Here is a 281,992-nt window from a genome sequence, read left to right as displayed (position 1 = left end):
TAATTGTCTGCAACATTTCCAATCCCCCATATATTTTGGGGGTAAGTATATATATACACTACAGTTCAAAAGTTTGGGGTCACTTAGATATGTCCTTGTTTTTGAAAGATAAGCATTTTTTTTTGTCCATTAAAACAACATCAAATTGATCAGAAATACAGTGTAGTAGATAGACATTGTTCATGTTGTAGATGACTATTGTAGCTGAAAACGGCAGATTTTTTTATGGAGCGGCAGGGTAGCTTAGTGGTTAGATCGTTGGACTAGTAACTGGAAGGTTGCAAGTTCAAATCCCCGAGCTGACAAGGTCTGTTGTTCTGCCCCTGAACAGGCCATCATTGAAAATAAGAATTTGTTCTTAACTGACTTGCCTAGTTAAATAAAGGTAAAATAAAAGACACCATCCATTTTGGATTTCTATTTGCCATACATTTTTCAACTGTGCTGTGATGCTTCACAAAAGTACTGAACCTTTCTATTCTCATAGTTTCAACAGATTGTAAATTAAAGATTTTTTTTTTGCTAAAGTAATTATTACATTATTGATCGATTGACTATTACTTTTTAAAATCACCCAGCATTGCTGCAGTGTTAGTTCTAGGCAAATGTTGCAATTCTTCAGCCATTCCTGGACCTGTGACCAAAAACGAGCTACATATGGACAGTACCAAAATAAATGATCTAATGACTCTGCCTCCTTACAGCAAAATCTGCAGAGCTTTTTAGTCACTCGTAACAGGCCTGTGTTGACAGTGAATATCAAACTTGCTTCTGGAATTAATCACTTTCATATTCAAAGTCAGGACTTGGATGTATGCCAAGCTAATATTCCTCACTACGTCTGTTGATATTCCAGAGTGTGTGAGTGAGAAAGTGCCTAAGGGAAGGAGCTTAGGGAAGGAACTAAGGGAATGAGCTAAGGGAATGAGCTAAGGGAAGGAGCTAAGGGAAGGAGCTAAGGGAAGGAGCTAAGGGATAGAGCTGAAGGGACTAGGGGTCCAGTTGGTATTGGGCAGGTACTACCACAGGGATGCATGCAAACAGTAATTGCCTAATGAGGAAACCTGGTGCACACTATTTTATTTATTGAGTGGTGAGGGAGTAGGTAAGTATATATGGAATATGGTGTAGGAAGTGTCCCAAAGAACAATGTGTACATGTTTAAGTCTTTTTAGAAATACAGTGACAAATCCTGGCATTCCAATGGTTAAGAAGGTAAAGAAGTAATGTGGACAGCAGTAGAGTCCAGGCTTATTCAACCTACATCTACAGGCTTCAGAAACATTGATGATCATTCACTGATTCATCATAGTTGGATGCTGTTTCGACCTATTGACGTTCCTTCCTTGAAGTAGTCCTGATCAGATCACTGATTAGGAATGAGTGGGCAGGTGAAAGCTGTGTGGTGGAGCCCTTGAGATCACCTGTCCAATGTCTAATCACTAATTACTTGCATGGAGGAACGATACATGGAAGGAATTCCAACAGGGCCCATGTTTGTCTCAAATGGCACCCTATTCCCTATATAGTGTACTGATTTTGACCAGGGCCCATAGGGTAGGGCGCCATTTGGAACAGACTCACGTCTGTTTGATCCTGAGCAGATTGGCCCCATCCCGCTGTGCCTCGCCCTCTACCCAGAGGGGAGAGACACTCCAGATGGGATCAGAGGCAGCATGACTCCGGGATGAACAGACACAGACACATCACCAGGCTGGGCGTTCATTCTGCCCTGAAGATCCTGGCCTTGGCAGCATGCTGGGGGAGCCTGAGCTTGAACACGACAACCTGTTTTAAGATTTATATAGCCGTTTTTATGCCGTTGGTTTTTGGATTAAACTGCTCCGGCTACTACCTAGTTCTGTTCTCCTGTGTCTGACTTCCCTGCCAGCAGTTACATACCCCTTTACATCCAACTACCTCATCCCAATATTGTTATTTATTTCTTTGCTCTTTTGCACCCCAGTATCTCTACTTGCACATCTATCACTCCAGTGTTTAATTTCTAAATTGTAATTACTTCGCCACTACGGCCTATTTATTGCCTTACCTCCCTAATCTTACCTCATTTGCACAGACTATATAGACTTTTCTATTGTATTATTGACTGTACGTTTGTTTATTCCATGTGTAACTCTGTGTTGTTGTTTGTGTCGCACTGCTTTGCTTTATCTTGGCCAGGTCGCAGTTGTAAATGAGAACTTGTTCTGAACTGGCCTACCTGGTTAAATAAAGGTGAAATAAAATAAAAATAAAAATGTGTACAGTGTTGAGTCATCAGCATACATAGACACAGGCTTTACTCAGTGGCAAGTCCTTAGTAAAGATTGAAAAAAGTAAGTGGTCTAAACAGCTGCCCTGGAGAATGCCTGACTCTATCTGGATCTGCTCTCCTGCTCTCCATCCACAATATAGCCGGGATGTAAAGCCATAACACATGAGTTTTTCCAACAGTAGATTATGATAGCTAATGTCAAAAGCTGCACTGAAATCTAGCAAAACATGTCCAACAATTTTTATTATGAATATCTTTCAGCCAATCATCAATCATTTGTGGAAGTACCATGCATGTGCCCTCCCCTATAAGCATGCCGAAAGGCAGTTGATCATTTGTTTCCTGTGACGGTCCTGATGAGAGACAGTTTCATCATAGCGCTTGATTGGTTTTTGCGACTGCACTTGAAGAAACTTGTTCCGAAGTAACTGACCTTCATGTCTTAAAGTAATGATGGACTGTTGTTTCTTTTTGCTTATTGGAGCTGTTCTTGCCATAATATGGACTTGGTGTTTTACCAAATAGGGCTATCTCCTGTATACCCATCATACCTTGTCACAACACAACTGATTGGCTTAAACACATTAAGAAGGAAAGAAATTCCACAAATTCACTTTCAACAAGGCACACCTGTTAATTGAAATCCATTCCAGGTGACTACTTCATGAAGCTGGTTGAGAGAATGCCAAGAGTGTGCAAAGCCGTCATAGGGTGGCTTTTTTGAAGAATCTAAAATATATTTTGATTTGTTTAACACTTTTTTGGTTACTACATGATTCCTACATGTGTTACTACTTGTGTTATTTCATAGTTTTGATGTCTTCACTATTATTCTACAATGTAGAAAACATTAAGAAAAACCCTTGAATGAGTAGGTGTGTCCAAACTTTTACTGGTACTTTAGGTCCTGGATGGCAGGAAGCTTGGCCCAAATGATGTACTAAGCCGTAGGCACTACCCTCTGTAGCGCCTTACGGTCGGATGCCGAGCAATTGCCATACCAGGCGGTGATCCAACCGGTCAGGGTGCTCTTGATGGTGCAGCTAACCGTAACCTTCTCTTGTGAAGGCCAGACGTAAGAGAGAGAACAAAGGCTAAACCTGGTCTTAACTTCCAATGCTCCATCCCCCTGCCCAACCCCCCTCCACGGCACTCCGCCAACCGCCAGGATGCCCGACATCAGGCCATTCCAGGCATTCCCGTGATTGGCAGATAGCAGGTTGATTGGCATGTCGGACCCCGCGAACACTGGGTACTGGTAAGCACAACACAACCACCTACTAGCCTAACACACAACACACAGCTGTCTGTGCGGGTCGCTACAATATGAATGTTATCTGTTACTAGCAAGTTATCGATTTCATTAACCTTGTTTCTTAGGCTACCTTAACATAGGCCATTTTTTGGGGGCTTTTCTAGGATGATTGATTGTTTATATTGCTTTACTGGGACGCTTATCAGATGTAGACATGACAGTGATATTAATGTTTGAGCTGATAGCGCAGGATGAGCTGCACACAGTGGACTTCCTATTAGGGCACACAGCCTCAATGCTAAAAGTATAACTCTGGTTCATAGGCAGATTATTACTGCTGACAATAGCCCCTGGGACAATGTACATCTGTAGCAGTACTACGACAACTCAGCCACACAATGGTAGGGATTATCTGAGCAGGGTTTAGGTCATTGATAAAACATTGTCTCAATGCGACCTTGAAATGCGTGGAATCGGTCCAGGCACCAATATGATATGGATGGACTCCTCATTCCTGTAGCATCTTCTGTTTCCAGAAGGTGTCAAAGTTATCTTTAGCCAGATGTATGTTGGGGAATAATCAGAATTGGTTGGTAACATAGGTAAGATGTTTTATATTCATCATATGTTTGTAAGTTACTTCTCATCAGAATGTGTTTGTATAATACTGTGGCGGGGTTGCAGTATCTGTTCTATGTCAAGACTAAGTTGTTTGGGCCGGAGAGAGGGGAGAAACAAGCGTGTATCTCTTGGCTCCACAATGTCTGTGTGCCAGTCAGTGTGTCTCTGTGATCTTGTCAAGATAGGATGGATTTGATATATGCCTGTTGATATGGAGGATTGGTTTATGGTTCTGAGTTTGAGAAAATAACATGTTTTAGGAGACAAAGCTGAACGATGAATTATGCCTGCTGTCTTATCCTGTGTGTGTCTTTGCTATAAAGGATCTCAGTTGAAATGTGGAAGGGACTCTCAGAGAATTCATTGATAGACACTGAATTGATCTGAGAGTCACAGGGTTGTGATAGAGCTCATATAATTAAAAATGGACTTTGTGATAACTAACTCTGGCGTGTGTGTGGTTTGCTCTCATGATTTGGTAAATAGAGGAAATTTCCACGACATGTGTAATGGCAGTAGCCTGCTGAATCCAAGGCAAATCTGTCAAGAATTATACATTTTAAATTGCATCAACTGCATCATTGCCTAGCTCTCCATTCCCAAATAAATAGGGTGGTTTAAGGAGCAGCGTCTCGTCATTAAGGAGCAGCGTCTCGTCATTTCTTGCATGATTTACCGACCTGCTGCAGGGTCGTCACTAGTTAACACCGCCACAAAGTCAGAAACCCCTGCCTATTTCTACAGTATCTCTTCTTCGAAAGTGATTTTAAACAGCCTTAACCACACTGCGAAACTAATTCCTAACCATAACCTTAAATTTGTACCAAAAATCAAATGTTTGTTTTCATAATTTTTTTACGATATAGCCAATATTGACTTTGTGGCTGTGCTATCTAGTGGAAATACTGCTGCAGGTGTGTTATGATGGTCGGTCACAAGGCGGCGCTGCTGCACTGAAAATGCTTTGACCACTTTGAAATGTTATACTTTTTGTATTTCACTTTGCATCTGAAACAAACTGTTGACAGACAGACATTTTTAGGCTACTATACTTTCATTTTATTGATTAGGAATTATGTATAGCTTTATCGATATATCTCAGATTTTAATCTTCAGACAACATTCGAGGATGACATTGGGGGCGATATAGTGATTGACGAACATAACAGCCTTGGCTGAAGATATTTTGAACCTAGACAGCCAAACACGGCCATGATGTAAAGCATGACCCAGAGTAGGCGGGAATAACCGAGTTTATTGACCAATGAAAAATCGTAAAAGCGCCCAGAGTCCAATGGTAAATGTAGTTGTCGTTTCACAACTGCTTGGGGTTTACAACAGGAGCAGTAGACGGGTATTCATTCACTGTGAATACCAAACTAACAGACTGTGTATTGAGTGAGAGTGCATCAGTACCCCTTGAAGAATTGAACTATCAGTGAAAGGTAAGTCGTCTCCGGCATGATATTGTTTGACTTTTAATATACATATTTAAAACTATCCGCCTGTTTCTACCGCTGACATAAAGTCCAAATATAACGTTACTCCGTTATGTTGGCCAAGGCAGCACAAATGCACCTCCATAACCAAAGTCATAAACCCCGCCCATTTATACAATTTATCCTCTTAAAATTGGATTTGAACCTAACAGTAACCACACTGCTAACCTTAAATTAAGACCAAAAAGCAAATTTCTGTAGCCAATTTAGACTTTGTGGCTGTGAGTCTGACTTTGTGGCTATGGAAGCTAGTGGAAACCAGGTAGTGGCCGGTGGGGGAGAGACTATACGGTCACGCTTGGAGTTGGGACGGACGGATTTCAATCTGTCCCCACGAGCTCATTCAATTATTTATGCTAATTTATGCTTGTGACTCGAAACTTAAGCGAGGGTTTCAAACGTGCAGTGACGATTTTAACATGTCAATATTGGTGGTGCAAACTCAACCATAAAAAAAAATGCATGCCACAAAGCCACCACAAAATATGTATTATTTTATTAGGCCTATGTGGTCTAAAAAGGATCCACTTTTATAGATGATATACCGACTCACAGACAGCGCATTGCGCAAAACAACCCTTGCAATATCAACTGTAATTACATGGGTCTATTACAGTAGCCTACTGAACTTTTTGTTAAATATATTTGAATGGGAAGAGACTTTCACTGGCAAACATGATTACAGATCCAACAACATTATATAGGATCCCCTCCACGTGAAGAAAGTAAGCGAAACAATGAAATCATTTCACTGCTTAAAATTATGAATAAGATACTAATGAGACCTAAATAAGCAATATCACAATTGAGATGTACAAACTATGGCATAAGGAAACGAGTGGATACGAGGCAAGCCGTAATTTCGATTTAAGACATTCATGAGCAAGTAGTCGCTATAATTATTTGTTCAGCACTTTTTGAAATGTAGAGACAGAATTCAGAACATGGGGCGTTCTAACAGTATTCTCCCTGCACAAGTCAGAACCATATGATAAATAATGGCAACATATCATGGCGGCATATCATTGTTTTGCTTGCTTACTTAAATACTGTGCAGCCGTATTCATCAACCTGGCCAAGGCTTTCGACTCTGTCAATCGCCACATTCTTATCGGCAGACTCAACAGCCTTGGTTTCTTATTAAATGACTGCCTCGCCTGGTTCACCAACTACTTCTCAGACAGAGTTCAGTGTGTCAAATAGGAGGGTCTGTTGTCCGGACCTCTATGGCAGTCTCTATGGGGGTAACACAGGGTTAAAATCTCGGGCCGACTCGCTTCTCTGTATACATCAATGATGTCGCTCTTGCTGCTGGTGATTCTCTGATCCACCTCTACGCAGACAACACCATTCTGTATACTTCTGGCCCTTCTTTGGACACTGTGTTAAGTAACCTCCTGACAAGCTTCAATGCCATACAACTCTCCTTCCGTGGCCTCCCAACTGCTTTTAAATGCAAGTAAAACTAAATGCACGCTCTAGAACTGATTGCTGCCCGCACCTGCCAGCCCGTCCAGCATCACTACTCTGGACGGTTCGGACTTAGAATATGTGGACAATTACAAATACCTAGGTGTCTGGTTAGACTGTAAACTCTCCTTCCAGACTCACATTAAGCATCTCCAATCCAAAATTAAATCTCCAATCGGCTTCCTATTTTACAACAAAGCATCCTCTTCACTCATGCTGCCAAACATACCCTGCATAAAACTGACTATCATACCAATCCTTGACTTCGGCGATGTCATTTACAAAATAGCCTCCAACACTCTACTCTGCAAATTGGATGCAGTCTATCACAGTGCCATCCGTTTGGTCACCAAAGCCCCATATACTACCCACCACTGCGACCTGTATGCTCTCATTGGCTGGCCCTCGCTTCATATTCATTTGCCAACCCACTGGCTCCAGGTCATCTATAAGTCTTTGCTAGGTAAAGTCCCGCCTTATCTCAGCTCACTGGTCACCATAGCAGCACCCACCCGTGGCACGCATTCCAGCAGGTATATCTCACTGGTCACCCCCAAATCCAATTCCCCCTTTGGCCGCTATCCTCTCCTCCCTGTCTCCACTAATATCCCTCCTTCTCTCCTCCCTGTCTCCACTAATATCCCTCCTTCTCTCCTCCCTGTCTCCACTAATATCCCTCCTTCTCTCCTCCCTGTCTCCACTAATATCCCTCCTTCTCTCCTCCTTGTCTCCACTAATATCCCTCCTTTCTCCTCCCTGTCTCCACTAATATCCCTCCTTCTCTCCTCCCTGTCTCCACTAATATCCCTCCTTTCTCCTCCCTGTCTCCACTAATATCCCTCCTTCTCTCCTCCCTGTCTCCACTAATATACCTCCTTCTCTCCTCCCTGTCTCCACTAATATACCTCCTTCTCTCCTCCCTGTCTCCACTAATATACCTCCTTCTCTCCTCCCTGTCTCCATTAATATCCCTCCTTCTCTCCTCCCTGTCTCCACTAATATCCCTCCTTCTCTCCTCTCCTCCCTGTCTCCACTAATATCCCTCCTTCTCTCCTCTCTTCCAGATGCAGTTCATGCTGCTGTTCAGTAGGCAGGGGAAGCTGCGTCTCCAGAAGTGGTATGTTCCTCTGTCTGATAAGGAGAAGAAGAAGATTACCAGAGAGCTGGTCCAGACGGTTCTGGCTAGGAAACCAAAGATGTGTTCATTTCTGGAGTGGAGAGACCTCAAGGTTGTTTACAAGAGGTGAGTAGTGATAGAGCTCAAGCACGTTGTTCTCTACAGTTGAAGTTGGAAATTTACATACACTTAGGTTGGAGTCATTAAAACACGTTTTTCAATCACTCCACAAATGTCTTGTTAACAAACTATAGTTTTGGCAAGTTGGTTAGGACATCTACTTTGTGCATGACACAAGTCATTTTTCCAACAATTGTTTACAGACAGATTATTTAATTTATAATTCACTGTATCACAAGTCCAGTGGGTCAGAAGTTTACATACATTAAGTTGACTGTGCCTTTAAACAGCTTGTAAAATTCCAGAAAATGTAATGGCTTTAGAAGCTTTTGATTGGCTAATTGACATCATTTGAGTCAATTGGTGTACCTGTGGATGTATTTCAAGGCCTACCTTCAAACTCAGTGCCTCTTTGCTTGACATCATGGGAAAATCAAAAGAAATCAGCCAAGACCTCCAAAAAATTGTAGACCTCCACAAGTCTGGTTCATTCTTGGGAGCAATTTCCAAACGCCTGAAGATACCTTGTTCATCTGTACAATCAATAGTACGCAAGTATAAACACCAAGGGACGACGTGGCTATCATACCGCTCAGGAAGGAGACACGTTCTGTCTCCTAGAGATGAACGTACTTTGGTGTGAAAAGTGCAAAACAATCCCAGAACAACCACAAAGGACCTTATGAAGATGCTGGAGGAAACAGGTACAAAAGTATCTATATCCACAGTAAAACAAGTCCTATATCGACATAACCTGAAAGGCCGCTCAGCAAGGAAGAAGCGACTGCTCCAAAACCACCATAAAAAAGCCAAATGTCCTCTGGTCTGATGAAACAAAAATAGAACTGTTTGGCCATAATGACCATCATTATGTTTGTAGGAATGTTTGTAGGAATAATGTTTGTTGGAAAATTGGGAATAATGGGGAGGATTACAAGCCTCAGCATCATGTTGTGGGGATGCTTTGCTGCAGAAGCGACTTGTGCACTTTGCAAAATAGATGGCATCATGAGGAGGAATATTATGTGGATATATTGAAGCAACATCTCAAGACATCAGTCAGGAAGTTAAAGCTTGGTCACAAATGGGACTTCCCAATGGACAATGACCCCAAGCATACTTCCAAAGTTGTGTCAAAATGGCTTAGTCAGGGTATTGGAGGTTTTGGAGTGGCCATCACAAAGCTCTGACCTCAAGTTTGTAGAAAATGTGTGGGCTGAACTGCAAAAGCGTGTGCGAGCAAGGAGGCCTACAAACCTGACTCAGTTACACCAGCTCTGCTGGTTGTGGGAAGCTTGTGGGAGGCTACCCAGAACGTTTGACCCAAGTTAAACAATTTAAAGGCAATGCTACCAAATACTAATTGAGTGTATGTAAACTTCTGACCCACTGGGAATGTGATAATAGCTGAAAAAAATAATTCTCTACTATTATTCTGATATTTCACAATCATAAAATAAAGTGGTGATCGAACTGACCTAAGACAGGGAATTTTTACTAGGATTAAATGTCAGGAATTGTGAAAAACTGAGTTTAAATGTATATGACTAAGGTGTATGTAAACTTCCGACTTCAATTGAATATAGTGCACTACTTTTGGCTTTGGTCAAACGTAGTGCACTATATAGGGAATAGGATGGTATTTGGGAAGCAAGCCATCCCCCAACAGGTTGCCATCCTTATCACTGTCAGAAAAGTATCTTCGGATCAGGATTTATTTGGGCTTAATTTGTTGTGCCGTACATACACACGTATTACTTCATAATGAATTAGAGCTGGGCGGTGTCCTGATTTCCATACCGTCATAGCGTTTCTGTACCACCCGAGGGTATACGGTATTACCTGCAGTGTACAAGAGCTGTTATTTATTTATTTTTTTATGCTAACAAAGTACTAGCGAATTCCCATAGAGCAGTTAATCCCAGGCAATGCTGTCGGGGGTACGCCAAATAAAAATGTGATTCACATAAAAATATCATTTTTCAAACAGTGCATTTATATTTTCCAATGGGGATATACATTTGGGTGAGTTTTTTTTCTTTCTCACCTGAGTAGCCTCGTTTCACTGCCAAAAATCTAATTAAACCATCTAGTGTTCAGCGAAATAACAACACAATGTCAAATACAGTTAGTCAAATAATTAACATCCAATCACATTAAGCATTACTCTCTTGCGGGAAACCTTCACTCTTGTGCGGACATTGACTACACCGCTCTCATCTCGTGCGCGAGTGTTGCAAAATAAATGTAGTAATCTATATTATTCAATTATTGCGCGCGCGCCAATGAGCGTCTGCGTTGCCAAGGGCTAAAATAAAATTAAGTTATATTTCTGACGCAGATCACGCTGCAAGTCCTGCCTCTCCCATCACCTCATTGGTTTATAGAAGCAGGTACCCACGTGCCATCTCCTCATTGGTTATACCCACGTGAGTGACTTAAAGACGAATGAGGTCAGTGGCGGTAATGCACCTAATTTATGAAAGTTGCCAATCACAATATAAAGTCAAGAGAAGAAAAAGCCTAGAAGGAGGAGAGATGACTAGAAATTATTCGGTTGACTGTTTTATGTGTGGCTTAATTGTCGGAGTAGAGGACCTTGTGCACTTCAGGTAAAATAACAACTCAATGTTTATGTCCCAGGACAAATTAGCTAGCAACAGCAAGCTAGCTAAATAGAACAAATTAGATAGCAAGTGCAAGCTAGCTAGCTAAATTGCCATAAAGGTTTAATGCTTTTCGACCTGTCCCCAAATAAATGTAATTGGTTCAGAGTTTGTTTTGATATTTTAACCTGCCATGATCGCGTTTGGTGTGGGGGGACAAAATACTTTTATTCATAATGGCGCACGCGCGCAGTCGTTTTAGGTTCCGTTTTGGAAACGAAACATGACAATTTGAAAAGTAAGCCACTGGAGTTTTTTGAGCGAGATTAAAGACGACTTTTGAGTAGTAAGACATGTATAAAAGCAACAGATACCATTAATAAGAAGGGGCTGGAAGCGTCTTATATGGTGAGCTACCGAGTGGCTAGGACAGGCAAGCCCCATACTATTGTGGAGGACTTAATTATTTCTGCTGCTGCGGATATGGCAGGGACAATGTTGGGGGAAAAGGCCCAAAAAACTATACAGACAATGCCTTCATCAAACAACACTGTTTCACAATGCATCAGTGACATGGCAGGAGATGTTTTGAAACAATTCGCATACAAGGCAGGGAATTCTATGCGTTACAGCTGGATGAGTCAACAGACGTGGTGGCGGGCCTGGCACAGCTCCTGGTATATGCCCGTTACGTTTATGGGGGGTCAATTAAGGAAGACATCCTCTTCTGCAAACCACTGGAAACCAGGACAACAGGAGAGGATATTTTTTAAGTATTGGACAGCTTTGTGACATCAAATGGACTTTGGTGTTCAAGATGTGTTGGTATCTGTACTGATGGCACAAAAGACATGACAGGGAGATATAGTGGAGTGGTAACACGCGTGCAAGCTGTTGCTCCCGACGCCACTTGGGCACACTGCAGCATCCACTGAGAGGCTCTTGCTGCCAAGGGAATACCTGCCAGCTTGAAAGACGTTTTGGACACTACAGTGAAAATTGTTAACTTTTATTAAAGCAAGGCCCCTGAACTCTCGTGTATTTTCTGCATTATGCAATGATAAGGGAAGCAACCATGTAACGCTTTTATAACATATAGAAGAGCGCTGGTTTTCAAGGGGCAAAGTATTGACACGTTTTTTTAAATTGAGAGACAAGTTTTAAGTTTTCTTTACTGACCATAATTTTCTCTTGTCTGACCACTTGCACGATGACGAGTTTCTCACATGACTGGCCTATCTGGGTGATGTTTTTTCTCGCCTGAATGATCTGAATCTAGGATTACAGGGACTCTCCGCAACTACATTCAATATGCGTGACAAAGTTGAGGCTATGATTAAGAAGTTGGAGCTCTTTTCTGTCTGCATTAACAAAGACAACACAAAGGTCTTTCATTCATTGTATGATTTTTTTGTGTGCAAATAAACTCAAGCTTACGGACAATGTCAAATGCGATATAGCGAAGCACCTGACTGAGTTGGGTGTGCAATTACGCAGGTACTTTCCCGAAACGGACGACACAAACAACTGGATTCGTTATCCCTTTCATGTCCTGCCTCCAGTTCACTTACCGATATCTGAACAAGAGAGCCTCATTGAAATTGCAATAAGCTGTTCTGTGAAAATTTACTTTAATCAGAAGCCACTGCCAGATTTCTGGATAGGGCTGCGCTCAGAGTATCCTGCCTTGGCAAATAATGCTGTTAACATCTCTGGGATATGTGGGACGCTAGCGGAAAATGCAGAGCGCCAAATTCAAATAAATTACTATAAAAATCAAACTTTCATTAAATCACACACAATGTAAGATAGCAAATTAAAGCTACACTTGTTGTGAATATTTTGTGACTACAAAATATCTCAAAAGTTACCTGTAAACTTTGCCAAAACATTTCAAACTATTTTTGTAATACAACTTTAGGTATTTTTTTAACGTAAATAATCGATCAAATTGAAGACGGGATGATCTGTGTTCAATACAGGAGGAAAACAAACTGTAGCCAGCTTTCTGGTCACGCGCCTCTATCTAACAGTAACACATGAAGTGACCCTCGTTCAAGATGGCCGTACTTCTTCATTACACAAAGGAATAACCTCAACCAATTTCTAAAGACCGTTGCCATCCAGTGGAAGCGATAGGAACTGCAAGAAGGTCCCTTAGAAATCTGGATTCCCAATGAAAACACATTGAAAAGAGAGTGACCTAAAAAAAAAAAAACTCTCTGAATGGTTTGTCCTCTTGGTTTCACCTGCTAAATAGGTTCTGTTATACTCACAGACATGATTCAAACAGTTTTAGAAACTTCAGAGTTTATCTTATCTTCTGGGGATGAGTAGCAGGCAGTTGAATTTGGGCATGCATTTCATCCGGACGTGAAAATACTGCCCCCTGTCACCAAGAAGTTAAGACACTGATGCCCTTTGCAACCACGTAGCTATGTGGGAGTGGATTCTCGGCCCTCACTAGCATGAAAACCAAATACAGGCACAGACTGTGTGTGGAAAAATATTTAAGACAGACTCTCTCCAATGCAAAGTTATACAGAGTTATGTGCATCCTTTCAAGCACAACCATGTCATTAACCTGTGGCGAGTTATTCACAATTTTTGATGAACAAATAAGGTTTTATATGTAAGATTGTTAAATAAAGATCGAAATTGTTGATTATTATTATTTGTGCCCTGGTCCTATAAGAGCTCTTTGTCACTTCCCAGGAGCCGGGTTGTGACGACAACTCACACTCATTCTTATGTTTAATATATGTATAATTGATAAGAGGGAGTAGTTCTACTGAAACATTGATAAGAGGGAGTAGTTCTACTGAAAGATTGATAAGAGGGAGTAGTTCTACTGAAAGATTGATAAGAGGGAGTAGTTCTGAAACATTGATAAGAGGAAGCAGGTCTACTGAAACATTGATAAGAGGGAGCAGGTCTACTGAAACAGTAGTAAGAGGGAGCAGGTCTACTGAAACATTGATAAGAGGGAGCAGGTCTACTGAAACATTGATAAGAGGGAGCAGGTCTACTGAAACATTGATAAGAGGGAGCAGGTCTACTGAAACATTGATAAGAGGGAGCAGGTCTACTGAAACATTGATAAGAGGGAGCAGGTCTACTGAAACATTGATAAGAGGGAGCAGGTCTACTGAAACATTGATAAGAGGGAGCAGGTCTACTGAAACATTGATAAGAGGGAGCAGGTCTACTGAAACATTGATAAGAGGGAGCAGGTCTACTGAAACATTGATAAGAGGGAGCAGGTCTACTGAAACATTGATAAGAGGGAGCAGGTCTACTGAAACATTGATAAGAGGGAGCAGGTCTACTGAAACATTGATAAGAGGGAGCAGGTCTACTGAAACATTAAGATGGGGTAGGTCTACTGAAACATTAAGATGGGGTAGGTCTACTGAAACATTAAGATGGGGTAGGTCTACTGAAACATTAAGATGGGGTAGGTCTACTGAAACATTAAGATGGGGTAGGTCTACTGAAACATTAAGATGGGGTAGGTCTACTGAAACATTGTTAAGATGGGGTAGGTCTACTGAAACATTGTTAAGAGGGAGCAGGTCTACTGAAACATTGATAAGAGGGAGCAGGTCTACTGAAACATTGATAAGAGGGAGCAGGTCTACTGAAACATTGATAAGAGGGAGTAAGATCAGTTAAGATGGAGATTAAAATATTTACTAAACATTATCAAAAAAATTATAAAAAGTAACACTGAAATAACAATAACGAGGCTGTATACAGAGGGTACCGTTACCGAGTCAGTGTGTGGGGGTATAGGTTAGTCAAGGTAATTTGTACATGTAGGTAGTGGTAAAGTGACTATGCATAGATAATAAACAGAGAGTAGCAGGCAGCAGTGTAAAAACAAAGGGATAGGGGGTCAATGTAAATAGTCCGGGTGGCCATTTATTTAATTGTTCAGCAGTCTTATGACTTGGGGATAGAAGCTTTTAAGAAGCCTTTTGGACCTTGACTTGGCACTCTGGTACCACTTGCCGTGTGGTAGCAGACAGAACCGTCTGTGACCTGGGTGACTGGAGTCTTTGACAATTTTTTGGGCCTTCCTCTGACACAGCCTAGTATATAGGTCCTTGATGTCAGGAAGCTTGGTCCCAGTGATGTACTGGGCCGTACGCACTACCCTCTTTAGCGCCACCACGATCAGCTCCTTTGTCTTGCTCACGTTGAGGGAGACAGTGCCAGTTCTCTGTCTCATCGTTGTCGGTGATCACTGTTGTGTTGTCAGCAAACTTAATGATGGTGTTGGAGTCGTGCTTGGCCACGCAGTTGTGGGTGAACAGGGAGTACAGGAGGAGACTAAGCACGCACCCCTGAGGGGCCACCATGTTGAGGATCAGCGTGGCAGATGTGTTGTTGCATAACCTTATCCACTGGGGGCCCGTCAGGAAGTCCAGGATCCAGTTGCAGAGGGCGGTGTTTAGTCCCAGGGTCCTTAGCTTAGTGATGAGCTTTGTGGGCGCTATGGTGTTGAACGCTAAGCTGTAGTCAATGAACAGCATTCTCACATAGGTGTTCCTTTTGTCCAGGTGGGAAAGGGAATTGTGGAGTGCTATTGAGATTGCATCATCTGTGGATCTGTTTGGGCAGTATACGAAATGGAGTGGGTCTAGGGTTTCTGGGATGATCGTGTTGATGTGAGCCATGACCAGCCTTTCAAAGCACTTCATGGCTACCTACATGAGTGCTACGGGTCAGTAGTCATTTAGGTAGGTTACCTTAGTGTTCTTGGGCCCAGGGACTATGGTGGTTTGATTGAAACATGTCGGTATTACAGACTCGGTCAGGGAGAGGTTGAAAATGTCAGTGAAGACATTTGCCAGTTGGTCCGCGCATGCTCTGATTGCACATCCTGGTAATCTGGCTGTCCCCGTGTACTTGTGAATGTTGACCTGTTTAAAGGTCTTGATCACATCGGCTACGGAGTGTGATAACACAGTGGACCGGAACAGCTGGTGCTCTCATGCATGCTTCAGTGTTGCTTCCCTGTAAAACGAGCATAAAAGGCATTTAGCTCGTCTGGTAGGCTCACGTCACTGGGCAGGTCACCGCTGGGTTTCCCTTTGGTAGTCTGTAATAGTTTTCAAGCCCTGCCACTTCCAACGAGCGTCAGAGCCGGTGTTGTAGGTTTGATGGTTTGTCTGAGGGTATAGCGTCCAGATTAGTGTCCCGCTCCTTGAAAGCGTCAGCTCTAGCCTTTAGGTTGGTGCGGATGTTGCCTGTAATCCATGGCTTCCAGTTGGGATATTTACATATTGTCGCTGTGGGGACGACGCTGTCGATGCACTTATTGATTAAGCCGGTGACTGAGATGGTACACTCCTCAATGTCATTGGATGAATCCCAGAACTTATTACAGTCTGTGCTAGCAAAACAGGCCTATAGCGTAGCATCCGCTTCATCTGACCACTTACGTATTGAGCGAGTCACTGGTACTTCCTGCTTTAGTTTTAGCTTGTAAGCAGGAATCTGGAGGATACAATTATGGTGAGATTTGCCAAATGGAGGGAGAGGGAGAGCTGTGTATGCGTCTCTGTGTGTGGAGTAAAAGTGGTCTAGAGTTTTTTTTTCCTCTGGTTGCACGTGACATGCTGGTAGAAATGAGGTAAAGCGGATTTAAGTTTGCCTGCATTAAAGTCGCCGGCCACTAGGAGCGCCGCTTCTGGATGAGCATTTTCTTGTTTGCTTATGGCCTTCTACAGCTCGCTGAGTGCGGTCTTAGTACCAGCATCGGCTTGTGGTGGTAAATAGACGGCTACGAATAATATAGATAAACTCTCTTGGTAGATAGTGTGGTCTACAGCTTATCATGAGGTACTCTACGTTAGGTGAGTACTACCCCGAGACTTCTTTAATATTAGACATTGCACACCAGCTGTTATTTACAAATAGACACACACCTCCACCCCTTGTCTTACCAGACGTAGCTGCTCAATGCATGGAAAACCTAGCCAGCTATATATTCTCTGTGTCTTCGTTCAGCCACGACTTGGTGAAACATAATACATTACAGTTTTTAATGTCCCGTTGGATAGTCTCGATCATAGATCATCCAGTTTATTTTCCAGTGATTGCACGTTGGCCAATAGAACGGATGGTAAAGGTGGTTTACCCACTCGCTGACGAATTCTCAAAAGGCACCCCGACTCTTTATTTCTGTCTTTTCTTCATGCGGAGGACGGGGATTTGGGCCTGGTCTTGGGGAAACAGTATATCCTTCGCATTAACAAAAAAAATCTTCGGCCAGTTTGAGGTGAGTAATCGCTGTTCTGATATCCAGAAGGTATTTTCGGTCAAAAGAGACGGTAGCAGCAACACTACAGTGGGGCAAAAAAGTATTTTGTCAGCCACCAATTGTGCAAGTTCCCCACTTAAAAAGATGAGAGAGGCCTGTAATTTTCATCATATGTACACTTCAACTATGACAGACAAAATGAGAAAAAAAAATCCAGAAAATCACATTGTAGGATTTTTAATGAATTTATTTGCAAATTATGGTGGAAAATAAGTATTTGGTCACCAACAAACAAGCAAGATTTCTGGCTCTCACAGACCTGTAACTTCTTCTTTAAGAGCATCCTCTGTCCTCCACTCGTTACCTGTATTAATGGCACCTGTTTGAACTTGTTATCAGTGTAAAAGACACCTGTCCACAACCTCAAACAGTTTTACGGAGCCCGTAAAATGGCGGCTATCCCCTCCGGCGACATTATGTAAAATACCAGTTTAAAGTTTAAAATACTACATTAAAGTCCCATCCAAAAGACGGCACCTTACACAGGGCGATATCCCCAATCACTACCCAGAGGTATTGGAATAAAAACATTTAGACCAGAGGAAAGAGTGCCTCTTACTGGCCCTCCACTTCCAGCAGCATCTGGGACCGACCAGGACCGACCCTGCTTAGCTTCAGAGGCAAGTCAGCAGTGGAATGCAGGGTGGTATGCTGCTGGTAGGCATACGGTGCATCCGGAAAGTATTCAGACCCCTTGACTTTTTCAACATTTTGTTAGGTTACAGTGTTGTTCTAAAAATAGATTAAATAAAACATTTTTCCTCATCAATCTATACACAATACACCATAATGACTAAAGTGAAAACAGGTTGTAATTTATTTTTGCAAATGTACACTACCGGTCAAAAGTTTTACAACTCATTCAAGGGCTTTTCTTTATTTTTACTATTTTCTAAATTGTAGAATAATAGTGAAGACATCAAAACTATGACATAACACATGTAGTAACACATGTAGGAATCATGTAGTAACCAAAAAAGTGTTAAACAAATCAAAATATATTTAATATTTGCGATTCTTCAAATAGGTCTTGATGACAGCTTTGCACACTCTTGGCATTGTCTCAACCAGATTCATAAGGTTCTCACCTGGAATGCATTTCAATTAACAGGTGTGCCTTGTTGAAAGTGAATTTGTGGAATTTCTTTCCTTCTTAATGTGTTTAAGCCAATCAGTTGTGTTGTGATAAGGTAAGGGGGTGGGGGGGTATACAGAAGATAGCCCTATTTGGTAAAAGACTAAGTCCATATTATTGCAAGAACAGCTCAAATAAGCAAAGAGAAATGACAGTCCATCATTACTTTTAGACATGAAGGTCAGTCAATACGGAAAGTTTCAAGAACTTTGAAAGTTTCTTCAAGTGCAGTCGCAAAAACCATCAAGCGCTATGATGAAACTCGCATGAGTTCTCTCATGAGGACTGCCACAGGAAAGGAAGACCCAGAGTGACCTCTGCTGCAGAGGATAAGTTCATTAGACTTAACAGCATCAGAAATTACAGACCAAATAAATGCTTCACAGAGTTCAAGTAACATACATCTCAACATCAACTGTTCTGAGGAGACTGAGTGAATCAGGCCTTCATGGTCGAATTGCTGCAAAGAAACCACTACTAAAGGACACCAATAAGAAGAAGAGACTCACCTGCATGAAGAAACATGAGCAATGAACATTAATTAGATCGGTGGAAATTTGTCCTCTGGTCTGGAGTCCAAATTGGATTTTTTTATATTTTTTTGGTTTCAACTGCCGTGTCATTGTGAGACGCGGTGTGGGTGAACGGATGATCTCTGCACGTGTATTTCTCACCGTAAAGCATGGAGGAGGAGGTGTTATGATGTAGGGGTGCTTTGCTGGTGACACTACCTGTGATTTATTTAGAAATCAAGGCACACTTAACCAGCATGGCTACCACAGCATTCTGCAGTGATACACCATCCCATCGGGTTTGCCCTTAGTGGGACTATAATTTGTTTTTCAACAGGACAATGACCCAACACACCTCCAGGCTGTGTACGGGCTATTTTACCAAGCAGGAGCGTGATGGAGTGCTGCATCAGATGACCTGGCCTCAACAATCACCCAATTGAGATGGTTTGGGATGAGTCGGACCACAGAGTGAAGGAAAAGCATCCAACAAGTGCTCAGCATATGTGGGAACTCCTTCAAGACTGTTGGAAAAACATTCCAGGTGAAGCTGGTTGAGAGTGTGCAAAGCTGTCATCAAGGCAAAATGAGGGTATTTGAAGAATCTCAAAAATAAAATATATATTTTGATTTAATTAACTTTTTTGGTTATGATTCCATATGTGTTATTTCATAGTTTTGATTATTCTACACACATTCAAAACAACGCAGGAGTGGCTTCGGGACAAGTCTCTGAATGCTGATGAGAGAGGAGAGGATAGGCAGAGGGGAGAAGAGGCAGAGGGGGGGAGAAATAGAGGCAGGGGAGAGGCAGAGGATAGGGGAGGGGGAGAGGGCAGATGAGAGGCAGATGAAAGTAGGGGAGAGGCAGAGGAGAGGCAGATGAAGGGAGAGGAGAGGAGTCTAATGAAAGGAGAGTCCGATAAAAGGAGAGGCAGAGGGAGGAGTGACAGAGAGGCAGAGGGGAGAGCAGAGGGAAGGGGGAGGAGAGGAGAACAGGAGTGGAGGGGGAGAGGCAGATGAAAGGAGGGGAGAGGCAGAGGAGAGGCAGATGAAGGGAGAGGAGAGGAATCCGATGAAAGGAGAGTCCGATGAAAGGAGAGGCAGAGGGAGGAGAGGCAGAGGAGGGGAGAGCAGAGGGAAGGGGGAGGAGAGAGGAGAGGAGAACGGGAGTGGAGAGGGGGAGAGGCAGATGAGGAGAGGGGAGAGGCAGATGAAGGGAGAGGAGAGGCAGATGAAAAGAGAGGCAGAGGAGGAAGGGAGAGTCAAATGAGAGAGAGGAGGGGAGGAGAGAGGAGGGGGAGGAGATGGGAGAGGAGAACAGGGGAGTGGAGAGGTAGAGGAGGAGGCAGAGGGGATGAGGAGAGGCAGAGGGGAGAGGGGAGGAGGACAGGGGAGTAGAGAGGGAGGTGAGGGGAGTGGCAGAGCAGAGGAGTGGAGGAGAGGGGAAGGGAGAGGCAGAGGAGAGTGGGAGGAGAGGAGAGAGTGACAGAGAGCTTTGCCAACAGTGCCATACCAACTCCATCCCTCTCTCACCTCCTCCATCTCGACAGACTCAGCTCTGTCCTGTTCCTCATGCTCCCATGTTGTTATTCTGTTTCTGCTGTGCCATCGATGACCAGGACACCAAGCTGTGAGTGTTATTAACAGGTGTGTGTGTGGGGGGTTTCAGGTATGCCAGCCTGTATTTCTGCTGTGCCATAGAGAACCAGGACAACGAGCTGATCACACTAGAGATCATCCACAGATATGTGGAACTACTGGATAAGTACTTTGGCAGTGTACGTATCCATCTATTCTCTACTCTTTATTCTCTACTCCCTATTTCCTACTCCCTATTTCCTACTCCATATTCCCTACTCCCTATTTCCTACTCCCTATTCCCTACTCCCTACTCCCTATTTCCTACTCCCTATTCCCTACTCCCTATTTCCTACTCCCTATTCTCTACTCCCTACGCTCTATTCCCTACTCTCTACTCCCTATTCCATATTCTCTACTCCCTATTCCATATTCCCTACTTCCTACTCTCTATTACCTACTCTCTATTACCTACTCTCTATTACCTACTCTCTATTACCTACTCTCTATTCCCTACTCCCTACTCTCTATTCCCTACTCTCTATTCCATATTCCCTACTCTCTATCCCCTACTCTTTATTCCCTACTCTCTATTCCCTACTCTCTAATGATTATAACAGTGATTCTGATCCAACCATTAATGCATACATTGTTGTGCCCCTGGCCTGAGAGGATGGAAGTTCAATATGTAGCTAGATGTAGAAGGCTAATGTCAACTAGCTAACGTGGCCCATGAAAGGAAGTTAGGCTAGCGAGGACTGTATGACAGTCACAGACCGTTTTGTCAACATTGGCGTATCTAGGGTTATGTTAGTCAACATTTTTCTTCTACACACATTTATACATTTGACATTTTAGTTATTTAGTGGATGCTCTTATCCAGAGCCACTTGCAGACTGAGTGCACATGTTCATACCGGTCCCCCGTGGAAAAGTGGAGGCAGCTCCTGTTTTCTTTGCGACTTGTGGTAACTTTACGTAGTTCTAAATCAATAGTTGTTTAGTTGTCTGAAAATGTGGGAAACATTACCTTGCTTCACCATGCTGTCATTTTTTATTAAGGTATCTTTGACAAATGGGTACTTTTTCCACCACTGTGTGTGTGTGTGTGTGTGTGTGTGTGTGTGTGCGCTCTAGGTCTGTGAGCTGGACATCATATTTAACTTTGAGAAGGCCTACTTCATCCTGGATGAGTTCTTGCTGGGAGGAGAGGCTCAGGACACGTCTAAGAAGAATGTACTAAAGGCTATAGAACAAGCTGACCTACTGCAGGAGGTAAAATACCTCACTGACCCCAAGACAGGGACCTCTCTAATCTACGATAACCCAGACATCTCTCTCTCGCTCACACTCTCAATACTGCCTTGTTTTCTATGCTATGATTTACAGAATGTAGACTTTCAGATCCATCTCTTCCCAGGTACAGTCCATTAACCCTGCAGGATCCAGACCACATAGCCTTTAGCATCAGACCCAGGATACATAGCCTTTAGCATCAGACCCAGGGTACATGGCCTTTAGCATCAGACCCAGGGTACATGGCCTTTAGCATCAGACCCAGGGTACATGGCCTTTAGCATCAGACCCAGGGTACATGGCCTTTAGCATCAGACCCAGGGTACATGGCCTTTAGCATCAGACCCAGGGTACATGGCCTTTAGCATCAGACCCAGGGTACATGGCCTTTAGCATCAGACCCAGGGTACATGGCCTTCATATTTACTGGATTGGTTCAACAGTGCAGAAGAGAACCTCCCCTGACAGTTTGTTTTCTCTCTGCTCAGCTGACCACTGAGAAACCTCTCTGATTGGCAGGTTGTGTGTTTGTAGATCCAGAATGAGGACTGGGGAGGTTTACCTAATGAGGAGATCTTATAGCGGACTGGAGTACTTCCCCTTTACACCAGGTCCTGCTGGGTAAATACCATGGTGCAATGTGTTCAGAGTGGAGTGTTGTATGACTGATACAGTCAGCCAGTCATTTAGCATGGTGTGAACCAGCCAGCCAGTCAGTTACTCTACATGGTGTGATCCAGCCAGTCAGTTACTCTGCATGGTGTGAACTAGCCAGCCAGCATGGTGTGAACCAGGCAGTCAGTTACTCTGCATGGTGTGAACCAGCCAGTCAGTCAGAATGGTGTGAACCAGCCAGTCAATCATCAGTCTGCATGTTATGAATCAGCCAGTCAGTCAGTCATCAGTCTGCATCGTGTGAACCAGCCAGCCAGTCAGCTTGGTGTAAGCCAGCCAATCAGTCAGTCAGTCTGCATGGAGTGAACCAACCAGTCAGTCAGTATGGTGTGAACCAGGCAGCCAGTCAGTGTCATCATTCTGCATGGTGTGAACCAGCCAGTCAGTCAGAATGTGTGAACCAGCCAGTCAGTCAGCATGGTGTGAACCAGCCAGTCAGTCAGAATGTGTGAACCAGCCAGTCAGTCAGCATGGTGTGAACCAGTCAGTCAATCACTCTACATGGTGTTCAGTGTGCTGTATTCGGTGACTGCATGTAGCAATACTGTTTACCTTGTAATGCTATGGGGAAAGTAGATGGCAACAGCCAGTCAGTCATCATCGGACATGAACCCAAACTGGACGGGTTTTGGCCATGTCTGAGTATGTAAGTGTTCAGCAGTGGGCATATATCAGAGGAGGGGAGAAAACATTCCAGTGAAATGAGAATGGGGGCTTAGGTCGCTAGAAGTAGTGTATGCCATAGGGTAGCGCATGATGCACTAATTAATATGGAGGAAGGAAGGCATACCTCAGGGCTTATGATGAAACTATTTTAATGAAACTGTGGAGCAGCTCAGTGGTATTGTAGAGTAAGCAACCACAACGCTTTGTTAAAATACTGGCGTCTGAGCCGATTCTAAATACACACTCAGCACTACATGAATAAGGAAAGTTTCTCTTTGCATACTGATTGGATAAGGAAGGTTTCTCTCTGTATTCTGAATGGATAAGAAAAGTTTCTCTCTGTATACTGATTGGATAAAGAACGTTTTTCTCTGTATACTGATTGGATAAGGTTTAAGGGGCGGCAGGGTAGCCTAGTGGTTAGAGCGTCGGACTAGTAACCGAAAGGTTGCAGGTACAAACCTGTCGTTCTGCCCCTGAACAGGCAGTTAACCCACTGTTCCTAGGCCGTCATTGAAAATAAGAATTTGTTCTAACTGACTTACCTAGTTAAATAAAGGTTAAAAAAAGGGAGCTCTGCTTACCATGCATACAGGTTCTTAAAGTTTGGGTTGAGTGACAAAATAAGAGGTCAACAGCAGGTTGCAAGTTTTATTTTCTCCTTTTCGACCGCTACTCAAAACCTCAGACTTCTATCTCTAAAGACTGGTCAAAGGATAAGAAGCACACGGGAGAACACAATGAAATATACAAACAAACAAAAACGGATTTCGGTGCAGGGTCGAGGGAAGAGTGACTAGGGTGGACATTTTTTCAGCCGGTGATTGTCAAGCAAATAACTGCCGGTCTCACGGTAATTGACCGTTATTGACATAAACACATTTAGCATCTCCTGGCTTCCACACCTTTGGAACATTAAAAAAAGACTAATAAATCCATGTAATATAGTCTACCTACACCGTCACAATAAATCCATGTAATATAGTCTACCTACACCATCACAATAAATCCATGTAATATAGTCTACCTACACCATCACAATAAATCCATGTAATATAGTCTACCTACACCATCACAATAAATCCATGTAATATAGTCTACACCATCACAATAAATCCATGTAATATAGTCTACCTACACCATCACAATAAATCCAAGTAATATAGTCTACACCATCACAATAAATCCATGTAATATAGTCTACCTACACCATCACAATAAATCCATGTAATATAGTCTACACCGTCACAATAAATCCATGTAATATAGTCTACCTACACCATCACAATAAATCCATGTAATATAGTCTACCTACACCATCACAATAAATCCATGTAATATAGTCTACCTACACCATCACAATAAATCCATGTAATATAGTCTACACCATCACAATAAATCCATGTAATATAGTCTACACCGTCACAATAAATCCATGTAATATAGTCTACACCATCACAATAAATCCATGTAATATAGTCTACCTACACCATCACAATAAATCCATGTAATATAGTCTACACCATCACAATAAATCCATGTAATATAGTCTACACCATCACAATAAATCCATGTAATATAGTCTACCTACACCATCACAATAAATCCATGTAATATAGTCTACCTACACCATCACAATAAATCCATGTAATATAGTCTACACCATCACAATAAATCCATGTAATATAGTCTACCTACACCATCACAATAAATCCAAGTAATATAGTCTACACCATCACAATAAATCCATGTAATATAGTCTACCTACACCATCACAATAAATCCATGTAATATAGTCTACACCATCACAATAAATCCATGTAATATAGTCTACACCGTCACAATAAATCCATGTAATATAGTCTACCTACACCATCACAATACATCCATGTAATATAGTCTACACCATCACAATAAATCCATGTAATATAGTCTACCTACACCATCACAATAAATCCATGTAATATAGTCTCCCTACACCATCACAATAAATCCATGTAATATAGTCTACACCATCACAATAAATCCATGTAATATAGTCTACCTACACCATCACAATAAATCCAAGTAATATAGTCTACACCATCACAATAAATGCATGTAATATAGTCTACACCATCACAATAAATCCATGTAATATAGTCTACCTACACCATCACAATAAATCCATGTAATATAGTCTACACCATCACAATACATCCATGTAATATAGTCTACACCATCACAATAAATCCATGTAATATAGTCTACACCATCACAATAAATCCATGTAATATAGTCTACCTACACCATCACAATAAATCCATGTAAAATAGTCTACCTACACCATCACAATAAATCCATGTAATATAGTCTACACCATCACAATAAATCCTTGTAATATAGTCTACCTACACCATCACAATAAATCCATGTAATATAGTCTACACCGTCACAATAAATCCATGTAATATAGTCTACCTACACCATCACAATAAATCCATGTAATATAGTCTACCTACACCATCACAATACATCCATGTAATATAGTCTACCTACACCATCACAATAAATCCATGTAATATAGTCTACCTACACCATCACAATAAATCCATGTAATATAGTCTCCCTACACCATCACAATAAATCCATGTAATATAGTCTACCTCCACCATCACAATAAATCCATGTAATATAGTCTACCTACACCATCACAATAAATCCATGTAATATAGTCTACACCATCACAATAAATCCATGTAATATAGTCTACCTACACCATCACAATAAATCCATGTAATATAGTCTACCTACACCATCACAATAAATCCATGTAATATAGTCTACCTACACCATCACAATAAATCCATGTAATTTAGTCTACCTACACCATCACAATAAATCCATGTAATATAGTCTACACCATCACAATAAATCCATGTAATATAGTCTGTCTACACCATCACAATAAATCCATGTAATATAGTCTACCTACACCATCACAATAAATCCATGTAATATAGTCTACCTACACCGTCACAATAAATCCATGTAATGTGGTCTACCTACACCGTCACAATAAATCCATGTAATATAGTCTACACCATCACAATAAATCCATGTAATATAGTCTACCTACACATCACAATAAATCCATGTAATATAGTCTACACCATCACAATAAATCCATGTAATATAGTCTACCTACACCATCACAATAAATCCATGTAATATAGTCTACACCATCACAATAAATCCATGTAATATAGTCTACCTACACCATCACAATAAATCCATGTAATATAGTCTACACCATCACAATAAATCCATGTAATATAGTCTACCTACACCATCACAATAAATCCATTAATTATTTTAGACCGGTCTAAAGAAACATGACATGAAGAAAATGTTGTCTATTTCAGAAGAACAGAATAGCATACTCTTAATTGTCTTATGTTAGGGCCTGATGTGGCTTTAACAAAGAAACAGGTCCTCCTATATGCTTCATGTAAAGTTATTAATGTAACTTTAGTTGTTCTACAAATGTTGGGCTATAAATGTTTTGATGTTTAATATATTGTAAGGCTGCATGATGAGACTCTAATGAAGATTTGAAAGGCATGAGTTCTGCTTAGTTTTTTGCGCAGGCTGTACACACTTCATCAGTCTCTCATTCACAATGAGACAAGAACTTGATAATGCCTCGAATTTCCCGACAACATCCCCTTTGTGTGGCTGTAATTCCCCCTCCCCCCCCCCCCCAAAAAAAAAAAACATACTTGTGAGAGATGATAGATCCCAAATTAAAACAACCACTAGCATCCCAAAAACTTTTTTGAGCAATGAGTTTGACGCAACAGATCAGAACGTTTAGCTTAAAATGTTATTAAACTATTAGGCTATTTCTTCACATTATAATCGCAGCAATACGCACACAGCAGTAGGCTATTATGTTCCAAAATGCAATACATTTGCTCGAAAACACCATTCTCAAAAGTGACCGCAAATGCGAATATGCATCTAATGCTTTTATTACAAAGGGGCATTTTTATGGTGAAAATGATCTTCCCCAAACTTGAAACTCAGGTTGTTGTCCTGGCACCACACGGCCAGGTCTCTGACCTCCTCCTGTCCTCCTCCTTACATCAGCTGATATCTCAAAGTGCTGTACAGAAACCCAGCCTAAAACCCCAAACAGCAAGCAATGCAGGTGTAGATGCACAGTGGCTAGGAAAAACTCCCTAGAAAGGCCAGAACCTAGGAAAAAACCTAGAGGAACCAGGCTATGAGGGGTGGCCAGTCCTCTTTGGGCTGTACCAGGTGGAGATTATAACAGAAGATGTTCAAATGTTCATAGATGACCAGCAGGGTCAAATAATAATAATCACAGTGGTTGTCGAGGGTGCAACAGGTCAGCACCTCAGGAGTAAATGTCATTTGGATTTTCATAGACGATCATTCGGAGTATCTCTACCGCTCCTGCTGTCTCTAGAGAGTTGAAAACAGCAGGTCTGGGACAGATAGCACGTCCGGTGAACAGGTCACGACGTTGCCGGTGTCTCGACATTGTCGGTGATCAGGCCTACCACTGTGTCATCTGAAAATGTAATGATGGTGTTGGAGTCGTGCCTGGCCGTGAAGCTATGAGTGAACAAGGAGTACAGGAGGGGACGATCCCCAAAGATCCATCACATCTCACAAAAACATTTTCAACATACATCTGTAAAATGATAGTCTAGAAACTAAAGTTGTCTTTCTTTCAGTCTTCCATGTTTTCTCCCTGGACCTCTTCAATGTCCACCTCTTGAACAGACTCTGAGGCCTCATCTTCACTGTCCCTTTCCAACCTTCTTGAGTTTGGCTCATTGTCAGGCTCAAAAAGCCTCAAATTTGCTCAGATGACCAGCAATGTTTCAACTCTTGTATTGGTCAGCCTGTTGCATGCTTTGGTGTGCGTGTTCCAAAACAAGGACCAGTTGCGCTCTGAGGCGGCTGATGTTGGTGGGATTTGGAGGATGATGGAGTCAACAGAGGAAAGAGCCTCAGATCCACAAAGTCCCTTCCACCAGGTGGCCGATGAGATATGTTGGCACAACTGCCATATTGCATCTCCATCCCAAAGCCCTTGCTTGGAAGTGTACTTTGCCAGACTGCCAAGAACCTTGCCCTCATCCAGGCCAAGGTGGGGAGACACGGTAGTGATGACACCATAGGCATTGTTAATCTCTGCACCAGACAGGATGCTCTTGCCAGCATACTTGGGGTCCAACATGTACGCTGTGACGTGTATGGGCTTCTGGCAGAAGTCTTCACGCTTTTTGATGTATTTCAGAACGGCAGTTTCCTCTGCTTGGAGCAACAGTGAAGTGGGCAGGGCAGTATGGATTTATTATCTCACATCTGCAAGCAGAGTTTGAACATCAGACAGGATGGCATTGTCTCCCTCATTCCGTGTAATGGCTACTGCTATAGGTTTCAGGCGTTTCAGGCTGCTTACCACTCTCTCCAAAATACATCATCCAGGAGGATCCTCTTGATGGGGCTGTCCATATCGGCAGACTGTGATATTGCCATTTCTTGGAGAGACTCCTTTCCCTCCAGGAGACTGTTAAACATGATGACAACACCACCCCAACGGGTGTTGCTGGGCAGCTTCAATGTGGTGATCTTATTCTTCTCACTTTTCTTGGTGAGGTAGATTGATGACCATTCACATACCTAACCATTTCCTTGGCTCTCTTGTAGAGTGTATCCATTGTATCAGTGCCATGATGTCCTTGAGGAGCAGATTCAATGCATGAGCAGCACAGCCAATGGATGTGATGTGAGGATAGGACTCCTCCACTTTAGACCAAGCAGCCTTCATGTTCGCAGCATTGTCTGTCACCAGTGCAAATACCTTCTGTGGTCCAAGGTCATTGATGACTGCCTACAGCTCATCTGTAATGTAGATACCGGTTTGTATGTTGTCCCTTGTGTCTGTGCTCTTGTAGAATACTTGTTGAGGGGTGGAGATGATGTAGTTAATTATTCCTTGCCCACGAACATTAGACCACCCATCAGGGATGATTGCAATGCAGTCTGCTTTCTCTATGATTTGCTTGACCTTCACTTGAACTCTTTTGAACTCTGCATCTAGCAAATGAGTAGATAAAGCATGTCTGGTTGGAGGGGTGTATGCTGGGTGAAGAACGTTCAGAAATCTCTTACAATACACATTGCCTTTGAGCATCAGAGGTGAACTAGTTGCATACACAGCTCGAGCAAGACATTCATCAGCATTTCTCTGACTATGTTCCTCCATTGAGCCCCAAAAATGTATGATTCTAGGAGGACCATGAGCTGTTGCTATCAATAAGGTGTCTGATTCATCATTTACACCTCGAATGGAAGTAGAGGGGCTTTTGTCAGAGGTTGCTTGTTGTCAGCGCTGAGGGAACTTTATGCACTTGGCCAGATGTTTCTGCATCTTTGTTGCATTCTTCACATATGATTTGGCACAGTATTTGCAAATGTACACAGCTTTTCCTTTTACATTAGCTGCAGTGAAATGTATCCACACATCAGATAGAGCCTGTAGCATTTTCCTGTAAAGATGAGAAAAAAATAAGTAAAAAAAAACATACAATTCCATGTACAGATAAATAGTTAGATTAGATTAAACAACTCCTTTTGTAAGATAAATGTTTTAATATGAAACATGTATGGAAACAGGTGAATTAACACTCCTCAATTAGCAGTCTCAATCAAGGTGAAACCCACATGGTAGCAAAAACTAACTAGCAGAAATTAACAAGTTAGAAATGATTTAAACACACTTCGCTGTAGGCTACTATTTACTAATTAACAAAAAAGCATGCATGTCATAAAATATATTCACCCTACAGTGCATGTGATGGAATAATGCACTGTGCATGCAGAGGGTTGCAATTCCATTGAATTGGGGATAGTTTAACCACAATATGCTACAAGACCTAGGCCTTAAGGCCTTATGTGTATCCCACAAAAAAAGGTTCACTGTTATAAGCTAACTTATATGATGAATTTAAGCAAATTTCCCCAAATTCTTGCAAATTCCGACCCTTTGCAACCCTAGTCGTGCATCAACCCCTAGTTATGAAGTCTGTTGGTCTCAACCCCTAGTTATGAAGTCTGTTGGTCCTGTCTCAATCCCTAGTTATGAAGTCTGTTGGTCCTGTCTCAACCCCTAGTTATGAAATCTGTTGGTCCTGTCTCAACCCCTAGTTATGAAGTCTGTTGGTCCTGTCTCAACCCCTAGTTATGAAGTCTGTTGGTCCTGTCTCAACCCCTAGTTATGAAGTCTGTTGGTCTCAACCCCTAGTTATGAAGTCTGTTGGTCCTGTCTCAACCCCTAGTTATGAAGTCTGTTGGTCCTGTCTCAACCCCTAGTTATGAAGTCTGTTGGTCCTGTCTCAACCCCTAGTTATGAAATCTGTTGGTCCTGTCTCAACCCCTAGTTATGAAGTCTGTTGGTCCAGTCTCAACCCCTAGTTATGAAGTCTGTTGGTCCTGTCTCAACCCCTAGTTATGAAGTCTGTTGGTCCTGTCTAAAACCCTAGTTATGAAGTCTGTTGGTCCTGTCCCAATCCCTAGTTATGAAGTCTGTTGGTCCTGTCTCTGTCTCAACCCCTAGTTATGAAGTCTGTTGGTCTCAACCCCTAGTTATGAAATCTGTTGGTCCTGTCTCAACCCCTAGTTATGAAGTCTGTTGGTCCTGTCTCAACCCCTAGTTATGAAGTCTGTTGGTCCTGTCTCAACCCCTAGTTATGAAGTCTGTTGGTCCTGTCTCAACCCCTAGTTATGAAGTCTGTTGGTCCTGTCTCAACCCCTAGTTATGAAGTCTGTTGGTCCTGTCTCAAACCCTAGTTATGAAGTCTGTTGGTCCTGTCTCAACCCCTAGTTATGAAATCTGTTGTTGTGCATCAAACCCATATCTGGTCCCGTCTGTTGTAACATTTCGTATTCGTTGAAGGCTAAATGTTTTTAAGTCACTGGAAAAAAGTGTGTGAGGGTTTGTGTCTGTGTTTTTGTCTCTGTGTACACTTGTCTAACCTGTAATCTTGTGAAGTCTGTTTAGCACTTTAAACAAATCTTAGGTTAAAGCCAACAATGATAGTTTGCCTTTACAGAACATTTTGACTGTTCTTCAAAACCCTATTATTATTATAAAGGCCTTTATTCACAGTGTGCAGGTCTGTAGTTACTCTATGAAGCTCTGCCTGCTGCTCCGTGTCCTGCTCCCTCTCATTGCCCAGTCATGTGGATGCTGTATGTGTCTGTCTGTCGTGGGTCGGGGTGGGACCTGGGATGGCTGTTGTCTTACAGCTGTGTGCATCTTTCTTCCCTCAGCCCCGTCATGAGTACTTTAATGTGCCTGTGTACTAAACGTCCACTACTGCTGTCACCACTCCACTGCTGTCCTGTCCACTCTGCATGCGGAGCCCCTCCCCCCAGCACATGGTCCCTCCAGCACCTGGCTCCTCATCCTCAGCCCCCTAAAGCGCCATGCTTTACCAACTGATCCACACAGGACTACGGCTACATCGTCAGAGGTCATTGGTCTACATTTTCAGTTTCTCACATACTTCCATCAGCTGATTCCACTGTTTGTTGTCTATCTGAAGAGGCCATGGTTTACTGTGTATAATACAACGGGTGGGTCTAATCCTGAATGCTGATTGTTTAAATCTGCATTCCAGCCGGTCTATTCCACAAGTGACTACCGGCAAAATCTATGCCTTTAAAATGCCTATTTACTCTGTTCCATCTGACTGCGCATTCCACTGTCTCATCAGCCCAGCTCATATTTCTTTTAGACTAACATTTAGTTTTAACAGTGGAGATTTGTATAACAGTGGAGATTTGCTGTCTGTCTCTCAGACATTTGCAACATTGTTTCAATATTCAAATTCAATCTCCAGCTGTCCCATAGTAATGAACAGGCAGCTTTTCTCAGCCAGTCAAAATCATGATTCAGCATAATTTTTATGGATACAGTTGAAGTCTGAAGTTTACATACAGTTAGGTTGGAGTCATTAAAACTTGTTTTTCAACCACTCCACAAATTTGTTTTTAACAAACTATAGTTTTGGCAAGTCGGTTAGGACATCTACTTTGTGCATGACACAAGTAATTTTTCCAACAATTGTTTACAGACAGATTAATTCACTGTATCACAATTCCAGCGGGTCAGAAGTTTACATACACTAAGTTGACTGTGCCTTTAAACAGCTTGGAAAATTGCCGAAAATGATGCCATGGCTTTAGAAGCTTCTGATAGGCTAATTGACATAATTTGAGTCAATTGGAAGTGTACCTGTGGATGTATTTCAAGGCCTACCTTCAAACTCAGTGCCTCTTTGCTTGACATCATGGGGAAAATCTAAAGAAATCAGCCAAGACCTTAGAAAGTAATCCTTGGGAGCACTTTCCCAACACCTGAAGCTACCACGTTCATCTGTACAAACAATAGTATGCAAGTATAAACACCATGGGACCACGCAGCCGCCATACCGCTCAGGAAGGAGACACGTTCTGTCTCCTAGAGACGAACGTACTTTGGTGCGAAAAGTGCAAATCAATCCCAGAACAACAGCAAAGGACCTTGTAAAGATGCTGGAGGAAACAGGTACAAACGTATCTATATCCACAGTAAAACGAGACCAATATCGACATAACCCGAAAGGCCGCTCAACAAGGAAGAAGCCACTGCTCCAAAACCGCCATAAAAAAGCCAGACTACGGTTTGCAACTGCACATGGGGACAAAGATCATACTTTTTGGAGAAATGTCCTCTGGTCTGATAGAACTGTTTGGCCATCGATATGTTTGGAGGGAAAAAAGGGAGGTTTGCAAGCCGAAGAACACCATCCCAACCGTGAAGCACAGTGGTGGCAGCATCATGTTGTGGGGGTGCTTTGCTGCAGGACAGACTGGTGCACTTCACAAAATAGATGGCATCATGAGGGTGGAAAATGATGTGGATATATTAAAGCAACATCAAGACATCAGTCAGGAAGTTAAAGCTTGGTCACAAATGGGTCTTCCAAATGGACAATGACCCCAAGCATACTTCCAAAGTTTTGGCAAAATGGCTTAAGGACAACAAAGTCAAGATATTGGAGTGGCCATCACAAAGCCCTGACCTCAATCCCATAGAAAATGTGTGGGCAGAACTGTGCGAGCAAGGAGGCCTACAAACCTGACTCGGTTACACCAGCTCTGTCAGGAGGAATGGGCCAAAATTCACCCAACTTATTGTGGGAAGCTTGTGGAAGGCTACCCAAAACGTTTGACCCAAGTTAAAAATTTAAAGGCAATGCTACCAAATACAAATTGAGTGTATGTGAGCTTCTGACCCACTGGGAATGTGATGAAAGAAATAAAAGCTCAAATAAGTCAATCTCTACTATTATTCTGACATTTCACATTCTTAAAATAAAGTGGTGATCCTAACTGGACTAAGACAGGGAATTTTTACTCGGATTAAATGTCAGGAATTGTGAAAAGGTGAGTTTAAATGTATTTGGCAAAGGTGTATATACATTTCCGACTTCAACTGTATATACAAAGAACTATCAATAGAAAACAGGTAAAATGAATCAAAGTGCAGCTAGTTTATCTTTCCTGATTTGGTTTGAAGTTATTGTGTTAGCTGTCTTGTTGGCTCCTCTAAACAACAGTGTCCTGACGAGAGAGCCCATCATTAGCTCAGTGTTATGGATGTCTCCAAATAAATGTCATTAGAAAACAGCTTAAACAAATGCAAATGCAGCTCCTTTGTTGTTATTCTGGTTGACGTGACTGTAAGTTAGCCGTAGTTGGCTAGCTAGAAAGCAAGGGAGAAGAACGTTGCTAGCCAGTATGGAACATTTAGAACGAACAACTGGGATACGTCCATAGATACAGAACAAAAAGACTGAACGACTGGGTCGCGTCTCTGGCAACCGAACCGATAGAACGAACGACCAGGCGGCTTGGGTAGCAACCGTTGATTTGTCTCAGGACTATATCTTGTGGAAGGATTAAATAGTATGAATAAATTCATTGAAATAAAGTTAATGAAAACATGTTTATCATTTATTTGAATATGTTGGTAAACCTTTGTATAAAAGTGATAGTTCCCTTGAAGCTGGTGTTTGGAGGATATATTGGAATGGTTTGCTGGGCCTAACAACACCCATGCCAATATATCCTCCAAACACTGGCTTCTCTGGCATTATCACTAAAATGTTGACACATTCTCCTGTCTCTGAAGAGTCCATGGTTCCCTGTGTAATGTTGACACATTCTCCTGTCTCTGAAGAGTCCATGGTTTACTGTGTAATGATGATACATTCTCTATTAAAATACAAAGTTAGTATTGGCTCGTCATTGGCTGGTAGTTAGTTTATTTTTATAGTTTGTATGCTGGCACCCTTAATCTGATTTGCAGAATTAAATAGTCCATTAATCAGTTTCACTACTTAAGAGTTCATGAGATTTAGAAGACAATAGAAACCATTGAGGAATCCACGATACAAATGTTACAAAATGGCTGTATTATTCTGAGCTAGCGCTCTTAAAGGGATAGTTCACCCAAATGACGGAATTACATACTGGTTTCCTTATCATGTAAGCAGTCTATGGACAAGGTATGACAGCAATCCATTATTTGGTTAGGTTTCCCTGGTACCGTTTCCAATGACCCTATTTGCCCACAAATCCTCAATGTTTCACAGAGGGAGCGTTTTCTGTTATGTACCCATACCCAGTCTTCAATGGAGGATGTGTTGGATAAAGTTACAATCAATTACCACTTGAATTGTATTCAAGGGGAAGTATTCTATTCCTCAGATCAGTGAGATGACAAACTGCTGCCTACATTACAGTCCCACCATGTGGTGAGGGCCTCCAGGTATGTTACTGGTCTTGCTGAAGAATATCTACCAATATTTAGAACAGGCAAAAGCCTAGTGAAAATTGTATACATTGACTGCAGTAGTGCGTTTAACACTATCCAACCCCACCTATTGGTGGATAAGCTTAAGCATTTATAAAGGTTGTGTTAACGGACTGATATCTCAGACAAAACCGATAACATCTCCTAAACCTGTATTAACCTCAGACCTTATTTTTGCCATTTATCCCAAAACCCTGTTCTTTCCCCAAAGGAATGGCTGAACTCTTAAGTTTTTTTAGGACAATGTAAAACGTTCAACCTGCTGCACAGACCCTGTGGAGGCTCTAGTCTAGAGGCGCTGGTTAAATTGTGTTTAGGAGCATTTTTTTAATTCTCTAAATGGTTAAACTAGCGAGAAATATGTGATACTTGATTATTTTTATACCTCAGATGGGTGATCTTAGGATAAAAGTTTATGCCCAACATGAGGACAGAAGATCAATTGCTTAAAACCGATCAATATCTTTGGGTTTGTACTGTTGATTTTGTCAGACATGCTGGCGGTCGCAGAACTTCGAACGCAGCTTTGCAGCTTTCATTTTCTTTCTCAAATGGCACTAATAATTTGGGGCGGTCTCTCTATAAAAGTTGCTGTCCACACAGCAATACACTGATTTGACAGTCAAACTATCACTTAAATAGCAAATACAAATGTGCAACTGTTGATATCCTATGATATCCTATGATTCATGATTCCTTGAGGTTACCTAACAGAAAGTGTTTTGTTCCCTTTCCGTGATGGCAGCCTCCTGCAATCAACATCCACTATTCCAAAATATAAATAGAAGCCTTCTGCAAGTTCCCATCTAACCAACCATGTATAGGTTATTCCAAGTCCCCATCTAACCAACCATGTATAGGTTATTCCAAGTTCCCATCTAACCAACCATGTATAGGTTATTCCAAGTTCCCATCTAACCAACCATGTATAGGTTATTCCAAGTCCCCATCTAACCAACCATGTGTAGGTTATTCCAAGTTCCCATCTAACCAACCATGTATAGGTTATTCCAAGTTCCCATCTAACCAACCATGTATAGGTTATTCCAAGTCCCCATCTAACCAACCATGTATAGGTTATTCCAAGTTCCCATCTAACCAACCATGTATAGGTTATTCCAAGTTCCCATCTAACCAACCATGTATAGGTTATTCCAAGTTCCCATCTAACCAACCATGTATAGGATATTCCAAGTTCCCATCTAACCAACCATGTATAGGTTATTCCAAGTTCCCATCTAACCAACCATGTATAGGTTATTCCAAGTTCCCATCTAACCAACCATGTATAGGTTATTCCAAGTTCCCGTGTGCCTTTGAGTAGTGTTAGTTTAAACAGCTCGACCCCCAACCGTTTCCCCCTGTTCTATTGGTTTCAGCGTGATATTGATGGAAGGAATTAACAAAAAAAATTGTTGCGTTACACAACCGTGTTGGCTGTAGCTAGCTGTCTTCTACAAATTGTCCTCCTACCAGTGATGTACACATTATTCACAGATTACGTAAATGTTTTTTGGAGCTGTGTTCATTTTAACAGGACGTGCAACCTCATCTCCCTCTCGCGCAATTGATTCCAACTTGATAATTGATGAATGATTGCCAAAACAGTGTTGCGTTTCTCTTTCTGTTTTGGTGACCCCCCGTACCAAAATGCAACATTTCAAAATGTACAGTGCATTCGGAAAGTATTCAGAGCCCAACTACCGTGTAAGTTGACTGAGAACATGTTGTTATTTACACCAACGACCTGGGGAATAGTTACAGGGGAGAGGAGGGGAGATGAATCAGCCAATTGTAAGCTTGTTACATTACAGCCTTATTCTAAAATTGATGATTTATTTTTTAAATCAATCTACACACAATACCCCATAATGACAAAGCAAAAACTGGGTTTTAGAAATGTTTGGTAATTCATAAAAAGTAAAAAACAAAGTATTCAGACCCTTTGCAATGAGACTCGAAATTAAGCTCAGGTGCATCCTGTTTCCATTGAACATTGAGATGTTTCTACAACTTGATTGGTGTCTACCTGTGGTAAATTAAATTGATTGGACATGATTTGGAAAGGCACACATCTAAGGTCCCACAGTTGACAGTGAATGTCAGAGCAAAAACCAAACCATGAGGTCGAATGAATTGTCTGTAGAGCTCAGAGACAGGATTATCTGAAAGTGAAACTCCCCAAGAACACAGTGGCCTCCATCATTCTTAAATCGAAGAACTTTGGAACCACCAAGACTCTTCCTAGAGCTGGCTGCCTGGCCAAACTGAGCAATCTGGGGAGAAGGGCCTTGGTCAGGGAGGTGACCAAGTACCCAATGGTCACTCTGACAGAGCTCCAGAGTTCCTCTGTGGAGATGGGAGAACCTTCCAGAAGGACAACCATCTCTGCATCACTCTACCAATCAGACCTTTATGGTAGTGTGGCCAGACGGAAGTCACTGCTCAGTAAAAGGCACATGACAGCCCGCTTTGAGTTTGCCGAAAGGCACCTAAAGGACTCTGACCATGAGAAACAAGATTCTCTGGTCTGATGAAACAAAGATTGAACTCTTTGGCCTGAATGCCAAGAGTGAAGTCTGGATGAAACCTGGCACCATCCCTACAGTGAAGCATGGTGGTGGCAGCATCATACTGTGGGGATGTTTTTCAGCGGCAGGGACTGGGAGAATAGTCAGGATAGAGGGAAAGATGAATGGATCAAAGTACAGAGAGATCCTTGATGAAAACCTGCTCCAGAGCACTCATGACCTCAGACTGGGGCAAAGGTTCACCTTCCAATAGGACAACGACCCTAAGCACACAGCCAAGACAACGCAGGAGTGGCTTTGGTACAATCTCTGAATGCCCTTGAGTGGCCCAGCCAGAGCCCAGACTTGAAACCGATCGAACATCTCTGGAGAGACCTGAAAATAGCTGTGCAGCAACTTGACTGTGCTTGAGAGGATCTGCAGAGAAGAATGGGAGAAACTCCCCAAATACAGGTGTGCCAAGCTTGTAGCATCATACCCAACAAGACTCAAGACTGTAGTCGCTTCAACAAAGTACGGAGTAAAGAGTGAATAATTATATAAATGTGATACTTTTCTAAAAATGTTTTTTTTGCTTTGTCATTATGGGGTATTGTGATGTCATTATGAGGTACTGTGATGTCATTATGGGGTATTGTGATGTCATTATGGGGTATTGTGATGTCATTATGAGGTATTGTGATGTCATTATGGGTACTTTGTAGATTGATGAGGGGGAAAAACATTTAATCCATTTTAGAGTAAGGCTGTAATGTATGAAAATGTGAAAAAAGTCAAGGGGTCTCAAAACTTTCCGAATGCACTGTATCCGACTGTGTTCTGCAGGTTGTCCTCCTAACCAGTAAAATATCTCCAGTTTCCATTATTTGAGTTGTGGTAGTTTCAACAGCGCATATCCCCCCAATCAATCAGATATTTTTTGTTTTCAAAACAAGGTGCAAAGAAATAGCAGTAATATGATTACTATCGTTGCACATGTCTGTGTACATTTGATGTTTAGCTTTTCAATATATCACAAACTGTTTCTGCATATTGGTTATTGATTTGGACCCTTTAAAACTGTGTTTTGACATTGATAAATAGCCCAATGTGTCTTGTGAACAGGAATCAGCGACAGCATCATGTTTAATTTAAGTTTTAGGAATATAAATGGGACTTTCAACATGAATTAGTATTGTACTAGAGGGTAGGCAATAACACCACCCCCCCCCCCACGCTGACCTTCAACTCTGGGGCCCCTCAGGGCCCCTCAGGGCCCCTCAGGGCTTTGTGCTACTGTACTCCCTGTTCGCCCACGACTCCAACACCATCATTAAGTTTGCTTATGACACTCGCCTGATCACAGACGACGATGATACAGCCTTTCGGGAGGAGGTCAGAGACAAATTATCATGGTCCACACACACTAACATAGTCGTGAAGAAGGCACGATAACTTGTCCTCCCCCTCAGGAGGCTGAAAATATTTGGCATTGTCCCTCGGATCAAGGGATCATATTACCGCCACAACGGCAGTCATGAGTCATGACCACAGTAAAATTCCACGCGACCGTTGAGTCACGTTAGTCTCCTTTCTGGACATGCTTTGGTAGTAGGGTTAGGGTTAGGGTTAGGCAGGAACTAATGGGGACCCATTATAAACCCCAGAAAGAGTAGCTGCTGCCTTAGGGTTAGGGTTAGGGTTAGACATGCTTTGGTAGTACTGAAACTGTGTAAAACATGTATTATTAGATCAGCTTTATTATTTAATTATTTTATAGTGGGTGGATCAGCTTAAATAAATAGAGCTACCCCAGTCTACTGTAACTGCTGTTAATGTAAAGTGGAAATGTCTAGGAGCAACAAGGGCTCAGCTGCGAAGTGGTAGGCCACACAAGTTCATAGCTGAAGCTCGTAAAAATGGTCTGGGGCTGTTTTTCATGGTTCAGACTTGGCCTCTTAGTTCCAGTGAAGGGAAATCTTAACGCTACAGCATACAATGACATTCTAGACGATTCTGTGCTTCCAATTTTGTGGCAACAGTTTGGGGAAGGCCCTTTAAAGTTTCAGCATGACAATGCACCCGTGCACAAAGCGAGGTCCATACAGAAATGGTTTGTCAAGATCGGTGTGGAAGAACTGGACTGGCCTGCACAGAGCCCTGACAGGCATACATACACAAGATAACTTACGCACTATACACACACGTACACATGGATTTTGCATTGTAGATATGTGGTAGTGCAGTATGGGCCTGAGGACACACTTATTGTGTTGTGAAATCTGTTATGAATGTATTGTAGTGTTTTTAAAATTGCCTTCACTTTGCCAGAACCCGGGAAGAGTAGCTGCTGCCTTGGCAGGAACTAATGGGGATCCATAATAAACCCCAGGAAGAGTAGCTATGCCTTGACAGGAACTAATGGGGGATAAGTAATAAACCCCAGGAAGAGTAGCTGCTGCCTTGGCAGGAACTAATGGGGATTCATAATAAACCCCAGGAAGAGTAGCTGCTGCCTTGGCAGGAAGTAATGGGGATCCATAATAAACCCCAGGAAGAGTAGCTGCTGCCTTGGCAGGAACTAATGGGGACCCATAATAAACCCCAGGAAGAGTAGCTGCTACCTTGACAGGAACTAATGGGGTTCCATAATAAACCCCAGGAAGTGTCGCTGCTAAATTGGCAGGAAATAATGGGGACCCATAATAAACCCAGGAAGAGTAGCTGCTGCCTTGGCAGGAGCTAATGGGGATCCGTAATAAACCCCAGGAAGAGTAGCTGCTGCCTTGGCAGGAAGTAATGGGGATCCATAATAAACCCCAGGAAGAGTAGCTGCTGCCTTGGCAGGAACTAATGGGGACCCATAATAAACCCCAGGAAGAGTAGCTGCTACCTTGACAGGAACTAATGGGGATCCATAATAAACCCCAGGAAGAGTAGCTACGCCTTGACAGGAACTAATGGGGATCCCTAATATACCCCAGGAAGTGTAGCTGCTGCCTTGGCAGGAACTAATGGGGACCCATAATAAACCCCAGGAAGAGTAGCTGCTGCCTTGGCAGGAACTAATGGGGATCCATAATAAACCCCAGGAAGAGTAGCTTCTGCCTTGGTAGGAACTAATGGGGATCAGTAATAAACCCCAGGAAGAGTAGCTGCTGCCTTGGCAGGAACTAATGGGGACCCATAATAAACGCTAGGAAGAGTAGCTGCTGCCTTGGCAGAAACTAATGGGGATCCGTAATAAACCCCAGGAAGAGTAGCTGCTACCTTGGCAGGAACTAATGGGGATCCGTAATAAACCACAGGAAGAGTAGCTGCTGCCTTGGCAGGAACTAATGGGGATCCGTAATAAACCCCAGGAAGAGTAGCTGCTACCTTGGCAGGAACTAATGGGGATCCGTAATAAACCACAGGAAGAGTAGCTGCTGCCTTGGCAGGAGCTAATGGGGATCCGTAATAAACCCCAGGAAGAGTAGCTGCTGCCTTGGCAGGAAGTAATGGGGATCCATAATAAACCCCAGGAAGAGTAGCTGCTGCCTTGGCAGGAACTAATGGGGACCCATAATAAACCCCAGGAAGAGTAGCTGCTACCTTGACAGGAACTAATGGGGTTCCATAATAAACCCCAGGAAGTGTCGCTGCTAAATTGGCAGGAAATAATGAGGACCCATAATAAACCCAGGAAGAGTAGCTGCTGCCTTGGCAGGAGCTAATGGGGATCCGTAATAAACCCCAGGAAGAGTAGCTGCTGCCTTGGCAGGAAGTAATGGGGATCCATAATAAACCCCAGGAAGAGTAGCTGCTGCCTTGGCAGGAACTAATGGGGACCCATAATAAACCCCAGGAAGAGTAGCTGCTACCTTGACAGGAACTAATGGGGATCAGTAATAAACCCCAGGAAGAGTAGCTGCTGCCTTTGTAGGAACTAATGGGGATCAGTTATAATCCCCAGGAAGAGTAGCTGCTGCCTTGGCAGGAACTAATGGGGATCCATAATAAACCCCAGGAAGAATAGCTGCTGCCTTGACAAGAACTAATGGGGATCCATAATAAACCCCAGGAAGAGTAGCTTCTGCCTTGGCAGGAACTAATGGGGATCCATAATAAACCCCAGGAAGAGTAGCTGCTGCCTTGGCAGGAACTAATGGGGACCCATAATAAACCCCAGGAAGAGTAGCTTCTGCCTTGGCAGGAACTAATGGGGATCCATAATAAACCCCAGGAAGAATAGCTGCTGCCTTGGCAGGAACTAATGGGGATCCATAATAAACCCCAGGAAGAGTAGCTTCTGCCTTGGCAGGAACTAATGGGGATCCATAATAAACCCCAGGAAGAGTAGCTGCTGCCTTGGCAGGAACTAATGGGGATCCATAATAAACCCCAGGAAGGGTAGCTTCTGCCTTGACAGGAACTAATGGGGATCCATAATAAACCCAGGAAGAGTAGCTGCTGCCTTGGCAGGAACTAATGGGGACCCATAATAAACCCCAGGAAGAGTAGCTGCTGCCTTGGCAGGAACTAATGGGGATCCATAATAAACCCCAGGAAGAGTAGCTTCTGCCTTGGTAGGAACTAATGGGGATCAGTAATAAACCCCAGGAAGAGTAGCTGCTGCCTTGGCAGGAACTAATGGGGACCCATAATAAACGCCAGGAAGAGTAGCTGCTGCCTTGGCAGGAACTAATGGGGATCCGTAATAAACCCCAGGAAGAGTAGCTGCTACCTTGGCAGGAACTAATGGGGATCCGTAATAAACCACAGGAAGAGTAGCTGCTGCCTTGGCAGGAACTAATGGGGATCCGTAATAAACCCCAGGAAGAGTAGCTGCTACCTTGGCAGGAACTAATGGGGATCCGTAATAAACCACAGGAAGAGTAGCTGCTGCCTTGGCAGGAGCTAATGGGGATCCGTAATAAACCCCAGGAAGAGTAGCTGCTGCCTTGGCAGGAAGTAATGGGGATCCATAATAAACCCCAGAAAGAGTAGCTGCTGCCTTGGCAGGAACTAATGGGGACCCATAATAAACCCCAGGAAGAGTAGCTGCTACCTTGACAGGAACTAATGGGGTTCCATAATAAACCCCAGGAAGTGTCGCTGCTAAATTGGCAGGAAATAATGAGGACCCATAATAAACCCAGGAAGAGTAGCTGCTGCCTTGGCAGGAGCTAATGGGGATCCGTAATAAACCCCAGGAAGAGTAGCTGCTGCCTTGGCAGGAAGTAATGGGGATCCATAATAAACCCCAGGAAGAGTAGCTGCTGCCTTGGCAGGAACTAATGGGGATCCATAATAAACCCCAGGAAGAATAGCTGCTGCCTTGACAAGAACTAATGGGGATCCATAATAAACCCCAGGAAGAGTAGCTTCTGCCTTGGCAGGAACTAATGGGGATCCATAATAAACCCCAGGAAGAGTAGCTGCTGCCTTGGCAGGAACTAATGGGGACCCATAATAAACCCCAGGAAGAGTAGCTTCTGCCTTGGCAGGAACTAATGGGGATCCATAATAAACCCCAGGAAGAATAGCTGCTGCCTTGGCAGGAACTAATGGGGATCCATAATAAACCCCAGGAAGAGTAGCTTCTGCCTTGGCAGGAACTAATGGGGATCCATAATAAACCCCAGGAAGAGTAGCTGCTGCCTTGGCAGGAACTAATGGGGATCCATAATAAACCCCAGGAAGGGTAGCTTCTGCCTTGGCAGGAACTAATGGGGATCCATAATAAACCCAGGAAGAGTAGCTGCTGCCTTGGCAGGAACTAATGGGGATCCATAATAAACCCCAGGTAGAGTAGCTGCTGCCTTGGCAGGAACTAATGGGGATCCATAATAAACCCCAGGAAGAGTAGCTGCTGCCTTGGAAGGAACTAATGGGGATCCGTAATAAACACCAGGAAGAGTAGCTGCTGCCTTGGCAGGAACTAATGGGGATCAGTAATAAACCCCAGGAAGAGTAGCTGCTGCCTTGGCAGGTACTAATGGGGATCCATAATAAACCCCAGGAAGAGTAGCTGCTGCCTTGGCAGGAAGTAATGGGGATCCATAATAAACCCCAGGAAGAGTAGCTGCTGCCTTGGCAGGAACTAATGGGGACCCATAATAAACCCCAGGAAGAGTAGCTGCTACCTTGACAGGAACTAATGGGGTTCCATAATAAACCCCAGGAAGTGTCGCTGCTAAATTGGCAGGAAATAATGGGGACCCATAATAAACCCAGGAAGAGTAGCTGCTGCCTTGGCAGGAACTAATGGGGATCCATAATAAACCCCAGGTAGAGTAGCTGCTGCCTTGGCAGGAAGTAATGGGGATCCATAATAAACCCCAGGAAGAGTAGCTGCTGCCTTGGCAGGAACTAATGGGGACCCATAATAAACCCCAGGAAGAGTAGCTGCTACCTTGACAGGAACTAATGGGGATCCATAATAAACCCCAGGAAGAGTAGCTACGCCTTGACAGGAACTAATGGGGATCCCTAATATACCCCAGGAAGTGTAGCTGCTGCCTTGGCAGGAACTAATGGGGACCCATAATAAACCCCAGGAAGAGTAGCTGCTGCCTTGGCAGGAACTAATGGGGATCCATAATAAACCCCAGGAAGAGTAGCTTCTGCCTTGGTAGGAACTAATGGGGATCAGTAATAAACCCCAGGAAGAGTAGCTGCTGCCTTGGCAGGAACTAATGGGGACCCATAATAAACGCCAGGAAGAGTAGCTGCTGCCTTGGCAGGAACTAATGGGGATCCGTAATAAACCCCAGGAAGAGTAGCTGCTACCTTGGCAGGAACTAATGGGGATCCGTAATAAACCACAGGAAGAGTAGCTGCTGCCTTGGCAGGAACTAATGGGGATCCGTAATAAACCCCAGGAAGAGTAGCTGCTACCTTGGCAGGAACTAATGGGGATCCGTAATAAACCACAGGAAGAGTAGCTGCTGCCTTGGCAGGAGCTAATGGGGATCCGTAATAAACCCCAGGAAGAGTAGCTGCTGCCTTGGCAGGAAGTAATGGGGATCCATAATAAACCCCAGGAAGAGTAGCTGCTGCCTTGGCAGGAACTAATGGGGACCCATAATAAACCCCAGGAAGAGTAGCTGCTACCTTGACAGGAACTAATGGGGTTCCATAATAAACCCCAGGAAGTGTCGCTGCTAAATTGGCAGGAAATAATGAGGACCCATAATAAACCCAGGAAGAGTAGCTGCTGCCTTGGCAGGAGCTAATGGGGATCCGTAATAAACCCCAGGAAGAGTAGCTGCTGCCTTGGCAGGAAGTAATGGGGATCCATAATAAACCCCAGGAAGAGTAGCTGCTGCCTTGGCAGGAACTAATGGGGATCCATAATAAACCCCAGGAAGAATAGCTGCTGCCTTGACAAGAACTAATGGGGATCCATAATAAACCCCAGGAAGAATAGCTTCTGCCTTGGCAGGAACTAATGGGGATCCATAATAAACCCCAGGAAGAGTAGCTGCTGCCTTGGCAGGAACTAATGGGGACCCATAATAAACCCCAGGTAGAGTAGCTTCTGCCTTGGCAGGAACTAATGGGGATCCATAATAAACCCAGGAAGAGTAGCTGCTGCCTTGGCAGGAACTAATGGGGATCCATAATAAACCCCAGGTAGAGTAGCTGCTGCCTTGGCAGGAACTAATGGGGATCCATAATAAACCCCAAGAAGAGTAGCTGCTGCCTTGGAAGGAACTAATGGGGATCCGTAATAAACACCAGGAAGAGTAGCTGCTGCCTTGGCAGGAACTAATGGGGATCAGTAATAAACCCCAGGAAGAGTAGCTGCTGCCTTGGCAGGTACTAATGGGGATCCATATTAAACCCCAGGAAGAGTAGCTGCTGCCTTGGCAGGAACTAATGGGGATCCATAATAAACCCCAGGAAGAGTATCTTCTGCATTGGTAGGAACTAATGGGGATCAGTAATAAACCCCAGGAAGAGTAGCTGCTGCCTTGGTAGGAACTAATGGGGATCAGTAATAAACTCCAGGACGAGTAGCTGCTGCCTTGGCAGGTACTAATGGTGCCCCATAATAAACCCCAGGAAGAGTAGCTGCTGCCTTGGCAGGAACTAATGGGGATCCATAATAAACCCGAGGAAGAGTAGCTGCTGTCTTGGCAGGAACTAATGGGGATCCATAATAAACCCCATGAAGAGTAGCTTCTGCCTTGGTAGGAACTAATGGGGATCAGTAATAAACCCCAGGAAGAGTAGCTGCTGACGTGGCAGGAACTAATGGGGACCCATAATAAACGCCAGGAAGAGTAGCTGCTGCCTTGGCAGGAACTAATGGGGATCCATTATAAACCCCAGAAAGAGTAGCTGCTACCTTGCCAGGAACTAATGGGGATACGTAACAAACCCAAAGAAGAGTAGCTGCTGCCTTGGCAGGAACTAATGGGGATCCATAATAAACCCCAGGAAGAGTAGCTTCTGCCTTGGCAGGAACTAATGGGGATCCATAATATACCCCAGGAAGTGTAGCTGCTGCCTTGGCAGGAACTAATGGGGACCCATAATAAACCCCAGGAAGAGTAGCTGCTGCCTTGGCAGGAACTAATGGGGATCCATAATAAACCCCAGGAAGAGTAGCTTCTGCCTTGGTAGGAACTAATGGGGATCAGTAATAAACCCCAGGAAGAGTAGCTGCTGCCTTGGCAGGAACTAATGGGGACCCATAATAAACGCCAGGAAGAGTAGCTGCTGCCTTGGCAGGAACTAATGGGGATCCGTAATAAACCCCAGGAAGAGTAGCTGCTACCTTGGCAGGAACTAATGGGGATCCGTAATAAACCACAGGAAGAGTAGCTGCTGCCTTGGCAGGAACTAATGGGGATCCGTAATAAACCCCAGGAAGAGTAGCTGCTACCTTGGCAGGAACTAATGGGGATCCGTAATAAACCACAGGAAGAGTAGCTGCTGCCTTGGCAGGAGCTAATGGGGATCCGTAATAAACCCCAGGAAGAGTAGCTGCTGCCTTGGCAGGAAGTAATGGGGATCCATAATAAACCCCAGGAAGAGTAGCTGCTGCCTTGGCAGGAACTAATGGGGACCCATAATAAACCCCAGGAAGAGTAGCTGCTACCTTGACAGGAACTAATGGGGTTCCATAATAAACCCCAGGAAGTGTCGCTGCTAAATTGGCAGGAAATAATGAGGACCCATAATAAACCCAGGAAGAGTAGCTGCTGCCTTGGCAGGAGCTAATGGGGATCCGTAATAAACCCCAGGAAGAGTAGCTGCTGCCTTGGCAGGAAGTAATGGGGATCCATAATAAACCCCAGGAAGAGTAGCTGCTGCCTTGGCAGGAACTAATGGGGATCCATAATAAACCCCAGGAAGAATAGCTGCTGCCTTGACAAGAACTAATGGGGATCCATAATAAACCCCAGGAAGAATAGCTTCTGCCTTGGCAGGAACTAATGGGGATCCATAATAAACCCCAGGAAGAGTAGCTGCTGCCTTGGCAGGAACTAATGGGGACCCATAATAAACCCCAGGTAGAGTAGCTTCTGCCTTGGCAGGAACTAATGGGGATCCATAATAAACCCCAGGAAGAATAGCTGCTGCCTTGGCAGGAACTAATGGGGATCCATAATAAACCCCAGGAAGAGTAGCTTCTGCCTTGGCAGGAACTAATGGGGATCCATAATAAACCCCAGGAAGAGTAGCTGCTGCCTTGGCAGGAACTAATGGGGATCCATAATAAACCCCAGGAAGGGTAGCTTCTGCCTTGGCAGGAACTAATGGGGATCCATAATAAACCCAGGAAGAGTAGCTGCTGCCTTGGCAGGAACTAATGGGGATCCATAATAAACCCCAGGTAGAGTAGCTGCTGCCTTGGCAGGAACTAATGGGGATCCATAATAAACCCCAAGAAGAGTAGCTGCTGCCTTGGAAGGAACTAATGGGGATCCGTAATAAACACCAGGAAGAGTAGCTGCTGCCTTGGCAGGAACTAATGGGGATCAGTAATAAACCCCAGGAAGAGTAGCTGCTGCCTTGGCAGGTACTAATGGGGATCCATAATAAACCCCAGGAAGAGTAGCTGCTGCCTTGGCAGGAACTAATGGGGATCCATAATAAACCCCAGGAAGAGTATCTTCTGCATTGGTAGGAACTAATGGGGATCAGTAATAAACCCCAGGAAGAGTAGCTGCTGCCTTGGTAGGAACTAATGGGGATCAGTAATAAACTCCAGGACGAGTAGCTGCTGCCTTGGCAGGTACTAATGGTGCCCCATAATAAACCCCAGGAAGAGTAGCTGCTGCCTTGGCAGGAACTAATGGGGATCCATAATAAACCCGAGGAAGAGTAGCTGCTGTCTTGGCAGGAACTAATGGGGATCCATAATAAACCCCATGAAGAGTAGCTTCTGCCTTGGTAGGAACTAATGGGGATCAGTAATAAACCCCAGGAAGAGTAGCTGCTGACGTGGCAGGAACTAATGGGGACCCATAATAAACGCCAGGAAGAGTAGCTGCTGCCTTGGCAGGAACTAATGGGGATCCATTATAAACCCCAGAAAGAGTAGCTGCTACCTTGCCAGGAACTAATGGGGATACGTAACAAACCCAAAGAAGAGTAGCTGCTGCCTTGGCAGGAACTAATGGGGATCCATAATAAACCCCAGGAAGAGTAGCTTCTGCCTTGGCAGGAACTAATGGGGATCCATAATAAACCCCAGGAAGAGTAGCTGCTGCCTTGGCAGGAACTCATGGGGACCTATAATAAACCCCAGGAAGAGTAGCTTCTGCCTTGGCAGGAACTAATGGGGATCCATAATAAACCCCAGGAAGAATAGCTGTTGCCTTGACAGGAACTAATGGGGACCCATAATAAACCCCAGGAAGAGTAGCTTCTGCCTTGGCAGGAACTAATGGGGATCCATAATAAACCCCAGGAAGAATAGCTGCTGCCTTGACAGGAACTAATGGGGATCCATAATAAACCCCAGGAAGAGTAGCTGCTGCCTTGGCAGGAACTAATGGGGACCCATAATAAACCCCAGGAAGAGTAGCTTCTGCCTTGGCAGGAACTAATGGGGATCCATAATAAACCCCAGGAAGAATAGCTGCTGCCTTGACAGGAACTAATGGGGATCCATAATAAACCCCAGGAAGAATAGCTGCTGTCTTGGCAGGAACTAATGGGGATCCAAAATAAACCCCATGAAGAGTAGCTTCTGCCTTGGTAGGAACTAATGGGGATCAGTAATAAACCCCAGGAAGAGTAGCTGCTGACTTGGCAGGAACTAATGGGGACCCATAATAAACTCCAGGAAGAGTAGCTGCTGCCTTGGCAGGAACTAATGGGGATCCATTATAAACCCCAGGAAGAGTAGCTGCTGCCTTGGCAGGAACTAATGGGGACCCATAATAAACCCCAGGAAGAGTAGCTTCTGCCTTGGCAGGAACTAATGGGGATCCATAATAAACCCCAGGAAGAATAGCTGCTGCCTTGACAGGAACTAATGGGGATCCATAATAAACCCCAGGAAGAATAGCTTCTGCCTTGGCAGGAACTAATGGGGATCCATAATAAACCCCAGGAAGAGTAGCTGCTGCCTTGGCAGGAACCAATGGGGATCCGTAATAAACCCCAGGTAGAGTAGCTGCTGCCTTGGCAGGAACTAATGGGGATCCGTAATAAACTCCAGGAAGAGTAGCTGCTGCCTTGGCAGGAACTAATGGGGATCCGTAATAAACCCCAGGAAGAGTAGCTGCTGCCTTGGTAGGAACTAATGGGGATCAGTAATAAACCCCAGGAAGAGTAGCTGCTGCCTTGGCAGGTACTAATGGGGATCCATAATAAACCCCAGGAAGAGTAGCTGCTGCCTTGGCAGGAACTAATGGGGACCCATAATAAACCCCAGGAAGAGTAGTCGCTGCCTTGGCAGGAACTAATGGGGATCCATAATAAACCCCAGGAAGGGTAGCTGCTGCCTTGGCAGGAACTAATGGGGACCCATAATTAACCCAGGAAGAGTAGCTGCTGCTTTGGCAGGAAGTAATGGGGATCCATAATAAACCCCAGGAAGAGTAGCTGCTGCCTTGGCAGGAACTAATGGGGACCCATAATAAACCCAGGAAGAGTAGCTGCTGCCTTGGCAGGAACTAATGGGGTTCCGTAATAAACCCCAGGAAGAGTAGCTGCTGCCTTGGCAAGAACTAATGGGGATCCGTACTAAACCCCAGGAAGAGTAGCTGCTGCCTTGGAAGGAACTAATGGGGATCCGTAATAAACCCCAGGAAGAGTAGCTGCTGCCTTGGCAGGAACTAATGGGTATCCATAATAAACCCCAGGAAGAGTAGCTGCTGCCTTGGCAGGAACTAATGGGGATCCATAATAAACCCCAGGAAGAGTAGCTGCTGCCTTGGCAGGAACTAATGGGGATCCATAATAAACCCCAGGAAGAGTAGCTGCTGCCTTGGCAGGAACTAATGGGGATCCATAATAAACCCCAGGAAGAGTAGCTGCTGCCTTGGCAGGAACTAATGGGGATCCATAATAAACCCCAGGAAGAGTAGCTTCTGCATTGGTAGGAACTAATGGGGATCAGTAATAAACCCCAGGAAGAGTAGCTGCTGCCTTGGTAGGAACTAATGGGGATCAGTAATAAACTTCAGGAAGAGTAGCTGCTGCCTTGGCAGGTACTAATGGTGCCCCATAATAAACCCCAGGAAGAGTAGCTGCTGCCTTGGCAGGAACTAATGGGGACCCATAATAAACCCCAGGAAGAGTAGCTAATACCTTGGCAGGAACTAATGGGAGTCCGTAATAAACCCCAGGAAGAGTAGTCGCTGCCTTGGCAGGAACTAATGGGGATCCATAATAAACCCCAGGAAGGGTAGCTGCTGCCTTGGCAGGAACTAATGGGGACCCATAATAAACCCCAGGAAGAGTAGCTTCTGCCTTGGCAGGAACTAATGGGGATCCATAATAAACCCCAGGAAGAATAGCTGCTGCCTTGACAGGAACTAATGGGGATCCATAATAAACCCCAGGAAGAATAGCTTCTGCCTTGGCAGGAACTAATGGGGATCCATAATAAACCCCAGGAAGAGTAGCTGCTGCCTTGGCAGGAACCAATGGGGATCCGTAATAAACCCCAGGTAGAGTAGCTGCTGCCTTGGCAGGAACTAATGGGGATCCGTAATAAACTCCAGGAAGAGTAGCTGCTGCCTTGGCAGGAACTAATGGGGATCCGTAATAAACCCCAGGAAGAGTAGCTGCTGCCTTGGTAGGAACTAATGGGGATCAGTAATAAACCCCAGGAAGAGTAGCTGCTGCCTTGGCAGGTACTAATGGGGATCCATAATAAACCCCAGGAAGGGTAGCTGCTGCCTTGGCAGGAACTAATGGGGACCCATAATTAACCCAGGAAGAGTAGCTGCTGCTTTGGCAGGAAGTAATGGGGATCCATAATAAACCCCAGGAAGAGTAGCTGCTGCCTTGGCAGGAACTAATGGGGACCCATAATAAACCCAGGAAGAGTAGCTGCTGCCTTGGCAGGAACTAATGGGGTTCCGTAATAAACCCCAGGAAGAGTAGCTGCTGCCTTGGCAGGAACTAATGGGGATCCGTACTAAACCCCAGGAAGAGTAGCTGCTGCCTTGGAAGGAACTAATGGGGATCCGTAATAAACCCCAGGAAGAGTAGCTGCTGCCTTGGCAGGAACTAATGGGTATCCATAATAAACCCCAGGAAGAGTAGCTGCTGCCTTGGCAGGAACTAATGGGGATCCATAATAAACCCCAGGAAGAGTAGCTGCTGCCTTGGCAGGAACTAATGGGGATCCATAATAAACCCCAGGAAGAGTAGCTGCTGCCTTGGCAGGAACTAATGGGGATCCATAATAAACCCCAGGAAGAGTAGCTGCTGCCTTGGCAGGAACTAATGGGGATCCATAATAAACCCCAGGAAGAGTAGCTTCTGCATTGGTAGGAACTAATGGGGATCAGTAATAAACCCCAGGAAGAGTAGCTGCTGCCTTGGTAGGAACTAATGGGGATCAGTAATAAACTTCAGGAAGAGTAGCTGCTGCCTTGGCAGGTACTAATGGTGCCCCATAATAAACCCCAGGAAGAGTAGCTGCTGCCTTGGCAGGAACTAATGGGGACCCATAATAAACCCCAGGAAGAGTAGCTAATACCTTGGCAGGAACTAATGGGAGTCCGTAATAAACCCCAGGAAGAGTAGTCGCTGCCTTGGCAGGAACTAATGGGGACCCATAATTAACCCAGGAAGAGTAGCTGCTGCTTTGGCAGGAAGTAATGGGGATCCATAATAAACCCCAGGAAGAGTAGCTGCTGCCTTGGCAGGAACTAATGGGGACCCATAATAAACCCAGGAAGAGTAGCTGCTGCCTTGGCAGGAACTAATGGGGTTCCGTAATAAACCCCAGGAAGAGTAGCTGCTGCCTTGGCAGGAACTAATGGGGATCCGTACTAAACCCCAGGAAGAGTAGCTGCTGCCTTGGAAGGAACTAATGGGGATCCGTAATAAACCCCAGGAAGAGTAGCTGCTGCCTTAGCAGGAACTAATGGGTATCCATAATAAACCCCAGGAAGAGTAGCTGCTGCCTTGGCAGGAACTAATGGGGATCCATAATAAACCCCAGGAAGAGTAGCTGCTGCCTTGGCAGGAACTAATGGGGATCCATAATAAACCCCAGGAAGAGTAGCTGCTGCCTTGGCAGGAACTAATGGGGATCCATAATAAACCCCAGGAAGAGTAGCTGCTGCCTTGGCAGGAACTAATGGGGATCCATAATAAACCCCAGGAAGAGTAGCTGCTGCCTTGGCAGGAACTAATGGGTATCCATAATAAACCCCCGGAAGAGTAGCTTCTGAATTGGTAGGAACTAATGGGGATCAGTAATAAACCCCAGGAAGAGTAGCTGCTGCCTTGGCAGGAACTAATGGGGATCCATAATAAACCCCAGGAAGAGTAGCTGCTGCCTTGGCAGGAACTAATGGGGATCCATAATAAACCCCAGGAAGAGTAGCTTCTGCATTGGTAGGAACTAATGGGGATCAGTAATAAACCCCAGGAAGAGTAGCTGCTGCCTTGGTAGGAACTAATGGGGATAAGTAATAAACTCCAGGAAGAGTAGCTGCTGCCTTGGCAGGTACTAATGGTGCCCCATAATAAACCCCAGGAAGAGTAGCTGCTACCTTGGCAGGAACTAATGGGGACCCATAATAAACCCCAGGAAGAGTAGCTAATACCTTGGCAGGAACTAATGGGAGTCCGTAATAAACCCCAGGAAGAGTAGTCGTTGCCTTGGCAGGAACTAATGGGGATCCATAATAAACCCCAGGAAGGGTAGCTGCTGCCTTGGCAGGAACTAATGGGGACCCATAATTAACCCAGGAAGAGTAGCTGCTGCTTTGGCAGGAAGTAATGGGGATCCATAATAAACCCAGGAAGAGTAGCTGCTGCCTTGGCAGGAACTAATGGGGACCCATAATAAACCCAGGAAGAGTAGCTGCTGCCTTTGCAGGAACTAATGGGGACCCATAATAAACCCCAGGAAGAGTAGTTGACATCCTTGACAGGAACTAATGGGGATCCATAATAAACCCCAGGAAGAGTAGCTGCTACCTTGGCAGGAACTAATGGGGATCCATAATAAACCCCAGGAAGAGTAGCTGCTGCCTTGGCAGGAACTAATGGGGATCCATAATAAACCCCAGGAAGAGTAGCTGCTGCCTTGGCAGGAACTAATGGGGATCCATAATAAACCCCTGGAAGAGTAGCTGCTGCCTTGGCAGGAACTAATGGGGATCCATAATAAACCCCAGGAAGAGTAGCTGCTACCTTGGCAGGAACTAATGGGGATCCATAATAAACCCCAGGAAGAGTAGCTGCTACCTTGACAGGAAGTAATGGGGATCCATAATAAACCCAGGAAGAGTAGCTGCTGCCTTGGCAGGAACTAATGGGGACCCATAATAAACCCAGGAAGAGTAGCTGCTGCCTTTGCAGGAACTAATGGGGACCCATAATAAACCCCAGGAAGAGTAGTTGACATCCTTGACAGGAACTAATGGGGATCCATAATAAACCCCAGGAAGAGTAGCTGCTACCTTGGCAGGAACTAATGGGGATCCATAATAAACCCCAGGAAGAGTAGCTGCTGCCTTGGCAGGAACTAATGGGGATCCATAATAAACCCCAGGAAGAGTAGCTGCTGCCTTGGCAGGAACTAATGGGGATCCATAATAAACCCCAGGAAGAGTAGCTGCTGCCTTGGCAGGAACTAATGGGGATCCATAATAAACCCCAGGAAGAGTAGCTGCTACCTTGGCAGGAACTAATGGGGATCCATAATAAACCCCAGGAAGAGTAGCTGCTACCTTGACAGGAACTAATGGGGATCCATAATAAACCCCAGGAAGAGTAGCTGCTGCCTTGGCAGGAACTAATGGGGATCCATAATAAACCCCAGGAAGAGTAGCTGCTACCTTGGCAGGAACTAATGGGGACCCATAATAAACCCCAGGAAGAGTAGCTGCTACCTTGACAGGAACTAATGGGGATCCATAATAAACCCCAGGAAGAGTAGCTGCTGCCTTGGCAGGAACTAATGGGGATCCATAATAAACCCCAGGAAGAGTAGCTGCTACCTTGGCAGGAACTAATGGGGACCCATAATAAACCCCAGGAAGAGTAGCTGCTACCTTGGCAGGAACTAATGGGGATCCATAATAAACCCCAGGAAGAGTAGCTGCTGCCTTGGTAGGAACTAATGGGGATCAGTAATAAACTCCAGGACGAGTAGCTGCTGCCTTGGCAGGAACTAATGGGGATCCATAATAAACCCCAGGAAGGGTAGCTGCTGCCTTGGCAGGAACTAATGGGGACCCATAATTAACCCAGGAAGAGTAGCTGCTGCTTTGGCAGGAAGTAATGGGGATCCATAATAAACCCAGGAAGAGTAGCTGCTGCCTTGGCAGGAACTAATGGGGACCCATAATAAACCCCAGGAAGAGTAGCTGCTACCTTGACAGGAACTAATGGGGATCCATAATAAACCCCAGGAAGAGTAGCTGCTGCCTTGGCAGGAACTAATGGGGATCCATAATAAACCCCAGGAAGAGTAGCTGCTACCTTGGCAGGAACTAATGGGGACCCATAATAAACCCCAGGAAGAGTAGCTGCTACCTTGGCAGGAACTAATGGGGATCCATAATAAACCCCAGGAAGAGTAGCTGCTGCCTTGGTAGGAACTAATGGGGATCAGTAATAAACTCCAGGACGAGTAGCTGCTGCCTTGGCAGGTACTAATGGTGCCCCATAATAAACCCCAGGAAGGGTAGCTGCTGCCTTGGCAGGAACTAATGGGGACCCATAATTAACCCAGGAAGAGTAGCTGCTGCTTTGGCAGGAAGTAATGGGGATCCATAATAAACCCAGGAAGAGTAGCTGCTGCCTTGGCAGGAACTAATCGGGATCCATAATAAACCCCAGGAAGAGTAGCTGCTGCCTTTGCAGGAACTAATGGGGACCCATAATAAACCCCAGGAAGAGTAGCTGCTACCTTGACAGGAACTAATCGGGATCCATAATAAACCCCAGGAAGAGTAGCTGCTGCCTTTGCAGGAACTAATGGGGACCCATAATAAACCCCAGGAAGAGTAGCTGCTACCTTGACAGGAACTAATGGGGACCCATAATAAACCCAGGAAGAGTAGCTGCTGCCTTTGCAGGAACTAATGGGGACCCATAATAAACCCCAGGAAGAGTAGCTGCTACCTTGACAGGAACTAATGGGGATCCATAATAAACCCCAGGAAGAGTAGCTGCTACCTTGGCAGGAACTAATGGGGATCCATAATAAACCCCAGGAAGAGTAGCTGCTGCCTTGGCAGGAACTAATGGGGATCCATAATAAACCCCAGGAAGAGTAGCTGCTGCCTTGGCAGGAACTAATGGGGATCCATAATAAACCCCAGGAAGAGTAGCTGCTGCCTTGGCAGGAACTAATGGGGATCCATAATAAACCCCAGGAAGAGTAGCTGCTACCTTGGCAGGAACTAATGGGGATCCATAATAAACCCCAGGAAGAGTAGCTGCTACCTTGACAGGAACTAATGGGGATCCATAATAAACCCCAGGAAGAGTAGCTGCTGCCTTGGCAGGAACTAATCGGGATCCATAATAAACCCCAGGAAGAGTAGCTGCTACCTTGGCAGGAACTAATGGGGACCCATAATAAACCCCAGGAAGAGTAGCTGCTACCTTGACAGGAACTAATGGGGATCCATAATAAACCCCAGGAAGAGTAGCTGCTGCCTTGGCAGGAACTAATGGGGATCCATAATAAACCCCAGGAAGAGTAGCTGCTACCTTGGCAGGAACTAATGGGGACCCATAATAAACCCCAGGAAGAGTAGCTGCTACCTTGGCAGGAACTAATGGGGATCCATAATAAACCCCAGGAAGAGTAGCTGCTGCCTTGGCAGGAACTAATGGGGATCCATAATAAACCCCAGGAAGAGTAGCTGCTGCCTTGGCAGGAACTAATGGGGATCCATAATAAACCCCAGGAAGAGTAGCTGCTACCTTGGCAGGAACTAATGGGGATCCATAATAAACCCCAGGAAGAGTAGCTGCTACCTTGACAGGAACTAATGGGGATCCATAATAAACCCCAGGAAGAGTAGCTGCTGCCTTGGCAGGAACTAATGGGGATCCATAATAAACTCCAGGAAGAGTAGCTGCTACCTTGGCAGGAACTAATGGGGACCCATAATAAACCCCAGGAAGAGTAGCTGCTACCTTGACAGGAACTAATGGGGATCCATAATAAACCCCAGGAAGAGTAGCTGCTGCCTTGGCAGGAACTAATGGGGATCCATAATAAACCCCAGGAAGAGTAGCTGCTACCTTGGCAGGAACTAATGGGGACCCATAATAAACCCCAGGAAGAGTAGCTGCTGCCTTGGCAGGAACTAATGGGGATCCATAATAAACCCCAGGAAGAGTAGCTGCTGCCTTGGCAGGAACTAATGGGGATCCATAATAAACCCCAGGAAGAGTAGCTGCTGCCTTGACAGGAACTAATGGGGATACATTACAAAAACAATACAGAGTGGCGGCTTCCGTTTGGCCACATTACCATAAAGACCTGATTGGTGGAGTGCTGTGCTGCAGAGATGGTTGTCCTTCTGGAAGGTTCTCCCATCTCCACAGAAGAAATGTCAGAGTGACCATCGGGTTCTTGGTCACCTCCCTGACCAAGGCCCTCCTCTCGATTGCTCCGTTTGGCCGGGCGGCCAGCTCTAGGAAGAGTATTGGTGGTTCTAAACTTCTTCCATTTAAGAATGATGGAGGTCATTGTGTTCTTGGGGACCTTCAATGCTCCAGACATTGGCTGGTACCCTCCCCCAGATCTTATATAGACAGGTGTGTGCCGAAATAAGTTATTTCGTTTTTTAAATTATTATTAAAACATTTCAAATAACGTTTTTGCTTTGTCATTTTGGGGTATTGTTCGTAGATTGATGAGGGCAAATAATTATTTAATACATTTTAGAATTAGGCTGTAACGCAATTAATGTGCAAAAAGTAAAGGCGTCTGAATACTTTCCGAATGCACTGTACATAAAGCCTGATTTGATGTCTTCCCCGTCATTAACATGATCAGTGTTGATGACACCCCACACACAAACACACCCACGTTCAGTTCAGCAGCCTTTTTATTTGATATAAAGCAGCACATCTGATAGACAGACAGTGTAGCAGTGTGTATAGAGCGATGTAACACTCATTTAGTTTACCTTTGGGAAATGCCCTGAACCCTGATCGTGGCTATGCTGTCCATTATGTCACACTCCTTCAAACCTTTACGAGGTAGAAGCAGGACGTAATGGTCACCTAATAAAGCAGCACCTGACGAACTACTACAGATGAGTAAAGGACGTCTCAGCCACATCAGATGTGGACTAGTCCTTGCTAAATCTGTCTGTATCATTGTTGAACAAAGTGCTCCTTGAATATAGCAGGAACCATTTAACCATTGATTCCTTATATAGTGATGCAACTCTGTAGTGTTCTTCTGTCTTCACAAGGTGTCAATAAGCTTAATGCTTCTCAATATAAAAATAAAGTCTGCTCCAGGACAGAGAATCTAGATGAGGAAACAGCAATGAAACATCACATCAAAAGGCTGCTAGTTTTACAAAATATCATCAGAGCAAAAGGCTGCTAGTTTTACAAAACCTAATCAGAGCAAAAGGCTGCTAGTTTTACAAAACAACATCAGAACAAAAGGCTGCCAGTTTTTAAAAAAAGAGCAACACCCTTATTTCAGTGAAATATCAAGCCAATCTTCTGGATTATTTGACATTAATAGGATAATAGAATTAAAGTCATGTTAATTATATATTGCGCTTTGCAAAGTGGAGGTATAAAGCGTAGTTGATAAATGCAGTATTGACTAAAGACAGAAACTAAAATCAGTTGAGAATAAAACACTGTTCTACCCTACTCCTCTGTACATAATCAAAATGCTACAATAAATTACTAAATAAAACAGTCAATTATTCTTGAACACAATACAGTGGTTGATGGTGCCATGGGAACAGAGCAACAGACTCTCAGTAGTCTATAGGGGGTGGTTTATCCCAGACTGTTACATCATGGTTCATGGCAGTACAGTCCTGTGTTAAATAAATGTGCACACACATATATATATACATATATACATACATACAGTACCAGTCAACAGTTTGGACACCTACTCATTCCAGGGTTTTTCTTTATTTTTACTATTTTATACATTGTAGAATAATACTGAAGACATCAAAATGATGAAATTACACATATGGAATAATGTAGTAACCAAAAACATATCAAAATATATTTTATATTTGAGATTCTTCAAAGTAGCCACCCTTTGCCTTGATCACAGTGCCATCCGTTTGGTCACCAAAGCCCCATATACTACCCACCACTGCGACCTGTATGCTCTCATTGGCTGGTCCTCGCTACATATTCGTTGCCAAACCCACTGGCTCCAGGTCATCTATAAGTCTTTGCTAGGTAAAGCTCCGCCTTATCTCAGCTCACTGGTCACCATAGCAGCACGCGCTCCAGCAGGTATATTTCACTGGTCATCCCCAAAGCCAACACCTTCTTTGGCCGCCTTTCCTTCCACTTCTCTGCTGCCAATGACTGGAACGAACTGCAAAAATCACTGAAGCTGGAGACTCATATCTCCCTCTCACTAACTTTAAGCATCAGCTGTCAGAGCAGCTCACGGATCACTGCACCTGTACACAGCCCATCTGTAAATAGCCCAACTACCTCATCCCCATATTGTTATTAAAAAAACATGTTTTTACTCCTTTGCACCACAGTATCTCTACTTGCACATCACTCCAGTGTTTAATTGCTATATTGTAATTATTTCACCACTACGGCCTATTTATTGCCTTACCTCCATTATCCTACCTCATTTGCACACACTGTGTATAGACTTATTCTATTGTATTATTGACTGTATGTTTGTTTATTCCATGTGTAACTGTGTTGTTTGTGTCACACTGCTTTACTTTATCTTGGCCAGGTCGCAGTTGTAAATGAGAACTTGTTCTCAACTAGCCTACCTGGTTAAATAAATGTGAAAGAAATAAAACATAAAATAAAATCACAGCTTTATACTCTCTTGGCATTCTTTCAACCAGCTTCAGCTGGAATGCTTTTCCAACAGTCTTGAAGGAGTTCCCACATATGCTGAGCACTTGTTGGATGCTTTTCCTTCACTCTGCGGTCCAACTCTTCCCAAACCATCTCAATTGGGTTGAGGTCGGGTGATTGTAGAGGCCAAGTCATCTGATGCAGCACTCCATCATACATCATCCATTATACAGCCTGGAGGTGTGTTGGGTCATTGTCCTGTTGAAAAACAAATTATAGTCCCACTAAGCACAAAACAGATGGGATGGCGTATCGCTGCAGAATGCTGTGTTAGCCATGCTGGTTAAGTGTGCCTTGAATTCTAAATAAATTAAAGGCAGTGTCATCAGCAAAGCACCCCCACACCGTCACAACTCCTCCTCCAGGCTTCACGGTGGGAACCACACATGCAGAGATCATCCGTTCACCTACTCTGCTTCTCACAAAGACACAGCGGTTGGAACCAACAATCTCAAATTAGAACACATCAGACCAAAGGACAGATTTTCACCGGTCTAATGTGCATTGCTCGTGTTTCTTGGCCCAAACAAGTCTCTTCTTCTTATTGGTGTCCTTTAGTAGTGGTTTCTTTGCAGCAATTCAACCATGAAAACCTGATTCACGCAGTCTCTTCTGAACAGTTGATGTTAAGATGTGTCTGTTACTTGAGCATTTATTTGGGCTGCAATTTCTGAGGCTGGTAACTCTAATAAATGTATTCTCTTCCTTTCCTGTGGAGATCCTTATGTTTTATCACAGCACTTCATGGTTTTTGCGACTGCACTTCAAGAAACTTTCAAAGATCTTAATTTTACAGATGGACTGACCATGTCTTAAAGTAATGATGGACTGTCATTTCTTTACTTATTTGAGCTGTTCTTGCCATAATATGGACCTGGTCTTTTACCAAATAGGGCTATCTCCTGTATACCACCCCTACCTTGTCAAAACACAACTGATTGGCTCAAAACACATTAAAGAAGGAAAGAAATTCCACAAATTAACTTTTAACAAGGCACACCTGTTAATTGAAATGCATTCCAGGTGACTACCTCATGAAGCTGGTTGAGATAATGCCATGATTGTGCAAAGCCTCATCAAGGCAAAGGGTGGCTATTTTGAGGAATCTCAAATATAAAATATATTTTGATTTTTTTAAGCACTTTTTCAGTTGTTACATGATTCCATGTGTTATTTCATAGTTTTGATGTCTTCACTATTATTCTACAATGTAGAAAATAGTAAAAATAAAGAAATGAGGAATGAGTGGATATGTCCAAACTTTTGACTGGTACTGCACACACACGCACACACACACACACACACACACACACACTGCATTCGGAAAGTATTCAGGCCCCTCCCCTTTTCCACAATTTGTTAAGTTACAGCCTAATTCTAAAATGGATTAAATAAAACAAAATCCTCAATCTACACACAATACCCCATAATGACAAAGCAAAAACAGGTGTTTAGAAATGTTTGCTAATTTATAAAAAATAAAAAACAAAGTATTTCGACCCTTTGCTATGAGACTCAAAATTGAGCTCAGGTGCATCCTGTTTCCATTGATCATCCCCTTGAGATGTTTCTACAACTTGATTGGAGTCCATCTGTGGTAAATTCAATTGATTGGACATGATTTGGAAAGGCACACATCTGTCTATATAAGGTCCCACAGTTGACAGTGCATGTCAGAGCAAAAACCAAGCCATGAGGTCGAAAGAATTGTCCGTTAAGCTCCGAGACAAGATTGTGTCGTGACACAGATCGGGGGAAGGGTACCAAAACACATCTGTAGCATTGAAGGTTCCCAAGGACACAGTGGCCTCCATCATTCTTAAATGGAAGAAGTTTGGAACCAACAAGACTCTTCCTAGAGCTGTCCGTCTGGCCAAACTGAGCAATCGGGGGAGAAGGGCCTTGGTCAGGAAGGTGACCAACAACCCAATGGTCACTCGGACAGAGCTCCAGAGTTCCTCTGTGGAAAGGGGAAAACCTTACAGTAGGACAACCATCTCTGCAGCACTCCACCAATCAGGCCTTTATGGTAGAGTGGCCAGAAAGAAGCCACTCCTCAGTAAAAATCACATGACAGCCTGCCAAAAACTGACCTAAAAAGATTGAACTCTTGTGCCTGAGTCCCAAGTGTCACGTCTGGAGGAAATTTGGCACCATCCCTAAGGTGATGCATGTTGTTGGAAGCATCATGCTGTGGGGATGCTTTTCAGCAGCAGGGACTTGAATGACTAGTCAGGATCGAGGGAAAGATGAATGGAGCAAAATTCAGAGTTCCTTGATGAAAACCTGCTCCAGAGTGCTCAGGACCTCAGACTGGAGTGAAGGTTCACTTTCCAACAGGGCAACAACCTTAAGCACACAGCCAAGACAACTCAGGAGGGGCTTCGGTACAAGTCTTTGAATGTGCTTGAGTGGCCCAGCCAGAGCCCGGACTTGAACCCGATTGAACATCTCTGGAGAGACTTGAAAATAGCTGTGCAGCAACACTCCCCATCCTGACAGAGCTTGGATCTGCAGAGAAGAATGGGAGAAACTCCCCAAATACAGGTGTGCTAAGCTTGTAGCGTCATACCCAAGAAGACTCCCGGCGCCGACAGAGATGGCCGCCTCATTTCGCGTTCCTAGGAAACTATGCAGTTGTTTGTTTTTTTACGTGTTATTTCTTACATTAGTACCCCAGGTCATCTTAGGTTTCATTACATACAGTCGAGAAGAACTACTGAACATAAGAGCAGCGTCAACTCACCATCAGTACGACCAAGAATATCTTTATGTACATATTCTTTATCCCTTTACACTTGTGTGTATAAGGTAGTAGTTTTGGAATTGTTAGTTTACTTGTTGGTTATTACTGCATTGTCGGAACTAGAAGCACAAGCATTTCGCTACACTCGCATTAACATCTGCTAACCATGTGTATGTGACAAATACATTTGATTTGATTTTGACTCAAAGCTGTAATCTCTTCCAAAGGTGCTTCAACAAAGTACTAAGTAAAACGTCTGAATACTTATGTAAATGTGATATTTCAGTACTGCAAAAATGTCAAAAATAAGTTTTCACTTTGTCATTATGGGGTATTATGTGTAGATTGAGGAGGTGAAAAAACAATTTAATACATTTTAGAATAAGGCTGTAACATAACAACATGTGGAAAAAGTTAAGCGGTCTGAACACATTCTGAATTTTTATTTTGTATTTTTAATTAAACCTTCAAATTAATTACAATGACGGCCTAGCCCGGCCAAACGACGCTGGGCCAATTGTGCACCGCCCGAATGCACCGTATCACATGACAGCCTTTGGAACCAACAAGCCTTTGGAACCATACATACACAGTATATATATACATATACATATACATATATATATACATATATATATACATACATATACATATATATATATACACTGTATATATATACTATATATATATACTCTATATATATATATATACTCTATATATATATATATATATATATATATATATATATGTATGTGTGTGTGTATATATATATATATACACACACACATATATATACACACATACATATATATATAGAGTATATATATATATATATATAGTATATATATACAGTATATATATATATACACACACACATATACACATATATATATATATATATACACATATGTGTATGTATATATACACATATATGTATATATATGTATATATATGTATATATATATATATATATATATATATATATACATATATATATATATATATATACATATATGTATATATATGTATATATATGTATGTATATATATATATATATATATATATATATATATATATATACATATATGTATATATACGTATATATATATATATATATATATATATATATATATACATATATATATATATATATATACGGTGCATTCGGGCGGTGCACAATTGGCCCAGCGTCGTTTGGCCGGGCTAGGCCGTCATTGTAATTAATTTGAAGGTTTAATTAAAAATACAAAATCAAAATACATACACACACACATTATATATATATATATATATGAGCAAAAATATAAACGCAACATGTAAAGTGTTGATCCCATGTTCAAGAGCTTAAATAAAATATCCCAGAAATTTTCAAAACGCACAAAAAGCTTACATCTCTCCAATTTTGTGCACAAATTTGGTTACATCCCTGTTAGTGAGCATTTCTCCTTTGTCAAGATAATCCATCCACCTGACAGGTGTGGCATGTCAAGAAGCTGATTAAACAGCATGATCATTACACAGGTGCACCTTGTGCTGGGGACATTAAAAAGGCCACTAAATCTGCAGTTTTGTCACACAACACCATGCCACAGATGTCTCAAGTTTTGAGGGATTGTGCAATTGGCATGCTGACTGCAGGAATGTCCAACAGAGCTGTTGCCAGAAAATGTACTGTTCATTTCTCTACCATACTGCTGTCGATTTACAGAATTTGACAGTGCGTCCAACAGGCCTCACAACCGCAGACCACGGCCATGCCAGTTTAGGACCTCCACATCCAGCTTCTTCACCTGCGGGATTGTCCGAGACCAGCCACCTGGACAGCTGATGAAACTGAAGAGTATTTCTGCCTGTAATAAAGCCCTTTTGTGGAGAAAAACAAATTAAGATTGGCTAGGCCTGGCTCCCCAGTGGGTGTGCCTATGCCCTCCCATGCCCAACCTTGGCTGTGCCCATGCCCAGTCATGTGAAATCCATAGATTCTGACGTAAATAATTTATTTCAATTGACTGATTTCCTTATATGAATTGTAACTCAGTAACATCATTGAAATTGTTTCATGTTGGGTTTATTTTTATTATTATTTGTTTATTTATTTAACCTTTATTTAACATTTTTTGTGTGTATATATATATATATATATATATATATGTTCTGGTGGTGCTCCATTAGACTCAGATCAGTGTTGAGATACTGAGGAGGAAACATCAACTAAACATTACAACCCCTACAGTCTGGAGCTCTGTTCTTTGCTGCCATCTAGTGGGGTACTGCTGCTCCTCTCTGCTAATATCTGCTGCCCCTTAGTGGCCATAGGGTTCCACTGCAGTGAGGCCAGAGTGGTCAGATACATCATACACAGTTTGAGAAGTCATGTGCGTTTGGAGCCATTCTCTGATCCAGGGGTCAGGGCTTACAGGCTCATCCTCTGCTCTAGCGGCAGGCTGTCCATCAGACACTTGAGCTGCTCCTCTCCCAGTTTAATCTTGTCCTCTAGTTTGCGCTGCTCAATAATGAGGGCAGACTTCATCTTGACAAAGTGTTGGTAGTCGGTCAGGCTCTCCTCTGGGAGGTAGGAAGCCAGGATGTTGTAGACCGCTCTCTCCCGGCGGTCCAGGTTCTCCTTCAGCTCCTTGGCATCCTCATGCTGCTGGATCAACAGCTTCCTCTTGTCTGTCAGGGTTCTCTGTGGAAGGGAGGGGTGCATAACATGTATCTGTTAATGAAGTAAAGTTGGGAGGGGAAATAACATGTATCTGTTAATGAAGTAGAGCTGAGAGGGGAGATAACATGTATATGTTAATGAAGTAGAGTTGAGAGGGGAGATAACATGTATCTGTTAATTAAGTAAAGTTGGGAGGGGAGATAACATGTCTCTGCTCATGAAGTAAAGCTGGCAGGGGAGATAACATGTATCTGTTAATGAAGTAGAGCTGAGAGGGGAGATAACATGTATATGTTAATGAAGTAAAGATGGAAGGGGAGATAACATGTATCTGTTAATGACGTAGAGCTGGGAGGGGAGATAACATGTACAGTGGGGCAAAAAAGCATTTAGTCAGCCACCAATTGTGCACATTCTCCCACTTAAAAAGATGAGAGGCCTGTAATTTTCATCATAGGTACACTTCAACTATGACAGACAAAATTAGAAAAAAATAAAATAAGTATTTGGTCACTCAGCAAACTGCAAACTGGATGCAGTTTATCACAGTGCCATCCGTTTTGTCACTAAAGCACCTTATACCACCCACCACTGCGACTTGTATGCTCTAGTCGGCTGGCCCTCGCTACATATTCGTCGCCAGACCCACTGGCTCCAGGTCATCTACAAGTCCATGCTAGGTAAAGCTCCGCCTTATCTCAGTTCACTGGTTACGATGGCAACACCCATCCGTAGCACGCGCTCCAGCAGGTGTATCTCACTGATCATCCCTAAAGCCAACACCTCATTTGGCCGCCTTTCGTTCCAGTTCTCTGCTGCCTGTGATTGGAACGAATTGCAAAAATCGCTGAAGTTGGAGACTTTTATCTCCCTCACCAACTTCAAACATCTGCTATCTGAGCAGCTAACCGATCGCTGCAGCTGTACATAGTCTATTGGTAAATAGCCCACCCATTTTCACCTACCTCATCCCCATACTGTTTTTATTTATTTATTTTTCTGCTCTTTTGCACACCAATATCTCTATCTCTACCTTTACATAACCATCTGATCATTTATCACTCCAGTGTTAATCTGCATAATTGTAATTATTTGCCTACCTTCTCATGCCTTTTGCACACAATGTATATATAGACTCCCCTTTTTTCTACTGTGTTATTGACTTGTTAATTGTTTACTCCATGTGTAACTCTGTGTTGTCTGTTCACACTGCTATGCCTTATCTTGGCCAGGTCGCAGTTGCAAATGAGAACTTGTTCTCAACTAGCCTACCTGGTTAAATAAAGGTGAAATAAAAAATAAATAAAAACCTACAAACAATCAATATTTCTGGCTCTCACAGACCTGTAACTTCTTCTTTAAGAGCATCCTCTGTCCTCCACTCGTTACCTGTATTAATGGCACCTGTTGAACTTGTTATCAGCATAAAAGACACCTGTCCACAACCTCAAACAGTCACACTCCAAACTCCACTATGGCCAAGACCAAAGAGCTGTCAAAGGACACCAGAAACAAAATTGTAGACCTGCACCAGGCTGGGAAGACTGAATCTGCAATAGGTAAGCAGCTTGGTTTGTAGAAATCAACTGTGGGACCAATTATTAGGAAATGGAAGTCATACAAGACCACTGATAATCTCCCTCGATCTGGGGCTCCACGCAAGATCTCACCCCGTGGGGTCAAAATGATCACAAGAACGGTGAGCAAAAATCCCAGAACCACACGGGGGGACCTAGTGAATGACCTGCAGAGAGCTGGGACCAAAGTAACAAAGCCTACCATCAGTAACACACTACGCCGCCAGGGACTCAAATCCTGCAGTGCCAGACGTGTCCCCTTGCTTAAGCCAGTACATGTCCAGGCCCGTCTGAAGTTAGCTAGAGAGCATTTGGATGATCCAGAAGAAGATTGGGAGAATGTCATATGGTCAGATGAAACCAAAATATAACTTTTTGGTAAAAACTCAACTCGTCGTGTTTGGAGGACAAAGAATGCTGAGTTGCATCCAAAGAACACCATACCTACTGTGAAGCATGGGGGTGGAAACATCATGCTTTGGGGCTGTTTTTCTGCAAAGGGACCAGGACGACTGATCTGTGTAAAGGAAAGAATGAATGGGGCCATGTATCGTGAGATTTTGAGTGAAAACCTCCTTCCATCAGCAAGGGCATTGAAGATGAAACGTGGCTGGGTCTTTCAGCATGACAATGATCACAAACACACCGCCCGGGCAACAAAGGAGTGGCTTCGTAAGAAGCATTTCAAGGTCCTGGAGTGGCCTAGCCAGTCTCCAGATCTCAACCCCATAGAAAATCTTTGGAGGAAGTTGAAAGTCTGTGTTGCCCAGCAACAGCCCCAAAACATCACTGCTCTAGAGGAGATCTGCATGGAGGAATGGGCCAAAATACCAGCAACAGTGTGTGAAAACCTTTGACCTCTGTCATTGCCAACAAAGGATATTTAACAAAGTATTGAGATAAACTTTTGTTATTGACCAAATACTTATTTTCCACCATAATTTGCAAATAAATTCATTAAATATCCTACAATGTGATTTTCTGGATTTCTTTTCTCATTTTGTCTGTCATAGTTGAAGTGTACCTATGATGAAAATTACAGGCCTCTCATCTTTTTAAGTGGGAGAATTTGCACAATTGGTGACTGACTAAATACTTTTTTGCCCCACTGTATCTGCTCATGAAGTACATCTGAGAGGGGAGATAACATGTACACTATATATACAAAAGTATATGGACACCCCTTCAAATTAGTGGATTCGGTTATTTCAGCCTCACCCATTGCTGACAAGTATATCAAATCGGGCACACAGCCATTTCTTCTCCATAGACAAACATTGGCAGTAGACTGGTCTTACTGAAGAGATCAGTGACTTTCAACGTGGCACTCAGTGACTTTCTAACAGGTCAGTTCGTCAAATTTCTGCCCTGCTAGAGCTGCTCCGGTCAACTGTAAGGGCTGTTATTGTGAAGTAGAAACATCTAGGAGCAACAACAGCTCAGCCGCGAAGTGGTAGGCCACACAAGCTCACAGACCGGGACTGCTGAGTGCTGAAGCGGTAGCACGTAAAAATTGTCTGTCCTCGGTTGCAACACTCACTATTGAGTTCCAAACAGCCTCTGGAAGCAATGTCAGCACAATAACTGTTCGTCGGGAGGTTCATGAAATAGGTTTCCATGGCCGAGCAGCAGCAGCACACAAGCCTAAGATCACCATGTGCAATGCCAAGCGTTGGCTGGAGTGGTGTAAAGCTCACTGTCATTGGACTCTGGAGTGATGAATCACGCTTCACCATCTGGCAGTCCGACGGACTAATCTGGGTTTGGCGGATGCCAGGAGAACGCTACCTGCCCAAATGCATAGTGCCAACTGTAAAGTTTGGTGAAGGAGGAATAAAGGTCTGGGGCTGTTTTTCATGGTTCGGGCCCCTTAGTTCCAGTGAAGGGAAATCTTAAAGGTACGGCAACTGCTCCGCCCACAACCGTAAGGCTCTCCAGAGGGTAGTGAGGTCTGCACAACGCATCACCGGGGGCAAACTACCTGCCCTCCAGGACACCTACACCACCCGATGTCACAGGAAGGCCATAAAGATCATCAAGGACAACAACCACCCGAGCCACTGCCTGTTCACCCCGCTATCATCCAGAAGGCGAGGTCAGTACAGGTGCATCAAAGCTGGGACCGAGAGACTGAAAAACAGCTTCTATCTCAAGGCCATCAGACTGTTAAACAGCCACCACTAACATTGAGTGGCTGCTGCCAACACACTGACTCAACTCCAGCCACTTTAATAATGGGAATTGATGGGAAATTATGTAAAATATATCACTAGCCACTTTAAACAAGGCTACCTAATATAATGTTTACATACCCTACATTACTCATCTCATATGTATATGTATATACTGTACTCTATATCATCTACTGCATCTTTATGTAATACATGTATCACTAGCCACTTTAAACTATGCCACTTTCTTTACATACCCTACATTATTCATCTCATATGTATATACTGTACTCTATATCATCTACTGCATCTTTATGTAATACATGTATCACTAGCCACTTTAACTATGCCACTTTGTTTACATACTCATCTCATATGTATATACTGTACTCAATACCATCTACTGTATCTTGCCTATGCCGCTCTGTACCATCACTCATTCATATATCTTTATGTACATATTCTTTATCCCTTTACACTTGTGTGTATAAGGTAGTAGTTTTGGAATTGTTAGCTAGATTACTTGTTGGTTATTACTGCATTGTCGGAACTAGAAGCACAAGCATTTCGCTACACTCGCATTAACATCTGCTAACCATGTGTATGTGACAAATAAAATTTGATTCAATTTGATTTATAGCTACAGCATACAAGTACATTCTAGACGATTCTGTGCTTCCAACTTCGTGGCAACAGTTTGGGGAAAGCCATTTCCTGTTTCAGCATGACAATGCCCCGCGCAGGAAGCCTGGTCCGTACAGAAATAGTTTGTAGAGATTGGTGTGGAAGAACTTGACTGGCCTGCACAGAGCCCTGATCTCAACCAGCTCTAACCCAGCCTCTCCCCTCCCCAGCTCTAACCCACCCTCTCCCCTCCCCAGCTCTAACCCACTCTCTCCTCTCCCCAGCTCTAACCCACCCTCTCCCCTCCCCAACTCTAACCCACCCTCTCCTCAACTCTAACCCACCCTCTCCAGCTCTAACCCACCCTCTCCTCAGCTCTAACCCACCCTCCCCTCTCCCCAGCTCTAACCCACCCTCTCCTCTCCTCTCCCCAGCTCTAACCCACCCTCTCCCCTCTCCAGCTCTAACCCACCCTCTCCCCTCTCCAGCTCTAACCCCCCCTCTCCCCCCTCCAGCTCTAACCCACCCTCTCCCCTCCCCAACTCTAACCCACCCTCTCCCCTCCCCAGCTCTAACCCACCCTCTCCCCTCCCCAGCTCTAACCCACCCTCCCCAGCTCTAACCCACCCTCTCCAGCTCTAACCCACCCTCTCGCCTCTCCAGCTCTAACCCACCCTCTCCAGCTCTAACCCACCCTCTCCAGCTCTAACCCACCCTCTCCCCTCTCCAGCTCTAACCCACCCTCTCCCCTCTCCAGCTCTAACCCACCCTCTCCCCTCTCCAGCTCTAACCCACCCTCTCCCCTCTCCAGCTCTAACCCACCCTCTCCCCTCTCCAGCTCTAACCCACCCTCTCCCCTCCCCAGCTCTAACCCACCCTCTCCTCTCCCCAGCTCTAACCCACCCTCTCCTCTCCCCAGCTCTAACCCCCCTCCCCCTCCCCAAACTCTAACCCCCCTCCCCCTTCCCCAACTCCGGCCCACCCTCTCCCCAACTCTAACTCACCCTCTCCTCAATTCTAACCCACCCTCTCCCCAACCCACCTCTCCTCAACTCTAACCCACCTCTCCTCAACTCTAACCCACCCTCCCCAGCTCTAACCCACCCTCTCCTCTCCCCAGCTCTAACCCACCCTCTCCCCTCCCCAACTCTAACCCCCGCCCCCAACTCTAACCCCCCTCCGCCTTCCCCAACTCCAGCCCACCCTCTCCCCAACTCTAACCCAACCTCTCCCCAACTCTAACTCACCCTCTCCCCAAACTCTAACCCCCCTCCCCCTTCCCCAACTCCAGCCCACCCTCTCCCCAACTCTAACTCACCCTCTCCTCAATTCTAACCCACCCTCTCCCCAACTCTAACCCACCCTCTCCAGCTCTAACCCACCCTCTCCTCAGCTCTAACCCACCCTCCCCTCTCCCCAGCTCTAACCCACCCTCTCCTCTCCTCTCCCCAGCTCTAACCCACCCTCTCCCCTCTCCAGCTCTAACCCACCCTCTCCCCTCTCCAGCTCTAACCCACCCTCTCCCCTCTCCAGCTCTAACCCCCCCTCTCCCCCCTCCAGCTCTAACCCACCCTCTCCCCTCCCCAACTCTAACCCACCCTCTCCCCTCCCCAACTCTAACCCACCCTCTCCCCTCCCCAGCTCTAACCCACCCTCCCCAGCTCTAACCCACCCTCTCCAGCTCTAACCCACCCTCTCCAGCTCTAACCCACCCTCTCCAGCTCTAACCCACCCTCTCCAGCTCTAACCCACCCTCTCCCCTCTCCAGCTCTAACCCACCCTCTCCCCTCTCCAGCTCTAACCCACCCTCTCCCCTCTCCAGCTCTAACCCACCCTCTCCCCTCTCCAGCTCTAACCCACCCTCTCCCCTCTCCAGCTCTAACCCACCCTCTCCCCTCCCCAGCTCTAACCCACCCTCTCCTCTCCCCAGCTCTAACCCACCCTCTCCTCTCCCCAGCTCTAACCCCCCTCCCCCTCCCCCAACGCTAACCCTCTCCCCTCCCCCAACTCTAACCCCCCTCCCCCTTCCCCAACTCCAGCCCACCCTCTCCCCAACTCTAACTCACCCTCTCCCCAAACTCTAACCCCCCTCCCCCTTCCCCAACTCCAGCCCACCCTCTCCCCAACTCTAACTCACCCTCTCCTCAATTCTAACCCACCCTCTCCCCAACTCTAACCCACCTCTCCTCAACTCTAACCCACCTCTCCTCAACTCTAACCCACCCTCCCCAGCTCTAACCCACCCTCTCCTCTCCCCAGCTCTAACCCACCCTCTCCCCTCCCCAGCTCTAACCCACCCTCTCCTCTCCCCTCCCCAACTCTAACCCCCGCCCCCAACTCTAACCCCCGCAACTCTAACCCACTCTCTCCCCTCCCCAACTCTAACTCACCTTCTCCCCTCCCCAACTCTAACCCACCCTCTCCCCAACTCTAACCCACCCTCTCCCCTCCCCAACTCTAACCCACCCTCTCTCCTCCATAAATCTAACCCACCCTCTCCCCTCCATAACTCTAACCCACCCTCTCCCCTCCATAACTCTAAACCACACTCTCCCCTCAAACTCTAACCCACCCTCTCCCCAACTCTAACCCACCTTCTCCCCTCCCCAACTCTAACCCACCCTCTCCCCTCCCCAACTCTAACCCACCCTCTCCCCAACTCTAACCCACCCTCTCCCCAACTCTAACCCACCCTCTCCCCAACTCTAACCCACCCTCTCCCCAACTCTAACCCACCCTCTCCCCAACTCTAACCCACCCTCTCCCCAACTCTAACCCACCCTCTCCCCAACTCTAACCAACCCTCTCCCCAACTCTAACCAACCCTCTCCCCAACTCTAACCCACCCTCTCCCCAAACTCTAACCCACCCTCTCCCCAAACTCTAACCCACCCTCTCCCCAAACTCTAACCCACCCTCTCCCCAAACTCTAACCCACCCTCTCCCCAAACTCTAACCCACCCTCTCCCCAAACTCTAACCCACCCTCTCCCCAACTCTAACCCACCCTTTCCCCAACTCTAACCCACCCTTTCCCCAACTCTAACCCAACCTTTCCCCAACTCTAACCCACCCTCTCCCCAACTCTAACCCACCTCTCCTCAATTCTAACCCACCCTCTCCTCAACTCTAACCCACACTCTCCTCAACTCTAACCCACCTCTCCTCAGCTCTAACCCACCCTCCCCAGCTGTAACCCACCCTCTCCTCTCCCCAGCTCTAACCCACCCTTTCCCCTCCCCAGCTCTAACCCACCCTCTCCCCTCCCCAAATCTAACCCCCGCAACTCTAACCCACTCTCTCCCCTCCCCAACTCTAACCCACCCTCTCCCCAACTCTAACCCACCCTCTCCCCTCCCCAACTCTAACCCACCCTCTCCCAAACTCTAACCCACCCTCTCCCCAACTCTAACCCACCCTCTCCCCTCCCCAACTCTAACCCACCCTCTCCCCTCCCCAACTCTAACCCACCCTCTCCCCTCTCCAACTCTAACCCACCCTCTCCAACTCTAACCCACCCTCTCCCCAACTCTAACCCACCCTCTCCCCTCCCCAACTCTAACCCACCCTCTCCCAAACTCTAACCCACCCTCTCCCCAACTCTAACCCACCCTCTCCCCTCCCCAACTCTAACCCACCCTCTCCCCTCCCCAACTCTAACCCACCCTCTCCCCTCCCCAACTCTAACCCACCCTCTCCCCTCCCCAACTCTAACCCACCCTCTCCCCTCCCCAACTCTAACCCACCCTCTCCCCTCCCCAACTCTAACCCACCCTCTCCCCTCCCCAACTCTAATCCACCCTCTCCCCTCCCCAACTCTAACCCACCTTCTCCCCTCCCCAACTCTAACCCACCCTCTCCCCAACTCTAACAGACCTTCTCCCCAACTCTAACAGACCTTCTCCCCTCCCCAACTCTAACCCACCCTCTCCCCAACTCTAACCCACCCTCTCCCCAACTCTAACCCACCCTCTCCCCAACTCTAACCAACCCTCTCCCCAACTCTAACCAACCCTCTCCCCAACTCTAACCCACCCTCTCCCCAAACTCTAACCCACCCTCTCCCCAAACTCTAACCCACCCTCTCCCCAAACTCTAACCCACCCTCTCCCCAAACTCTAACCCACCCTCTCCCCAACTCTAACCCACCCTTTCCCCAACTCTAACCCACCCTTTCCCCAACTCTAACCCAACCTTTCCCCAACTCTAACCCACCTCTCCCCAACTCTAACCCACCTCTCCCCAACTCTAACCCACCTCTCCTCAATTCTAACCCACCCTCTCCCCAACTCTAACCCACCTCTCCTCAACTCTAACCCACCTCTCCTCAACTCTAACCCACCTCTCCTCAACTCTAACCCACCTCTCCTCAACTCTAACCCACCCTCCCCAGCTCTAACCCACCCTCTCCTCTCCCCAGCTCTAACCCACCCTCTCCCCTCCCCAGCTCTAACCCACCCTCTCCCCTCCCCAACTCTAACCCACCTCTCCTCAACTCTAACCCACCTCTCCTCAACTCTAACCCACCCTCCCCAGCTCTAACCCACCCTCTCCTCTCCCCAGCTCTAACCCACCCTCTCCCCTCCCCAACTCTAACCCACCCTTTCCCCAACTCTAACCCAACCTTTCCCCAACTCTAACCCACCTCTCCTCAATTCTAACCCACCCTCTCCCCAACTCTAACCCACCTCTCCTCAACTCTAACCCACCTCTCCTCAACTCTAACCCACCCTCCCCAGCTCTAACCCACCCTCTCCTCTCCCCAGCTCTAACCCACCCTCTCCCGCCCCCAACTCTAACCCCCGCAACTCCAACCCACCTTCTCCCCTCTCCAGCTAACCCACCTTCTCCTCTCCCCAACTCTAACCCACCCTCTCCCCTCTCCAACTCTAACCCACCCTCTCCCCTCCCCAACTCTAACCCACCCTCTCCCCAACTCTAACCCACCCTCTCCCCAACTCTAACCCACCCTCTCCCCAACTCTAACCCACCCTCTCCCCAACTCTAACCCACCCTCTCCCCAACTCTAACCCACCCTCTCCCCAACTCTAACCCACATTCTCCCCTCCCCAATTCTAACCCACCCCAACTCTTAACCCACCCCAACTCTTAACCCACCCTCTCCCCTCCCCAACTCTTAACCCACCCTCTCCCTTCCCCAACTCTAACCCACCTCTCCTCTCAAATTACCCTCCTCAACTCTAACTCATAATTTCCCCCCCCTCATCTCTCCCCTCCCCAGCTCTAACTCACCCTCTCCTCAGGTGATGTACCATCCTCCAGGCTGTTGAGGGCGTTCTCCACTCTGGCCAGGCGTCCGGACAGGGACAGCAGCAGGCTGACCACTTTGTCCAGGTCTCCTATGAACATCCTGAACTTGTCCAGCTGGTTTGGCATACAGACCTGCTGCACCGTGGCCTCCACCTCCTCTCCTAGGGCGTTGTTATCACGGACATCCTCCTGAAGACTCTCCCTGGCCTCACGCAGCACCTGCAGCTTCCTGCTGAGAGAGTCCACCAGCTCCTGCTGCAGGACGAGAGGGAGAGGGTTAGAGGTCAGAGGTTAGGATCCTGACAGCAGCACCTGCAGCACCTGCAGCTTCCTGCTGAGAGTCCATGAGCTCCTAGGAGGAGAGGGTTAGAGGTCAGAATCAGAGGATGGTTAGGGACAAAGTGGCAGTCAAGGGTGAAATAATCTCTAATCTCATTCAGAACCACTATACTATTTAATTTGATTTAACCTGTATTTAAACAGGGAGTCACATTGAGATCTATTTTAAAAGATAGCCCTGTATACATTACAATATAAAGAATAATAAAACAATATAAACCAAAATAAAGTATTTAATACAAACAATCAATCACATTCAACTACATAGAGGTCCTCAATCAATAATGTTAACTGCCTGAGTGGCACCAGCACATCTAACTGCAGTGTACTCTGCAGATTGTTTTTATGCCCCTCTGTGGAACAGACTGAAGGGATCTCTAGTGTTATCCATTCCTGAGAACAGGTTTGGTAACTTATGATTCTTATCTTAATGAATGATGTTACACATGGAGGGAGTTTGTCAGATTGCTTTGTAAATAAATAAAAGAGAAAGCAGCTCTTCTTACAGACAGCGAGGTCCAGACCATATTTTATACCGACTACAATGATGAGCCTCATCTTCACTGTCACTTTCCAACCTTCTTGAGAATGGGTCATTGTCAGGCTCAAAAAGCCTCAAATTTGCCCGGATGGCCTGCAATGTTTCAACCCTTGTATTGGTCAGCCTGTTGTGTGCTTTGGTGTGTGTTCCCAAACAAGGACCAGTTGCGCACTGAGGTGGCTGATGTTGGTGGGATTTGGAGGATGGAGGCAACAGAGAAAAGAGCCTCAGATCCACAAAGTCCCTTCCACCAGGTGGCTGATGAGATATGTTGGCATGTCTGCCATATTGTATCTAAATCCCAAAGCCCTTGCTTGGAAGTGTACTTCGCCAGACTGCCAAGAACCTTGTCTTCATCCAGGCCAAGGTGGCGAGATACGGTAGTGGTGACACCATAGGCCATAGGCCATCTCTGCACCAGACAGGATGCTCTTGCCAGCATACTTGGGGTCCAACATGTACGCTGTGACGTGTTTGGGCTTCAGGCAGAAGTCTTCACGCTTTTTGATGTATTTCAGAACTGCAGTTTCCTCTGCTTGGAGCAACAGTGAAGTGGGCAGGGCAGTATGGATTTATTATCTCACATCTGCAAGCAGAGTCTGAACATCAGACAGGATGGCGTTGCCTCCCTCATTCCGTGTAATGGCTACTGCTATAGGTTTCAGGAGTTTCACACCGCTTACCCCACTCTCCAAAATACACCATCCAGGAGGATCCTCTTGATGGGGCTGTCCATATCGGCAGACTGTGATATTGCCATTTCTTGGAGAGACTCCTTCCCCTCCAGGAGACTGTCAAACATGATGACAACACCACCCCAACGGGTGTTGCTGGGCAGCTTCAATGTGGTTCTCTTATTCTTCTCACTTTGCTTGGTGAGGTAGATTGCTGCTATAACTTGATGACCCTTCTCATACCTAACCATTTCCTTGGCTCTCTTGTAGAGTGTATCCATTGTTTTCAGTGCCATGATGTCCTTGAGGAGCAGATTCAATGCATGAGCACCACAGCCAATGGGTGTGATGTGAGGGTAGGACTCCTCCACTTTAGACCAAGCAGCCTTCATGTTTGCAGCATTGTCTGTCACCAGTGCAAATACCTTCTGTGGTCCAAGGTCATTGATGACTGCCTACAGCTCATCTGTAATGTAGATATCGGTTTGTCTGTTGTCCCTTGTGTCTGTACTCTTGTAGAATACTTGTTGAGGGGTGGAGATGATGTAGTTAATTATTCCTTGCCCACAAACATTTGACCACCCATCAGGGATGATTGCAATACAATCTGCTTTCTCTATGATTTGCTTGACCTTCACTTGAACTCTGTTGAACTCTGCATCTAGCAAATTAGTAGATAAAGCATGTCTGGTTGGAGGGGTGTATGCTGGGCGAAGAACATTCAGAAATTTCTTTCAATACACATTGCCTGTGAGCATCAGAGGTGAACCAGTTGCATACACAGCTCGAGCAGGACATTCATCAGCATTTCTCTGACTACGTTCCTCCATTGAGTCATAAACACTTCTGATTCCAGGAGGACCATGAGCTGTTGCTATCGATTCATAATTTTCACCTCGAATAGAAGTAGAGGGACTTTTGTCAGAGGTTGCTTGTTGTGAGCTCTGAGGGAACTTTATGCACTTGGCCAGATGATTCTGCATCTTTGTTGCATTCTTCACATATGATTTGGCACAGTATTTGCAAATGTACACAGCGTTTTCTTCTACATTAGCTGCAGTGAAATGTCTCCACACATCAGATAGTGCCTGTGGCATTTTCCTGTAAAGATTATAGAAAAATGAGTAAAAAAAATACAATTCCATGTACAGATAAATCGTTAGATTAGATTAAACAACTCATTTGTAAAATAAATGTTTTAAAATGAAACATGTATGGAAACAGGTGAATTAACACTCCTCAGCAGGCTCAAGCAAGCTAAAACCCACATGGTAGCAAAAATTAACCAGCTGAAATTGTTAGAAATGATTTAAACACACTTTGCTATAAGCAAATATATTGTAATCAAAATGTACCAGAAGTTTGTAGTCCTTGGCTCATGTAGTCCTTGGCTCAGACAGTGTAGTAGTGTGGGCTTAATAGCAACTCACTGGTGTGCAAGATCTTGTGAATCAGCTGTGCATGTGATGGAGGAATGCACTGTGCATGCAGAGGGTTGCAATTCCTTTGAATTGGAGATAGTTTAACCAAAATATGCCAGAATACCTACAAATACCCACAAAAAAAGATTCACTGTTATAAGCTAACTTTTTTGATGAATTTAAGCCAAATTCCCCAAATTCCAGGGCTTAACTTGCCATGGAAAGGAACAAAGTTGTACATTAACCAAGGATTCAAGAACCTTAGCTAAACAAGGTAGTCTTGAAATGGAGTGATAGATGTCCAGATCATTTGTATCCCCACCCTAATGGAGTGATAGATGTCTACATCATTTGTATCCCCACCCTAATGGAGTGATAGATGTCTACATCATTTGTATCCCCACCCTAATGGAGTGATAGATGTCTACATCATTTGTATCCCCACCCTAATGGAGTGATAGATGTCTACATCATTTGTATCCCCACCCTAATGGAGTGATAGATGTCTACATCATTTGTATCCCCACCCTAATGGGAGTGATAGATGTCCAGATCATTTGTATCCCCACCCTATTTTATTTATTTATTTTACCTTTATTTAACCAGGCAAGTCAGTTAAGAACAAATTCTTATTTTCAATGACGAACAGTGGGTTAACTGCCTGTTCAGGGGCAGAACGACAGATTTGTACCTTGTCAGCTCGGGGGTTTGAACTCGCAACCTTCCGGTTACTAGTCCAACGCTCTAACCACTAGGCTACCCTGTCGCCCTAATGGAGTGATAGATGTCCAGATCATTTGTATCCCCACCCTAATGGAGTGATGGATGTCCAGATCATTTGTATCCCCACCCTAATGGAGTGATAGATGTCCAGATCATTTGTATCCCCACCCTAATGGAGTGATAGATTTCCAGATCATTTGTATCCCCACCCTAATGGGGTGATAGATGTCTACATCATTTGCATCCCCACCCTAATGGGGTGATAGATGTCTACATCATTTGCATCCCCACCCTAATGGGAGTGATAGATGTCTACATCATTTGTATCCCCACCCTAATGGAGTGATAGATGTCTACATCATTTGTATCCCCACCCTAATGGAGTGGTAGATGTCTACATCATTTGTATCCCCACCCTAATGGGAGTGATAGATGTCTACATCATTTGTATCCCCACCCTAATTGAGTGATAGATGTCTACATAATTTGTATCCCCACCCTAATGGAGTGATAGATGTCCAGATCATTTGTATCCCCACCCTAATGGAGTGATAGATGTCCAGATCATTTGTATCCCCACCCTAATGGAGTGATAGATGTCCAGATCATTTGTATCCCCACCCTAATGGAGTGATAGATGTCCAGATCATTTGTATCCCCACCCTAATGGAGTGGTAGATGTCTACATCATTTGTATCCCCACCCTAATGGAGTGGTAGATGTCCAGATCATTTGTATCCCCACCCTAATGGAGTGACAGCTCATATGCAGATTTCCATGCTTTTGGAATACTTCCTGGTAACTATGTTAATATAAAATGTGGGCCACTGAGCCAGTAATAAGGGGAGCTGCACACTTCAGCAGACCAGGCTCTAGAAGATCAGCCCCTGGGAATTTGTTGTTGTCTAATGTTAACAAAGTATCCCTGAACTTCTTCATCAGTGAATTTCAGAAAAGGAAACTGCTGACCAGCATTTTCACTATCATTAAATAGATTTTCACCATCAACATCCAAACTACTCTTTTCAAGAGCTGGCTTTGAAATACATTCAAATATAAAGCCTGCAGAGATCAAATGGTGATTACATGCATTAATGATATCCATTAGTAGTAGGGCCAGAATCTAAATTAATTTCTTGGGGGAGAGAAGGAGACATAACCCTTCAGTGACCTAACAGCTTTCCAAAATGTAGCTGGGTTCCCTGTACATTCAAATAGGGTATTTACATAATAATCTGATTTAGCTTTTAACTAGTTTTACACACAGATTTCTCAAATCACCTGAAAGACTGCCAGTCTGGGCCCGAGTCTGTGAATCTAGCTTTGGCCCAGGCAGTATCTCTGTTGTGTATGACTTAAGATAGCTCTGAACTGAACCAAGGACAATACCTACTTTAAATTCTCAGTTTATGATCAATGCTGGTCAATAGTGGCATGTTTGGAGTCTTAGGTAAACAAACCATGATTCACCAAATGTTCCCTGCCCAACTGTAAATGAGTGCAGCAGTTACAGAGAGGTCTGTTACAGTAGAACAGAGTTAGGGTTAGATGTCTAGCTACAGAGGTCTGTTATAGTAGAACACAGAGTTCGGGTTAGATGTCTGTTATAGTAGAACACAGAGTTAGGGTTAGATGTCTGCTACAGTAGAACACATAGTTAGGGTTAGATGTCTGTTACAGTAGAACACAGAGTTAGGGTTAGACGTCTAGCTACAGAGAGCAGTAAAGTAAAGAGGGCTCTTGGTACCTTTTTATTGGCCAGGTCGTGGTCCAACTCATCCGCTGACTCCTCCTCCAGCTCCTCCTCTAGCCCCTCCCTCTCCTGCATGTCTTTCAGCTTGATCAGAAGCTCAGCCTTTGGTGCCGACGTGCTGTAATAGGTGGAGCTGGTCACCAAAGAAACTGCTCCCGCTACACTGTCCTCCTCACTCCTGGAATAAGAGATGGACTCAGTTAGAACACAAGTATACACACACAAACTGGAAATTAGATTTGTGGGACTGAGCTGCAAATCAAAACTTCACCATCAGGTGGCTAAAGTCCCCCTTTACTTTGAATGATGTCATTCTCATGAGATGTTATTACTAACACAAATCAAACCTCTTAAAACACTTGAATATTATAATCCAGCTTCCACTATGAGAAGACTTTTACAATCCAGCTCCCACTATGAGACGGAAGACTATTATAATCCAGCTCCCACTAAGAGAAGACTTTTATATTCCAGCTCCCACTATGAGAAGACTTTTACAATCCAGCTCCCAATATGAGACGGAAGACTTTTATAATCCAGCTCCCACTATGAGACGGAAGACTATTATAATCCAGCTCCCACTTTGAGACGGAAGACTATTATAATCCAGCTCCCACTATGAGACGGAAGACTATTATAATCCAGCTCCCACAATGAGAATATTGTTATAATCCAGCTCCCACCTTGAGACGGAAGACTATTATAATCCAGCTCCCACTATGAGACTGAAAACTATTATAATCCAGCTCCCACTATGAGAATAATATTATAATCCAGCTCCCACTATGAGACGGAAGACTATTATAATCCAGCTCCCACTATGAGAATATTATTATAATCCAGCTCCCACCTTGAGACGGAAGACTATTATAATCCAGCTCCCACTATGAGACTGAAAACTATTATAATCCAGCTCCCACTATGAGAATAATATTATAATCCAGCTCCCACCTTGAGACGGAAGACTATTATAATCCAGCTCCAACTATGAGACGGAAGACTATTAGAATCCAGCTCCCACTATGAGACTGAAAACTATTATAATCCAGCTCCCACCTTGAGACGGAAGACTATTATAATCCAGCTCCCACTATGAGACGGAAGACTATTATAATCCAGCTCCCACTATGAGAATATTGTTATAATCCAGCTCCCACCTTGAGACGGAAGACTATTATAATCCAGCTCCCACTATGAGACTGAAAACTATTATAATCCAGCTCCCACTATGAGAATAATATTATAATCCAGCTCCCACTATGAGACGGAAGACTATTATAATCCAGCTCCCACTATGAGAATATTATTATAATCCAGCTCCCACCTTGAGACGGAAGACTATTATAATCCAGCTCCCACTATGAGACTGAAAACTATTATAATCCAGCTCCCACTATGAGAATAATATTATAATCCAGCTCCCACCTTGAGACGGAAGACTATTATAATCCAGCTCCAACTATGAGACGGAAGACTATTAGAATCCAGCTCCCACTATGAGACTGAAAACTATTATAATCCAGCTCCCACTATGAGAATAATATTATAATCCAGCTCCCACCTTGAGACGGAAGACTATTATAATCCAGCTCCCACTATGAGACGGAAGACTATTATAATCCAGCTCCCACTATGAGACGGAAGACTATTATAATCCAGCTCCCACTATGAATCGGAAAACTATTATAATCCAGCTCCCACTATGAGATGGAAGACTATTATAATCCAGCTCCCACTTTGAGACGGAAGACTATTATAATCCAGCTCCCACTATGAGACGGAAGACTATTATAATCCAGCTCCCACTATGAGAATATTGTTATAATCCAGCTCCCACCTTGAGACGGAAGACTATTATAATCCAGCTCCCACTATGAGACTGAAAACTATTATAATCCAGCTCCCACTATGAGAATAATATTATAATCCAGCTCCCACTATGAGACGGAAGACTATTATAATCCAGCTCCCACTATGAGAATATTATTATAATCCAGCTCCCACCTTGAGACGGAAGACTATTATAATCCAGCTCCCACTATGAGACTGAAAACTATTATAATCCAGCTCCCACTATGAGAATAATATTATAATCCAGCTCCCACCTTGAGACGGAAGACTATTATAATCCAGCTCCAACTATGAGACGGAAGACTATTAGAATCCAGCTCCCACTATGAGACTGAAAACTATTATAATCCAGCTCCCACCTTGAGACGGAAGACTATTATAATCTAGCTCCAACTATGAGACGTAAAACTATTATAATCCAGCTCCCACTATGAGACGGAAGAGTATTATAATCCAGCTCCCACTATGAGACGGAAGAGTATTATAATCCAGCTCCCACTATGAGACGGAAGACTATTATAATCCAGCTCCCACTATGAGACGGAAGAGTATTATAATCCAGCTCCCACTATGAGACGGAAGAGTATTATAATCCAGCTCCCACTATGAGACGGAAGACTATTATAATCCAGCTCCCACTATGATACGGAAGACTATTATAATCCAGCTCCCACTATGAGAAGACTATTATAATCCAGCTCCCACTATGAGACGGAAGACTATTATAATCCAGCTCCCACTATGTAAAGACTATTATAATCCAGCTCCCACTATGAGACGGAAGACTATTATAATGCAGCTCCCACTATGTGAAGACTATTATAATCCAGCTCCCACTATGTGAAGACTATTATAATCCAGCTCCCACTATGTGAAGACTATTATAATCCAGCTCCCACTATGAGACGGAAGACTATTATAATCCAGCTCCCACTATGATACGGAAGACTATTATAATCCAGCTCCCACTATGAGAAGACTATTATAATCCAGCTCCCACTATGAGACGGAAGACTATTATAATCCAGCTCCCACTATGAGACGGAAGACTATTATAATCCAGCTCCCACTATGAGACGGAATACTATTATAATCCAGCTCCCACTATGTGAAGGAATACTATAAGGGTTAGGTAAGGAGTAGAGTTAGGTAAGAGTTAAATTAGTGTTAGGTAAGGGGTAGGGTTAGTTATAGAGTAGGGTTAGGTAACAGTTAAATTAGCGTTAGGTATGGGGTAGGGTTAGTTAAGGAGTAGGGTTAGCTAAGAGTTAAATTAGCGTTAGGTATGGGGTAGGTAACAGTTAAATTAGTGTTAGGTAAGGGGTAGGGTTAGTTAAGGAGTAGGGTTAGGTAACAGTTAAATTAGCGTTAGGTATGGGGTAGGGTTAGTTATAGAGTAGGGTTAGGTAACAGTTAAATTAGCATTAGGTATGGGGTAGGGTTAGTTAAGGAGTAGGGTTAGGTAACAGTTAAATTAGCATTAGGTATGGGGTAGGGTTAGTTAAGGAGTAGGGTTAGCTAAGAGTTAAATTAGCGTTAGGTATGGGGTAGGTAACAGTTAAATTAGCGTTAGGTATGGGGTAGGGTTAGTTATAGAGTAGGGTTAGGTAACAGTTAAATTAGCGTTAGGTATGGGGTAGGGTTAGTTAAGGAGTAGGGTTAGGTAACAGTTAAATTAGCATTAGGTATGGGGTAGGGTTAGTTAAGGAGTAGGGTTAGGTAACAGTTAAATTAGCATTAGGTATGGGGTAGGGTTAGTTAAGGAGTAGGGTTAGGTAACAGTTAAATTAGCATTAGGTATGGGGTAGGGTTAGTTAAGGAGTAGGGTTAGGTAAGAGTTAAATTAGCGTTAGGTAGGGGCAGGTGTTAAGAGTTAAGACTGTTCCTAGGCCGTCATTGAAAATAGGAATTTGTTCTTAACTGACTTGCCTAGTTAAATAAAGGTAAAATAAATAAAAAAAATAAAATAAAAAAATAAAAAGCAGTAACTGACCTGTCCTCTGAAGGCCGTGGTGAGGAGTGTTTGAGGGACACCTTCCTCCTCTCCTTCCCCTCCAGCAGCACTTCTCCCTGGGGGAAGAGTCCCTCCATCAGGTCCATGGTGGTCCTCCTCCAGCTCTTATCCAAGATGTCAGCTAGGGACCGATCCTTATTCATGATGTCTCTGGCCAGCTGCTCTGTCTTCACATCCTCCTCAGAGTGGGGGAGGGGGACGGGAGGGGACACGCAGTTACCGCTGGGGGGCTCTGGGTCCGAGGTGGTCTGTCGGCTGGGTGGGGATGTGGCCAGGACTGCCATTTGGCTGTTGTGGACCCTGAGAGGACACATGTGTGTGTCTCTGTGTTGCTCCAGGTCCATCTCAGGGGTTTGGTAAGGGGGCGGGGGTGTAGGCAGTTCTGGGGCTGGGTAACTGGGTGGGGCCAGTGTCTTCTCTCTCTCTGGCCCCTGGTCCCTCTGCCGGCTGTAGGCACAGAACAGAGAGTAGGACTGTTCCGGGGCCCCTGAGGTCCCCAGGCTGTTGAGGGGGACCAGACTGGGCCCTTGGGCTTCTTCCACTGTGGAGTGACTGTGACGCAGCAGGTACTGTCGGCTCTCCTTCTCCTTCTCGCTCTCTGAGTGAATGATCTTTATAGGAACCTTCCTCACACTGGTTGGCTCTATCACATTCTCCATCCTAGAATCATCACAGACACACACAGATGGAGAAAGGGGGGGAGAGGGACAACCCAGAGAGAACACTCAGACCATGGAACAGGTCAACCCAGAGAGAACACTCAGACCATGGAACAGGTCAACCCAGAGAGAACACTCAGACCATGGAACAGGTCAACCCAGAGAGAACACTCAGACCATGGAACAGGATGCCCCAAAAAGTCAAAAAGCTGTTGTAACAAATGTTCCTCAGAAAGGAGCTGAACTACAGTCATTCTACCATCCAGTGGCTGATTGTCACATGACTGCCCAACATCCTGGCAATGCTAAGAGGCTGTGGTGCTCCTCCCCTCACCCCTAAACCAGCATGGCTGGAATGTCCGGTACGCCACAGAGCTCTCTTCTCTACAGATGATGTCAATTATGTTTCAACTCAGAGCTGCAACAAACGACCTCTGTAACAGATCACGTCGGTCTGCTCTGGAAAGGCATCAGATCTAGGCTGTTGAACTATGCTGCTACTGCGTTGGAAGAGTTAGTCACATGGTAATGCTGCTGGATGGAGACAATCAATAAGAGCCATTGTACAGAGAGACTGAGGAGAAGAGGAGCAGACCAGTCACTACCGACTACTACATACCACTACCGACTACTGAGAAGAGGAGCAGACCAGTAACTACAGACTACTGAGAAGAGGAGCAGACCAGTAACTACAGACTACTGAGAAGAGGAGCAGACCAGTCACTACTGACTACTGAGGAGAAGAGGAGCAGACGAGTCACTACCGACTACTACATACCACTACAGACTACTGAGAAGAGGAGAAGAGCAGTAACTACAGACTACTACAGACTACTGAGAAGAGGAGCAGACCAGTCACTACCGACTACTACATACCACTACAGACTACTGAGAAGAGGAGCAGACCAGTCACTACCGACTACTACATACCACTACAGACTACTGAGAAGAGGAGCAGACCAGTAACTACAGACTACTGAGAAGAGGAGCAGACCAGTAACTACAGACTACTACGTACCACTAGACTACTGAGAAGAGGAGCAGACCAGTAACTACAGACTACTACATACCACTACAGACTACTGAGGAGAAGAGGAGCAGACGAGTCACTACCGACTACTACATACCACTACAGACTACTGAGAAGAGGAGCAGACCAGTCACTACCGACTACTACATACCACTACAGACTACTGAGAAGAGGAGCAGACGAGTCACTACCGACTACTACATACCACTACAGACTACTGAGAAAAGGAGCAGACCAGTCACTACAGACTACTGAGAAGAGGAGCAGACCAGTAACTACAGACTACTACATACCACTAGACTACTGAGAAGAGGAGCAGACCAGTAACTACTGACTACTACATACCACTACAGACTACTGAGAAGAGGAGCAGACCAGTAACTACAGACTATTACATACCACTAAAGACTACTGAGAAGAGGAGCAGACCAGTCACTACAGACTACTGAAGAGAAGACGAGCAAACCAGTCACTACAAACTACTACCGACTACGGAGGAGAAGAGGAGCAGACCAGTCACTACAGACTATTACAGAGGAGCAGACCAGTCACTACAGACTACTACATACCACAACAGACTACTGAGAAGAGGAGCAGACCAGTAACTACAGACTACTACGTACCACTAGACTACTGAGAAGAGGAGCAGACCAGTCACTACAGACTACTACAGAGGAGCAGACCAGTCACTACAGACTACTACCGACTACTACAGACTACTGAGGTGAAGAGGAGCAGACCAGTCACTACAGACTACTGAGGAGAAGAGGAGCAGACCAGTCACTACAGACTACTACCGACTACGGAGGAGAAGAGGAGCAGACCAGTCACTACAGACTACTACAGACTACTAAGGAGAAGAGGAGCAAACCAGTCACTACAAACTACTACCGACTACGGAGGAGAAGAGGAGCAGACCAGTCACTACAGACTACTACCGACTACGGAGGAGAAGAGGAGCAGACCAGTCACTACAGACTACTACAGAGGAGCAGACCAGTCACTACAGACTACTACAGACTACTGAGGAGAAGAGGAGCAGACCAGTCACTACAGACTACTGAGGAGAAGAGGAGCAGACCAGTCACTACAGACTACTGAGGAGAAGAGGAGCAGACCAGTCACTACAGACTACTGAGGAGAAGAGGAGCATACCAGTCACTACAGACTACTGAGGAGAAGAGGAGCATACCAGTCACTACAGACTACTACAGACTACTGAGGAGAAGAGGAGCAGACCAGTCACTACAGACTACTGAGGAGAAGAGGAGCATACCAGTCACTACAGACTAGTACAGACTTCTACAGACTACTACAGCCATGCAATGGATAAGAAATAGATAACTCATAGTTCCAACTTTTCCTGATTTTCCAAGATGGCGTAGCAGTCAGACGTCTTTGTCTTTTGTCCTGTCGTGTCCCTTGTATATATCTTTTTACATCTTTTTCTTCGCATATATTTTAAAAATATTTTCCTAAACCTCAACTTCTAAATCCTCTCCTGCAACCCGCCTCACCGGATGTGGATCTGCTTTTTCTAAAGTCTTTCTAGTTACTTCAGATCTGGAATCCCTCAACTGAAGCTAGCCAGCTAACTAGCTAACTAGCTAACTACCTACCAGCTATCAGTTAGCAAACCATTGCTAGCGGTCATCAGCTAACCTTTAGCTCGGAATGCTCTCGCCAGTTCGTACAACATGACTCAAACCAGAGCATAACGGACCTATTTCTCCCCATATCCCCAGATTCCTACAGCAAACTCTGAACATTTTCATCTGGATCTTCGCAACTAGCTAACCGCAATCCCGGGTGACCACTCCTGGCTAGCGTTTCCATCCCGGAGCAAGCACCAATTAGCCTGAAGCTAGCCCGGCCAGGGCTCCTGGGCTACCACCAAAGCCCACTCCTGGGCTACAATATCCGGAACTCTTCTACTGCCGGTACGGGGCGATCCTCTACGACTGGAATACCGACATAATCTGCCCGAGGACTCCAACAGGCCCCTCAGGCGCGACGCCCGCTGAAGGCCCATTCTGCTAACCTGCTAGCTACCTGGAACCCTACTAACTCCACGACTGGTCTATCGACGTCACCGCACAAAGAGGCAAAAACACACTTAAAACAGATTTAACTCCCCGGGTCCGCTAACTCCCCGGGTCTACTAACTACTTCATGATAAAGGATGCAGCGGTGAGTGGCATTTCTGTCAGATGTTATAAAACATGCTATGATAAATTGTGTCCAAGGGCTTCAAAACACTGGTAGCTGCACTCATGTAGATTATGGTGATATTATATACAACGGGAATACATGTAGACTGAATGATCTGTTTTCTACTATTTAATGAAAGGCCCTGTTCCTATAGAAGACGACCAACTTAATTTTTCATTTCTTGACTAACTCGTCAACATGCTTTTTAATAGATAGCTTTTTGTCAATCCAGATGGCCAGATATTTATAGGCGGAGACACGATCAATGAGGGCACCATCTAACGTACTTATGCACAAATCATCAGCTACATTATTACATGATTTGGAAAATAACATGTACTTGGTTTTGCCAGCATTTAGTACCAACTTCAGGTCAACCAAGGCTTTCTGCAAGGTAGTAAAAGCAGATTGAAGAGTCAACAGAGCCTGAGCTGCCATAGGGGCAGTAGTGTATACAACAGTGGCATATGCGTACAGATGAAAGTTACAGTTTTGTATAGATAGGCCAATGCTGTTCATATAATAGTGAAAAGAACAGGACCAAGAATCGAACCCTGTGGGACACCTTTTGTTATGTCTAGAAATCCTGATTTAATGCCGTCAGTAAGTACACACTGCGTTCTGTCTTTTAAATAATTCTCAAACCAGCTACAAGCAGCCCGATAACTCCAATGTCTATCTATCATAGTTCCAACTAGATCAGAGAGTGAAGTTTAATAGACAACTCCAATGTCTATCTATCATAGTTCCAACTAGATCAGAGAGTGAAGTCTAATCTTACCTGTTGTTTTGGTCATAGTGCAGACAGACCGAGACAGAGACAGGGTTGTCATGGTGCTGCTGGAGAGAGACAGGAGGCTTGTCTGTCAGCTGAGGAGGAGCAAACTGAGGAGAGGGAGAACGATGGCACCAAATACTGGGCAAGGCAGGAAGGGCTGGACCAGGATTGGATGGCACTACCTGGTGTACCGTCTCCTGCTCCCTCGCCACCAATCCTCTGCTCTGCTCAGAATCCCCCCTTGGGGAGTGGGTGGGACCAGAGGCAAAGTGGGAGGAGACCGGGGCGCGGGAGGCGGAAGCTCCGCCCTGAGAGCGAGACAGAGACTCCTGGGAGTGGGTGTTCTGTGGATGTCTTGAATGGTCTTGTCTGGGTGGGGGGAGCGGACCCTTCCTCCTGGTACCAGACTGCAGCTGAATATGAAGCTGGGGTATTGAGGTCTTGTGCTCGGTGTAGGACTCATCTGGGGGAGGGAAGTCAGTTTCCAGGGGCTGGTAAGAGATGGATGTGGGACTGTGGTAGGCAGGGCAGGGGGCAGAAGTGGATCTGATGTCAGGGCTCTCCTCGTTGGTCACGGGTGGAGGGGGTTCTGGGAAGTCTTTCAGCTCCAGAGGTTCCAGAGCCTTCTCTCTCTTCACTCTTCCTCTGAATTCTCCAACACGACATCTGTCAGACAACCTGGGAGAAAGCATAGGCAAACACCGTTCATTTGGCACAACACACACAGTATACATACACATAACAGAGTCATGTTGACACCAGCTAAATGAAGTAATGATGACTAACTAATAACAAGGACATGACAGGACACACTCAACCTCCTTGCAAACTGTGGGCTGCCAGTCTGATGACATGTTTGTGTTCCCACAGCCTCGTCACAGAGGAGAATAAATTATCCTCCTACGCCACTCTGGCCCAGATGACTCGTGTTCTTTCTCAATCATTTCAGATCTTTAACCCTTGGATGTCAAAGCTGATGGCTCAAGGCTGTGGGACAAAATGCTCCTGTGTGATGTCTGCTCTGAGGAGGAAATGGGGGTCGGGCCTATAACAGACCTCTGGGAGATGGATATTATGGCAGCAGTCCCTGCTCCCAAAGGCTGTCTGAGGACGTTCACAACCAAAATACTTCTACTTATGTAGAGTATAAAGAGAGGATCAGTGTGTGTCACACTACATGTTAACCATGTGTAGCCTATTACAGTATATACACAGTGCATTCTGAAAGCATTTAGACCCCTTGACTTAACATTTTCTTACGTTACAGCCTTATTCTAAAATTGATTAAATTGTTTTTCCCCCCTCATCAATCTACACACAATACCCCATAATGACATCACAGTACCCCATAATGACATCACAATACCCCATAATGATAAAGCAAAAAAGGTAAAAACATTTTTGCAAATTTATATAAATCACATTTACATAAGTATTCAGACCCTTTACTCAGTACAAGCTTGGCACACCTGGATTTGGGGAGTTTTTCCCCATTCTTCTCCGCAGATTCTCTCAAGCGCTGTCAGGTTGGATGGGGATCGACGCTGCACAGCTATTTTCAGTTCTCTCCAGAGATGTTCAATCGGGTACAAGTCTGGGCTCTGGCTGGCCCACTCAAGGACATTGAGATTTGTTTCTGAAGCCACTCCGGCGTTGTCTTGGCTGTGTTGGAAGGTGAACCTTCACCCAAGCCTGAGGTCCTTTAGGTGCCTTTTGGCAAACTCCAAGCAGGCTGTTGTGCCTTTTACTGAGGAGTGGCTTCCCTCTGGCGACTCTACCATTAATAAGGCCTGATTGGTTGATTGCTGCAGAGATGATTGTCCTTCTGGAAGGTTCTACCATCTCCAGAGAGGATCTCTGGAGCTCTGTCAGAGTGACCATCAGGTTCTTGGTTCACCTCCCTGACCAAGGCCCTTCTCCCCCAATTACTGTGTGTGTGGATGGATGAGGAAAAGTTTTATTTAATCCATTTTAGAATAAGTCTGTAACGTGGAAAAAGTAAAGGGTCTAAATACTTTCTGAATGTACTGTACATTGCACCAAAACCAAATATTTGTTTATTTGTCACATGCACTGAATACAACAGGTGTAGTAGACCTTACCATGAAACGCTTACTTACAAACCCTTAACCAACAATGCAATTTTATGAAAATACCCCCCAAAAAAAGAAAAAAGTAAGAGATAAGAATAACAATAGCAGGGCTATATTTATTTTACCTTTATTTAACTAGGCAAGTCAGTTAAGAACAAATTCTTATTTTCAAATGACGGCCTAGGAACAGTGGGTTAACTGCCTGTTCAGGGGCAGAACAACAGATTTGTACCTTGTCAGCATTGGGGTTTGAACTTGCAACCTTCCGGTCACTAGTCCAACACTCTAACCACTAGGCTGACACCGCCTGGCATAGAGGTCCTGGATGGCAGGAAGCTTGGCCCCGGTGATGAACTGGGCCATACGCACTACCCTCTGTAGTGTCTTGCGGTCTGGGCGCCGAGCAGTTTCCATACCAGGCAGTGATGCTCTCCATGGTGCAGCTGTAAAATCTTTTGAGGATCTGAGGACCCATGCCAAATCTTTTCATTCTCCTGAGGGGGAAAAGGTTTTGTCATACCCTCTTCATGACTGTCTTAGTGTGCTTGGACCATGTTTGTTGGTGATGTGGACACCAAGGAACTTGAAGCGCTCAACATATTCCACTACAGCACCGTCGATGAGGATGGGGGGAGTGCTCGGTCCTCCTTTTCCTGTAGTCCACAATCATCTCCTTTGCCTTGATCATGTTGAGGGAGAGGTTGTTGTCATTGCACCACATGGTCAGGTCTCTGACCTCCTCCCTATAGGCTGTCTCATCATTGTCTGTGATCAGGCCTACCACAGCTGTGTCATCAGCAAACTTAATGACGGTGTTGGAGTCATGCCTGGCCGTGCAGTCATGAGTGAACAGGGAGAACAGGAGGGGACTGAGCACGCACCCCTGGGGAGCTCCTGTGTTGAGGATCAGCGTGGTGGATATGTTGTTGCCTATCCTTACCATCTGGGGGCGGCCCGTCAGGAAGTCCAGGATCCAGTTGCAGAGGAAGGTGTTTAGTCCAAGGGTCCTCAGCTTTGAGGGTACTATGGTGTTGAATGCTGAGCTGTAGTCAATGAATAGCATTCTCACAGAGGTGTTCCTTTTGTCCAGGAGTGAAAGGGAAGTGTGGAGTGCAATAAAGATTGCATCATCTGTGGATCTGTTGGAGCAGTATGCAAATTGGTGTGGGTCTAGGGTTTCTGGGATAATGGTGTTGATGTGAGCCATGACCAGAATTTCAATGCATTTCATGGCTACAGACGTCAGTGCTACAGGTCAGTAGTCATTTAGGCAGGTTACCTTAGTGTTCTTGGGCACAGGGACTATGGTGGTCTGCTTGAAACATGTTGGTATTACAGACTCGGACAGGGAGAGGTTGAAAATGTCAATGAAGTCACTCGCCAGTTGTTCCGTGCATGCTCAGAGTACACATCCTGGTAATCTGTCTGGCCCTGCGGCTTTGTGAATGTTGACTTGTTTAAAGGTCTTACTCACATTGGCTGCGGAGAGCGTGATCACGACTATGATATTTCAGATTCCCACGCTGAACCGAACAATGGCCATTTTGGGGGTCTAGTAGAGAGCTAATGAGCCACATGCCTGCAGCAGATGGACCGGTCTTGTCTAGCCGAAGGTCTGATGTTGACATATGAGCAGCCTGCCGGGCCAGGGAGCAACTGTGTGTGTTGTCACAGCTGGGTTACAGCCATGCTACATTACGTACCACTGGTTTGACAGGGTTACAGCCATGCTACATTACATACCACTGGTCTGACAGGGCTACAGCCATGCTACATCACTGGTCTGACAGGGTTACAGCCATGCTACATTACGTACCGATGGTCTGACAGGGCTACAGCCATGCTACATTACATGCTACATTACGTACCACTGGTCTGGCAGGGTTACAGCCATGCTACATTACGTACCGATGGTCTGACAGGGCTACAGCCATGCTACATTACATGCTACATTACATACCACTGGTCTGACAGGGCTACAGCCATGCTACATTACGTACCACTGGTCTGACAGGGCTACAGCCATGCTACATTACGTAACACTGGTTTGACAGGGTTACAGCCATGCTACATTACGTACCAATGGTCTGACAGGGCTACAGCCATGCTACATCACTGGTCTGACAGGGTTACAGCCATGCTACATTACGTACCACTGGTCTGACAGGGCTACAGCCATGCTACATTACATGCTACATTACGTACCACTGGTCTGGCAGGGTTACAGCCATGCTACATTACGTACCACTGGTCTGACAGGGCTACAGCCACGCTACATTACATATCACTGGTCTGACAGGGTTACAGTCATGCTACATTACATACCACTGGTCTGACAGGGCTACAGCCATGCTACATTACGTACCACTGGTCTGACAGGGTTACAGCCATGCTACATTACGTACCACTGGTCTGACAGGGCTACAGCCATGCTACATTACGTACCACTGGTCTGACAGGGTTACAGCCATGCTACATTACGTACCACTGGTCTGACAGGGCTACAGCCATGCTACATTACGTACCACTGGTCTGACAGGGCTACAGCCATGCTACATTACGTACCAATGGTCTGACAGGGCTACGGCCATGCTACATCACTGGTCTGACAGGGTTACAGCCATGCTACATTACGTACCACTGGTCTGACAGGGCTACAGCCATGCTACATTACATGCTACATTACGTACCACTGGTCTGGCAGGGTTACAGCCACGCTACATTACATATCACTGGTCTGACAGGGCTACAGCCATGCTACATTACGTACCACTGGTCTGACAGGGTTACAGCCATGCTACATTACGTACCACTGGTCTGACAGGGCTACAGCCATGCTACATTACGTACCACTGGTCTGACAGGGCTACAGCCATGCTACATTACGTACCACTGGTCTGACAGGGCTACAGCCATGCTACATTACGTACCACTGGTCTGACAGGGTTACAGCCATGCTACATTACGTACCACTGGTCTGACAGGGCTACAGCCATGCTACATTACATGCTACATTACGTACCACTGGTCTGGCAGGGTTACAGCCATGCTACATTACGTACCACTGGTCTGACAGGGCTACAGCCACGCTACATTACATATCACTGGTCTGACAGGGTTACAGTCATGCTACATTACATACCACTGGTCTGACAGGGCTACAGCCATGCTACATTACGTACCACTGGTCTGACAGGGCTACAGCCATGCTACATTACATGCTACATTAAGACGATCATCCGTTTCACAGGGCGAGACAAAACTCGAACACTCCAGTTGAAATTTCTATCAGAGCAACTTTCCCCAGACAGCAATGTAGTGTAACTGTATAACTGCAGGGATATTAATGAGAGATGCTCACCTCGCAGTGGTGTTGTTGTCCTGTTGGGCAGGTTGGCTCTCCAGTTGGGAATATTCTGCTGACTTCCTCCCTGGAACGTGGCTCTGAGAGGAAGATAGAACATAAATGTTGTAAACTCACCATCCATCAGACTACAACCCTCGCCACTGTAGCAACTGACAGGACAACAACCCCCACCACTGCAGCAACAGACAGACAACAACCCTCACCACTACAGCAACAGACAGCAACCCTCACCACTGCAGCAACCCTCACCACTGCAGCAACAGACAACAACCCTCACCACTACAGCAACAGACAGACAGACAACAACCCTCACCACTGCAGCAACAGACAGCAACCCTCACCACTGCAGCAACAGACAGCAACCCTCACCACTGCAGCAACAGACAGCAACCCTTACCACTGCAGCAACAGACAGCAACCCTCACCACTGCAGCAACAGACAGCAACCCTCACCACTGCAGCAACAGACAGCAACCCTCACCACTGCAGCAACAGACAGCAACCCTCACCACTGCAGCAACAGACAGCAACCCTCACCACTGCAGCAACAGACAGCAACCCTCACCACTGCAGCAACAGACAACAACCCTCACCACTGCAGCAACAGACAACAACCCTCACCACTGCAGCAACAGACAACAACCCTCACCACTGCAGCAACAGACAGCAACCCTCACCACTGCAGCAACAGACAACAACCCTCACCACTGCAGCAACAGACAACAACCCTCACCACTGCAGCAACAGACAGCAACCCTCACCACTGCAGCAACAGACAGCAACCCTCACCACTGCAGCAACAGACAGCAACCCTCACCACTGCAGCAACAGACAGCAACCCTCACCACTGCAGCAACAGACAACAACCCTCACCACTGCAGCAACAGACAACAACCCTCACCACTGCAGCAACAGACAACAACCCTCACCACTGCAGCAACAGACAGCAACCCTCACCACTGCAGCAACAGACAGCAACCCTCACCACTGCAGCAACAGACAGCAACCCTCACCACTGCAGCAACAGGCAGACAGACAACAATATTTCGATTCTTGTACGTTAGTGAAACATCCAGTCGGTTCTACAGTTCTAAAACAAGATTATTGAAGGTTTTGTGTTCTCTCTCATCTGAGGGTGTGTCTTTGTGTTAACCTGGATTAATATTTGTTTTTTACATTACTCACTCAGTCAACTTGTCCTAACAAGATGAGGTCATACAGTGCCTTCAGAAAGTACTTTACCCTTTACTTTTTGCGCATTTGTTGTGTTACAGACTGAATTTAAAATGGATTCAATTGAGATGTGTCACTGGCCTACACACAATACCCCATAATGTCAAAGTTGATTTTTTGTCAATAATTTTTTTGAAATTAAGAAGAAAAAAATATCTGAAATGTCTTCAGTCAATAAGTTTTCAACCCCTTTGTTAAGGCGAGCCTAAATAAGTTCAGGAGTAAAAATGTGCTTAACAAGTCACATAAGTGGCATGGACTCATTCAGTGTTCAATCATTTTTGAATGACTACCCTATCTCTGTACCCCGCACATACAATTATCTGTTAAGACACTCAATCGAGTAGTGAATTTCAAGCACAGATTAAACTACAAAGACCAGGGAGGTTTTCGAATGCCTCGCAAAGAGGGGCACTGATTGGTAGATGTGTAAAAATTTTAAAAAGCAGATGAATATCCCTTTGAGCATGGTGAAGTTTTAATTACACTTTGTAATGACAGGGTATATTGATACACCATCCAAATAAACTTTTCTGAGTCAAGATCACTTTCACAGCAAGCCGAGAACTACCGCTCAGATATATATATTTTTGAACATGAACCTAATAAAAACGGTTCTGTAGGAATGGGGTTTGTGCAGTAGGTCTAATACATTATCACAGCATATTGGATATATACCTGGCCTGCCAATATTGTTCTTATAATGATGTGCGCTGAGAGTCGGGAAGCAAGTTCAGTGCATAATTTAATGAACAAAACAAGAAATACGCACAGACAAGAAACATAAACAATGACGTCTGGGGAAGGAACAGGTAGACAACAAGGAGGTTGTCCAGGTGAGTGTAAAAATGTGCAGATGCGCGTAACGATGGTGACAGGTGTGCGCCATAACGAGCAGCCTGGTGAGGAGAGGGAGCGGGAGCACAACGTGACAGTACCCCTTCCCCGGCCGCAGGACACCGACCAAGACGACGATCCTGGGGATCAGGAGCGGACAACTCTGCTAAGGCGCGGGAACCTGTCGATCCAGCTGAGGCGTGGGAGCATGGCGACCTAGAGTACCGGAGAGAGAGCATACGTGACAGTACCCAGTCCCCGGCGTGTTCGGCTACAGCTGCAGGACGCCAACCACAGGGACGATCCCGGGGATCAGGAGCGGACTGGTCGCCTCTGCTGAGGCGCAGAAACCTGATGAACCCGGCTGAGGCGTGAGAGACTGATGAGCCGGCAGAGACTTCCTCAGCTGCCTCGGTCAAGGCACGGGAACCTGTTCACCCAGCTGAGGCATGGGAGCCTATCGAATCCGCTGAGGCATGGCAGCCTGTCAATCCCGCTGAGGCAGGGGAACCCGTCGAGCCAGCTGAGGCAGGGGAACCCGTCGAGCCAACTGAGGCAGGGGAACCCGACAAAGCTGCTGAGGCCTCCCAGGCAGCTCCGGTTCTAACACCCGGACCCGACATCACCTCCAAAACAAAAAAACACTCCCTGATGTTTCCATTTGGTGAGGCATCATTCTATAACGATGTGCGCTGAAAGTCGGGAAGCAAATTCAGGGAGTGCATAATTTAATGAATAAAACAAGAAACACGAACAACGCACAGACAAGAAACTGAAACAATGACGTCTGGGGAAGTAACCAAACGGAGTGACATATATAGGCCAGGTAGTTAAGGAGGTGATGGAGTCCAGGAGTATCATAATGCGCTTATGCGCGTAACGATGGTGACAGGTGTGTGTTACGATGGTGACAAGTGTGCGCCATAACGAGCAGCCTGGTGACTAGAGGTCGACCGATTAATCGGAATGGCTGATTAATTAGGGCCGATTTCAAGTTTTCATGAATATCGGAAATCGGTATTTTTGGGCACCGATTTGCCAATTTTTTTAAATATTTTTTTTTACACCTTTATTTAATCTTTATTTAACTAGGCAAGTCAGTTAATAACACATTCTTATTTTCAATGACGGCCTAGAAACAGTGGGTTAACTGCCTCGTTCAGGGGCAGAATGACAGATTTTTACCTTGTCAGCTCGGGGGATCCAATCTTGGAACGTTACAGTTAACTAGCCCAACGCCTTAGTTTTGTTGACGTTGAGTGTGAGGTTATTTTCCTGACACCACACTCCGAGGGCCCTCACCTCCTCCCTGTAGGCCGTCTCGTCGTTGTTGGTAATCAAGCCTACCACTGTTGTGTCGTCCGCAAACTTGATGATTGAGTTGGAGGCGTGCGTGGCCACGCAGTCGTGGGTGAACAGGGAGTACAGGAGAGGGCTCAGAACGCACCCTTGTGGGGCCCCAGTGTTGAGGATCAGTGGGGTGGAGATGTTGTTGCCTACCCTCACCACCTGGGGGCGGCCCGTCAGGAAGTCCAGTACCCAGTTGCACAGGGCGGGGTCGAGACCCAGGGTCTCGAGCTTGATGACGAGCTTGGAGGGTACTATGGTGTTGAATGCCGAGCTGTAGTCGATGAACAGCATTCTCACATAGGTATTCCTCTTGTCCAGATGGGTTAGGGCAGTGTGCAGTGTGGTTGAGATTGCATCGTCTGTGGACCTATTTGGGCGGTAAGCAAATTGGAGTGGGTCTAGGGTGTCGGGTAGGGTGGAGGTGATATGGTCCTTGACTAGTCTCTCAAAGCACTTCATGATGACGGAAGTGAGTGCTACGGGGCGGTAGTTGTTTAGCTCAGTTACCTTAGCTTTCTTGGGAACAGGAACAATGGTGGCCCTCTTGAAGCATGTGGGAACAGCAGACTGGTATAGGGATTGATTGAATATGTCCGTAAACACACCGGCCAGCTGGTCTGCGCATGCTCTGAGGGCGCGGCTGGGGATGCCGTCTGGGCCTGCAGCCTTGCGAGGGTTAACACGTTTAAATGTCTTACTCACCTCGGCTGCAGTGAAGGAGAGTCCGCATGTTTTCGTTGCAGGCCGTGTCAGTGGCACTGTATTGTCCTCAAAGCGGGCAAAAAAGTGATTTAGTCTGCCTGGGAGCAGGACATCCTGGTCCGTGACTGGGCTGGATTTCTTCTTGTAGTCCGTGATTGACTGTAGACCCTGTCACATGCCTCTTGTGTCTGAGCCGTTGAATTGAGATTCTACTTTGTCTCTGTACTGACGCTTAGCTTGTTTGATAGCCTTGCGGAGGGAATAGCTGCACTGTTTGTATTCGGTCATGTTACCAGTCACCTTGCCCTGATTAAAAGCAGTGGTTCCCGCTTTCAGTTTCACGCGAATGCTGCCATCAATCCACGGTTTCTGGTTAGGGAATGTTTTAATCGTTGCTATGGGAACGACATCTTCAACGCACGTTCTAATGAACTCGCACACCGAATCAGCGTATTCGTCAATATTGTTATCTGACGCAATACGAAACATGTCCCAGTCCACGTGATGGAAGCAGTCTTGGAGTGTGGAGTCAGCTTGGTCGGACCAGCGTTGGACAGACCTCAGCGTGGGAGCCTCTGGTTTAAGTTTCTGTCTGTAGCTTTGTTAAAATCCCCAGCTACAATGAATGCAGCCTCCGGATAAATGGATTCCAGTTTGCAAAGAGTCAAATAAAGTTTGTTCAGAGCCATCGATGTGTCTGCTTGGGGGGGGATATCTACGGCTGTGATTATAATCGAACAGAATTCTCTTGGTAGATAATGCGGTCTACATTTGATTGTGAGGAATTCTAAATCAGGTGAACAGAAGGATTTGAGTTCCTGTATGTTTCTTTCATCACACCATGTCTCGTTAGCCATAAGGCATACGCCCCCGCCCCTCTTCTTACCAGAAAGATGTTTGTTTCTGTCGGCGCGATGCGTGGAGAAACCCGCTATCTGCACCGCCTCCGATAGCGTCTCTCCAGTGAGCAATGTTTCCGTGAAGCAAAAAACGTTACAGTCTCTGATGTCCCTCTGGAATGCTACCCTTGCTCGGATTTCATCAACCTTGTTGTCAAGAGACTGGACATTGGCGAGAAGAATGCTAGGGAGTGGTGCACGATGTGCCCGTCTCCGGAGTCTGACCAGAAGACCGCCTCGTTTCCCTCTTTTTCAGAGTCGTTTTTTTGGGTCGCTGCATGGGATCCATTCCGTTGTCCTGTTTGTAAGGCAGAACACAGGATCCGCGTCGGGAAAAACATATTCTTGGTCGTACTGATGGTGAGTTGACGCTGATCTTATATTCAGTAGTTCTTCTCGACTGTATGTAATGAAACCTAAGATGACCTGGTGTACTAATGTAAGAAATAACACGTAAAAAAACAAAACACTGCATAGTTTCCTAGGAACGCGAAGCGAGGCGGCCATCTCTGTCGGCGCCGGAAGTGTTCCGAGCAAGGAACTTAAACGTTAGCTTTCTTACATGGCACATATTGCACTTTTACTTTCTTCTCCAACACTTTGTTTTTGCATTATTTAAACCAAATTGAACATTATTCATTATTTACTTGAGGCTAAATAGATTTTATTTATGTATTATATTAAGTTAAAATAAGTGTTCATTCAGTATTGTTGTAATTGTCATTATTACAAATACCTTTTTTCTTTCTTTTTTTATATATAAAATCGTCCGATTAATCGGTATCGGTTTTTTGGGCCTCCAATAATCGGTATCGGCGTTGAAATATCATAATTGGTCGACCTCTACTGGTGACCTAGAGGCCAGAGAGGGAGCACACGTAACAGTTCTTCTCAAACCATATATTTCAAAACTCGAGCTTTGATAACAAAATAGATCAGTTGGTGCAGCACTTGCGTTCAAGGCAAGTGAGAATGTCAGAGCTCTAGAAAGATGCCAGAATACCAAGTTGGATGACCGATCAAAACTATTTTTCCCAGTCGGATCTAGTTTTTTCCCCGAGTTCCCAGTTGTCTTGAACATGGCATTATTTTCAGCAGAGGGAGAGAGAGAGCAACAGAGGGTCCACCTCTCACAGTCCCTGCTCTCTCCTTTTCCTCCCGTGAGACTGACCAGAGAGAGGGGACTCAGTCTTCCACCTGGTGGCGAAACTTGAGTCGCAACACATCTGCCTCATGCACAAATTCATGTTCCTATGACCAGAGAAAGTGAAATATTCTTTGATATTAAAATAGACATGACGAGCTGCTAATTATAATAAAAATGCAGGGCTATCGATACACCTGGCTACTCATTCATTGCAGCACGAGTAGAAGTAGGGAGAAGCGCATTTTATGTTTTTAATAGTGTTGAATAAAAACGTAGACATGAACTCAAAAACAGCAGCGCTTTGCTGTATTCTATGACAGTCTCTCTGTGGTCATGGTTTTAAAAGTTGTGAAATCTCACGTAGGATAGTATCAAACTTTGCTGTGGCCGGGGTCGTGGAAGCTGTAGGGACTGTGATTTGAGCAATCCGATTGGGCTGCGCAGTAGACAAACTCCACAGATTTCCCGGTCAAAATGGGAACACTGCCTGCCCGGTGCGCAGGGCTTCTGAATCAAGTGCAACTACCGCCAACAGGGCTTCTGAATCAAGTGCACCTACCGCCAACAGGGCTTCTGAATCAAGTGCAACTACCGCCAACAGGGCTTCTGAATCAAGTGCACCTACCGCCAACAGGGCTTCTGAATCAAGTGCAACTACCGCCAACAGGGCTTCTGAATCAAGTGCACCTACCACCAACAGAGCTTCTGAATCAAGTGCACCTACCAACAACAGAGCTTCTGAATCAAGTGCACCTACCGCCAACAGGGCTTCTGAATCAAGTGCACCTACCAACAACAGAGCAACACCAATGATTTAAAGTACGCCCTGAATGCCCTGAAGATCGACCAGTCGATCGTGACGGACCGGTTGATGACCACTGAATTAAACCAAAAGGCCCACCCTGCAAGATGTGGTAGTCTGGGTATTGCTCACACTGAGCTGTGCCAAAAGATCTCTCCTGTCCCAGCACACTGTGGACTACACTGGGACCTGTCCCAGCACACTGTGGACTACACCAGGAGACCCCCTCCTGTCACAACACACTGTGGACTACACCAGGAGACCCCCTTCCTGTCCCAACACACTGTGGACTACACCAGGAGACCCCCTTCCTGTCCCAACACACTGTGGACTACACCAGGAGACCCCCTCCTGTCCCAACACACTGTGGACTACACCAGGAGACCCCCTCCTGTCCCAACACACTGTGGACTACACCAGGAGACCCTCTCCTGTCCCAACACACTGTGGACTACACTGGGACCTGTCCCAGCACACTGTGGACTACACTGGGACCTGTCACAGCTCACTATGGACTACACTGGGACCTGTCCCAGCTCACTGTGGAATAGACCAGGAGACCCTCTCCTGTCCCAGCACACTGGACTACACCAGGATACCCTATCCTGTCCCAGCACACTGTGGACTACACCAGGAGACCCTCTCCTGTCCCAGCTCACTGTGGACTAGACCAGGAGACCCTCTCCTGTCCCAGCTCACTGTGGACTAGACCAGGAGACCCTCTCCTGTCCCAGCACACTGGACTACACCAGGATACCCTATCCTGTCCCAGCACACTGTGGACTACACCAGGAGACCCTCTCCTGTCCCAGCACACTGTGGACTACACTGGGACCTGTCCCAGCACACGGTGGACTACACTGGGACCTGTCCCAGCTCACTGTGGACTACACTGGGACCTGTCCCAGCACACGGTGGACTACACTGGGACCTGTCCCAGCTCACTGTGGACTACACTGGGACCTGTCCCAGCTCACTGTGCACTACAGTGGGACCTGTCCCAGCACACTGTGGACTACACTGGGACCTGTCCCAGCACACTGTGGACTACACTGGGACCTGTCCCAGCACACTGTGGACTACACTGGGACCTGTCCCAGCACACTGTGGACTACACTGGGACCTGTCCCAGCACACTGTGGACTACACTGGGACCTGTCCCAGCACACTGTGGACTACACCGGGACCTGTCCCAGCACACTGTGGACTACACCGGGACCTGTCCCAGCACACTGTGGACTACACCAAGAGACCCTCTCCTGTCCCAGCTGTACATTGTAGAATAATAGTGAGGACATCAAAACTATATGGAACACATACGGAATCATGGAGTAACCAAAAAAAGTGTTAAACAAATCCAAAAAACACTGCTCAAAAAAATAAAGGGAACACTAAAATAACACATCCTAGATCTGAATGAATGAAATATTCTTATTAAATACTTTTTTCTTTACATAGTTGAATGTGCTGACAACAAAATCACACAAAAATGATCAATGGAAATCAAATTTATCAACCCATGGAGGTCTGGATTAAAGTGGAAAACCACACTACAGGCTGATCCAACTTTGATGTAATGTCCTTAAAACATGTCAAAATGAGGCTCACTAGTGTGTGTTGCCCCCATGTGCCTGTATGACCTCCCTACAATGCCTGGGCATGCTCCTGATGAGGTGGTGGATGGTCTCCTGAGGGATCTCCTCCCAGACCTGGACTAAAGCATCCGCCAACTCCTGGACAGTTTGTGGTGCAACGTGGCATTGGTGGATGGAGCGAGACATTATGTCCCAGATGTGCTCAATTGGATTCAGGTCTGGGGAATGGGCAAGCCAGTCCATAGTATCAATGCCTTCCTCTTGCAGGAACTGCGGACAAACTCCAGCCACATGAGGTCTAGCATTGTCTTGCATTAGGAGGAACCCAGGGCCAACCGCACCAGCATATGGTCTCACAAGGGGTCTGAGGATCTCATCTCGGTACCTAATGGCAGTCAGGCTACCTCTAGCGAGCACATGGAGGGCTGTGCGGCCCCCCAAAGAAATGCCACCCCACACCATGACTGACCCACCGCCAAACCAGTCATGCTGGAGGATGTTGTAGGCAGCAGAACGTTCTCCACGGCGTCTCCAGACTCTGTCACGTGCTCAGTGTGAACCTGCTTTCATCTGTGAAGAGCACAGGGCGCCAGTGGCGAATTTGCCAATCTTGGTGTTCTCTGGCAAATGCCAAACGTCCTGCACGGTGTTGGGCTGTAAGCACAACCCCCACCTGTGGACATCGGGCCCTCATACCACCCTCATGGAGTCTGTTTCTGACCGTTTGAGCAGACACATGCACATTTGTGGCCTGCTGGAGGTCATTTTGTAGGGCTCTGGCAGTGCTCCTCCTGCTCCTCCTTGCACAAAGGCGGAGGTAGCGGTCCTGCTGCTGGGTTGTTGCCCTCCTACGGCCTCCTCCACATCTCCTGATGTACTGGCCTGTCTCCTGGTAGCGCCTCCATGCTCTGGACACTACGCTGACAGACACAGCAAACCTTCTTGCCACTACTCGCATTGATGTGCCATCCTGGATGAGCTGCACTACCTGAGCCACTTGTGTGGGTTGTAGACTCCGTCTCATGCTACCACTAGAGTGAAAGCACCGCCAGCATTCAAAAGTGACCAAAACATCAGCCAGGAAGCATAGGAACTGAGAAGTGGTCTGTGGTCACCACCTGCAGAACCACTCCTTTATTGACGGTGTCTTGCTAATTGCCTATAATTTCCACCTGTTGTCTATTGCATTTGCACAATAGCATGTGAAATTGATTGTCAATCAGTGTTGCTTCCTAAGTGGACAGTTTGATTTCACAGAAGTGTGATTGACTTGGAGTTACATTGTGTTGTTTAAGTGTTCCCTTTATTTTTTTGAGCAGTGTATTTTATATTTGAGATTCTTCAAAGTCTTCAAAACCCATTGCCTTGACAGCTTTACACACTCTTGGCATTCTCTCAATCGGCCATAGGAGGTAGTCACCTGGAATGTATTTCAATTAACAGGTGTGCCTTCTTAAAAGTTAAATAGTTGCAATTCTTTCCTTCTTAATGTGTTTAAGACAATCAGTTGTGTTGTGACAAGGTAGGGGTGATTCTGAACTTACAATGGCTAGCCCCAAGTCGTTGTGTATTTTTATCTTGTGCATTTTGCTATTTGCCTCATGACTCCTGCATGCTTTGTTGACTATGAACTTTCTTGTTTACCCATCTGTGGGACAGTCTGTTTGTTCCCACACTCGGGATTCTGACTCTCTATTGGTTACACAGAGTTTTGGGCTCCCATCCTATTCTAACCACCTCTCACTGGCTTTTGTATTCATGTTACCTGATGAAATTGCTGTATAATATGATCTTGTTGCCATCTGATGCACATTCAGATGTCATAAATCAGCACTGCAGAGCTCTCCCTGTCCGCTGCCGTGCCCTGATTGTAATACTGTTGATGATATCTGGAAATGTGAATGTACTGTTGCTAGCTCCAATTCTGATTTGTGCTCTGATATCTGCTTCACTGATTTCTGCTCTCATAAAAGCCTGGGTTTTCTGCACTTTAACACCAGAAGCTTATTACCTAAAATGTACCAATTGAAAGTGTGAGTTCACAGCTCGAATCCAGATGTGTTGGTCATTACTGAGACGTGGTTAAGAAATAGTGTTTTGAATACTGATGTTAAAAGGTTATAACCTTTTTGGGCAAGACAGATCTTCCAAAGGTGTGGGAGTGGCAATCTTTACCAAGGATCACCTTCAGTGCTCAGTTGTCTCCACCAAGTCGGTCCCCAAACAATTTGATTTGCTGGTTTTAAGCATTACACTTTCAAATAGCTCTTTGTTGACTGTTTCTGGGCGCGATCGTCCTCCATCATCACCGGCCTGTACCCTACCTGCCCTAAGCTCTCTCTTGGCCCCTTACACTAAGTCTGAATTTGTCCTGCTTGGTGACTTAAACTGGGACATGTTTAGGACCAAGTCCTAAAGCAATGGGACTCCTTAAATCTTTCTCAGGTTATTACCAATCCCACAAGGTATGACTCCAAACACCCAGAAAAGGCTACTCTCCTCACTCCTCCTCAACCTCACAAATAATCCTGATAGGTTTCAGTCCGGTGTTTTCTGTAATGACCTTAGAGATCACTGTTTTACAGCCTGTGTTCTTAATGGCTGCTCAGTGAAACGACCTGTCCTGATTTGTCAAAGACGCTTGCAAAAAAATAAATAATGAGCAAGCCTTCCTTCATGATCTAGCCTCTGTAAAATGGTATAGAATCAGCTTGATCCTCTCTGTCGAAGACGCTTGGAACTTAAAAAAATATATATTTTCAGTGATATTGTTAACAAACGCACCCCCATAAAGAAAATGAGAATTAAAAACAGGTTCAGCCCCTGGTTCGACTGTGATCTTGCAGAGTTACTCCACCTCAAAAATTGCATTTGGCAAAAGGCTCGGCACACACACTCTCGATCAAGCAAAAGAGAAATAAGTGTACTCCGGCTATCCGGAAGGCCAAGTTAGTTAGTCAGATGGTTTAGACCCTTTCATCTTTAAGGTTTCTGTGGAAGGCAGCCACAGTTAATCCTTAATTTAAAGGGGAGATCAAGCTGATCCTAACTGTTATAGGCCTATTTCTATTTGTCCCTGTTTATCACTCAGGCTATCCGGAAGGCCAAAGTTAGTTACTTTAAGTAGCAGTTCTCTCTCTGTGGGTCTAACCCCAAGAAGTTCTGGAAAATGGTTAAAGACCTGGAGAATTAACACTCCTCCTCACAGCTGTGCATGTCCCTTAAAAGTTGATGTGGTTGTTAATAAGAAGAAGCACATGGCTGAGCTCTTTAAATCACCACTTCATTAAGTCAGGATTCCTATTTGACTCAGCCACGCCTCCTTGCCCGTCCAACATTTCCTCATCTCCCTAGCCTTCTAATGCGTCTAGCCCCGATGCTCCTCCCTAGCCCTGCTACAAAGTTTCTCCCTGCAGGGCGTCCCTTACTCCAAGGTGCTAAAGGGGCTCCTTAAACTTGACCCAAAAAACATCTGGGTCAGATGGTTTAGACCCTTTCTTCTTTAAGGTTGCTGCCCCTATAATCGCCAAGCCTTTCTCTGACCTTTTTAACCTGACTCTCCTCTCTGAGGAGGTTCCTACTGCTTGGAAGGCAGCCACGATTCGTCCTTTCTTTAAAAGGGGGAGATCAAGCTGATCCTAACTGTTATAGGCCTATTTCTATTTAGCCCTGTTTATCAAAAGTGTTGGAAAAACTTGTCAATAATCAACTGACTGGCTTTTTTGATGTCTATAGTATTCTCTCTGGTATACAATCTGGTTTCTGCTCAGGTTATGGATGTGTCACTACAACCTTAAAGGTCCTCAATGATGTCACCATTGCCCTTGATACTAAGCAATGTTGTGCTGCTATTTTAATTGACTTGGCCAAAGCTTTCGATATGGTACACCATTCCATTCTTGTGGGCCGGTTAAGTAGTATTGGTGTCTCTCGATATGGTAGACCATTCCATTATTGTGGGCCGGTTAAGGAGTATTGGTGTCTCTGATGGGTCTTTGGCCTGGTTTGCTAACTACCGCTCTCAAAGAGTGCAGAGCATAAAGTCAGAACATCTGCTATCTCAGCCACTGCCTGTCACCAAGGGTGTACCCCAAGGCTCAATCCTAGGCCCCACGCTCTTCTCAATTTACATCAACAACATAGCTCAGGCAGTAGGAAGCTCTCTCATCCACTCTCTCATCCATTCATATGCAGTCTTAAACTCAGCTGGCCCCTCCCTGGATTTTGTATTAAACGTTCTACAACAAAGCTTTCTTAGTGTCCAACAAGCTTTCTCTGCCCTTGACCTTTGTTTTGGAGCTGTTCAGAACAAGGTTATGTGGTTTGGTAAGAAGAATGCCCTTCTCCCCACAGGTGTGATTACTACCTCTGAGGGTTTAGAGCTTGATTTAGTCACTTCATACAAGTACTTGGGAGTATGGCTAGATGGTACACTTTTTTTCAAATCAGCACATATCAAAGCTGCTGGCTAAAGTTAAATCTAGACTTGGTTTCCTCTATAGTAATCACTCCTCTTTCACCCCCAGCTGCCAAACTAACCCTGATTCAGATGACCATCCTACCCATGCTAGATTACAGAAACGTAATTTATAGATCGGCAGGTAAGGTTGCTCTCGAGCAGCTAGATGTTCTTTACCATTCGGCCATAAGATTTGCCACCAATGCTCCTTATAGGACACATCAGTGCACTCTATACTCTTCTGTAAACTGGTCATCTCTGTATACCCGTCGCAAGACCCAGTGGTTATACGCTTATTTATAAAACCGTCTTAGGCTTCACTCCCCCTTATCTGAGATATCTACTGCAGCCCTCAACCTCCACATACAACACCTGTTCTGCCAGTCACATTCTGTTAAAGGTCCCCAAAGCGCACACATCCCTGAGTCCCTTGTCTTTTCAGCTTGCTATAGCTAGCGACTGGAACGAGCTGCAACAAACACTCAAACTGAAGGTTTTATCTCAATCTCTTCATTCAAAGACTCAATCATGGACACTCGCTGACAGCTGTGGCTGCTTCGCGTGATGTATTGTTGTCTCTACCTCCTTGCCCTTTGTGCTGTTGTCTGTGCTCAATAATGTTTGTACCCTGTTTTGTGCTGCTCCATGTTGTGCTGCTGCCATGTTGTGTTGCTACCATGCTGTGTTGTCATGTGTTGCTGCCATGCTATGTTGTTGTCTTAGGTCTCTCTTTATGTAGTGTTGTGGTGTCTCTTGTCGTGATGTGTGTTTTGTCCTATATTTTTTTATCCCAGGCCCCGCAGGAGGCCTTTTGCCTTTTGGTAGGCTGTCATTGTAAATAAGAATTTGTTCTTAACTGACCTGCAGTTAAATGAAAATAAAGCGGTGGTATACAGAATAATGTATGTGTTTGAGCCAATCAGTTCTGTTGTGACAAGTATACAGAAGATAGCCCTATTTGGTAAAAGACCAAGTCCATATTATGGCAAGAACAGCTCAAATAAGCAAAGCGAAACGACATTTCATCATTACTTTAAGGCATGAAGGTCAGTAAATGTGGAAAATATCTAGAATTTTTTAAGTTTCTTCAAGTGCCGTCGCAAAAACCATCAAGCGCTATGATGAAACTGGCTCTCATGAGAACCACCACAGGAAAGGAAGACCCAGAGTCATCTCTGCTAAATAGGATAAGTTCATTAGAGTCAACTGCACCTCAGATTACAGCCCAAATAAATGCTTCACTGAGTTCAAGTAACAGATATCTCAACATCAACTGTTCAGAGGAGACTGCATGAATCAGGCCTTTATGGTCCATTTGCTGCAAAGAAACCACTACTAAAAGACACCGATAAGAAGAAGAGACTTGCTTGGGCCAAGAAACACGAGCAATTAGACAGGTGGAAATCTGTCCTTTGGTCTGATGAGTTCAAATGAGCGATTCTGCAGCGATACACCATTCCCACTCGGTTTGCGTTTTGTGGGACTATCATTTGTATTTCAACAGGACAATGACCCAACACACCTCCAGGCTGTGTAAGGGCTATTTGACCAAGGAGAGTGATGCATCAGATGACCTGGCCTCCACAATCACCCGACCTCAACCCAATTGAGAATGTTTGGAGCTCAGAGTGAATGAAAAGCAGGCGACAAGTGCTCAGCATATGTGGGAAAGTTGGTTGAGAGAATGCCAAGAGTGTACAAAGCTGGCAAAGGAAAAGGGTGGCTACTTTGAAGAAACTAAAATATATTTTTATTTGTTTAACACTTTTTTGGTTACTACTAGGGATGCACGATATTGGTGAACAAATCAGAATCAGCCGATATTAGCTAAATATGCCAACATCTGTATCGGCCCGATGTCTAGTTTAACTCCGATGTTAAAAACCGATGTCAAAGCTACCGTGCATACCTATATAACGTAGTTAGTTACATGACGTAATGGCGCTACACGTGCAACCTAGCCCACAATGTCTGTTGTGTGGATCAAGCAGTAAAAAAGTTGAGCAGACATTTGAAAGAGTAAGAATATTTCAGCAAGACAACTTAAAAGGCGAAATCCATTAAAGCCAAGATAATGGAATTCACCAGTACAGCACCAGCACCAGTACACACTACCAAGTGTGCCATTTTTCAGATGTTGCCCTACCAGAGTTAAAGTTATAGCGTCACTGCTATCAGCTTTACGACATACATACTAAGGAACGCCGTTTGGGTCTTTGTGTGTCAAAAAAGATACAGTAGCACTGTCAAAGCTGTACAAAAAAAGTCTGCAAACAAGCAAACACCGGCCACGAACGATGCGTTTACAATACCGCGTTGGTAATAAAGCATCATTTGTTCGACCGCAACTTCTGGGGTAGCTAGCTAGCACCAATACAACCAGCCTGAAAACTATGACCAGTAGAAACTGAAGTAATTTTCATTATCCTTAGCAATGATTTAGGAATCCTTGTGAGTAAGTATTAGCTAGGTTGCCACTTGTTGTTCGCATATTGAAATTGAACTTCAGTCCATGAAAATAAATAGCTAGCCAGCTATTTAACCCTGTTGCCCAAAGCTAACGTTATAAGCAGCCAGCAACCTTCATCTGGCTAGTGAGGCTTGAACAGACCGGGTTATGTGTTGTGAAGCTAGCCACAATAAGGATTAGGCACAATAGTGGAATTTGTGGTTTGCCTTCAAAATAAAAGTATGTCATTGACAGTAATGCAAATGAATACAAATAGCAGAATTATGCCATACTTTTATTTTGAAAGATAACCGCAAAGTCCACTATTGCGGCTAATCCTTATTGTGGCTAGCTTCATATAGATGCATCTGACCACCATGAATCAAATAAGAACGGTCTTATAAATTAGGGTTATTTTAGATGACACATAGCTTTATAGTTAGCTAGCTACTGAAACAAATTATGTTGTTGTTTTGGCTCCAGTGTCTATGCAAGTGTTATTTGATGTGTATCTTTGACACACAAAGACCCAAACAGCGTTCCATAGAAATCCTGGTTGAGAATGAAACGACTGAACAACGAAACAGCACAGCAAGTAAGTGAAAGAAATAGGTTTTGATTATGTTTCACTGGTAATGGGGACATACATAAATGGCAACAAAATAACTTATTGGTTAGTGTGGTGTGTGTGTGTTACCTTAATTTAACTATACAAGTCAGTTATACTTATTTACAATGATTGCCCGGACGACGCTGGGCGAACTGTGCGCTGCCCACTGGGACTCCCAATCATTGCCAGATGTGAAACATCATGGATTCGAACCAGGGACTGTAGTGACTCCTCTTGCACTGAGATACAGTGCCTTAGAACGCTGTGTCCATGTGTGTGTGTTAACTATTTAACTGTCTGTACTAGAATGTTTAAAAGGCCGCTAAAATGTTAAATATCGGTTATCGTATTGTTTTTTTTGCCAAGGAAAAATGTATAGACTCTGGAATCATGACTACTACTAGTATGGATGTATAGACTCTGGAGTCATGACTACTACTAGTATGGATGTATAGATTCAGGAGCAGGAGCCATGACTACTACTAGTATGGATGTGTAGACTCTGGAGCCATGACCACTACTAGTATGGATGTATAGACTCTGGAACCATGACTACAACTAGTATGGATGTATAGACTCTGGAGCCATGACTACTACTAGTATGGATGTGTAGACTGGAGCCATGACTACTACTAGTATGGATGTGTAGACTCTGGAGCCATGACTACTACTAGTATGGATGTGTAGACTGGAGCTATGACTACTACTAGTATGGATGTGTAGACTGGAGCCATGACTACTACTAGTATGGGTGTGTAGATTGGAGCCATGACTATTACTAGTATGGATGTGTAGACTTGAGCCATGACTACTACTAGTATGGATGTGTAGACTCTGGAGCCATTGCTACTACTAGTATGGATGTATAGACTCTGGAGCTGGAGCCATGACTACCAGTAGTATGGATGTATAGACTCTGGAGCCATGACTACTACTAGTATGGATGTATAGACTCTGGAGCCATGACTACTACTAGTATGGATGTATAGACTCTGGAGCCATGACTACTACTAGTATGAATGTATAGACTCTGGAGCCATGACTACTACTAGTATGGATGTGTAGACTGGAGCCATGACTACTACTAGTATGGATGTGTAGACTGGAGCCATGACTACTACTAGTATGGATGTGTAGACTCTGGAGCCATGACTACTACTATTATGGATGTGTAGACTGGAGCCATGACTACTACTAGTATGCATGTGTAGACTGGAGCCATGACTACTACTAGTATGGGTGTGTAGACTGGAGCCATGACTACTACTAGTATGGATGTGTAGACTCTGGAGCTGGAGCCATGACTACTACTAGTATGGATGTGTAGACTCTGGAGCCATGACTACTACTAGTATGGATGTGTAGACTCTGGAGCCATGACTACTACTAGTATGGATGTGTAGACTGGAGCCATGACTACTACTAGTATGGATGTGTAGACTGGAGCCATGACTACTACTAGTATGGATGTGTAGACTGGAGCCATGACTACTACTAGTATGGATGTGTAGACTCTGGAGCCATGACTACTACTAGTATGGATGTGTAGACTGGAGCCATGACTACTACTAGTATGGGTATGTAGACTGGAGCCATGACTACTACTAGTATGGATGTGTAGACTTGAGCCATGACTACTACTAGTATGGATGTGTAGACTCTGGAGCCATTGATACTACTAGTATGGATGTATAGACTCTGGAGCCATGACCACTACTAGTATGGATGTATAGACTCTGGAGCCATGACTACTACTAGTATGGATGTGTAGACTGGAGCCATGACTACTACTAGTATGGATGTGTAGACTGGAGCCATGACTACTACTAGTATGGATGTGTAGACTGGAGCCATGACTACTACTAGTATGGATGTGTAGACTGGAGCCATGACTACTACTAGTATGGATGTGTAGACTCTGGAGCCATGACTACTACTGGTATGGATGTGTAGACTCTGGAGCCATGACTACTACTAGTATGGATGTGTAGACTGGAGCCATGACTACTACTAGTATGGATGTTTAGACTGGAGCCATGACTACTACTAGTATGGATGTATAGACTCTGGAGCCATGACTACTACTAGTATGGATGCATCGACTCTGGAGCAGGAGCCATGACTCAGTTTGATGAATGCCCTGGCTTACTGCAGCAGCTCCTGCAGCATGACATCATCCTCCTATCCTAGTATTGTTGTCTAGCTCCATAATATAGTCTACTGCAAATACTCCTGTTATTAGTTATGGCCGGCCAGGAATGTTCCAGAACACACACAACCTTATCAGCCTTACAAGTCATTATATATCTTCATCCTACCCACCCTATGTGCTCTGACCTTTTAGTTGGTTAATAAATAACCAGAACTGGAAACCTTGTCTTAAACCATCATTCCTGCACTCTACAGATGCACCATAGTGTCACTCCTCAACCTAGCCTAAGGGGTCACTCCTCAACCTAGCCTAAGGGGTCACTCCTCAACCTAGCCTAAGGGGTCACTCCTCAACCTAGCCTTATCCTTTGACTACACCGCTCGAGTCACAAAATAAATGTAGAAATCAATATTATTCAATTATTGCACCCACATTGCTCGCGAACGATTGTCTGCGTTGCCAGGCACTAAAAACGAAGTCAGTTCTATATGTGGCGCAGATCGCGCTGCAAGTCCTGGCTCTCCCATCTCCTCATTGGTTTATAGAAGCAGGTACCCACGTGCCATCTCCTCATTGGTTATACCCACGTGGGTTACTGAAAGAAGAATTAGGTAGGTGGCGGTAATGCACCTAATTTATGTAAGTGCCAATCGCAATATAAAGTACAGAGAAGAAAAGGCCTGGAAGAAAAAAGCCTGATTCGGTTGACCGTTTTATGTGTGGATTAATTGTTGGAGAAGAGGACCTTGTGCATTTCAGGTAAAATAACAACTCAATGTTTATATCCCAGGACAAATTAGCTAGCAAAAGAAAGCTAGCTAAATAGGACAAATTAGTTAGCAAGTGCAAGCTAGCTAGGAAAATTGGCATAAATGTTTAATGCTTTTCGACCTGTCCCCAAAATAATGTAATTGGTTCAGAGTTTGTTTTGATATTTTAACCTGCGTGCCGTGATCGCGTTTAGTGTGGGGGGACAACATACATTTATGCACGATGGCGCACGAGCGCAGCCGGTTTGGGTTCTGTGTAAGACGTCACTCCTCAACCTAGCCTAAGATGTTCCATACTCGTCCTTTTCTTTACACGTTCCAAATGGGTTTTTTAACAGTGCGAAATCTAAGGAATGAATCTGAGCCTCAGCGTTGTCACCTATGGACAGCAGAGCTTCCAGCGAGGCCTTGTCAGGCGTGATCGTAAGTTCTTCAGTGGAGCAGAGAGCTACTCCCCATAGAGATGCTGTACTGAGAGTAAAGTCATAACATGCAGGAACATTTGAACCGACAATGAGTTTGACAGTGACTCAGTTTCGAGACCCATGGGCCCTTGTAGTGCTCTACAACAAAGATAGGATGCCAGTATCTCACCTTGTCATAGAAGTCAGCGGAGGTTGAGGATAGGATGCCAGTCTCTCACCTTGTCATAGAAGTCAGCGGAGGTTGAGGATAGGATGCCAGTCTCTCACCTTGTCATAGAAGTCATGGGAGGTTGAGGATAGGATGCCAGTATCTCACCTTGTCATAGAAGTCAGCGGAGGGTGAGGATCGGGACCTCTCGTGGACTGGGGCTGGTTTGGTCCTGTCATCTTTTCCAGGATCCAGGATGTTATCAGCAGAGTGGGAGCATCCTGAGCCTCTGGTCTCAGCTGCTTTCTTCTGGGTGTTCCAGGTGGTCTCGTACTCAGCAAAGGTCCCCAGTCTCTGCAGCTCCAGAAGGGCCTGCTGTCTGTTGTCCTGTCCCTGACACTCTCTCTGTTCCTTCCTGCTGCTGGACATGTCACAATCACCCCTGGCTATCTCTTTGCCCTCTCCACAGTCCTCAACAGGGCCTGGCAGGGCAGTTTTAGGGAGGGGTCTGGTGAAGGCAGGTCTGGGGGTGGAGCGTTGGTTCAGCAAGGAGTCTGCAGCCTCAGGGGGGGTCAGCTCCTCCTCCACCCCCACCTCATTGATTTTGTCTGGCTCAGAGAAACACCGGACCTTCTTCTCCGTGGTGAAACGCTTCCTGCTTCCGATACGGGTCACCTGACTCTGGGCAGAGCCAGACCTGGCTGGGAGGCCCTCAGAGAGGCTGGACAGGGGGTTAGAGTTGTCGCTCCTCCCCAGACCAGAGGAGGAGTAGTCCGGCAGGGACCCTGCCTCTGCCACAGGGTGCTCCAGAAGGACAGGCTCCAGGTCTCTCCTTCTAAAGGAGGTGACCTTCAGTACGCGGGCCTGCGCCTCCTTCAGATGGTCCTTATAGGTGGAGGTGAAGGAGCCATCTGAAGAAGAGGTGGTGTCTTTGGGCCTCCAGACCTCTGGCACCTCATGGTTCTCCTCCACCTCACAGGGTCCACTCAGGGAGGCAGCGCTCTTACTCTTCTGCAGCTGGGCACGTCTCATCTGGATCTCATTCCTCAGGGTGGTGGCGAACCGGTCAGTCCTGGTGCACTGGTTACTGGAGAGATCTACAGTCTCCACACTGGAACAGTCTCTGGGTACGAGGCCTGAGTTGCTGAGGCCGCTGGTGGTCTGAGGGCAGATCTGACTGTCTGGCAGCATCTCTTGACGGTGTATGGTGTCCTGCTGAAGAGGTTGTAGAGACTGTCTTCTCGGGGGGTAACTCATACAGTGGGGCTCTGCAGTCTGACTGTTGTTCCTCTTCAGGCTGGGCTGGCCTGTAGAGGACTCCAGTACAGCAGAGGGACAAACGGTAGCTGGCTGTTTGTGGCGGGAGCCGTCATCCTGTCTGCTGTATCCCTTACTGTCGTTGTTGAGGGGTGGAGGTGGCTGGTACTTAGCATTGGTAACCTCTGACCCCAGGGGAGTGAGTGACTTCTTATCTCCTCCACCCTGTACGATGCTCACTGCACTCCTCCTTTCACCGCCACCCTCCACACCCTCCTCTCTACCCCCTCCACCCCTCCTTTCGTCAGTCTTGACCAGCAGGGCCTGGGTGACCGGTTGACCAGGCTGTCTGGCCGTCACACAGTAGTACCGGCTGTCTCCAGTGCTGTCTGGGGTCTGGCTGTAGAGCTGGGTGTTCTGGGCATTGTAGTTGGTGGGGAGCTCCTGCATGCTGCTGTAGCAGATGCTGACGTTCTGCTGTTTGGGGACAGACCAAGTCCTGGGGTGGGAGTAGAGAGAGCTCTCATTACTGTACTGTCTCTGGTGGCCGAGCAAGTAGGTAGGGGGGAGCTGGCCCAGCCTGACATCACTACTGGACAGGGAGCAAAGCTTGTTACAGTTCACCTGGTTGGGATGACAGTTCTTTGGTGAAATGTAAGGAGGGACCATGTTGTTCTTGGAGGGTAAGTTGTGATGGCTACGCCGAGAGTCATTGGTGCATTGTGAGTTATCAGAGTTATCCATTCCTTTACCATGTGCCTTGGGCTGGGTGTGAGCACCGGGTCCCTCTGGACAGGCTATAACCAGAACATTCTCATGGGACTTCGTAGCAGCGAAACTGTCACTGCGTACAGGCGGTGATGGAGGAGGAGAGGGATAGGAGGTCTTCTTCTTGTCAGGAACGTGCCAGACGGGACCGCAGCTAGCCCTAGCAGAGCTGGAGGAGTGGGAAGAACCTGACCCTGACTGCTCCGTTGTCCTGGGGCTGTCCCGGCCCATGATGGCCCCATGTCCCCCAGCCAGTTGCAGATACCCTGGCCTCTCGTCCTGCCTGACCCCCTCACTACTCAGGCTATGTCTGCCGTTACTGGGCTGGCCCCCTGACTCCCACTGGCTCACCTCATACAGCATGTTCTCTGTGGAGGCAGCATTGCTCTTAAGGAGGGTGTAGTCTGGTGTCTTAGGGAGGGTGTAGTCTGGTGTCTTAGGGAGGGTGTAGTGTGGTGTCTTAGGGAGGGTGTGGTCTGGTGTCTTAGGGAGGGTGTGGTCTGGTGTCTTAGGGAGGGTGTGGTCTGGTGTCTTAGGGAGGGTGTGGTCTGGTGTCTTAGAGAGGGTGTAGTCTGGTGTCTTGGAGAGGGTGTAGTCTGGTGTCTTGGAGAGGGTGTAGTCTGGGGTACCAGAGTTGGTGGAAAAGGAGCTGTATGCAGAGTCCCTCTTGCCCCCTCCCAGGTGTTCCGTGCTGGTGTTGGACTTGACCGGGGAGAAGCGTCCTGGGGATTGGTGTCCAGGGGGGTAGGGGTGGTGGGAGACGTCTAGACTGTCCATGCTGCCCAGAGAGCTGAACTGGTCTGATACTCGCCGTAGGTTAGTCTGGTTCTGGTCCCAGCCAGACGAGGAGAGGTTGGTAGAGGGGAAGCTGGGGAGGAAAGAGGTGGAAGAGGGCTGTTCGAGATACATAATGGATTGTCCTACATAATGCTATAGTCTAACACAGTACTTGGGGGGGACATGCTAGTAGAGGCCCATTGTCCTACATAATGCTATAGTCTAACACAGTACTTGGGGGGGGGCATGCTAGTAGAGGTCCATTGTCCTACATAATGCTACAGTCTAACACAGTACTTGGGGGGGACATGCTAGTAGAGGCCCATTGTCCTACATAATGCTATAGTCTAACACAGTACTTGGGGGGACATGCTAGTAGAGGCCCATTGTCCTACATAATGCTGTAGTCTAACACAGTACTTGGGGGGGACATGCTAGTAGAGGCCCATTGTCCTACATAATGCTATAGTCTAACATAGTACTTGGGGGGAGGCATGCTAGTAGAGGCCCATTGTCCTACATAATGCTGTAGTCTAACACAGTACTTGGGGGGGAGGGGGGGGGGGTCTTGCTAGTAGAGTCCCATTGTCCTACATAATGCTACAGTCTAACACAGTACTTGGGGGAGGGGGGGGGGGACATGCTAGTAGAGGCCCATTGTCCTACATAATGCTATAGTCTAACACAGTACTTGGGGGGACATGCTAGTAGAGGCCCATTGTCCTACATAATGCTATAGTCTAACACAGTACTTGGGGGGACATGCTAGTAGAGGCCCATTGTCCTACATAATGCTATAGTCTAACACAGTACTTGGGGGGGGGGGGGGGGGTCATGCTAGTAGAGGCCCATTGTCCTACATAATGCTATAGTCTAACACAGTACTTGGGGGGACATGCTAGTAGAGGCCCATTGTCCTACATAATGCTATAGTCTAACATAGTACTTGGGGGGGGGACATGCTAGTAGAGGCCCATTGTCCTACATAATGCTGTAGTCTAACACAGTACTTGGGGGGGGAGGGGGGGGGTCTTGCTAGTAGAGTCCCATTGTCCTACATAATGCTACAGTCTAACACAGTACTTGGGGGAGGGGGGGGTCTTGCTAGTAGAGTCCCATTGTCCTACATAATGCTACAGTCTAACACAGTACTTGGGGGAGGGGGGGGGGGGGACATGCTAGTAGAGGCCCATTGTCCTACATAATGCTATAGTCTAACACAGTACTTCGGGGGACATGCTAGTAGAGGTATTCACAGGTCAACCACAAGCCAAATACCCAATACTTGACCTGGAGCCCGGGCGGGTCTGGTTCCAAAATTCTAACTTTTCTCTTGGGTTCGGGTCAGGTCCTGTGGGATGGTTATCGGGTCTATGTAACTACAGTTGATAGACCCGATTGGACCTGACCACGGCTCTGCAGAGCCTATAGCATATTTTATATAGCTGCAGATATATTTGTTAACCAGAAGAGCAACTTCGCTGAAAAAATAAAATAAAATGTGTCCCTCAAGTCCAATCGAATCTGGTCTAGGGTACGGGTATAGGTCTGGTTATCAGAGGGTCCATTCAGGTTCAGGTCTGATCGGGTCCACGTCCCCCTTTAATTTTTTTTTATTGTGTTCTTTAGGGTCCGGGTCTGATCGTCCTCTGTTCCATTTGGATCCAACTTTTTAGACCCGCGAAAACCTCTACATGCTAGCTCAACTGTCTACACAAACTGACAGGATTTTAGGCACACTCAGTATAATAACGATGAAAAAGGTCCATAGTGCATTGAGGTACAGAATAACTACTGGTCTTATTTTGAAACAAATCTCTGAAGTTGTGGGCCAGTGGAAAGTAGTCACAGTAAAACTCAGATCATGGAGCCTGTTCCTGATCCCAGACATTCTACATCAGGGTAGAGCCCGTTTTATTTTTCAGAGCTCGGGTATCACTAACATTTTGAAGCTGAGCCATTTGCTCATGCAGCGCAGTGCAGTACAGTCATATCTGACTAAGATCATGTGATGTTAGAAGTGCTTCAACCCTGTCAAATATAAAACAGGAGAGATTATTTAACAGAAAATAATAAATGTTCCTAGAGTGATGAAAAGTAGCTAACTGCACTCTCATGGTCTTCATTGAGCAGAGGAGCCCAAGCGGAGCTGTTGCTATGGATACTCACAGACCCAGAGCAGCAATGAGCAAACTGCATGCAGAGCAAGCTGTGGGCAGGGAGCAAGTGACAGACAGAGGCAGCTAATAGATTTGCTAATGGAGCAAGTTATTTCTGATTTCGGTCTTAAATTTGGCACACACAATCGGGGTTGTGTAGGGTAGGGCCTGAATGTTGTGGGCATGGGTAGGGTCTGAATGTTGTGGGCATGGGTAGGGTCTGAATGTTGTGGGCATGGGTGGGTAGGGTTTGAATGTTGTGGGCATGGGTGGGTAGGGTTTGAATGTTGTGGGCATGGGTAGGGCTCTAAGCCTGATGTCTTAGCGGGGAACACTGGGTTACCTTGCATCATATCTGGTCTGCCAGACTGGCGGGGGCGGAGACTGAGTTTTGGCAGTCTCTGATTGGCTCTCGTTGAACTTGGTGGCGTGCCATGAGTGAGGCCTGCTTACGGCTTCATTCCTCCTAAAGATATGAGTGAGTGAGAGAGATAAGCACTAGATTAGACCAAGTCCTCTTGGGAAGCAGAAATGAACAGGCCTCCATTACTGTGACTGGCTGATTGACTACACAACACAGAGTTACATTAACACAACACAGAGTTACATTAACACAACACAGAGTTACATTAACACATGACGCCATGATCACCACGGCCATGACCACCAACAACGCAACTCCACAACAGGCAGTAGTAACAACGCAACTCCACAACAGGCAGTAGTAACAACGCAACTCCACAACAGGCAGTATTAATGCAAAACCACAACAGGCAGTATTAATGCAAAACCACAACAGGCAGTATTGACGGCGACAACAGGCAGTATTGACGGCGACAACAGGCAGTATTGAAGGCGACAACAGGCAGTATTGACGGCGACAACAGGCAGTATTGACGGCGACAACAGGCAGTATTGACGGCGACAACAGGCAGTATTGACGGCGACAACAGGCAGTATTGACAGCGACAACAGGCAGTATTGACGGCGACAACAGGCAGTATTGACGGCGACACAACAGGCAGTATTGACGGCGACACAACAGGCAGTATTGACGGCGACACAGCATGCAGTATTGACAACGACAACAATACAACAGGCAGTATTGACGGCGACACAACAGGCAGTATTGACGGCAACACAAAAGGCAGTATTGACGGCAACACAAAAGGCAGTATTGACGGCAACACAAAAGGCAGTATTGACGGCGACAACAGGCAGTATTGACGGCGACACAAAAGGCAGTATTGACGGCAACACAAAAGGCAGTATTGACAACGACAACAGGCAGTATTGACGGCGACAACAGGCAGTATTGACGGCGACACAAAAGGCAGTATTGACGGCAACACAAAAGGCAGTATTGACGGCGACAACAGGCAGTATTGACGGCGACAACAGGCAGTATTGACGGCGACAACAGGCAGTATTGACGGCGACACAGCATGCAGTATTGACAACGACAACAATACAACAGGCAGTATTGACGGCGACACAACAGGCAGTATTGACGGCAACACAAAAGGCAGTATTGACGGCAACACAAAAGGCAGTATTGACGGCAACACAAAAGGCAGTATTGACGGCAACACAAAAGGCAGTATTGACGGCGACACAACAGGCAGTATTGACGGCGACACAGCATGCAGTATTGACGGCGACACAGCATGCAGTATTGACAACGACAACAATACAACAGGCAGTATTGACAGCGACACAACAGGCAGTATTTAACAACACAACAGGCAGTATTGACAACAACACAACTGGCAGTTTTGACGGCAACACATCAGACAGTATTGACGGCAACACAAAAGGCAGTATTGACGGCAACACATCAGACAGTATTGACGGCAACACATCAGACAGTATTGACGGCAACACATCAGGCAGTATTGACGGCAACACAAAAGGCAGTATTGACGGCAACACATCAGGCAGTATTGACGGCAACACATCAGACAGTATTGACGGCAACACAAAAGGCAGTATTGACGGCAACACAACAGGCAGTATTGACGGCAACACAACAGGCAGTATTGACAACAACACAACTGGCAGTTTTGACAACACAACAGGCAGTATTTAACAACAAAACAGGCAGTAGTATTAAGACATGAGGGCAGTGTGGGCTGATAATGTTTATGATAACCATGGAAACTCCAACATGAATGACAGATCAAGGTCTTGACATGAATCTTACTTATAGTCAATAAATCTCATGATAAAAGCATTATCCATGACACTACTTGATGAAGGAAAGAAAATGGTCACTTATCATGAAACAAAATGGTGACTAATCATGGGAGATGTTGAACTAGGAAGAAACACAGATGGTTGGAATGATGATATTACCACACAGCAGAATAATGGCATTATGGGTAGAGGTCTGTGTGGATGACAACAAGCGGAGGAGGAAGGGAGATGGATGCTATTGGCTAGCTAGATAATGGAAGCATACCTCATGGAACTTCGTAATATCTTGTTGAGAAAGCTCCTGGCCACATGGACATCAGTCTCAGAGGGCATTTTTCCAGTAGCTACTAAATCCACCATTCTCATATTCCTGCCAACAGGGGAGGAGGAACACGGGCTGAAACGCTGAACCATGGAACCACATGTAGGGCTCTATTTTAACAAACCTAACAAATGGTCAACCTAAGTGCTGGAGGGACTAGGCCTGGCACAATAACCGTATAATCGCGTAAACAACGATTACAGATTAAGACCGTCATGAAAATAAAATGTTTTGTTTGTTTTTGTAACACGAACAGCTGATTGAAGACGAGACAGGACGGCCTCTGTTACCGCGGTAACACTCTTTACAATGTGATTAAACTTTGTTCCTCCTTGCTTAAAACAAACATGTTTTGGTTGCATAGGCAACACCACCCTCCCTGCAGCAGCAGCACATGCAGTCAGGAGGAGAAGAGAAAATGTGCGCTGTGTCCCAAATTAAAAATGTTTGCTGTTGGGATGGTCATTTGTCTGACCAATGTCCTGCCATCCAGAATTCCATGACTGTCACATCCCTTTTGTGATAGCAACTTCCTCCCCCTCAAAATCAGAACTCAACTCCAACTTTGGAGTGCGATAGAAATAGCATACAATTAGTTTTACTAAGACCGCTGCAGTGCATGGCCGGACTAATCAATTCTCGGTCCCTGGGAAATAACTATTTAAAGGCCCCCCCCGTTCACATACAAGAGAATCTTTTGCCATTTTAAAGTTAATTTCCTGCAATTCTACACATTTTCCCCATGGGTCAGAGACAATTTTGCAGTTTAAACTTAAAATTTGTGTCCTCCAGAGTGCTACAGCAGTCTAAGGCACTGCATCGCAGTGCTAGAAACGTCACTATGGAACCGGGTTTGATCCTCGGCTGTGTTGCAGCTGGCCTCGACCAGGAGACCCATGAGGCATCGCACAATTGGCCCAACGTCGTCCGGGTTAGGGTAGGGTTTGGCTGGCTGGGATGTCCTTGTCCCGTCGCGCTCTAGCGACTCCTTCTGGTGGGCCTAGCGCATGCACGCTGACTGTCCTGTGTGAATTTAAGTATGCTCTCTCTAATTCTCTCTCTCTCGGAGGACCTGAGCCCTAGGACCATGCCTCAGGACTACGCCTCAGGACTACCTGGCATGATGACTCCTTGCTGTCCCCAGTCCACCTGGCCGTGCTGCTGCTCCAGTTTCAACTGTTCTGCCTGCAGCTATGGAATCCTGACCTGTTCAGAACCTCAGACTGGTGCAAAGTTTCACCGTCCAACAGGACAACGACCCTAAGCACACAGCCAAGACAACACAGGAGTGGCTTTGGGACAAGTCTCTGAATGTCCTTGATTGGGGCGGCAGGGTAGCCTAGTGGTTAGAGCGTTGGGCTAGTAACCGAAAGGTTGCAAGTTCGAATCCCTGAGCTGACAAGGTACAAACCTAAGCTTGTTGCGTCATACCCAAGACTCAAAGGTGCTTCAACAAAGTTGAGTAAAGGGTTTGAACACTCTTGAAAATGTGATCTTTTTTTTTCATACATTTGCGAAAAAGTCTAAAAACCTGTTTTTGCATTGTCATTAGGGGGTAGTGTGTACAGACTGGTGAGGGAAAAAAACAATTTAAATGCATTTTAGAATAAGTCTGTGTAGTGTGTAGAATAAGTCTGTAGCGTAACAAAATGTGGAAATAGTCAAGGGGTGTAAATAGTTTCAGAATGCACCGTTTACTGGGCAGGAAGTCGAACATCATAACAGGCTGCTCGAGGAGGTTGGTGTCCATGCTGCTACAGCAGCAGTTGTACCAGAACTGGAGGGCAGAACTTAATTGAAAGAACAGCAAATAACTGCATTGAAGGCTTTTCTCTGGGGAGAAGATGTTTTCGCTATTCTCCGACTTGATTCGGGCAAAAGCTTGATTTCCCAGCTAACTCCGCTGGTAGTCAAGAAAATGGGTCAGGTGAGAAAAAATTCTCGTTGTTGGTGCCCCTCCATGGAGGACCAGATCAGAAAGGCTACGAAGCTGGGGATCATTGCTATGCAGCTCGGTGTAAATAATGACGCGGACATCTTCCATGGACGTTGCCAGGATGTTTTCGGTCTTGGTTGCTGAACGACAAGTGGCAGAATATGCTGTAGTAGTGCAGAAGTAAAAATGAAATGCTTGAAAATGTCCAAAAGATCTGAGAACTTATTTTTCTCGAAAACAATGAGACGATAACTTTACAAATTGGTATTCCATGTAATTATACTGAACAAAAATATAAACAACATGTAAAGTGTTGGTCCCATATTTCATGAGCTGAAATAAAAGATCCCAGAAAATGCACAAAAGGTTATTTCTCTCAAATGTTGTGCAAAAATGTGTATACATCCCTGTTATTGAGCATTTCTCCTTTGTCTAGATAATCCATCCACCTGACAGTTGTGGCATATCAAGAAACCGATTAAAAAGCATACTTTCACAGGTGCACCTTGTGCTGGTGACAATAAAATGCCACTCTAAATTGTGCAGTTGTCACACAACACAAAGCCAGAGATGTTTTAAGTTTTGAGGGAGTGTACAAATTTGTTATTTCACCTTTATTTAACCAGGTAGGCCAGTTGAGAACAAGTTCTCATTTACAACTGCGACCTGGCCAAGATAAAGCAAAGCAGTGCGACACAATCAACAGTTACACATGGGATTAACAAACATACAGTCAATAACACAATTGACAAATCTGTGTGCAAATGTAGTAAGATTAGGGAGGTAAGACAATAAAAAGGCCATAGTGAGGAAATAATTACAATTTAACAAATTAACACTGGAGTGATAGATGTGCAGATGATGATGGGCAAGTAGAGATACTGGGGTGCAAAAGAGCAAAAATAAATAACAATATGGGGATGAGGTAGTTGGGTGGGCTATTTACAGATGGGCTGTGTACAGGTGCAATGATCGGTAAACTGCTCTGACAGCTGATGCTTAAAGTTAGTAAGGAAGATATGAGTCTCCAGCTTCAGTGATTTTTGCAATTTGTTCCAGTCATCGGCAGCAGAGAACTGGAAGGAAAGGCAGCCAAAGGAGGAGTTGGCTTTGGGGATGACCAGTGAGATATACCTGCTGGAGCGCGTGCTACGGGTGGGTGTTATGGTGACCAGTGAGCTGAGATAAGGCGGGGATTTACCTAGCAAAGCCTTATAGATGACCTGGAGCCAGTGGGTTTGGCGACGAGTATGAAACGAGGGCCAGCCAACGAGAGCGTAAAGGTCACAGTGGTGGGTAGTATATTGGGCTTTGGTGACAAAACGGATGGCACTGTGATAGACTACATCTAATTTGCTGAGTAGAGTGCTGGAGGCTATTTTGTAAATGACATCGCCAAAGTCAAGGATTGGTAGGATAGTCTGTTTTATGAGGGTATGTTTAGCAGCTTTGTTGCGAAATAGGAAGTCAATTCTAGATTTACTTTTGGATTGGAGATGGTTAATGTGAGTCTGGAAGGAGAGTTTACAGTCTAACCAGACACCTAGGTATTTGCAGTTGTCCACATAATATAAGTCAGAACCGTCCAGATTAGAGGTCGACCGATTATGATTTTTCAAAGCTGATTATTGGAGGACAAAAAAAGCCGATACCGATTAATCGGCCGTTTTTTAAAATGTGTGTGTGTGTGTATATGTGTATGTGTATGTGTATATATATATATATATATATATATATATATATATATATATATATATATATACACACACACACATACATATATATACACATACATATATATATACACACACACACACACACACACACATACCACACACACACATACACTGCTCAAAAAAATAAAGGGAACACTTAAACACAATGTAACTCCAAGTCAATCACACTTCTGTGAAATCAAACTGTCCACTTAGGAAGCAACACTGATTGACAATACATTTCACATGCTGTTGTGCAAATGGAATAGACAACAGGTGGAAATTATAGGCAATTAGCAAGACACCCCCAATAAAGGAGTGGTTCTGCAGGTGGTGACCACAGACCACTTTTCAGTTCCTATGCTTCCTGGTTGATGTTTTGGTCATTTTTGAATGCTGGCGGTGCTTTCACTCTAGTGGTAGCATGAGACGGAGTCTACAACCCACACAAGTGGCTCAGGTAGTGCAGCTCATCCAGGATGGCACATCAATGCGAGCTGTGGCAAGAAGGTTTGATGTGTCTGTCAGCGTAGTGTCCAGAGCATGGAGGCGCTACCAGGAGACGCTACCAGGAGACAGGCCAGTACATCAGGAGACGTGGAGGAGGCCGTAGGAGGGCAACAACCCAGCAGCAGGACCGTTACCTCCGCCTTTGTGCAAGGAGGAGCAGGAGGAGCACTGCCAAAGCCCTGCAAAATGACCTCCAGCAGGCCACAAATGTGCATGTGTCTGCTCAAACGGTCAGCAACAGACTCCATGAGGGCCTGACGTCCACAGGTGGGGGTTGTGCTTACAGCCCAACACCGTGCAGGACATTTGGCATTTGCCAGAGAACACCAAGATTGGCAAATTCGCCACTGGCGCCCTGTGCTCTTCACAGATGAAAGCAGGTTCACACTGAGCACATGTGACAGACGTGACAGAGTCTGGAGACGCCGTGGAGAACGTTCTGCTGCCTGCAACATCCTCCAGCATGACCGGTTTGGCTGTGGGTCAGTCATGGTGTGGGGTGGCATTTCTTTGGGGGGCCGCCAGAGGTAGCCTGACTGCCATTAGGTACCGAGATGAGATCCTCAGACCCCTTGTGAGACCATATGCTGGTGCGGTTGGGCCTGGGTTCCTCCTAATGCCAGACAATGCTAGACCTCATGTGGCTGGAGTGTGTCAGCAGTTCCTGCAAGAGGAAGGCATTGATGCTATGGACTGGCCCACCCGTTCCCCAGACCTGAATCCAATTGAGCACATCTGGGACATCATGTCTCGCTCCATCCACCAACGCCACGTTGCACCAGACTGTCCAGGAGTTGGCGGATGCTTTAGTCCAGGTCTGGGAGGAGATCCCTCAGGAGACCATCCGCCACCTCATCAGGAGCATGCCCAGGCGTTGTAGGGAGGTCATACAGGCACGTGGAGGCCACACACACTACTGAGCCTCATTTTGACTTGTTTTAAGGACATTACATCAGTTTGACCTCTGTCATAGTCCACTGAGACGGGCCTCCGCAGCGGATCAGTCCACTGAGACGGGCCTCCGCAGCGGATCAGTCCACTGAGACAGCCATGAATCAGGCTGGTGTCTCGTGTGCCAACATTTTAGTAAATATATTTGCCACTGCTCGACTAAAAATAAATATCTTGGTTGGTTCGACCAACATCCTATTGACCAAACAATCGACCAGTTGACTAAATGGGGTCAGCCCAACTTTGAATTGCACAGAATTCAATTCTACTTCCTTTCACTCAAACGCTACATCCTGTGGGGTATGGCAAATTCAACTTGAATTTCAAGTTCTGAATTGAGCTGAACCCTGGCATACTCCATACTGAATGTGGGAATCTTCCAATCGGATATCTGGAAAACCGGGGAATATTTGAAAAATTAACAGAATTTTGCAATCCTAGGTGGGGTCTTTCCCGTACCTGGCTGGGTGTGGCCTTAACCAAACCGGGCTGGGTGTGGCCCAGTCAGATACACTACTACATTAAAATGTTATTCTTTCCTCCCCCTCTTCTCTCTTCCTCCCCCTCCTCTCATCTTAATCAATACTGCTGGAAACTGTGTCAATAACCCTGAACTCTCAACTGCTGCTGCAATCCCGCAGCACACAACCAGCTTGCTAGCACAGCCCTGTAGCGGAGCCTCAGCCCTGTAGCGGAGCCTCAGCCCTGTAGCGGAGCCTCAGCCCTGTAGCGGAGCCTCAGCCCTGTAGCGGAGCCTCAGCCCTGTAGCGGAGCCTCAGCCCTTCTCCAGACAGCCCTGTAGCAGAGCCTCAGCAATGTAGCAGAGCCTCAGCCCTAACCCTAGTCCAGACAGACCTGTAGCAGAGCCTCAGCCCTGTAGCGGAGCCTCAGCCCTGTAGCGGAGCCTCAGCCCTGTAGCGGAGCCTCAGCCCTGTAGCGGAGCCTCAGCCCTTCTCCAGACAGCCCTGTAGCAGAGCCTCAGCCCTGTAGCAGAGCCTCAGCCCTGTAGCGGAGCCTCAGCCCTTCTCCAGACAGCCCTGTAGCAGAGCCTCAGCCCTGTAGCAGAGCCTCAGCCCTGTAGCAGAGCCTCAGCCCTAACCCTAGTCCAGACAGACCTGTAGCAGAGCCTCAGCCCTGTAGCAGAGCCTCAGCCCTAACCCTAGCCCAGACAGCCGTGTAGCAGAGCCTCAGCCCTAACCCTAGTCCAGACAGACCTGTCGCAGAGCCCTAGCCCAGACAGCCCTGTAGCAGAGCCCTAGCCCTAGTCCAGACCGACACTGTGCAGAGAAGAGCAGCTCAGTGATAGTCCAGGGATCTCCATCTCATCTCTGATGCAGCCAGGGGGATAAGCGCAGCAGTTGTGTGTTGGGGTGTGTGTGGTTTCCTACCTCTTGACAACCAGATTGAGGGTCTTGTATGATCCCTTGACCAAGCAGATGGCCTCCTGCCTGTAACCGCTCAGAGGGACCTGGTTGATGTTCAACATCTCGTCTCCAACCTGGAGGCTGACCGCTGCTGCCTTGCTGCCCTCCTCCACCTATACCACACACAGCAGGGTTAGGGTTAACACAGCAGGGTTCAAGTTAACACAGCAGGGTTCGGGTTAACACAGCAGGGTTCAGGTTAACACAGCAGGGTTCGGGTTAACACAGCAGGGTTCGGGATAACACAGCAGGGTTAGGGTTAACACAACAGGGTTAGGGCTAAAACACCTGATTTAGGGTTAAAACATGGTTAGGGTTAAAACACCTGATTTAGGGTTAAAACATGGTTAGGGTTAGGGCTAAAACACCTGATTTAGGGTTAAAACATGGTTAGGGTTAGGGCTAAAACACCTGATTTAGATGTGGAGGCTATATACAGGGGGTACTGGTACAGAGTCAATGTGGAGGCTATATACAGGGTGTTATGGTACAGAGTCAATGTGGATGCTATATACAGGGGGCAACGGTACAGAGTCAATTTGGAGGCTATATACAGGGTGTTATGGTACAGAGTCAATTTGGAGGCTATATACAGGGTGTTATGGTACAGAGTCAATGTGGAGGCTATATACAGGGGGCAACGGTACAGAGTCAATTTGGAGGCTATATACAGGGGGCGCCGGTACCGAGTCAGTGTGGAGGCTATATACAGGGGGTGCCGGTACCGAGTCAGTGTGGAGGCTATATACAGGGGGTGCCGGTACCGAGTCAGTGTGGAGGCTATTATACAGGAGTTACCGGTACCGAGTCAGTTTGCAGGGGTACAGGCTAGTTGAGGTAATCTGTACATGTAGGTGAGGGCGAAGCTCTTTGTTTGTTACCTATGCGAGTAGCAGCAGTGTACAAGGGTGGTTGGGGGGGGGGGGGGTCAATGTAAATTGTCCGGTGACGATTTTTATGAATTGTGCAGCAGTCTAATCGCTTGGGGCTAGAAGCTGTTGAGGAGCCTTTTTGTCCTAGACTTGGCGCTCTGTTAACGCTTCCCATGCGGTAGTAGAGAAAACAGTCTATAAAACTTGGGTGACTGGAGTCTCTGACAATTTTATGGGCTCTCTTTTGATACCGCCTATTATATTGGTCCTGGATGGCAGGAAGCTCAGCCCCAGTGTTGTACTGTGTTGTTCGCACTGCCCTCTGTAGTGCCTTACGGTCAGATGCCACAGTGATGCAACCGGTCAGGATGCTCTCGATGGTGCAGCTATAGAACCTTTTGAGGATCTGGGGATCCATGCCAAATCTTTTCAGTCTCCTGAGGGGGAAAAGCTGTTGTTGTGCCCTCTTCAAAACTGTCTTGGTATGTTTGGACCATGATAGTTTGTTGGTGATGTGGACACCAAGGAACTTGAAACTCTCGACCCACTCCACTACAGCCCAGTCGATGTTAATGGGGGCCTGTTCGGCCCACTTTTTCCCTGTAGTCCACGATCAACTCCTTTGTCTTGCCTCACATTGAGGGAGAGGTTGTTGTCCTGGCACCACACTGCCAGATCTCTGACCTCCTCCCTATAGGCTGTCTCATCATTGTCGGTGATCAGGCCTACCACTGTCGTCAGCAAACTTAATGATGGTGTTGGAGTCGTGTTTGGCCACGCAGTCGTGGGTGAACAGGGAATACAGGAGGGGACTAATTACACACCCCTGAGGGGCCCCAGTGTTAAGGATCAGCGTGGCAGACGTATTGTTGTCTACTCTTACCACCTGGGAGCGGCCCATCAGGAAGTCCAGGATCCAGTTGCAGAGGGAGGTGTTTAGTCCCAGAGTCCTTGGCTTGGTGATGAGATTTGTGGGCACTATGGTGTTGAACGCTGAGCTGTAGTCGATGAACAGCATTCTCACATAGGTGTTCCTTTTATCCAGATGGGAAAGGGCAGTGTGGAGTGTGATTGAGATTATGTCATCTGTGGATCTGTTGGGGCGGTATGCGAATTGGAGTGGGTCTAGGGTGTCCGGGAGGATGCTGTTGATGTGAGCCATGACCAGCCTTTCAAAGCATGTCTTGGCTACCGACATGAGTGCCACGGCGCGGTAATGATTTAGGCAGGTTACCTTCGCTTACTTGGGCACAGGGACTATGGTGGTCCGCTTGAAACATGTAGGTATTATAGACTCGGTCAGGGAGAGGAGGAAAATGTCAGTGAAGACACTTGACAGTTGGCCCGCATTGACGCTTTGCTTGTTTGATGGCTTCTGGTTGGTTTATGTACGTACAGTCACTGTGGGGACGACGTCCTCGATGCACTTATTGATGAAGCCAATGACTGAGGTGGTGTATTCCTCAATGCCATTGGATGAATCCTGGAACATATTCCAGTCTGTGCTAGCAAAACAGTCCTGTAGTGTAGCAGCCGAGTCATCTGACCACTTCCGTACTGAGCGAGTCACTGGTTCTTCCTGCTTTAGTTTCTGCTATGCCAAATGGAGGGTGGGGGAGAGCTTTGTATGCATCTTTGTGTTTGGAGTAAAGGTGGTCTAGGATTTTTTCCCCCCTTGTGACATGCTGGTAAAAATTTGGTAAAACTGGTTTAAGTTTGTCTGCATTAAAGTCCCTGGCCACTAGGAGCGCCGCTTCTGGGTGAGCATTTTCTTCTTTGCTTATGGCCTTATAGAGTTGCTTGAGAGCGGTCTTCGTGCCAGCATCGCTTTGTGGTGGTAAATAGATGGCTATGAATAATACAGATGAGAACACTCTTGGTAGATAGTTTGGCCGACAACTTGTACTCTACCTTAGGCGAGCAATACCCCGAGACTTCTTCAATATTAGACATCGCGCACCAGCTGTTATTGACAAAAAGACACACCCCACCCCTCGTCTACCAGATGTAGCATCTCTGTTCTGCCGGTGCATTGAAAATCCCACTAGCTCTATATTGTCCGTTTCTTCATTCAGCCACGCCTCGGTGAAACATAAGATGTTACAGTTTAAATGTCCCGTTGGTATGATAATCTTAATAATTTGTCATAAATGTAATTTTCTAACGATTGCACGTTAGCAAGGAAAATGGAAGGCCTGGATGCCCTTTTCCGGCGTCTTTTCTTCACACAGAAGGAGTGGATCTGGGCCTGTTCCAGTGAAATCAGGATATCCTTCTCGTTGAACTCGTTAGAGGATAAAGTTTCTTCCAGTCCGTGGTGAGTAATCACTTTTCTGATGCCCAGAAGTTATTCTTGGTCATAGGAGACGGTAGCAGCAACATTATGTACAAAATAAGTTAAAGAACAAGTTACACAAAACGAGAAATTTTTTTTTTTTTTAAATTGCACAATTGGTTGGGAGAATGTAAAACATCAGCCATGTTCTTCGGTGCCATCTTTTGTCTGTTCTGTTAATGAGCAGAACCTGATATATAAGTGTGGGTGATTGTTCAGAACATGTAACATGCCTCGACAGGATGTTGAGTTCCAGCATTTAGCTATAGACTTCCACTGGCAGCAGAGCTATAGACTTCCACTGGCAGCCGAGCTATAGACTTCCACTGGCAGCCGAGCTATAGACTTCCACTGGCAGCAGAGCTATAGACTTCCACTGAAAGCAGAGCTATAGACTTCCACTGGCAGCAGAGCTATAGACTTCCACTGGCAGCAGAGCTATAGACTTCCACTGGCAGCAGAGCTATAGACTTCCACTGGCAGCAGAGCTATAGGCTTCCACTGGCAGCAGAGCTATAGGCTTCCACTGGCAGCAGAGCTATAGACTTCCACTGGCAGCAGAGCTATAGACTTCCACTGGCAGCAGAGCTATAGACTTCCACTGGCAGCAGAGCTAAGACTTCCACTGGCAGCAGAGCTAAGACTTCCACTGGCAGCAGAGCATTTTAAAGAATGAAAATCCACAGCTGCCTGTGTAAGAGGTGCTGCCTCATAGAACAGGATTATGTAGCTTCATTGAGACAGAGGACTTAAAGTTCACCAAGACCTTTGGCAAAACTTAACGGTATAGGAGGAATGTTAAGAATTTTAATTAGAAGCAGAATATTTAAAATGACTGATAAGCAACCTAGGGTCAGGGAGGTGGGGGGGTTATGTGGGTTGGGAAGCATGGTTTATGTTTGTACCCCCTCTGAAAAATAAAAAGTTGGTCACAAAACAAAAAACAAAAACATAATTTTTCAGGTTGAAACAACGCTGCTCCCTGACCGGCTGTCTGGTAGAAACAACGCTGCTCCCTGACCGGCTGTCCGGTAGAAACAACGCTGCTCCCTGACCGGCTGTCTGGTAGAAACAACGCTGCTCCCTGACCGGCTGTCTGGTAGAAACAACGCTGCTCCCTGACCGGCTGTCTGGTAGAAACAACGCTGCTCCCTGACCGGCTGTCTGGTAGAAACAACGCTGCTCCCTGACCGGCTGTCTGGTAGAAACAACGCTGCTCCCTGACCGGCTGTCTGGTAGAAACAACGCTGCTCCCTGACCGGCTGTCTGGTAGAAACAACGCTGCTCCCTGACCGGCTGTCTGGTAGAAACAACGCTGCTCCCTAACCGGCTGTCTGGTAGAAACAACGCTGCTCTCTGACCGGCTGTCTGGTAGAAACAACGCTGCTCTCTAACCGGCTGTCTGGTAGAAACAACGCTGCCCACTGACTGGCAGTCTGGTTGAAACAATGCTATATTGCAATCTTCAATCTGCTGGTCCTCTGTGCGCTTTAACTTACGCATTCAAGAAGAAATATGGTGATAAAATAACTATCAGAGGCTAATGTCAGCTCTGCTCTCTGTGTTCCTCAGCACAGTGACAGAACAAATAAGAGTTCCAAGGGATTGATCTGTACTTCACACAAAGTAAACAAATACAACTAATGTAAACACATTCCAAAATACTACACCAGTCATTTCAGAATCCCATACTCAACAAGAACATGTTTTAGTAATTCAGAGAATGTAGGTTATCATAACAAGAAGCTCCTGATGACAGACTGACCAGGTCAACTGGGGTCATGAACCCCTGATGACAAGCTGACCAGGGCAACGGTCTCAGCCTCCAGTAATTATGCTGCAATAGTTTATGCCCCTCTAATATTCTCTCGCTCTCTCCTCTCAGAGCACCTGAGCCCTAGGACCATGCCTCAGGACTACCTGGCATGATGACTCCTTGTGGTCCTCAGTCCACCTGGTCATGCTGCTGCTCCAGTTTCAACTGTTCTGCCTGCGGCTATGGAACCCTGACCTGTTCACTGGACGTGCTACCTGTCCCAGACCTGCTGTTTTCAACTCTCTCTCTACCACACCTGCAGTCTCTAACTCAGAATGATCAGCTATGAAAAGCCGACTGACATTTACTCCTGAGGTGCTGACCTGTTGCACCCTCTACAACCACTGTGATTATTATTTGACCACTAAACAGGTGCCATTAATACAGGTAACGAGTGGAGGACAGAGGAGCGTCTTAAAGATGAAGTTACAGGTCTTTGAGAGCCAGAACTCCTGCTTGCTTGTAGGTGACCAAATACTTATTTTCCACCATAATTTGCAAATAAATTCATAAAAAATCCTACAGTGTGATTATCTGGATTTTTTTTCTAATTTTGTCTGTCATAGTTGAAAATTACAGGCCTCTCATCTTTTTAAGTGGAAGAACTTGCACAATTGGCAAGTTAAATTGGCAAGCTAAATACTTTTTTGCCCCACTGTATGACAAACTAAAAATGATATGGCCACTTTGATATAATGTTTAATCCCATAAGGTTGTCTGATTTCAGATGTATCCATGTAAACAGGATTAATTAGGGGAAAATAGTTATTCTTGCAAAGCATGTAAACATTTTATTCAAACTATAATACTAATCGGAGTATTCACAATCCGGGTAGGACCTTCATTTTTATAATATTTTTTTTAATTTAAAAAAACATTTTTTTTTTTAAATTATTGTCCACCAGCTACTGTGGTAGTTAGATTTTAAAAACCTACCAGCCACCCAAAATATTTTTATGTCAATCACTAGAAAGAAGTAATGGGGTATATTGCTCAATTCCATTTAACCAATGTATGTTAAAATATACTGGACCAAAAATAAAGGCAATATGTAGTGTAGCTCCTGTAACAGAAGATACCAAATGTGTTCCATACCCACACCAAGCTCATTTCAGATGTGTTCCATACCCACACCAAGCTCATTTCAGATGTGTTCCATACCCACACCAAGCTCATTTCAGATGTGTTCCATACCCACACCAAGCTCATTTCAGATGTGTTCCATACCCACACCAAGCTCATTTCAGATGTGTTCCATACCCACACCAAGCTCATTTCAGATGTGTTCCATACCCACAACAAGCTCATTTCAGATGTGTTCCATACCCACACCAAACTCATTTCAGATGTGTTCCATACCCACACCAAGCTCATTTCAGATGTGTTCCATACCCACACCAAGCTCATTTCAGATGTGTTCCATACCCACACCAAGCTCATTTCAGATGTGTTCCATACCCACACCAAGCTCATTTCAGATGTGTTCCATACCCACAACAAGCTCATGTCACTCAAATGTTGTGCACAAATTAGGTTACATCCCTGTTAGTGAGCATTTCTCCTTTGCCAAGGTAACAGGTACCAAGAAGCTGATTAAACAGCATGCGCATTACACAGGTGCACCTTGTGCTGGGGACAATGAAAGGACACTTTTTTCCCTTGTGGGAAAAAAACTAATTCTGATTGCCATTCTGATTGCCCCTGCCCAGTCATGTGAAATCAATAGATTAGGGCCTAATGAATGTATTTTAGTTGACTGATGTCCGATTAACTATAAGTCAATACCATCATTGAAATATTGCATGTTGCGTTTAAAAATTTTGTTCAGTATATTTCATTTAGTTAAAATAGTAAACACCAGATACAGTCCAGTTGTCGAACACCGTGCCACAAAAGGCCGAGTGATGCATCTTATTTATAATTATAGTTCAGGGCTCCAACACTGACATTTATGAGCACAATAAAAGTATGACTGTTGTAAAGAAATTACTAAAAGTTCACAATTAAAAAAGTTTGAGTGTTCAAGCTCAATCAAGCACAATGTACCCCAAATATTTCAGTCATTTGGCGAGACACATTTTCAGCTGCCCCTCTAAGCGGCAGGCCATGACCGTGGTCAGTGGCTTTGGTCCAAAATGAGCACTTGCGTTCTACTGTTATTTGAAGGGTGATCTTCGAAGAACACCCGAGAGGACCCTCTGGAGAGGAAGGTGGACTAGGAACACAAGTAGCCGGAGAACACTCGATTGAATGACACCTACAGTTAGTAAACAAGGAAAGACAAAGTTTTTGTAGAAGAAAAGACCAGGAATAACGCTGGCTGAGCGAGAGAGGGTTGGAGGTCGGAAATAGCGGTGAGGAGTGAGGACTAAATTGAGAAAAAGTTGAAGAAACAGCTGTACAGGAATGCGAACAATATGGGTGTCAGTTCTGATGGTATGGAGCGGGAGGATGAGGGTCAAGGACCGAAGAAGAGCGATCATGATACAGAAAGCAGTGGAGGGTCTAGCAAAGAAAGCATAAAGGAGAGCCAAGGTAGAACGTAAGAGTAGTGATGTGTTGGAGTGGAAAGTGGTGATGGTGTTTGATGAGACCACAGGGCCTCATTTACACCCTATCCCATGAACTTTCAATGTTAGAGAATTTGGCATTTAAAACACTGCAATGCATATGGGACAAAGAATTGGATATGAATGGGATATTTGGCGGCAGGGTAGCCTAGTGGTTAGAGCGTTGGACTAGTAGCCGAAAGGTTGCAAGATCGAATCCCCGAGCTGACAAGGTACAAATCTGTGGTTCTGCTAGCTAGGTAAGTCAGTTTAAATTATACCCAATATAACAACGTGAGCAACTAGTGCTAGCAATTCAAATAAGAACTATCCCAGAATGGTAATATTTAAACAGGAATAAGTAGTAAACAAGAACAGAATCGATTTTCTCAGTACCCGTTAGTGAATTAAAGCTGACATGGACCAGAATCCTTTTACGTGGATTGCTTGGTCTGTTGCTACATCCGTGCAGACATTTGACAGGTAAGCTTTTATGCATTGCACAGAGGCTGAATCAACAAAAAAAAATGAAACTGAAAAGCTATTTTGCTTCCTGTTTAAGAATGATAAATAACCAGAATAGTGGTGTTTCGCTGTGAAGCTAGTATTGCAATGCATTAGGATTGCTGGTGTTATGTCATCTACAAGACCCTGCTAGGTAAAGTCCCCCCTTATCTCAGCTCGCTGGTCACCATTGCATCTCCCACCTGCAGCACACGCTCCAGCAGGTATATCTCTCTAGTCACCCCCAAAACCAATTCTTTCTTTGGCCACCTCTCCTTCCAGTTCTCTGCTGCCAATGACTGGAACGAACTACAAAAATCTCTGAAACTGGAAACACATCTCCCTCACTAGCTTTAAGCACCAACTGTCAGAGCAGCTCACAGATTACTGCACCTGTACATAGTCCACCTATAATTTAGCCCAAACAACTACCTCTTTCCCTACTGTATTTAATTAATTCATTTATTTTGCTCCTTTGCACCCCATTATTTTTTATTTCTACTTTGCACATTCTCCCATTGCAAATCTCCCATTCCAGTGTTTTACTTGCTATATTGTATTTACTTTGCCACCATGGCCTTTTTGCCTTTACCTCCCTTATCTCACCTCATTTGCTCACATCGTATATAGACTTGTTTATACTGTATTATTGACTGTATGTTTGTTTTACTCCATGTGTAACTCTGTGTCGTTGTATGTGTCGAACTGCTTTGCTTTATCTTGGCCAGGTCGCAATTGTAAATGAGAACTTGTTCTCAACTTGCCTACCTGGTTAAATAAAGGTGAAATAAAAATAAATAAATAAATGTTTCCAATGACCAGGTTTGCATTGTGATAAATTCAGACAGCTATAACACCCATGACTATTATTAAATGACAGTGAGGTTCCTGATAGCTTGTTTTTATATTCACCTTATGCATTGATAAATAATAAATAATTGATAGACGATATGATGCAATACTAGGTTAGAAGGCCTAGACTACTTCATCCTAATGTGAGCTAAATGCATTGGATACAAAACCAACACTAGCATATTTTAAAGAAGAATATGTCCTTTAAACATATTCTCTGCAGTCCCCAGATGATGCACGTCTCGTAAATGGCTCAGTAGAATAACATTATAGCATCCCCAAGTGAGGGGTATGAATGAAATTAACATTCAACAGCTTGTTCAGTACAAGGAAAACATTTTGGCATGACAGCCACAGGGTTTCTTTTATACACAGGTGGGCAGGAATTAAAACTTGCACAGTGCAGTACCCTGGGGCAGGAATCCCCCAGGTCTAGATTCTAGAATGAGCTTAATGTTCCAATGAGCTGAGCATTCTGCTTTTTAGAGAATAAGGTGTGGATCCACTTCCAACATAGTGATGTTGCACACTGCTGAATAAACTCCTGAAAAGGGGGATTTTCCTGGTGGACAGGAGGTTCCCAAGTTTATCGGTCTGGGTGAGGGGGTGGGATGTGCTTCACCTGGAGGAGAACACAGCAGAAACCAAGGGAGGTGAAGTTAACCTCACTGCTCTAATGCCAGTGCTGGTTCAAGCCGCTGAGAACAACTACTTTTGTTAATGTGCAATGGTTTTGTAAACAGTTTTACATATTCATAGGCTGAATCAAGTTGTCAGACTTAATTGATAATTTCATTATTCAAAACATATTCTTTATGTGCAATGGTAAAACATGAGGGGAGGGGAAGTGACAAGAAGAAAGTTAGATAACGTTAGGTAAACAGACATGTATTGACTGATCGTGTATGAACGTACACACAACTTGGCTGGCGAACAAGCCTAGATTTAACAAGCTAGCTGCATTTCCTACCTTTTAAAAATCAGATCTTAAAATGTTTGCCTCCGGGGCGTCCCGGGTGGAGGCACATTAGTGCGACACATTAGTGCGACACATTAGTGCGACACATTAGTGCGACACATTAGTGCGGCTGGCTTCCGGGTTGGATGTGCGCTGTGTTTAGAGCAGTGCGGCTTGGTTGGGTTGTGTTTCGGAGGACGCATGGCTTTCGACCTTCGTCTCTCCCGAGCCCGTACGGGAGTTGTAGCGATGAGACAAGATAGTAAATACTAACAATTGGATACCACAAAATTGGGGAGAAAAAGGGGGTAAAATTTAAATAAATAAATAAAAATGTTTGCCTCCAAATCAGTCCGGCACGATAATTGTCCTATCAAGCCAATGCCATGGAGTGAAATGAACGCATCAGTTGCTATCTGTCCCGGAAAACAAACTATTTGCTACATTTGTCATTAGCTGGCAAGCAAATTCAGGATATATATTTTAAACTGTCCAGGTCTTCAGAATTGACTTTTACTATTAGTTCCTTTAGTTGTTCATCCTTAAAACAGCCGATAACCAGGAAGAGATCGCCAGCCATTGTGTTCAATGAGCTAACTTAGCTTGGCTAGCGGGCTGATACCCAGGACGAGATCGCCTGCTAGCTAGCCATCGTGTTCAATGAGCTAACTTAGCTTGGCTAGCAGGCTGATAAACAGCAGTGACTCAACATTGGAATTCAGAATTCTTATGAAACTAAATGTTAAAAATTAAAATTGTTGACTTCCGTACTCGCTATACGCTCCAGATAGAACATCAGTATGCATTTTGGAACACACCCAGTGTCTCGGTTTAGGTATGAGAATCTCTGTGTGCCTTCACTAGCAGCAGACAGTTGTAGCAAACTAACTTTACTGAACAAAAAAACAAAAACGCAACATTCAACCATTTCAAAGATTCTACAGAGTTACAGTTCACAAGGAAATCAGTCAATTTAAATAAACTCATTAGTCGCCAATTATGGACTGGGCAGGAGCGCAGCCATGGATGGGCCATGGAGGACATAGGCCCACCCACTTGTTAGCCATGCCCAGCCAATCAGAATGAGTTTTTCTCCACAAAAAGGGGTTTATGACAGACAGAAATACTCCTCAGTTTCATCAGCTGTCCGGGTGCCTGGTCTCAGACGATCCCGCAGGTGAAGAAGCCGGAAATGTGGCAGTCCTGAGCTGGCATGGTTACACCTGGTCTGCGGTTGAGGCCGGTTGGACATATTGCCAAATTCTCTAAAATGACATAGCAGGTGGCTTATGGTAGAGAAATGAACATTCAATTCTCTGGCAACAGCTCAGGTGGGCATTCCTACAGTCAGTATGCCAATTGCACGCTCCCTCAACTTGAGACAGTGGCATTGTGTTGTGTGACAAAACTGCACATTTTAGAGTGGCCTTTTATTGTCCCCAGCAGGTGGATGGATTATCTTGGCAAATGAGAAACGCTCACTTACAGGGAAGTACACAAATTTGTGCACAAAATTTGAAAGAAATGCGCTTTTTGGAACATTCCTGGGATCTTTTATTTCAGCTCATGAAACCAATGTTGCATTTATATTCTAGTTTGATAGTCAGAGTCCCATTAACATCCTCTCACCAGGCAGTTAGTCGTTGAGGTGTGACGGCCAGGTTCTCTGCTGGTCCCCTGGAGCGCTGGCTGGCTGTTCAAGAACCCTAGAGTAGGATTGGGCAATCTCCAGCTTTCCATACCTTCATTCCATTCCTCTACAATACTGGGGTATACAGTATTACCGGCAGTGCACACAAGGGGCGCCATTTCATTCCAAACAAAATATTTTTGATGCACAAAACAAATTTAGGCATCAGGGATCTTTATCCAGGAAGGGATTGATTGTCTCTTCTGTAACCAAGAAGATTGGTTTGTTAACTGGCTAGATGTCAAGATCAAATGCATAGCTGGATCCCTGCGCTGGAGATAATATAGTTGTGGCGTAGCATGCACCCCTGCAAACTTTAGGGTGCACCACACACAAATAAAAAGAGGCATTTAAAATCATGGGCATTTCAAAATACCCTGTTATACACGGTATACTGCCCAAGCATACACTAGGGCACTGCTGGCTGTTCTAGAACTCTGTGACAAAGCCACTGAACTCCTGCCAAGACAACTAGAGCCAACTTCAGTCCAGAACGCTACGCTTGGTTGGTGGCTTAAACTAATCATTCAGCAGCCGGACCCACCTGACCATAAGCTTCTCAGGAATTCTGCTGGTGTGGATCACGTCCCTAACCTTAGGGAGTGAAGAAAGGTGCTTTGAGCTACTGTGGTGTGTTGGGACTGAGCCCACTGTGCAGCACTAAGCACTGTGAGCTCTGCATGCTGAGGTGAGCTGCTGAACTTTACACCTGTTTGGGTCAACACAGAATGCTACACAAAGTAGAAGAGATTCACAGCAACCAGACTACAGGAGCTGCCTGCTGTCATACCCCCTGGAACTAACTGTCCAGTGAAGACCTTGCTGGTTAATCATTAACCTGCAGCTTGAGCTAACAAACAAGTTAGTGGGATTTTTAGAATGATTCTGTATGATTGTCTATGGCCAGATGGACTTAGTTTAAAATCGCCCTTGGTACTATGATGGCGCATCTCCCAATTAAACTAACCTTCCACACAGTTCCGTCAGGAAGTATTCACAACCCTTTACTTTTGAGACATTTTGTTTTGTTGTGTTACAGCCTGAATGTTTAATTGAGATTGTGTCACTTGTTATGGCACACCTAAATAAATTCAGGAGCAGGGCCTCCACCTGTCAAACGGGTAACGATGTCTGATTCACCAGCCACGTTGGTGCGTGGTAACACTCCGGGCTCTACAGTGTGGGCATTTAACACAAATAGTCAAGTATGGGCACAAGTGAGAGTTGTGATTTTATAGCTAAATAAATGCTGTAGTAGCGGTTTTCAAAGTATTTCTGCTATTTTGTTTCATATCTGGTAACGCATAAACGGAATCCTAACGTTATAGCTATCCCACCTCGCATAGCAACACTGCCTTTCTGGGGGGCTGTGAGCACTGAAAGATTTGTATTTAGAAGCAATGGGAACAGGGAAAAAGTTATTTATTCTAAAGTCTGCTAAAGTGAGACTTTGTCCTCTTTTCTTGGCTAGTTATACTTGTTCACAAGCTAGGTTTACAATGTTTGAGTTAACTCCCACGGCAAGCAAGAGACATGGGCCTTTATGTACTGTGATGACTCCAGTGGCCCTGTTACCAAGGTAACCTTAAAGGGGCAGCTAAAAATTCAGATTATTTAAAATACTAAGGTCACAGAATATTAAAATGAGCAATATACCACATTACTTCTTACTAGTCATACATTTCTTGTTTTAGAAACCAGCACGCACATCTTTTTTTGTTTGTTGCTTATTTGTGTAATTAGTGTATATTCAGAAAGTATTCAGACAACTTGACTTTTTCCACATTTTGTTACGTTACAGCCTTCTTCTAACATGTATTTCCTCAATCTTCACACAATACCCCATAATGACAAAGCAAAAACAGGCTTAGTAAAATCACTTCTAGGCAAGTCAGTTAAGAACTAATTCTTATTTACAAGATTCTCTGGTCTGATGAAACAAATATTGATCTCTTTGGCCTGAATGCCAAGTATCACATCTGGAGGATACCTGGCACAATCACTACAGTGAATCATGGTGGTGGCAGCATCATGCTGTGGGGATGTTTTTCAGTGGCAGGGACTGGGAGACTAGTTAGGATTGAGAGAAAGATGAACGGAGCAAAGTACAGAGATCCTGGATGAAAACCTGTTCCTGAGTGCCCAGGACCTCAGACTGGGGCGAAGGTTCACCTTCCAACAGGACAACGACCCTAAGGACACAACCAAGACAACACAGGAGTGGCTTTGGGACAAGTTTCTGAATGTCCTTGAGAGGCCCGGCCAGAGCCCGGTCTTGAACCTGATCTAACATCTCTGGAGAGACTTGAAAATAGCTGTGCAGCGAAGCTCCCCATCTAACCTGACAGAGCTTGAGAGGATCTGCAGAGAAGAATGGGAGAAACTCCCTAAATACAGGTGTGCCAAGTTATCTTCATACCTAAGGAGTTTTTTTTGCATAAAAATAAACAATCCTGGTTCTGCTTTCCAACAAACACTGGGAAACAAATTCACCTTTCAGCAGGACGATAACCTAAACCACACGGCCAAATATACACTGGAGTTACTTACCAGGACAACATTGAATGTTCCCGAGTGGCTCAGGTACAGTTCACTTAAATCTACGGCAAGACTTGAAAATGTCTGTCTGGCAATGATCAACAACCAACTTGACGAGATTGAAGAAGTGGAAATATTGTACATTGTATAAGCCAGGTGTGGAAAGCTTTTAGAGACTTTTAGAGACTTACCCAGAAAGACCCACAGTGGTGGGTAGCTGTAGTGGCTGATTCTAACATGTATCGACTCCGGGGTGTGGATACTTACGTAAATTAGACCTGTATTTCATTTTAAATACATTTTCTAAAAATGTATAAGAACATGCTTTGACTTTGTCATTATGGGGTATTGTGTGTCGATGGGTGAGAAATCATCTATTTCATCAGTTTAAAAAAAATCAGACTAACAAAATGTTGAATAAGTCAAAGGGTATGAATATTTTCTGAAGGCTTTGTAGGTCGTAGCCACCGAATGTCATTTCCATACCAGGGAGTTTGGACATTAACTTGTTAATGTGAACGAGAGACATCGTGCAAATGAACAAGGATGTAAAACATGCTTCTCTGATGGAAGAAGAGCCAGGGCCTGCTCTGCTCAGAGACGAACAGCTAGGGCCTGCTCTGCTCAGAGAAGAGGAAGTCAAGATATCTATACAGCCAACACTGCTGCTAACTCATCCAAAGCGCTTTGACTTCTCAAACATGGCAGAAAGCTAACACTATATGATGCCCCATCTCCTTATTAGTTCAGCCACTCACTGAGATAACTAGCATGTTAAACTTAATACACAGCTAGACTCATCTCCTCCCTCTTTCTCCTGTTGTGTAATTTACAAACAAACACGTGACTGGCTCAACTTTCCTGATGAACTATGGTAAGCTTCAGAATGCATTATAATGTGACAGGTTAAATGAAGAAAGCAATCTGCTTTATCTCCTAACATTTTCCACAAGTTGATATAAATATATTAATATAGTCTACACCATCACAATAAATGCATGTAATATAGTCTACCTACACCATCACAATAAATCCATGTAATATAGTCTACTTACACCATCACAATAAATACATGTAATATGGTTTATACCATCACAATAAATCCATGTAATAGTCTACACCATCACAATAAATCCATGTAATAGTCTACACCATCACAATAAATCCATGTAATAGTCTACCTACACCATCACAATAATTCCATGTAATATAGTCTACCTACACCATCACAATAAATCCATGTAATATAGTCTACCTACACCATCACAATAAATCCATGCAATAGTCTACTTACACCATCACAATAAATCCATGTAATATGGTTTATACCATCACAATAAATCCATGTAATAGTCTACACCATCACAATAAATCCATGTAATATAGTCTACACCATCACAATAAATCCATGTAATATAGTCTACCTACACCATCACAATAAATCCATGTAATATAGTCTCCCTACACCATCACAATAAATCCATGTAATATAGTCTACACCATCACAATAAATCCATGTAATATAGTCTACCTACACCATCACAATAAATCCATGTAATATAGTCTACCTACACCATCACAATAAATCCATGTAATATAGTCTACCTACACCATCACAATAAATCCATGTAATATAGTCTACACCATCACAATATATCCATGTAATATAGTCTACACCATCACAATAAATCCATGTAATATAGTCTACCTACACCATCACAATAAATCCATGTAATATAGTCTACCTACACCATCACAATAAATCCATGTAATATAGTCTACCTACACCATCACAATAAATCCATGTAATAGTCTACACCATCACAATAAATCCATGTAATATAGTCTACCTACACCATCACAATAAATCCATGTAATATAGTCTACCTACACCATCACAATAAATCCATGTAATATAGTCTACCTACACCATCACAATAAATCCATGTAATATAGTCTACCTACACCATCACAATAAATCCATGTAATATAGTCTACACCATCACAATAAATACATGTAATATAGTCTACACCATAACAATAAATCCATGTAATATAGTCTACCTACACCATCACAATAAATCCATGTAATATAGTCTACCTACACCATCACAATAAATCCATGTAATATAGTCTACCTACACCATCACAATAAATCCATGTAATATAGTCTACCTACACCATCACAATAAATCCATGTAATATAGTCTACCTACACCATCACAATAAATCCATGTAATATAGTCTACCTACACCATCACAATAAATCCATGTAATATAGTCTACCTACACCATCACAATAAATCCATGTAATATAGTCTACCTACACCATCACAATAAATCCATGTACTAAAGCCTACACCATCACAATAAATCCATGTAATATAGTCTACCTACACCATCACAATAAATCCAAGTAATATAGTCTACCTACACCATCACAATAAATCCAAGTAATATAGTCTACCTACACCATCACAATAAATCCATGTACTAAAGCCAACACCATCACAATAAATCCATGTAATATAGTCTACCTACACCATCACAATAAATCCATGTAATATAGTCTACCTACACCATCACAATAAATCCATGTAATATAGTCTACCTACACCATCACAATAAATCCATGTAATATAGTCTACCTACACCATCACAATAAATCCATGTACTAAAGCCTACACCATCACAATAAATCCATGTAATATAGTCTACCTACACCATCACAATAAATCCAAGTAATATAGTCTACCTACACCATCACAATAAATCCATGTACTAAAGCCTACACCATCACAATAAATCCATGTAATATAGTCTACCTACACCATCACAATAAATCCATGTAATATAGTCTACACCATCACAATAAATCCATGTAATATAGTCTACCTACACCATCACAATGAATCCATGTAATGTAGTCTACCTACACCATCACAATGAATCCATGTAATATAGTCTACCTACACCATCACAATAAATCCATGTAATATAGTCTACCTACACCATCACAATAAATCCATGTAATATAGTCTACACCATCACAATAAATCCATGTAATGTGGTCTACCTACACCATAACAATAAATCCATGTAATATAGTCAACACCATCACAATAAATCCATGTAATATAGTCTACACCATCACAATAAATCCATGTAATATAGTCTACACCATCACAATAAATCCATGTAATATAGTCTACCTACACCATCACAATAAATCCATGTAATATAGTCAACACCATCACAATAAATCCATGTAATGTGGTCTACCTACACCGTCACAATAAATCCATGTAATGTGGTCTACCTACACCATAACAATAAATCCATGTAATATAGTCAACACCATCACAATAAATCCATGTAATGTGGTCTACCTACACCATCACAATAAATCCATGTAATGTGGTCTACCTACACCATCACAATAAATCCATGTAATGTGGTCTACCTACACCGTCACAATAAATCCATGTAATGTAGTCTACCTACACCGTCACAATAAATCCATGTAATATAGTCTACACCATCACAATAAATCCATGTAATGTAGTCTACCTACACCATCACAATAAATCCATGTAATGTGGTCTACCTACACCGTCACAATAAATCCATGTAATATAGTCTACCTACACCATCACAATAAATCCATGTAATATAGTCTACACCATCACAATAAATCCATGTAATATAGTCTCCCTACACCATCACAATAAATCCATGTAATATAGTCTACCTACACCATCACAATAAATCCATGTAATATAGTCTACCTACACCATCACAATAAATCCATGTAATATAGTCTACACCATAACAATAAATCCATGTAATATAGTCTACACCATCACAATAAATCCATGTAATATAGTCTACACCATCACAATAAATCCATGTAATGTGGTCTACCTACACCGTCACAATAACTCCATGTAATATAGTCTACCTACACCATCACAATAAATCCATGTAATATAGTCTACACCATCACAATAAATCCATGTAATATAGTCTACCTACACCATCACAATAAATCCATGTAATGTGGTCTACCTACACCGTCACAATAAATCCATGTAATGTAGTCTACCTACACCGTCACAATAAATCCATGTAATGTGGTCTACCTACACCATCACAATAAATCCATGTAATGTAGTCTACCTACACCGTCACAATAAATCCATGTAATGTAGTCTACCTACACCGTCACAATAAATCCATGTAATATAGTCTACACCATAACAATAAATCCATGTAATGTAGTCTACCTACACCATCACAATAAATCCATGTAATGTGGTCTACCTACACCATCACAATAAATCCATTATTTATTTTAGACCGGTCTAAAGAAACATGAGATGAAGAAAATGTAGTTTATTTCAGAAGAACAGAATAGCATACTCTGAGTTGTCCTCATGTTAGGTCCTGATCTGGTTATGCCATATGGCTGTGGGCAACACTAGTTCATTTAGCAGACAAGATTTGATTAGAATTCAGTGGCAATATTTTATAGTATGAAGAATATAGTTGATCAAAGCTGAATAAAATAGAAATTATATTTTCTCCAAAAGATTTGAGGGAGTGCGCACATCACGGCCGGTTGTGATACAGCCTGGAATCAAACTAGGGTGTCTGTAGTGACGCCTCTAGCACTGAGATGCCTTAGACCGCTGCGCCACTCGGGAGCCCCAATAACCGTTACAGTAAAACAGCCCCGAGTTACAGTACAACAGTCCTGAGTTACAGTACCCGTTACAGTACAACAGCCCCGAGTTACAGTACCCGTTACAGTACAACAGCCGAGTTACAGTACCCGTTACAGTACAACAGCCCCGAGGTACAGTACCCGTTACAGTACAACAGCCCCGAGTTACAGTACAACAGCCCCGAGTTACAGTACCCATTACGGTACAACAGCCCCGAGTTACAGTACCCGTTACAGTACAACAGCCCCGAGTTACAGTACAACAGCCCAGAGTTACAGTACAACAGCCCCGAGTTACAGTACAACAGCCCCGAGTTACAGTACAACAGCCACGAGTTACAGTACCCGTAACAGTACAACAGCCCCGAGTTACAGCACAACAGCCCCGAGTTACAGCACAACAGCCCCGAGTAACAGCACAACAGCCCCGAGTAACAGCACAACAGCCCCGAGTTACAGCACAACAGCCCCGCGTTACAGCACAACAGCCCCGAGTTACAGCACAACAGCCCCGAGTTACAGCACAACAGCCCCGAGTTACAGCACAACAGCCCCAAGTTACAGCACAACAGCCCAGAGTTACAGCACAACAGCCCCGAGTTACAGCACAACAGCCCCGAGTTACAGCACAACAGCCCCAAGTTACAGTACAACAGCCCCGAGTTACAGTACCCGTTACAGTACAACAGCCCCGAGTTACAGTACCCGTTACAGTAAAACAGCCCCGAGTTACAGCACGACAGCCCCGAGTTACAGCACAACAGCCCCGAGTTACAGCACAACAGCCCCGAGTTACAGCACAACAGCCCCGAAATACAGCACAACAGCCCCGAGTTACAGTACAACAGCCCCGAATTACAGTACAACAGCCCCGAGTTACAGTACCGTTACAGTACAACAGCCCCCAGTTACAGTACAACAGCCCCGAGTTACAGTACAACAGCCCCGAATTACAGTACAACAGCCCCGAGTTACAGTACAACAGCCCCGAGTTACAGCACAACAGCCCCGAGTTAAAGCACAACAGCCCCGAGTTACAGCACAACAGCCCCGAGTTACAGTACCGTTACAGTACAACAGCCCCGAGTTACAGTACAACAGCCCCGAGTTACAGTACCGTTACAGTACAACAGCCCCGAGTTACAGTACAACAGCCCCGAGTTACAGCACAACAGCCCCGAGTTACAGCACAACAGCCCCGAGTTACAGTACCCGTTACAGTACAACAGCCCCGAGTTACAGTACCCGTTACAGTACAACAGCCCCGAGTTACAGTACCCGTTACAGTACAACAGCCCCGAGTTACAGTACCGTTACAGTACAACAGCCCCGAGTTACAGTACAACAGCCCCGAGTTACAGTACCGTTACAGTACAACAGCCCCGAGTTACAGTACCGTTACAGTACAACAGCCCCGAGTTACAGTACCGTTACAGTACAACAGCCCCGAGTTACAGTACCGTTACAGTACAACAGCCCCGAGTTACAGTACCGTTACAGTACAACAGCCCCGAGTTACAGTACAACAGCCCCGAGTTACAGTACCGTTACAGTACAACAGCCCCGAGTTACAGTACCGTTACAGTACAACAGCCCCGAATTACACTACAACAGCCCCGAGTTACAGTACCCGTTACAGTAAAACAGCCCCGAGTTACAGTACTGTTACAGTACAACAGCCCCGAGTTACAGTACAACAGCCCCGAGTTACAGTACCCGTTACAGTAAAACAGCCCCGAGTTACAGTACCCGTTACAGTAAAACAGCCCCGAGTTACAGTACCCGTTACAGTACAACAGCCCCGAGTTACAGTACCCGTTACAGTAAAACAGCCCCGAGTTACAGTACCCGTTACAGTAAAACAGCCCCGAGTTACAGTACCCGTTACAGTACAACAGCCTCGAGTTACAGTACCGTTACAGTAAAACAGCCCCGAGTTACAGTACCCGTTACAGTACAACAGCCCCGAGTTACAGTACCCGTTACAGTACAACAGCCCCGAGTTACAGTACCCGTTACAGTAAAACAGCCCTGAGTTACAGTACCGGGCCTCTCTGGGTTGGAACGTGGAATGTGTAACATCTGTGAGAGGGAGGGTGGTGGGGGTGATGATTCAGGAAGGGCGAGGGGCAGGTTCCAGTGAGGGGAAACTGAGGGTACGTCCCAAATAGTAAAAAAGTTGTGCACTATAAAGGGAATAAGGTACAGTATCATTTAGGACTCAGCCACAGGGGGAAGGGTTCCAGTTAGAGGAACATGTGTGAGAGGTCAAGCCTCCACTAGTCTTTCTGCTGTGTGAGAGGTCAAGCCTCCACTAGTCTTTCTGCTGTGTGAGAGGTCAAGCCTCCACTAGCCTTTCTGCTGTGTGAGGGGTCAAGCCTCCACTAGCCTTTCTGCTGTGTGAGGGGTCAAGCCTCCACTAGTCTTTCTGCTGTGTGAGAGGTCAAGCCTCCACTAGTCTTTCTGCTGTGTGAGAGGTCAAGCCTCCACTAGTCTTTCTGCTGTGTGAGAGGTCAAGCCTCCACTAGTCTTTCTGCTGTGTGAGAGGTCAAGCCTCCACTAGTCTTTCTGCTGTGTGAGAGGTCAAACCTCCACTAGTGTCTTTCTGCTGTGTGAGAGGTCAAACCTCCACTAGTGTCTTTCTGCTGTGTGAGAGGTCAAACCTCCACTAGTGTCTTTCTGCTGTGTGAGAGGTCAAACCTCCACTAGTGTCTTTCTGCTGTGTGAGAGGTCAAACCTCCACTAGTGTCTTTCTGCTGTGTGAGAGGTCAAACCTCCACTAGTGTCTTTCTGCTGTGTGAGAGGTCAAACCTCCACTAGTGTCTTTCTGCTGTGTGAGAGGTCAAACCTCCACTAGTCTTTCTGCTGTGAGAGGTCAAACCTCCACTAGTCTTTCTGCTGTGAGAGGTCAAACCTCCACTAGTATCTTTGCTCCAGGAGACCTGTACTTGGTCTGTCGCAGCTGAAGGTGACATCCCGTACTCCAACAACATATTTAACAGCCCTCTGTTTGACCCTTTTCTGAGAAACCTCCCGTCACCAAAGCCAAATCTATAAACCGGAATGTCTTACCAGTCAGTACGGGCCATACAATGTGTGAAAATAAATGTTTAAATACAACTTCTCCAGAGTTTACCGAATTCTAACCATATCTTCCTAAAGGTGCTCTGCCATCTGGGATCACGCAGTAATCTCGCGAGGGCGTATGGGAACTAAGTGGTGAGCTTAGAAAAATGTAGATTTAAACATGTATTTTTACCATAGTTCACACATTGTATGGCCCCTAACGACTGGTAAGACATTCCGGTTTATAGATTTGGCTTTGGTGACAGGAAGTTTCTCAGAAATGGGTCAAACAGAGGGCTGTTAAATATGTTTTTGGAGTACGGGATGTCACCTTCAGCTGCGACAGACCAAGTACAGGTCTCCTGGGGCAAAGAGGCTCGTGTACACATGACCTACTGAATATACTCCTTCAGACTGACAGGCAAATCCATCAACCCTGTTAAGACAAGCACACTTTCTTCTACAACAGGAAACATTTGTCAAAGTTATCAGGAACATAAAACAGTAAAGAGTGTACCATATTAATGTCCTCTGATATTTCACAACTCAGACTTGGAAGAGGGCCTTTCTTGCATGGTAGTAAATATGTATTTTTATTAGAGCAGACTGTCTCCTGAATTACCTTTGTGATGAGCAGTGGTTCTCGGTGCTCTCTGCCTCCTTTGAGTGTGAATCCCCATGGAGCACCCCCGGAGAGCAGGACATCTACCAGCCGCCACCCCTCCCGGCTCCTCTGATCCATGTCTTCCGGTCTCTCCATCAGCCAATGGTTGTGATCGCCATCAGAATACCGGGGCTCACTCCTACTATCCATGGTGTCCATGGAGCTTAGAAAAACACCTCACTTGATAAAAGACAGAGGTCAGTTTTCAATAACAGAAAAAAATAAAGCTTTTTCTTGATAACTGAAAAAAACAAACATTTTTACTACATCACTATGCCTTCTCCTGATCACACTCCAGACTGTAACGCCCGATGTCCACCAGATACATCTGCGATTTATTTGGCCATATGTCTAGCTCACATTTTTGTAGTTGATGCACCTGCGTCGCTTTTCAACTTGTTGGAGTATGTGTGTGTACTTCCGTTTGTACCACCGTTCTATAAAGCAAAGCAGGAGTGGAAAATATTTGACTCATGCGGCACGCAGAATGCACCGAAACCTAGTGCGGCATCCCCAGCGTAGCGTTTCGGACTGATCCATTGACAACGAAGGACTTCCGCCGGAACGCAAACAGTTTGATGAATCTGGTGGGCATGAGGCGTAATGCTCTTAGTTGAGACTTAAAACATGTTGTCAGCATACAGGGTTGAACTAACATTAGCTAAATAACTCATCCAAATAGAGTAGGACCCCTGCTTTGTGAGTCACTCTAATAAGTTATCACATGAACAGGCAAAGTTGTATCTAGTTAGTTATCTAAAAATACGTTAATGTAATATTTAACTAGTCAGCTAAGATCATATTGTTCACAAACAACAAACTCGTGAAGTCTCACGCACGTCAAGCTAGTTAATGTTTGCTAGGCTAGCTCCAAACTAGCAGTCGATTAGATATTTTTCCAAACACATGGAAATACCTGGGACTTTCTGGAAACCGGTATATAAATTCAATAAAGCATTACACTTGACTTAAATAAATTAAACATTCAGGCATGAACTGTTTGCTAGAGTAATTAATCGCAGAGGTTTAAACTCGATAGTGTTAAATTTAGTTTCCAACGTTAGCTACCTGGGAATTCAATGTGTTGAAAATGACCCGATCTTGCCTGGTTTGCTTTTGTCGATGAGCACAGCTTTCAAAGTTATGCATTCTTCATAATATTCGTCACTTGTCTTCTGCCAATTAATGGACATACGTGTAATTATCTAGTTAACAAATCGTTTTCAAGCGACCCACCTTTTCCAAGAGACTAGCTAGCATGCTAGTTTATTAACCTGTGGATGCAATGGATTACACAGCAACCTGGGATTTGGACAGCTGCAGCCTGCTGTCATAGACTAGACATAACATCGTAAACGTAAATCCAAGGCACGTCAATGAGTATGATACGTTGAAGGCATACTTCAGGATTTTGGCAATGAGGCCTTTATCTACGTCCCCAGGAAAGATGCATTTATGGATACCATTTTAAGTCTCTGTCCAGTATGAAGGAAGTTAGAGATAGTATTGGCTCGCAAAACTAACTAGCATTAGCGCAATAGCTGGAAGTCTATGGATATCTGCTAGCATGCTTGCAAATATAATTTAAATTGTAATTCGCAACATATCATACGAAATGTCTGATGGACAACCACAAATTAATACATACAATACGAAACGTAACTTAGTAAATAATTTGGGAAAATGTACTTTTACTAAGTTACGTCTACCAGTGACTCTAGGTTGATCTTCCAAATTGCCAACGAGCCTCTGACATATACTACAACAGCACCACCTGGTGTTGTAGACATGTAACTTTACCTCGAAAAGGATGACAGTAGTTTATGCACATAGAGTTTACGTGCTATCGAGTAGATACTATAGACTTTAGTCTATAGAGCTCGCCAGCTTGAAGTGGGCAGGGCAAACCCGTTTTGGTGATTTTTGGTATATCATCAAAATCAATCACATCACGTTTTTGGACTCATTTAGACTTTACAGTGAAATGCTACTAGCCCTTTCCCAACATTGGAGACTTAAAAAGTAAGGAAATAGAAACACAATAGATAATAATGAGGGTATAATCAAGGAGTAGCGGTACCGAGTCAATGTGCTGGGGTACCACGTCGTAATATGTACGTGTAGGTAGGGGTAATAGTCACAAGGTTATCAGGACAGATAATCAATTTAGCAGTAGCAGCAGCGTATGTGTGTGTGTGTTGGAGTGTCAGTGTAAGTATATGTGAGTGTGTAGGTAGAGTCTAGTGAGTGTGCATAGACCAGTGGCGACCCATCATTCAGGGCGACACGTCATTTGAGCCCCACCTGTTTAGCATGTTATTTTGCCATTAATATGTGCATCAAAGCTGGGACCGAGAGACTGAAAAACAGCTTCTATCTCAAGGCCATCAGACTGTTAAACAGCCATCACTAATATTGAGTGGCTGCTGCCAACATACTGACTCATCTCTAGCCACTTTAATAATGAAAAATAAATGAATGTATCACTAGCCACTTTAAACAATGCCACTTTATATAATGTTTACATACCCTACATTTCTCATCTCATATGTATATACTGGACTCTATACCATCTACTGCATCTTGCCTATGCCGTTCTGTACCATCACTCATTCAGATATCTTTATGTACATATTCTTATTCATTCCTTTACACTTGTGTGTATAGGGTAGTTGTTGTGAAATTGTTGGGTTAGATTACTTGTTGGTTATTACTGCATGGTCAGAACTAGAAGCACAAGCATTTCGCTACACTCGCATTAACATCTGCTAACCATGTGTATGTGACAAATAACATTTCATTTGTGATTTCATTTGTGTCACATATCAGTTTTCAAACAATGTAAAAACATATATATACAAACATGGTCTCTTTGCTTTCTTGAGTAAGGCAGCTCCAAAATGCAGGTGTTTCAGCCTAGCTCAGTGCTTTCTCTGGTGGTGGGGCAGCCAGAGGAAAATACAGAGCGTAGGGGCTGGTAATGTTCCCTAGTTGCGCCGTGATTGGCTCAGTGTTCTGCCACTCATGAGGACACATGAGTGTTCTGCCACTCATGAGATTTAGAAGTGCCCATCCAAGAAGGCCCAAGGTCATTGGCCACATATAAAATGTTATCACGTTATATCTACTGTAGCTTTGATGGGACTGATCATGTCAACATCATACATTCAAAATCTTAGTTAGCAAGCTAGACAATCAGTCATCATCATGAATCACATCTACAATCTACTGGCAAATCCTTTTCAATCCTTGTCATATGAAGAGAAATTATAGATAAAACGTATCGGTGCTCATCGGCCATTGGATATAAATATTACACAACAAGTTGGAAATCGCAAATTCAACAATTTGTGGTTTGGAAGGACTCAGTGGCTAACTGCAAGTGTTGCAAAGCAATCACTAGCCTGCTATCAAATCCAACTGTATTTGTCACGTGCCGAATACGACAAGTGTACGCCTTTACCGTGAAATGCTTACTTACAAGCCCTTAACCGACAGTGCAGTTCAAGAAGAGTTAAGAGTTAAGTTATTTACCAAATAAACTTAAGTATAAAATAATAAAAAGTAACACAATAACATAACAATAACGAGGCTACATACAGGGGGTACTGGTACCGAGTGGGGGGGTACAGGTTAGTCGAGGTAATTTGTGCATGTAGGGGTGAAGTGACTATACATAGATAATAAACAGTGAGTAGCAGCAGTATACAAAACAAATGTAGGGGGGGGGGGGGGGGCGTCTGTGTAAATAGTCCGGAGGCCATTTGATTAATTGTTTAGCAGTCTTATGGCTTGGGGGTAGAAGCTGTTAAGGAGCCTTTTGGTCCTAGACTTGGCTCATCGGTACCGCTTGCCGTGCGTATCAGAGAAAACAGTCTATGACCAGGGTGACAGGAGTATCTGACAATTTTTGTGGCTTTCCTCTGACACGCCTATTATAAAGGTACTGGATGGCAGGATGCTTGGCTCCAGTGATGCACTGGGCCATACGCACTACCCTCTGTAGCGCCTCACGGTCAGATGCCGAGCAGCTGCCATATCAGGCGATGATGCAACCGGTCAGGATCCTCTCGATGGTGCAGCTGTAGGATCTGATGATTTTGAGGATCTGGGGACCCATGCCAAATCTTTTCAGTCTTCTGAGGGGAAAAGGTGTTGTGGTGCCCTCTTCACAACTGTCTTGTTGTGTTTGGACCATGATAGTTTGTTGGTGATGTGGACACCAAGGAACTTGAAACTCTCGACCCGGTCCATTACAGCCCCGTCGAAGTTAATGGGGGCCTGTTCGGCCCGCCTTTTCCTGTAGTCCACGATCAGCTCCTTTGTCTTGAAAGCTTAAAAGGATGAATATTCACATGCCATGGGCCAGAAAAGGTTGAATACATTGGCCATGCTGTCAATCCAGCATGACTTCTGCCACATTCAAAACAACTGGAAAATCTCAGACTTCAGTGAGTTCAAGAAAAATGGGAACTCTGAAAATAACTAGCTCCGACTGGGAAAATACGTTTAGAAAAGCCATCCAACTCGGCATTCCAAGTCGGGAACACAGGCCTCTTTCTAGAACTCCGACCTGAAGATCACTGACGCCATGATTCAACCTTGTTTTTTTTCAAAGTTCCCAGTTGTCTTGAAAGCACCATAAATCCAGAGAATGCCAGACTTTGATGACAAAGTTTTATGACAAAATTTGCCCACAAGAAGGATCACAGCGCCACCTTCCTGTTCAAGTGAGCACAGCACAATAAGGTGAGTCCAAAAATGTCTTGTATGCTGCTACATAAATTACGTAATATGCCAGGGAGATATGCATACTGTAGCTAAGTAACTCTAAGTGTATGTTGTGTAGTAAGCTGTTAGTAGCCCTTGTGCCTCACAGTAATAATTTGCTCGCTATCCCCCTCATAACTTAGCCTACTGTTCTGACTTGGTGGTGCACATATAGCCTATAGCCTGTTTTAGAGAAATGTAATCATTGAATAGTGTAAGAGCTTTCATTGTCTGCTTATATGCCCCCTTTATTTATCCTACGGTTCTGACTTGGTGTACAGGCAGAATACCGTAAGAAAGGCCCATGTTCTGAATTCTGTCACTGTACATTTCAAAAGTGCTGAACAAATAATCATATTGACTACGTCCGTCCTAGCTTGCTTATTAATGTCTTAATCGAAATTACAGATTTTTTATTTTTACCCCCTTTTTCTCCCCAATTTCGTGATTACGATCTTGTTTCATCACTGCAACAGGCTCGGGAGAGGCAAAGGTCAAGTCATGCATCCTCCGAAACATGACCCGCTAAACCGCGCTTCTTAACACCCACTCGCTTAACCCGGAAGCCAGATGCACCAATGTGTCAGAGGAAACACTATTCAACTGACGACCGAAGTCAGCCTGCATGCGCCAGGACCGCCACAAGGAGTCGCTAGAGCGCGATGAGTCAAGTTAAGGCCCTCCGGCCAAACCCTCCCATAACCCTCCCTAACCCGGACGACACTTGGCCAATTGTGCGCTGCCCTATGGGACTCCCGGTCATGGCCGGTAATGACACAGCCTGGGATCAAAAGCCCAGGCTATAGATGCTGTGCCTTAGACCACTGCACCACTTCGGAGGCCACGGATTGCCTCTTATAAGCTCGTCGTTCCCTTATGCCATAGTTTGTACATCTCACTTGTCAGTAGAAACCACATTTGTTTAAGCAAGTCAACCATATCAGCTATGTTTTTTTTAAAGAGGCAGTAAATGAGGCTGAATTAGCTGTTTTGCAGCCAGACAAGGCTCCGCTGATAACCAGGTGTAGCAGTGGTAAGGATTCACTCCATGGTGCTGAAAATAAAGTTCTGCTGTTGGGACAGCTTTATGCCTCTAACCCTATTACGGGGGCTGAGTCACTGGCTTACTGGTGCTCTTCCATGCTGTCCCTAGGAGGGGTGCGTCACTGAGTGGGTTGAGTCACTGACGTGATCTTCCTGTCCGGGTTGGCGCCCCCCTCGGGTTCGTGCAGTGGGGTAGATCTTCGTGGGCTATACTCGGGCTGTGCTTTGGCAAAGTGGGTGGGGTTATATCCTGCCTGGTTGGCCCTGTCTGGGGCATCATCGGATGGGGCCACAGTGTCTCCTGACCCCTCCTGTTTCAGCCTCCAGTATTTATGCTGCAGTAGTTTATGTGTCGGGGGGCCAGGGTCAGTTTGTTATATCTGGAGTACTTCTCCTGCCTTATCCGGTGTCCTGTGTGAATTTGAGTATGCTCTCTCTAATTCTCTCTCTCTTTCTCTCTCTCGGAGGACCTGAGCCCTAGGACCATGCCTCAAGATTACCTGGCATGATGACTCCTTGCTGTCCCCAGTCCACCTGGTCGTGCTGCTGCTCCAGTTTCAACCGTTCTGCCTACGGCTATGGAACACTGACCTGTTCACCGGACGTGCTACCTGTCCCAAACCTGCTGTTTTCAACTCTCTAAAGACAGAAGGAGTGGTAGAGATACTCTCAATGATCGGCTATGAAAAGCTAACTGACATTTACTCCTGAGGTGCTGACTTGTTGCACCCTCTTCAACCATTGCAATTATTATTATTTGACCCTGCTGGTCATCTATGAACATCTTGGCCATGTTCTGTTATACTCTCCACCCGGCACAGCCAGAAGAGGACCGGCCACCCCTCAGAGCGTGGTTCCTCTCTAGGTTTCTTCCTGGGTTCCTGCCTTTCTAGGGAGTTTTTCCTAGCCACCGTGCTTCTACATCTGCATTGCTTGCTGTTTGGGGTTTTAGGCTGGGTTTCTGTATAGCTCTGTGACATCTACTGATGTAAGAAATGCTTTATAAATACATTTGATTGATTGATGTTATTATTCAACAACACATACCTCAGTGACTTTCTCCACAGAACAAAGTAACCGGGGGTAATTTATAACCCCCACACTAGCCTGTGGTTGACCAATTAGAAGTCCTTGCAGTTAAATTGGGCCAATGGCCAAATAACAAGTATCCTATTTCAGGCTCAATGTACAGATGATTCAGACCAATGACAATGTGGCACACGTAGCCATGAGTCCAGGACTGACATTCCTACACATATTCTAAACAGATGTTGAACTGAAAACCAACTATTTCCATTGATCGTTAATTCCCTATTGACCGTTAGTACTCTGCGTTGTGTATTATCTTAAAATATTCTTACACAAGGAATAAGTTAGTCATTCACTAAACCCTAAACCTCCACTAAATATTGTAATAAATAACGTGGAAATTGAGCAAGTTGATGTGACTAACCTGCGTGGAGTAACCCTGGATTGTAAACTGTCATGGTCAAAACATATTGATACAACAGTAGCTAAGATGGGGAGAAGTCTGTCCATAATAAAGCACTGCTCTGCCTTAACTCTATCAACAAGGCAGGTCCTACAGCCTCTAGTTTGGTCACAACTGGACTGCTGTCGTGGCAACTGACCAGTCGTGTGGTCAGGTGCCACAAAAAGGGACAAAAAAGGGCTCAGAACTGGGCAGCACGGCTGGCCCTTGGATGTACACAGAGAGCTAACATTAATAATATGTAAATCTCTCCTGGCTCAAAGAGGAGGAGAGATTTACTTCATCACTACTTTTATTTATGAGAGGTATGGACATGTTGAACGCACCAAGCTGTCTGTTTGAACTACTGGCGCACAGCCCATGCATACCCCACAAGACATGCCACAAGAGGTCTCTTCACAGTCCCCAAGTCCGAAACAGACTATGGGAGGCACACAGTACTACATAGAGCCATGACTACATGGAAATCTATTCCACATCAAGTAACTGATGCAAACAGTAAAATTAGATTTTAAAAAACATAAAAATTCACCTTATGGAACAGCGGGGACTGTGAAGAGAGACAAACATAGGCACAGACATGCATACACATGATATCATACGCACTATACACACACATACACATGGATTTAGTACTGTAGATACTGCCCCTGAACAGGCAGTTAACCCACTGTTCCTAGGCCGTCATTGAAAATAAGAATGTGTTCTTAACTGACTTGCCTGGTTAAATAAAGGTAAAATAAAAAAATAAAATATGTGGTATTGGTGGAGTAGGGGCCTGAGGGCAGACAGTGTGTTGTGAAATCTGTGAATGTATTGTAATGTTTTTAAAATTGTATAAAATGCCTTAATTATGTTGGACCCCAAGAACATTAGCTGCTGCCTTGACAGGAACTAATGGGGATCCATAATAAACCCCAGGAAGAGTAGCTGCTGCCTTGACAGAACTAATGGGGATCCATAATAAACCCCAGGAAGAGTAGCTGCTGCCTTGTCAGGAACTAATGGGGATCCATAATAAACCCCAGGAAGAGTAGCTGCTGACTTGACAGGAACTAATGGGGATCCATAATAAACCCCAGGAAGAGTAGCTGCTGACTTGACAGGAACTAATGGGGATCCATAATAAACCCCAGGAAGAGTAGCTGCTGACTTGACAGGAACTAATGGGGATCCATAATAAACCCCAGGAAGAGTAGCTGCTGCCTTGACAGGAACTAATGGGGATCCATAATAAACCCAAGGAAGAGTAGCTGCTGACTTGACAGGAACTAATGGGGATCCATAATAAACCCCAGGAAGAGTAGCTGCTGCCTTGACAGGAACTAATGGGGATCCATAATAAACCCAAGGAAGAGTAGCTGCTGACTTGACAGGAACTAATGGGGATCCATAATAAACCCCAGGAAGAATAGCTGCTGCCTTGACAGGAACTAATGGGGATCCATAATAAACCCAAGGAAGAGTAGCTGCTGCCTTGACAGGAACTAATGGGTATCCATAATAAACCCTAGGAAGAGTAGCTGCTGCCTTGACAGGAACTAATGGGGATCCATAATAAACCCCAGGAAGAGTAGCTGCTGCCTTGACAGGAACTAATGGGGATCCATAATAAACCCAAGGAAGAGTAGCTGCTAACTTGGCAGGAACTAATGGGGATCCATAATAAACCCAAGGAAGAGTAGCTGCTAACTTGGCAGGAACTAATGGGGATCCATAATAAACCCAAGGAAGAGTAGCTGCTAACTTGACAGGAACTAATGGGGATCCATAATAAACCCAAGGAAGAGTAGCTGCTGCCTTGACAGGAACTAATGGGGATCCATAATAAACCCAAGGAAGAATAGTTGCTGCCTTGAGAGGAACTAATGGGGATCCATAATAAACCCCAGGAAGAGTAGCTGCTGCCTTGACAGGAACTAATGGGGATCCATAATAAACCCCAGGAAGAGTAGCTGCTGCCTTGACAGGAACTAATAAATATATAATAATACATAATACATAATAAATACAAATACCTCAACCCATTCGAAAACTTTGGGATGAATTGGATCGCCAACTGCGAGCCAGCCCTAATCACCCAGCATCAATGCCCGACCTCACTAATGCTCTTGTGGCTGAATGGAAGCAAGTCCCCACAGCAATGTTCCAACATCTAGTGGAAAGCCTTCCCCAGAAGAATGGAGGCTGTTATAGCAGCAAAATGGGGGACCAACTCCATATTAATGCCCATGATTTTGGAATAAGATTTTGATGAGCAGGTGTCCACATACATTCTTTGGCAACAGCTCTGGAGGACATTTCTGCAGTCAGCATGCCAATTGTACACTCCCTCAACTTGAGACATCTGTGGCATTGTGTTGTGAGACAAAACTGCACATTTTAGAGTGGCTGTTTATTGTCCCCAGCACAAGGTGCACCTGTGTAATGATCATGCTGTTAAATCATCTTATTGATATGCCACACCTGTCAGGTGGATGGATTATCTTGGCAAAGGAGAAATGTTCACTAACAGGGATGTCAACAAATTTTACAGAGAAATACGCTTTTTGTGCGTATGGAACATTTCTGTAATTTTTAATTTCTGAGTCTGTAATACCAACATGTTTTAAGCAGACCACCATAGTGCCTGTGCCCAAGAACACTAAGGTAACCTGCCTAAATGACTACCGACCCATAGCACTCACGTCTGTAGCCATGACGTGCTTTGAAAGGCTGGTCATGGCTCACATCAACACCATCATCCCAGAAACCCTAGACCCACTCAAATTTGCATACCGCCCCAACAGATGCACAGATGCAAAATCTATTGTACTCCACACTGCCTGTTCCCACCTGGACAAAAGGAACACCTATGTGAGAATGCTATTCATTGACAACAGCTCAGCGTTCAACACCATAGTGCCCTCAAAGCTCATCAAAAAGCTAAGAACCCTGGGACTAATTACCTCCCTCTGAAACTGGATCTTGGACTTCTGACGGGCCGCCCCCAGGTGGTGAGGGTAGGTAGCAACACATCCGCCACGCTGATCCTCAACACAGGGGCCCCTCAGGGGTGCGTGCTCAGTCCCCTCCTGTACTCCCTGTTCACTCATGACTGCCACGGCCAGGCACGACTCCAACACCATCACTAAATTAGCCGATGACACAACAGTGGTAGGCCTAATCACCGACAACGATTAGACAGCCTATAGGGAGGAGGTCAGAGACCTGGCCGTGTGGTGCCAGGATAACAACCTCTCCCTCAATGTGATCAAGAAAAAGGAGATGATTGTGGACTATTAGGAAAAAGAGGACCGAGCACGCCCCCATTCTCATCGACGGGCTGCAGTGGAGCAGCCTGAGAGCTTCAAGTTCCTTGGTGTCCACATCACAAACAAACTAAGACCGAGACAGTCGTGAAGAGGGCACGACATAACCTATTCCCCCTCAGGAGACTGAAAAGATTTGGCATGGGTCCTCAGATCCTCAAAAGGTTTTAACAGCTTCTACCCCCAAGCCATGAGACTCCTGAACATCTAGTCAAATGTCTACCCAGACTATTTGCATTGCCCCCCCCCCTTTTTTTACACTGCTGCTACTCTCTGTTGTCATCTATGCATAGTCACTTTAATAACTCTACCTACACGTGCATACTACCTCAACTAACCGGTGCCCCCGCAAATTGACTCTGTTTTGGTAACCCCCTGTATATTGCCTCACTATTGTTATTTTACTGCTGCTCTTTAATTACTTGTTACTGTTATCTCTTATTCTTATCTGTATTTTTTTTAAACTGCATTGTTCATTAGGGCTCATAAATAAGCATTTCAATGTAAGGTACACCTGTTGTATTCGGCACATGTGACGAATAAAATGTAGTTTGATTTTGATTTGAAACACACGGGAAGCACTGTCTTGTTTGAGAGCCGAGTCGCAGCCTTGCAGCGTCACCGGAAGCATCACATACATGGATGTCTATGAGGACTTGTGTCTGTATTCTGCAGGTAAATGTTGGCGCAGAGTGGAACAAATCAGCTCACATTCCTGCTGAGTACAGAGAGAGCAGGACTCCGCGTCTGTCTGAACTCACTGGTACAGATCAATAGACTGTCTGACGGAACTCACTACTACAGATCAATAGACTGTCTGAACTCACTACTACAGATCAATAGACTGTCTGACTGAACTCACTGCTACAGATCAATAGACTGTCTGACTAAACTCACTACTACAGATCAATAGTGTCTGAACTCACTGCTACAGATCAATAAACTGTCTGACGGAACTCACTACTACAGATCAATAGACTGTCTGAACTCACTACTACAGATCAATAGACTGTCTGAACTCACTACTACAGATCAATAGACTGTCTGACTGAACTCACTGCTACAGATCAATAGACTGTCTGACTGAACTCACTACTACAGATCAATAGAGTGTCTGAACTCACTGCTACAGATCAATAAACTGTCTGACGGAACTCACTACTACAGATCAATAGACTGTCTGAACTCACTGCTACAGATCAATAGACTGTCTGACTGAACTCACTACTACAGATCAATAGACTGCCAGTCCTCTCTACTACAGATCAATAGACTGTCTGACTGAACTCACTGCTACAGATCAATAGACTGCCAGTCCTCTCTACTACAGATCAATAGACTGTCTGACTGAACTCACTGCTACAGATCAATAGACTGTCTGAACTCACTACGATAGATCAATAGACTGAGTGAACTCACTGCTACACAGACTATAGACTGTCCGTCTGACTGAACTCAATGCTACAGATCAACACTGTCTCTCTGACTGAACTTAATGCTACAGATCAATAGACTGTCTGAACTCACTGCTACAGATCAATACTGTCTGACTGAACTCACTACTACAGATCAAGACTGTCTGAACTCACTACTACAGATCAATAGACTGTCTGACTGAACTCACTGCTACAGATTAATAGATTGTCTGAACTCTCTACTACAGATCAATAGACTGTCTGAACTCACTGCTACAGATCAATAGACTGTCTGAACTCACTACTACAGATCAATAGACTGTCTGAACTCACTGCTACAGATCAATAGACTGTCTGACTGAACTCACTGCTACAGATCAATAGACTGTCTGAACTCAATGCTACAGATCAATACTGTCCGTCTGACTGAACTCAATGCTACAGATCAATACTGTCTCTCTGACTTAACTCAATGCTACAGATCAATAGACTGTCTGACTGAACTCACTGCTACAGATCAATAGACTGTCTGACTGAACTCAATGCTACAGATCAATACTGTCTCTCTGACTTAACTCAATGCTACAGATCAATAGACTGTCTGACTGAACTCACTGCTACAGATCAATAGACTGTCTGACTGAACTCAATGCTACAGATCAATAGACTGCCAGTCCTCTCTACTACAGATCAATAGACTGTCTGACTGAACTCACTGCTACAGATCAATAGACTGTCTGAACTCACTACGATAGATCAATAGACTGAGTGAACTCACTGCTAAACAGACTATAGACTGTCCGTCTGACTGAACTCAATGCTACAGATCAATACTGTCTCTCTGACTTAACTCAATGCTACAGATCAATAGACTGTCTGACTGAACTCACTGCTACAGATCAATAGACTGTCTGACTGAACTCAATGCTACAGATCAATACTGTCTCTCTGACTTAACTCAATGCTACAGATCAATAGACTGTCTGACTGAACTCACTGCTACAGATCAATAGACTGTCTGACTGAACTCAATGCTACAGATCAATAGACTGTCTGAACTCAATGCTACAGATCAATAGACTAGTTGAGTCTATTGAAACAGGGCCAGTCTGTTTGTTCAATCTTGCCAACTCATTGTCATGCAAAATTGTTTGGCTTGACAATAAGCAATGTAATCTACATGGAAATGATTATTGAAGTAAGAACATTGTAGGAAGTATAATTTTATTAAAGCTTATGCTGACAGTTCTGACCACTAAGTAGCTGATATTACAAACATTCTGTTTACTGTCGGTCATCATCGTATGTTATTGTATTTTATTTTGATGACAGTCACATGAATGAATGATGACACTGACATACAGTACAATCTATCATAAACATTTTCCAAACTCCCCAATGCAACTGCATCGTTGACATATTCACAATTATTAATTACAAGGAAAGAGAGTGGGCAAACATAAAATGTAAATGTAACATTAACACAATTAAAATGTGTGTTTGTTTTGTTTCTATTTCTATGGTTGGATCACACACGTGCAGCGCAGTCCTGAAAGACAACATGGGGAAAGGCATTAAGGTTGCTACAATTTGTACCTACAGTACAGTTAAGAGGCGCTTCCTTTGAAACTGGAACACTTCATTGAAGGGAAGGTAACTTTGGAGTGTCAGTCATGTGAGGTTGGATGTTCTGGTTCAGTCTGTCATCACACAGTTCAATATACACCTCAACTTGTTTAACACACAGTACAGGTGAGTACAGTATAACGCGGGCTACGTCCCAAATGGCACCCTAATCTGTTTATAGTGCACTACAGTAGGACCCAAATAAAATGACCCGCGGGGCGCTAGTTGGGGAACCCTGCTTTAGAATCATGGAGGGAAGAAGCCTCTGGCATATGTCCTCTCATCATGATAAACAATAACAATATGCATCCCAAATGGCACCCTATTCACCATATAGTGCACTACTGTTGACCAGGGCCCATAGGGAACATAGGGATCAGGGCCCATAGGGAACATAGGGATCAGGGCCCATAGGGAATATAGGGAACAGGGCCCATAGGGAATATAGGGAACAGGGCCCATATGGAATATAGGGAACAGGGCCCATAGGGAATATAGGGAACAGGGCACATAAGGAACATAGGGATCAGGGCCCATAGGGAATATAGGAATCAGGGCCCATAGGGAAAATAGGGATCAGGGCCCATATGGAATATAGGGATCAGGGCCCATAGGGAACAGGGCCCATAGGGAATATAGGGAACAGGGCCCATAGGGAATATAGGGAACAGGGCCCATAGGGAATATAGGGATCAAAGCCCATAGGGAACATAGGGATCAGGGCCCATAGGGAATATAGGGATCAGGGCCAATAGGGAATATAGGGATCAAAGCCCAAAGGGAATAAAGCGATCAGGGTCCATAGGGAATATAGGGATCAGGGCCCATAGGGAACAGGGCCCATAGGGAATATAGGGAACAGGGCCCATGGGGAATATAGGGATCATGGCCCATAGGGAATATAGGGATCATGGCCCATAGGGAATATAGGGATCAGGGCCCATATGAAACAGGGCCCATAGGGAATATAGGGATCAGGGCCCATAGAGAATATAGGGATCAGGGCCCATAGGGAACATAGGGATCAGAGCCCATAGGGAACATAGGGATCATGGCCCATAGGGATCAGGGCCCATAGGGAACATAGGGACCAGGGGGCGTAGGGATCAGGGCCCATAGGGGACGTAGGGATCAGGGCCCATAGGGAACATAGGAATCAGAGCCAATAGGGAACAGGGCCCATAGGGAACAGGGCCCATAGGGAATATAGGGAACAGGGCCCATAGGGAATATAGGGATCAGGGCCCATAGGGAATATAGGGAACAGGGCCCATAGGGAATATAGGGAACAGGGCCCATAGGGAATATAGGGATCAAAGCCCATAGGGAACATAGGGATCAGGGCCCATAGGGAAAATAGGGATCAGGGCCCATAGGGAACATCGGGATCAGGGCCCATAGGGAATATAGGGATCAGGGCCCATAGGGAACAGGGCCCATAGGGAATATAGGGAACAGGGCCCATAGGGAATATAGGGATCATGGCCCATAGGGAATATAGGGATCAGGGCCCATAGGGAGCAGGGCCCATAGTGAACATAGGGATCAGGGCCCATAGGGAACAGAGGGATCAGGGCCCATAGGGAACAGGGCCCATAGGGAATATAGGGATCAAAGCCCATAGTGAACATAGGGATCAGGGCCCATAGGGAACATAGGGATCAGGGCCCATAGGGAATATAGGGATCAGGGCCCATAGGGAAAATAGGGATCAGAGCCCATAGGGAACATAGGGATCATGGCCCATAGGGATCAGGGCCCATAGGGAACATAGGGACCAGGGGGCGTAGGGATCAGGGCCCATAGGGGACGTAGGGATCAGGGCCCATAGGGAACATAGGAATCAGAGCCAATAGGGAACAGGGCCCATAGGGAATATAGGGATCAGGGCCCATAGGGAACAGGGCCCATAGGGAATATAGGGATCAGGGCCCATAGGGAACAGGGCCCATAGAGAACATAGGAATCAGAGCCCATAGGAAACATAGGGATCAGGGCCCATAGGGAACATAGGGACCAGGGCCCATAGGGAATATATGGATCAGAGCCCATAGGGAACATAGGGATCAGGGCCCATAGGGAATATAGGGATCAGAGCCCATAGGGAATAAAGGGATCAGAGCCCATAGGGAACAGGGCCCATAGGGGACGTAGGGATCAGGGCCCATAGGGAATGTAGGGATCAGGGCCCCACTATATAGGGAATAGGGTGCCATAGGGTGCCATCAGGCAATACTTATACAGAGGTATAAACATGTCACAAGGCTCTTTGTTTGTGTTCAGTGCTGCTAGGGACAGACATTTAGGTTGACTGACAGTTGAAGTCGGAAGTTTACATACACTTAGGTTGACTGTGCCTTTAAACATCTTGGAAAATTCAAGAAAATGATTTAATGGCTTTAGAAGCTTCTGATAGGCTAATTGACATCATTTGAGTCAATTGGAGGTGTATCTGTGGATGTATTTCAAGGCCTACCTTCAAACTCAGTGACTCTATGCTTGACATCATGTGAAAATCAAAAGACCTCAGAATTTTGTTTTTGTAGACCTCCATAAGTCTGGTTCATCCTTGGGAGCAATTTCCAAACGCCTGAAGGTACCACGTTCATCTGTACAAGCGATAGTACGCAAGTATAAACACCATGGGACCATGCAGGCGTCATCGTTCTGTCTCCTAGAGATGAACGTACTTTGGTGCAAAAAGTGCAAATCAATCCCAGAACAACAGCAAAGGACCTTGTGAAGATGCTGGAGGAAACAGGTACAAAAGTATCTATATCCACAGTAAAACAAGTTCTATATCGACATAACCTGAAAGGCCGCTCAGCAAGGAAGAAGCTATTGCTCTAAAACCGCCATAAAAAAGCCAGACTACGGTTTGCAACTGCACATAGGGACAAAGATCATACTTTTTGGAGAAATGTCCTCTGGTCTGATGAAACAAAAATAGAACTTTTAGGCCATAATGACCATTGTTATGTTTGGAGGAAAAGGGGGGAGGCTTGCAAGCCGAAGAACACCATCCCATCCGTGAAGCACGGGGGCGGCAGCATTATGTTGTGGGGGTGCTTTGCTGCAGGAGGGACTGGTGCACTTCACAAAATGGATGGCATCATGAGGCAGGAAAATTATGTGGATATATTGAAGCAACATCTCAAGACATCAGTCAGGAAATATGTTACGGTGCGTGAATGAGGACCCAAAAGCGAATCAACTTAAACAGAGCTTCTTTAATTACCAAACATAGGTAGGCTCAGATGGACCGGCAGATTCCGACAGGACAGGACAAGGTTACAGCAAACATGACGACAGTCTGGTTCAGGCATGAATGACACAAACAAACAAGAATCCGACAAGGACAGGAGCAGAAACAGAGAGAGATATAGGGACCTAATCAGAGGGAAAAAGGGAACAGGTGGGAAACGGGGTGACGAGGTGGTTAGGAGGAGACAAGGCACAGCTGGTGGAAATTGGGGGAGAAAAGGTAACCTAACACGACCAGCAGAGGGAGACAGGGTGAAGGGAAAGGACAGAGACAAGACAACATGACAGTACATGACAGTACCCCCCCACTCACCGAGCGCCTCCTGGCGCACTCGAGGAGGAAACCTGGCGGCAACGGAGGAAATCATCAATCAGCGCACGGTCCAGCACGTCCCGAGAGGGAACCCAACTCCTCTCCTCAGGACCGTACCCCTCCCAGTCAACTAGGTACTGATGACCACGGCCCCGAGGACGCATGTCCAAGATTTTACGGACCCTGTAGATAGGTGCGCCCTCGACAAGGATGGGGGGGGGGGGGGGGGGAAGACGAGCGGGGGCGCGAAGAACGGGCTTAACACAGGAGACATGGAAGACCGGGTGGACGCGACGAAGATATCGCGGAAGAAGAAGTCGCACTGCGACAGGATTAATGACCTGAGAGATACGGAATGGACCAATGAACCGCGGGGTCAACTTGCGAGAAGCCGTCTTAAGGGGAAGGTTCTGAGTGGAGAGCCAAACTCTCTGACCGCGACAATATCTAGGGCTCTTAGTTCTACGCTTATTAGCAGCTCTCACAGTCTGCGCCCTATAACGGCAAAGTGCAGACCTGACCCTCTTCCAGGTGCGCTCGCAACGTTGGACAAAAGCCTGAGCGGAGGGGACGCTGGACTCGGCGAACTGAGATGAGAACAACGGAGGCTGGTACCCGAGGCTACTCTGAAAAGGAGATAGCCCGGTCGCAGACGAAGGAAGCGAGTTGTGGGCGTATTCTGCCCAGGGGAGCTGTTCTGACCAAGACGCAGGGTTGCGAAAAGAAAGACTGCGTAAGATGCGACCAATAGTCTGATTGGCCCGTTCTGCTTGACCGTTAGACTGGGGGTGAAAGCCGGAAGAGAGACTGACGGAAGCCCCAATCAAACGGCAAAACTCCCTCCAAAATTGAGACGTGAATTGCGGACCTCTGTCCGAAACGACGTCTGACGGAAGGCCATGAATTCTGAAAACATTCTCGATGATGATTTGTGCCGTCTCTTTAGCAGAAGGAAGCTTAGCAAGGGGAATGAAATGAGCCGCCTTAGAGAACCTATCGACAACCGTAAGAATAACAGTCTTCCCCGCTGACGAAGGCAGTCCGGTGACAAAATCTAAGGCGATGTGAGACCACGGTCGAGAGGGAATAGGAAGCGGCCTGAGACGGCCGGCAGGAGGAGAGTTACCGGACTTAGTCTGCGCGCAGACCGAACAAGCAGCCACGAAACGACGCGTGTCATGCTCCCGGGTGGGCCACCAGAAACGCTGGCGAATGGAAGCAAGCGTACCCCGAACGCCAGGGTGGCCGGCTAACTTGGCAGAGTGAGCCCACTGAAGAACGGCCAGACGAGTAGGAACGGGAACGAAAAGAAGGTTCCTAGGACAAGCGCGCGGCGACGGAGTTTGAGTGAGTGCTTGCTTTACCTGCCTCTCAATTCCCCAGACAGTCAACCCAACAACACGCCCCTCAGGGAGAATCCCCTCGGGGTCAGTGGAGGCTACTGAAGAACTGAAGAGACGAGACAAAGCATCAGGCTTGGTGTTCTTAGAGCCCGGACGATAAGAAATCACGAACTCGAAACGAGCGAAAAACAGCGCCCAACGCGCCTGACGCGCATTAAGTCGTTTGGCAGAACGGATGTACTCAAGGTTCCTATGGTCAGTCCAAACGACAAAAGGAACGGTCGCCCCCTCCAACCACTGTCGCCATTCGCCTAGGGCTAACCGGATGGCGAGCAGTTCGCGGTTACCCACATCATAGTTACGTTCCGACGGCGACAGGCGATGAGAAAAATACGCGCATGGGTGGACCTTGTCGTCAGAGAGGGAGCGCTGAGAAAGGATGGCTCCCACTCCCACCTCTGACGCGTCAACCTCGACAACGAACTGTCTAGAGACGTCAGGTGTAACAAGGATAGGAGCGGATGTAAAACGATTCTTGAGGAGATCAAAAGCTCCCTGGGCGGAAACGGACCACTTAAAGCACGTCTTGACAGAAGTAAGGGCTGTGAGAGGAGCTGCCACCTGACCGAAATTACGGATGAAACGACGATAGAAGTTCGCGAAGCCGAGAAAGCGCTGCAGCTCGACGCGTGACTTAGGGACGGGCCAATCAATGACAGCTTGGACCTTAGCGGGATCCATCTTAATGCCTTCAGCGGAAATAACAGAACCGAGAAATGTGACGGAGGAGGCATGAAAAGTGCACTTCTCAGCCTTCACAAAAAGACAATTCTCTAAAAGGCGCTGGAGGACACGTCGAACGTGCTGAACATGAATCTGGAGTGACGGTGAAAAAATCAGGATATCGTCAAGGTAAACGAAAACAAAGATGTTCAGCATGTCTCTCAGGACATCATTGACTAATGCCTGAAAGACAGCTGGAGCGTTAGCGAGGCCGAAAGGAAGAACCCGGTATTCAAAGTGCCCTAACGGAGTGTTAAACGCCGTCTTCCACTCGTCCCCCTCCCTGATGCGCACGAGATGGTAAGCGTTACGAAGGTCCAACTTAGTGAAAAACCTGGCTCCCTGCAGGATCTCGAAGGCTGAAGACATAAGAGGAAGCGGATAACGATTCTTCACTGTTATGTCATTCAGCCCTCGATAATCTATGCAGGGGCGCAGAGACCCGTCCTTCTTCTTGACAAAAAAAAACCCCGCTCCGGCGGGAGAGGAGGAGGGGACTATGGTACCGGCGTCAAGAGCTACAGACAAATAATCTTCGAGAGCCTTACGTTCGGGAGCCGACAGAGAGTATAGTCTACCCCGGGGGGGGGTGGTTCCCGGAAGGAGATCAATACTACAATCATACGACCGGTGTGGAGGAAGAGAGGTGGCCCTGGACCGACTGAACACCGTGCGCAGATCGTGATATTCCTCCGGCACCCCTGTCAAATCACCAGGCTCCTCCTGTGAAGAAGAGACAGAGGAAACAGGAGGGATAGCAGACATTAAACATTTCACATGACAAGAGACGTTCCAGGAGAGGATAGAATTACTAGACCAATTAATGGAAGGATTATGACAAACTAGCCAGGGATGGCCCAAAACAACAGGTGTAAAAGGTGAACGAAAAATTAAAAAAGAAATGGTTTCACTATGATTACCAGAAACAGTGAGGGTTAAAGGTAGCGTCTCACGCTGAATCCTGGGGAGAGGACTACCATCCAGGGCGAACAAGGCCGTGGGCTCCTTTAACTGTCTGAGAGGAATGTCATGTTCCCGAGCCCAGGTCTCGTCCATAAAACAGCCCTCCGCCCCAGAGTCTATTAAGGCACTGCAGGAAGCTGACGAACCGGTCCAGCGTAGATGGACCGACAAGGTAGTGCAGGATCTTGAAGGAGAGACAGGAGTAGTAGCGCTCACCAGTAGCCCTCCGCTTACTGACGAGCTCTGGCCTTTTACTGGACATGAAGTGACAAAATGACCAGCGGAACCGCAATAGAGACAGAGGCGGTTGGTGATTCTCCGTTCCCTCTCCTCAGTCGAGATGCGGATACCTCCCAGCTGCATGGGCTCAGCACCCGAGCCGGCAGAGGAAGATGGTAGTGATGCGGAGAGGGAGGCGACGGAGAGCGCGAGCTCCTTTCCCCGAGCTCGGTGACGAAGATCAACCCGTCGCTCAATGCGAATAGCGAGTTCAATCAAGGAATCCACGCTGGAAGGAACCTCCCGGGAGAGAATCTCATCCTTTACCTCTGCGCGGAAACCCTCCAGAAGACGAGCGAGCAAGGCCGGCTCGTTCCAGCCACTGGAGACAGCAAGAGTGCGAAACTCAATAGAGTAGTCTGTTATGGATCGATTGCCTTGACATAGGGAAGACAGGGCCCTGGAAGCCTCCTCCCCAAAAACAGATCGATCAAAAACCCGTATCATCTCCTCCTTAAAGTCTTGATACTGGTTAGTACACTCAGCCCTTGCCTCCCAGATTGCCGTGCCCCACTCACGAGCCCGTCCAATAAGGAGAGATATGACGTAGGCGACACGAGCAGTGCTCCTGGAGTAAGTGTTGGGCTGGAGAGAAAACACAATATCACACTGGGTGAGGAACGAGCGGCATTCAGTGGGCTCCCCCGAGTAACACGGCGGGTTATTGATTCTGGGCTCCGGAGATTCGAAAGCCCTGGAAGTGGCCGGTGGATCGAGGCGGAGATGGTGAACCTGTTCTGTGAGGTTGGAGACTTGGGTGGCCAGGGTCTCAACGGCATGTCGAGCAGCAGACAACTCCTGCTTGTGTCTGCCTAGCATCGCTCCCTGGATCTCGACGGCTGAGTGGAGAGGATCCGAAGTCGCTGGGTCCATTCTTGGTCGGATTCTTCTGTTACGGTGCGTGAATGAGGACCCAAAAGCGAATCAACTTAAACAGAGCTTCTTTAATTACCAAACATAGGTAGGCTCAGATGGACCGGCAGATTCCGACAGGACAGGACAAGGTTACAGCAAACATGACGACAGTCTGGTTCAGGCATGAATGACACAAACAAACAAGAATCCGACAAGGACAGGAGCAGAAACAGAGAGAGATATAGGGACCTAATCAGAGGGAAAAAGGGAACAGGTGGGAAACGGGGTGACGAGGTGGTTAGGAGGAGACAAGGCACAGCTGGTGGAAATTGGGGGAGAAAAGGTAACCTAACACGACCAGCAGAGGGAGACAGGGTGAAGGGAAAGGACAGAGACAAGACAACATGACAGTACATGACAAAATAAAAGCTTGGTCGCAAATGGGTCTCCCAAATGGACAATGACCCCAAGCATACATCCAAAGCTGTGGCAAAATGGCTTAAGGACAACAGAGTCATGGTATTGGAGTGGCCATCACAAAGCCCTGACCTCAATCCTATAGAAAATCTGTGGGCAGAACTGAAAAAGCGTGTGCGAGTAAGGAGGCCTACAAACCTGATTCAGTTACACCAGCTCTGTCAGGAGGAATGGACCAAAATTCACCCAACTTATTGTGGGAATCTTGTGGAAGGCTACCCAAAACATTTGACCCAAGTTAAAAAATTTAAAGGCATAGCTACCAGATACTAATTGAGTGTATGTAAACTTCTGACCCACTGGGAATGTGATGAAATAAATAAAAGCTGAAATAAATCCTTCTCTTTACTATTATTCTGACATTTTACATTCTTAAAATAAAGTGGTGATCCTAACTGACCTAAGACAGGGAATATTTATGAGGATTTAATGTCAGGAATTGTGAAAAACGGAGTATAAATGTATTTGGCTATAATGTATGGAAACTTCCGACTTCAACTGTAAGTTATCACATAGTGTTCCAGGACAACAGTCAGTTCACAGAACAGTTAAAACACATCCAGCTGAAAAGGCAGAGACAGTCACAAGCTGCCGTGACTGAAGCAGAGACGATTGAGGTCTGTGCCTCATATGTTCAGTCCTTCTGTGTATTCTAGGACTGTAGATCAACACAGCAAATAAAACAGTAGGACTGTAGATCAACACAGCAGATAAAACAGTAGGACTGTAGATCAACACAGCAGATAAAACAGTAGGACTGTAGATCAACACAGCAGATAAAACAGTAGGACTGTAGATCAACACAGCAGATAACACAGTAGGACTGTAGATCAACACAGCAGATAAAACAGTAGGACTGTAGATCAACACAGCAGATAAAACAGTAGGACTGTAGATCAACACAGCAGATAAAACAGTAGGACTGTAGATCAACACAGCAGATAAAACAGTAGGACTGTAGATCAACACAGCAGATAAAACAGTAGGACTGTAGATCAACACAGCAAATAAAACAGCAGATAAAACAGTTGTTAACAGATCATAGCAGATAAAACAGTTGTTAATAGATCATAGCAGAAAAAACAGTTGTTAACAGATCATAGCAGATAAAACAGTTGTTTACAACAAATCATAGAAGATCTGTCTCCGGTTGAATCCTATAAAGATCCAGGTAAAGTATTTCACTGGTCCCAGATCAGCAACAGGTTATAATCTGGAGGGTGAGGATGTCTTCAGAGCAGAGGTCCATTCTGAATGTTAGGTCACTGCCAAACAGAGATTTTGTGTCTGAAAATTACAGATTGACTGAAGGACCACAGAGATGGTCTCAAAGAACATCTACAACTTGTCTGTCTTTTTATGGATGCAACTTGTCCGAAAATAGTTGACTTGAGTTTAATTTACGACAAGACAAAAACAGACACTATGATTTAATCCATATTGATGGGTCTTTGTGTGACTGAAGCCTTATGGTTTAAATCGGCTGTCGGTCCTCCAGTCCAGCGGGGGCGCTGTGCTGTTAGATGGGGATAGAGACGATGGTCGGTAACTTCCCAATAGGAGGAGGGTTGTATTTCTCTATTCTCATTAGGCGACGTAGGACGTCATCTCTGTCCCTAGGCCAGCTGTAGACATGAGTGTTCTGGAGCCATGTAGGGACGTGACACTGAGGGAGAGAGAGAGGAGTGAGCTTCACAAGAAACACTACTACAGAGGAATGAGACAGATATTTCACCGGATGTATAAATGTGAGACATCCGGTTGGCGTTTCCTCTCACTACCAAATATGGTGATGAGAGGAAGCCCGTTTGCCGGCAGTGGGAGAAGGTTGAGATGGATTTTGGCCGAAATTCTGCTAATTTCCTCATCAATGAAACATTTGATCTCCATACAGTTTTCTGTTTCCAAAACTAGAATCTATAAGACACAGAGTGCACTACGTTTGGTAGATTTGACTTACCTAAGTGTGTATAGAGATGACATTGTTTAGGACGAGTGCACTAAATAGTGGCCGTTTTCCTAATGAACGTCATGCATATTTATAAGGCACAAATGGTCTTCATCTTACAGGTGGTAGCTAGCTAGCTAGTTTGTCCCAAGTAGATAGTAACAAATAGTTTCTTAAAGTTAGCTACATCAACTCAAGTGTTGAAGTCCCTCTTCTCCAACAATCCAGTCCAACGTCTGCATCTCATTTTGAACTAAATTTGAATATGATGGACATGTATTTTATTGACGTCACTAAGTCATCTGATTGACATCTGATAGACCAATAAACGCGGCTTTGAAAAACCCATCTCAACACTTGATCTAATCTACTCGGCACACTCCCACCTACTCGGCACACTCCCATTGGAAACGACAAGATGTGGTCTATCTTAGTAGAACATCTTTGACACAACTGTAGACCAAGTATGGATAGCTGCAGGCCAGTATGGTGACTGGAGTATGGGTAGCTGCAGCCCAATATGGTGACTGGAGTATGGGTAGCTGTAGCCCAAAATGGTGACTGGAGTATGGGTAGCTGCAGGCCAATATGGTGACTGGAGTATGGGTAGCTGCAGCCCAATATGGTGACTGGAGTATGGGTAGCTGTCCCCCAGTTTGGTGGCTGGAGTATGGGTAGCTGCAGGCCAATATGGTGACTGGAATATGGGTAGCTGCAGCCCAATATGGTGACTGGAGTATGGGTAGATGCAGCCCAAAATGGTGACTGGAGTATGGGTAGCTGCAGGACGATATGGTGACAGGAGTATGGGTAGCTGCAGGACAATATGGTGACTGGAGTATGGGTAGCTGCAGCCCAATATGGTGACTGGAGTATGGGTAGCTGTCCCCAAGCATGGTGACTGGAGTATGGGTAGCTGCAGGACAATATGGTGACTGGAGTATGGGTAGCTGCAGCACAGTATGGTGACTGGAGTATGGGTAGCTGTCCCCCAGTATGGTGACTGGAGTATGGGTAGCTGTCCCACAATATGGTGACTGGAGTATGGGTAGCTGCAGGACAATATGGTGACTGGAGTATGGGTAGATGCAGCCCAATATGGTGACTGGAGTATGGGTAGCTGCAGTCCAATATGGTGACTGGAGTATAGGTAGCTGTCCCCCAGTATGGTGACTGGAGTATGGGTAGCTGTCCCCCAATATGGTGACTGGAGTATGGGTAGCTGCAGGACAATATGACGACTTGAGAATGGGTCGCTGCAGGACAATATGACGACTTGAGAATGGGTAGCTGCAGGACAATATGACGACTTGAGTATGGGTAGCTGAAGGAAATATGGTGACTGGAGTATGGGTAGCTGCAGCCCAATATGGTGACAGGAGTATGGGTAGCTGCAGCCCAGTATGGTGACTGGAGTATGGGTAGCTGTCCCCCAGTATGGTGACTGGAGTATGGGTAGCTGCAGGACAATATGGTGACTGGAGTATGGGTAGCTGCAGCCCAGTATGGTGACTGGAGTATGGGTAGCTGTCCCCCAGTATGGTGACTGGAGTATGGGTAGCTGTCCCCCAGTATGGTGACTGGAGTATGGGTAGCTGTCCCCCAGTATGGTGACTGAAGTATGGGTAGCTGGCCCCCAGTATGGTGACTGGAGTATGGGTAGCTGCGGGACAATATGGTGACTTGAGTATGGGTAGCTGCAGGACAATAATGGTGACTTGAGTATGAGTAGCTGTCCCCCAATATGGTGACTGAAGAATGGGTAGCTGCAGCCCAGTATGGTGACTGGAGTATGGGTAGCTGTCCCCCAGTATGGTGACTGGAGTATGGTAGCTGCAGGACAATATGGTGACTTGAGTATGGGTAGCTGCAGGACAATATGGTGACTTGAGTATGGGTAGCTGCAGCCCAGTATGGTGATTGGAGTATGGGTAGCTGTCCCCCAGTATGGTGAATGGAGTATGGGTAGATGCAGGCCAAAATGGTGACTGGAGTATGGGTAGCTGCGGGACAATATGGTGACAGGAGTATGGGTAGCTGCAGGACAATATGGTGACTGGAGTATGGGTAGCTGCAGCCCAATATGGTGACTGGAGTATGGCTAGCTGCAGCCCAATATGGTGACTGGAGTATGGGTAGCTGCAGCCCAATATGGTGACTGGAGTATGGGTAGCTGGCCCCCATTATGGTGACTGGAGTATGGGTAGCTGCAGGACAATATGACGACTTGAGTATGGGTAGCTGCAGGACAACATGACGACTTGAGTATGGGTAGCTGCAGGACAATATGGTGACTTGAGTATGGGTAGCTGCAGCCCAATATGGTGACTGGAGTATGGGTAGCTGCAGGACAATATGGTGACTGGAGTATGGGTAGCTGCAGCCCAGTATGGTGACTGGAGTATGGGTAGCTGTCCCCCAGTATGGTGACTGGAGTATGGGTAGATGCAGCCCAATATGGTGACTGGAGTATGTGTAGCTGTCCCCCAGTATGGTGACAGGAGTATGGGTAGCTGTCCCGCAGTATGGTGACTGGAGTATGGGTAGCTGCAGGACAATATGGTGACTTGAGTATGGGTAGCTGCAGGACAATATGGTGACTTGAGTATGGGTAGCTGCAGGACAATATGGTGACTTGAGTATGGGTAGCTGTACCCAAGTATTGTGACTGGAGTATGGGTAGCTGCAGCCCAGTATGGTGACTGGAGTATGGATAGCTGTCCCCCAGTATGGTGACTGGAGTATGGGTAGCTTTCCCCCAGTATTGTGACTGGAGTATGGGTAACTGCAGGACAATATGGTGACTGGAGTATGGGTATCTGCAGCCCAGTATGGAGACTGGAGTATGGGTAGCTGTCCCACAGTATGGTGAATGGAGTATGGGTAGCTGTCCCCCAGTATGGTGACTGGAGTATGGGTAGATGCAGCCCAAAATGGTGACTGGAGTATGGGTAGCTGCAGGACAATATGGTGACTGGAGTATGGGTAGCTGCAGCCCAATATGGTGACTGGAGTATGGGTAGCTGCAGGACAATATGGTGACTGGAGTATGGGTAGCTGCAGCCCGATATGGCGACTGGAGTATGGGTAGCTGCAGGACAATATGGTGACTTGAGTATGGGTAGCTTTAGGACAATATGGTGACTTGAGCATGGGTAGCTGCTGGACAATATGGTGACAGGAGTATGGGTAGCTGCAGGACAATATGGTGACTGGAGTATGGGTAGCTGCAGCCCAGTATGGTGACTGGAGTATGGGTAGCTGTCCCCCAGTATGGTGACTGGAGTATGGGTAACTGCAGGACAATATGGTGACTGGAGTATGGGTAGCTGCAGCCCAGTATGGTGACTGGAGTATGGGTAGCTGTCCCCCAGTATGGTGACTGGAGTATGGGTAACTGCAGGACAATATGGTGACTGGAGTATGGGTATCTGCAGCCCAGTATGGAGACTGGAGTATGGGTAGCTGTCCCACAGTATGGTGAATGGAGTATGGGTAGCTGCAGCCCAGTATGGTGATTGGAGTATGGGTAGCTGTCCCCCAGTATGGTGACTGGAGTATGGGTAGATGCAGCCCAAAATGGTGACTGGAGTATGGGTAGCTGCGGGACAATATGGTGACAGGAGTATGGGTAGCTGCAGGACAATATGGTGACTGGAGTATGGGTAGCTGCAGCCCAATATGGTGACTGGAGTATGGGTAGCTGCAGGACAATATGGTGACTGGAGTATGGGTAGCTGCAGCCCAATATGGTGACTGGAGTATGGGTAGCTGTCCCCCAGTATGGTGACTGGAGTATGGGTAGCTGTCCCCCAGTATGGTGACTGGAGTATGGGTAGCTGCGGGACAATATGGTGACTTGAGTATGGGTAGCTGCAGGACAATAATGGTGACTTGAGTATGAGTAGCTGTCCCCCAATATGGTGACTGAAGAATGGGTAGCTGCAGCCCAGTATGGTGACTGGAGTATGGGTAGCTGTCCCCCAGTATGGTGACTGGAGTATGGGTAGATGCAGCCCAAAATGGTGACTGGAGTATGGCTAGCTGCAGCCCAATATTGTGACTGGAGTATGGGTAGCTGCAGCCCAATATGGTGACTGGAGTATGGGTAGCTGGCCCCCATTATGGTGACTGGAGTATGGGTAGCTGCAGGACAATATGACGACTTGAGTATGGGTAGCTGCAGGACAACATGACGACTTGAGTATGGGTAGCTGCAGGACAATATGGTGACTTGAGTATGGGTAGCTGCAGCCCAATATGGTGACTGGAGTATGGGTAGCTGCAGGACAATATGGTGACTGGAGTATGGTTAGCTGCAGCCCAGTATGGTGACTGGAGTATGGGTAGCTGTCCCCCAGTATGGTGACTGGAGTATGGGTAGATGCAGCCCAATATGGTGACTGGAGTATGTGTAGCTGTCCCCCAGTATGGTGACAGGAGTATGGGTAGCTGTCCCGCAGTATGGTGACTGGAGTATGGGTAGCTGCAGGACAATATGGTGACTTGAGTATGGGTAGCTGCAGGACAATATGGTGACTTGAGTATGGGTAGCTGCAGGACAATATGGTGACTTGAGTATGGGTAGCTGTCCCCAAGTATTGTGACTGGAGTATGGGTAGCTGCAGCCCAGTATGGTGACTGGAGTATGGATAGCTGTCCCCCAGTATGGTGACTGGAGTATGGGTAGCTTTCCCCCAGTATGGTGACTGGAGTATGGGTAACTGCAGGACAATATGGTGACTGGAGTATGGGTATCTGCAGCCCAGTATGGAGACTGGAGTATGGGTAGCTGTCCCACAGTATGGTGAATGGAGTATGGGTAGCTGTCCCCCAGTATGGTGACTGGAGTATGGGTAGATGCAGCCCAAAATGGTGACTGGAGTATGGGTAGCTGCAGGACAATATGGTGACTGGAGTATGGGTAGCTGCAGCCCAATATGGTGACTGGAGTATGGGTAGCTGCAGGACAATATGGTGACTGGAGTATGGGTAGCTGCAGCCCGATATGGCGACTGGAGTATGGGTAGCTGCAGGACAATATGGTGACTTGAGTATGGGTAGCTTTAGGACAATATGGTGACATGAGCATGGGTAGCTGCAGGACAATACGGTGACTTGAGTATGGGTAGCTGCAGGACAATATGGTGACTTGAGTATGGGTAGCTGCCCCCCAGTATTGTGACTGGAGTATGGGTAGCTGCGGGACAATATGGTGACAGGAGTATGGGTAGCTGCAGGACAATATGGTGACTGGAGTATGGGTAGCTGCAGCCCAGTATGGTGACTGGAGTATGGGTAGCTGTCCCCCAGTATGGTGACTGGAGTATGGGTAACTGCAGGACAATATGGTGACTGGAGTATGGGTATCTGCAGCCCAGTATGGAGACTGGAGTATGGGTAGCTGTCCCACAGTATGGTGAATGGAGTATGGGTAGCTGCAGCCCAGTATGGTGATTGGAGTATGGGTAGCTGTCCCCCAGTATGGTGACTGGAGTATGGGTAGATGCAGCCCAAAATGGTGACTGGAGTATGGGTAGCTGCGGGACAATATGGTGACAGGAGTATGGGTAGCTGCAGGACAATATGGTGACTGGAGTATGGGTAGCTGCAGCCCAATATGGTGACTGGAGTATGGGTAGCTGCAGGACAATATGGTGACTGGAGTATGGGTAGCTGCAGCCCAATATGGTGACTGGAGTATGGGTAGCTGTCCCCCAGTATGGTGACTGGAGTATGGGTAGCTGTCCCCCAGTATGGTGACTGGAGTATGGGTAGCTGCGGGACAATATGGTGACTTGAGTATGGGTAGCTGCAGGACAATAATGGTGACTTGAGTATGAGTAGCTGTCCCCCAATATGGTGACTGAAGAATGGGTAGCCAGCCCAGTATGGTGACTGGAGTATGGGTAGCTGTCCCCCAGTATGGTGACTGGAGTATGGGTAGATGCAGCCCAAAATGGTGACTGGAGTATGGCTATCTGCAGCCCAATATGGTGACTGGAGTATGGGTAGCTGCAGCCCAATATGGTGACTGGAGTATGGGTAGCTGGCCCCCATTATGGTGACTGGAGTATGGGTAGCTGCAGGACAATATGACGACTTGAGTATGGGTAGCTGCAGGACAACATGACGACTTGAGTATGGGTAGCTGCAGGACAATATGGTGACTTGAGTATGGGTAGCTGCAGCCCAATATGGTGACTGGAGTATGGGTAGCTGCAGGACAATATGGTGACTGGAGTATGGTTAGCTGCAGCCCAGTATGGTGACTGGAGTATGGGTAGCTGTCCCCCAGTATGGTGACTGGAGTATGGGTAGATGCAGCCCAATATGGTGACTGGAGTATGGGTAGCTGTCCCCCAGTATGGTGACTGGAGTATGGGTAACTGCAGGACAATATGGTGACTGGAGTACGGGTATCTGCAGCCCAGTATGGAGACTGGAGTATGGGTAGCTGTCCCACAGTATGGTGAATGGAGTATGGGTAGCTGCAGCCCAGTATGGTGATTGGAGTATGGGTAGCTGTCCCCCAGTATGGTGACTGGAGTATGGGTAGATGCAGCCCAAAATGGTGACTGGAGTATGGGTAGCTGCGGGACAATATGGTGACAGGAGTATGGGTAGCTGCAGGACAATATGGTGACTGGAGTATGGGTAGCTGCAGCCCAATATGGTGACTGGAGTATGGGTAGCTGCAGGACAATATGGTGACTGGAGTATGGGTAGCTGCAGCCCAATATGGTGACTGGAGTATGGGTAGCTGTCCCCCAGTATGGTGACTGGAGTATGGGTAGCTGTCCCCCAGTATGGTGACTGGAGTATGGGTAGCTGCGGGACAATATGGTGACTTGAGTATGGGTAGCTGCAGGACAATAATGGTGACTTGAGTATGAGTAGCTGTCCCCCAATATGGTGACTGAAGAATGGGTAGCCAGCCCAGTATGGTGACTGGAGTATGGGTAGCTGTCCCCCAGTATGGTGACTGGAGTATGGGTAGATGCAGCCCAAAATGGTGACTGGAGTATGGCTAGCTGCAGCCCAATATGGTGACTGGAGTATGGGTAGCTGCAGCCCAATATGGTGACTGGAGTATGGGTAGCTGGCCCCCATTATGGTGACTGGAGTATGGGTAGCTGCAGGACAATATGACGACTTGAGTATGGGTAGCTGCAGGACAACATGACGACTTGAGTATGGGTAGCTGCAGGACAATATGGTGACTTGAGTATGGGTAGCTGCAGCCCAATATGGTGACTGGAGTATGGGTAGCTGCAGGACAATATGGTGACTGGAGTATGGTTAGCTGCAGCCCAGTATGGTGACTGGAGTATGGGTAGCTGTCCCCCAGTATGGTGACTGGAGTATGGGTAGATGCAGCCCAATATGGTGACTGGAGTATGTGTAGCTGTCCCCCAGTATGGTGACAGGAGTATGGGTAGCTGTCCCGCAGTATGGTGACTGGAGTATGGGTAGCTGCAGGACAATATGGTGACTTGAGTATGGGTAGCTGCAGGACAATATGGTGACTTGAGTATGGGTAGCTGCAGGACAATATGGTGACTTGAGTATGGGTAGCTGTCCCCAAGTATTGTGACTGGAGTATGGGTAGCTGCGGGACAATATGGTGACAGGAGTATGGGTAGCTGCAGGACAATATGGTGACTTGAGTATGGGTAGCTTTAGGACAATATGGTGACATGAGCATGGGTAGCTGCAGGACAATACGGTGACTTGAGTATGGGTAGCTGCAGGACAATATGGTGACTTGAGTATGGGTAGCTGCCCCCCAGTATTGTGACTGGAGTATGGGTAGCTGCGGGACAATATGGTGACAGGAGTATGGGTAGCTGCAGGACAATATGGTGACTGGAGTATGGGTAGCTGCAGCCCAGTATGGTGACTGGAGTATGGGTAGCTGTCCCCCAGTATGGTGACTGGAGTATGGGTAACTGCAGGACAATATGGTGACTGGAGTATGGGTATCTGCAGCCCAGTATGGAGACTGGAGTATGGGTAGCTGTCCCACAGTATGGTGAATGGAGTATGGGTAGCTGCAGCCCAGTATGGTGATTGGAGTATGGGTAGCTGTCCCCCAGTATGGTGACTGGAGTATGGGTAGATGCAGCCCAAAATGGTGACTGGAGTATGGGTAGCTGCGGGACAATATGGTGACAGGAGTATGGGTAGCTGCAGGACAATATGGTGACTGGAGTATGGGTAGCTGCAGCCCAATATGGTGACTGGAGTATGGGTAGCTGCAGGACAATATGGTGACTGGAGTATGGGTAGCTGCAGCCCAATATGGTGACTGGAGTATGGGTAGCTGTCCCCCAGTATGGTGACTGGAGTATGGGTAGCTGTCCCCCAGTATGGTGACTGGAGTATGGGTAGCTGCGGGACAATATGGTGACTTGAGTATGGGTAGCTGCAGGACAATAATGGTGACTTGAGTATGAGTAGCTGTCCCCCAATATGGTGACTGAAGAATGGGTAGCCAGCCCAGTATGGTGACTGGAGTATGGGTAGCTGTCCCCCAGTATGGTGACTGGAGTATGGGTAGATGCAGCCCAAAATGGTGACTGGAGTATGGCTAGCTGCAGCCCAATATGGTGACTGGAGTATGGGTAGCTGCAGCCCAATATGGTGACTGGAGTATGGGTAGCTGGCCCCCATTATGGTGACTGGAGTATGGGTAGCTGCAGGACAATATGACGACTTGAGTATGGGTAGCTGCAGGACAACATGACGACTTGAGTATGGGTAGCTGCAGGACAATATGGTGACTTGAGTATGGGTAGCTGCAGCCCAATATGGTGACTGGAGTATGGGTAGCTGCAGGACAATATGGTGACTGGAGTATGGTTAGCTGCAGCCCAGTATGGTGACTGGAGTATGGGTAGCTGTCCCCCAGTATGGTGACTGGAGTATGGGTAGATGCAGCCCAATATGGTGACTGGAGTATGGGTAGCTGTCCCCCAGTATGGTGACTGGAGTATGGGTAACTGCAGGACAATATGGTGACTGGAGTATGGGTATCTGCAGCCCAGTATGGAGACTGGAGTATGGGTAGCTGTCCCACAGTATGGTGAATGGAGTATGGGTAGCTGCAGCCCAGTATGGTGATTGGAGTATGGGTAGCTGTCCCCCAGTATGGTGACTGGAGTATGGGTAGATGCAGCCCAAAATGGTGACTGGAGTATGGGTAGCTGCGGGACAATATGGTGACAGGAGTATGGGTAGCTGCAGGACAATATGGTGACTGGAGTATGGGTAGCTGCAGCCCAATATGGTGACTGGAGTATGGGTAGCTGCAGGACAATATGGTGACTGGAGTATGGGTAGCTGCAGCCCAATATGGTGACTGGAGTATGGGTAGCTGTCCCCCAGTATGGTGACTGGAGTATGGGTAGCTGTCCCCCAGTATGGTGACTGGAGTATGGGTAGCTGCGGGACAATATGGTGACTTGAGTATGGGTAGCTGCAGGACAATAATGGTGACTTGAGTATGAGTAGCTGTCCCCCAATATGGTGACTGAAGAATGGGTAGCCAGCCCAGTATGGTGACTGGAGTATGGGTAGCTGTCCCCCAGTATGGTGACTGGAGTATGGGTAGATGCAGCCCAAAATGGTGACTGGAGTATGGCTAGCTGCAGCCCAATATGGTGACTGGAGTATGGGTAGCTGCAGCCCAATATGGTGACTGGAGTATGGGTAGCTGGCCCCCATTATGGTGACTGGAGTATGGGTAGCTGCAGGACAATATGACGACTTGAGTATGGGTAGCTGCAGGACAACATGACGACTTGAGTATGGGTAGCTGCAGGACAATATGGTGACTTGAGTATGGGTAGCTGCAGCCCAATATGGTGACTGGAGTATGGGTAGCTGCAGGACAATATGGTGACTGGAGTATGGTTAGCTGCAGCCCAGTATGGTGACTGGAGTATGGGTAGCTGTCCCCCAGTATGGTGACTGGAGTATGGGTAGATGCAGCCCAATATGGTGACTGGAGTATGTGTAGCTGTCCCCCAGTATGGTGACAGGAGTATGGGTAGCTGTCCCGCAGTATGGTGACTGGAGTATGGGTAGCTGCAGGACAATATGGTGACTTGAGTATGGGTAGCTGCAGGACAATATGGTGACTTGAGTATGGGTAGCTGCAGGACAATATGGTGACTTGAGTATGGGTAGCTGTCCCCAAGTATTGTGACTGGAGTATGGGTAGCTGCGGGACAATATGGTGACAGGAGTATGGGTAGCTGCAGGACAATATGGTGACTTGAGTATGGGTAGCTTTAGGACAATATGGTGACATGAGCATGGGTAGCTGCAGGACAATACGGTGACTTGAGTATGGGTAGCTGCAGGACAATATGGTGACTTGAGTATGGGTAGCTGCCCCCCAGTATTGTGACTGGAGTATGGGTAGCTGCGGGACAATATGGTGACAGGAGTATGGGTAGCTGCAGGACAATATGGTGACTGGAGTATGGGTAGCTGCAGCCCAGTATGGTGACTGGAGTATGGGTAGCTGTCCCCCAGTATGGTGACTGGAGTATGGGTAACTGCAGGACAATATGGTGACTGGAGTATGGGTATCTGCAGCCCAGTATGGAGACTGGAGTATGGGTAGCTGTCCCACAGTATGGTGAATGGAGTATGGGTAGCTGCAGCCCAGTATGGTGATTGGAGTATGGGTAGCTGTCCCCCAGTATGGTGACTGGAGTATGGGTAGATGCAGCCCAAAATGGTGACTGGAGTATGGGTAGCTGCGGGACAATATGGTGACAGGAGTATGGGTAGCTGCAGGACAATATGGTGACTGGAGTATGGGTAGCTGCAGCCCAATATGGTGACTGGAGTATGGGTAGCTGCAGGACAATATGGTGACTGGAGTATGGGTAGCTGCAGCCCAATATGGTGACTGGAGTATGGGTAGCTGTCCCCCAGTATGGTGACTGGAGTATGGGTAGCTGTCCCCCAGTATGGTGACTGGAGTATGGGTAGCTGCGGGACAATATGGTGACTTGAGTATGGGTAGCTGCAGGACAATAATGGTGACTTGAGTATGAGTAGCTGTCCCCCAATATGGTGACTGAAGAATGGGTAGCCAGCCCAGTATGGTGACTGGAGTATGGGTAGCTGTCCCCCAGTATGGTGACTGGAGTATGGGTAGATGCAGCCCAAAATGGTGACTGGAGTATGGCTAGCTGCAGCCCAATATGGTGACTGGAGTATGGGTAGCTGCAGCCCAATATGGTGACTGGAGTATGGGTAGCTGGCCCCCATTATGGTGACTGGAGTATGGGTAGCTGCAGGACAATATGACGACTTGAGTATGGGTAGCTGCAGGACAACATGACGACTTGAGTATGGGTAGCTGCAGGACAATATGGTGACTTGAGTATGGGTAGCTGCAGCCCAATATGGTGACTGGAGTATGGGTAGCTGCAGGACAATATGGTGACTGGAGTATGGTTAGCTGCAGCCCAGTATGGTGACTGGAGTATGGGTAGCTGTCCCCCAGTATGGTGACTGGAGTATGGGTAGATGCAGCCCAATATGGTGACTGGAGTATGGGTAGCTGTCCCCCAGTATGGTGACTGGAGTATGGGTAACTGCAGGACAATATGGTGACTGGAGTATGGGTATCTGCAGCCCAGTATGGAGACTGGAGTATGGGTAGCTGTCCCACAGTATGGTGAATGGAGTATGGGTAGCTGCAGCCCAGTATGGTGATTGGAGTATGGGTAGCTGTCCCCCAGTATGGTGACTGGAGTATGGGTAGATGCAGCCCAAATGGTGACTGGAGTATGGGTAGCTGCGGGACAATATGGTGACAGGAGTATGGGTAGCTGCAGGACAATATGGTGACTGGAGTATGGGTAGCTGCAGCCCAATATGGTGACTGGAGTATGGGTAGCTGCAGGACAATATGGTGACTGGAGTATGGGTAGCTGCAGCCCAATATGGTGACTGGAGTATGGGTAGCTGTCCCCCAGTATGGTGACTGGAGTATGGGTAGCTGTCCCCCAGTATGGTGACTGGAGTATGGGTAGCTGCGGGACAATATGGTGACTTGAGTATGGGTAGCTGCAGGACAATAATGGTGACTTGAGTATGAGTAGCTGTCCCCCAATATGGTGACTGAAGAATGGGTAGCCAGCCCAGTATGGTGACTGGAGTATGGGTAGCTGTCCCCCAGTATGGTGACTGGAGTATGGGTAGATGCAGCCCAAAATGGTGACTGGAGTATGGCTAGCTGCAGCCCAATATGGTGACTGGAGTATGGGTAGCTGCAGCCCAATATGGTGACTGGAGTATGGGTAGCTGGCCCCCATTATGGTGACTGGAGTATGGGTAGCTGCAGGACAATATGACGACTTGAGTATGGGTAGCTGCAGGACAACATGACGACTTGAGTATGGGTAGCTGCAGGACAATATGGTGACTTGAGTATGGGTAGCTGCAGCCCAATATGGTGACTGGAGTATGGGTAGCTGCAGGACAATATGGTGACTGGAGTATGGTTAGCTGCAGCCCAGTATGGTGACTGGAGTATGGGTAGCTGTCCCCCAGTATGGTGACTGGAGTATGGGTAGATGCAGCCCAATATGGTGACTGGAGTATGTGTAGCTGTCCCCCAGTATGGTGACAGGAGTATGGGTAGCTGTCCCGCAGTATGGTGACTGGAGTATGGGTAGCTGCAGGACAATATGGTGACTTGAGTATGGGTAGCTGCAGGACAATATGGTGACTTGAGTATGGGTAGCTGCAGGACAATATGGTGACTTGAGTATGGGTAGCTGTCCCCAAGTATTGTGACTGGAGTATGGGTAGCTGCAGCCCAGTATGGTGACTGGAGTATGGATAGCTGTCCCCAGTATGGTGACTGGAGTATGGGTAGCTTTCCCCCAGTATGGTGACTGGAGTATGGGTAACTGCAGGACAATATGGTGACTGGAGTATGGGTATCTGCAGCCCAGTATGGAGACTGGAGTATGGGTAGCTGTCCCACAGTATGGTGAATGGAGTATGGGTAGCTGTCCCCCAGTATGGTGACTGGAGTATGGGTAGATGCAGCCCAAAATGGTGACTGGAGTATGGGTAGCTGCAGGACAATATGGTGACTGGAGTATGGGTAGCTGCAGCCCAATATGGTGACTGGAGTATGGGTAGCTGCAGGACAATATGGTGACTGGAGTATGGGTAGCTGCAGCCCGATATGGCGACTGGAGTATGGGTAGCTGCAGGACAATATGGTGACTTGAGTATGGGTAGCTTTAGGACAATATGGTGACATGAGCATGGGTAGCTGCAGGACAATACGGTGACTTGAGTATGGGTAGCTGCAGGACAATATGGTGACTTGAGTATGGGTAGCTGCCCCCCAGTATTGTGACTGGAGTATGGGTAGCTGCGGGACAATATGGTGACAGGAGTATGGGTAGCTGCAGGACAATATGGTGACTGGAGTATGGGTAGCTGCAGCCCAGTATGGTGACTGGAGTATGGGTAGCTGTCCCCCAGTATGGTGACTGGAGTATGGGTAACTGCAGGACAATATGGTGACTGGAGTATGGGTATCTGCAGCCCAGTATGGAGACTGGAGTATGGGTAGCTGTCCCACAGTATGGTGAATGGAGTATGGGTAGCTGCAGCCCAGTATGGTGATTGGAGTATGGGTAGCTGTCCCCCAGTATGGTGACTGGAGTATGGGTAGATGCAGCCCAAAATGGTGACTGGAGTATGGGTAGCTGCGGGACAATATGGTGACAGGAGTATGGGTAGCTGCAGGACAATATGGTGACTGGAGTATGGGTAGCTGCAGCCCAATATGGTGACTGGAGTATGGCTAGCTGCAGCCCAATATTGTGACTGGAGTATGGGTAGCTGCAGCCCAATATGGTGACTGGAGTATGGGTAGCTGGCCCCCATTATGGTGACTGGAGTATGGGTAGCTGCAGGACAATATGACGACTTGAGTTTGGGTAGCTGCAGGACAACATGACGACTTGAGTATGGGTAGCTGCAGGACAATATGGTGACTTGAGTATGGGTAGCTGCAGCCCAATATGGTGACTGGAGTATGGGTAGCTGCAGGACAATATGGTGACTGGAGTATGGGTAGCTGCAGCCCAGTATGGTGACTGGAGTATGGGTAGCTGTCCCCCAGTATGGTGACTGGAGTATGGGTAGATGCAGCCCAATATGGTGACTGGAGTATGTGTAGCTGTCCCCCAGTATGGTGACAGGAGTATGGGTAGCTGTCCCGCAGTATGGTGACTGGAGTATGGGTAGCTGCAGGACAATATGGTGACTTGAGTATGGGTAGCTGCAGGACAATATGGTGACTTGAGTATGGGTAGCTGCAGGACAATATGGTGACTTGAGTATGGGTAGCTGTCCCCAAGTATTGTGACTGGAGTATGGGTAGCTGCAGCCCAGTATGGTGACTGGAGTATGGATAGCTGTCCCCAGTATGGTGACTGGAGTATGGGTAGCTTTCCCCCAGTATGGTGACTGGAGTATGGGTAACTGCAGGACAATATGGTGACTGGAGTATGGGTATCTGCAGCCCAGTATGGAGACTGGAGTATGGGTAGCTGTCCCACAGTATGGTGAATGGAGTATGGGTAGCTGTCCCCCAGTATGGTGACTGGAGTATGGGTAGATGCAGCCCAAAATGGTGACTGGAGTATGGGTAGCTGCAGGACAATATGGTGACTGGAGTATGGGTAGCTGCAGCCCAATATGGTGACTGGAGTATGGGTAGCTGCAGGACAATATGGTGACTGGAGTATGGGTAGCTGCAGCCCGATATGGCGACTGGAGTATGGGTAGCTGCAGGACAATATGGTGACTTGAGTATGGGTAGCTTTAGGACAATATGGTGACATGAGCATGGGTAGCTGCAGGACAATACGGTGACTTGAGTATGGGTAGCTGCAGGACAATATGGTGACTTGAGTATGGGTAGCTGCCCCCCAGTATTGTGACTGGAGTATGGGTAGCTGCGGGACAATATGGTGACAGGAGTATGGGTAGCTGCAGGACAATATGGTGACTGGAGTATGGGTAGCTGCAGCCCAGTATGGTGACTGGAGTATGGGTAGCTGTCCCCCAGTATGGTGACTGGAGTATGGGTAACTGCAGGACAATATGGTGACTGGAGTATGGGTATCTGCAGCCCAGTATGGAGACTGGAGTATGGGTAGCTGTCCCACAGTATGGTGAATGGAGTATGGGTAGCTGCAGCCCAGTATGGTGATTGGAGTATGGGTAGCTGTCCCCCAGTATGGTGACTGGAGTATGGGTAGATGCAGCCCAAAATGGTGACTGGAGTATGGGTAGCTGCGGGACAATATGGTGACAGGAGTATGGGTAGCTGCAGGACAATATGGTGACTGGAGTATGGGTAGCTGCAGCCCAATATGGTGACTGGAGTATGGCTAGCTGCAGCCCAATATTGTGACTGGAGTATGGGTAGCTGCAGCCCAATATGGTGACTGGAGTATGGGTAGCTGGCCCCCATTATGGTGACTGGAGTATGGGTAGCTGCAGGACAATATGACGACTTGAGTATGGGTAGCTGCAGGACAACATGACGACTTGAGTATGGGTAGCTGCAGGACAATATGGTGACTTGAGTATGGGTAGCTGCAGCCCAATATGGTGACTGGAGTATGGGTAGCTGCAGGACAATATGGTGACTGGAGTATGGTTAGCTGCAGCCCAGTATGGTGACTGGAGTATGGGTAGCTGTCCCCCAGTATGGTGACTGGAGTATGGGTAGATGCAGCCCAATATGGTGACTGGAGTATGTGTAGCTGTCCCCCAGTATGGTGACAGGAGTATGGGTAGCTGTCCCGCAGTATGGTGACTGGAGTATGGGTAGCTGCAGGACAATATGGTGACTTGAGTATGGGTAGCTGCAGGACAATATGGTGACTTGAGTATGGGTAGCTGCAGGACAATATGGTGACTTGAGTATGGGTAGCTGTCCCCAAGTATTGTGACTGGAGTATGGGTAGCTGCAGCCCAGTATGGTGACTGGAGTATGGATAGCTGTCCCCCAGTATGGTGACTGGAGTATGGGTAGCTTTCCCCCAGTATGGTGACTGGAGTATGGGTAACTGCAGGACAATATGGTGACTGGAGTATGGGTATCTGCAGCCCAGTATGGAGACTGGAGTATGGGTAGCTGTCCCACAGTATGGTGAATGGAGTATGGGTAGCTGTCCCCCAGTATGGTGACTGGAGTATGGGTAGATGCAGCCCAAAATGGTGACTGGAGTATGGGTAGCTGCAGGACAATATGGTGACTGGAGTATGGGTAGCTGCAGCCCAATATGGTGACTGGAGTATGGGTAGCTGCAGGACAATATGGTGACTGGAGTATGGGTAGCTGCAGCCCGATATGGCGACTGGAGTATGGGTAGCTGCAGGACAATATGGTGACTTGAGTATGGGTAGCTTTAGGACAATATGGTGACATGAGCATGGGTAGCTGCAGGACAATACGGTGACTTGAGTATGGGTAGCTGCAGGACAATATGGTGACTTGAGTATGGGTAGCTGCCCCCCAGTATTGTGACTGGAGTATGGGTAGCTGCGGGACAATATGGTGACAGGAGTATGGGTAGCTGCAGGACAATATGGTGACTGGAGTATGGGTAGCTGCAGCCCAGTATGGTGACTGGAGTATGGGTAGCTGTCCCCCAGTATGGTGACTGGAGTATGGGTAACTGCAGGACAATATGGTGACTGGAGTATGGGTATCTGCAGCCCAGTATGGAGACTGGAGTATGGGTAGCTGTCCCACAGTATGGTGAATGGAGTATGGGTAGCTGCAGCCCAGTATGGTGATTGGAGTATGGGTAGCTGTCCCCCAGTATGGTGACTGGAGTATGGGTAGATGCAGCCCAAAATGGTGACTGGAGTATGGGTAGCTGCGGGACAATATGGTGACAGGAGTATGGGTAGCTGCAGGACAATATGGTGACTGGAGTATGGGTAGCTGCAGCCCAATATGGTGACTGGAGTATGGGTAGCTGCAGGACAATATGGTGACTGGAGTATGGGTAGCTGCAGCCCAATATGGTGACTGGAGTATGGGTAGCTGTCCCCCAGTATGGTGACTGGAGTATGGGTAGCTGTCCCCCAGTATGGTGACTGGAGTATGGGTAGCTGCGGGACAATATGGTGACTTGAGTATGGGTAGCTGCAGGACAATAATGGTGACTTGAGTATGAGTAGCTGTCCCCCAATATGGTGACTGAAGAATGGGTAGCCAGCCCAGTATGGTGACTGGAGTATGGGTAGCTGTCCCCCAGTATGGTGACTGGAGTATGGGTAGATGCAGCCCAAAATGGTGACTGGAGTATGGCTAGCTGCAGCCCAATATGGTGACTGGAGTATGGGTAGCTGCAGCCCAATATGGTGACTGGAGTATGGGTAGCTGGCCCCCATTATGGTGACTGGAGTATGGGTAGCTGCAGGACAATATGACGACTTGAGTATGGGTAGCTGCAGGACAACATGACGACTTGAGTATGGGTAGCTGCAGGACAATATGGTGACTTGAGTATGGGTAGCTGCAGCCCAATATGGTGACTGGAGTATGGGTAGCTGCAGGACAATATGGTGACTGGAGTATGGTTAGCTGCAGCCCAGTATGGTGACTGGAGTATGGGTAGCTGTCCCCCAGTATGGTGACTGGAGTATGGGTAGATGCAGCCCAATATGGTGACTGGAGTATGTGTAGCTGTCCCCCAGTATGGTGACAGGAGTATGGGTAGCTGTCCCGCAGTATGGTGACTGGAGTATGGGTAGCTGCAGGACAATATGGTGACTTGAGTATGGGTAGCTGCAGGACAATATGGTGACTTGAGTATGGGTAGCTGCAGGACAATATGGTGACTTGAGTATGGGTAGCTGTCCCCAAGTATTGTGACTGGAGTATGGGTAGCTGCAGCCCAGTATGGTGACTGGAGTATGGATAGCTGTCCCCAGTATGGTGACTGGAGTATGGGTAGCTTTCCCCCAGTATGGTGACTGGAGTATGGGTAACTGCAGGACAATATGGTGACTGGAGTATGGGTATCTGCAGCCCAGTATGGAGACTGGAGTATGGGTAGCTGTCCCACAGTATGGTGAATGGAGTATGGGTAGCTGTCCCCCAGTATGGTGACTGGAGTATGGGTAGATGCAGCCCAAAATGGTGACTGGAGTATGGGTAGCTGCAGGACAATATGGTGACTGGAGTATGGGTAGCTGCAGCCCAATATGGTGACTGGAGTATGGGTAGCTGCAGGACAATATGGTGACTGGAGTATGGGTAGCTGCAGCCCGATATGGCGACTGGAGTATGGGTAGCTGCAGGACAATATGGTGACTTGAGTATGGGTAGCTTTAGGACAATATGGTGACATGAGCATGGGTAGCTGCAGGACAATACGGTGACTTGAGTATGGGTAGCTGCAGGACAATATGGTGACTTGAGTATGGGTAGCTGCCCCCCAGTATTGTGACTGGAGTATGGGTAGCTGCGGGACAATATGGTGACAGGAGTATGGGTAGCTGCAGGACAATATGGTGACTGGAGTATGGGTAGCTGCAGCCCAGTATGGTGACTGGAGTATGGGTAGCTGTCCCCCAGTATGGTGACTGGAGTATGGGTAACTGCAGGACAATATGGTGACTGGAGTATGGGTATCTGCAGCCCAGTATGGAGACTGGAGTATGGGTAGCTGTCCCACAGTATGGTGAATGGAGTATGGGTAGCTGCAGCCCAGTATGGTGATTGGAGTATGGGTAGCTGTCCCCCAGTATGATGACTGGAGTATGGGTAGATGCAGCCCAAAATGGTGACTGGAGTATGGGTAGCTGCGGGACAATATGGTGACAGGAGTATGGGTAGCTGCAGGACAATATGGTGACTGGAGTATGGGTAGCTGCAGCCCAATATGGTGACTGGAGTATGGGTAGCTGCAGGACAATATGGTGACTGGAGTATGGGTAGCTGCAGCCCAATATGGTGACTGGAGTATGGGTAGCTGTCCCCCAGTATGGTGACTGGAGTATGGGTAGCTGTCCCCCAGTATGGTGACTGGAGTATGGGTAGCTGCGGGACAATATGGTGACTTGAGTATGGGTAGCTGCAGGACAATAATGGTGACGTGAGTATGAGTAGCTGTCCCCCAATATGGTGACTGAAGAATGGGTAGCTGCAGCCCAGTATGGTGACTGGAGTATGGGTAGCTGTCCCCCAGTATGGTGACTGGAGTATGGGTAGATGCAGCCCAAAATGGTGACTGGAGTATGGCTAGCTGCAGCCCAATATGGTGACTGGAGTATGGGTAGCTGCAGCCCAATATGGTGACTGGAGTATGGGTAGCTGGCCCCCATTATGGTGACTGGAGTATGGGTAGCTGCAGGACAATATGACGACTTGAGTATGGGTAGCTGCAGGACAACATGACGACTTGAGTATGGGTAGCTGCAGGACAATATGGTGACTTGAGTATGGGTAGCTGCAGCCCAATATGGTGACTGGAGTATGGGTAGCTGCAGGACAATATGGTGACTGGAGTATGGGTAGCTGCAGCCCAGTATGGTGACTGGAGTATGGGTAGCTGTCCCCCAGTATGGTGACTGGAGTATGGGTAGATGCAGCCCAATATGGTGACTGGAGTATGTGTAGCTGTCCCCCAGTATGGTGACAGGAGTATGGGTAGCTGTCCCGCAGTATGGTGACTGGAGTATGGGTAGCTGCAGGACAATATGGTGACTTGAGTATGGGTAGCTGCAGGACAATATGGTGACTTGAGTATGGGTAGCTGCAGGACAATATGGTGACTTGAGTATGGGTAGCTGTCCCCAAGTATTGTGACTGGAGTATGGGTAGCTGCAGCCCAGTATGGTGACTGGAGTATGGATAGCTGTCCCCCAGTATGGTTACTGGAGTATGGGTAGCTTTCCCCCAGTATGGTGACTGGAGTATGGGTAACTGCAGGACAATATGGTGACTGGAGTATGGGTATCTGCAGCCCAGTATGGAGACTGGAGTATGGGTAGCTGTCCCACAGTATGGTGAATGGAGTATGGGTAGCTGTCCCCCAGTATGGTGACTGGAGTATGGGTAGATGCAGCCCAAAATGGTGACTGGAGTATGGGTAGCTGCAGGACAATATGGTGACTGGAGTATGGGTAGCTGCAGCCCAATATGGTGACTGGAGTATGGGTAGCTGCAGGACAATATGGTGACTGGAGTATGGGTAGCTGCAGCCCGATATGGCGACTGGAGTATGGGTAGCTGCAGGACAATATGGTGACTTGAGTATGGGTAGCTTTAGGACAATATGGTGACATGAGCATGGGTAGCTGCAGGACAATACGGTGACTTGAGTATGGGTAGCTGCAGGACAATATGGTGACTTGAGTATGGGTAGCTGCCCCCCAGTATTGTGACTGGAGTATGGGTAGCTGCGGGACAATATGGTGACAGGAGTATGGGTAGCTGCAGGACAATATGGTGACTGGAGTATGGGTAGCTGCAGCCCAGTATGGTGACTGGAGTATGGGTAGCTGTCCCCCAGTATGGTGACTGGAGTATGGGTAACTGCAGGACAATATGGTGACTGGAGTATGGGTATCTGCAGCCCAGTATGGAGACTGGAGTATGGGTAGCTGTCCCACAGTATGGTGAATGGAGTATGGGTAGCTGCAGCCCAGTATGGTGATTGGAGTATGGGTAGCTGTCCCCCAGTATGGTGACTGGAGTATGGGTAGATGCAGCCCAAAATGGTGACTGGAGTATGGGTAGCTGCGGGACAATATGGTGACAGGAGTATGGGTAGCTGCAGGACAATATGGTGACTGGAGTATGGGTAGCTGCAGCCCAATATGGTGACTGGAGTATGGGTAGCTGCAGGACAATATGGTGACTGGAGTATGGGTAGCTGCAGCCCAATATGGTGACTGGAGTATGGGTAGCTGTCCCCCAGTATGGTGACTGGAGTATGGGTAGCTGTCCCCCAGTATGGTGACTGGAGTATGGGTAGCTGCGGGACAATATGGTGACTTGAGTATGGGTAGCTGCAGGACAATAATGGTGACTTGAGTATGAGTAGCTGTCCCCCAATATGGTGACTGAAGAATGGGTAGCCAGCCCAGTATGGTGACTGGAGTATGGGTAGCTGTCCCCCAGTATGGTGACTGGAGTGTGGGTAGATGCAGCCCAAAATGGTGACTGGAGTATGGCTAGCTGCAGCCCAATATGGTGACTGGAGTATGGGTAGCTGCAGCCCAATATGGTGACTGGAGTATGGGTAGCTGGCCCCCATTATGGTGACTGGAGTATGGGTAGCTGCAGGACAATATGACGACTTGAGTATGGGTAGCTGCAGGACAACATGACGACTTGAGTATGGGTAGCTGCAGGACAATATGGTGACTTGAGTATGGGTAGCTGCAGCCCAATATGGTGACTGGAGTATGGGTAGCTGCAGGACAATATGGTGACTGGAGTATGGTTAGCTGCAGCCCAGTATGGTGACTGGAGTATGGGTAGCTGTCCCCCAGTATGGTGACTGGAGTATGGGTAGATGCAGCCCAATATGGTGACTGGAGTATGTGTAGCTGTCCCCCAGTATGGTGACAGGAGTATGGGTAGCTGTCCCGCAGTATGGTGACTGGAGTATGGGTAGCTGCAGGACAATATGGTGACTTGAGTATGGGTAGCTGCAGGACAATATGGTGACTTGAGTATGGGTAGCTGCAGGACAATATGGTGACTTGAGTATGGGTAGCTGTCCCCAAGTATTGTGACTGGAGTATGGGTAGCTGCAGCCCAGTATGGTGACTGGAGTATGGATAGCTGTCCCCAGTATGGTGACTGGAGTATGGGTAGCTTTCCCCCAGTATGGTGACTGGAGTATGGGTAACTGCAGGACAATATGGTGACTGGAGTATGGGTATCTGCAGCCCAGTATGGAGACTGGAGTATGGGTAGCTGTCCCACAGTATGGTGAATGGAGTATGGGTAGCTGTCCCCCAGTATGGTGACTGGAGTATGGGTAGATGCAGCCCAAAATGGTGACTGGAGTATGGGTAGCTGCAGGACAATATGGTGACTGGAGTATGGGTAGCTGCAGCCCAATATGGTGACTGGAGTATGGGTAGCTGCAGGACAATATGGTGACTGGAGTATGGGTAGCTGCAGCCCGATATGGCGACTGGAGTATGGGTAGCTGCAGGACAATATGGTGACTTGAGTATGGGTAGCTTTAGGACAATATGGTGACTTGAGCATGGGTAGCTGCAGGACAATACGGTGACTTGAGTATGGGTAGCTGCAGGACAATATGGTGACTTGAGTATGGGTAGCTGCCCCCCAGTATTGTGACTGGAGTATGGGTAGCTGCGGGACAATATGGTGACAGGAGTATGGGTAGCTGCAGGACAATATGGTGACTGGAGTATGGGTAGCTGCAGCCCAGTATGGTGACTGGAGTATGGGTAGCTGTCCCCCAGTATGGTGACTGGAGTATGGGTAACTGCAGGACAATATGGTGACTGGAGTATGGGTATCTGCAGCCCAGTATGGAGACTGGAGTATGGGTAGCTGTCCCACAGTATGGTGAATGGAGTATGGGTAGCTGCAGCCCAGTATGGTGATTGGAGTATGGGTAGCTGTCCCCCAGTATGGTGACTGGAGTATGGGTAGATGCAGCCCAAAATGGTGACTGGAGTATGGGTAGCTGCGGGACAATATGGTGACAGGAGTATGGGTAGCTGCAGGACAATATGGTGACTGGAGTATGGGTAGCTGCAGCCCAATATGGTGACTGGAGTATGGGTAGCTGCAGGACAATATGGTGACTGGAGTATGGGTAGCTGCAGCCCAATATGGTGACTGGAGTATGGGTAGCTGTCCCCCAGTATGGTGACTGGAGTATGGGTAGCTGTCCCCCAGTATGGTGACTGGAGTATGGGTAGCTGCGGGACAATATGGTGACTTGAGTATGGGTAGCTGCAGGACAATAATGGTGACGTGAGTATGAGTAGCTGTCCCCCAATATGGTGACTGAAGAATGGGTAGCTGCAGCCCAGTATGGTGACTGGAGTATGGGTAGCTGTCCCCCAGTATGGTGACTGGAGTATGGGTAGATGCAGCCCAAAATGGTGACTGGAGTATGGCTAGCTGCAGCCCAATATGGTGACTGGAGTATGGGTAGCTGCAGCCCAATATGGTGACTGGAGTATGGGTAGCTGGCCCCCATTATGGTGACTGGAGTATGGGTAGCTGCAGGACAATATGACGACTTGAGTATGGGTAGCTGCAGGACAACATGACGACTTGAGTATGGGTAGCTGCAGGACAATATGGTGACTTGAGTATGGGTAGCTGCAGCCCAATATGGTGACTGGAGTATGGGTAGCTGCAGGACAATATGGTGACTGGAGTATGGGTAGCTGCAGCCCAGTATGGTGACTGGAGTATGGGTAGCTGTCCCCCAGTATGGTGACTGGAGTATGGGTAGATGCAGCCCAATATGGTGACTGGAGTATGTGTAGCTGTCCCCCAGTATGGTGACAGGAGTATGGGTAGCTGTCCCGCAGTATGGTGACTGGAGTATGGGTAGCTGCAGGACAATATGGTGACTTGAGTATGGGTAGCTGCAGGACAATATGGTGACTTGAGTATGGGTAGCTGCAGGACAATATGGTGACTTGAGTATGGGTAGCTGTCCCCAAGTATTGTGACTGGAGTATGGGTAGCTGCAGCCCAGTATGGTGACTGGAGTATGGATAGCTGTCCCCCAGTATGGTTACTGGAGTATGGGTAGCTTTCCCCCAGTATGGTGACTGGAGTATGGGTAACTGCAGGACAATATGGTGACTGGAGTATGGGTATCTGCAGCCCAGTATGGAGACTGGAGTATGGGTAGCTGTCCCACAGTATGGTGAATGGAGTATGGGTAGCTGTCCCCCAGTATGGTGACTGGAGTATGGGTAGATGCAGCCCAAAATGGTGACTGGAGTATGGGTAGCTGCAGGACAATATGGTGACTGGAGTATGGGTAGCTGCAGCCCAATATGGTGACTGGAGTATGGGTAGCTGCAGGACAATATGGTGACTGGAGTATGGGTAGCTGCAGCCCGATATGGCGACTGGAGTATGGGTAGCTGCAGGACAATATGGTGACTTGAGTATGGGTAGCTTTAGGACAATATGGTGACATGAGCATGGGTAGCTGCAGGACAATACGGTGACTTGAGTATGGGTAGCTGCAGGACAATATGGTGACTTGAGTATGGGTAGCTGCCCCCCAGTATTGTGACTGGAGTATGGGTAGCTGCGGGACAATATGGTGACAGGAGTATGGGTAGCTGCAGGACAATATGGTGACTGGAGTATGGGTAGCTGCAGCCCAGTATGGTGACTGGAGTATGGGTAGCTGTCCCCCAGTATGGTGACTGGAGTATGGGTAACTGCAGGACAATATGGTGACTGGAGTATGGGTATCTGCAGCCCAGTATGGAGACTGGAGTATGGGTAGCTGTCCCACAGTATGGTGAATGGAGTATGGGTAGCTGCAGCCCAGTATGGTGATTGGAGTATGGGTAGCTGTCCCCCAGTATGGTGACTGGAGTATGGGTAGATGCAGCCCAAAATGGTGACTGGAGTATGGGTAGCTGCGGGACAATATGGTGACAGGAGTATGGGTAGCTGCAGGACAATATGGTGACTGGAGTATGGGTAGCTGCAGCCCAATATGGTGACTGGAGTATGGGTAGCTGCAGGACAATATGGTGACTGGAGTATGGGTAGCTGCAGCCCAATATGGTGACTGGAGTATGGGTAGCTGTCCCCCAGTATGGTGACTGGAGTATGGGTAGCTGTCCCCCAGTATGGTGACTGGAGTATGGGTAGCTGCGGGACAATATGGTGACTTGAGTATGGGTAGCTGCAGGACAATAATGGTGACTTGAGTATGAGTAGCTGTCCCCCAATATGGTGACTGAAGAATGGGTAGCCAGCCCAGTATGGTGACTGGAGTATGGGTAGCTGTCCCCCAGTATGGTGACTGGAGTGTGGGTAGATGCAGCCCAAAATGGTGACTGGAGTATGGCTAGCTGCAGCCCAATATGGTGACTGGAGTATGGGTAGCTGCAGCCCAATATGGTGACTGGAGTATGGGTAGCTGGCCCCCATTATGGTGACTGGAGTATGGGTAGCTGCAGGACAATATGACGACTTGAGTATGGGTAGCTGCAGGACAACATGACGACTTGAGTATGGGTAGCTGCAGGACAATATGGTGACTTGAGTATGGGTAGCTGCAGCCCAATATGGTGACTGGAGTATGGGTAGCTGCAGGACAATATGGTGACTGGAGTATGGTTAGCTGCAGCCCAGTATGGTGACTGGAGTATGGGTAGCTGTCCACCAGTATGGTGACTGGAGTATGGGTAGATGCAGCCCAATATGGTGACTGGAGTATGTGTAGCTGTCCCCCAGTATGGTGACAGGAGTATGGGTAGCTGTCCCGCAGTATGGTGACTGGAGTATGGGTAGCTGCAGGACAATATGGTGACTTGAGTATGGGTAGCTGCAGGACAATATGGTGACTTGAGTATGGGTAGCTGCAGGACAATATGGTGACTTGAGTATGGGTAGCTGTCCCCAAGTATTGTGACTGGAGTATGGGTAGCTGCAGCCCAGTATGGTGACTGGAGTATGGATAGCTGTCCCCAGTATGGTGACTGGAGTATGGGTAGCTTTCCCCCAGTATGGTGACTGGAGTATGGGTAACTGCAGGACAATATGGTGACTGGAGTATGGGTATCTGCAGCCCAGTATGGAGACTGGAGTATGGGTAGCTGTCCCACAGTATGGTGAATGGAGTATGGGTAGCTGTCCCCCAGTATGGTGACTGGAGTATGGGTAGATGCAGCCCAAAATGGTGACTGGAGTATGGGTAGCTGCAGGACAATATGGTGACTGGAGTATGGGTAGCTGCAGCCCAATATGGTGACTGGAGTATGGGTAGCTGCAGGACAATATGGTGACTGGAGTATGGGTAGCTGCAGCCCGATATGGCGACTGGAGTATGGGTAGCTGCAGGACAATATGGTGACTTGAGTATGGGTAGCTTTAGGACAATATGGTGACATGAGCATGGGTAGCTGCAGGACAATACGGTGACTTGAGTATGGGTAGCTGCAGGACAATATGGTGACTTGAGTATGGGTAGCTGCCCCCCAGTATTGTGACTGGAGTATGGGTAGCTGCGGGACAATATGGTGACAGGAGTATGGGTAGCTGCAGGACAATATGGTGACTGGAGTATGGGTAGCTGCAGCCCAGTATGGTGACTGGAGTATGGGTAGCTGTCCCCCAGTATGGTGACTGGAGTATGGGTAACTGCAGGACAATATGGTGACTGGAGTATGGGTATCTGCAGCCCAGTATGGAGACTGGAGTATGGGTAGCTGTCCCACAGTATGGTGAATGGAGTATGGGTAGCTGCAGCCCAGTATGGTGATTGGAGTATGGGTAGCTGTCCCCCAGTATGGTGACTGGAGTATGGGTAGATGCAGCCCAAAATGGTGACTGGAGTATGGGTAGCTGCGGGACAATATGGTGACAGGAGTATGGGTAGCTGCAGGACAATATGGTGACTGGAGTATGGGTAGCTGCAGCCCAATATGGTGACTGGAGTATGGGTAGCTGCAGGACAATATGGTGACTGGAGTATGGGTAGCTGCAGCCCAATATGGTGACTGGAGTATGGGTAGCTGTCCCCCAGTATGGTGACTGGAGTATGGGTAGCTGTCCCCCAGTATGGTGACTGGAGTATGGGTAGCTGCGGGACAATATGGTGACTTGAGTATGGGTAGCTGCAGGACAATAATGGTGACGTGAGTATGAGTAGCTGTCCCCCAATATGGTGACTGAAGAATGGGTAGCTGCAGCCCAGTATGGTGACTGGAGTATGGGTAGCTGTCCCCCAGTATGGTGACTGGAGTATGGGTAGATGCAGCCCAAAATGGTGACTGGAGTATGGCTAGCTGCAGCCCAATATGGTGACTGGAGTATGGGTAGCTGCAGCCCAATATGGTGACTGGAGTATGGGTAGCTGGCCCCCATTATGGTGACTGGAGTATGGGTAGCTGCAGGACAATATGACGACTTGAGTATGGGTAGCTGCAGGACAACATGACGACTTGAGTATGGGTAGCTGCAGGACAATATGGTGACTTGAGTATGGGTAGCTGCAGCCCAATATGGTGACTGGAGTATGGGTAGCTGCAGGACAATATGGTGACTGGAGTATGGGTAGCTGCAGCCCAGTATGGTGACTGGAGTATGGGTAGCTGTCCCCCAGTATGGTGACTGGAGTATGGGTAGATGCAGCCCAATATGGTGACTGGAGTATGTGTAGCTGTCCCCCAGTATGGTGACAGGAGTATGGGTAGCTGTCCCGCAGTATGGTGACTGGAGTATGGGTAGCTGCAGGACAATATGGTGACTTGAGTATGGGTAGCTGCAGGACAATATGGTGACTTGAGTATGGGTAGCTGCAGGACAATATGGTGACTTGAGTATGGGTAGCTGTCCCCAAGTATTGTGACTGGAGTATGGGTAGCTGCAGCCCAGTATGGTGACTGGAGTATGGATAGCTGTCCCCCAGTATGGTTACTGGAGTATGGGTAGCTTTCCCCCAGTATGGTGACTGGAGTATGGGTAACTGCAGGACAATATGGTGACTGGAGTATGGGTATCTGCAGCCCAGTATGGAGACTGGAGTATGGGTAGCTGTCCCACAGTATGGTGAATGGAGTATGGGTAGCTGTCCCCCAGTATGGTGACTGGAGTATGGGTAGATGCAGCCCAAAATGGTGACTGGAGTATGGGTAGCTGCAGGACAATATGGTGACTGGAGTATGGGTAGCTGCAGCCCAATATGGTGACTGGAGTATGGGTAGCTGCAGGACAATATGGTGACTGGAGTATGGGTAGCTGCAGCCCGATATGGCGACTGGAGTATGGGTAGCTGCAGGACAATATGGTGACTTGAGTATGGGTAGCTTTAGGACAATATGGTGACTTGAGCATGGGTAGCTGCAGGACAATACGGCGACTTGAGTATGGGTAGCTGCAGGACAATATGGTGACTTGAGTATGGGTAGCTGCCCCCCAGTATTGTGACTGGAGTATGGGTAGCTGCGGGACAATATGGTGACAGGAGTATGGGTAGCTGCAGGACAATATGGTGACTGGAGTATGGGTAGCTGCAGCCCAGTATGGTGACTGGAGTATGGGTAGCTGTCCCCCAGTATGGTGACTGGAGTATGGGTAACTGCAGCCCAAAATGGTGACTGGAGTATGGGTAGCTGCGGGACAATATGTTGACAGGAGTATGGGTAGCTGCAGGACAATATGGTGACTGGAGTATGGGTAGCTGCAGCCCAATATGGTGACTGGAGTATGGGTAGCTGCAGGACAATATGGTGACTGGAGTATGGGTAGCTGCAGCCCAATATGGTGACTGGAGTATGGGTAGCTGCAGGACAATATGGTGACTTGAGTATGGGTAGCTGCAGGACAATATGGTGACTTGAGTATGGGTAGCTGTCCCCAAGTATTGTGACTGGAGTATGGGTAGCTGCAGCCCAGTATGGTGACTGGAGTATGGATAGCTGTCCCCCAGTATGGTTACTGGAGTATGGGTAGCTTTCCCCCAGTATGGTGACTGGAGTATGGGTAACTGCAGGACAATATGGTGACTGGAGTATGGGTATCTGCAGCCCAGTATGGAGACTGGAGTATGGGTAGCTGTCCCACAGTATGGTGAATGGAGTATGGGTAGCTGTCCCCCAGTATGGTGACTGGAGTATGGGTAGATGCAGCCCAAAATGGTGACTGGAGTATGGGTAGCTGCAGGACAATATGGTGACTGGAGTATGGGTAGCTGCAGCCCAATATGGTGACTGGAGTATGGGTAGCTGCAGGACAATATGGTGACTGGAGTATGGGTAGCTGCAGCCCGATATGGCGACTGGAGTATGGGTAGCTGCAGGACAATATGGTGACTTGAGTATGGGTAGCTTTAGGACAATATGGTGACTTGAGCATGGGTAGCTGCAGGACAATACGGCGACTTGAGTATGGGTAGCTGCAGGACAATATGGTGACTTGAGTATGGGTAGCTGCCCCCCAGTATTGTGACTGGAGTATGGGTAGCTGCGGGACAATATGGTGACAGGAGTATGGGTAGCTGCAGGACAATATGGTGACTGGAGTATGGGTAGCTGCAGCCCAGTATGGTGACTGGAGTATGGGTAGCTGTCCCCCAGTATGGTGACTGGAGTATGGGTAACTGCAGCCCAAAATGGTGACTGGAGTATGGGTAGCTGCGGGACAATATGTTGACAGGAGTATGGGTAGCTGCAGGACAATATGGTGACTGGAGTATGGGTAGCTGCAGCCCAATATGGTGACTGGAGTATGGGTAGCTGCAGGACAATATGGTGACTGGAGTATGGGTAGCTGCAGCCCAATATGGTGACTGGAGTATGGGTAGCTGTCCCCCAGTATGGTGACTGGAGTATGGGTAGCTGTCCCCCAGTATGGTGACTGGAGTATGGGTAGCTGCGGGACAATATGGTGACTTGAGTATGGGTAGCTGCAGGACAATAATGGTGACTTGAGTATGAGTAGCTGTCCCCCAATATGGTGACTGAAAAATGGGTAGCTGCAGCCCAGTATGGTGACTGGAGAATGGGTAGCTGTCCCCCAGTATGGTGACTGGAGTATGGGTAGATGCAGCCCAAAATGGTGACTGGAGTATGGCTAGCTGCAGCCCAATATGGTGACTGGAGTATGGGTAGCTGCAGCCCAATATGGTGACTGGAGTATGGGTAGCTGGCCCCCATTATGGTGACTGGAGTATGGGTAGCTGCAGGACAATATGACGACTTGAGTGTGGGTAGCTGCAGGACAACATGACGACTTGAGTATGGGTAGCTGCAGGACAATATGGTGACTTGAGTATGGGTAGCTGCAGCCCAATATGGTGACTGGAGTATGGGTAGCTGCAGGACAATATGGTGACTGGAGTATGGGTAGCTGCAGCCCAGTATGGTGACTGGAGTATGGGTAGCTGTCCCCCAGTATGGTGACTGGAGTATGGGTAGATGCAGCCCAATATGGTGACTGGAGTATGTGTAGCTGTCCCCCAGTATGGTGACTGGAGTATGGGTAGCTGCAGGACAATATGGTGACTGGAGTATGGGTAGCTGCAGCCCGATATGGCGACTGGAGTATGGGTAGCTGCAGGACAATATGGTGACTTGAGTATGGGTAGCTTTAGGACAATATGGTGACTTGAGCATGGGTAGCTGCAGGACAATACGGTGACTTGAGTATGGGTAGCTGCAGGACAATATGGTGACTTGAGTATGGGTAGCTGCCCCCCAGTATTGTGACTGGAGTATGGGTAGCTGCGGGACAATATGGTGACAGGAGTATGGGTAGCTGCAGGACAATATGGTGACTGGAGTATGGGTAGCTGCAGCCCAGTATGGTGACTGGAGTATGGGTAGCTGTCCCCCAGTATGGTGACTGGAGTATGGGTAACTGCAGGACAATATGGTGACTGGAGTATGGGTATCTGCAGCCCAGTATGGAGACTGGAGTATGGGTAGCTGTCCCACAGTATGGTGAATGGAGTATGGGTAGCTGCAGCCCAGTATGGTGATTGGAGTATGGGTAGCTGTCCCCCAGTATGGTGACTGGAGTATGGGTAGATGCAGCCCAAAATGGTGACTGGAGTATGGGTAGCTGCGGGACAATATGGTGACAGGAGTATGGGTAGCTGCAGGACAATATGGTGACTGGAGTATGGGTAGCTGCAGCCCAATATGGTGACTGGAGTATGGGTAGCTGCAGGACAATATGGTGACTGGAGTATGGGTAGCTGCAGCCCAATATGGTGACTGGAGTATGGGTAGCTGTCCCCCAGTATGGTGACTGGAGTATGGGTAGCTGTCCCCCAGTATGGTGACTGGAGTATGGGTAGCTGCGGGACAATATGGTGACTTGAGTATGGGTAGCTGCAGGACAATAATGGTGACTTGAGTATGAGTAGCTGTCCCCCAATATGGTGACTGAAGAATGGGTAGCTGCAGCCCAGTATGGTGACTGGAGTATGGGTAGCTGTCCCCCAGTATGGTGACTGGAGTATGGGTAGATGCAGCCCAAAATGGTGACTGGAGTATGGGTAGCTGCGGGACAATATGGTGACAGGAGTATGGGTAGCTGCAGGACAATATGATGACTGGAGTATGGGTAGCTGCAGCCCAATATGGTGACTGGAGTATGGGTAGCTGCAGCCCAATATGGTGACTGGAGTATGGGTAGCTGCAGGACAATATGGTGACTGGAGTATGGGTAGCTGCAGGACAATATGGTGACTTGAGTATGGGTAGCTGCAGGACAATATGGTGACTTGAGTATGGGTAGCTGTCCCCCAGTATGGTGACTGGAGTATGGGTAGCTGTCCCCCAGTATGGTGACTGGAGTATGGTAGCTGCAGGACAATATGGTGACTTGAGTATGGGTAGCTGCAGGACAATATGGTGACTTGAGTATGGGTAGCTGCAGCCCAGTATGGTGATTGGAGTATGGGTAGCTGTCCCCCAGTATGGTGAATGGAGTATGGGTAGATGCAGGCCAAAATGGTGACTGGAGTATGGGTAGCTGCGGGACAATATGGTGACAGGAGTATGGGTAGCTGCAGGACAATATGGTGACTGGAGTATGGGTAGCTGCAGCCCAATATGGTGACTGGAGTATGGCTAGCTGCAGCCCAATATGGTGACTGGAGTATGGGTAGCTGCAGCCCAATATGGTGACTGGAGTATGGGTAGCTGCAGCCCAGTATGGTGACTGGAGTATGGGTAGCTGTACCCCAGTATAGTGACTGGAGTATGGGTAGCTGTCTCCCAGTATGGTGACTGGAGTATGGGTAGCTGTCCCCCAGTATAGTGACTGGAGTATGGGTAGCTGTCCCCCAGTATGGTGACTGGAGTATGGGTAGCTGGAGGACAATATGGTGACTTGAGTATGGGTAGCTGCAGGACAATATGGTGACTTGAGTATGGGTAGCTGTCCCCCAATATGGTGACTGGAGTATGGGTAGCTGCAGGACAATATGACGACTTGAGTATGGATAAGTGCAGGACAATATGGTGACTGGAGTATGGGTAGCTGCAGGACAATATGACGACTTGAGTATGGGTAGCTGCAGGACAATATGACGACTCTAGTATGGGTAGCTGCAGTCCAATATGGTGACTTGATTATGGGTAGCTGCAGGACAATATGGTGACTTGAGTATGGGTAGCTGCAGCCCAATATGGTGACTGGAGTATGGGTAGCTGCAGGACAATATGGTGACTGGAGTATGGGTAGCTGCAGCCCAGTATGGTGACTGAAGTATGGGTAGCTGCAGGCCAATATGGTGACTGGAGTATGGTTAGCTGCAGAACAATATGGTTACTTGAGTATGCGTAGCTGCAGCCCAATACGGTGACTGGAGTATGGGTAGTTGCAGGACAATATGGTGACTGTAGTATGGGTAGCTGCAGCCCAGTATGGTGACTGAAGTATGGGTAGCTGCAGGCCAATATGGTGACTGGAGTATGGTTAGCTGCAGAACAATATGGTTACTTGAGTATGCGTAGCTGCAGCCCAATACGGTGACTGGAGTATGGGTAGCTGTCCCCCAATATGGTGACTGGAGTATGGTTAGCTGCAGAACAATATGGTTACTTGAGTTTGGGTAGCTGCAGGACAATATGGTGACTGGAATATGGGTAGCTGCAGCCCAATATGGTGACTGGAGTATGGGTAGCTGTCCCCCAATATGGTGACTGGAGTATGGTTAGCTGCAGAACAATATGGTTACTTGAGTTTGGGTAGCTGCAGGACAATATGGTGACTGGAATATGGGTAGATGCAGGACAATATGGTGACTGGAGTATGGGTAGCTGCAGGACAATGTGGTGACTGGAGTATGGGTAGCTGCAGGACAATATGACGACTGGAGTATGGGTAGCTGCAGGACAATATGGTGACTTGAGTTTGGGTAGCTGCAGGACAATATGGTGACTGGAATATGGGTAGATGCAGGACAATATGGTGACTGGAGTATGGGTAGCTGCAGGACAATGTGGTGACTGGAGTATGGGTAGCTGCAGGACAATATGGTGACTGGAGTTTGGGTAGATGCAGGACAATATGGTGACTGGAGTATGGGTAGCTGAGGCCCAATATGGTGACTGGAGTATGGGTAGCTTCAGGACATTATGGTGACTGGAGTATGGGTAGCTGCAGGACAAAATGTTGACTGGAGTATGGGTAGCTGTCCCCCAGTATGGTGACTGGAGTATGGGTAGCTGCAGGACAATATGGTGACTGGAGTATGGGTAGCTGCAGGACAATATGGTGACTGGAGAATGGGTAGCTGCAGGATAATATGGTGACTGGAGTATGGGTAGCTGAAGGACAATATGGTGACTGGAGTATGGGTAGCTGCAGGACAATATGGTGACTGGAGTATGGGTAGCTGCAAGACAATATAGTGACTGGAGTATGGGTAGCTGCAGGACAATATGGTGACTTCAGTATGGGTAGCTGCAGGACAATATGGTGACTGGAGTATGGGTAGCTTCAGGACAATATGGTGACTGGGGTATGGGTAGCTGCAGGACAATATGGTGACTGGAGTATGGGTAGCTGCAGGACAATATGGTGACTGGAGTATGGGTAGCTGCAGGACAATATGGTGACTGGAGTATGGGTAGCTGCAGGACAATATGGTGACTTGAGTATGGGTAGCTGCAGGACAATATGGTGACTTGAGTATGGGTAGCTGCAGGACAATATGGTGACCGGAGTATGGGTAGCTGCAGGACAATATGAGAACTTGAGTATGGGTAAATGAGTGTGTTGAAAGGAATGGGTGCATGGAAAGCGAATCAGCTAATTTGTTGTCACTCAAGACCGTTTTACGTGGCTGTTTGGGATTCACAATGAGTCGATAAGCCGGCGACCATTGCACCATCAACATACTCCCTACAGGGCACCTCTATCAAGGGCATGTGGCCATCAACATGCTCCCTACTGGGCACCTGTATGACGGGCATGTGGCCATCAACATGCTCCCTACTGGGCACCTGTATCAAGGGCATGTGGCCATCAACATGCTCCCTACTGGGCACCTGTATCACGGGCATGTCACCGGCGCTAGCTAACTTGTCATAATTAAAAAAATTGACAGCAGTGTAATGTTGTGTTGACTATAAAGCAGCTACAGCAGCAGAGAGACAGATGTATATATTTTACCTTTCTAGCCCCAGGGAACAGGATAGGGATGAACCGGAAGTTCTTACTGCCGTTCTGAATGAACTCATTCTGCAGCTGCAGCACAAACACACAGAACATGTGACCCAGCGTTATGACACGGTCAGAGCCACATCATGATGACATAACATGTCATAAGCTGTTTTAATGACACTGTCATGGCATATTCAGACCTGTTGTGACACCTGTTGTGACCGTTATTCTATGGCTGGTTATGACACCTACATGAGAATGTCAAAAGCCACCAAACCTACCACACAAGGCAAAACATTTAATTACACCATAATCTACATGTCAACAGTGTGTTTGTTATAGAAAAAAGAAAATTGATATGGTCAATTAAATTATCATTGTAATTGCGCACACATTGATGCCAGACAGCTGTTATGACATGGTTATAACCGTGTCATAATGTGTTATGACACCTGGTGTCAAGTGTTACCAAAATGTTTGATTTCACCTCATTTTAACATCGGTCATAAAAAAACTAGTTTTCCCATCTCAAGGTAAAAAAAAAAAAAAGACTACTGTAAGTGTCAATTAAGTGCCAAATAAAGTAACAGGGTTGACTGTAATAGGGTTGACCGTAACAGGGTTGACTGTAACAGGATGGACAATTTCATCTTAAATCACCCATAAATCCCCTTGTGACAGGGGACAGAGACATTGTAGCCAAAATACAACAGACTCAGTTTAAAGGTTGCATGAAGGCCTGGGGTGTTTTCACTAAGGACCAAACAGAACCAAACAGGGAGGGACCTACCTGAATTTGTCCAATAAAAACTTGTTTTCGTTGCAAAGCTTTTTCTGTTTGGAGTAAACTGTTTTTGCTGCAATATTTTGCAACAGTGACCGACTAAAGAATATACCTCTGACCTGTTTGTGTATGTAGACAGTGTTGAGGTCTGACAGTGTTGAGGTCTGACAGTGTTGAGGTCTGACAGTGTTGAGATCTGACAGTGTTGAGGTCTGACTGTGTTGAGGTCTGACAGTGTTGAGGTACCTGTTTGTGTATGTAGACAGTGTTGAGGTCTGACTGTGTTGAGGTCTGACAGTGTTGAGGTCTGACAGTGTTGAGGTCTGACTGTGTTGAGGTCTGACTGTGTTGAGGTCTTACTGTGTTGAGGACTGACTGTGTTAAGGTACCTGTTTGTGTATGTAGACTGTGTTGAGGTCTGACAGTGTTGAGGTCTGACAGTGTTGAGGTCTGACAATGTTGAGGTCTGACTGTGTTGAGGTCTGACTGTGTTGAGGTCTGACAGTGTTGAGGTCTGACAGTGTTGAGGTCTGACAGTGTTGAGGTCTGACTGTGTTGAGGTCTGACAGTGTTGAGGTCTGACTGTGTTGAGGTCTAACTGTGTTGAGGTACCTGTTTGTGTATGTAGACAGTGTTGAGGTCTGACAGTGTTGAGGTCTGACTGTGTTGAGGTCTGACTGTGTTGAGGTCTGCGTGTGTTGAGGTCTGACTGTGTTGAGGTCTGAATGTGTTGAGGTACCTGTTTGTGTATGTAGACTGTGTTGAGGTCTGACAGTGTTGAGGTCTGACAGTGTTGAGGTCTGACTGTGTTGAGGTCTGACAGTGTTGAGGTCTGACAGTGTTGAGGTCTGACAGTGTTGAGGTACCTGTTTGTGTATGTAGACAGTGTTGAGGTCTGACAGTGTTGAGGTCTGACTGTGTTGAGGTCTGACAGTGTTGAGGTACCTGTTTGTGTATGTAGACAGTGTTGAGGTCTGACAGTGTTGAGGTCTGACAGTGTTGAGACACCTGTTTGTGTATGTAGACAGTGTTGAGGTCTGACAGTGTTGAGGCACCTGTTTGTGTATGTAGACAGTGTTGAGATCTGACTGTGTTGAGGTCTGACAGTGTTGAGGTCTGACTGTGTTGAGGTACCTGTTTGTGTATGTAGACAGTGTTGAGGTCTGACAGTGTTGAGGTCTGACTGTGTTGAGGTCTGACAGTGTTGAGGTCTGACAGTGTTGAAGTCTGACTGTGTTGAGGTCTGACTGTGTTGAGGTCTGACAGTGTTGAGGTCTGACAGTGTTGAGGTACCTGTTTGTGTATGTAGACAGTGTTGAGGTCTGACAGTGTTGAGGTCTGACAGTGTTGAGGTCTGACTGTGTTGAGGTCTGACAGTGTTGAGGTCTGACAGTGTTGAGGTACCTGTTTGTGTATGTAGACAGTGTTGAGGTCTGACTGTGTTGAGGTCTGACTGTGTTGAGGTCTGACTGTGTTGAGGTACCTGTTTGTGTATGTAGACTGTGTTGAGGTCTGACAGTGTTGAGGTCTGACAGTGTTGAGGTCTGACTGTGTTGAGGTCTGATAGTGTTGAGGTCTGACAGTGTTGAGGTCTGACTGTGTTGAGGTACCTGTTTGTGTAGACAGTGTATGTAGACAGTGTTGAGGTCTGACTGTGTTGAGGTCTGACTGTGTTGAGGTCTGATAGTGTTGAGGTCAGACAGTGTTGAGGTACCTGTTTGTGTATGTAGACTGTGTTGAGGATCCTCTCGTCGTTCTCTAAGCTGACCGGTGATGAGGTCACAGTCTCATGGTACTTTGGACTGATGATGATGATAATGAGGTATTCCTTCTGTAAGGGTGAGGCACGGAGGAGTTAGACACCTGTCTGTCTGTCCCTTACACTGGCCTGTTACTAACCTGTCTGACTGTCTGTCCCTTACACTGGCCTGTTACTAACCTGTCTGTCTGTCTGACTGTCCCTTACACTGGCCTGTTACTAACCTGTCTGACTGTCCCTTACACTGGCCTGTTACTAACCTGTCTGACTGTCCCTTACACTGGCCTGTTACTAACCTGACTGTCTGACTGTCCCTTACTGACCTGTTACTAATCTGTCTGACTGTCCCTTACACTGGCCTGTTACTAACCTGTCTGTCTGTCCCTTACACTGGCCTGTTACTAACCTGACTGTCTGACTGTCCCTTACTGGCCTGTTACTAACCTGTCTGACTGTTCCTTACACTGGCCTGTTACTAACCTATCTGTCCCTTACACTGGCCTGCTACTAACCTGTCTGTCTGACTGTCTCTTACACTGGCCTGTGACTAACCTGTCTGACTGTCCCTTACACTGGCCTGTTACTAACCTGTCTGTCCCTTACACTGGCCTGTTACTAACCTGTCTGTCCCTTACACTGGCCTGTTACTAACCTGTCTCACTGTCCCTTACACTGGCCTGTTAAAAACCTGTCTGTCTGTCTGTCTGTCCCTTACACTGGCATGTTACTAACCTGTCTGTCTGACTGTCTCTTACACTGGCCTGTTACTAACCTGTCTGACTGTCCCTGACACAGGCCTGAAACTAACCTGTCTGTCTGTCCCTTACACTGGCCTGTTACTAACCTGTCTGTCTGACTGTCCCTTACACTGGCCTGTTACTAACCTGTCTGACTGTCTGTCCCTTACACTGGCCTGTTACTAACCTGTCTGACTGTCTGTCCCTTACACTGGTCTGTTACTAACCTGTCTGACTGTCTGTCCCTTACACTGGCCTGTTACTAACCTGTCTGACTGTCTGTCCCTGACACAGGCCTGTTACTAACCTGTCTGACTGTCCCTTACACTGGCCTGTTACTAACCTGACTGTCTGACTGTCCCTTACTGAACTGTTACTAATCTGTCTGACTGTCCCTTACACTGGCCTGTTACTAATCTGTCTGACTGTCCCTTACACTGGCCTGTTACTAACCTGTCTGACTGTCTGTCCCTGACACAGGCCTGTTACTAACCTGTCTGACTGTCCCTTACACTGGCCTGTTACTAACCTGACTGTCTGACTGTCCCTTACTGGCCTGTTACTAACCTGTCTGACTGTCCCTTACACTGGCCTGCTACTAACCTGTCTGTCTGACTGTCTCTTACACTGGCCTGTGACTAACCTGTCTGACTGTCCCTTACACTGGCCTGTTACTAACCTGTCTGTCCCTTACACTGGCCTGTTACTAACCTGTCTGTCCCTTACACTGGCCTGTTACTAACCTGTCTCACTGTCCCTTACACTGGCCTGTTACTAACCTGACTGTCTGACTGTCCCTTACTGGCCTGTTACTAACCTGTCTGGCTGTCCCTTACACTGGCCTGTTACTAACCTGACTGTCTGACTGTCTCTTACACTGGCCTGTTAAAAACCTGTCTGTCTGTCTGTCCCTTACACTGGCATGTTACTAACCTGTCTGTCTGACTGTCTCTTACACTGGCATGTTACTAACCTGTCTGACTGTCCCTGACACAGGCCTGTTACTAACCTGTCTGACTGTCTGTCCTTTACACTGGCCTGTTACTAACCTGTCTGACTGACTGTAGCTTACACTGGCTTGTTACTAACCTGTCTGACTGACTGTCTTTTACACTGGCCTGTTACTAACCTGTCTCACTGTCCCTTACACTGGCCTGTTAAAAACCTGTCTGTCTGTCTGTCCCTTACACTGGCCTGTCACTAACCTGTCTCACTGTCCCTTACACTGGCCTGTTAAAAACCTGTCTGTCTGTCTGTCTGTCCCTTACACTGGCATGTTACTAACCTGTCTGTCTGACTGTCTCTTACACTGGCCTGTTACTAACCTGTCTGTCTGTCTGCCTGTTACTAACCTGTCTGTCTGACTGTCCCTTACACTGGCATGTTACTACCCTGTCTGACTGTCCCTTAAACAGGCCTGTTACTAACCTGTCTGACTGTCCCTTACACTGGACTGTTACTAACCTGTCTGTCTGACTGTCCCTTACTGGCCTGTTACTAACCTGTCTGACTGTGCCTAACTGTCCTGTTACTAACCTGTCTGTCTGACTGTCCCTTACTGGCCTGTTACTAACCTGTCTGTCTGTCCCTTACTGGCCTGTTACTAATCTGTATGTCTGTCCCTTACACTGGCCTGTTAAAAACCTGTCTGTCTGTCTGTCTGTCTGTCCCTTACACTGGCCTGTTACTAACCTGACTGTCTGACTGTCCCTTACTGGCCAGTTACTAACCTGTCTGACTGTCCCTTACACTGGCCTGTTACTAACCCATCTGTCCCTTACACTGGCCTGTTAAAAACGTGTCTGTCTGTCTGTCCTTTACACTGGCATGTTACTAACCTGTCTGTCTGACTGTCTCTTACACTGGCCTGTTAAAAACCTGTCTGTCTGTCTGCCTGTTACTAACCTGTCTGTCTGTCCCTTACACTGGCCTGTCACTAACCTGTCTCACTGTCCCTTACACTGGCCTGTTAAAAACCTGTCTGTCTGTTGTCTGTCCCTTACACTGGCATGTTACTAACCTGTCTGTCTGACTGTCTCTTACACTGGCCTGTTACTAACCTGTCTGTCTTTCTGCCTGTTACTAACCTGTCTGTCTAACTGTCCCTTACACTGGCATGTTACTAACCTGTCTGACTGTCCCTTACACTGGCCTGTTACTAACCTGTCTGTCTGTCTGTCCCTTACACTGGCCTGTTACTAACCTGTCTGTCTGACTGTCCCTTACTGGCCTGTTACTAACCTGTCTGACTGTCCCTTACTGACCTGTTACTAACCTAGCTGACTGTCCCTTACTGGCCTGTTACTAATCTGTCTGTCTGTCCCTTACACTGGCCTGTTAAAAACCTGTCTGGCTGTCTGTCCCTTACACTGGCCTGTTAAAAACCTGTCTGTCTGTCTGTCCCTTACACTGGCCTGTTACTAACCTGACTGTCTGACTGTCCCATACTGGCCTGTTACTAACCTGTCTGACTGTTCCTTACACTGGCCTGTTACTAACCTGTCTGTCTGTCCCTTACACTGGCCTGTTACTAACCTGTCTCACTGTCCCTTACACTGGCCTGTTAAAAACCTGTCTGTCTGTCTGTCCTTTACACTGGCATGTTACTAACCTGTCTGTCTGACTGTCTCTTACACTGGCCTGTTACTAACCTGTCTGTCTGTCTGCCTGTTACTAACCTGTCTGTCTGACTGTCCCTTACACTGGCCTGATACTAACCTGTCAGACTGTCCCTTACACTGGCCTGTTACTAACCTGTCTGTCTGTCTGTCCCTTACACTGGCCTGTTAATAACCTGTCTGTCTGTCCCTTGCACTGGCCTGTTAATAACCTGTCTGTCTGTCCCTTACACTGGCCTGTTACTAACCTGTCTGACTGTCCCTTACACTGGCCTGTTACTAACCTGTCTGTCTGTCCCTTACACTGGCTTGTTACTAACCTGTCTGTCTGTCCCTTACACTGGCCTGTCACTAACCTGTCTCACTGTCCCTTACACTGGCCTGTTAAAAACCTGTCTGTCTGTCTGTCCTTTACACTGGCCTGTCACTAACCTGTCTCACTGTCCCTTACACTGGCCTGTTAAAAACCTGTCTGTCTGTTGTCTGTCCCTTACACTGGCATGTTACTAACCTGTCTGTCTGTCTGCCTGTTACTAACCTGTCTGTCTAACTGTCCCTTACACTGGCATGTTACTAACCTGTCTGACTGTCCCTTAAACAGGCCTGTTACTAACCTGTCTGACTGTCCCTTACACTGGCCTGTTACTAACCTGTCTGTCTGTCTGTCCCTTACACTGGCCTGTTACTAACCTGTCTGACTGTGCCTTACTGGCCTGTTACTAACCTGTCTGTCTGACTGTCCCTTACTGGCCTGTTACTAACCTGTCTGTCTGTCCCTTACTGGCCTGTTACTAATCTGTCTGTCTGTCCCTTACACTGGCCTGTTAAAAACCTGTCTGACTGTCTGTCCCTTACACTGGCCTGTTAAAAAACCTATCTGTCTGTCTGTCTGTCCCTTACACTGGCCTGTTACTAACCTGACTGTCTGACTGTCCCTTACTGGCCTGTTACTAACCTGTCTGAATGTCCCTTACACTGGCCTGTTACTAACCTATCTGTCCCTTACACTGGCCTGTTACTAACCTGTCTGTCTGACTGTCTCTTACACTGGCCTGTTACTAACCTGTCTGACTGTCCCTTACACAGGCCTGTTACTAACCTGTCTGTCTGTCCCTTACACTGGTCTGTTACTAACCTGTCTGTCTGTCCCTTACACTGGCCTGTCACTAACCTGTCTCACTGTCCCTTACACTGGCCTGTTAAAAACCTGTCTGTCTGTCCCTTACACTGGCCTGTTACTAACCTGTCTGTCTGTCCCTTACACCGGCCTGTTACTAACCTGTCTGTCTGTCCCTTACACTGGCCTGTTAAAAACCTGTCTGACTGTCTGTCCCTTACACTGGCCTGTTAAAAAACCTATCTGTCTGTCTGTCTGTCCCTTACACTGGCCTGTTACTAACCTGACTGTCTGACTGTCCCTTACTGGCCTGTTACTAACCTGTCTGAATGTCCCTTACACTGGCCTGTTACTAACCTATCTGTCCCTTACACTGGCCTGTTACTAACCTGTCTGTCTGACTGTCTCTTACACTGGCCTGTTACTAACCTGTCTGACTGTCCCTTACACAGGCCTGTTACTAACCTGTCTGTCTGTCCCTTACACTGGTCTGTTACTAACCTGTCTGTCTGTCCCTTACACTGGCCTGTCACTAACCTGTCTCACTGTCCCTTACACTGGCCTGTTAAAAACCTGTCTGTCTGTCCCTTACACTGGCCTGTTACTAACCTGTCTGGCTGTCCCTTACACCGGCCTGTTACTAACCTGTCTGTCTGTCCCTTACACTGGCCTGTCACTAACCTGTCTCACTGTCCCTTACACTGGCCTGTTAAAAACCTGTCTGTCTGTCTGTCCCTTACACTGGCCTGTCACTAACCTGTCTCACTGTCCCTTACACTGGCCTGTTAAATTCCTATCTGTCTGTCTGTCCCTTACACTGGCATGTTACTAACCTGTCTGTCTGACTGTCCCTTACACTGGCCTGTCACTAACCTGTCTCACTGTCCCTTACACTGGCCTGTTAAATTCCTATCTGTCTGTCTGTCCCTTACACTGGCATGTTACTAACCTGTCTGTCTGACTGTCTCTTACACTGGCCTGTTACTAACCTGTCTGTCTGTCTGTCTGCCTGTTACTAACCTGTCTGTCTGACTGTCCCTTACACTGGCCTGTTACTAACCTGTCTGACTGTCCCTTAAACAGGCCTGTTAGTAACCTGTCAGACTGTCCCTTACACTGGCCTGTTACTAACCTGTCTGTCTGTCTGTCCCTTACACTGGCCTGTTACTAACCTGTCTGTCTGACTGTCCCTTACTGGCCTGTTACTAACCTGTCTGACTGTCCTTTACACTGGCCTGTTACTAACCTAACTGTTTGACTGTCCCTTACTGACCTGTTACTAATCTGTCTGACTGTCCCTTACACTGGCCTGTTACTAACCTGTCTGACTGTCCTTTACACTGGCCTGTTACTAACCTGACTGTCTGACTGTCCCTTACTGGCCTGTTACTAACCTGTCTGTCTGTCCCTTACACTGGCCTGTTACTAACCTGACTGTCTGACTGTCCCTTACTGGCCTGTTACTAACCTGTATGACTGTCCCTTACACTGGCCTGTTACTAACCTGTCTGTCCCTTAAACTGGCCTGTTACTAACCTGTCTGTCTGTCTGTCCCTTATACTGGCATGTTACTAACCTGTCTGTCTGTCTGCCTGTTACTAACCTGTCTGACTGTCCCTTACACAGGCCTGTTACTAACCTGTCTGTCTGACTGTCCCTTACTGGCCTGTTACTAACCTGTCTGACTGTCCCTTACTGGCCTGTTACTAACCTGTCTGACTGTCCCTTACACTGGCCTGTTACTAACCTATCTGTCTCTTACACTGGCATGTTACTAACCTGTCTGTCTGACTGTCTCTTACACTGGCCTGTTACTAACCTGTCTGACTATCCCTTACACTGGCCTGTTACTAACCTGTCTGTCCCTTACACTGGCCTGTTACTAACCTGTCTGTCTGTCCTTTACACTGGCCTGTTACTAACCTGTCTCACTGTCCCTTACACTGGCCTGTTAAAAACCTGTCTGTCTGTCTGTCCCTTACACTGGCATGTTACTAACCTGTCTGTCTGTCTGCCTGTTACTAACCTGTCTGTCTGACTGTCCCTTACACTGGCATGTTACTAACCTGTCTGACTGTCCCTTAAACAGGCCTGTTAGTAACCTGTCAGACTGTCCCTTACACTGGCCTGTTAGTAACCTGTCTGTCTGTCTGTCCCTTACACTGGCCTGTTACTAACCTGTCTGTCTGACTGTCCCTTACTGGCCTGTTACTAACCTGTCTGTCTGTCCCTTACACTGGCCTGTTACTAACCTGACTGTCTGACTGTCCCTTACTGGCCTGTTACTAACCTGTCTGACTGTCTGTCCCTTACACTGGCCTGTTAAAAACCTGTCTGTCTGTCCCTTACACTGGCCTGTTACTAACCTGACTGTCCCTTACTGGCCTGTTACTAACCTGTCTGTCTCTTACACTTCCCTGTTACTAACCTGTCTGTCTCTTACACTTCCCTGTTACTAACCTGTCTGTCTCTCTTACACTTCCCTGTTACTAACCTGTCTGTCTCTTACACATCCCTGTTACTAACCTGTCTGTCTCTTATACTTCCCTGTTACAAACTTCACTATTGACATTCATGGATTTTGGTCATAGCATAAACATATCCCAAAACTAGGCAAGTCAGTAAATAACTCATTCTTATTTACAATGATGGCCTACCCCGGCCAAACCCTAACCCGGACGACACTGGGCCAATTGGGCGCCGCCCTATGGGACTCCCAATCACGGCCGGTTGTGATACAGCCTGGAATCAAACCAGGGTCTGTAGTGACGCTTCTAGCACTGAGATGCAGTGCCTTAGACCGCTGCGCCACTCAGGAGCCGTATGGGCCCAGGGCACCCTATTCCCAACATAGAGCACCCTATTCCCTAACCCTATTCCCAACAGAGCACCCTATTCCCTAACCCTATTCCCTAACCCTATTCCCTAACCCTGAACAGGAATGTCGAGCCGAACTATCATTAAGTTAACAAGAAGAGCTGGTGAGCTGGAATGACAGGTGAGGGACGTCCTTTACCTCGCTGAGGTACCGCTCCATGAAGTCGATCTTACTGATGCTCCGGAACTGCTGCTCAAACATATCGATCTGAAACACCAGGATGTAGAGCAGACTAGTGGGGTGCAGTACTTCAGAGGAAATGGTTTGAATCACAGAGCTAACTAGGATTTTTTTTAAATCTGTCCATATACCCTTGAGCAAGGCACTCAAACCTAATTGCTCCTTTAAGTGGCTTTGGATAAAAGCGTCTGCTGAATGACTAAAATGTAAATGTACTGCGTTAGCTAACTTTGACAAACACCCAAATTAACAGCCACATATAACTAGATTTTAAGGTTTATTAAGGAAGCTAAATGTGTATGTTGTTGTCGCCTTAATTTTGCTGGACCCCAGGAAGAGTAGCTGCTGCCAAGGCAGATCCATAATAAACACAAATTGTACCCTGTCATTAAGTTTCTCATTGATCTAGTTCTCTGGAACAGCCCCAAGGGAACTGTATGCTAAATACAGTGTTCAAGAATTCAAAAGCTCTCAAGGAAGGTGCAACTGGGTCGTTACATTTGATTTCAATCACTTTTTGAACGCACCCCTTCTGATTTGAACGAAGCTTTCTAAACATATTTGCCCATGGTAGAAGTGGTCATGAACATTTTGTGGTAGAAGTGGTCATGAACATTTTGTGGTAGAAGTGGTCATGAACATTTTGTGGTAGAAGTGGTCATGAACATTTTGTGGTAGAAGTGGTCATGAACATTTTGTGGTAGAAGTGGTCATGAACATTTTGTGGTAGAAGTGGTCATGAACATTTTGTGGTAGAAGTGGTCATGAACATTTTGTGGTAGAAGTGGTCATGAACATTTTGTGGTAGAAGTGGTCATAAATGAACATTTTGTGGTAGAAGTGGTCATGAACATTTTGTGGTAGAAGTGGTCATGAACATTTTGTGGTAGAAGTGGTCATGAACATTTTGTGGTAGAAGTGGTCATGAACATTTTGTGGTAGAAGTGGTCATGAACATTTTGTGGTAGAAGTGGTCATGAACATTTTGTGGTAGAAGTGGTCATAAATGAACATTTTGTGGTAGAAGTGGTCATGAACATTTTGTGGTAGAAGTGGTCATAAATGAACATTTTGTGGTAGCAGTGGTCATAAATGAACATTTTGTGGTATAAGTGGTCATGAACATTTTGTGGTAGAAGTGGTCATGAACGTTTTGTGCTAGAAGTGGTCATAAATGAACATTTTGTGGTAGAAGTGGTCAGAAATGAACATTTTGTGGTAGAAGTGGTCAGAAATTAACAGGTGTTTTGCATACCCCACCCTACCATGAGGCATCCATGTCTTCATCACCGGAAATATACCGTTGAGTTTGATATCATTTAAAAGTTTACAAACAGGGTTGTCAAATTATTTTATGATTTAAAGTTAAAAAAAACTTTTTTTTCAGACTTAATTTTAGGAAAATCTTAGGTGTTTCTTGTGCAAAGATGTCATCAAGGCAAAGGCTACTTTGAAGAATCTCAAATATATTCCTAGATATTTTTTATTTATTTATAAAAAATAATAAAAAATCTCCCCAATTTTGTGGTATCCAATTGGTAGTTACAGTCTTGTCCCATCGCTGCAACTCCTGTACGGACTCGGGAGAAGCAAAGGTCAAGAGCTGAAACCCAACCCAGCCAAGAGTCACTGCTTCTTGACACAACGCCCGCTTAACCCGGAAGCCAGCCGCACCAATGTGTCGGAGGAAACACTGCGGCAGAGCCTGGATTCGAACCAGGATCTCTAGTGGCACAGCTAGCACTGCATGCCTTAGACCACTGTGCAAGTCTGGAGGCTATTTTGATTTGTTTAACACTTTTTTGGTTACTACATGATTCCATAGCTGTTATTTCATAGTTTTGATGTCTTCACTATTATTCTACTATGAAAATAGTCTATGTAGAAAATAGTAAAAATAAAGAAAAACCCTAGAATGAGTAGGTGTGTCCAAACGTTTGACTAGTACTGTATCTATAAAAGGGGTTCGGTCAGTTATAATTCCTAAAAGTAAAAGGTCTTCATTGGTCTTCCACTGTCTCTACTAGGAGAATCCAGCCTTACGTGTGTCTGTGTGTGTACTTATGTGTGTGTGTGTGCTTACGTGTGTGTGTGTGTGTGTGTGCGTGTGCTCTTACGTGTGTATCGAAGCCATTGTGTCTCAGCAACGCCACAAAGTTGATGATCTGTTTGACGTGTTTATCGCTGTCGGCTTCGTACGTCACAAACACCCTTCCTACGGGGATGAAGGGTTTAAATAGAGGTTAGAGGTCACAATCACACTTCCTACAGGGATGAAGGGTTTAAATAGAGGTTAGAGGTCACAAACACTTCTCCTACGGGGATGAAGGGTTTAAATAGAGGTTAGAGGTCACAATCACACTTCCTACGGGGATGAAGGGTTTAAATAGAGGTAAGAGGTCACAAACACTTCTCCTACGGGGATGAAGGGTTTAAATAGAGGTTAGAGGTCACAAGCACTTATCCTACGGCGATGAAGGGTTTAAATAGAGGTTAGAGGTCACAAACACCCTTCCTACGGGGATGAAGGGTTTAAATAGAGGTTAGAGGTCACAAACACTTCTCCTACGGGGATGATGGGTTTAAATAGAGGTTAGAGGTCACAAACACTTCTCCTACGGGGATGAAGGGTTTAAATAGAGGTTAGAGGTCACAAACACTTCTCCTACGGGGATGAAGGGTTTAAATAGAGGTTAGAGGTCACAAACACTTCTCCTACGGGGATGATGGGTTTAAATAGAGGTTAGAGGTCACAAACACTTCTCCTACGGGGATGATGGGTTTAAATAGAGGTTAGAGGTCACAAACACTTCTCCTACGGGGATGATGGGTTTAAATAGAGGTTAGAGGTCACAAACACTTCTCCTACGGGGATGAAGGGTTTAAATAGAGGTTAGAGGTCACAAACACTTCTCCTACGGGGAAGGTGTTCCGATCGAGGTGTTTTGTTTCTATGTTTGGTTCCCAATCAGAGGCAGCTGTTTATCGTTGTCTCTAATTGGGGATCATATTTAGGCAGCCATTTCCCCACTGGATTTTGTGGGATCTGGTTTCTATGTAGTTGCCTGCTGCTTGAGCTTCACGTATTGTTTATTCTTCCTTGTTTTTTGTGCGTTTGACTATCAATAAAAGATGTCGAACCGATTCCACGCTGCACTTTGGTCTGAGTATGATTACAACGACGATCGTGACAAGAGGTCACAAACACTTCTCCTACGGTGATGAGGGATTAAAGAGGTTAGAGGTTACAAACAATTCTACTGTGATGAAGGATTTAAATAGGTTAGAGGTCACAGGGAGGGAAAAATCTTAGCACACACATCAATATACACATCACTATAAATATATAAACACACACATCAATATACCTCTACCACACCACCACACTACTACTACACCATCACACTACCACTACTACTATCACTACTGCACCAGCACACTATCACTACTACCCTCCCACTACACCACCACGCTATCACTACCACACCACCACACTACCACTACCACACTATCACTACTACTATCACTACCACACTATCACTACTACTATCACTACCACACTATCACTACTACTACACCACCACACTACCACTACCACTAGCACACTAAAACACTTCCACATACTACTACTTTACTACTACACTACCACCCAACTAAACCACCACTACATCCCTTTTACACTACGTCTCTACTACTACACTACTCTCTACTACTACACTACCCCTACTTTACAACTACCACCACTACCACATCCACACTACTATTACCCCAGTACCACTACCACTACTCCTACCACACTACCACTACTTTACTACCACACTACTACACTACTATTACCCCAGTACCACTACCGCACTACTACACTACTCCTACCATACTACTACAGCTACCACTACCACTACCACAACTACACTACTTCTCTATTTCAAAAATACCACACTACTTCTCTATTACTAAAATACCACTACCACACTACTTCTCCACTACTACACTCCCACACTACTTCTCTACTACTACACTACCACACTACTTCTCTACTACTACACTACCACACTACATCTCTACTACTACACTACCACACTACTTCTCTACTACTACACTACTACACTACTTCTCTACTACTACACTACCACACTACTTCTCTACTACTACACTCCCACACTACTTCTCTACTACTACACTACCACACTACTTCTCTACTACTACACTACCACACTACTTCTCTACTACTACACTACCACACTACTTCTCTACTACTACACTACCACTACACTACCACACTACTTCTCTACTACTACACTACCACACTACTTCGCCACTACTACACTACCACTACTTCTCTACTACTACACTACCACACAACTTCTCTACTACTACACTACTTCTCTACTACTACACTACCATTACCACACTACCCCTACCACAACTACACTATTTCTCTACTACTACACTACCACACTACTTCTCTACTACTACACTACCACTAATACTACTTCTCTACTACTACACTACCACTAATACTACTTCTCTACTACTACACAACCACTACCACACTACCACTACCACACCACCACACTACCACTACTAAACCCCCACACTACCACAACTACAATACCCCATTACCACTACACTACCACAACTTCAGTACACTACTACACTACCACTACTACACTACCACTACAAATAATACACTACTACTACCTTACTACACTACCACTACCTCTCTACAGCTATTACACTACCACTACTACACTACCACTAATACACAAACACACTACTTCACTACCACTACTGCTACTACACTACCACTACCTCTCTACAGCTATTACACTACCACTACTACACTACCACTAATACAAGACTGCACTACCACTATTACACTACCACTAACTTACTACCAATCTACAGCTATTACACTACCACTAATAAACCACAACGCTACCACACTACCACTAGTACCACTACTACTACCACAACTACCACTTCTACTAATACACTACACAACCCCACCATAGTAACACTACTATACTACCACCATTATTACACTACCACTACAACAAAACCACTACTATTACTACTACTACCACCACTACAACAACTTCACTACACACTACCACTACTACTACTACTACTACCACACTACCACACTACCACTACTACCACACTACCACTACAACAAAACCACTACTATTACTACTACTACCACTACAACAACTTCACTACACACTCCCATACTAATACTACCACACTACCACACTAGCACTACAACAACTTCCCTACACACTACCACTACTACTACTACTACTACCACCACACTACCACTCTACCACTACACTAATACACAACCACACTACCACTCTACCACTACTACTACACTACTACACAACCACTACTACCACACTACTACTACCACACTACCACTACACTAATACACTACTACCACTACTACCACTACCACTACACTACCACACTACCACTACACTACCACTACAACAAAACCACTACTACTACCACAACAACTTCACTACACACTACCACTACCACTACTATTACCACCACACTACCACTCTACCACTACTACTACACTAATACCCAACCACACTACCACTCTACCACTACTACTACAATAATACACAACCACTACAACCACTTCTACCACACTACCACTACTACTACACTAATACACTACTACCACTACTACCACTACCACTACACTACCACACTACTACTACCACACTACCACTACCACCACTACTACCACACTACCACTACTACTACTACCACTACTACCACACTACCACACTAATACACTACCACTACTACCACACTAATACACTACCACTACTATCACACTAATACACTAGCACTACTACCACACTAATACACTACCACTACTACCACATTAATACACAACCACTACTACCACTACCACTACTACCACCACACTAATACCACATGAATACACTACCACTACTACCACACTAATACACTACCACTACAACCACTACTACCACACTAATACACTACCACTACTACCACTACTACCACACTAATACACTACCACTACCACTACTACCACTACCGCACTACCACCACTACTACTACCGCACTACCACCACTACTACCACACTACCACTACCACTACTACCACCACAATAATACACTACCACTACTACCACACTAATACACTACCACACTACCACTACTACCACACGACCACTACCACCAAACTACCACCACACTACCACTACCACTACTACCACACTACCACCACTACTACCACACGACCACTACAACAAAACCACTACTACTACCACACTACCACTACAACAAAACCACTACTACTACCACAACAACTTCCCTACACACTACCACTACTACTACCACACTACCACTACTACCACACTACCACTACAACAAAACCACTACTACTACCACAACAACTTCACTACACACTACCACTACTACTACTACTACTACTACCACCACACTACCACTCTACCACTACTACTACACTAATACCCAACCACACTACCACTCTACCACTACTACTACAATAATACATAACCACTACAACCACTACTACCACACTACTACTACCACACTACCACTACTACTACACTAATACACTACTACCACTACTACCACTACACTACCACACTACTACTACCACACTACCACTACCACCACACTAATACACTACCACTACTACCACACTAATACACTACCACCACACTAATACACTACCACTACTACTACTACCGCACTACCACCACTACTACTACCGCATTACCACCACTACTACCACTACTACCACCACACTAATACACTACCACTACTACCACACGAATACACTAATACACTACCACTACTACCACACGACCACTACCACCACATGACCACTACCACCAAACTACCACCACACTACCACTACTACCACACGACCACTACCACTACTACCACACGACTACTACCACTACTACCACACGACCACTACCACCAAACTACCACCACACTACTACCACCACTACTACCACACGACCACTACAACAAAACCACTACTACTACTACCACACGACCACTACCACCAAACTACCACCACACTACTACTACTACCACACGACCACTACCACCAAACTACCACCACACTACTACTACTACCACACGACCACTACCACCAAACTACCACCACACTACTACCACCACTACTACCACACGACCACTACAACAAAACCACTACTACTACTACTACTACCACACGACCACTACCACCAAACTACCACCACACTACTACTACTACCACACGACCACTACCACCAAACTACCACCACACTACCACACTACCACTACTACCACACTACCACCACTACTACCACACTACCACTACCACTACTATCACACTACTACCACCACCACTACACTAATACACAACCACTACTACCACACTAATACACAACCCCTACCACACTAATACACAACCACTACCACACTACCACTACCACCACCCCTACTACACTACCCTTACTACACTACCACTACTACTACTACTACTACTACAACACCACAACTACTACTACTACAACCACTACTACACAATCACTACTACACCAACACACTACTACTACACTAATACATTACCACCTCTACTACACCAACACTACCACACTACTACTACACTAACACACTACCACTACTACACTACCACTACTACCACTACTACCTCTACCTCTCCTACACTAATACACTACCACTACCACACTACCTCTACTACCTCTACTACACCACCACACTATCACTACTACACCACTACCACCATCACTACTGCACCAGCACACTGATTACCAACAATGACGAGACAGCCTACAGGGTGGAGGTGAGGGCCCTGGCAGTGTGGTGTCAGGAAAATAACCTCTCACTCAACGTCAACAAAACAAAGGAGCTGATCGTGGACTTCAGGAAACAGCATAGGGAGCACCCCCCCTATCCACATCGACAGGACCACAGTGGAAAAGGTAGAAAGCTTCAAGTTTCTATGCGTACACATCACTGACCATGTGACCAATAAAATATCTAATATTTATATATATTTATATATTTACTTTTAGATGTGTGTATTGTTGTGAATCATTTTTAGATAAATACTACTACACTGCTAGGAACACAAGCATTTCGCTACAACCGTAATATCTGCTAAATATGTGTATGTGACCAATAAAATTTGATTTTACTATTGCCCTACACTACTTCTCTACTACACTACACTATACTACTTCTCTACTACTGCCCTACACTACTGCCCTACAAGACTTGTTAGAGGCTTATCACATTCCCCACATTCCCCATATCACCCCTAATTGGTGTGTAAAACACCACTGGGACACTATGGACGACTGTTATGTTGAAGTCATACTTACTTTGTTCCACAGAGAGGGGGCCCTGCAGGGTGTAGGATGGGGACTCATGTACTTTGTTCCACAGTGAGGGGGGCACTGCAGGGTGTAGGATGGGGACTCATGTACTTACTTTGTTCCACAGAGAGCGGGGCACTGCAGGGTTGTTCCACAGAGAGTGAGGCACTGCAGGGGTTAGGATGGGGACTCATGTGGCCACTAGAAAGAAGATCCAACATGAGTTACCATTTCAGAAACAAAGTACATCTCTTTGCAAAAAGGGATTTCTGAGACCGTTGCTCTTGGTAATGCAGATCATATGCTCGCTAGCTTACCTTTGCAAGTCGCCTGCACCTGGCAGTCTGTAGTTATCTGAGAGAGAGAGAGAGAGACCTGATAAATCTGTCAATAAGTACTACACAGTTTCCAGAGGGGTGGATAAAGGCACTGGTAACACCCATTTTTAAAATGGGGTGAAGTTGACCAGGCATGTAACTACAGGCCGATTAGCATTTTCCCAGTTCTATCAAAAGTAATGGAGACAGCTTTAACAGAGCAATTAATGGCCTACTTGTACAATCAATTCCTGCATTCACAGCAATTCGGCTTTAGACGTAAACAATACATGTTTAATTTAACCTGGCAAGTCAGTTAAGAACAAATTCTTATTTACAATGACGGCCTGGGAACTGCCTGTTCAGGGGCAGAACGACAGATTTGTACCTTGTCAGCTCGGGGGTTTGTACTCGCAACCTTCCGGTTACTAGTCCAACGCTCTAACCACTAGGCTACCCTGCCGCCCCGACTTGTGGAGGTCTACAATTTATTTTCTGAGGTCTTGGACCTCCTGTGGTCTAAGGCACTGCATCTCAGTGCTAGAGGCGTCACTACTGACACCGGCCAAACCCAGACGACGGCCAATTGTGCACCGCCCTATGGGACTCCCAATCACAGCCAGATGTTATGCAGCCTGGATTCAAACCAGGGACTGCAGTGACGCCTCCTGCACTGAGATGCAGACTCTGCGCCACTCGGGAGACTCAACAGACAAAGAAAACAGTTTTCTGACAGATGGTTTTGAACGTTGGACAAAGGCAATGTGGTTGGAGCTATTTTTCTCAATTTAAGCAAAGCTTTTGACACCGCATCCTGGTCTCAACACTCCAGGTTCAAATTTCCTAAAAAAAAGCACTTAGATGGTTTGAATCATATCTCAAGAACAGGGAACAAAGTGTAGTGATCAATAACACGTATACAGCTCAGAAAAACAGAATGGGTGTCCCACAAGGATCGGTTCTAGTTCCACTTCTTTTTAGTTCATACATAAATTATCTTCCTGAGGTAAGTGCAAAAACATGTCTTGCCGTTACTGATGTGTTGACACAACATATGGTTTCAATTGTAGAATAGCTTAATAACTCATGCTTGACATTGCATATCAAGAAGACCTCTGTGATTTGTTTTTCCTCCAGAAAATTGCTAATGTTATGATCAAAGAGGAGTGAATCAAGCAGACTCCTGATGTTAAATAGCTTGGAATCATGTTAGTGCCTGATGTTAAATGTGTGAAATGTTTGTTTTTTAAATTGTGAAATGCTTGATAATGTATGTGGTATCAACAGAGGTACATTTTCTGGGTGATTTAAATATTGACACGCTTTCATCAAGCTGTCCATTCAAGAAAAAGCTTAAAACTGTAACCAGTGCCTGCAACCTGGCTCAGGTTCTCAGTCAACCTACCAGGGTAGATACAAACAGCACAGGAATGAAATCATCAATATGTATTGATCACATCTTTACTGATGCTGCAGAAATGTGCTTTAAAACAGTATCCAAATCCATTGGATGTAGTGATCGCAATATAGTAGCCATATCTAGGAAAACCAAAGTTCCAAAGGCTGGGCCTAATATAGTGTATAAGAGGTCATACAATAAGTTTGTAGTGATTCCTATGTTGTTGATATATAGAATATTTGTTGGTCCGTGGTGTGTAATGAGGAGCAAATAGACTTTGCACTTGACATAAGCACACACCCATTACGAAAATGACTAAAAACTGTTCAATCCCAGTGGATTTGAAAAATGGTTTGGTTGAGAGGGATGAGGCAGAAGGAATGGAAAATAAGTCTGGCTGCACAACTGATTGGCAAACGTCCTGCAAATTGAGAAATCATGTGACGATACTGAATAAAAAGAAGAAACTACACTATGAAACAAAGATAAATTACAAAGAATGATTGCAAACTCAGCTCCATCAAAACAGACTGATATTGCCAACTACTTTAATGATTTTTTAAATTGGTAAATTTAGGCATGACATTCCAGCAACAAACGCTGGCCAAATTATGAAAGACAAGAACTGTAATTTTGAAATCCGTAAAGTGAGATTTTTTTTATTGTTGTCTATCAACACCAGGGTCTGACAACATGGATGGAAAGTTACTGAGGATAATAGCGTAAGATATTGCCACTCCTATTTGCCAGATCTTCAATTTAAGCCTACTAGAAAGTGTGAGCCCTCAGGCCTGGAGGGAAGCAAAAGTCATTGCGCTACCCAAGAATAGTAAAGCCCCCTTTACTGGCTCAAATAAGCCTGTTACCAACCCTTAGTAAAGTTTTGGAAAAAAATGTGTTTGACAAGATACAATGCTATTCTATAGTGAACAAATTGACAGACTTTCAGGGAAGGACATTCAACAAGCATCGCACTTACACAAATTACTGATGATTGGCTGAGAGAAATTAAGGCATTTGTGAAAATTCTATAGCAATATAGAGGGAAAGTGGCTGTGCGTTTGGACAATTAATACTGCAGTAAATAAAACCCAATAAAAACATCTGTCTTATCCAGGACCGGAGTCTACGCAGACCGGGGCGCTATAGCCAATCAGAGCTACAGTAGGCCTTCATTCAAACAAGCCATTTGCCAAACAGGCCTGCCATCATTTACTTTTAATTGGACTGTGTGTTTTCAGTCAGTAGGGCCTGCCATCATTCACTTTGAACTGGACTGTGTGTTTTCAGTCAGTAGGGCCAGCCATCATTCTGTCATGACGTTGCCCTCTTTGGGTACAGCGAGCACCCCTCCCTCTGCACCAGCCCTTTTCTATGCACCACCTCCCTGTCTCCTACACCCAGGCTGCTGTGGTCATAGAGAGGTCGTACATTTCTGGAAGAGATTATCTCCTCATGGCCACAGTATAGAGAGAGAGTGAATTTTCATAGAGAACAAAGGAATTTCTTCCACCTCATGGAACTGGAGAACCGAACGACATTTATGTTCTGGAGAAGGTAAAAAAGATCGGTGAGCTACGACCGGGTCCGTTTGGTACCATTTTGTAAAACTCATGGGAGGCAATACAGCCACATTACCATAATGCTGTTTATACAATAGCCTCAGATATGAGGCTTACATCTAATTGTTGTACAGGATGAATGAGGAAAGATTAAACTATTTGTGAAATTATGGGATGCTATGTAATGATGTAATGTGAGAGAATTCTATTTCTGTGTAAATTTTCACTGAAGTCACTGGCACGCCCCCATGAACACAGTTAGGACTTGGCGTCAAGAGACAGCCCTTTTCAATGTTCCAAATAAAACCCCACCTGGGTTTTCTATCACCAGACAATGTTTCTCTCAATTACGAGAGGACAAAGGTTGCAGACCAGCTTACCTCGATAACGAGAGGGCCAAGGTTTGAGACCAGACTGCTGAATCGTTTAACCATCCCATGTGGTTAAACTCTTAGACTATCGATACCAACAGAATAAGAACAAGTCTTTGATATTAATTACTAGTCTGCAGCTAGGAATTCAGTATCATTGAACGCGAAGACCGACAACCGCCGAAACAGCTATTCTATAACTGTCACGTTCTGACCATCGTTCTTGTGTGTTTTCCTTGTTTTAGTGTTGGTCAGGACGTGAGCTGGGTGGGCATTCTATGTTGTGTGTCTGGTTTGTCTATTTCTATGTTTGGCCTGATATGGTTCTCAATCAGAGGCAGGTGTTAGTCATTGTCTCTGATTGGGAGCCATATTTAGGTAGCCTGTTTTGTGTTGGGATTTGTGGGTGGTTGTTTCTGTGTCTGTTTAACCACACAGGACTGGTTCGGTTTTCACATGTATTGTTTTTTGTTTTGTATATTTGTAGTGGTTTTCCCGGTATTCGGCTTGATTAAAGATGTTTAACCCTAACCACGCTGCGTTTTGGTCCGCCTCTCTTTCACCAGAAGAAAACCGTTACAATAACGACATGAATGACTGTCACTCTGAACTATCCATTCTTACCACGACAGAGAGAGCGAGAGGACGGACAGACTCTCCAACAGAAACAAACTTTTCAACAGAGATCCCAATGACACACTGAGCGTAAATATATATAGCGTAAATATATATATTGATTGCAATTATTCCCGAATGAGTAAGCGTTAATGTGCAAAGGATTAACATTTCAATTGTTATAATTATCAACTGTATGTTGTCTTATCTCAGTCGACCCCCACTTCCCTTTTGTACAACAAGCCGCCATGCCGGTTTATCCCACTAGGGAAACTCCGTTATCATTTCCTTGTAACTATCTACTGTTTGTTTTATACATTTCTGTGACTTACTTAGTTTGTAAATAAATTAAGACAATTGATGCATGGATGACTCATAGTGAAGACTGGGTTCGCGCAGATAACCAACAATTTACGACGTTTGGAAATAGACTAACGTGGTAAAATAAAGAATAAGTCATTAATCAGAAGACTAATTGACCAGATATTAAAATATTAGGAAAATTATAACTTTAATCTGAATATTTTCCTTGGTGCCCCGACTTCATAGTTAATTACATTTGCCTGATTAGTAAATCACGAAATGCTAATTACAGAGAACCTTTGATAACTATAAGTCTTCAGTTAATGATAGTAAAGACACGACAATTCAATTTGAACTGGACTGTGTTTACAGGAAGTAGCAACAGCGCAAATTTAGATCATTAGAACACATCCGCTAAAAGACACCATGCACCTGAATGGATTTCTGCTAATATGTAAACACAGGAGTCGTCTTACATTTGGGAACTTTACAGTCCTATTGATCAAACAACCATGAAAAGGTAGCCTCTCTCTCAGTTATACACATCAACAACCATGAAAAGGTAGCCTCTCTCTCAGTTATACACATCAACAACCATGAAAAGGTAGCCTCTCTCTCAGTTATACACATCAACAACCATGAAAAGGTAGCCTCTCTCTCAGTTATACACATCAACAACCAGGAAAAGGTAGCTTCTCTCTCTGTTTTACACATCAACAACCATGAAAAGGTAGCCTCTCTCCTTCAGTTCTACACATCAACAAAAACAAGATCAACAGCTAATGCTAGCCAGATCAAGATGAGCTAAAATCTAACGAAGGAACATTTAGATAAACCCTCAACTTTTTCAGCTAGTTGGCCGTCAAAATTGCACTGATAAACAATGAGGAATTGTAAGAATGTCTGGATTCTGAATACTAAGGTGGCGTACTGAACACACTGGTGTAAATTGCCTCAAGATAAATACGTAATATAAGTTAGACTAAATATTAGTACTTCATATACTCGTGGGTAATAACATTCAATCTGGATATTAACACAAAACAAGTCATAAGGATAGAGAAATGTATCGACAAATATTATGAAAACAAGTAACACTCAATCAAACATGACGGAGAGTAAACGTGGAGAATAAATCTCAAAGAACGCAACTCCTCGATTTAGGCTTTTCACCACTGGGACTGTTAAGTGTGGAAAGCTATCTGTTAAAGTCGATAAATGACAAACTGGGCATACTTGAATTAGTCAGTAAAGATATAAAGGAGTTGAAGGCGAAGCTTGAAATGAGTGACGAAAGAGCTGCGATAATGGAGACATTAACAAACAAGCTAAAAGGGACCCTTAATTTAATAGAAACGGATGTTAGTGAACTTAAGGAGAACATGTTTCTGAGAGGAGCCTTACTTGACATACCGACTAGATCTATAAGAGAGAATCTAGTACTTACGGGTATCCAAGAAAGAAGGAGAAGTTCCCGAAAAAGTAGTGAAGGAATTCTTTCTTACAACACTTCAAATCCCACTCGAAGCTGTCGATAAGATCCAACTCAAACGTGTAAACCGTTTCGGACAGAAGTATGAGCGTCCAATCGTTGCCAAATCTGCTTTCTTTAAGGATAAAGTAATGTTTAAAAGCCTGGGTAAACTACTCACTGGTCCAGCCTCCCGAGTGGCGCAGTAGTAGTAGAGATCCTGGTTCAAGTCCAGGCTAATAATATTTTTTTAAAGACTCATTGGCATGAAAATAGGCATGAATGATCAGTTTCCGAGGGAGATTGCAGAACGGCGCAAAGTTCTGTATTCAATCTTCAAGGAGAATAGATTAAAAGGGAAGTGTGTAGCCCTCGTAGTCGATAGACTGGATATTGACAACCAATGTTCTAAATATTACAAAGTTTCCATAGAGGAGTCGAACACCCAATTCTAGCCATGGTAGGGATTGTAATAATGGAACACCCAATACTAGCCATGGTAGGGATTGTAATAATGGAACACCCAATACTAGCCATGGTAGGGATTGTAATAATGGAACACCCAATACTAGCCATGGTAGGGATTGTAGTAATGGAACACCCAATACTAGCCATGGTAGGGATTGTAATAATGGAACACCCAATACTAGCCATGGTAGGGATTGTAATAATGGAACACCCAATACTAGCCATGGTAGGGATTGTAATAATGGAACACCCAATACTAGCCATGGTAGGGATTGTAATAATGGAACACCCAATACTAGCCATGGTAGGGATTGTAATAATGGAACACCCAATACTAGCCATGGTAGGGATTGTAGTAATGGAACACCCAATACTAGCCATGGTAGGGATTGTAGTAATGGAACACCCAATACTAGCCATGGTAGGGATTGTAGTAATGGAACACCCAATACTAGCCATGGTAGGGATTGTAATAATGGAACACCCAATACTAGCCATGGTAGGGATTGTAATAATGGAACACCCAATACTAGCCATGGTAGGGATTGTAATAATGGAACACCCAATACTAGCCATGGTAGGGATTGTAATAATGGAACACCCAATACTAGCCATGGTAGGGATTGTAATAATGGAACACCCAATACTAGCCATGGTAGGGATTGTAATAATGGAACACCCAATACTAGCCATGGTAGGGATTGTAATAATGGAACACCCAATACTAGCCATGGTAGGGATTGTAGTAATGGAACACCCAATACTAGCCATGGTAGGGATTGTAATAATGGAACACCCAATACTAGCCATGGTAGGGATTGTAATAATGGAACACCCAATTCTAGCCATGGTAGGGATTGTAATAATGGAACACCCAATACTAGCCATGGTAGGGATTGTAATAATGGAACACCCAATTCTAGCCATGGTAGGGATTGTAATAATGGAACACCCAATACTAGCCATGGTAGGGATTGTAATAATGGAACACCCAATACTAGCCATGGTAGGGATTGTAATAATGGAACACCCAATACTAGCCATGGTAGGGATTGTAATAATGGAACACCCAATACTAGCCATGGTAGGGATTGTAATAATGGAACACCCAATACTAGCCATGGTAGGGATTGTAATAATGGAACACCCAATTCTAGCCATGGTAGGGATGTAATAATGGAACACCCAATACTAGCCATGGTAGGGATTGTAATAATGGAACACCCAATACTAGCCATGGTAGGGATTGTAATAATGGAACACCCAATACTAGCCATGGTAGGGATTGTAATAATGGAACACCCAATACTAGCCATGGTAGAGATTGTAATAATGGAACACCCAATACTAGCCATGGTAGGGATTGTAATAATGGAACACCCAATACTAGCCATGGTAGGGATTGTAGTAATGGAACACCCAATACTAGCCATGGTAGGGATTGTAATAATGGAACACCCAATACTAGCCATGGTAGGGATTGTAATAATGGAACACCCAATTCTAGCCATGGTAGGGATTGTAATAATGGAACACCCAATACTAGCCATGGTAGGGATTGTAATAATGGAACACCCAATTCTAGCCATGGTAGGGATTGTAATAATGGAACACCCAATACTAGCCATGGTAGGGATTGTAATAATGGAACACCCAATACTAGCCATGGTAGGGATTGTAATAATGGAACACCCAATACTAGCCATGGTAGGGATTGTAATAATGGAACACCCAATACTAGCCATGGTAGGGATTGTAGTAATGGAACACCCAATACTAGCCATGTTAGGGATTGTAGTAATGGAACACCCAATACTAGCCATGGTAGGGATTGTAGTAATGGAACACCCAATACTAGCCATGGTAGGGATTGTAATAATGGAACACCCAATACTAGCCATGGTAGAGATTGTAATAATGGAACACCCAATACTAGCCATGGTAGGGATTGTAATAATGGAACACCCAATACTAGCCATGGTAGGGATTGTAGTAATGGAACACCCAATACTAGCCATGGTAGGGATTGTAATAATGGAACACCCAATTCTAGCCATGGTAGGGATTGTAATAATGGAACACCCAATACTAGCCATGGTAGGGATTGTAATAACGGAACACCCAATTCTAGCCATGGTAGGGATTGTAATAACGGAACACCCAATACTAGCCATGGTAGGGATTGTAATAATGGAACACCCAATACTAGCCATGGTAGGGATTGTAGTAATGGAACACCCAATACTAGCCATGGTAGGGATTGTAATAATGGAACACCCAATACTAGCCATGGTAGGGATTGTAATAATGGAACACCCAATACTAGCCATGGTAGGGATTGTAATAATGGAACACCCAATACTAGCCATGGTAGGGATTGTAATAATGGAACACCCAATACTAGCCATGGTAGGGATTGTAATAATGGAACACCCAATACTAGCCATGGTAGGGATTGTAATAATGGAACACCCAATTCTAGCCATGGTAGGGATTGTAATAATGGAACACCCAATTCTAGCCATGGTAGGGATTGTAGTAATGGAACACCCAATACTAGCCATGGTAGGGATTGTAATAATGGAACACCCAATACTAGCCATGGTAGGGATTGTAATAATGGAACACCCAATACTAGCCATGGTAGGGATTGTAGTAATGGAACACCCAATACTAGCCATGGTAGGGATTGTAATAATGGAACACCCAATTCTAGCCATGGTAGGGATTGTAATAATGGAACACCCAATTCTAGCCATGGTAGGGATTGTAGTAATGGAACACCCAATACTAGCCATGGTAGGGATTGTAATAATGGAACACCCAATTCTAGCCATGGTAGGGATTGTAATAATGGAACACCCAATACTAGCCATGGTAGGGATTGTAGTAATGGAACACCCAATACTAGCCATGGTAGGGATTGTAATAATGGAACACCCAATTCTAGCCATGGTAGGGATTGTAATAATGGAACACCCAATACTAGCCATGGTAGGGATTGTAATAATGGAACACCCAATACTAGCCATGGTAGGGATTGTAATAATGGAACACCCAATACTAGCCATGGTAGGGATTGTAATAATGGAACACCCAATACTAGCCATGGTAGGGATTGTAATAATGGAACACCCAATACTAGCCATGGTAGGGATTGTAGTAATGGAACACCCAATACTAGCCATGGTAGGGATTGTAGTAATGGAACACCCAATACTAGCCATGGTAGGGATTGTAGTAATGGAACACCCAATACTAGCCATGGTAGGGATTGTAATAATGGAACACCCAATACTAGCCATGGTAGGGATTGTAATAATGGAACACCCAATACTAGCCATGGTAGGGATTGTAGTAATGGAACACCCAATACTAGCCATGGTAGGGATTGTAATAATGGAACACCCAATACTAGCCATGGTAGGGATTGTAGTAATACAAAAAAAACAATTGTTAAATGAAGTACAACTACACCATCCATTTCAAGATAGGGAATGTTGTAAAATAATTAGTATTCAATTTTCCATTTAGTATTTTATAAATTGATAAGACAACATTACAAGAACGGATAACTAGCAAAATAGCACATCTTCAAATATAACTAATTGTAACACAAAAGAACTCAACCAAAATGGTAGAGATAAAACACAGCAAACAGAAGACAAAGAAGGCACAGTATGTGTGAATGTATTGTGATGGAAGGTGTGTGTGTTTTTGGTGTTTGGAATAGGGTGGTGTTAAGTGAGTGAGAAAGGAAATGGCTGCATATCCCAGAACCAATGTGTCTGTGAGCAGGTGTTGTGAGAGAGAGCTTTCAATTTTGTGCCGATGAGGGACATGCATTTTAAAATAAATGAAACATGTCATTTATTTATTGTCCTATCATGATGGAACGGTCCCCAACCCCATACCCTAGACACCCACCTGAACGACCCAGACACTAAAGAGAAGTCCCTATCTGTTTTATGGGCCTGCTGCCTAGATGCAGCCAAAACAGAAAGATCAATGCGGTCAGAGACCTAGATCAGCACCGCCCCCTCAAGATTCTGAGCCTGCTTGGCAGGGTTGGTCCTACAAAGCCAGAGCCCAAACCCTTTCCCAGCTTCTTCTCATTAGACAAAAGTGAGGTCAGGTCCCAAACCCTTTCCCAGCTTCTTCTCATTAGACAACAGTGAGGTCAGGTCCCAAACCTTTTCCCAGCTTCTTCTCATTAGACAACAGTGAGGTCAGGTCCCAAACCCTTTCCCAGCTTCTTCTCATTAGACAACAGTGAGGTCAGGTCCCAAACCCTTTCCCAGCTTCTTCTCATTAGACAACAGTGAGGTCAGGTCCCAAACCCTTTCCCAGCTTCTTCTCATTAGACAACAGTGAGGTCAGGTCCCAAACCCTTTCCCAGCTTCTTCTCATTAGACAACAGTGAGGTCAGGTCCCAAACCCTTTCCCAGCTTCTTCTCATTAGACAACAGTGAGGTCCGCGTCGCAAATGGAACCCTATTCACTTGATGGTGCACGACTTTGCTCTGGTCAAAAGTAATGCACTATGAAGGGAATATGGTGCCATTTGGGACTAGTAACGGTGACTAACCCCATTCCGTACAAATTTGGACAACCGTTGCATTCAAACGAGTCTGGGGACAAATGGGACTGTAGCGACTGTGTTGGCATCAACACCCGGGGTGTGAACTACATTTCTAGTCAAGCTTTGATTGACATGGTAATGGCCCCTCTGACGATGTACATTAAATGGGCCCCTCTGACGATGTACATTAAATGGGCCCCTCTGACGATGTACATTAAATGGGCCCCCTGACGATATACATTAAATGGGGCCCTCTGACAATGTACATTAAATGGGGCCCTCTGACGATGTACATTAAATGGGGCCCTCTGACGATGTACATTAAATGGGGCCCTCTGACGATATACATTAAATGGGGCCCTCTGACGATGTACATTAAATGGGGCCCTCTGACGATGTACATTAAATGGGGCCCTCTGACGATATACATTAAATGGGGCCCTCTGACGATATACATTAAATGGGCCCCTCTGACGATATACATTAAATGGGGCCCTCTGACGATGTACATTAAATGGGCCCCTCTGACGATATACATTAAATTGTGACGTGTCATGACGTAACGTACAGCACACAAAGCGAGAGTGTAGATTAAAAACAAGGGACAGGGTAAGGGGACAGGGACAGGGGACAGGGACAGGGTAAGGGGACATGGACAGGGGAGGTGGAAAGGGTAAGGGGACAGGGACATGGACAGGGTAAGGGGACGTGGACAGGGGACATGGACAGGGTAAGGGGACATGGACAGGGTAAGGGGACATGGACAGGGTAAGGGGACAGGGACAGGGTAAGGGGACAGGGACAGGGTAAGGGGACGTGGACAGGGGACGTGGACAGGGGACAGGGTAAGGGGACATGGACAGGGTAAGGGGACATGGACAGGGGAGGTGGAAAGGGTAAGGGGACAGGGACAGGGTAAGGGGACATGGACAGGGTAAGGGGACATGGACAGGGTAAGAAGACAGGGACAGGGGATACCTAGTCAATTATATAACTGAATGCATTAATTTTTTGCGTCAACATTCTAAGCCATTGTGACTCTCAAAAGCCACGACAGCCGCTGTTAACATTAGCACCACACTAAAAAACAGATTCACACTTTCAAATAGGTATGTAATGACACATTATATAAACTCTTTATAGTGTTTTATTTACATTTTAGAGGTGATAAGTTGGACAGATCGGGTGAAAAAAGCACTTTCTCTGTCACGCAATAGGTTTCACTTCCCCACCCGCCATTTTCAAAAGACCCAACGGAGCTCATTGCCTTCTTCAATCATGCAGAGATGGGCAGCCTGAAGGTCTCGCCATTGATTTTGTTGGAAAGGGGAGAAATTGTGCTTTACAATAGTATTCATATTACAGTTGACCTGGAACTATTACCTTTTTTGGACACTAAAATAAGGTCAATCGTACGGAACAGTGCGATGTACAAAAGTTTGTTAGCTGGCGTTACTCACACATGGGCCTGGAGGGTAGGCGGTAACCAGCGATGGGCCGGGGGCTGTGGTAGGGGCCCATGTTGAAGCCCTCCACAGGGCACTGGGCACAGCAGGTGTATGGAGTCAGAGAGTGGTGGTAGGAGCCTGCTGAGAGGGGGATGGAGTGAAGGGAGTGTGGCTGCTCCAGGCTGGTCATACTAGGGCTGTCACGGCCCGGCAGGGGGGTGAGGGACCGGGACCTTCCCCGGGAGTAGCAGCTCTCCCCTGGGTAGCTGGGGTAGTTCGGAGGGGTGAGGCAGGAGGGCAGGCTGCTGGGGTAAGCCGGTCCAGGACCAGACCAGGCACTGGTGTAGCTGGGTTGAAGCCAGGAGCCATCAGCCTGGCTGGGGAACGGGGTAGGCTGGCTGTACCCGACTGGGAGGCCTACAGGAGGCTGATATGGCGTGTAGCTGGGCCCCGCCCTCCGACTGCTGAGGGCGGAGCCAGCCATGGAGCTGGGGTCGTCGGGGTGGAGGTCGGGGCGGAGGTCAGAGCAGGGGGTAGAGGTTTCGTCGTCCTCCTCTGGAGTGTTCTGGAACTCTCTATGGCAGCAGATCAGCTGGGGGACACGCCTACTGGGACAGAGGTCAGTTAGGGGTCAGAGGTTAGGGTTAGGCCTGGGACAGAGGACAGGCTTCAGTTACAACATGTACTTCAGACAGTATTCACACCCTTTGATTTATTCCACTTTTTGTTGTGTTACAAAGTGGGATTAAAATAGATTGTAATTTTTTTTAATCAACGATCTACACAAAGTACTCTGTCAAAGAGTACCTTTGGCAGCGAATACAGCTGTGAATCTTTCTGGGAAAGTCTCTAAGAGCTTTCCACACCTGGATTGTGAAACATTTGCCCATTATTAATTTCTAAATTCTTCAAAGTCTGTCTAATTGGTTGCTGATCATTGCTAGACAGCCATTTTCAGGTCTTGCCATAGATTTAAGCAGATTTAAGTCAACTGTAACTTGAAAATTTACTGTCTTCTCAATAAGCAACTTCAGTGGAGATTTTGCCTGTGTGTAGCTCCATTCCGTTTCTATCCTGAAACTCCACAGTCCTTAACCATTACAAACATACCCATAACATGATGCAGCCACCACTGTGCTTGAAAATATGGAGAGTGGTACTTAGTAATGTGTTGTATTGGATTTGCCCCAAAACTAACACTTTGTATTCAGGAAAAAAAGTGACATGCTTCACCACATTTTAGCAGTATTACTTTAGTGGCTTGTTGCAAACAGGGTACATGTTTTGGAATATTTTTATTCTGTACAGGCTTTGTTCTTTTCACTCTCAATTAGTTTAGTATTGTAGAGTAACTACAATGTTGTTGATCCATCCTCAGTTTTCTCCTATCACTGCCATTTTTGTTTTGTTTTTTTGTTTACCTTTATTTAACTAGGCAAGTCAGTTAAGAACAAATTATTATTTTCAATGACGGCCTAGGAACAGTGGGTTAACTGTCTGTTCAGGGGCAGAACGACAGCCTTGTCAGCTCGGGGATATGAACTTGCAACCTTTCGGTCTAACCACTCTAACCACTAGGCTACCCTGCCGCCCCCATTAAACTCTAACTGTTTTAAAGTCACCATTGGCCTCATGGTGAAATCTCTGAGCGGTTTCCTTCCTCAACAGCAATTGAGTTAGGAAGGACACCTGTATTTTTGTAGTGACTGGGTGTATTGATACACCATCCAAAGTGTAACTAATAACTGCACCATGCTCAAAGGGATACTCAATGTCTGCTTTTCTTGTTGTTTTACCCATCTGCCCTTCTTTGTGAGGAGTTGGAAAACATCCCTGGTCTTTGTTGTTGAATCTGTGTATGAAATTCACTGCTCAACTGAGGGACCTTACAGATAAGTGTATGTGGGGGGTACAGAGATGAGGTAGTCATTCAAAAATCATGTTAAACACTATTATTGCACACAGAGTGAGTCCATGCAACTTATTATGTGACTTGTTGAGCATATTTTTACTCCTGAACTTATTTAGGCTTGCCATAACAAAAGTGGTTGAATAGTTATTGACAAGACAGTTCAGCGTTTAATTTTTCATTTGTAAAAATAAACATAATTCCACTTTGACCTGATGGGATATGGTGTGTTGGCCAATGAAAAAAAAATCTATATTTTTGAATCCATTTTAATGGATCAAATCTTTTTTTTCATACGTCAGTGACAGAACTGAGAAAACCAAACAACTCATCCGGTCTCATCCTCCATGTATGGAGACCGTCTGCAACCACAAATACTCCCTAAAGAGACATTCAACTTTGTCTTCATCAATAATCCAGAATAGTTCATGTTGTTTTCTTTGCAACATTTTATCAAACAGTACAGCTCTCAAATCATCATATAAAGTTAATTCTGGACCTCTCCTAAATCCCAGATAGTACATAGCCCCTCTTCTTCATCTATGGCATTGAACCTACCTACTTACATTACCAGGGGCAGTATCCTGTTTCTCAACTGGCCACACAAGGACCTTTAGTTTCTTCTTAGGTGAGAAGTGACAAGGTTCTGGATTGTAGCTGTTTTTGGTCTGGTTGAAAGTTTAGAGTTTTGGTTTTAGCCATATGTCAGTTGGCCAGTTTTGTCGGTTGTATTTTAGGGTTAACTTGTTTGAGCTCATATTGACATTGCATCGTAACTTGTTTCTAAATATGTGTTGTAGATCAGCTTCTTTAAAATATGGCATTGTGTTCCTTTTTCCAGGGGTAGCTGTGTGTTTAATCCCAGTTGAATGTTTTGTTGTTATTCTGTCTTCTGATATATTGATGAGACAGTTCCATAACCTAATCATTTCCCTCCTCTGTCTTATTTCACAGGGCTCCAGTCCATGTCTCCTTGAATAGTAAGGCTTGGGGCAAACATGCACTCCCAAAAAACATGGTATGCCATATTCTGAAGAGTTTGCTGTTTTAGATTCTTTACAAACCCAGATTCCATTTGCATTGTTCAGTATAGGACACACACATAAATGATAGAGCTGTGATTATGTACAATAGCCATGGTCTTCACAGATGTTCAGTTTACTACCAACAGACCAACGCTCTACCTGCAGAATCTGAGAGACTTCAAAGGTCATATTCATTAGACAGGAAACTAAGGTATTTATATGAGCTGGTGTAGTTTAGGGGTGTGGCTTCAAAAGATAAGTACTGAATACTTCTTACTGTACCTTTTCAGGGTTTATCTGGGATTATCTGGGTTGATCTGGGATTATCATCCATCTCCATTTTGTACACCACAGAATGACCATGTCCAACATTGCAAATCAAACTCACTCTCTGCAAGGAGGACAATATAATCTGTGTTAAATATTATCCCTAAAGTGATGTCATCTAATTTATCTCCTAGGTTAGCGTGCTTGATTTGCTGGGACAAGTCATTTACAAAAAGGGCAAAAATAGTTAGGGAAAGAATGTGGCCTTGTTCGACTCCAAACTGAGTGGAAAACCATCCAGTTCATTAACCTGTCCACAGGAGACAGTCCACAGGAGACTGAAGCTGTATATAGGAAACCACCCAGTCTTCTCTTCACGACTCCGACCGAAGGTGGCTCCCCTTCCCGTTGGGGTGGTGGTCGTCGTCGCCGGCCTACTAGCTGCCACTGATTCTTTCCTCCCCCTCCTTATGTGTTTATTGGTTACACCTGTCCTGAGTTTGTGGTAATTAGTTGGGCTTCATTAGTCAGCCGGCCCGCCAGTTTCTTTGTGCGGGATTAATTGTTGTAACCTTTGTATGTAGTAGATGAACGTGTTTGTTCAAGGTCGTGGATTTTACTGGACTGTTTTCGTCCCCTGTGTTTGGGGCACCCAGTGTTTCGTGGGGTGGCCGTGGTTCACCATGTGTGCATTAAATAGCACTACATTGAACTCTGTTTCCTGCGCCTGATTTCACACCCACGACACCCAGAGCGTTACACTTCTGTTGATTAACCTGTCCACAGGAGACTGTCCACAGGAGACTGGAGCTGTATACAGGAGACCATCCAGTCTTCTGTTGATTAACCTGTCCACAGGAGACTAGAGTTGTATATAGAGATTTAACTTCATCCCCTGCATTTATGTTGGAAATCGAAATGTAGATAATAATAGATATTACTATTAAGTACTGAGTGAATGAGAGCTGTCAGGGGACTGGCTCCGGTGTGAAAGAGGTGCGTGTCTGAATAATAATACCCCAACCAGTTCTGTGTGAGCTGAGCTTTTTGATACAAGGTTATCTAGGGGTTCAGTCCACCACCGATCATCGTAGTCTGGGACTACTAGCACAAAGTATTATTGAGCACGGGGTGTTTTATATGTATAGGAAGTAGCGGTAAGAAATGTTGAAGATACATATGGTGCATAGGATGTAACAATAGAAAAGTCTACGTGGTCTGATTAATAGCACAAGATGTTATTGTAGGTATTTAGGAATTGTTGAAGATGCACATGGACTGCTGTGGATGTGAATGCCTAAGCACCACTGACAATTGTCTGTAAGCATGTATGTTGATTTATAATATTATATAGGGATTCTGAATGTGAGATATGAAAGAAGAAAGTACTATTTCTGAATATGCTGTAAAATAGAACACTAGTGTAAATATTTAAACCCCTGTATGAACAGAACACAAGTGTAAAGGAGGAATTTGTGTATAATGGGTTACAAGAGCTCTGATAAAGTAACAATGGGATAATAATAATAATATACAACTTGCACACCCACACGTACCTAAGTAGTGAAAAAGTATTAAAAGAAATGAATAGTACAATGGGTTACTAGATTTGATAAAGTAACAATGTATGAATGTATAATGGCTTACTAGATTTGAACTTGCTAGGTAGACTTATTATGGACAGAGCACGCCATCTACAGGGGGCTGATAGACAGTGACAGCCCAGTTTTAATACACCTTGATCCCAGAAAGGTGATTCCTTCCATTCTGAATTTAACAATGTATTTTATAAATTCACCATATTACATGTCATCTTAAAATATTAGACATTTAATAAATGGGATGCAGAAAGTAAATATCCAACAGAAATTTGTACTAAATATAACATTGTTAGGGTGGACTCAAAAACAATGCTTTCCAATATGGAGAAAGTTGTAATGTTTGTTTTGTTTTTAAACCTTGAGAGTGATCTGTGTGTATTAGCAGTAGTGATTGAGAAGTTCTTCCTAATAGGAATGCAGTATTTTAGTATTTTGAAGATGCTGATGGTTTCTATACAAGGTCACATGACAAACAGAGATAGCTCAATCTTGGCACATTATATTAGCTTGCCATCTGGTGTTTGGGTTAGAGATAAGCTTCCTGAGGACAAATAGATAGGCCACCAGTACTCACTGAACTCAAACAGGCTGTAAGGGACACAGTGGTACAGGGGTATGTATGAATAATTGAATAAGAGATTATTTATTTATTTTTACCCCCTTCTTTTCTCCCCAATTACGTAGTATCCAATTGTTAGTAGTTACTGTCTTGTCTCATCGCTTCAACTCCCGTATGGGACCGGGAGAGACGAAGGTCGAGAGTCATGCGTCCTCTGAAACACAACCCAAACAAGCTGCACTGCTTCTTAACACAGCGTGCATCCAACTCGGAAGCCAGCTGCACCAATGTGTCGGAGGAAACACAGTGCACCTAGCGACCTGGTCAGTGCGCACTGCGCCAGGAGTCGCTAGTGCGCGAGTAGCCTACCAAACTTGCTAACTGCCCGGTACTCAGCACTCTATTGTCCCTCTAATCACTTTGACATCAATGCAAATATATTCGAAAATCTAATCAAACACTTCATAAGAGCCCATGAGCCCATGTTACGCAACATTTCTATAGGCTATGCAATTGCGTGAGAAAATAGAGTGATGGCCTCTATTACAGAAGAGAAGAATCCTACCAGGGATCTATAGGCCAGGCCAACTGTATTTACAACTAAACTTTCCTAATATTAAGCACATTGCTTGTCTTTACAACAGGAGTATAGCCTACCTGGCTAAAATGAACCACAGAAAAAGCACCCTCCATTTGCTATTTAAGTGCGGATTAATGAGCTTAGTTTTAAAAGTTATTTGGCCACTTCGTTGCAATATAAACCTTATCAAAACATTAAACGGGTGCATGATAATGGTCCATCCTAAATCAAAACAAATTTCACTAAATATCATTTAGTATATGTAAAGACAACTGATGGGTGACAATATTAGCCAATCACTTGTGAATGATGCCCAGCTTGTGTGCAGTAAGCCTCCCCCCAGAGTTTTTCAAATCATAGTTGCACACCTCATATAGCCCATAGGACTATATGTTTTGATAAGGTTTATATTGCAACGAAAGTGGCCAAATAACTTTTAAAACTAAGCACATTAATCCGCTTTACAAGGGGTGTAGAGCCTAACTACATACATAAGCAGCGTGTGAGTTTCCAGTTTGGGGAAGGTCATTTTCACCATAAAAATTCACCTTTGTAATAAAAGCATTACCTGCATAATCTCATTTTTGGTCACTTTTGATCATGGTGTTTTCCCCGCTAATGGAACATTAGATTGACATAGGCTAGTGCTTTTGCTGTTCGTTAGGCCTACTCATCTTGTTGGCTGACGAAAAGTAAAGTTCTTCCAATATCTTCAATATGCACCTCGGAATTGGATATGGACTCACGCAGTTGCTTCCCCGATGTGTCTGTCTTCACTTGTAGCCTGTGAGAAAGACCCGATCATATGAGCCATGTGAGTGAGAGGTGCTTCGGAGCAGGCAGCAATCAGGGAGTGCTGTTTAATCTCCACCCGGCACAGCCAGAAGAGGACTGGCCACCCCTCATAGCCTGGTTCCTCTCTAGGTTTCTTCCTAGGTTTTGGCCTTTCTAGGGAGTTTTTCCTAGCCACTGTGCCACTGTCTACACCTGCATTGCTTGCTGTTTGGGGTTTTAGGCTGGGTTTCTGTACAGCACTTTGAGTTATCAGCTGATGTACGAAGGGCTATATAAATACATTTAATTTGAAGGACACAATGCAGCACTCTGGGCCAAGAGCACAACGGCCACTGGCGGTAAAAGGCATGGATTGTTTTAGGGTGCATTATGGCCACACAAAGGGGATGCCGCTGGGAAATTCGAGGCATTAACAAGTGCTTGTCAAATTGTGAATGAGAGACTGATGAAGTGTGCACACAGCCTGTGCAAAAAAACAAAGCAGAGCTCATGCCTTTCATGCAACTTTTTTCAAATCATTAGTCTCATCATGCTGCCTTACATATAGCCCAACGTTTGTAGAACAACTAAAGTTACATTAATAACTCTACATGAAGCTTATAGGAGGACCTGTTCCTTTGTTAACCACTCAACACAGAGTGGCCACAGCTGCACACTCCCTCAAATCTTTTGGAGAAAATATCCTTTCTATTTTATTCAGCTTTGTTCAGTTGTGTTCTTCATACTATAAAATAATATCAAATAATGCCAAGGAATTCTAAGCAAATCTTGTGTGCTAAACAAACTAGTGTTGCCCACAGCCATTTGGCATATGTGTGGAAGCAAGGAGATACTAAATGTTTATGTTAATTATGGTCAATTACTGTCACGACTTCCGCCGAAGTCGGCTCCTCTCCTTGTTCGTTCGGCAATCGACGTCACCGGCTTTCTAGCCATCGCCGCTCCATTTGTCTTGTCTTCATACACACCTGGTTTTCATTTCCCCAATCAATCTACTTGTATTTAACCCTCTGTTTCCCACCATGTTTTGTGTGTCATTGTTTTCATGTCAAGTGATGTTCGTTAAGCGCTTTACTTTATTGTTCCGTTTTTTGAGCGTGTTTGTTTTGTTGTGCTCCCGGTTTGGGACTATAATAAAGTTGTTTTGTTGTGCTCCCGGTTTGGAACTTTAATAAAGTTGTTTTGTTGTGCTCCCGGTTTGGAACTTTAATAAAGTTGTTTTGTTGTGCTCCCGGTTTGGAACTTTAATAAAGTTGTTTTGTTGTGCTCCCGGTTTGGAACTTTAATAAAGTTGTTTTGTTGTGCTCCCGGTTTGGAACTTTAATAAAGTGTGCTTTATTTATCATACTCTGCTCTCCTGCACCTGACTTCGCCTTCATACACATCCTGACATAATTACACACTGATTGAATGGAGTCAGCAGGATCAGGTACCCCGGTTAGAGGAGTCGAGGAGCCTGTGAGACGGACAGTTATTTGCTTGACAATCACTGGCTGACGACATGTTGTGACCGCCACAGCCCTAGCTGCAGCATGGGGTTTTTTCTTAGTTTGTGTTAACATGCTGTGTGTGTGTTTTTGATCAATTCACTCCCGTTAATAGAAGTATAACCTTTATTATTAGATAGCATTATCATACTAATAAGAATTGTATTACCCAGAATGAAGGGTTTGTAAGTGTTTATCGCATACATTTTTTACCATTATTATCGTAGAAGTGATAAAAGTAGGAAATGTGGAGGGAAAATGTATCGCCTTGAACATCTAGTCTCATACTATCATTGGTTCCTGTAGGTGCTGGGTAGAGAGATATGAGGGGGAGACGGTCATGACCCCCTCCTCAGACCTTTTGGCAGAACGTCCAGAACATGTTATATAAGTTAAGAAAGGAGACGTGCCAGTCACATGTAAGAACCAATCCTAGGAAACGTGCCAATCACATGCAAGAACCAATCCTAGGAAACGTGCCAATCACATGCAAGAACCAATCCTAGGAAACGTGCCAATCACATGTAAGAACCAATCCTATGAACCATCCTACGTAAGCAGTATATAAGATAAGTAACGGGACTGCCCCGATAGAGCCCACTTCAGACCTGTACTTTATGCATCTAAGTTTGACTGTGACCTCTCCAGCTTGCTGTTAATAAAGAATTATTCATTTAATATTGACTGAGCATGGTTATTTCCACGACACCAGCCCTGAGTTTACAAAACCCGTTCTGCTCGTCTACAAGGAAACCTGACATTTCCAAATACTGAGTCAACCTGTTGTTTAAGATACCAGAGGACAACTTGTAGACTGTGCTAATAAGACTGAAGCCAGAGTATAACCGCAGACTGCTAATAAGACTGATGCCAGAGTATAACCGCAGACTGCTAATAAGACTGATGCCAGAGTATAACTGCAGACTGCTAATAAGACTGAAGCCAGAGTATAACCGCAGACTGCTAATAAGACTGAAGCCAGAGTATAACCGCAGACTGCTAATAAGACTGATGCCAGAGTATAACTGCAGACTGCTAATAAGACTGAAGCAAGAGTATAACCGCAGACTGCTAATAAGACTGAAGCCAGAGTATAACCGCAGACTGCTAATAAGACTGAAGCAAGAGTATAACCGCAGACTGCTAATAAGACTGAAGCCAGAGTATAACCGCAGACTGCTAATAAAACTGATGCCTCTGTAACTGAATGGGAGCCTGGATCATTCTTTGATGACTTTGGGATTGGGTTAATGATGACTCTGTACCAAGTTGACAGGATGAAAAAGACTAGAGTCTGCAGTAACCTGGGATACTTTATGACCTCATCTGGAAGCTCCTGTATTCCTGATGCTTCTCTTGTTTCTGCTTTCTCAACAGCCTCTAACTTCCTCCATGGTACATTTTGCATTCAGGTGTATCCAGCCCTATTCATCTTAATTCCCATCCAATTCGTTAAGTTACAAGTATCATTTAAGAAGTCATCAAACACAGATGCTATATTGTTCCCTGAAAACAGGTTAGCAAAATCATTCTCCCACTTATCTAATACACAATTCTTTGTATGTTCAAATTCAGCATTTTCCAGTATGATTTCCATGGGAATTATCACAAGACTTTTCCGTCCCAGTTTATTGATTTCATTCCAAAATTGATGAGGGTTGTTTGAAGTGTAAGGTCAAAGTGTAATTCATGGAATGGGGATGTGGTATATCTCTGTTCAATATCAATTACCCTTTCATTTCTTGACCAGTTGTATGGGACAAAGATGTTGTTTCCAGCCCATCAAACTGGTCCGTGAGATTCTTGATATGTTTATCAAGCTCAGACTCCATGTTATCAGACCTTGTGTTCATCTGCTACTCTCTACTCATTTCTACCGTTAGATTTTCACAGATGTGGGTGGGGCGAGGTCCACATAAGGGTGCAAATTTGAAGAAATTCACAAAAGCTCAGACGAATATGTAGTACGATACGTAAGCTCATTAAATATCAGTGATACTATCAAGAGCAGTGTGCGGTTTCCTTTTTCCTTCCTCTTGTTTTGTCGAATGTACCTCTTCAGTGTCATTGTCAAAAACATATATCCCTTGCTGCTGCTCATATAGACTTCTTCTCTTCTCTCACTTCCTGTTGTTTGAAGAAACTCAAGGGGTGCTAGACCCCTGCTTGTTTTACATTTGTATACATGATGAGGTCTGCTCTGGAACAATAAAAACGCACCATCTTGAGTTAATTTGCATGACACGTTACAAAAATACTATGTAATCATCATTTGAATGGAGTATGGTGGCCATTGGTTCCACTAACCCCAAGGAAAGAAGGTTGACTATATTAACCCACACAGCTACAAGGATGCACTTTCATGCCATGTTTAGGACCTGATATTGAAGCTTATAGAGACCCTAACTGATGTATAGAACAATCTTAAAACCATCTACACTGAACACAAATATAAACTCATATATATTTGTAAAGTGCTTCATGAGCTGAAATAAAAGATACCTAAAAGATACCTGAATTTTCCATACACACAAAAAGTACATTTCTCTCAAATGTTATACACAAATTTGAGAACATTTCTCCTTTGCCTAGATCCATCCACCTGACAGGTGTGACATATCAATAAACTGATTAAAAAGCATGATCATTACGCAGGTGCACCTTGTGCTGGGGACTATAACAAGGCCAAAAAAACTTGCAGTTGTGTCACATAACACAATGCCACAGATGTCTCAAGTTGAGGGAGCGTGCAATTGGCATCCTGACTGCAGGAATGTCCACCAGAGTGGTTGCCAGATAAGTTCATGCTAATTTATCTACCATAAGCCACCTCCAACGCCGTTTTAGAGAATTTGGCAGAGCGTCCAACCGGCCTCACAACTGCAGACCAGGTGTATAACATTGTGTGGGCAAGCGGTTTTCTGATGATAACGTCGTGAACGGAGTGACTCGTGGTGGAGGTGGGGTTATGGTATGGGCAGGCATAAGCTATGGACAACGAACAGCAACTGCATTTTATCAATGGCAATTTGAATGCACAGAGATGCCGTGACGAGATCCTGGGGCCCATTGTTGTTCTACTCATTTGCCGCCATCACCTCACGTTTCAGCATGATAATGCACGGCCCCATGTCGCAAGAATCTATAGACAATTCCTGGAAGTTGAAAATGTCCCAGTTCTTCCATGGCCTGCATACTCACCAGACATGTCACCCATTGAGCATGTTGGACAACATTCCACAGGCCACAATGAACAGCCTGATCAACTCTATGTGAAGGAGATGTGTCACGCTACATGAGGCAAATGGTGGTCACACTAGATACGGACTGGTTTTCTGATCCACACCCCTATCTTTTTATTAAAGGTATCTGTGACCAACAGATGCATATCTGTATTCCCAGTCATGTGAAATCCATAGATTAGGGCCTAATGAATTCATTTGCAATCAAACGGCAGAATATTCTCCATTTCCTTAGCTATCACACTCTAATTCCACTGATTTCAAAACTCAGTCCTCCAGAAAGTGGAGAGCAACACTTATGCAGTTCTACTAAGTGATATCTTTCAAAAAAAGCTGCGTAAAATTGATTTGACTTTGTAAAAGTCTGTTTTTGGACCGACTTGCTTAACACTTTTTCCATTTGGTGTCTTCCTTCACAGACTCCATGAAATGGTGACATGGTTTCCTAGAAACAAGTGGTGAATTAACTAACCCTTTGGCTAAACTTACCCCACTCTCCCCTACAAATGTTTCAGTAATTCCGTTACCAATTTAGTGACAGCACTGATATAAAACTTGATATCAGTAAAAATAATATAACTAATTGGTAGGTCTACCTTGTTATTTCTGTAAACTTTCATTATCCTTCCTCTTCATGAAGGAGAGAAATTAGAAAATATCTTCAAGAAACAGTATGTGGCATTTCTGTCCCCGACAGTATTATCATTGGAATGTGATACAAAACAAGGCAACAGTTTTGCTTTAGGACCATGTGGACGCCTCTGAGCGGTCAGGCTGTTTGGAGTGTTTATCCGACTGGATAAAAAAAAGAAATAATAATTATGTCCCCACCATTTCTAAAACCAAAGTTGCGGCGCTGGTTTTTGGTAATAGTATGACAAGGCAATGTTTCTCAAACTTACAGAAGGCAAGTCATTTCTCCAAACTAAATGTTGATATTAGTTGTCAGGGTGCTTTACCTCAACATTGTGTATTGATGTATTCTAATATCATTTTAAGACTTTTTCTGCTAAACGTTTTCTAAGACCACTTTTCAATCTGTTCGACCAGAAATTAAACACTTTTGCTAAATTATAACGATGGAAAATGGTTGAAAAATGTATATATGCCTTAATTTCGCAAAAAAAAAAAAAGACTTCATCTTTCATTTGACAAGCTCCTATGAATTTCACATGTTGGTGCTCATGTCTCCTTTTACATGGAAATACCCCATAGTAGGACATACTGTAGCATGTAGGCCTACCTGTTAGTAGCTGTGGTTGAGTAACAGGGAGTGGGCAGCATCATTCTGTCTGCCACTGGAGGATCAGCTCCTTTCAAGTCCCAGCAACACACAGCCTGCCAAAATAAACATCACAGGTAACTTATGGCAACACACAGCCTGCCAAAATCAACATCACAGGTAACTTATGGCAACACACAGCCGGCCAAAATTAACATCACATGTAACTTATGGCAACACACAACATCCTGCTAGCAAAGAATGATGGCAATTCTACAGTAACAGAATGACAGGTTTTTTCACTTTAAAAGTATGCCGAGCTAAAACCAATGATTTCAAAGTTCAACAAACCATACAACTCCATGCACAAGGACTACTTTGAACAATTTACAATGAACATTTTACAAAAACACATTTTCTCCAACAGTGCAGATGTAACAGAATGATGGTAAAATTCCCCTATGTGGGCACGTTTTCCCAATACTCCTAAATATCTTCTCTGAGTTAAGATTCAAAGATGTCTATATGTATAAACAATGGGGTGGCACCAAAATCTTTGTTGGCTATTGAACTGCAGTAAGTGGATTTCCACCCGGTAACAGAATTACATCATGGTCCCTGATCTGTAGTACACAGAAATGCATAATTATGGATATGAATGTTTTATTTATTTAACTAGGTAAGTCAGTTAAGAACAAATTATTATTTACAATGACGGCCTACCAAGAGGCAAAAGGCCTCCTGCGTGGACGGGGGCTGAGATTAAAAATGTTGGACAAACACATCATGACCAGAAAACAATTCTCTTCATAGTGATGTATCCTGAATTGGTACACAAAGGTAGAAAAATCATAGACGTTTCACTTCAGACAGGACACATATCCCGGGACATACTTCAGACAGGACACATATCCCGGGACATACTTCAGACAGGACACATATCCCAGAACATACTTCAGACAGGACACATTTCCCAGGACATACTTCAGACAGGAACATATCCCAGGACATACTTCAGACAGGACACATATCCCAGAACATACTTCAGACAGGACACATTTCCCAGGACATACTTCAGACAGGACACATATCCCAGGACATACTTCAGACAGGACGCATATCCCAGAACATACCTCAGACAGGACACATACCTCAGACAGGCTATGGTTATTGTGAGTAACCTTATTTATGTTCCTTTAACTCCGCCAGTTTTTTCAAACTGTTATTTTTCAAACTGTTCAAACTCCTACCATTCTGATAGATTGGAGATGGTCAGAAAATGTGGCCATCCCAATTTTGTGGTATCCAATTGGTAGTTACAGTCTTGTCTCATCGCTGCAATTCCCATACGGACTCGGGAGAGGCGAAGGCAGAGAGCCATGCGTTCTCCGAAACACAACCCAACCAAGCCGCACTGCTTCTTGACACAATGCCCACTTAACCCAGAAGCTAGCTGCACCAAAGTGTTGGAGGAAACACTGTACACCTGCCGACCATGTCTGCGTGCACCGCGCCCGGACCGGCACAGGAGTAGCTAGTGCACGATAGGACAAGGACATCCCTGCCGGCAAAACCCTTCCCTAACCTGGATGGTGCTGGGCCAATTGTGCGCCGGTCGCGGCCGGCTGACAGAGCCTGGACTCGAACCCAGAATCTCTAGTGGCACAGCTAGCGCTGCGATGCAGTGTCTTAGACCGCTGGGCCACTCAGGAGTAAGACCTTTCTTATGAATGACCTCATTACTGAGTGCAAAGTTGATTACATGTTTCTCACTGAAACATGGCTGTCTTCAGACTGTAGTGCCTCTCTTATTGAAGCCACCCCCCAGACTACAGCTTTTCATACTCCATCAGAAAAGGAAAAAGGGAAAGCCTATATTTTTACTAATGCTATCAGCTGTAAGGACATTTCATTTGGAGACTTTGAGTCTTTTGAGCATCATGCTATACTGTTTAAATGTCAGCCACCAGACCAGAGCATCATGTTATACTGTTTAAATGTCAGCCACCAGTGCTGGCCATAACGCTGTATAGGCAACCAAAGTACTGCCCCACTTTCTTTACTGATTTCTCTGAACTATTGTCTATTGTCCTTGAGAATTTGGATAAAATCATTGTGTTGGGCGATTTTAATATTCATGTTGACAAAAATATTGATAAATTCAATGGCCTTGGAGTCAATCCAGAGCTCTATATTTATCCATCATGTTACTGGGCCCACCCATAACCACAGGCAAACTCTGGACCTGGTTGTTACCAGGGGGCTTTCTACTGGGCCCTCCTCATAACCACAGCCATACTCTGGACCTGGTTATTACCAAGGGACTTTCTACTGGGCCCACCCATAACCACAGCCATACTCTGGACCTGGTCATTACCAAGGGGCTTTCTACTGGGCCCACCCATAACCACAGCCATACTCTGAACCTGGTTATTACCAAGGGGCTTTCTACTGGGCCCTCCCCATAACCACAGCCATACTCTGGACCTGGTTATTACCAAGGGGCTTTCTACTGGGCCCACCCATAACTACAGCCATACTCTGGACCTGGTCATTACCAAGGGGCTTTCTACTGGGCCCACCCATAACCACAGCCATACTCTGAACCTGGTTATTACCAAGGGGCTTTCTATTGACATATCCTCTATTGTTGATGTTGCTTTATACTACCTTGTTGCCCACAGCACAGGGTAATACTGAACGCATTATTAAGAAACGCTATCTTATCTCTGAAGTTGCTACAGATTTTATTTAGTGAACAATACTCCACCACCTATTCTGCCTTCCTCCTGTGATGATTTAGTTGATAACTTTAATAGTACATTTTTTTAACCTTAACCTATTTAACTAGGCAAGTCAGTTAAGAACAAATTCCTATTTTCAATGACGGCTTAGGAACAGTGGGTTAACTGCCTGTTCAGGGTCAGAACGACAGATGTTTATATTGTCAGCTCGGGGATTTGATCTTGCAACCATTCGGTTACTAGTCCAATGCTCTAACCACTAGACTAACATTGATGCCATAGCTCAATTAAGGTTGAAAAAGGACACATCCAAATGGAGAGCCGCTTATATGAGCGAGGAAACTAATCAATTAAAGAGACATTGCAGAAAGACAGAGCAGAAGTGGAGAAAGTCAAAGTTGCAGGTCCACTATGATATTCTGAGAGCAACTAGAAATGCCAAATGGGGTCATTTTATAACGATCACTAATGAGAATAATTTGAGTGCTCTCCTTGACCATTGATGGCCTGATAAATCCTACCCCAGCAAAGTTATGTGAGCTCTCCTCCACATCTAAATGTGGTGAGTTTGCACAGACGATACACAACTTTACATGTCTGTGTCACAAGAGGATTTCATCTCCACGGATAAATTATTAGACAGTATTAGTGACTGAAATACTCACAACTTCCTCCAGCTAAATCAAGACAAGACCGAGGTGCTTATTGTTGGAGCCAAAGCACAGAGAGAGAAGCTGGCCGCACATTTTAATTCACAGGAAATAAAGGTAAAACACCAGGTAAAAAAAACAGAGTTATTTTAGATTCTTTACAAAATTTCAAATCCCACATTAGGAATGTGACCAAATTAGCTTTTTTACCACCTGAGGAACATCTCCAAGGTGCAGCCGTTTCTCTCTCAGGATGATACAGAGACTCATCCATGCTTTCATTACAAGCAGGCTTGACTACTGTAATGCTCTCCTGTCTGGTCTACCCAAGAAAGCCATTGGTCAACTGCAAAACATACAGAATGCTACAGCGTGGGTACTGACCAAAACCAGATGGAGAGGACACATTACACCAGAATTAATTTGAAGATTCTTCTATTGGTTTTCAACTCAATCCATGATTATGCACCCCAATACATGTCAGACGTGCTTTAAGTTATGTACCCAATAGGTCCCTCAGGTCCTCTGGCCTTTTAACTTTCCCATTGCCAAGGACCAAGAGGCATGGAGAGGCAGCCTTTTAACTATCCTAAAGCCTAGGACCAAGAGGCATGGAGAGGCAGCCTTTAGTTACTATGCCCCCTGCCTCTGGAATAGCCTGCCAGAGAACCTGAGGGGGACCAAGAGGCATGGAGAGGCAGCCTCTAGTTACTATGCCCCCTGCCTCTGGAATAGCCTGCCAGAGAACCTGAGGGGGACCAAGAGGCATGGAGAGGCAGCCTCTAGTTACTATGCCCCCAGCCTTTAGTTACTATGCCCCCAGCCTTTAGTTACTATGCCCCCAGCCTCTGGTTACTATGCCCCCAGCCTCTGGTTACTATGCACGCAGCCTTTAGTTACTATGCCCCCAGCCTCTGGAATAGCCTGTCAGAGAACCTGAGGGAGGCTGAAACTGTGGACATATTTAAAAGGGATTTTAAAACACCTTTTTAGCTTTGCTTTTCCTTAGCGTGCTTTTTAGTTGTTCAGTTTGTGTCATTCTTTTGTTTATCTTATGTTTGTTGTGTAGTAACTATTTCAGCTTTTATTTCCATTGTGTTTTGTTAGTTTTGCATTCCATGTCTGCTGCATTAATAAAGCTTGATTTGATATAGTCATTTTGGCAAATTAATTTAAAATGTAAAGGCTATTGAGTCAATGTGCCGTGCCACCTACAGCTACTCTGCTCATAGGGACTTTTCTGAACCTGTAGCAGTAATTTACCAGCAGTATAGTCTGTTATCTAGTAGCACTAGTGGGGAGGAGGAGGATGTGATGCGAGTTCAGTGGAAATACAAACTCGACTCTCACTGATGGGAAACCAAACCATCAACATTTCCTCATTTATTGTTAATATATGTCTTGATTGTAGGCATACATGTCCTCAAATGGCTCTCTATTCCCTATTTAGTGCAAAAGAAGGGCACTATATAGGGTGAAGGGTGTCATTTGGGACACATCACGCAGGCACACAGTCCAGGTTTATAAATTCTAGGTTAGAAACCATACAGTCAGTCCAGAGTTATAAAAGTTCAAGTTTATGATATGTGAGAAAGCTGGCTGGCCTCAGGTAGTCTAGGGGCAACTACAATATTCAGGTACACAACATTCCAGCTCTTTTACAAAGTTCTGTGTTTTTACATAGACGGATAACCAACAATCAGAAGCCATAAGGATATTTACATGGTTACATTGGTGTAATGAAACCTGAGTAATTTAATAAAATATTTAAGGTTTGAAGAAACAGGTTTGGGTTTTTGACAGCTTGATTGAATCGGAGTATTTATAATTTACTAGAGGTATCTGAGGAAAGAGGTATCTGTTCCGTCTCCAGGTGTGATGCACAAAGCCTAGAGCAGGGGTATGTAACTAGATTCAGCTGTCAGAGCAAATGGTCAGGGGACGGAAAATAATTAACACGCTGCAAATTGACCATAAATAAAGGCATAGAGAGAATGTAAAAATAAAATCACTTGCGGGCCGGTTTTGGCCCGCAGGCCGCCTGTTGCAGACCCCTGGCCTAGAGGCTATACATCTCAGAACGTTTCGCTGATGAAGTCATTGTAGTGTCACGTTTTCCACTGAAACAGCGGTGGCAGTAGCGTTGACCCTGATTCAGAACAGAAGCTGAACTCATATTTTCCAACAGTTCACATTCTGCTTGACATGGTCACACCCTGCGTGAGCAGCAGTGCATGCAAAGGTGCACAGAAACTGCCCCCGAGACATCTATCCTATCGACCGCAAAAATCTGCGTTGAGTGCAATTTCGTTTGGTGCCTCTTCCTGTCGCTTTCCTGTGTTCAGATCTACGGTCTGTCAGTTATCAAAATGAACTTTCAGAAGCTTTTATTGTGACACTGAATTTAAAATGTCAGGAGTTGACTTTCTGATTCTTGACATGGAAAATACTACATGCACGTGCATTACACCCTGGCTAGAAGACGCACCTGGACCAGAGCTAGACGCGCCTGGACCAGAGCTAGACGCGCCTTGCAATTGTACCTTCAGAACAAAATATTCAGGAAATTATTAGTTTTTTTATTGCAACAAATCTTTACCAATAACATACAAACGTTGGGAAAGAAACATTACCAGATCCCGTACTGCGGTGGATACATAAAGGCATTGGAGAGTAGTTAACTACATGCAGCTTGGTGGTAGTTGAACAAATTCAAATCTAGGTAGTGTTTTCAGTAGTTGATTACTTTTTTGCCATCTAGGGGTGAAGGTAACTACTGGAAATACACAATACTTTGACATAGGTTGACATAGGCAATCATTTCCTTTTTCACCGTCACAAGTGCCTAATTCTCACTTTTAAAACGTTTTTAAATAGGCTAAATTACACTGTGGTAACATATGACCCAATAGTGATCTGTTCTTGCAATTTGTATTCAATGACATTCCAGATTTGCATAAGACAATTTTTAACTAAGTATTTGGATGTAGCAAACTCATTTTTAAAAGTAACTTCAGTTAAGTAAACTATATTTTTCTTAAAGCTTTTTGGGGGACCACACCAAATTCACATATAAATGTGAGTCATAGATCTTTCATTCTCTTTGAAAGCAAATCTAAGAAGCAGTAGAGCTGTTCTATGTGTGCTATTTCTATGCTTCCCGTTCTTAAGATGAGTTTGTCTTTTACTTTCAGTTTTGTAAACCTGCTTCAAACAGCTGAAAATACAATATTTAGTTATGGAAATATAAATTTCACAAGGGTGTAGATGGTACAATGATTATCTACATAATGACTGTTTGTTCTGTTACATACACTGAAATTAGGTTAACTACGATAATTTTAGCAACCTGGAGCAATTTCTGCACAGTGCATATTTAAAGGTAGCTTTAGTGCTGTTTAACTTCTTCCATTGTGAGGTAATTGATAGATTGGTAAACTATATTTTCAGAGTAGCTTCCTGGTGTAAGTGAAAAAGATGAGATCCACATCTCATATTAACCAGGGCACAGTGCTCTAGAAAGGCTATTTCACCTACCTCATGATCAAAATAAGGATTTTAATCCAGATCTGACGGCTTGTTCAAAAAGTTGAAAATCGAAGAGCCGGTATGGTATGTATGTCTCGATACTCGCTCAAGTGACACTGCCAAGAGAGAAAAGTTCACCAAGCCCAGCCTCCTCTCTTCGGTCAATAACGGACGTTGTTTGCATATATCTGTATACGTCATGACAAACTCAACACGTTGATGGCAGCATGAGAGGTAACATTTATAGCTGAGGAACAATAGCGGTTCTCACATTAATCATTTTAGGCTGCAGTTGCAACAAACAAAATTATATACCTATACAATGTAGCTATTTTTAATAATTTTGTCATTAATCAAGCCATCGCTAACATCTGCATTGCTAGCAGTATGGATTAAGATCACAACCAAACTGTAAAGGGAGATATTGGATGTTGAGACTTCCAAGGAGGAAATAGCTTTTGCTGAAACTCATTCATATGCTTGCAGTCATACCCGAATAGCCCAACCTGGGAGCAACTTCCAAAGAGGCTGAGAAGCGAACCATCACTGAGCCAGCTACAGGACAACATCATCCGTATCCTCGCTGCTAAAATCAGAGAGCGCAGATGACAACAAGGACTTGGTGAAAGAACACTGTCCGCATCATTAACCTGAAGAAAGCGATTGATTTTAATTCTGAGGAAGTAAAAAATCTGAAGCAGCAGAACGCAACATTGAAAACTCAGGTTACAAAGCAAGAGAAGAAACTCACTGAAAATGAGTAAATGGTTAACGAGACTGACCGGTAGGGTCGGAGATGGAATCTTCGAATTTACGGAATCGCAGAAAGAGCTGAGGAGAACATCAAAGCAAAAGTGAAGGACATTTGCAGGACAATAGTCAGGGGAATGAGCAAAATGTTGTTGCAGGTTCTCTGGATGTGGTGCACCGCCTGTGTCACGTTGGCATGAATGATTCGGGAGATAGAAGCAGGAATGCGTAATCTGGTTTTTTATTTAGCCCAAATTACACCGTGCGGTGTAAAAGCACGGGGACAAAGACCAAACAAACACGTAACAAAAACACAGGGTTGAAACCCAAACAAAAGAGCGAGGAGTACCTTGAATTAATACACACACGCACAACGATTGTCACACGGGACGAGACCCGTAACCATCTGGCAATCCACAATGGCACGAAAGCCCAAAACACACAGCACAGGTACTCACACGCACCAACGGACATTGTAAGAATAATCAACCCCAACATGTTGAATAAAGGGCACACTTATACAAATACAATCAGTGGGAATAGGGGGCACACTTATACAAATACAATCAGTGGGAATAGGGGGTACACTTATGGTGGTTCGCAATGAAAGTTCCAGAGGGATCCGTGACAGCCGGGGTAGGCTGAGAGATGGGGAGAACCACCGCGTCCAGTGATTATGAGATTCATCTCCAGGACAGTGAGGGATCGGACATGGAAAAATGACTATGTAAAGAACAACAATCTGAGGTTCAATAAGGTCCAGGGACGGAACCAGAGGGGTGTCCCAAAAATGTCATTCGCTACTGGCAGTTTAATGCTGATTGACATCTCATTTCACCTCTTGTTGAAAAAAGCATTTATTTTGACTTTCGGCGGCACATTTTTCAAATCGAGGAAGATGTTGGTTGCTAGATACAGAAGAAGAAGAACATATAGAAGAATGTTCCGTTCCCTAGATTCTGTGTTGTAGTTTGTGTATTTGAGTGTGTGTTTTAGGAGATGGCTTCCTGAAATCTCCCAAGCAGCTGATTGGTCGACTCCACGGCTAATTGGCGCTGACCCCGCCCCCTTGTCAAGTTACAGCTGAATCCAACTAGACTCCTTCTCCAGTTATAAAAGTCAGTGTTCTGTTGTTCAGGAGATAGATTATTATTTTTTTGCTGAGAGCGAGGAGGCTGATGCTTATATCATGTTGGGTTGTTGCTAAGAGATTTGGTATGTCCTGTGTTAGTTTGTTTCTCAGAGAGCTTCTTTAATGTCCTGAGTTAGTTTTTTTCCAGTTTTGTTGTGAAGTGGTTTGTAATATTCTTTCATTTGTTCCCAGGGGGGAAGGGGAAGGCACCTAGGGAGTGCTTAGGCCCGCGGGCATACATATACCTGTAATATATTGTAATGACCTGACTAGATCATAAAGGAACAATTGTCCAGACACAGGGTTGAGTTTAAGAATTGACAGTTAATTAACCCAACTTTACACAGGCTACTGTTTGGCCGTAGCCCACGCCAAATAAATTAAAGATACCCCACAAGCCAACCGTGCCCTTCTTGTGAAGCCCAGACGTAAGAGAGAGAACAAAGGCTAAACCTGGTCTTAACTTCCAATGCTCCATCCCCCTGCCCAACCCCCCTCCACGCCACTCCGCCAGGATGCCCGGCATCAGAACATTCCAGGCATTCCTGTGATTGGCATGTCGGACTCCGCGAACACTAGGTACTGGTAAGTACAACACAACCACCTACTAGCCTAACACAACACACAGCTGTCTGTGTGGGTCGCTACAATATTCACTATCTAGGCACACTAGGTAAGACCTGGGCGGACCATCCCCTGTATTTTGGTTAGTGCACCAGGTGGTGCTAAGTTAGGTAAGTAGTGGGTAAGCAGGTTAGATCGGAGAGGGGGCTTTGATATTTACTTTCTTTGCTTTGGTTCCGTCCAGCCTTTTCCCCATATTACCGTGTGAAGGAATAAATTCCTAGTAAACGGTCAATTGTCTTGTCATCCTTACTCACATCTACAGTCCATACCTCTTTCACTTCACATTGAGTTGTAGTAGGGTGTTGCGTTCCCTCTTCATAGGGGCGAGCGTAACAAAGATAATATTTCCACAGCTCCACAAGCTCCTTTCGCGATTGGCGAAAGCATATTTGAAGTAAGTTAAGATTTCGCATTTAGGTTTCCTTAACAACTTTTACGAAAGTTGAGTCACTAAATTAACTGTCTGGAGCCAAAGGCCTAAAGTTAAATGAGTTAATCAGATAAGAGATCGGTTCCCAATTTAGCCTAACATAGTTTACATCTGTGCTAGTAATACACGCATATACAGTGCAGTGTCGTAAATGACAGTATATGAATGTTGCGCTAATGTGGGGTAATTAGTAGGCTACAGCTGTCAGTGTTCAGCAAGTTAACGTTCAGCAATTTGAAATCCATTAACTCAGATTTTCGTACTTGAACTCAAAACAAACAATTGTTACTATCAATCTGTTAATGTTACTCAAACGATTACCACAGTTTGTAGATAGCCCGTTTGCTATCATCAAGGTGTAAGAAATTATAGCTAGCTAAGTTACTTACTGCAGAGTAGGGCTAGTCATTATCTAATAGTAACTTAGGATAATAGTTGATTTTAAGGTACAGTCATGACAATGGGGATTTGTAATTAAGGTTGAGATTGGACTAAAATGTGGGTCATTGGATGCTTAGATGTAACCAGAGACCGTCTTATTTTTGCATAGGGTCAATTAATCATGAAAAGAAAGGGAGAGATATCAGACTTCTTTTTAAAGAAGCACAAACAGACCCCAGCCCTTGCATCACCACCGGACCCCAGAGCGGCTCCCTACCTGAGGCTAGTCAGTGTGGTCAGACTTCACAAGGTCCCAGTCTACCACCACCAGGTCAGAGCAGCTACCAGGCAGTCAGTCACATGACCAGTTCAGAATTTAAGTTGAGCTTCAGTTTGTAATATAATATTTTGTCAGATTAAGCCTCACTTTAAAATGTTGGTTGTTGATTCATGTGTGTTCTTGTTTTGATGGCTGTGACATTTTTGTTGTGATTCTACACTAATGGTTCTTGTGTTATTTTAATGTAATGGATGTATCAAGGGATGACACAGAGACCTCTGGCTCTGAGCAAGACAGTGAGCCAGAGCTGCCAGGAGATGTCATCAAGCCCCTCCCTACTGTATCAAGGGATGACACAGAGACCTCTGAGCAAGACAGTGAGCCAGAGCTGCCAGGAGATGTCATCAAGCCCCTCCCTACTGTATCAAGGGATGACACAGAGACCTCTGGCTCTGAGCAAGACAGTGAGCCAGAGCTGCCAGGAGATGTCATCAAGCCCCTCCCTACTGTATCAAGGGATGATTCAGAGACCTCTGGCTCTGAGCAAGACAGTGAGCCAGAGCTGCCAGGAGATGTCATCAAGCCCCTCCCTACTGTATCAAGGGATGATTCAGAGACCTCTGGCTCTGAGCAAGACAGTGAGCCAGAGCTGCCAGGAGATGTCATCAAGCCCCTCCCTACTGTATCAAGGGATGACAGAGACCTCTGGCTCTGAGCAAGACAGTGAGCCAGAGCTGCCAGGAGATGTCATCAAGCCCCTCCCTACTGTATCAAGGGATGACACAGAGACCTCTGGCTCTGAGCAAGACAGTGAGCCAGAGCTGCCAGGAGATGTCATCAAGCCCCTCCCTACTGTATCAAGGGATGATTCAGAGACCTCTGGCTCTGAGCAAGACAGTGAGCCAGAGCTGCCAGGAGATGTCATCAAGCCCCTCCCTACTGTATCAAGGGATGACACAGAGACCTCTGGCTCTGAGCAAGACAGTGAGCCAGAGCTGCCAGGAGATGTCATCAAGCCCCTCCCTACTGTATCAAGGGATGACACAGAGACCTCTGGCTCTGAGCAAGACAGTGAGCCAGAGCTGCCAGGAGATGTCATCAAGCCCCTCCCTACTGTATCAAGGGATGACACAGAGACCTCTGGCTCTGAGCAAGACAGTGAGCCAGAGCTGCCAGGAGATGTCATCAAGCCCCTCCCTACTGTATCAAGGGATGACACAGAGACCTCTGGCTCTGAGCAAGACAGTGAGCCAGAGCTGCCAGGAGATGTCATCAAGCCCCTCCCTACTGTATCAAGGGATGACACAGAGACCTCTGAGCAAGACAGTGAGCCAGAGCTGCCAGGAGATGTCATCAAGCCCCTCCCTACTGTATCAAGGGATGATTCAGAGACCTCTGGCTCTGAGCAAGACAGTGAGCCAGAGCTGCCAGGAGATGTCATCAAGCCCCTCCCTACTGTATCAAGGGATGACACAGAGACCTCTGGCTCTGAGCAAGACAGTGAGCCAGAGCTGCCAGGAGATGTCATCAAGCCCCTCCCTACTGTATCAAGCACCAGATGTGCTGTTCCAGAAGAACCCAACGGTAGGCCAGGCCTTTACTTAAACTACACATTTCAGTTAGCAGCTGTTATATTCTAATCTTGTGGATCCCTTAATTATGCATTTCCATGGAGATATGACACATTATTTAACATGTATTTCAGACATTTCAAGATCCAGAGAAGAGGGTCCTGTACAGCCGTGTTTGAAAACATTTCCCAGAGCTCAGCATGGTTCTAGGAAAAGGGCTTTCTCCAGCTCCTGGTATAAAGGACAATTCATGGCTTGAATGTTCTGTAAATCAAGATTCGACTTATTGTTTCGCCTGTCGGCATTTTTCTCTGCCCAATACACCTGAATCTACCTTCACATCAGTCAGGTTTTTGTACCTGGGAAAAGGCGCTGTTTAATCTCCATTCGAATGCATAGCATCATATCAATGCTATGTATGCTTGGAATCAGCATCAAAGGGCTATTGACAGCAACTCATCAATGTTAGATGTCATGAATGAGGACCGGAAAAAGAAAGTGGAGGAAAACGGTACTGACATTAAAACAATTACAGATGTGCTCCTCTTAACTGCCACTCAAAATATAGCGCCGAGAGGTCAGCGAGAGTTCTTGAGGGCTGAGCTGAGAAAGCAATGCTGAGATGGTAGAAAGTGACGTTTTTAGTGTAATTTCAGATGAAACCGAAGATTTAAAGAAAGAAGAACATCATGTCTTTAGTTGTGAGGTACTATTACAACGAGGCCATCCACGAAAGATTTTTACACTTTCAGTCAGCTGAAAGCTTAGATTCTGCAGGTCTCACATTGATTGCCTTGAAAAACACGGTCTGGACTACAGAAATAATCTGGTGGGGCAAGGCTGTGACGGTGCATCCATCATGAGCGGAAAGCATTCTGGTGTGTCTGCACGGATTAAAAACAGTGCAAGATTTACATTTTATGTGCACTGTAATGCATATTGTTTGAATTTGGTTCTTGTCGATGCTGTAAAAATCAGTGCCTCCTGCAGAAGCTTTCTAACTTTGTCTGGCTCGTACGTTCATCTCAAGTGGCTTGCTGTTCAGAAAGAGCTGTATCCACAGCAGCAGCCCAGGGAACTACAGAGACTTACAGATGTAAGGTGGGCCTGCAGATACATGGCATGCTGTAATCTGAGGGACAGGCTTCCTGCAGTTCTGAGAGTGCTACAGGATATCACACTTGAAAATAGTGGTGATAGATGAGTGCAGGCAAGGGGCCGTCTTTCTCAGGGGCCTTCTTTCTTTTGGAAAGTGCTTGGTGATGCCAAACGTCTTTTGGCATGCTCCAACCAAGCTCTCTTGAGGTCTGTAGATCTAGTGGGTCTAGTAGGTGCCCTTACAGACCCATTACAGGACTACAGAAGTGAGGGTTACTATGGAGAACTATGGAAAGAGATTACAGAGCATGGCAAAATAAGTGTACAAACAGTGTGTAGAAGTCTAAAACAAGCTTATGATTCCACAAATCATTGATGAGCACTGTAGGACAGAAAAATAGTGACCAACGTGATGGTGAGAGCTTCCAAAGAGCTGTCTTTAATCAGGTGCTTGACAGTCTCACAGCTGAGCTGCAGAGGCGTTTTTCAAAGAAGGATTGTGAGAATGCAAAGGGCCCAGTCTCTCAACCCAAAGAGGACAACATTCTTGAATGAGGAGCCTCTGTTTGCCTTTGCTCAGACCTTTGAGTCAGATTTAGAGGACCTTAAACATGAGGTTCATCAAACCAAGCGGCTTCTTGATAGGAGAGAAGTGGAAGGGACAGACCATCTACTCTCCTTGACTTGGTTGTGTTTCTAGAGCCTTATAAAGAGGTCTTCCATGAGCTATTTTGACTTTCTAAGATTTCTGTTACACCAGTCAGCAGTGCTTCCTGCGAGAGAAGCTTCTCAGCTTTAAAACTGATTAAAACCACCTTAGGACAACTGGTCAATGACAGGTTAAGTCAGCTCAGAATTCTCAGTGTTGAGTCAAGGAGGGCACGCTCCCTCAACATGGATGAGTTTGTGAAACATTTTGCCAGTTCTCACCAGAGCCACAGAATTATGCTGTTTTAAATCTACCAGGGATAATTTGGCACTTAGCACTTGGCACTCTGCTCATGATTAAAACCTGCAATGTGTACTAGCTAGTACATTGACATTCTAAAATGATCCATCCAAAGGGGATCATGTCACACAGATTTAAAATGGTCTTGATTAGGCCAATTCCAAAACTTTTCTTTGCTATTAGTTAACATAACATATGAGCATAAATATGATACTGTAAGTTTATAATATTGATGGGCACAAATCAAGTCCATTTCTGCTTGATACAGTGCCTTGCGAAAGAATTCGGCCCCCTTGAACTTTGCGACCTTTTGCCACATTTCAGGCTTCAAACATAAAGATATAAAACTATTTTTTTGTGAAGAATCAACAAGTGGGACACAATCATGAAGTGGAACGACATTTATTGGATATTTCAAACTTTTTTTAACAAATCAAAAACTGAAAAATTGGGTGTGCAAAATGATTCAGCCCCCTTTAGTTAATACTTTGTAGCGCCACCTTTTGCTGCGATTACAGCTGTAAGTCACTTGGGGTATGTCTCTATCAGTTTTGCACATCGACAGACTGAAATTTTTTCCCATTCCTCCTAGCAAAACAGCTTGAGCTCAGTGAGGTTGGATGGAGAGCATTTGTGAACAGCAGTTTTCAGTTCTTTCCACAGATTATCGATTGGATTCAGGTCTGGACTTTGACTTGGCCATTCTAACACCTGGATATGTTTATTTCTGAACCAATCCATTGTAGATTTTGCTTTATGTTTTGGATCATTGTCTTGTTGGAAGAGAAATCTCCGTCCCAGTCTCAGGACCTTTGCAGACTCCATCAGGTTTTCTTCCAGAATGGTCCTGTATTTGGCTCCATCCATCTTCCCATCAATTTTAACCATCTTCCCTGTCCCTGCTGAAGAAAAGCAGGCCCAAACCATGATGCTGCCACCACCATGTTTGACAGTGGGGATGGTGTGTTCAGCTGTGTTGCTTTTACGCCAAACATAACGTTTTGCATTGTTGCCAAAAAGTTCAATTTTGGTTTCATCTGACCAGAGCACCTTCCTCCACATGTTTGGTGTGTCTCCCAGGTGGCTTTTGGCAAACTTTAAACAACACCTTTTATGGATATCTTTAAGAAATGGCTTTCTTCTTGCCACTCTTCCATAAAGGCCAGATTTGTGCAATATACGACTGATTGTTGTCCTATGGACAGAGTCTCCCACCTCAGCTGTAGATCTCTGCAGTTCATCCAGAGTGATAATGGGCCTCTTGGCTGCATCTCTGATCAGTCTTCTTGTATGAGCTGAACGTTTAGAGGGACGGCCAGGTCTTGGTAGATTTGCAGTGGTCTGATACTCCTTACATTTCAATATTATCGCTTGCACAGTGCTCCTTGGGATGTTTAAAGCTTGGGAAATCTTTTTGTATCCAAATCCGGCTTTAAACTTCTTCACAACAGTATCTCGGACCTGCCTGGTGTGTTCCTTGTTCTTCATGATGCTCTCTGCGCTTTTAACGGACCTCTGAGACTATCACAGTGCAGGTGCATTTATACGGAGACTTGATTACACACAGGTGGATTGTATTTATCATCATTAGTCATTTAGGTCAACATTGGATCATTCAGAGATCCTCACTGAACTTCTGGAGAGAGTTTGCTGCACTGAAAGTAAAGGGGCTGAATAATTTTGCACGCCCAATTTTTCAGTTTTTGATTTGTTAAAAAAGTTTGAAATATCCAATAAATGTCGTTCCACTTCATGATTGTGTCCCACTTGTTGTTGATTCTTCACAAAAAAATAGTTTTATATCTTTATGTTTGAAGCCTGAAATGTGGCAAAAGGTCGCAAAGTTCAAGGGGACCGAATACTTTCGCAAGGCACTGTATCAAGCAGAAATGGACTTGATTTGTGCCCATCAATGGATGTATTTCAAGGCCTACCTTCAATCTCCGTGCCTCTTTGCTTGACATAATGGGAAAATCTAAAGAAATCGGCCAAGATGTCAGAATTATATTTTTTGACCTCCACAAGTCTGGTTCATCCTTGGGAGTAATTTCCAAACGCCTGAAGGTACCATGTTCATCTGCACAAACAGTACGCAAGTATAAACACCATGAGTCCGCTCAGGAAGGAGACGCGTTCTGTCTCCTAGAGATGAATGTACTTTGGTGCATGTATTTGGCTAAGGTGGATGTAAACTTCAACAACATAGTATGGCAGCAGCACAACAGGGTACAAACAACAATACATTACACATATATACACAATGTGACCAACAGGCACAACCACAGCGGACCTTTCTATGCTATCTGGGATCCTTGGGCTGTCCCAAATAACATTACCCCAGTAATCTGAAATGTAAAAGAGTTAGGTTGTGGACATCCCAAGGACTGCTGTGGTTGTGCCTGTTGGTTACATTGCGTTTTTGCTGCTGCCATGAAGTGTTGCTACCAAGCCGAGCAGAGCACAACAGGACAATCCCCATAGAAGTCCAATTTAAAAAATGTCTAATAATTGTTTCCCATCACTGACAGCTGAACATTTAATAATCATTCAATGCCTGCAATGCTTCTGGGTGACGTCATTGCTGCTAGCGCCAGTGCACACAGCGCTAGTGATCAGGCGTTACCGGCTCTGTCAAGCAGATTACATTAAAAACAACAGATGTCCATCTTGGAAGCAGTTCCCAGTTCTTTTATACCTCATTGACCTCTACAGCTGGAGCATCATGCCACGCCCCTTTTCTATAAGCCCCACCTCTCTGTTCCATAACATATCACTTTAGAGTGGTACCTGGTCAGATATACAGCATTGGTTCCCAGCCATGGGGGTACCTCAGGGACACTTCGGGCAGAGCAACATTTAGTTGGGAACCACTGATATAGAGAACACCTAATGATAAGGAAAGGGAGAAACCTAGTCAGTTGTTCAACTGAAATGTGTCTTCCACATTTAACCCAACCCCTCTGAATCAGAGAGGTGCGGGGGGAGGCTTCCTTAATCGACACCCATGTCTTCGGCGCTCGGGGAACAGTGGGTTAACTGCCTTGCTAAGGGGCAGAATGACAGATGTTTACCTTGTCAGCTCGGGGATACGATCCAGCAACCTTTCAGTTACTGACCCAACGTTGTAACTACTAGGCTGCCTGCAACTACCAAAATACATTTCAAATTAAAATCATTGATTAACATGTATACAAATAAAAAGCAGAGTGAAGGAATGTTCTCTACTTCAGTGTAATCAGTTGAGTATGTTAAGTATTAAAGTAGTAAAGTAGCAGGAGAAAGGGAGTGCTGCAAAAGGAATTGATCCGTGGCTCCTGCAGGCTCACGTCACCCGCGTGTTATAGTACTGAAGAGATACATCATTTAAAGCAGTGCAGGAACTTGGTGGTGTTGACTTGTCTCTGTCTAGAGAAGCAGGCCTCCAGCCAGGTCTTCTGAACAGGAAGTGCATGAGGGTGCTGACCAATCAGCTCCTGGAGCTCCTGGTGACACAGAAAATCATAGCAACATCAGAAGACTAGCATCATCAGACCATAGCAACATCAGGAGACTAGCATCATCAGACCATAGCAACATTACAAGACTAGCAACATCAGACCATAACAATATCAGACTATAGCAACATCACAAGACTAGCATCATCAGACCATAGCAACATCACAAGACTAGCATCATCAGACCATAGCATCATCAGACCATAGCAACATCAGACCATAGAAACATCACAAGACTAGCATCACCAGACCATAGCAACATCACAAGACTAGCATCATCAGACCATAGCAACATCAGAAGACTAGCATCATCAGACCATAGCAACATCAGAAGACTAGCATCATCAGACCATAGCAACATCACAAGACTAGCATCATCAGACCATAGAAACATCAGAAGACTAGCATCATCAGACCATAGAAACATCAGAAGACTAGCATCATCAGACCATAGCAACATCAGACTATAGCAACATCACAAGACTAGCATCATCAGACCATAGCAACATCACAAGACTAGCATCATCAGACCATAGCAACATCAGAAGACTAGCATCATCAGACCATAGCAACATCAGACTATAGCAACATCACAAGACTAGCATCATCAGACCATAGCAACATCACAAGACTAGCATCATCAGACCATAGCAACATCACAAGACTAGCATCATCAGACCATAGCATCATCAGACCATAGCAACATCAGACCATAGAAACATAACAAGACTAGCATCACCAGACCATAGCAACATCACAAGACTAGCATCATCAGACCATAGCAACATCAGAAGACTAGCATCATCAGACCATAGCAACATCACAAGACTAGCATCATCAGACCATAGCAACATCAGACTATAGCAACATCACAAGACTAGCATCATCAGACCATAGCAACATCACAAGACTAGCATCATCAGACCATAGCAACATCAGAAGACTAGCATCATCAGACCATAGCAACATCACAAGACTAGCATCATCAGACCATAGCAACATCAGAAGACTAGCATCATCAGACCATAGCAACATCAGAAGACTAGCATCATCAGACCATAGCAACATCACAAGACTAGCATCATCAGACCATAGCAACATCAGACTATAGCAACATCACAAGACTAGCATCATCAGACCATAGCAACATCACAAGACTAGCATCATCAGACCATAGCAACATCAGAAGACTAGCATCATCAGACCATAGCAACATCAGACTATAGCAACATCACAAGACTAGCATCATCAGACCATAGCAACATCACAAGACTAGCATCATCAGACCATAGCAACATTGGAAAAGACTAGCATCATCAGACCATAGCAATATCAGAAGACTAGCATCATCAGACCATAGCAACATCAGACTATAGCAACATAACAAGACTAGAATCATCAGACCATAGCAACATCACAAGACTAGCATCATCAGACCATAGCAACATCAGAAGACTAGCATCATCAGACCATAGCAACATCAGACTATAGCAACATCACAAGACTAGCATCATCAGACCATAGCAACATCACAAGACTAGCATCATCAGACCATAGCATCATCAGACCATAGCAACATCAGACCATAGCAACATCACAAGACTAGCATCATCAGACCATAGCAACATCAGACTATAGCAACATCACAAGACTAGCATCATCAGACCATAGCAACATCACAAGACTAGCATCATCAGACCATAGCAACATCAGAAGACTAGCATCATCAGACCATAGCAACATCACAAGACTAGCATCATCAGACCATAGCAACATCAGAAGACTAGCATCATCAGACCATAGCAACATCAGAAGACTAGCATCATCAGACCATAGCAACATCACAAGACTAGCATCATCAGACCATAGCAACATCAGACTATAGCAACATCACAAGACTAGCATCATCAGACCATAGCAACATCACAAGACTAGCATCATCAGACCATAGCAACATCAGAAGACTAGCATCATCAGACCATAGCAACATCAGACTATAGCAACATCACAAGACTAGCATCATCAGACCATAGCAACATCACAAGACTAGCATCATCAGACCATAGCAACATCAGAAGACTAGCATCATCAGACCATAGCAACATAAGACTATAGCAACATCACAAGACTAGCATCATCAGACCATAGCAACATCACAAGACTAGCATCATCAGACCATAGCAACATCACAAGACTAGCATCATCAGACCATAGCAATATCAGAAGACTAGCATCATCAGACCATAGCAACATCACAAGACTAGCATCATCAGACCATAGCAACATCAGAAGACTAGCTTCATCAGACCATAGCAATATCAGACTATAGCAACATCACAAGACTAGCATCATCAGACCATAGCAACATCACAAGACTAGCATCATCAGACCATAGCATCATCAGACCATAGCAACATCAGACCATAGAAACATCACAAGACTAGCTTCACCAGACCATAGCAACATCACAAGACTAGCATCATCAGACCATAGCAACATCAGAAGACTAGCATCATCAGACCATAGCAACATCAGAAGACTAGCATCATCAGACCATAGCGACATCACAAGACTAGCATCATCAGACCATAGCAACATCAGACTATAGCAACATCACAAGACTAGCATCATCAGACCATAGCAACATCACAAGACTAGCATCATCAGACCATAGCAACATCACAAGACTAGCATCATCAGACCATAGCATCATCAGACCATAGAAACATCACAAGACTAGCATCACCAGACCATAGCAACATCACAAGACTAGCATCATCAGACCATAGCAACATCAGAAGACTAGCATCATCAGACCATAGCAACATCAGAAGACTAGCATCATCAGACCATAGCAACATCACAAGACTAGTATCATCAGACCATAGCAACATCAGACTATAGCAACATCACAAGACTAGCATCATCAGACCATAGCAACATCACAAGACTAGCATCATCAGACCATAGCAACATCAGAAGACTAGCATCATCAGACCATAGCAACATCAGACTATAGCAACATCACAAGACTAGCATCATCAGACCATAGCAACATCACAAGACTAGCATCATCAGACCATAGCAACATCAGAAGACTAGCATCATCAGACCATAGCAATATCAGACTATAGCAACATCACAAGACTAGCATCATCAGACCATAGCAACATCACAAGACTGGCATCATCAGACCATAGCATCATCAGACCATAGCAACATCACAAGACTGGCATCATCAGACCATAGCATCATCAGACTATAGCAACATCACAAGACTAGCATCATCAGACCATAGCAACATCACAAGACTAGCATCATCAGACCATAGCAACATCAGAAGACTAGCATCATCAGACCATAGCAACATCAGACTATAGCAACATCACAAGACTAGCATCATCAGACCATAGCAACATCACAAGACTAGCATCATCAGACCATAGCAACATCAGAAGACTAGCATCATCAGACCATAGCAACATAAGACTATAGCAACATCACAAGACTAGCATCATCAGACCATAGCAACATCACAAGACTAGCATCATCAGACCATAGCAACATCACAAGACTAGCATCATCAGACCATAGCAACATCACAAGACTAGCATCATCAGACCATAGCAACATCAGAAGACTAGCATCACCAGACCATAGCAACATCAGACTATAGCAACATCACAAGACTAGCATCATCAGACCATAGCAACATCAGAAGACTAGCATCATCAGACCATAGCAATATCAGACTATAGCAACATCAGAAGACTAGCATCATCAGACCATAGCAACATCAGACAATAGCATCATCAGACCATAGCAACATCACAAGACTAGCATCACCAGACCATAGCAATATCAGACTATAGCAACATCACAAGACTAGCATCACCAGACCATAGCTACATCACAAGACTAGCATCATCAGACCATAGCAACATCACAAGACTAGCATCATCAGACCATAGCAACATCAGAAATATATGTGTCACTGTACATCAATGGTTTTCATGTTATAACCATGTTATAACCATCTTTGAAATTGTAAATGTAAGACTGACTGTTGAGGTCACCTGTGATTGGACAGGACTCTCCAGCTCTGTTACAATGTGTGTGACCTCTGAACTCATGATCTCCTCCTCATCTCCTTCATATGTGATGAGGTAGCGGGCCAGTCTCTTCCTGTCTGAGGCTGTCAGGTTGTAGAAGAACACATGAACTCCTCTCATGAAGTCAGGCAGAGCAGGTCCAGAGGGGCTGGGGGTCCTGCTGCTCTGATTGGCTGTCTCTCTTTCCTCAATCCCTCTGTCTGAGCTCTGATTGGCTGTCTCTCCTTCCTCACTCTCCCTGTCTGAGTCAGGGCCAGGATACTGTGGCACTGGGGGGGAGTGTGGAGGAGAGGGGGAGACTGAGACAGAGGTTGGGGAGGGGGAGACGGAGGATGAGGAGGGGGATGCTGCTGAGGTCTTGGAGCTAGAGGCTGAGGCCTTGGAGGTTGAGGCTGATGCTGTGGAGGGTGTTGTGGACGTACCTAAAGCAGAGGTAGAGACAGACCTGCTGTAGTAGTATCTGACAGACAGGCCAGTTAAGGACTAAACATCCTGGACAAAACAAAGCCATCACAGTTAAGACAAACACATTTAGCACTCGATCCCTTCAACAAATGCAATGCAGAGAAAAGGCCATTTGTCTGCTTCCCAAACGGAACCCTATTCTTTTAGAGCGCCCAGTTTATCAAAGGTGTTGTAAAAACGTGCCAATAACCAACTGACTGGCTTTATTGATGTCTATAGTATTCTCTCTGGTATCAAATCAAGCTTTATTTACCACATGCACTGAATACAACAAGTGTAGACTTTAACGTGAAATGCTGACTGACAAGCCCTTAACCAACAGTGCAGTTCAAGAAGAAGAAAGTATTTACCAAGTAGACTAAAATAAAAAGTAACACAATAAGAATAACATAACGAGGCTTTATACAGGGGGTACCGGTACAGAGTCAATATGGAGGCTTTATACAGGGGGTACCGGTACAGAGTCAATGTGGAGGCTATATACAGGGGGTACCAGTACAGAGTCAATGTGGAGGCTATATACAGGGGGTACTGGTACAGAGTCAATGTGGAGGCTATATACAGGGGGTACTGGTACAGAGTCAATGTGGAGGCTATATACAGGGGGTACTGGTACAGAGTCAATGTGGAGGCTATATACAGGGGGTACTGGTACAGAGTCAATGTGGAGGCTATATACAGGGGGTACTGGTACAGAGTCAATGTGGAGGCTATATACAGGGGGTACTGGTACAGAGTCAATGTGGAGGCTATATACAGGGGGTACCGGTACAGAGTCAATGTGGAGGCTATATACAGGGGGTACTGGTACAGAGTCAATGTGGAGGCTATATACAGGGGGTACCGGTACAGAGTCAATGTGGAGGCTATATACAGGGGGTACCGGTACAGAGTCAATGTGGAGGCTATATACAGGGGGTACCGGTACAGAGTCAATGTGGAGGCTATATACAGGGGGGGTACTGGTACAGAGTCAATGTGGAGGCTATATACAGGGGGTACCGGTACAGAGTCAATGTGGAGGCTATATACAGGGTGTTACGGTACAGAGTCAATGTGGAGGCTATATACAGGGTGTTACGGTACAGAGTCAATGTGAAGGCTATATACAGGGGGTACCGGTACAGAGTCAATGTGGAGGCTATATACAGGGGGTACCGGTACAGAGTCAATGTGGAGGCTATATACAGGGTGTTACGGTACAGAGTCAATGTGGAGGCTATATACAGGGGGTACCGGTACAGAGTCAATGTAGAGGCTATATACAGGGGGTACCAGTACAGAGTCAATGTGGAGGCTATATACAGGGGGTACTGGTACAGAGTCAATGTGGAGGCTATATACAGGGTGTTATGGTACAGAGTCAATGTGGAGGCTATATACAGGGGTTACCGGTACAGAGTCAATGTGGAGGCTTTATACAGGGGGTACTGGTACAGAGTCAATGTGGAGGCTATATACAGGGGTACTGGTACAGAGTCAATGTGGAGGCTATATACAGGGTATTACGGTACAGAGTCAATGTGGAGGCTATATACAGGGGGCACCGGTACAGAGTCAATGTGGAGGCTATATACAGGGTGTACCGGTACAGAGTCAATGTGGAGGCTATATACAGGGTATTACGGTACAGAGTCAATGTGGAGGCTATATACAGGGAGTACCGGTACAGAGTCAATGTGGAGGCTATATACAGGGTATTACGGTACAGAGTTAATGTGGAGGCTATATACAGGGGGCACCGGTACAGAGTCAATGTGGAGGCTATATACAGGGAGTACCGGTACAGAGTCAATGTGGAGGCAATATACAGGGGGTATCGGTACAGAGTCAATGTGGAGGCTATATACAGGGGTACTGGTACAGAGTCAATGTGGAGGCTATATACAGGGTATTACGGTACAGAGTCAATGTGGAGGCTATATACAGGGGGCACCGGTACAGAGTCAATGTGGAGGCTATATACAGGGAGTACCGGTACAGAGTCAATGTGGAGGCAATATACAGGGGGTATCGGTACAGAGTCAATGTGGAGGCTATATACAGGGGGTACCGGTACAGAGTCAATGTGGAGGCTATATACAGGGGGTACCGGTACAGAGTCAATGTGGAGGCTATATACAGGGGGTACCGGTAGAGAGTCAATGTGGAGGCTATATACAGGGGGTACCGGTACAGAGTCAATCTGGAGGCTATATACAGGGGGTACCGGTACAGAGTCAATGTGGAGGGTATATACAGGGGGTACCGGAACAGAGTCAATGTAGAGGCTATATACAGGGGTACCGGTACAGAGTCAATGTGGAGGCTATATACAGGGGTACCGGTACAGAGTCAACGTGGAGGCTATATACAGGGGGTACCGGTACAGAGTCAATGTGGAGGCTATATACAGGGGTACCGGTACAGAGTCAACGTGGAGGCTATATACAGGGGGGTACCGGTACAGAGTCAATGTGGAGGCTATATACAGGGGGTACCGGTACAGAGTCAATGTGGAGGTTATATACAGGGGTTACCGGTACAGAGTCAATGTGGAGGCTATATACAGGGGGTACCGGTACAGAGTCGATGTGGAGGCTATATACAGGGGGTACCGGTACAGAGTCAATGTGGAGGCTATATACAGGGTGTTACAGAGTCAATGTAGAGGCTATAGACAGGGGGCACCGGTACCGAGTCGGTGTGGAGGCTATATACATGGTGCACCGGTACAGAGTCAGTGTGGAGGCTATATACAGGGGGCACCGGTACCGAGTCAGTGTGCGGGGGTACAGGATAGTTGAGGTAATCTGTACATGTAGGTGGGGGCGAGGGGGGGGTCAATGTAAATTGTCCGGTGTTGATTTTTATGAATTGTTCAGCAGTCTAATCACTTGGGGGTAGAAGCTGTTGAGGAGCCTTATGGTCCTAGACTTGGCGCTCCGGTACCGCTTGTCATGCAGTAGCAGAGAAAACAGTCTATAATTTGGGTGACTTGAGTCTTCGACAATTTTATGGGCTTTCCTCTGACACCGCCTGGTATAGAGGTCCTGGATGGCAGGAAGCTTGGTCCCAGTGATACTGGGCCGTATGCACTACCCGCTGTAGCGCCTTACGTTCAGATGCCGAGCAGTTGCCATACCAGGCGGCGATGCAACCGGTCAGCGAATAGCAAATATCCTAACGGTGTCCTCGGTCTGATCCTTTGACGGTGGCTTAACTTTGTACACCGAGAGTTTGTTATGGTCATGTCCAAGATTCGTGTTCATGTAGATCTGTAGAACCTTTTGAGGATCTGGGGATCCATGCCAAATCTTTTCAGTCTCTTGGGGGGGAAAAGGTTTTGTCGTGCCTTTTTCACAACTGTCTTGGTATGTTTGGACCATGATAGTTCGTTGGTGATGTGGACACCAAGGAACTTGAAACTCTCAACCCGCTCCACTACAACCCCGTCAATGTTAATGTGGGCCTGTTTGGCCCTCCTTTTCCCTGTAGTCCACGATCAGCTCCTTTGTCTTGCTCACGTTGAGGGAGAGGTTGTTGTCTTGGCACCACACTGCCAGATCTCTGACCTCCTCCCTATATGCTGTCTCAACATTGTCGGTGAGCAGGCCTACCACTGTTGTGTCGTCAGCAAACTTAATGATGATGTTGGAGTCATGTTTGGCCACGCAGTCGTGGGTGAATACAGGAGGGGACTAAGTACACACCCTTGAGGGGCACCAGTGTTAAGGATCAGCGTGGCAGATGTGTTGTTACCTACCCTTACCACATGGGGGCGGCCTGTCAGGAAGTCCAGGATCCAGTTGCAGAGGGAGGTGTTTAGTCCTAGAGTCCTTAGCTTAGTGATGAGATTTGTGGGCACTATGGTGTTGAACGCTGAGCTGTATTCAATGAACAGCATTCTCACATAGGTGTTCCATTTGTCCAGGTGAGAAAGGGCGGTGTGGAGTGTGATTGAGATTGTGTCATCTGTGGATCTGTTGGGGCGGTATGCGAATTGGAGTGGGTCTAGGATGTCCGGGAGGATGCTGTTGATGTGAGTCATGACCAGCCTTTCAAAGCACTTCATGGCTACCGACGTGAATGCCACGGGGCGGGAATCATGTAGGCAGGTTGCCTTCACTTCATCGGGCACAGGGACTATGGTGGTCTGCTTGAAACATGTAGGTATTATAGACTCGGTCAGGGAGAGGTTGAAAATGTCAGTGAAGACACTTGACAGTTGGTCCGCGCATGCTCTGAGTACACGTCCTGATAATCCGTCAGGCCCAGCGGCTTTGTGAATGTTGACCTATTTAAAGGTTTTGTTCATATCGGCTACCGAGAGCGTTATCACACAGTCATCCAGAACAGCTGGTGCTCTCGTGCATGCTTGTTGCTTGCCTCGAAGCGAGCATAAAAGTATGCAATCTGGTTTCCGCTCAGGCTATGGATGTGTCACTGCAACCTTAAAGGTCCTCAATGATGTCACCATTGCCCTTGATTCGAAGCAATGTTGTGCTGCTATTTTTATTGACTTGGCCAAAGCTTTTTTACGGTAGACCATTCCATTCTTGTGGGCCGGCTAAGTAGTATTGGTGTCTCTAAGGGGTCTTTGGCCTGGTTTGCAAACTACCTCTCTCAAAGAGTGCAGTGTATAAAGTCAGAAAATCTGCTGTCTCAGCCACTGCCTGTCATCAAGGGAGTTTCCCAAATGGCTCAATCCTAGGCCCCACATTGTAGGATTTTTAATGAATTTATTTGCAAATTATGGTGGAAAATAAGTATTTGGTCAATAACAAAAGTTTATCTCAATACTTTGTTATATACCCTTTGTTGGCAATGACAGAGGTCGTTATATACCCTTTGTTGGCAATGACAGAGGTCAAACGTTTTCTGTAAGTCTTCACAAGGTTTTCACACACTGTTGCTGGTATTTTGGCCCATTCCTCCATGCAGATCTCCTCTAGAGCAGTGATGTTTGGGGCTGTTGCTGGGCAACACGGACTTTAAACTCCCTTCAAAGATTTTCTATGGGGTTGAGATCTGGAGACTGGCTAGGCCACTCCAGGACCTTGAAATGCTTACGAAGCCACTCCTTCGTTGCCCGGGCGGTGTGTTTGGGATCATTGTCATGCTGAAAGACCCAGCCACGTTTTATCTTCAATGCCCTTGCTGATGGAAGGAGGTTTTCACTCAAAATCTCACGATACATGGCCCCATTCATTCTTTCCTTTACACGGATCAGTCGTCCTGGTCCCTTTGCAGAAAAACAGCCCCAAAGCATGATGTTTCCACCCCCATGCTTCACAGTAGGTATGGTGTTCTTTGGATGCAACTCAGCATTCTTTGTCCTCCAAACACGACGAGTTGAGTTTTTATCAAAAAGTTATATTTTGGTTTCATCTGACCATATGACATTCTCCCAATCTTCTTCTGGATCATCCAAATGCTCTCTAGCTAACTTCAGACAGGTCTGGACATGTACTGGCTTAAGCAGGGGGACACGTCTGGCACTGCAGGATTTGAGTCCCTGGCGGCGTAGTGTGCTACTGATGGTAGGCTTTGTTACTTTGGTCCCAGCTCTCTGCAGGTCATTCACTAGGTCCCCCCGTGTGGTTCTGGGATTTTTGCACACCGTTCTTGTGGTCATTTTGACCCCACGGGGTGAGATCTTGCGTGGAGCCCCAGATCGAGGGAGATTATCAGTGGGGTACATGGACAAGGATACATGGGGTTGTTAGGGTTAGTAAAGGAGTAGAAAGGATACATGGAGGTGTGTTAGGGTTAGTAAAGGAGAAGAAAGGATACATGGAGGTGTGTACCCCTCTGGAGGCCAGATGTTTTCTGATGAGTCTCTCTGTTCCATACCAGTTAAACCCTCTGGTGGAGTGGCCGATACGGGGGAGGTGGACGCTAGCTAGGGGAGAGGAGAGAGGTGTATGAGAGGGAAATAAGGAGACAAATGAAATCTTTCGTGACTCAAATCAGCATCTTTAGTGACGTGTACAGCAGAGTAAATGGTCTCTTACTCCAACTACACACAGACAGACATAGACACACACACAGACAGACAGACAGACATAGACAGACATAGACAGACATAGACAGAGACAGACCCTTGTTAGTCTTGGCGACCCTGTAGATTTTCTGGAGTCCTTCTTCCAGAGCAGAGAGATGGATCCCTGACAGGCTGTTGTCTCTGGCTCTCTGCTGGGCCACTATCAGGGCCACCTGAGGACAGACAGACACATCAGAACAACTTGGGGACGGACGGACAGACACATCAGAACAACCTGGGGACGGACGGACAGACACATCAGAACAACCTGGGGACGGACGGACGGACAGAACACATCACATCACATCAGGGTCATCTGAGAACAGGAGGGAGGGAACAAATCACTCATTATACAAATCAGGTACATCATCATCATAATTACACAGGTATCTTAATTATGTCAGAGCAGAGTGTCCCGACTTTCTGACGAATGTGATTACCTTTGGGCACACACAGGAACATACAGCGCCTACAGAAAGCATTCATACCCCTTGACTTATTCCACATCTTGTTGTGTTACCGCCTGAATTGAAATTGATTAAACAGATTTTTTTTCTACACAATACCCCATAATGACCAAGTCAAAACATGTTTTTAGATTTATTTTGCTAATCATTGAAAATTAAATACAGAAATATCTCATTTAGAGATGTATCCACACCCCTGACTCAATACTTTGTAGAAGCACCTTTGGCAGCGATTACAGCTGTGAGTCTTTCTGGGTAAGTTTCTAGAACTTTCCACACCTGGATTGTGCAACATTTGCACATTATCATTTTCTATCTCAAATTGGTTGTTGATCATTGTTATCTTCAGGTCTTGTCATAGATTTTCAACCAGATTTAAGTCAAAACTGTAACTGCCACTGATGAATATTCACCGTCTTCTTGGTAAGCAATTCCAGTGTAGATTTGGCCTAGGTGTTTTAGGTTCTTGTCCTGATGAAAGGTGAAGCCATCTCCCAGTGTCTGGTGGAAAGCAGACTGAACCAGGTTTTCCTTTTTGCCTGTGCTTAGCTCCATTCCATTTATTTTCTATCCTGAAAAACTCACTAGCCCTTAATGATAACAAGCATACCCATAACACTGTGCTTGAAAATATGGAGAGTGGTACTCAGTAATGTGTTGTATTGGATTTGCCCGAAACATAACACTTTGTATTCAGGACAAAAAGTGAATTGCGTTGCCATATTTTTACAGTATTACTTTAGTCCCTTGTTGCAAACAGGGTACATGTTTTGGAATATTTGTATTCTGTACAGGCTTCGTTCTTTTCACTCTCAATTAGTTTAGTATTGTGGAGTAACTACAATGTTGTTGATCCCTCCTCAGTTTTCTCCTGTCACAGCCATTAAACTCTGTAACTGTTTTAAAGTCACCATTGGCCTCATGGTGAGCAGTTTCCTTCTTCTCCGGCAACTGAGTTAGGAAGGACGCCTGTATCTTTGTAGTGACTGGGCTTATTGATACACCATCCAAAGTGTAACTAATAACTTCACCATGATCAAAGGGATATTCAATGTCTGCTTTTTTTTTTAACCATCTACCAATAGGTGCTTTTCTTTGCAAGGCATTGTAAAACCGCCCTGGTCTTTGTGGTTGAATCTGTGTTTGAAATTCCCTGCTGGACTGAGGGACCTTATAGATAATTGTATCTGTGGGGTACAGAGATGAGGGACCTTACAGATAATTGTATCTGTGGGGTACAGAGATGGGGTAGTCATTCAAAAATGTTGTTAAACCCCATTATT

The 281,992-nt window shown here is 45.5% G+C and overlaps 4 protein-coding genes across 15 annotated transcripts in view; 1 reads left to right on the top strand and 3 right to left on the bottom strand.

Moving 5' to 3' along the window:
- The first annotated feature begins 5,150 nt into the window (after positions 1–5,150).
- LOC110524909 (AP-1 complex subunit sigma-2) lies at positions 5,151–34,523 on the top strand. Of its 2 annotated transcripts, XM_021604873.3 has the most exons (6): positions 5,151–5,596; positions 8,185–8,363; positions 20,614–20,722; positions 21,659–21,796; positions 22,352–22,438; positions 31,511–34,523. In XM_021604873.3, exons 2-5 carry the CDS (start codon positions 8,185–8,187, stop codon positions 22,397–22,399), a joined length of 474 nt encoding a protein of 157 aa, XP_021460548.2. In that variant the 5' UTR covers positions 5,151–5,596; the 3' UTR covers positions 22,400–22,438; positions 31,511–34,523. The 2 variants fall into 2 exon arrangements, with proteins under 2 accessions (XP_021460548.2, XP_036834921.1); XM_036979026.2 differs by lacking the exon at positions 22,352–22,438.
- Positions 34,524–64,133: 29,610 nt separating this feature from the next.
- On the bottom strand, positions 64,134–151,334 carry shroom2a (shroom family member 2a). 8 transcript variants are annotated; one of them, XM_036979028.2, is made up of 12 exons: positions 151,239–151,334; positions 149,961–150,182; positions 127,397–127,545; positions 120,840–120,944; positions 118,722–118,844; positions 113,586–116,310; positions 93,834–93,916; positions 88,383–89,057; positions 83,681–84,361; positions 79,831–80,014; positions 74,368–74,640; positions 64,134–64,764 (listed from the first exon to the last, which is right to left on the bottom strand). In XM_036979028.2, exons 2-12 carry the CDS (start codon positions 150,159–150,161, stop codon positions 64,492–64,494), a joined length of 5,472 nt encoding a protein of 1,823 aa, XP_036834923.2. In that variant the 5' UTR covers positions 150,162–150,182; positions 151,239–151,334; the 3' UTR covers positions 64,134–64,491. The 8 variants fall into 8 exon arrangements, 7 of the variants coding, with proteins under 7 accessions (XP_036834923.2, XP_036834922.2, XP_090092673.1 ...); XM_036979027.2 differs by having other exon boundaries at positions 151,071–151,306; XM_090236547.1 differs by having other exon boundaries at positions 74,368–74,637; positions 151,071–151,306.
- Positions 151,335–171,529: 20,195 nt separating this feature from the next.
- On the bottom strand, positions 171,530–259,094 carry traf3ip2l (TRAF3 interacting protein 2-like). The gene is made up of 10 exons (XM_036979033.2): positions 258,938–259,094; positions 252,028–252,122; positions 239,332–239,924; positions 227,101–227,137; positions 226,899–226,984; positions 220,493–220,590; positions 218,334–218,402; positions 210,801–210,917; positions 208,312–208,386; positions 171,530–173,603 (listed from the first exon to the last, which is right to left on the bottom strand). The coding sequence occupies exons 2-10, from the start codon at positions 252,069–252,071 to the stop codon at positions 173,457–173,459; spliced, it is 1,266 nt and encodes a 421-aa protein (XP_036834928.2). The 5' UTR covers positions 252,072–252,122; positions 258,938–259,094; the 3' UTR covers positions 171,530–173,456.
- A 9,536-nt stretch (positions 259,095–268,630) lies between these two features.
- Positions 268,631–281,992, bottom strand: part of chd1l (chromodomain helicase DNA binding protein 1 like) — a 44,767-nt gene continuing 31,405 nt past the window's right edge. For 2 of the 4 annotated variants that reach the window (XM_090236543.1, XM_090236545.1), the window contains 4 exons: positions 280,301–280,415; positions 279,993–280,101; positions 273,717–274,212; positions 268,631–269,628 (listed from right to left, as the gene is read on the bottom strand). In XM_090236543.1, coding sequence (XP_090092669.1) covers positions 269,506–269,628; positions 273,717–274,212; positions 279,993–280,101; positions 280,301–280,415 — 843 coding nt within the window. In that variant the 3' untranslated portion in view covers positions 268,631–269,505. Of the gene's footprint in view, positions 269,629–273,716; positions 274,213–279,992; positions 280,102–280,300; positions 280,416–281,992 lie in introns of those variants that run through there. The other 2 variants (XM_090236544.1, XM_090236546.1) reach the window with 2 other exon arrangements.

Source organism: Oncorhynchus mykiss, chromosome 5 (assembly GCF_057628025.1).
Source record: "Oncorhynchus mykiss isolate SJ-2025 chromosome 5, ASM5762802v1, whole genome shotgun sequence".
NCBI lineage: Eukaryota > Metazoa > Chordata > Actinopteri > Salmoniformes > Salmonidae > Oncorhynchus > Oncorhynchus mykiss.
Note: the sequence above shows the minus strand (reverse complement) of the source record. Positions and strands in the feature narration are given on the sequence as shown.

Excerpts from the sequence above, each read along its gene's own strand:
- LOC110524909 (XM_021604873.3), top strand. The coding sequence starts at position 8,185 with ATGCAGTTCATGCTGCTGTTCAGTAGGCAGGGGAAGCTGCGTCTCCAG. Across the intron at positions 20,723-21,658 it reads TGGATAAGTACTTTGGCAGT|GTCTGTGAGCTGGACATCAT; the intron begins GTACGTATCCAT and ends TGTGCGCTCTAG. Across the intron at positions 21,797-22,351 it reads AAGCTGACCTACTGCAGGAG|ATCCAGAATGAGGACTGGGG; the intron begins GTAAAATACCTC and ends GTGTGTTTGTAG.
- traf3ip2l (XM_036979033.2), bottom strand. The coding sequence starts at position 252,071 with ATGATGCTGCCCACTCCCTGTTACTCAACCACAGCTACTAACAG. Across the intron at positions 210,918-218,333 it reads TGGAGCGGTACCTCAGCGAG|AAGGAATACCTCATTATCAT; the intron begins GTAAAGGACGTC and ends TCACCCTTACAG. Across the intron at positions 208,387-210,800 it reads CAGTCTACATACACAAACAG|CTGCAGAATGAGTTCATTCA; the intron begins GTACCTCAACAC and ends TTTGTGCTGCAG.
- shroom2a (XM_036979028.2), bottom strand. The coding sequence starts at position 150,161 with ATGGACACCATGGATAGTAGGAGTGAGCCCCGGTATTCTGATGGCGAT. Across the intron at positions 127,546-149,960 it reads AACCACTGCTCATCACAAAG|GTGGAGGAGGGCAGCAAGGC; the intron begins GTAATTCAGGAG and ends TGTGTGGTATAG. Across the intron at positions 64,765-74,367 it reads GTACATCACCTGAGGAGAGG|AGAACCCTGACAGACAAGAG; the intron begins GTGAGTTAGAGC and ends TCCCTTCCACAG.